The sequence below is a fragment of the Monodelphis domestica genome, chromosome 3 (genome assembly GCF_027887165.1).
Source record: "Monodelphis domestica isolate mMonDom1 chromosome 3, mMonDom1.pri, whole genome shotgun sequence".
Taxonomy (NCBI): domain Eukaryota; kingdom Metazoa; phylum Chordata; class Mammalia; order Didelphimorphia; family Didelphidae; genus Monodelphis; species Monodelphis domestica.
Genome location: NC_077229.1, coordinates 177,742,038 through 177,985,830, shown reverse-complemented (window position 1 = coordinate 177,985,830; position 243,793 = coordinate 177,742,038). Strand labels below are relative to the sequence as shown.

General features: G+C 35.9%; 3 protein-coding genes and 1 non-coding gene across 14 annotated transcripts in view; 3 read left to right on the top strand and 1 right to left on the bottom strand.

Moving 5' to 3' along the window:
• Positions 1–9,207: 9,207 nt before the first annotated feature.
• On the bottom strand, positions 9,208–9,310 carry LOC130458589 (U6 spliceosomal RNA). The gene has a single exon (XR_008918004.1). It is a non-coding gene; the product is annotated as a U6 spliceosomal RNA (small nuclear RNA).
• Positions 9,311–16,003: 6,693 nt separating this feature from the next.
• On the top strand, positions 16,004–117,957 carry ESRP1 (epithelial splicing regulatory protein 1). 5 transcript variants are annotated; one of them, XM_001379464.5, is made up of 16 exons: positions 16,004–16,477; positions 17,051–17,179; positions 18,699–18,812; positions 22,037–22,151; positions 45,048–45,146; positions 45,288–45,342; positions 52,594–52,704; positions 53,053–53,185; positions 53,288–53,330; positions 56,415–56,716; positions 63,480–63,698; positions 74,034–74,220; positions 78,793–78,961; positions 88,844–88,994; positions 95,019–95,128; positions 116,340–117,957. In XM_001379464.5, the coding sequence occupies exons 1-15, from the start codon at positions 16,346–16,348 to the stop codon at positions 95,091–95,093; spliced, it is 2,034 nt and encodes a 677-aa protein (XP_001379501.2). In that variant the 5' UTR covers positions 16,004–16,345; the 3' UTR covers positions 95,094–95,128; positions 116,340–117,957. The 5 variants fall into 5 exon arrangements, with proteins under 5 accessions (XP_001379501.2, XP_007488184.1, XP_007488185.1 ...); XM_007488122.3 differs by having other exon boundaries at positions 16,007–16,477; positions 74,034–74,232; XM_007488123.3 differs by lacking the exon at positions 95,019–95,128 and having other exon boundaries at positions 16,009–16,477; positions 74,034–74,232.
• Positions 117,958–124,096: 6,139 nt separating this feature from the next.
• On the top strand, positions 124,097–179,006 carry DPY19L4 (dpy-19 like 4). Of its 2 annotated transcripts, XM_007488120.3 has the most exons (19): positions 124,097–124,351; positions 131,254–131,373; positions 133,956–134,080; positions 135,939–136,029; positions 137,127–137,248; positions 137,356–137,501; positions 142,411–142,534; positions 149,547–149,681; positions 151,653–151,784; positions 151,879–151,977; positions 152,665–152,738; positions 154,439–154,597; positions 155,908–156,027; positions 157,588–157,708; positions 165,410–165,466; positions 167,321–167,403; positions 171,328–171,460; positions 173,869–174,027; positions 175,327–179,006. In XM_007488120.3, exons 1-19 carry the CDS (start codon positions 124,336–124,338, stop codon positions 175,489–175,491), a joined length of 2,181 nt encoding a protein of 726 aa, XP_007488182.2. In that variant the 5' UTR covers positions 124,097–124,335; the 3' UTR covers positions 175,492–179,006. The 2 variants fall into 2 exon arrangements, with proteins under 2 accessions (XP_007488182.2, XP_007488183.2); XM_007488121.2 differs by lacking the exons at positions 124,097–124,351; positions 131,254–131,373; positions 135,939–136,029.
• A 17,658-nt stretch (positions 179,007–196,664) lies between these two features.
• The window catches only part of INTS8 (integrator complex subunit 8), a 54,690-nt gene continuing 7,561 nt past the window's right edge, over positions 196,665–243,793 (top strand). The window contains exons 1-22 of one of the 6 annotated variants that reach the window (XM_016431823.2): positions 196,665–197,047; positions 199,249–199,423; positions 200,467–200,607; positions 201,022–201,093; positions 203,432–203,483; positions 204,480–204,662; positions 208,832–208,939; positions 209,636–209,788; positions 212,531–212,631; positions 215,016–215,178; positions 216,771–216,841; positions 217,715–217,890; positions 223,262–223,395; positions 224,548–224,658; positions 228,932–229,133; positions 232,960–233,081; positions 235,636–235,820; positions 236,690–236,723; positions 240,172–240,228; positions 240,302–240,363; positions 241,516–241,634; positions 242,638–242,741. In XM_016431823.2, coding sequence (XP_016287309.1) covers positions 196,918–197,047; positions 199,249–199,423; positions 200,467–200,607; positions 201,022–201,093; positions 203,432–203,483; positions 204,480–204,662; positions 208,832–208,939; positions 209,636–209,788; positions 212,531–212,631; positions 215,016–215,178; positions 216,771–216,841; positions 217,715–217,890; positions 223,262–223,395; positions 224,548–224,658; positions 228,932–229,133; positions 232,960–233,081; positions 235,636–235,820; positions 236,690–236,723; positions 240,172–240,228; positions 240,302–240,363; positions 241,516–241,634; positions 242,638–242,741 — 2,655 coding nt within the window. In that variant the 5' untranslated portion in view covers positions 196,665–196,917. The remainder of the gene's footprint in view (positions 197,048–199,248; positions 199,424–200,466; positions 200,608–201,021; positions 201,094–203,431; positions 203,484–204,479; positions 204,663–208,831; positions 208,940–209,635; positions 209,789–212,530; positions 212,632–215,015; positions 215,179–216,770; positions 216,842–217,714; positions 217,891–223,261; positions 223,396–224,547; positions 224,659–228,931; positions 229,134–232,959; positions 233,082–235,635; positions 235,821–236,689; positions 236,724–240,171; positions 240,229–240,301; positions 240,364–241,515; positions 241,635–242,637; positions 242,742–243,793) is intronic. The other 5 variants (XM_001368819.4, XM_056823304.1, XM_016431825.2 and 2 more) reach the window with 5 other exon arrangements.

Below are 243,793 nucleotides of genomic sequence, written 5' to 3'. Positions count from 1 at the left end.
ATACCAAGTATTGGTTCCAAAGCAGAAGAGCAGTAAGGTTAGGTATTTGTGGTTAAGCAACTTACCTAGGGTCACATAGCTTAGGAAGTGTCCAAAGTCAGATGTGAACCCTGGACTTCCTGTCCCTAGGCCTGGTTCTCTATCTACTCAGCCACCTAGCTACCCCTCCAATTTCTTTCTTTCTAGGTACATCCCCAATGAATATATTTTTGTCCTAAATGAAGTAGAATAGAATACCTTAGTTGACTATATATCGGGGAAACTAAGGAATAGTTTATTTATCCTTCAAAGCCCATGGGATCCCCACCAACTGTCTTCTTCCTTTTTATTAATACTAAAAATAGAAAGTTCTGACATTGATTACTGAGGACAGGATAAAATCACAATTTTTTAAAAGTATCAATATACTTTATAAGGCTTGTTTTTGTTTTGTTTTGTTTTTTGCCAATCAACAAAATGGTTGGTTTGGGAAGACAGGGTATTCAGGAAAGACTAGTACCTCTGGTATCAGGGCTTGTCAAGCCCTTTTCAGGGATGCTTTCCTCCTTTAGTGTCCATCTGCCACCCAACTCTCATCTGTGGCTGCAAGAAGCTGTAACATGCACAGTGGCCTCCTTGGTATACCATCTTGGCAAATGGGCTAACTCAGGTTGAAGGCAACTGGTGGATGAGCAAGCACAATTTGTTCCTATGGCCATGAAGGCAGTGGAAGAAGGGACTATGGAACACTTAGAGTTTGATTACGTATCAAAGAAGACAAGATATTCACTGCATCCTGAATCATCACCAGTCATCTTGACTTTTGTCTTGCTACTGGCCTTGGATGACTCTAGAAGAAAGTGAGAATGAGAATTTTGTGTAACTGCCTCACTTAAATCCGGTTTATGCCAATTACCCAGGGATGCCATTTTGGTTCTCTTCAAGTATGAAGGAAAACAACTGATCAACTAACCAGTCTAATCGTTACTTGAAGAATACCTTTGGCAACATTCCTAACTAGTGGCCATCTATTATTTCTTTGAAGAGCTCTAATGAGGGTTCCTAATACCTCTTGAAACAATCCATTGGAGAGTTCTAATTGTAAGGTTTTTTTCCCTTTATCAAGAGTTAAATTTGCCTTTTCTCAACTTCCACTAATTGCTGCTAGCTCTGCCCTTGGGAGGCAAATGAAACAAGTCTAATTCATTTTCCAAAGAACAATCTTTCAATTCTTTGAGGATAAATATTATGCCCTTCCTTGAATCTCCTCTTTTGTAAGGTCAATATACCAATTGTTTTGTTTAATCCCAATATGGCATAATATCCCCTAGGGGCAGCTAGGATAAACAGTTGGGCTTGGAGTCAAGAAGACCTGAGTTTAAATTTGACATTAGCCACTTACTAGCTATGTGACTCTGGGCAAGTCACTTAATCCTGTTTGCCTCAGCTTCATCATCTCTAAAATGATCTGGAGAAAGAAATGGCAGCCAACCCCCAGGCTCTTTATCAAGAAAACCCCAAATGTGGTCATGAAGAGTCACACATAACTGAAACTACTCAAAAACATTTGGCATAAATTCAAGTCCTTTCATCATCATGTTTCCTCTCCTCTAGACCGCTTTTCACTTGTCAATATTCTTTCTTTTTTTTTTTAAACCCATACCTTCTGTCTTGGAGTCAATACTGTGTATTGACTCCAAGGCAGAAGAGTGCTAAGGACTAGGCAATGGGGGTCAAGTGACTTGCCCAGGGTCACACAGCTGGGAAGTGTCTGAGGCCAGATTTGAACCTAGGGCCTCCCATTTCTAGGCTTGGTTCTCAATCCACTGAGTTACCCAGCTGCCTCTGTCAATATTCTTTCTAAAGCATTGTGCCTAAATATGAATGCAATACTGTAGATGTTGTCTGATCCAGGCAGAATACACTGAACTAATACCATCTTTTTCCCTGGAAGCCAGGCCAAACAATGTAACCCAAAATCATGGCACACTTTTTTCTTGGGCTTAATTTTCCTCATATATAATATGAAGGAGTTGGACTAGATAACCTGTGAGGTCCCTTCTAGTTCCAGACCTATTATCCATTAATTTGTATGTGATCAATATCATATTAAGAACCTTGTCCTCTAAAACTTCTAAATCTTTTTTCAAACAAACTACCATCTGACTATGCCTTACCCATTTGTACTTATGAAGTCAATCTTTGGAATCAAGTGTAAAACTGTATATTTATCCCTAATCAGTTTATCTTGTTAGATTTAGTCCAATATTTTAGCCTATCAGTGTGATTTTGGATCCTAAGTCCATCATCCAATTTGTTAGCTATCCTTCCCAGCTTTGTTTGTGTCATCTCTAAATCTGATAACAATGTCATTTATGCCTTTAAGTCATTGTGTATAGTGTCAGTATAGTGTCAAGCACAAATACCTAAAACATTCCATAGGAAACCTCTCTCCAGCTTCCTATTAATGAGTATAGTCATTAAATTAATTCCAAATCTAATTGATTATATTCTCACCCAGCCCATTCTCTTCATCTTTTTGACAAAGATAACAAAGGACTTTATCAAATGCCTTTTGGAAATCTAGATAAATTATATCTATAGCATTTCCCTAATCTAGCATTCTAATAACCTCATTTTTTTTAAAAAAGGAAATTAATTCAATGTAGGATCACATTCTTTTTTTTTAATACATTTAATACATTTTAATACATTAGTGCTATTTTTTCTTTTCACTGAATCTAAATTCACCATTATATCCCTAGCCTTCCTACCCTAAGAGCCCTCCCTTATAACAAAGAATAAAAAATAAGGAAGAATTTTTCAGCAAAACAAATACATTTAATAATAGTTTCCCCTAATTTTGTATAAAAACAAAATTTAACATTCATTTTTTAACCTTTACCTTCTATCTTAGAATTAATACTATGTATTAGTTCTAGGCAGAAGAATGGTAAGGGCTAGGCAATGGGGGTTAAGTGACTTGCCCAGGGTCACACAGCTAGGCAATATCTGGAGTCATATTTGAACAATGAAGCACTCTCCATCTCTAGGCCTGGCTCTCAATCCACTAACCACCTGCCTTCCCCCTTAAAATTCATTTTTAAAAAAGTTTTGATTCAAAATTCTCTCCCTCCTTCCTATCCTTCCTCTCTCACCCCTCCCACTCCTCATTCCTGCTTGACAGAATAAGCAAACTGATATCTATTTTACAGGTGCAATCATTTAAGAGGAGGAGAGGGAGGAGAAGAAAAGAGGAAAGAAGGAAGGAAGGAGAGAGATAAAGAGAGAGAAGAAAGAAATATATACCTTTTTAAAATATGACAGCATATGAAATGTTCCACACCCATAATTCTCCACTTCTGCAAAGTATGCCAAAGGTATCTTCTCATATCTATTTTTGTAGGTGGCACAGTGGGTCAAGTGCTAGAACTGGAATTAAGAAGGCCTGAGTTCAAATTTAGACTTAAGACACTCGCTACATGACCCTGGGCAATAATTGCTTCTATTTCCCAGGTGACAGTGAGGATTAAATGATATATTTGTAAAGCACTTACCATCATGCCAGTAACAAGTAGATACTTAATAAATGTTTGTTCCCTTCTTTGGAAACAAGTTTGGTCATTACAATTCTACAAAGTTCAATTTTCAATTTTTTTTTGTTGTTGTTCTATCCATTTACATTGTTCTAGTCACTTTGTATATTGTTTTCCTGGTTATTCACTTTGCTCATAAAAGTCTTTACATACTTCACTATATTCATCAGTACAATAGAAGTCTTTACATTCATGTCCCACTATTATTTAATAGTCCATTTTCATTATTCTCCATTGAGTACTGATCTACTTTATTCAGCATAGTGCTTGAACATAGTGGATATTTAACAAATGTTTATTGACTATCTACTGACTACTTCCAGTTATTTGCTATTATAAAAAGTGTTGCTACAAAATAACTAGAGCACACGTTGACCTTTTTGGAGTACTTGCCTAATACTGGGATCACTGGGTCAATGGAATGATCCAGTAGCTATATTAATTGGCTACCAGAATCTGCCCTACTTTAAGGAGAAGTTCATGTAGGAGGCAGCTGGGTGGCTCAGTGGATTGAGAGCCAAGCCTAGAAATGGGAGGTCCTAGGTTCAAATCTGGCCTCAGACACTTCCCAGCTATGTGACCCTGGACAAGTCACTTAACTCCCATTGCCTAACCCTTACCACTCTTCTGCCTTGGAGCCAATATACAGTATTGACTCCAAGATGGAAGGTAAGGATTAAAAAAAATAAAGAAAGAAGTTCATGCATTTTTTAACTACCATTCCTGTCAGATTCTTTTCTTCCTTTCAATTTAACACGAGAATGATATACTGCCTTACCCTACAAATGCAAAGGCTGATTTTTCCATAGTTTGATGCCCAACAGGACAGATAAGCTGATGCCCAGCTCCTCTTTGCAGTAACAATTTTTCCTGCCTGAGAGGAAATGGTCACATCTCTGGTTCTTGCTTGACCCTAAAAAGGGCAGAAGGACCTGAGAACTATACTAGAACATAAGTATTAGTCAGGCCAGCCTGGAAGCAGTTTTATTCAATGACTGTCATTTGCAAAAACTCTATCAATTCAAACCAATTTCCCCAACTCACTCCTTCCACCAAGAGATAGCTGGAAATAGGCGGAGCTTCATTAGTGGATCCTCCTACTTGGAAACACAAAAGATATCATATTTTCCTTTGAGTAGCCTCAGGTGCTGACCCAGAAGCCACATAGACTAACAGAAGACAAACTAGACCAAGTACTTAATCATGTAGGGACAGGATTCCTTGGATTACTCTGGGTATATAGACAACATGCATCATTGTACTGTCTGTATTATACATGGTGGTGTCAATATTTCTCATATACCATAGGCTGGCTTGCACTTTGTCTTAGTTATCTCTTTGGACTTAGGACCATCATAAAGGTGAAGAATATTTCTCCAGATCTTCTTTTCTTCTCCCTTCTTCTGCCCTCCCATCCTCATCCCGTCCCCTTCCCTCCCTACTCCTTGGGGGGGGGGGGGGGAGAAGAATATTTCTCTAAATTGTGCCAAATTGGTTCCAGTACTAGGGGGTGTCCTCAGTTCATTATTTCCATGGAGGGTTAATATTACTTCATGGGCTTTTAACCCAAATTGTTTTAGACAAGGCACAGCCCAATTTTATACAAATTACTGTACCTTCTGGTTAGCATGGCATATAATCTGCAGGTGAATGGACAAATAAAAAGAAGTCACCTAACATATTAAACAGTTTCTATATCTCTACACTTGCAACTGAGCCAGGCCCACTATTGTCCACAGTAGATTTTGCCAAAGCTAACATAATAGGTTCAGGTTGGGAGAAGGAGGAACTCACTCTTCCAGGAGGTTTGCAGATGAAACCCACAACTTTGAGACACAAACACATTCTACTGGCTTGCCACCTAGAATAAGAACCTTCATTCCTTAGCAATGCCAAGAATAAGCTGTGGCAGCTGGCAGAGAAACAGTGCATATTTTAACAGAAATACCTTATATGAATTACAGAATTCTACAACTGGAAATGAACTTGCAAATTTGCTACCCCAATCCATATTGAACAAGAATATCCTTGATATTGTGCCCAACAAATGGTCCTCTAACCTTTGCATAACCTGCGGTAAAAGGAAAACCCACTACCTCTCTAGGCAAATCACTAGAGCTTTGGTTAGCTCTAATTGCTAGAAAGTGTTTCCTTATGTCAAATCTAAATTTGCCTCTTTAAGATAAAAAAAATAGGAAAAAAGCTATTTGTACAAAAATATTTATAGCTGTGCTTTTTGTGGGGGCAAAGATTTGAAAACTAAAGGGATGTCCTTCAACTGGGGAATGACTGAACAAATTGTGGTATATGATGGTGATGGAATATTACTGTGCTATGAGGAATAATGAACAGGACAATTTCAGAAAGAACTGGAAGGACCTACATGAGCTGATGCAGAGTGAAATAAGCAGAACCAGGAGATCATTATACACAGTAACTGAAATATTGTGGGGCAACCAGGCTTTGCTACTAACAGCAATGCAATGATCCAGGACAATCCTGAGAGACTTATAACAAAGAATGCTATCCACTTCCAAAGAAAGAATTGCTGGAGTAGAAATGCAGATGTTTATTTGGGCATATGATTTGGGGTTTGGGTTCATAAGACTATTCACTTACAAAAATGAATAATATGGAAATGTTTTGTGTGATAATACATGTGCAACCCAGATTTAATTGTTTTTCAACTCCAGAAGGGGGAGAAGAAAGAAGGGAAGGAGACAACATGAATCATATAACTTTGGGAAACTTATGTGCAAATTTGTTATTAAAATAAAATAAAGAAAAAAAATGAAAAAAATTTAATTTGCCTCTTTGCAATTTCTGCCCATTGCTCCTTCAGGGAACAAGCAGTTAGAGTCTTCAGCAAAAAAGGTGCCAAACTTGGTGGTGGTGGTGGGGTTGTTGTTATCTATAGGGAAGCAATTCCTTTGTGTCTATTGACTCCCAGACTCAAATTACTCTGGATGATCCTGAAGTGTAGTGTGTGGTCTGCCTAACCCTGCTCTTCCCTCTTAGGAAAAATGCCTTAGACACTAAGCCAAGGGAGCAGCTTATCCTCAGTACTCTTATGGGAGAATAGATTCCTCCAGGAGGAGCTGCTGGGAGGGTATCTGGCTATGAGTGGCCAAGAGAGATTAGGCCAGCTTTGTTTGTCCAGGGTGGATGGGAGAGGAAGGCTACTATGAAACCTTGGGATTAGAAGGACCCCAGGATCCCAGAGCAGATGCACAATTCCAGTGAGTTTTACATGTGTCCTTGATCAAAACCTATTTGCATATTATTGATGTTTGCACTAGAGTGGTCGTGTCTATATCCCCAATCATATCCTTATTGACCCATGTGATCAAGCAGTAATCAAGAGTGATTGAGAACATTTTTTAGATGTTTATTGATAGCTTTGATTTCATCAACTGAACACTGCATGTTCATATCCTTTGACCATTTGTCAATTGGGGAATGATTTGTATTCTTATACTTTTGACTTAGCTCTTTATATATTTGAGAAACAAGACCTTTATGAGAGAAATTTGTTATAAAAATTCCCCCCCCCCCAGTTTATTGTTTCCCTTCTAATCTTGGTTGCATTGGTTTTGTTTGTACAAACCCTTTTTAATTTAACATAATCAAGATTATTCATTTTGCCTCTTGTAATGTTTTCTTTGTATGGTCATAAATTCTTCCCTTCTTCATAGATCTGACAGCTAAAATATTCTATGTTCCTTTAATTTACTTCTACTATAACCCTTTATGTCTAAATCATATACCCATTTTGACCTTATCTTGATATAGGGTATGAGATATTGATCTATATCTAATTTTTGCCATGCTGTTGTTCAATTTTCCTACCAGCTTTTGTCAAACAGTGAGTTTTTGCCCCCAAAGCTGGGATCTTTGGGTTATCAAACACAAGATTGCTGAGGTCATTTACCCCTAATCTATTCCCTTGATCTTCTATTTCTTAGCCAGCACCAGACTGTTTTTTTTTTAAATAACAAAACATGTTTTATTTGAATTTTTTAAGGAAATCTTTCTAAAATGTATTACTCAGTCTCTTGCCTTCTTAATTCATTGATTCTACTCTGTAACTCCAGATTATTCTTTTATTCTTATTAACTCATTTGCCAAAATGACTCCTTTGAACGTTTTAGTTTCTCCTAAAGCCTTCAACCACATCTCCCCAAACACCTTACAACATATAACTTAGCCTTCTGTCTCATTGAAAAGATAAAAGCCAATCTTTGGTAGCACCCTTACTTCCTCCCCTTCTCAAAACTTATCAGAAACAACAATATCAGAATCTCTTTCCCCACCTTCTTTTTTATTTTATTTAATTTTTTTATTTGGTTAATTTCAAACATTATTCCTTGGTTACAAAAGTCATATTCTATTCCTCCCTCCCCTCTCCTCACCCTTCCTGTAGCCAATACGCAATTTCACTGGTATTACATGTGACCTTGATCAGAATCTATTTCCATATTATTGCTATTTGCACTAGGGTGATCATTTAGAGTCTATATCCCCAATCATATCCTCATCAACCTATGTGATCAAGCAGTTGTTTTTCTTCTGTGTTTCTACTCTCACAGTTTTTCCTGGGAATGTGGATAGTGTTCTTTCTCATAGATCCCTCCAAGTTGTTCAGGATCACTACATTGCCACTAATGGAGAAGTCCATTACATTCGACTGTACCACAGTGTATCAGTCTCTGTGTACATTGTTCTCCTGGTTCTGCTCCTTTCGCTCTACATCACTTCCTGGAGGTTGTTCCAGTCCCCATGGAATTCCTCCACTTTATTATTCCTTTGAGCACAATAGTATTCCTTCACCAACATATACCACAATTTGTTCAGCCATTCCCCAATTGAAGGGCATCCCCTCATTTTCCAATTTTTTTGCCACCAAAAAGAGAGCAGCTATGATATGAATATCCTTGTACATGTATTTTTCCTTATTATCTCTTTGGGGTACAAACCCAGCAATAGCACCAGACTGTTTTGATGATTACTGCTTTATATTATAGTTTAAGATCTGGTACTGCTAGATCACCATCTTTTATAATTTTTTTTGATAAGTTCCCTTGATATTCTTGGCTTTTTGCTCTTATGTATGAATTTTATTATTTTTTCTAATTGTATAAAAATTTTTTTGGTAATTTGATTGATATGGCACCAAATCAGTAAATTAATTTAGGCAAGATTGTCATTATTATATTAGCTCAGCCTACCCATGAGCAATTGTTTTCCCAATTGTTTAGATCTAATTTTGTGTGAAAAGTTTTATAATTATGTTCATATAATTCCTGTATTTATCTTGGCAAATAAATTCCCAAATATTTTAATCTGTCTAAAGAGATATTAAAAGGAATTTCTCTTTCTAATTCTTGTTGCTGGACTTTGTTGGAAATATATAGAAATGCTGATGATTTATGTGGGTTTATTTTGTAGCCTGAAACTTTGCTAAGTATTATTTCAACTAGTTTTTTAGTTGATTCTCTAGGATTCTCTAAGAAAATACCATCATATCATCTGCAAAAAGTGGTAGTTTGTTTCCTCATTGCCTACTTTAACTCCTTCAATTTATTTTTCTTCTCTTATTGCTGAAGCTATTTCTAATACAGTATTAAATAACAAAAATATGGAATGCTTCACAAATTTGCATGTCATCTTTGTGCAAGGACCATACTAATTTTCTCTTTACTGTTCCAATTTTAGTAAGTGCTGCTGAAGCGAGCACGTCTGTTTAGCTTTTAAAGCCCTACACAGTGATTCCAGCCTATCTTTCTGGCCTTATCAGACATTACTGTCCTCCATCTCTCCATGACCCAACTCAACTGGCTTTCTCTTAATCCTCAAATACATACTACTCCATCTACATGCCTTTGCACTGGCTGTTTCATATGCCTGGAATTCCTTCCCTATCTCTCCCTTACAGAGCCTCTCTCTTCCTTTGTTGTTGTCATTATATGTCCTTGGTTTAGAAGAGGACCAGTGACATCATGGAGTGATGTCCTGACTTGCTCATGAGTTAGATTTAAATGAGGCAGAGTTGCACATCATCAGTCTTACCTTCTCTTCCAGGCATCTAAGCTCAGTGGCAGGACAAAAGTCAGGATGACTTGAGATGGCCTGGGATGAAGTGGATGAAGATGTAGCTCCAGGGGCAGCTAGGTAGTACAGTGGATAGAGCTACAAGCCTGGAGTTGGGAAGACCTGAGTTCAACTATGACCTTAGATACTTTCTATCTGTGTGACCCTGGGAAAGTCACTTAATCTAGGTTGCCTAGCCTTTGTCACTCTTTTATTTTGGAATTGATACTAAGACAGGTTTTTGTTTAATGTAGTTTCGGGCCCATTGTTTGCATTAACATTTTCTTGATGCTTCCTATAGCTTCCTCTTTTTCAAGCTACTTTGTACTTAACTTTGTTTTTATTAGCGTTATAGTTATATAGTATATATTTTTATGTGTACTTGTTTCTCTAAATTAGAATGTAAGCTTCTTATGAGTAGGGATGGTTTTCCTTTTTGTATTTATATCCCTAGTGCCTGGCATATAGTAGGTACTTATATACTTGCTGATTGCAGGGGAAGAGAAAGCATTTATTAAAAATCTACTAAATCCCAGGAACTATGTTATAGTTTTATAAATATTGTCTCACTTGATCCTCATAATAATCCTAAGATATCTGTGGTATTATTGTTCCCATTTTATAGTAAGTGACTTGTTCAGGGTCACACAGCTAGTAAATGTCTGAAGTTGAATTTAAATTCTGATCTTCTTGATTGGGGCCTGACGCCGTTTCCCCAGCTAACTGAATGCTTCTGATCCTTTGCAATTCTTGTCCAAATCTTTCTATAAATCCTCCCCACAAGATTTAGTCAAAATATTGAGCTTTCTTTGATTCTTTAAAAATTTCATTAATACCATTGTAAGATTCAAGCAGTCCATCTGCTATCTCTATCTAATCTAATTAGGCAATTTTCCCTTAAAATATATTGAAGACATCTTCAAAACTGGGTTGACGAAGAGGACTAAAGGACTCTCTGACTGTTGATATCATTGGTAGCCAGAGTATAAAATAGTCTTGAAGAAATCCAATTACTCTTGAATACTGGCCTGATGGACCTCATTAGACCCCACCAGAAAGGGAACTCAACCGAATCAAATAAGGGTGTTTTCTATGCATAACTTTGTTGAATATCCTTCTCCTGCTTCAGCTTTTTGTTAACTGTTGAACAATCTGTACATGTTTCATTTTGTTCTAATAGTGAACCTAAATTACCATGGGCCCAGAGGCAGGTCCACACCAGAACAATCTCACTACATGACTAGTCCACTTCCTTTTCTGTCCACATACCTCCATGCTTTTTTAAGTATCATTTCTTATATATAAGCTAAGACTTATAACACACAAAGCAAATCACAGGTAAGTTATATGGAATCTATAATTTCCTTCATTCACTCCTAGATAGAGACAGAAGCTACTTGTCATCTTCACACCATATCAAATGGTGAAAATAACCTCACAATAATAATATGATAATAATTCCAAAGAAGACCATAAAGCTGGTGGCAGTCATGAAACTGGGATCTTTATTATACTTGTTTACTGAAGGCTCTCTTCTATTGGTAGTTGAACAGGTAAAAAGTAAAATCCAACTATAAAAAGGGGAAATGCATGGCTGCATGTACACAAATACAGCAGAACTAAAGCAGTTCATAGATGTCAAACATGTAGCCCTATTCTCTTGAATGCAATCAGAATCAGATTAAACTGGAATTGAAAGATATTTAACAAAAATAAAAATACAATAAAACAGTTAATATTAATATTTTAAATATTCATTATATTGTATATAATATAAATAATGTTAGTATTTTCTTAATTAATATACACCTTCAGGGAGTACTATATATGGTTTAGTGGCCCCTTTTCTATTTGAGTTCGACACCAGAGGTATAATATATCAGAGGATCTGAGTTCAAAGCCTGACATTCCTCTCATTGCCAGTAAGGAAGTTATTTAAGCATTTCAGCCTCAGTTTCTTCATCTGTAAAATTAAGGCATTAGATTAGATCATCTCTGTGGTTCTAAAGCCTTCACTCCTATGACCTAGTATCACTATGGATGTCAAACTACACTTTAGACTGTAAATATAGTACTAAAAAATTTTAAGTCTGATATTAACAATGAGTAAGTAGCTGTAGGAACAATGAGGTAATCTTCCCATGATACCTAGAACTGGTTTGTTGCACTACTGGCCAGGCCCTTAAGTCAAAGACATACTGTGTCCATTTCAGAGTTTCACAGTTTATGAAGGATGGAGAATTTGGAGACAGGTCAAAGGTGAGTAATAAAGATAATTAAAGAGGATGAATGTAAGATACACGATAATAACTAAAAGCTGCATTTATTTAGTCTAGAGAAGAGAAAACTGTGGGGTAATATAATAACAACTGTCAAGTATATAAGAGGGTTATTAGTGAGTTCTGCCAACCCTCCTGAGAAAGAAGCAAGAGGAAATGGATTTAATCTGCAGCATGAAGGATTAGATTAGATTATACTGAAGAATTTCCTGACACCAAAGCTTGATAAACTTTGGGATGGGTTACAGAGAAAGGTAGCATAAAGACCTTCTATGAAGGTTTTAAAAAAGGGATTCTGATCATCCTTAGCATTGTAGGTGTGATCTTAAGATCAGGGGTTTGTATGTGTGTGATTATTCTTGTTATATAAGTGTTATTCTTAAATAATAGAAAGAATAAAACATTTTTGTGTGCAGACCCTGGCAGCTCTTGCTACACATCAAACTTTTCCTTTTAAAGGGTCGACCTACTGCATATCCCAGTCAGCAAAATACTGAGGAGTTTGACTTTCCTAATATACAAATTTTGAAGGCTCTCTGGTAGTAATATTGGTTACAAAAACAATAAAATCACAGAATTCAAACATCAATAGATTAAGGGTGTGACCAGGTTTTCTTAAAGCATGCAAGGTCCTTCCAGAAGCTCCCCAGAATTTGTCTTGGGCTTCCACTCCCCAATGCCACAGTCCTCTCTGGCTCACTTAGCTAAAGTCCTTTCTGCAGAAACTTTTACAAGGCAGGAGGTTTCATCCCAGTACAACAAAAGGCCGGATCCCAACCGCCGATCTGGGGTGAGAAGCAACTATGCAGTTTGCACTAGGGTAGGGCAGGGCAGGGTAGGGCTGGGGCTGCTGGGGCTCCAACTCCTCAGGTAGCCAGGATTGGTGGGGAGGGGGGCGGGGATGTGGAGACCTGGGATCAGCCCAAAGAGAAAACCCCGCGGGGAGGTTGCTCCTAGGAACTGGCTTCTCCGGAAGGCCTCTCCCATTGCAATGCAATCTAGGCGGTTTTTCCAGGTGCCTCTTCTGTAGGTTTCCCCCCTCCCACCTTCAGGGAGGTTGGTTGACAGCTTTAAGCCCCACTCCTTTTGCTAAGGGGCGGGGAAAACCGAGTTTATAACAGACTGAAGTGGATTGTACAATGGAATAAGTGAGGCAGGGGCATAACTAGAACTCCAATGCTAGTTGAAATGTTCCTTTCCTGCTCTTGGATCGGTTAGAGGAGAAAGGTGCATTTGGGCTGGATCAACTGCAGACAGCTGCTGATTTTCCTAAACCTCTAAAGGGTCCTCAGCCAGTTTCAGGGGAAGTTAATGATAATAGATTATATTTGCATACCAGTTCCACTGCAAGTCTTATTCAATTCTCTCGACCAACCCGCTGGGTAGTTAGTGCTAAAATAACGACTGCTCCCACCCATCCATCCCCCCACCTTTAACTACGAAGCCTGCGGCCACCATCTCCACTCCCCACACAGCCAGAAACCAAACCCCAACAATTTCATTTAATCTGAAGACTCTTCGCCTTTCACTCTCACCTAGCAAAAGAGGCTTTTAACTTCTGCGACTTTTCGGTCTCCTCTGCCAGCTGCTATAACTTTCTGGCACCTCTCAAAAAAGATAATGAACCCCCCCCCCCTTACTTAGTCCCGTCTCCACTTGTTCCAATATGCCAGGTGTGCTCTAATGGTCAGCCTGGTAATATAAGTGGAGAGATAATGGTGTTTTGTTTTGACATAATTTAGGTATTCATGAACGAACTAATTATTAGTTTTACATTTTACATATTAGCGACTGAAAAGTCTGAACCAAATTGCTTGGAATAGAATTTTCTGCCTGGAAGAGAATTCCTTTTCCCAGGACAAGTGAATTTGAAATACAAAAGCTGTCTAAATTTCAGAATCTATTCTCTTACCTTTACTTTTCTTTTATTCTCCCCACACCAAATAAACATCCTAATTGTTGTTCCCCATCAATTATCTTCCAAATCCGTCTACCTGCTTTTGCACAGACTGTGTTCCCCTAACTTGGAACAAACTACCTCCTCAACAAACCCCCTCTTAAGTCCTTTCAAAACTCAGCTAAACTGCCAGCTTCCTCAAAAGTCTTTCATCTTTTCCCTCAGATGCTTGTGACTCCAGATAAATAAGGTGGGGTTTTCTGGGTTATAGTTGTTTTGCTTATTTGTGTACTTGTTTCTTCCCACAATAGAGTATGAATTCATTGAGGGAAAGGAATGTTTTAACTTTTTACGTCAGCAATTCTTGACAAATAAGTGCCTAATAAATACTCATTGGTGGAGGTAGTCGATGTTCTGAGACGTCGATAGAATTGTTTGATTTGTGATTATGAATGGATTGATTGAATGTAATTTTCCGAGTTTAGGGGTTTCCTTTCTTCCCCGTACACGTTCTCGGCAAAACAAATAAATGTAAGAATCAAAACAAAAGTCTGCTTTGGCTTCAATTTCTGTATTTTTAAGTTAATTGAAAGGCAAATGAGGAGAGTCCGGGAGCCTGGAAGACTTGGGAGCAGAGGAAATTTTACTAAATGAAAGCTGTGCTGACCCAGAAAAGGACCAAGTCTCTCACCTCAAGGAACCCACGTTTTTAGAGGGGCAGTCTCCACAAAGGAGGTCAGAATTTGAGAGATTTGGGTTTAACTACTGCCTCGGACATATATTATTATTAGCACACAGAGTGAACACAAGAGTAAGTCACTTAACATTTCTGTGTCCCAGGCAACTGTATAAAACCTTTTTGTTTTGACTGGACCCCTGGTTCCAAAGGCTTAGGAAGCTCCCCCAAAGGAGGAGCCGTCTTCTAGGGCTTTATATTAACTTAACCTTTAGAAATAGCCACCTTCTTTGTAATTTAATAGTTTTATACAGCCAAGGCACAGAGAGGTCAAGTGATTTGCCCAGTCATTCCGCCATTAGAGTCAGAGGCAAGACTTGAACTTGGGTCTTACATCCCGGTTCTGTTCTAGACTCCTTAAGCCAGGCAGCCTTTCCCGTAGGACTAGTAAATCCTCCATGCATGAAATTGGATTTGGAACAAACATCTAAATCTGTTTAGTGTATGCACATTAGAGAATGGAAACGTATTAAACTAACAGATAATCAATTTTAAAAAGTGTTAAAAGTTTGTCTGAATTAGCCATAGGCTGCCTGCCTAACGCTTCACTTAGTGCTATGCAGACTTGGCCATAGCGTCACTTTGTCTTTGGGTGTGACTTTGGGTCCCTGGGTGTGTCTCCCTCGTAGGTAAGCCCCTTAGGGCTCGGCTCCAAACCATTTAACCGCTTAGGAAAAGTGAAAAGCTCCCAACCAACCCGCAAGCCGGCCGGGAGAAGGAAGTGTGCGCTTGGTTGAAGGGGTGGGGGAGGGTGCAACAGGTTTTGGGGCTGCTGTTTGCACTGGAAGGTGTATGGCGCTCAAAAGAGACTTTTCCGGTCTTCGGGAATTGCCCTAGCCACCTCCCTTCTGCTGTTTACTGCTAGCTCGCTCACTCCTTCCCTCCCTCCTAGGGTTGCCACCACACCCTCTTATAACTCCGCGCCCCTCAGCCCCCAAACTGTTTTTTTCTTCCCCTCCTCTGTTTTGGGACTCCACCACAGCTTTCCCTTAGAGCTTCGGCTGTTCCTGCCTAGGATCAGGCCCTGTTGTGACCCGCTCAGCACCCGTTTTCAGTTACCTCCCGGTCTGCTCCTGGCGTCCCCATCCTTCTCAATTTCTGCAGTCCTCAAGCCTTACCATTAGCCTCCCCCAATCCCAGGTGGCTCTGGCCCCTCCTCTCCCCTGGCCCCACACTCTCGGGGGTTCGGTCGGGTCCTCCCTCAAGGCTGTATCCGCCCCTCCACCCCCCGGCAGTCCCTTTCATTCATCCAGCCATTGTCTCCGGGTCGCAGCTGCCGCCCCGGCCCACTCCTCCCACTCTACAAGTCTGCCTCCTCCCCCACCGCTGCCACGTCTTGGTTTGAAGGAGCCAATGGAAAGGCGCCGCCAGGTGTCTCTCTTACCTGCACCACGTGGGGGAGGGTGGGCAGGTAGAGCCACATCCCCCAAACAGAAAAACCTTCAGCCATTGCGCGCGCGCCTCCCAGGGGTGCAGCCCTTCACTTTGCTTTTTGCATAGACGCACGGGCAATTAAATACAAAAAGGGCCAAGCCTCAGAAGCTTTCCTTCCCCCACCCCCCCTCCCTCCTGCCCTTGGTGTGTAGCACGGCCAGGTGTGGGGTAGAGTGGTTGCACTGCCTTTTGCACCAGTGGCGGCGAGGAGGGGGGTGGGTTTTCTTACTTTTTTTCTCTTTGTAAAAGAGATTGGCATCGGTTTTTCTTTTCGCTACTCCCTCGCCGCCTCTTCACTTCCCAGCCCCCCTTTCCCCCCTCCCCACTTATCGTCATGACGGCGTCTCCTGATTACTTGGTGGTGCTTTTTGGGATCACTGCCGGGGCCACGGGAGCCAAACTGGGTTCGGATGAGAAGGAGCTGATCCTGCTACTGTGGAAAGTGGTGGATCTGGCCAACAAGAAGGTATTTGTTTCTTGGCCCTTTTGTCCCACTTGTGGGAGCCGGGAAGAAGTTCGCTTTAAAGAAAGAGAGGAGAGAGGGGAGGAGAGGGCACAGGTAAGGACGGGGTGGTGGAGGTGGGCTCTGCTACCTGAGTGCCGGGGTCTAGAGGCCTCTGGAGCCTTCAGTGAAGTCCTTTCAGTCCCTCGAATTCTGGACCACGGAGAGTTAAGTTCAGATTTGGTGCTGAGGGTACAGTACCTGGAGGACACAATATAAGAACTGAGCAAGGCCCTCTCCTTACTTCCCCGGGGCAACCTGAAGCTCCCAATGGGGTTTGAGAATTTACTGCGCCCGCTGTCTCCCTATCCCACTAGAACTAGCAGATCGGCAGGACACCGCCAGACTTAACCGACAGCAGCCAGTATATGAAATAAAGGCTTTTATTATCCGACCAGATTCCCCAGAGACTTGAGGGGGGGAGGCCTCGGGGATTGGAGTGAGTAAAGAAGGGTTAGGAAAGCAACCTGTGGGAACTAAGAAGGGGGCGGAGGGACGGGAGGGGGGCACTGACCCCTACTTTTCCTCCCTCCGGAGGTGGGACAGTTGCATGAAGTACTAGTTAAACCGGACCACTTGGAATTGACGGAGGACTGCAAAGAAGAAACCAAGATCGACGCCGAAAACCTGTCCTCAGCCCCGCAGCTGGAGCAAGCCCTCAGACAGGTGACAGACAGCCCCTGTCCCACCAACCCCACCTTTACTTTCCCTAGACCCTCCACTCCCTCCCTGCCAGAGCTCCTGGCGTCCGTCGGCGCCCTAACTCTGCTGCTAGGGCTGGGGAGGGGCGGTGCACTAAGGCCGAGCCCTGGCGTGGGGAAGCTCCAGACCTCGTGGGAGGAAGCCGCTGTAGTGGGATTGGAGCTAGTTGGGGAACAAACTACCTGGAGCCTTTTTTGAAGATTCCCTCCTTCACTCCCACAACAGTATTTGAATAACTTCTCGAATTCTCTCCAACTTGGGTCAAGAGAGCTATTTTTATTGTCAAACTGGCTTCAAGCCCAAGGGAGGGAAAAGCTTCATAATCACAGATTTCCTTGCTACCCCCAACCCCCAAAGACCCACAGCGATTGTAACTCAATATAAGGCGGGACACGAAACTGGGTTGGATAGAGTGTCCAGAGATCCTTTGGCGCGGGTGAGGCAGCTCCGTCCTGGCTTCTCTGAGGTCCTAACCCACCACTCGGGACACCTGAAGGCACTACTCCCTCCTACCTGCTGCCTTTCAAGAGGTTTGTAGGTCCTCTATGACTGTACTTCCGTAGCTTGGGGGCTTCTGGTCTTGGGAGGAATCTCCTATTTTTTTCTAGTAAACTGCGGTCTGTCTGGATTGGGGGAAGTGCTTTATAGCTCACCTGTGACCTTTTTGAAAGACAGCAGCAAACTTTGTAGGCTGGCTCTTCTCTTTTCCAGCTTGGGATCTCAGTCCAACCACTTAGGTGAGAGTCTGAGGTTTGAACAGACTGCATTATTTGTTTGTGAGGCATTGACCCAGGAAAAGGATACTAGACTTCAAAAGGTGAAGGCACACGTAGGATTAGTTCGACAACGCAGACCACTGCTTATAGATGCATCGTGTAAGGATGTAGTGTATTTCTGATAAATGCTTGTATTTTAAGTACCAGAAAATTCTGCTTTGCTTGACACCAGGTTATTTACTTTATGGTGTCATTTGACATTCTTTAGAGACCACATTCAAAGAAGTAAAACCTAGGATGGGAACAAATACTTTGTCTGGATTCTGAGTTTTTGTAACCATCTCAGAAGGGCGGTTTCTTTGTAAGTGAATGCTTCAGACATCTACCAAAAGCTACTGGGACATTAATTTCACCCGTACAGCCTACTGATGAAATGAAAACTCAAGACACACACCAATAATAACCACTTTTTAAAACAAGAATTTATGAGCAAAAGGACACCTCTTAAGAGGTTTTCTCCTTCTGTGTCCTATGACATTGATATCCTGGACTAGATCAAAAAGTCCCTTGGAGGGAAAGGAGATAGATGTGTGAGGAAGTTTTATGAAAGCTTTTCTCCTTTATTGTTGCCCTGGGCAGCATTTGTGCATCACTTGCCAGAAGTTAACATGTGTTTCCTTGAGTATGGCTAAGTGGAACACTTTTCGCAGTTGAACAGCTTGTAAATCTGTTTATCAGTTGTATCCTCCTGTGTGTCTTCCTTTCAGTTCAATCAGTCTGTGAGCAACGAACTGAATATCGGGGTGGGGACTTCCTTCTGTCTCTGTACTGATGGCCAGCTTCATGTCCGGCAAATCTTGCACCCTGAAGCTTCCAAAAAGGTAAGAGGACTCTATAAGGAAAAGACCTGATTTGTGTATCAGAGGTTAGGTTGTTTTATAAAATTTTTATTTAACTTGAAAAATGAAGATATGACACTTTAATAGAAAAGTGTTTCATTAAATTACTAAAGTGGGTTGAACTATTGAAATTTGAAGTGATTAAGAATACAGGTTTTTTTAACTAAAAAAAAAAAAACCCCAGCATTCTTTTGGGATTTCTATTTTGATTAGGTTTTAGAAATACTTAGCATTCTTAAGCCTTTTCAGAGTGTGATGTGGTATTTGTGATTATGTTGGAATATACTTTTTAGAAAGATGAAACCAATCAATCAATAAACGTTTAATATCAATTTACTATTTGCCAGTCCTTGTTCAGCACAGGACAGGATGTTTCTAATTTAAGAGCTTGCCTAAAAATTTTTTTTAATTAAAAAAACAAAAAATCTTTTGTGCCATTGAACTTCCTCTGTGTTGAAAAAGCTTGATTCTAATTTACGATCATCATTCTTTAATTCTGCCTTTTCTGGGGGGAAAACAGACATTAAAGGATTCTTATATAATATGGAGAAATTTTCAGAAGTGAAAATTTTAGACTAAGCTACATAACACATTTGTATTTTTTTTATGAATTAAGGTTGTAGTATTTAAGTATTAAAGACCACAATGCCAGTTTCTCTAAACTCTAGGGGTACCTGAATTGCCCAATTTTGCTTTTATTTCTTTTTCTGATTTTTTTTTCTAAAATGGAGAAATTTAAGGAGTGAGAAAATCTGAAAGTTGGTGTTGATTCAGTGTTCATTCTGGAGAAAGTTTAGAGACAATATGTACAGTACAGTTATATATTCATAATAAATTGATGTTTAGGAATTAAATTGGAATGAACCAAATGATTTGATGATAATAGACATTCAGGTGTTTGGTTTTTTTTCATAGTGACCTGAATGCTTTTTATTTAACTGTATAAACTCAGTGGCTTAGAATAATAACTTTTAGTAGGTAATTAGTCAAAGCTGCTTTCCTTTTGTTTTATTATACATAGTATTGAAAAGGTACATTTATGTACTGCTAATCTTCTTTTAAGCAGTGCTTTACCACAATGCGGTTACTCAGCTTAGTTACAAAAAAAAAAAAGGTCCAAATAATAGCAAAAATAACATTCAATTCAGGCTTTTATTGAATGTCTACCTGCTAGGGGTAGGAACTGTTAGGTCCTGGGAAACATTTTTTTTAAGTTCTTAAGGAGTTGAAATGTTCAAAAACTATACCATTTCCTATGTAATGTGTATAGAAATTCAACAATAAAGTCTCCTTAAAAGAATAATGAAGCTTGTATGTCGGAAGAAAAATAGATAACTGAAAGAAAAAATAGAAGACCAATTATGTATACTGTGACCATTTTCTGTTTGAGACTTGATATAGAAAATACAGAAAACTCCAAAAAATAGCAGGATAAACTTGCCTTAGAGTAAAAATGTTTATGGCAAAAGCGCATAATTACTGTTTCAGGAATCCTAAGAAGTGACTTTTTACCTCTTAAACTACAAGTACTGACTACAAAGATTGAATGAGATTGGTTTCATAAGGAAGTGATGCAAACTAGCCTTTTTCTTACTACACCGCATGTGACTAACGTGCATAAAACAATAGTAAAACAATTTTTAAGACTTCTTTTAAGAGTTTTTGTTCAAATGGATACTCAAATTGTTTTGATAATCATGAAACCATATATTTGATGTCTTTGTGTGGTTCTGATGAATGGCCCTTTTTTTGCCTTCAATTTAGTATTTGGTCAAATAAACATTTATTAAGTGCCTCCTATGTGCCGGGCACTTAGATACAAAGAAAGGCAAAAGACAGCTCCCCTCTCTAAGGGAGCTAACAATCTAATGGGCTTCTGGAAGAAACTTCTCTGGGCTCAAATGCTTTTTTAAAATTTTATTAATTTAACTTCTTATTTATATTGCTGTTACTTACCAATGATTCTTTGCTGTTCCCCTTCCTCTCCAAATAGAAAGAATCCTTCCTAATATCAAAGAATTGTAGTAAAAGAAAACAATTCAACATAGCCACATCAGAAAAATCATGCCTCATTCTACACCAATAATCTACTACTTCTGCCAAGAGGTGGGAGGCATGCCAGAACTGTTTTAAAAGAACAGTATAAAATCTATTTCCATCTCTGTGGTTAGACAAAAACAGTTGCTTAAAGTATTAAACAGTTGGTAAAGTTATTTTACTTATTTAGTTTTGGAATGTACTGACTTTAAATGAGCAGATTTAGGTTTATTAGGTAAGAGTACTATTAAAATTAATCTTAAACTCTGCACATAGCATCATAGTTTTAGAACCAAAATGGACTTTTAGGGACTATTTATTTGAACCCCTTCATTTTACAGTTGAGGAACTAAACCCCAGAGAAGTGATTTGCCCAAGGTCACATGGTGGCAGTAAACTTTAGAGCTGAGATCAGAACTGGGACCTCTGACTTCTAATCTTTTTTTCACTTAATTTGCTGTCTTCCATCTGGTGGGGAGACACCAGATAAGTGCTTAGTAACAAAGAAAGAATAAATTCCCCTCTGTTAAATCGCAAAGCAAATAAACACATGAAGATAATCAGGAGTTGATTATACTTACAACAGGCGCTCCTATGGAAATTAAGAATTTCTAATATTTTTATACTTTCCAGAATTGCACTATATTGTAAGCCCTTTGGAGGTAGGGACTACTAAATTTTGTCTTTGTAGCCCTTGCTTCTATCATAGTACCTCCACTGCAGTGATTGCTTTTAATCAATCAGTTTGTGCCTTAGTAGAGTTTAACTATAAAATGATACAGTAATTTAAATTTGAGGTTAAGACAGAAATAATATCAAATTCTAATACAGCTTTGTGTGTTCTTTGGTAATGGCAAAATTGAAAGGATCGGCTTTGCCATTTATAGGTACTGATCAAGGCTTATATAGTTAAAATGCAATATTGACATCAAGGTAGTCAAATAAAAGAAATGGGAATATGGATGGAATGTATTAAAGCTTTAGAATGAGATGACATGGTATATGTGGTAGCCTTTCCCAAGTGTTAAATTTTTGTTTTTTTATTGATTTTGAGATTTCATGGAATGAAATCATACAAATTCAAATTATAGCAGGCCATTGTTTTTAAGATTTGGGAACATTAGATAAGATACAATTTAGCTATGAGTAACTACCTTGTCCTTTCTCAGAATGTATTATTGCCTGAATGCTTCTACTCCTTTTTTGATCTCCGGAAAGAATTCAAGAAGTGTTGTCCTGGTTCACCTGATATTGACAAATTGGATGTTGCAGCAATGACAGATTGTATCCTTTTAATTATTGGGATCCAAACAAATCAGCTATCCAGTGAAAAGACGGTTTATAGACCTATGTGGAGGCATCAACTTAGAATCTTGGTGAATGTACTTTGAAAAACAATGTTATAATTGACTTTTTTAAAGGAGATCATAGGTAAAGAAGACATGGCCCAGCATGATTCTACACTGAGATAGTAAAACTAATATTTGAAGTACAAGCATATTATTCTAAAATACTTTCCTGTTCTACTGAGTTTGAGCAAGGAAAACAATTGGAGATGGATTTTGTTAATAGATTAACTACATTTATAATTCACTTCTGTGAAGATGACTTGTTTGGCTTACTGTTTTTTCATGGAGATTAATTGAAATAGAAATCATTACCTTCCCCATCATTTATACCCCAGTCTTACCTATCAAATCTTAGCACCACGGGTAGAATCATAAATGGAGAGCCAGATGATAGTTCTGGCCAATCTAGACCAATGCTTTTACAAGTAAAGAAACTGAAGCCCAAGGAGGTTAAGCAATTTGGACAGGGACATAGTGGTACTATCTGAGGTGGTTCCTTTCACTCAAAATTCAGTGCCTTTTCCAAGGGTATTTGGTCCTTTTGGGGGAATATATTGGTTCTTTACTTGGCTTTGGGTTTCTTGGGAATTAATTAGAATTTTTATTCTTATTTTTTGTCTTTTTTTTTTCTCATGAGCACCTTTGACCCTATCCAAACTCTTTTGTAAAATTGTTCCCAATAATCTCAGCTAAACTATATTCTACATATCTCTATGAAAACTTGGGTTATGTTTGATTTATCTGAATATACTAACATTGTATGTATTTTTATCTTATGTAATATGGAGAAGTTTGGTGTCCATAAACCTACTAGTGATCTTTAATGACAAACATTACTTTCTTCTTCACAGTACTAATAAACAGTAACAGCATTCTGATACATAAATAAGGAAAGCAAATTATAGAATTGATCAAGCTTTCCCCTCCCCAAAGGTACTGAAATAGTTGGATCTCAGATTCAAATTTCTAGACATTTTAAAAATTATTAAATTTGCCTTTAAACTTTGAATATTTTTACTGGGCTTCTTAGTGAATATCAATATTTTAAGCATTGTAATAACTAAAATATTTTATTTTAGAAATAGCCTTCTTAGTGCAACTAGGTAGAGATGGGAGGTGCTGGGTTCAAATCTAACATCAAACCCTTTCTAGCTGTGTGACCCTAAACAAATCACTTAACCCCAATTGCCTAGCTAATCTTACTACTCTTCTGTCTTGGAACTGATACTTCATGTGGATTCTAATGGTAAGGGTTTTTTCTTAAAAATAGCCTTCCTGGCCAACTTTCCATTTACTGAATTCGGGGTAATTTGTCTTATTTAGGATTGATTGATTAGAGTTAAGGTTTGTGTTTTAAGTTTTAACAATGTACTGTTACTTTAGCATGACTAGTTCTTGGAGGAGGATGAAAGACAGTTCCCCCAAGTTCTCTTAGATCGGTGGCTTTACTACTCATCAGTATCTTAATACAAACTTTGGGGCAAGCTAGGTAGCACATTGGATAGAGTGCCAGACCTGGAGTTGGAGGGAGCTGGCATCAAATCTGACCTTAGACATTTCTTAGCTGTATGACCCTGGGCAAGTCACTTAAGCCTGATTACTTAGCCCTTTTTAAAAAATACTAACTTTGAAAGATTTTGAATATTTAAAATAAGTCATTCATACTACCTTCAACTCTTTAAAAATGTATAGTCAAAAAACTCTTGGAAAATCTGTACAATGGAGCAAAATAGGCAACAGGTTATCTTAAGAGAGAAGGAATCATTATAGAAAGATTAATAATCTCAGTAATGCTAATAGAAATAGGAAACATTTTATGTTCTAGATGAATATGGAAATTGCAATTTACTATTTGAGATATAAGTGAGAATTTTTAAAAACTGTCAGTCACAACTAGATTGGTAGTTTTCTTAATTGTGCTAATCATTACATTTATCTTCTGCAACTCAAGCAAGACCTGTTAAAAGTTTAACATTTGCTTTGGAGGTTTATTATTTTCATATATATAATCTGGTCTACTTAGTATGAATTGAGTGATTATTTTTTATACTTTTTTCCCTGACAGTCTTTATTTTTTTTAAATAAACTTTTTTGTCTTTACATTCATATTTCCCAATGTATTCCCTTCCCTTTCCACTCTTAGAGAGCAATCCCTTGCCACAAAGAATTTTTTTTAAAAAGAGAAAAAACAATTCATCAAAACTAACCAATATATTGAAAAAGACTGACATTATATGCAGTATTCTCTATCCATAGTCAAGATAACTGTTTTAATACATCCAGTTAGCACTTCTGATATGTTTATCCAAAATATTTTTGTTAATTGATATTCACAGGACTATTTAATCTCTTGTGCTCTTAATGTAGTTTCACTGTAGACTGGTTATAGGACTTAAAATTTAAAAGCTACACTTTTGAAGTTTCACAAATTTTGATGGTTGAACAAGGCACTATGCAAAAGGTCTTTTGGGTAGCACTTGATTGAAGTTATGATATCAGATCTCCTACAGAGTCTTTTTGGGTAGATTCCCAGAAATCCTGGCGATAACAATTCTGAACTGTGAAATGGCTACTGTATGTAGCTAAAGAAACAAACATTTAGCCTGAACTTATTAAAATGTGTTCAAAGGCTTGTATAATGTCTGGATAGAAGTACCTCTTGCAAATTTAATATGGGCAGATAATAAATCCAGTACAAAACTAGGGCACCTTTTTTTGGTAATTATTTTATAAGAAAAACAACTTTATCAGAGTGCAGTTTCTCTGGAGTATTTTGATAGCATAGAAAGGATTTTTCAGAACTGTTGGAAGTTTTCTTTTTGCTGGATCTTTTTGGTTTTGTGGGTGTGGGAATCTTAGTTTTTGTTGAACAAGGATATTGAGAGATTATGTCATATCCATGGTCACACAACTAGTAGAGCTGGTGTCAGAAGCAAGAGTTGATAGTTCCCAAATGGTCCTCCATCCTTTATACCATCCTTCTTATTTTTGCTATCTTGGAAAAATACTCAGTGAAATATGAAGTGAGCTTTCAATCTTTTTAGGACTCTTTTCCTTGATGAAAATACTGTTCAAGGTGTCTTTGGATTTGAATCTAAATAGCACAGTGAGTGTGTGTACACGTGAACATGTGTGCACACTGATTGCATATGTGTTAAACCTGTGATGATTTAATTTATTTTGTAATGCCTATTCAGAGAGTTCCTTTCACTGATACATGAGCAACATTTCTTCAGGTCAAATGGAGCCATCTGGAACTGCATTTCAAAATTTTTATGAGTGTCCTTATCTATGCAAAACAGCTTCATGATGCTTGAAATGGAGGTCCATTCTGTACTTTAAGGCCACAAAAAGGCTGTCTTTCTAAAGTGTTGGGATGACAGTGTGGAATCCAGAACTTGATGAGCATGTTCAGGTCTTTAAGCTTAAATGTCCTGTTGGCAATTTTGTGGCACTGTTAGCCAAGTAGATAGGGAGTCATGTGCCTGAGGATTACCTGCTCAACCTGGTCAACCAGTGTGGGAGTGAAAGGAACATCTTTTAGCCAATTCTTGTCTAGCAGAGATTGATAGTTTTTATAGGATTTAGGGGATTACAAAATCTCTTTCATCTGCAAATGGTCCATTTTCTGGACAGTGCTTCATTCTTTGTGATTTCTCTTGACATAGAAGAGAGGTATTCCCCTTTATACAAAATGAAGGCATAGGGAAGCCAGGCAATGTGCTGCCAGATGCCTGCTAGTATTTATAAAGAGCACTAAGGTTTTTTACAAAATTTATTTATTTATTACCAATTACATGTAATAACAAAGTTTCTACAGAAGTTTTCCCAAGTTATATCATTGACCTTATCTCCCTCCCTCCCTCCCTCCCCTCTCCTGGTACTGGCAGGTGATTCGATCTGGTTATATGTGTATTATCAGAGCATTAAGATTTGCAAGGAGTTTTTCCTATATTATCTCATTTGATTTCTTCAGATTATGGAACACACTGCTTATTTTATCTTCCCAATTGATTTTTATGTATCATAAATTTTATGTATCATAAATTTGGACCTGGTGGATGTTCTTGGAAATTAGCACTGCAACTAACTGCCTTTTGTCTTAGTTTTATGTTTCAAAGCATTTTATGATCACTTTTTGTTTTTATTTACATCACATTCATTTTCATATATCTATATCTATATTCCTCCCTATGTATATAACATTTATCTAGCCCTTGGAACAAAGAATAAAAAAGAGGTGGAGGAAAAGTCAGTTGCCAAACCCAACCAGCACAACAACTTTGACAGGATATGCAATATTCCACACCCATAGCCCTATACTTTGGCAGAGAATGTGGAGGAAGGCATGTTTTCTCGTCAATAACACAGTGTTAAACTTGTTATAATTTTGCAATGTTCAGCTGAAATGGCATTCTTAGAGATTTCAATAAATATTTTACAAACCAACTAGGATATTGATGATGAACCTATGGCATAGGTGCCAAAGATGGTATGCAGAGCACTCCCCCCCCATCGCAGTCATTACTAGAAAGGCAGAGGGACTCAGGTGGAGCTGCTCCTGATAGTGTCTTTTCACATCTTCTGCCTAGCAGCCCACTGGGAGCCCACAGTAGGTAAGGTAGGCAGCTCACAGGCAGCAGAGTACTTGGGCTACTCTCCTCCTCCTCTACTTGCTGAGGATATTCCTCACTTCACCCACCTAGCAGTCCAATGGGAGCACTTCCTCCCTCCCCTATGTGTGTGTGTGCGAATGGGTTGCACTCACCTCTAAAAGTTTCACCATCACTGACCCAAGAAATAAGAGAATGTTGTCCCCCTTATGGATGAGGAGAATGATTGGGGAAAAGAATTCATTATGGGTGTTTGGGGAACAAATTAAGGACTTTGTCTCAAATAAGTCTAGTGCTCTCATTGTATTTGGTGCTCTGAGTGCCTCCAGAAGTTCTCTATATACTTATGGGTTTTCTTATTGCCCCTAACCATTGCTCAGGTATTACATCTACTGGAGGAGAACTCCCTAGGACCTCTTTTGATATCAGACTTGTGAGTTTTCAGAAAATACATTGTCATCAGGGAAAAAAAGGGAAACCTGGCAGGAAGAAACATTATGTAGATTGATGGATGCCAGCTGCCTTTTCCTTAAACAGGTGAATCATTGCAGCATTGGAACTAGTAAAATTGTGGCTTCTGGGATTTTTGATTCAGGAATTATTCTAGATCTTTTAGGAAACACTACATTCTGGGGAAAATGGTGTTTAGAAACATTTTATTGGTTACTGAGCAAATGTGCCTTTTTGGTGTGATTTTTTTTTCTTTTCAAGAGTTCTATAAAATAGTGAGCATTTTTAGAAGCTTGTATAAAGTAGTATAAAGTAATGATATAGTTCTTAATATGTTGATTGCGCCATTAGTCAGGACCTGATTATTTGTGGTTTAACCAGGGTTTCAGCTATTGGCAGTTCTTTTTGCTTTTGGATACTCTTAATTCAGAAATTAAAAATCTCATCAATTTAGATACTTAGCATCATGAACAAATAAATTGTTAGCCTAAGAAGATATTAAGGAAAAAAACATTTGCATCAAATTCATTTGATAAAGATCCAATGCCCAAATAATAAAGAGAATTAACATTAATATCTAAGACAAAGAGCCATTACTCCAATGGTAAGTATTCAAAGGATAGAAATAAGATTCTCAAAAAAGGATCCTAAACAATTAATAGGCATATGGAAGATTACTTCAAATCAATAAATATTTCTGTGCCTATAGCAGATCATGTAATCATATTGGGGATTTAAAGATGAACAATTACTGAGTCTAGCCCTCAAGGTACTAATAAAATAAATGATAATTAAACTAACTCAGGTTTTATTTTAAAACCAGGAAAGTTGTCAAAGAAAATAGATGGAAATAGTCACTGTCAGCGGGACTGATGAAATGCAGGTATCCTAGTACAATCTTGAAGGATTTGGGAATTGACTTAATTTTGGAAGGCAGTCTGATATTAGGGTAAGACACTATCTAAAATGTTAAACAATTTATGGTGCCTAAATGTATGATGATCATGAAAAAAATCAGTCATACAGAAATGAAAGAAGAAATCAGTCATATGAAAATATTTATATGAACCAATTCAAAGTACAATGAAAATTTATACCTATATATTAAATTACTCAATATAAATAGAAAAAAGTGAAACTGAGTTTAGTATGATTATAATGGTTCATCCTTGGGCATGAAAAAGTACCTAGTCATGGCATGGTGAATTTTGGGTATGAAATATTGCATATGCTATCCAACTATAATTAATTCATTATTTGGCTTTACTGAAGTGATTTTTTAAATGGTTTATTAAATGAATGACATAAAAAGAGATCAATACAATTAAAAAACAAACAGCTTTAGATATGCATTATTACCTTTAATAAAGCATAGGGGACTAATTATATGACTAGATGAAACTATTTGGCTTTGTGATATGTGGAATTTTAATATTGAATTAGAGTATCAGATATTCTTTTTTTTTTCAAGAATTTTTAAAATGGGGGGGCAGCTGGGTAGCTCAGTGGATTGAGAGCCAGGCCTAGAGATGGGAGGTCCTAGGTTCAAATCTCACCTCAGACACTTCCCAGCTGTGTGACCCTGGGCAAGTCACTTAACCCCCATTGCCTAGCCCTTAGCACTCTTCTGCCTTAGAACCAATACACAGTATTGATTACAAGATGGAAAGTAAGAGTTTAAAAAGAGAAAGAGAGAGAGAGGGTGGGGAAGAAGGGAGAACATTTAAAAAATTCCTTTTTTTTTTTTTAATTTAAACCCTTACCTTCTGTCTTGGAGTCAATACTGTGTATTGGTTCCAAGGCAGAAGAGTGCTAAGGGCTAGGCAATGGGGGTCAAGTGATTTGTCCAGGATCACACAACAAGGAAGTATTTGAGATCTGATTTGAACCCAGGACCTCCCATCTCTGGGCCTGGCTCTCAATCCACTGAGTCACTCAGCTGCCCCCATAACTCTCTTTTAACAAGTGCAGTCAAGCAAAACAAATCAAAATGTCTAAAAATGTATATCTCTTTCTACATTTAGAATTAATTCTGTCAAGAGGCAGACTGAAGTCTCTGGTGGCCATGTGATAGATCAGAGTTCTGAAGTGTTTTCCACTGTTTTCCTTTCTATTATTATAATTAATGTTTCTTTGGGGGGTGTTGGGGGAGTAGTGAAAACTCTACTTTCTCTTGGAAATTATACATTTGATTCTCATGCATTCATTTGGAGTTGCATTTTATTTATTTTTATTTTTTTAATTTTTATTTGGTCATTTCCAAACATTATTCATTGGAAACAAAGATCATTTTCTTTTCTTCCCTCCCCCCCTCCCACCACCTCTCCCATAGCCCATGTGCAATTTCACTGGGTATCACATGTGTCCTTGATTCAAACCCATTTCCATGTTGTTGGTATTTGCATTAGAGTGTTCATTTAGAGTCTCTCCTCAGTCGTATCCCCTTCCCCCCTGTAGTGAAGCAGTTGCTTTTCCTCTGTGTTTTTACTCCCACAGTTTATCGTTTGCTTGTGGATAGTGTTTTTTAGATCCCTGCAGATTGTTCAGGGACATTGCATTGACCCTAATGGAGAAGTCCATTACCTTCGATTGTACCACAGTGTCTCAGTCTCTGTGTACAATGTTTTCCTGGTTCTGCTCCTTTCACTCTGCATTACTTCCTGGAGGTTGTTCCAGTCTCCATGGTGGAGGTGCATTTTAGTGTACAGTGCCCCTTTACGTATTGCGGGAATTACATTTCCGAGACCCCCACAGTAGGTGAAAATTCGTGAAGTAACGGCATTATATTTATTATTTATATATATATTTTAAGGCTTTATAAACCTTTACCGCTCTCCTATAAACCTTTCCCACACTCTTATTAACCTACATTCACTGAGCCAATTAGCACCCAAGATATAGAACACAGCACTGTGGTTGGTTGCCTTTCATTCTATCAGTCAATAGTGTGCCACAATAAGTGTAACTCCGCAATACAAAATTAGATTTTTTTTAAAATCCGCAATGCAGAGAAGCTGCAAGAAGTGAGCTGTGATATAGTGCAGAATGACTGTACATGGTGATACCTGAGATTGATGATAGAGCAGGACCCTTGAAGCTGGGAAACCAGGATTCTTATGACTTCTTTCTCTTGGAAGATCCTTTTTAAAAGTTCTGTTGCTTAGCAGATGTGACTTTAGGCATAAAGAAGTCTCATCTCTGCATTTGTATTAAACTCCTAAAAGACTTAAGTCTTATGATAAAAGGGACATCACTTATGCAAGCTTTGAATTTCCCAAAAAGCCTAACCCAGAGCTCTCAATGCATAGGTGCTTGCTAAATGATGACTGTAGTGATGATTGACAGATGTTTACTGATATTTTTAAAAAATTGTTTCTGTGTGTGCTTGATACTTTGTTTTTATATCACAGTCATTTTTTTTTAAATCCTTACCTTCTGTCTTAGGATCAATACTAAGTATCATTTCCAAGGCAGAAGAGCAGTAGTAAGGGCTGAGCAATGGGGATTAAATGACTTGCCCAGGGTCACACAGCCAGGAAGTGTCTGAGGACAGGTTTGAACACCAGATCTTCCTGACTCCAGGCTTGAAATTCGCTCCTCATTTTTTCAGTATATTCTTCCCTGCTCGGTTATCCAGCAAGCAAGCTACCCCTTATAAGACTGAAAAAGAAAGAGGAAAAATAATTCTGTTAAACTAATAAATCACCTGCATAGAACAGTATCCTTTCCTGCAATGAAGAAAGGAAGGTGTATTCTTCCAATTTTTCTTTGGAGCCAAGTTTGCTTAGTAATGCCTCAACTAACTCATTCTACAGGGTTGTTTGGAGAGTGTGAAACAAGCTATTAGATGTGAAAGCATTTCAAGAAATTGAAATGTCTTACGTTGACAAAGTAAGGAAGAAGATAGTATCTAGGTTTCCTTCCTTCCCTCCCCTTGAATTCTCTCCCTCCTTTTCCCTCTCCTCACTGAGATAATAAGCAATATGATAGATTTTATATGTTAAATAATGTAAAACATTTTTCCATATTAATTCTGTTGTGTAAGAAGCCACAAATTAAAAAACGAAGAATAAAAATGAAACAGTATGCTTTAGTCTGAATTCACACTCTACCAGTTCTTTCTCTGGAAGCAGCTGGCATTTTTCAGGGAGTCCTACGGGATTGTCTTAGATCATTGTATTGTCAAGAATCAGTTATTCACCGTTGTTCATTGTACAGTATTGTTACTATGTACCATGTTCTCCTGATTCTGCTTTCTTCACTGTATGTCAGCTCATGCCTTTCCAGATTTTACTGAAATCTTCCTACTCATTATTTTTAACCCTTACCTGCTATCTTAGAATCAATACTAAGTATCAGTTCCCAGGCAGAAATGTGTTAAAGGGTATAGGCAACTGGGGTTAAGTGACTTGCCCAGGGTCACACAACTAGGAAGTGTCTAAGGTCAGATTTGAACCCAGGAACTCCTGTCTTCAGGTCTAATACTCCACTGAGTCACCTTGCTGCCCCTATTTATTATTTCTTATAACACAGTAGTATTCTATTAGAGCCATATATTGGTTTTCTTAAAAGTTAATTCCTCTTAACTTGTGTGTGACTGGAATGGATCTTGTTGTTTTGTTTATTTGCTAGTCTGCCAAGTTAATCTGCCTCTTTCTCATCAATCTGGTCATACAGTAGAATGTGATACATTCTAATATTAGGGAAGGGTTGTGAAGAGGAAGAAGAGATGTGCAATTAAACCATGTCATCTTCTCTATACCAACCTCCCATATTAATGAGATCTCATGTCATTCAAGGTGAATTAATGAATAAAATTGTATTAACATGATGCATTAAAGAAAATTATTTGAGGGATCAATTGAGGTTGCTTTAAAAAGAATTTTTTTTTTAAACCCTTACCTTCCTTCTTGGTGTCAGTACTGTGTATTGGCTCCAAGGCAGAAGAGTGCTAAGGGCTAGGTAATGGGTGTGTGTGTGTGTGTGTGTGTGTGTGTGTGTGTGTGTGTAAAGTGACTTGCCCAGGGTCACACAGCTGGGAAGTGTCTGAGGCGAGATTTGAACCTAGGACCTCCTGTCTCTAAGCCTGATTCTCAATCCACTGAGCCACCCAGATGCCCCAGCATGGCTTTTTTTAAATGCATTTGGCAAACATCAACAAACATGAACAATTTCATTACTTTTGCATACTAAATCATAATTTATCCCACCATTTCCCAAAGAATACCTACTTTCTTTCTAGGTCTTCGCTACAACAACTACTATAAATGTTTTTGTAATTATGAATGATTGCCCTCTTCATCCTTTTGGCATATATACTGTACTTAATAGTGATATCACTGACTCAAAGGACAGTGGATTTATTCTTTTTCTTTTTCAACTCATACCTTCTTATCTTAGAAGACATTCTTAGTAATTGTTTCAAGGCAGAAAAGCAGTAAGGGCTAGGTAATTGGTGTTCAGTGCCTTGCCTCGGGTCACACAGCTAGGAAGTATTGGAGAACAGATTTGAACCCAGGACCTCTCATCTCAAGGTCCGACCCTATCCACTGAGCTGTCTAGCTGCCTCTACTTTACTAAGTTTTAGGGTTTTAAATTGTTTTTTCAGAAAGGTGGGACCACTTCATACTTCTTTTGACACTACCTTTTTCCCATGGCCCCAGAAACTCATTTGGGGGAAAGGTCATGTTTGCCAATTTCATGGAAGTGAAGTAGAATTTGAGTTTTTAGAACTTGTCCTTATTAGTGATTTGGAGTATTTTTTCATATTTGTTGGTAGCTTTCCATTCTTTTTTTTTTTTTTGAGAACTGCCTGTTCATATCTTTTGATCATTTGAGGCATGGCTTCTAAAGTATGACTTCAGAAAGGATGGGAAAGGATTAGCTAGGTGGCTCAGTAGATAGTTAGACTTGGAGACAAAAATCCTGTGTTCAATTCTGTCCTCAGATACTTCCTAGCTGTGTTATCATGGGCACATCACTGAACCCCAGTTGCTTAGCCCTTACCACTCTTCTGCCTTGGAACTAATATGTACTATTAATTCTAACATAGAAGGTAAATGTACTAATGTCTATCTTCAATTTTATTTCCTCTGTCACCACAGAAGATATATGTGTTTATGTATATAATACTGAAAAATCAAACAGTTGAATTGGTTTTGGTCATGGAACATTAGGAAAAATTATTTTGATATCTACGAATGTGAGCAAAGTCAGAGAACCTGAACCCTTTGGCACCTGTTGTAGTAGTCAGCACAATCTGGTTTAGTCTTCAATAAGATGAGTTTGAACTTCATTATGATATAGGGGAAAATACACTTTAGATATATTTTTAACTGGAGATCTAAAAACAGCCATCAAAGGATTTTGTTAAAATTTTGACCTTTAAAATTAGAACTATTTTGAGTCAAAAAGTTTGAGCAAAAGATAAAAAATCTTTCTAGGAGGGAACTTCATGAGTTCCTCTTTTCTCTTTCATTTCATTTTTTCAATAATTAGGAATTCATTTTCTCACTCCACCCCCACTGAAAAAGAAAAGCAAAACCCTTTTAACACATAATCAAGCAAAATGTCCATGTTGGCAATGTGTCAAAATACATGTCTGAGTGTGTTATCTCTCTATCAGGAGGTGTGGATATTGTGGCTCATTCTTAGTCTTCTGGAATCATAGTCGATCACTGAATTTTTCAGAACTGTTTCTTGTGGGGGCGGCTCGGTGGTTCAGTGGATTGAGAACCAGGCCTAGAGATGGGAGATCCTCAGTTCAAATATGACCTCAGACACTTCCCAGCTTTGTGCCCCTGGGCAAGTCACTTGACCCCCATTACCTAGCCCTTAGCACTCTTCTTCCTTGGAGCCAATACACAATATTGACTCCAAGATGGAAGGTAAGGGTTTAAAAAAACAAACTTGTTTCAAAGTTGTTTTTGTGATCTTGTAAATTGTGGTCTGATTACTTGATATCTGTTCATTCCTTTAAAACATTTGCTTTTGTTATTTCTTAAAGGATAAAATATTCTATTACATTTGTTTATCATGTTTTGTGCAGTCATTCACTGATTGATGATGGATACCCCCTTGATTTTCAGTTCTTTTCCGGTACCAAAAGAACTGATATAAATATTTTGAAGAACTTCTTAGGTTCTAGTTCTTTCTCAGCTCCCAAAAAGAAGGCTAGAATTTCAAAAGGCTTATATTTTGTTTTCATGGAAACCAATTTGATGCTTCTACATTTCTAGTGGTTTGGAAGCAATTTTTCTCAGCTTATTACTTCATTCACTTTAATATCCTCTCTACTGTGATTTGTTATTCCAGTTTTGTGGCATTAAGAGCTAAATTAAGGGACAGCAAGATGACTCAATAGATAAAGCTCTATGCTTGGAGTCAAGAAGACCTGGGTTCAAATTTAGCCTCTGATTTTTCCTAGATGTGTTACCTTGGGCAAGTCACTTAAACCTGCTCTTCTGTCTCAGAGTTATTACTAAGAGACAACGTAAAGTTGTGTTTTGTTTTATTTTTAATAACTAACTGATCCCCTCTCCTTTCCATAATGTTCAAATGGAAAGAACCCTAAAGGTGAAGGACCAAAATCTTGGCTTACTCCTTTCTCTGCTTCTTATGAAGGGTTTGGATATGTTCTTTTTGCCTGCCTCAAGGCAGAAACTGTTTTTTGACTTTTAGTTTCTCTGCCACATAGCATAGTGCCAGGCATATGAGAGGTGTTTAATAAATGTTTGCTGACTGACTTACTCAAGGGTTAGACTAAATATTCTTGTTTCTGCCAATTTAAGAGATTTTTGAGATAAGTTTGAGAATAATAAAATCTCAGACAACTTCAGCAAACTTGCACCTGACCAGGAAGCTGCCCCACAAGGTAATCACCACCAGTCATCCAGGTTTCACTTGCTCTCTAGTGAGAAGGGAGCACCCTTCCTTTTGAAGCAGCTCATTTCATTCTTAGAGCTAATAGTTAAGAAGTCGTTTCCTTCCAGCAAGCCTAAACCTGCCTCCGTGTAGTGTGATCCTTGTTGTTCTTATTAGGTATAAGTATACCTTTCTAGGCAAAGTAGAAGAGCAGGAGAGAAAAATGTGAAGTTTGACAGATTGGCCATCTCTGCTTATAGATGTATTCTTTTTTTTTAGTTTAAGTATTTTTCCATGCTTACATAATTCTTGTTCTTTCCCTCCATTTTTCCCCTCCCCACTCCCAGAGCTGACAAGCAGTTCCACTGGGTTATACATGTATTATCACTCAATACCTATTTCCATGTTATTCATGTTTGTAATAATCTTTTAAAAACCAAAACTCTACATCCAATACCCATATAAACAAGTGATGTTATAGGTTTTTCTTTTGCTTGTCTACTGCCACAGTTGACACTCTTGACATGGATAACATTACTTCTCATAAGTCCCTCACGATTGTCCTGGATCCTTGCATTGCTATCAGTAGCAAAGTCGATTATATATGATTGTCCTACAATGTTTCCGTCGTTTTCCATCTGTGTACAATGTTCTCCTGGATCTGCTCATTTCACTCTGCATTCTAGATGTATTCTTTACTTGTACACTGACTGGTTAGGCAAAGTAGAAAGACTGGCAGGTGGAGTCCAAACTCATTTAAAAAAATAATCATCTTTTATTTTATTTTATTGCTTTTTTACCCCTGCTTTTCCACTAAATAAAAAGGAATCTGGGAAAGTAAATGCTAGTTTGTTTAAACAAGTCTTTTTCTTTCTTCATACTTAATTACTTTCCTAGTCTATTTTCAGTAACAAGGGATAGTTATTCTGAATTAACATATTTGCCAATGTCTATTTCCAAAACAGAATAAAGCAAGATTAGAGATTTGCTAATTGCTAATTTCAAGCATAAGGTTAAGATACAACAAATATGTCTTCTGGAAATGTTTTATACATATGTATTTCCTTTTTTCTTTTCTTAGTTTAGTATTATATAACTGTTTATGTACATATAAAATTGGGAAGTTGATTTAGAGATGTCTTTTTATAAATGCATTTAGTATTTTGTTGTTTCTTTTTAACAGATAAAATAGCTTTTATTTGATAAAGTTTAAAATTTCAAGACTATTCTTTTGAAAGGATAGACAAATCGAAATATTTATTTTTACCTTCCTAGGACTGTTTAAAATGTGTCCTTTATATTCACTTCATTTGCTTAACATAATCTGATTAAACACTCTAATATCAATAACAACAACAGCCTTGCCCCTATCACCACCACCCCCAAAACACTTCCACTAAAGGTGGCACCGAAACTGGAATGTTTATGATTGGAAAAGATTTCTCATCATGTTTTTAAGATTTTTACATCAGGATGTAGTCACTAAAACTTTTTGCCTGAACCCGACGCTATGGTGGCAACCCTTGACTCTTGAGTTCGTGCCATTCATTGCATTGCCCTACTTTGTGTATTACGTGATTAGGCTGTCTGAATTTGGAGAGTCTTCTCACCAGTGTGGTACAGGGTGATTAAACTTCAGCCACAGCAATTCTGGAAGACTATCTGCTAAGTGGCAAAAAGGCTACAATTTATGTTTGTGTGGCAACAAAATTACTGGTTCTTGAAGTACCACATTTGGAAAACAGCCTTTGTTTTTAGGGTCAAAAGAAATGCTCATTTTACTCTGTGTATGTTTCGCTCCTCGAACATTTCCTTATGCTGGTTCTCAATTATAAAGCTTGCCAATCCAGTTCTCTCTTGTTGCTTGCCTTGAGGGCAAAATGAATGAGTTTTGCATGACTAGTCATAAATCAGGAGGCATGGGGCTGGCTCATCTTCATTGGTTTAAGATCAGGCAGCAATAAGAATAGATGCATAATTATAAATTGATGAAGAAAGTAATTATTGACAGTTGTTTTTCTTATCCCTCTGCTTTTGTAGGTAGTTAGCTTTTATAACTATTCCCTACTATTATTTTTATTGTAGAGAGGTAGGGAGGTGAGGTTGGTTGGGTTAAAAAAAAGATAATATAGTGTTTTGAGACTCTTAGTGTGTGGCTTAAAGGAAAAACCAGTTGAGGCATGATTCTTAGAACTAAGATAAGTCAAGAAAATCTCAGTAATAAGGAAGATGAATTCATTGAAGAAATACTTGGGTTGTAAGTGCCTTATTAAATAGCTTTGTGAATTTTGCCAAGAGACATGAATTTTTGCTATAAACAATTCATATTTTATTTATCAAATTGGTTTATATATACATAGTAATTTTTTTCAGAAAGTTTTGCTCAAAAGTACCAATATGTATATAATATATGCTACATGGCCTTTTTATCCCAGTCCCATGACTTACGAGTACATAATCATGTCAACAAGGTATTATTTTTTGTTTCTACGGTTAAAGCATTGTGCTAGTTCTCTGAGTTCTGCGAAAGAAATGTGAGATACATTCCACACGCTGAAAAATCTAGTCTGTTTGAAGAGACGAGAGACATATTTAAATGAACCCATGACTCATGTAGGCACTTCCTTGCACTGGTACAGATCACAACCAATATATACTCTTATCCTATGTAATTTTGGTCTATGTGGTTGTATCAAGGTTCTACCCAAAGTATTAAAAGCCTTCTCTTAGATCTTAGTCCATTTTGTCTTTACCAGAGGAATGCTCAGACTATCATTTGTTATCCTGCCTTCTGTTCTAAGGTTCATATGAAAAAAAAAAAAGCCACTGTTGGAGAATGTTTGTATTGAAGAGATGCATACTTGCATCAGGTGCACATTTGCATCGAGTGCATGGTTGGTTGGGCTCATTTCACATTATTGGGCATTCTTAGATAAATTAGAGGACCATATGAGTTTCACATTTATGTGATACAGATTATATGGATAGTATAGGAAATTAAATTACAAAAAGAATTGGGCTCTATTAGGTAAGGAAGACTTTGTGCAAAGAGGTAGGCTTTAACTTGAGCTTAGAAGACTTGCTAGGATTTGGTTAAGACAAGAAAAGCAAGTAGAATAGGGGTGTGGTATGAATTAAGGATGAGAATTTAGAAATGAGCCAATTGTCTCTGGGGGAGAATAAGACCAACTGGAATGGATCAGAATGTTTTCAAATTAGTGAAAGTTTAGTTCCTTCCTATAAACACTGTTATGTTGTAGTGGAAAATAAGGATGCAATAAAAATTGTTGATATTTTTGTTTTAAAATTATAGGCAGTTTTAACTTTCACAATTCCTGTAGACATTTTCGACAGAGTTTTGTGCAAAGATAGTTTTAATTTTATTGTAACTCTCCATTTTTAGAGGAGTAATATTTTTTGCTTCATTATGTGGCACTGTAATTTTTTTAACCCCACAAACAACCCTTTATCTTTTCTTAAACAGGATTAAAATACAGAGAATACTTCCTAACTGTATGACTTTCAGCAATTCACTCAACTCCATTTGCCTAGTCCTTTACCACTTCTTGGAATTCTGCCTTGGAAGCCTTGGAATAGATACTGAGTATTGGTTCTTTTTTAATTTTTTTTAAACCCTTACCTTCCATCTTGGAATCAAAACCGGGTATTGGTTCCAAGGCAGAAGAGTGGTAAGGGCTAGGCAATGGGGGTTAATTGACTTGCCCAGGGTCACACAGCTGAGAAGTGTCTGAGGTGAGATTTGAACCTAGGACCTCCCATTTCTAGGCTTGGTTCTCAATCCACTGAGCAACCCAGCTGCCCCCTACTGAGTATTGTTTCTAAGACAGAGGGCAAGGCTAGAAAGAAAGACTGCAAGATATCACTGTTGACTATAAAAAAGCATTTGATTCAGTTATAGCAAACTCATTAACCCCTTCCTTGCTCTTCATTGTTCTGTGAGACAATATGGCTCGTGTCTATTATATTCACATAAAGTTTTTTGCAACTGAACTCTTGTATACTTGAAATTGGTGTTAACCCTCATGGCCATGTCTCTTCTGCATTCTGAAGAAGGACATTTTTATTTTGTTTTTCTTGTCATGTCAACTTGTTATATTGATTAAATTTGTCTAAATATAATAGAACCCATTTTTTAAAAACCATTCTCTGTTGGAATGGGGGTAGGGTGCGGGAGATAGTAATTCTTATATGTGAGACCTCTATACAAACCTTTAGGCTGTTAGGCTTTCTAAACCTTCAAAATACTATTCTATCCTCCTCCTCGGTTAACAGCACCCTTGTATTATATAGTCACTGTGTGTCCAGGACTTGGTTCAGAGAGTTTTTTTATGTTTCCAGAATGTCATCTTTATTTTCTACTATAAATGACCTAGGAACTATACTTACTTTCATAGGAGTTCATTTGCTTAACCTCATTATGAATCTTTGCAAGTCAAGATGAAAGTGTTCTTGTATGATGACCCAAGTTGGCCAGCTTCTTGATTAATTTCTCCAAAGAGAACATTAGAGCACAAGAATGTCAGCGTGGATTTGGTATGAATGTTCTAGTTAAGTACATCAGCTCACTGGACAAAGATTGAATGTTGGATAGTCACAGTTTATATCTATTTCTAGAACCTCTGAAAGACCAATTCTTAGAACTTACTGCTCGCTCAAAAGCAGAAGGGAGAGATACAAAAAATGAAGACTATTTTGTCCTGTTTATTGGTCACTTTGGTCAAAAGTTATCATCTAGTAGTGTTCAGCATTCTCTGGCCCTCTCTACTTAATCACTTTCGTCTAGAGATAGCAAAAACTGCTGGTTGTTAGACCGGCCCAGGTGTTTTCATTTTAGTTAGAGAATTCAAGAGTTTGTACTTATCCTCATTGGTCAACTCTATACCAGATTGAGCTTTTTATCCAAATAATTATATAAATAAGTTTGTCATGACATTCTCAAGTTTAATAAGCTTGAATGAAAATCCTTCTGAAGACCATACATTTCCCGGGGAGTGATGAATATCAATTGATTGATCATTGCTTTAATTATATAGGACCAAACATTTTCCATACTTTGAGAATCATTATATTTCCCCTGATTAGACTTGAGCAAGGTATGTTTCTTTTAGCTTACGTTGGACACTAGCTTTTTTTTTGTCTGTTGCATTTTAAATTTAAGAAACGATCGTCATAGTTTTGAAATGAAAGCAAAACTAATTTATCTGTTCAATTCCTGGAAAAATATGATTCTTTTTAGTAACAAAAAGCTGAATCTCACAAGTATTGAATAATTTGAATGATTTGAGGCAAGTTAGGCATGTAAAAAAAATATGTTAAAGAGTAATTTGGGGGCAGTGAGGTAGCACAGTGGATTGAGCACCACCCTTGGAGTTGAGGGAATCTGGGTTCTGTGAATTTCTAACTTCAGACACTTCCTACCTGTGTGACCCTGGGCAAGTCACTTAACCTTAATTACCCTAGCCCTTGCCACTTTTCTTAGAACAGATAGTAACACAGAAGGTAAAGAGTTTTAAAAAATGTTCAAGAAGTGTGGTTATATTCTAGAGTGCTTTTTAGCTTTAGTATTAGATTCACTCAAGTGATGTATGATTCTTTATTTCCATTTTCACCTGAAAATAACTTAGGGGTATAACTGAAAGAATGTCAAGGAAGAAATTAGTATGCTTTCATTAAGTGACTACCATATTTCAGGAATGGAAGATACAAGGATAAAAGGAAAGTAGTTCCTGACCATGAGGAGCTTCTGTTCTTTTTGTGTAGACAATTTCTAAGAATATAGAAATACAATAACACCTGGGAGGCATCAAAGGGTTAGTTTCATCTACAAGGAAGAGCATGGGTTGTATTTTGAAGGAAATGAAGAATCCTTAGAGAGTTCATTCTAGTCATATCAACAACACGTGCTACAAAGGCACAGAGATTCAGTCCTATGTAAGAGCCTCTTTGGCTGGACTTTGGAGTATGTTAAGAACAATGTATAATAAGGCTGAAAAGGTAGGTTGGGGGCAGGTTGTAAATGGATTTACATGCCAGACAAAGAAGTTGGTACTAAGGAGCCACTGAAGTGTGAAAAGGGGAGTGGTATGGTTAGACCTGTACTTTAGGTTAATCATTTTGGTCACTTGGTAGAGGAGAATTTGGAAATAATTGGCGTCAGGAGACTAGACTATTACAAGAATCTATCTGCAAGATGATATGGGCTTGAACAAAGGTGGTAGCTCTGTGAGTAGAGAGAAGGGCATAGTTATAAGAAATATAAGACATAGAAATATGGCTGTAGCGGATTAGTTATGAAGGTTGTAGGGGGGAAAAGATAACTCTGGGGTTGTGAACTAGGAGGACTGAAAGGTTGAAGGACCCTCAACAAAAATGCAGAAGTTTGGCAGAAGGATGGGTTTTAGAGAAAAGACAAAAAGTTCTGCTACTGAATAAGCTGGATTTGACATGCTTATAGTACATACAACCTGAAATTTCCACTAAGTAGCTGGTGATACAGGAGTGGAACTCAGGAGAGAGACAGGCTGTATACATCAATTTAGAAGACATGCATAGATAGGATAATTAGATCTATGGGAACTGATGAAGTCATCTAATAAGAGAATATAAAGAAGTTTGATCCACAGGACAGAACTTTTAGAGTATACCCATCTGAAAACTGTCATGTAACTCAAGTATATTAAATGATCTGTAAAACAGCATGAAGCCTTGCTCTCTGCGTAGTTGTGTTACCTGAAGTGAGTCTGTTAACCTCTCTGACATATTGTTCAATTGTTTCAGTCTTCTCTGACTCTACATGACCCTACATGGGATTTTCTTTCCTTCCTTCCCTCCTTCCCTCATTCTGTCCTAAGTATTAGTTCCATGGCAGAAGAGCAATCTGGACTAGAATAGGCAATTGGGTTTCAGTGACTTGCTCAGGGTCACACACAGCTAGGAAGTTTGAAGGGAGATTAGAAGCTAGGAGCTCCCATCTCTGGCTCTCTATCCACAGAGCCACTTAGCTGCTCCACCTGTTTGGGGTTGTCTTGGCAAAGACACTAGAAATGGTTTGCCATTTCTTACTCCAGAAACACAGTTTACTTCTATGCAAAATGGAGATGATAGTTGTATTACCTACTTGGCAGGATTCTTATGAAGAGAATGCTTTGTAAAGAGTCACAAACATGATCATTCAAAGGAGACTTAGCTTCATATTGTGTCACTGACCCTTAATACATTCATCCTGGGCAATTCAACCACTGTGCCTGTGTTGCCATCTGTAAAACTGGCATAACAGCACCTACCACAAAAACATGGTGTAAAGATCATATGGCATAATATATACATAAAACTCTTTGCAGCCAGTGCTATATAAATGCCAACTATTGTTATTACTTGTACTTGTGTTAGTCAGCCATGTATTGAGACTGATTTTGTAGCAAATGTCTTCTTTAAAACATCCAAATGAGTATTAACCTCCAAAAGACATCTTTTGGGGGGGTCTTTAAATCCCCCATTTAATAAATATTATAATTATATATGGTATACAAATTATAATATTATAATGATATTGCCAAGCAATTTTAGAACTTTAGATCATTGCTGCCAAACTCAAGGAGAAACAAGAGTCACTGAACTCTACATAAGGTTCCTTATGGGCTCATCATATTGACTTAGAAAATCGCATACTAACATCATTTATCTTTCTCATATTTTTATTTATTTTGTTAGATATTTGGACAGTATGTTGGCTGCATATGGCTGTGGCCATGTGTTTGACCTTTCTTCTTTGGGATTCCTTCAAAGCCTATTTCACTGCCACATGAAAACAAACCTCATTACTTGATAGTCACTTATTTTTGCAATGGGGGAAGCATTGGACAACCAAAAATGAGAGTTATCCTTCTTATTCACCAGTTGTTGCTGGTGATTATTATAAGGTTGTGTGTGTGTGTGTGTGTGTGTATGTGTATGTACACCCTTAAAGGATGGTGATTGAACAGTATTGAGAATATTTAAAAGAATATGCCCTACATTCCACAAAAATATTCACACAGACATACAGAGACAGCCTAATTGGAATAAAGTGTATTGTCTCCTAAGGTTATATATTTTTCTAAATCCCTTACCTTTTGTCTTAGAATGAATGCTAGGTATCAGTTCCAAGGCAAAAGAGAAGTTAGAGCTAGGAACAGTTGGGGTTAAGTGACTTGCACAGGATCACACAGCGAGGAAGTATCAGAGGACAAATTTAAACCCAGGACATCTTGCCTCCTGGTCTGCTGTTCAATCCACTGAGCCACCTACCAACCCCTCTTAAACATATTTTGAAGAGAACAGCATTCATTTATTTGGGTGTGTGAGTGCTTTGTTGTTTTAGATTTCTTATGGCCAGTCCCACCTCAATATTCAACTCCTATTTAACCTGTCCTCTCTAAGATGGAATAGTCTTTTCTTCACCCTTGCTTTCTTTGCAAGTACTTTTAATAAATACTCCCAGATTTGTAATTTTAGTATAAATGTTGACTGTAATTCTAAGTACCATATCTTTTAGGAAGCTTGTCAACTTGGTAACTCTAAATCCTTCTTAGGTGATCCCCTTTGTGCATTGGAGGCCTTACTCTTCTTTATATATATAGATATATATTTTATCAATTACATGTAAAAACAAATTTCCACACAAGTTTTCTTAAGTTACATGATCAAACTTATCACCCTCCCTTCCCTTTCTCCTCCTGGTGCTGGTAGGCAATTTGATCTGGGTTATACATATATTATCATGCAAAATATATTTCCATACAGTTCATTTTTGTGAGTAAGTAATTTTGTAAATCCCAAACACAAAAACATAAGCCTAAATAAAGCACTGAAACATCATATGGTTTCATCTGCCTTCTCACTCCAACAGTTCTTTTTCTGGAAGTAGATAACTTTCTTTGACAAAAGTCACTCAGAATTGTCCTGGATCATCGTATTGCTAATAATAGTTAAGTCTATCACAACTGATCATTCCACAATATTGCTGTTACTGTGTACAATGTTTTCCTTGTCCTGCTTATTTCACTTTGCATCAGTCCATGTAGGTCTTTCCAGTTCTTTCTGAAATCATCTTGTTCATCATTCCTTACAGCCCAGTAATATTCTGTCACCAACATATACCACAATGTGTTCAGCCATTCCCCAACTGAAGGACATTCCTTTAGTTTCCAATTCTTTGCCACCACAAAAAGAGCAGCTATAAATATTTTTGTATAAACAGGTCCTTTCTCTGTTTTTTTAATTTTTGAGACTTTACTTTTGACTTGGATGTCTGAGGAGTCCAAATATACTCTGGTTTAGAATGATTAACTCTCTTCTGTTCTACAAAAGGCATTTTTATTATTCCTTTTGGTGTCTTTAGTTCCATATTTGTTTATTCTTTTGAATTCCAGAAGAAATTTGTGAGATAAGGTGGTAAAAGATTTTGGGTTTATATATACATGGGAGGGCAACAAGGTGGTTCAATGGATTGAGTGCCAGACCTGAAGTCAGGAAGACTCAAATTCCTGAGTTCAAATATGACCTCAGAAACTTATTAGCTATGTGTGATCCAGGCAAGTCACTTAACCCTATTTGCCTGTTTCCTCATCTGTAAATGAGATGGAGAAGAAAATTGCTAATCACTCCAAAATCTTTGATAAGAAAACCCCAAATGGGGTTACAAAGAGTCAGAAAGGACTGCAGTAACTGAACAACAACAACAACATGAGCCAGACCAGGGTCTCTGGGGTTGTTTGATCTTGGGTGCTTTCCACCTAGCTTCTTGCTTCATTCTCCTAGCTAAAGGCTAAATGCAAGACTTACTTAGTGATTAAGAAATTAAGAACTTTAAAAGAAAAAATATTACCTTAACTCTTAATTCACAGGTTTGCATCTTGACAAAAGTGTTCCAACCTCCAGATATGGAGCCTCTGAAGTGGAAGATATGGGGAATGTTATTCTAACAATGATTTCAGAACCATACAGTAAGCACAACTTTGGAAACACAGTGGATATCCAGAAGATAAATTTCCCTACCTCCCTGTCTCAGCTCTTTGCCCAACCTATGTTCTTTGTCTTCTTTCTTATTCTAGTTAAAAATCATGGAATGTATTTATCTCTTGTAGATCACAGGTTTTCAGATCCAGAGAGAGTGAATTACAAATTTGAAAGTGGAACTTGGTAAGTAACTGAGTAATACTCTTCTCAGTCTTTTGTCCTAAGTTTTTCGTTCTCCCTTTTTTTTTGGTTAACATTTTCTGATTTTTAGGGTTTTTTTTTCCACTTAAATCTAATTTGATGGGGCTTTAGTGTTTGAAGAGGGGAAGATTTACTTTCCAACCAATAAACATATTGTTCCTACCACCATATATGGTCCCTAAGTCAATGCCTTGACAACTGAATTAAGTAAGCATTTTTACTTTATTATTAAATTTTAATTTTTTCAATTATATGTAGAGACAGTTTATACAGTTGTTATCTGACATTTTGAAACTCAGATTCTCTCTCCTCCTTCCCTCTCCCCAACTCCCCAAGAAAGTAAATATTACAATATAGGTTATACAAGTGTCAGTAACCATTTTTTTGCTTCCTGTTGGTGTGCAGAGCACAAACACATCCTATTAAATGCTAGAAAAGATTTAGAATCAAAATAACAGTACTACCTCCATGGAGCTTATAGTCTAACAGAAGAAAAAGACCTATAGATAGTATTACAAAAGTACATTTGTTATTTCAATGTGATACAAAACAAAATATTTGGAGGATCTTAATCAGTAGAGCATCAGGGAGGACTTGGCATTTGATTTGGGCTTTCATTATATTTCTCCTGTTTGTTATATGTGCCCTGATGATCTTTCAGGTACTTGTGAGTAGCAAAACAAGAGAGACTATTTTATACTCTTGTTAAAAAGTTCTTTGAAGTCCTTAATAATTTTTGCCTTCACTGACAAGATGGTGCTGTTATAACTATTGCTTAAAAAAAACATACTTTATGTTTTTGTATTGACTCTAAGATAGAAGGGCAAGGGCTAGGCAATTGGGTTAAGTAACTTGCCCAGGGTAAGAAGTGTCTGAGGCCAGATTTGAACCTCTTTCCTCTAACTCCAAGCATGGTGCTCTATCTACGGTGCCACCTATTTGCGTGGTATTATAGCTATTGTTAGTTAACACATATCTAGTGTTGGAAAGTCTTACAAATTCCAAAAATGTAATTTCATTGGATAAGTATCCATTTTTTCTAGCACTTTCCCAGCTCACATAGTTCTTGCCTTGTCAGGTAGGTGGTGCAAGTGTTAATCCCTTTTTATGTGTAAGAAACTGTGGCATAGGTCAAGCAGCCTACCTCCCCCAAGGTCTGTTTAGGTTTTGGTAGAAAGCCATGAGAGAGAACACCTCTGGTAAGAGAGTAAAAGGTAGGAGTACCATTGTGCTACATGCTGGTAGATTTCATCTGCAATATTTTATTCAACTCTAAAGTTATGGCTTTAAAAGGTATATGGATAGCTAGAGAATGTCCAAGGGAAAGTAACCAAGGTGTGAATCCAAAGTCATTTGTGAAAACTTGCCACTTAAAAAAAATAATAGCAATTCTAGGGATGATTTTCCTGGGAAAGAGAAGTTGGGAGAAACAATATAGATATCTTCACATTTGGAAAGCCCTCGTGTGGCTTTTGACTCATGTCATTTTGAGGCTCTTTTTAAAGATTGGTTTGGAAGGACGGTCAGTGTAGTTTCAGATTTCCCTGCTACTAAGCTGCCATCTTGGCTCCATCCCCCTGGAAAGCCTTCATGTAGATAATAGATTTGATTTTTCTTTAGCAAATATTTACAAAGTGATTATTCTGTACAAGACACGGTGAACTGGGCATACAAAGATGAAAGACAGCAATTGTTCTTTAAGTACCTTATAATCTAATTGGAGCTTGAAGCAGTGATATGTTGTGTTTGGGAGTGTAAGAGGAAAAGGATGGATAGAATATGCTATAGATGTGTAGAAATATTTTTTTGTCATTCATTCATTTTCAGTTTTGTCTGACCCTTTTGTGGTTTTTTGGCAAAGATACTGGAATGATTTGCCATTTCTTTTCCAATTTATTTTACATATGGAGAAACTGAGGCAAACAGGATTCAGTACACAGGGTCACACAGCTAGTGACTGAGGCTAGATTTGAACTTGGGAAGCTGAGTCTTCCTGACTCTAGGTCTGGCATTCTATCCACTGTGCCACCTAGTGACCTTATACATAAATATACTACAAGGTTAAATGTAGGTATAGGTAGAAAAATACAAACCAAGTACTATCAAGAGTGATTAGAATACAGGTTCCTTTAGGGCAGGTACTATGCTTGTCTTTTTATGTATCCCTGGCACTAGTCCTTATCATATAAAGACTAACAAATATTTGTTGATAAACTGACTTGGAGGGGAGAGGATTAGAGGAGGAGAGGCTTAATCAGTCTAGGTATGTAGTGGCACTATATTCCAGGTAGAAAGGATGTTCTGCTCCAATTCACGGAAGTAAGAGAGTTTAGGACAAGATCAGAGAATAATTAGTCCAATGGGGCTTTAACATATAGTGCATATGAGGGGCTAGTGTGATGTAAGAACAAATAAGTTGGGAGCCAGTTTGTAAATGACCTTAAATGAGTGTCTAAAGAAGAGTAGTCACTCAGGGTTTTTGAGTAGGCAAATGACAGTATGTGTTCAATCCTCCCGGTAGGTAAAAGTTCCCTCGTGGACGAAAACGGTGTTCATTTTTGTCTTTTGTCATCTCAAGTGCCTAGAACAGTACTCTCCCTAATGAATACATATTGAATTGAAAAGTAAAGAAGCAATATTTTCTCTCTTATGTGTATTCAAATCACTAGCAAGGGATACTTGATTAGTAAATTTGAAATAAACCAAAGAGAGACGGAGTGCATGAGGTCACATTGGTACTTGAAGGAAAAAGAAACTTCTGGAATTATCTTCCTGTTTTGGTGCCATAAGCATTCATGAACATGTATGTTCTCATTCTTTTGTAAGTTACTTGTATCAGTTGGTGGTTTATTTGGACATTGTCCTGGGACTGGGGAGAAATGTGAGCATGTGAGGAATAGAACATGCAAAATTACTGAAATATAATAAATGATTTTCTGGCGATTCATATTAGGAAAACAGGGCATTCTCTTCATCATATACTTGGGATGAGAAACACTTAGGTGTTTGTCCCAGTTTTAGTGTTGAATATCTATTGGAATTAGACCTAGCAGCAGTAAAATTCAAACCTGATGTTCTTTATTAACTGTCATTGGATAGGTGATATAGTGATTCTTAGATTTTATTACCCACATCAGTTAAAAAGCACTTATTAATCACAATATGCTAGGCACTGTGCTATGAGCTAAGGATACAAAGGCAAAAGAAATTGCAGCTTCTGCCCTCAAGGGGCTCACATTCTAATGGGGGAGGCAGCAGGAAAATAAAGTAGATATGTATATGATATGTATAAAGTAAATGGAAGGTAATCTGAAAGGAGAGGGCTTTAGGGGCCAGAGCAGTTAGGATCAGCCTCCTGCAGACAATATGTTTTGAAGAAAGCCTTGAAGGAAACCAGGAGGCAGAAATGAGTGGACCGAGCATTCCAGGCAAGGAGGATTTCGCCAGTGTAAAGTCTCAGAGAAGGGAGATGGCATCATATACTAAAGGAACTGCAGGCAAGACCTCATAACTAGATCATAGACTGTGGAGGGGAGTAAGGTTTACGAAAAATGGAAAGTAGGGGAGGCAGGACCACAGAGGACTTGTTTTTTTTAACTCAGTGGGAAATCAAATAGCCACTGGAATTTAATGAGCATAATGAGGTTGACATAGTCAGACCTATTTAGAAAAATCACATTGGCAGCCAAATAGAGGTTAAAATGGAGTAGGGAAAGACTTGAAGCAAGGGCACCAACCAGGAAACTATTGAAATAGCCTAGATGAGAAATGATGAGAGCCTGAATTAGGGCTGTGGTTTTGTGAGTAGAAATTAGGGGATTTACATGAGAAATGTGAAAGTAGAATTAAGTAAAATTTGGTGATGGATTAGATAAGTAGGGTGATTGAAAAATGGAAATAAGGATGACTGAGATTGTTGACTTTGGTAACTGAGAGGGTAATTGTGTCCTCTACAGTAATAATAGGGGATTCTGAAGAGGAGAGTGCTTGGGGAGAAAGATAATGAGTTCTCTTTTGGACATGTTCAGTTTGAGATGCCAATGAGACATCCAATTTAAAATATCTAAGCACTCAAGAGTGCTATCTTTGTTTAGCTTTGTATAAGGGGAGGAAGATGTGTGACTGTAGCTCATTAGAGAGACTAGAGCTGGATAGACAGACCTAGAAATCTATATAGAGATGGTCATTAAACCTGGGAGTTAATGAGATCCCTGAATGAAATAATGCAGAATAGAAACAAAAAGGAACCCAGGATATTTCAGATTAATTTCCATCACATGGATGAAGTACCAGCAGAAGAGACTGAAAAGGGGCAGGTGAACCAAGGAGAAGTTCATAAAAGAGATAATTTCCTGGATGAAATGGTGAATTGACAGTGTTGGATGCTATAGGGTGGTTAAGGAGAATGAAGATTGAGTAAAAGCCTTTGGATATGACAATTAGCGCATCACTGGTAACTTTATAAAGAGCAGTTTCAATTGAATATTGAGGTCAGAAGCCAGAATGCAGGAGGTTTGGAAGTATATTAGAAGAAAAGAAGTTGAGGCATTAATGGAAATATAAAGGATAATAGCTAATCGGGATGGTTGGATCAATGGAGTCTGTAGATAGCAAGGAAGGAGCTGATAAATAGAGAGTGATTAAACCTGATGAGGATGGGAAGAGTGATCTAGAGGACTATATAGAATGGAATCAAAGGTGCACATAGCAGAGCTTATCTAGAAAAGAAAAGGTTCCTTTTCTCTTTGATAACCTTGTGAAAGGATAGATAGCAGAGAAAGATGTCTGAATGATGTGAGATAGGGGAGAAGGGAAGCTCTTGGTGAATAGTCTCATATTTTTTGGTGAGGTGAGGTCCTCGGCTGAGAGAGGAAGTCAGGGGATGGTGTGGCAGGAATGAGGGTAGAAGAGGATATTTTTGGGGGCAGCTGGGTGGCTCAGTGGATTGAGAACCAGGCCTAGAGACAGTATTGACACCAAGACAGCAGGTAAGAGTTTAAAAAAAAAAAAAGAGGATATTTTTAACAGCCACTTGGAGAGTAGGACAGTGGATGAGGGAAGAACAGAATGGTTATTTGGCTGAAAAATGAGGGGCCAGTTGATATTAGACATAAATTTTCAATAGACCCAGACCACATGGTTTTGTAACTTCCTCCATTTCCATTCAGGAGCATGTGAATAGGAGGGAAAAGAGGTAGATAGTGGGAATAATCTATGGTTGGAATTTAGAAAGGACAAGGGGCCAGTTGAGGAGACTGTAGGCTTCAATTGATTCACCAAGGAGTCATTAGGGAGAGAAATAGAGTGTAGTTGGTCCTACCTAGGAGTAATGGCCTGGGGAAGAATGTAAGTCATGGTGAGGACAAAGAATATGATTAGGATCATAATGTATTGGGAAAGGTGGAATGTTAAAAGATTATGATCAAAAAAGATATGTCAGAGTTCCTGACCAAGGAAGCGGAACCCTTGTGAGATAATGACAAGAGCAAGAGTATGACCATCTGTGTGTAGATGAGGTGGAATGAGGAGTAAATCTTGTGGACTGAGTAGATTGAGAACCTGGGGAACTCTAGAGTATTTAAGGGTACATCAGTATGTTGAAGTCTCCTAGAATAAAAACAGGAGACTGGAAGGAGAAAAAGATTATATACAGGCTTTGAACTTATTGAGGAAGGAAAATTTGAATTAAGTGATAAATTTGGATAACATGAACCTCAAAGGAAGAGAAGTTGCTTAGTAAAAGTGGTTGTGGAAGCGTCAAAAAAAAAAACATTAGAAGGAAGTCAGGGGACAGATGGGTGGCTTAGTAGATGGAGAGCCAGCCCTAGAGACAGGAAAGCTTGGGTTCAAATCTGGCCTCAGACACTTCCTAGCTGTGTGACCCTGGGCAAGTCACTTGACCCCCATTGACTACCCCTTACCACTCTTCTGCCTTAGAACCAATACACTATATTGATTCTAAGTTGGAAAATAAGGATTAAAGAAAATAAGAAAAAAAGGGAATAGTCAGATTCCCCCAATTCAAATCTAGTGATATGATGGAAAGTGTAACTAGTATAGGAAAAGGTGATTGGAGAAGAATGCCATCCGGAGGGAGCCATGTCTCAAAGATGGACATAAAGAAAAATAAACCAGTTTTAGATGAAGATAAGTTGGTTCATTATTTAGCAAACATTCCAAAAGACACTATGAAAGAGATAGACAGATGTGGAGAGTTTGTCATCAGAGGGGTAAGGATGATGATAAGGAATAGAGTTGATAAATTAACATCTTGGAGTTTGGAATCACTGGGATGGAATTTGTGTATATAATAGGATGAGACTATGTTAACTCTAGAGCAGTAAATCTAGGCAGAGTATCCATTATTGGAATGAAGTTCGTAAGAGAGGTAAAAGATTAGAAAAGTCCTCCCACGAAGTTCAGACTCTTGGTAGATAGTGATATGTTCTGTGACACTCAAGGAGACTTGCCTCATGTCAGGCAGGAACCAGGTGGTCAGGAAGCCAGATGTATCTTCTTGTCCTGGAGAAGGCTCTGAGAAGTAGAGAAAGATTTGGAAAAGGTCTTGTCCTCCTAGAATAGCCCTAATCTGCATATGTTCCTGGGGCAGGCTCCCAGGAAGGTGAGAATTGGGCAGAAAACCAAGAGGGTTGATTCAGGAAGGAAGAGTCTTTCCTCCAACTGGCATGCCCAGGCTCTGGATATGACCCTGATTCAGGGCTCCAAAGGAGGACTTCATTTAAAAACCATAGCTGTACGTTGCTAAGAACTGGAAAAAGTATCTAAAGTTTGATAGTCTGTTTGTGGAGCACCCCAGCCTAAAAATGGTAGAAAATCACTTAAAACTATATATGCATTGTAGCTCCCACCAATAGAATGTAAGTTCTTTCTGGGTAGGTGGGTACAATGCCAGGAAGAAAATTTCATGGGGTTCATCTGCTGACAGATAATTGGGATGAGGGAACTAGCTATCTTAGATATGTGCAAGCAGTTCCTAGGATTCACAAAGGTCAAGAGACCATTGAGCCCTGCCTTTCTTATTGGATACATGATGTAATGTACCGAAATCTGAACCAAAAAAAACTAAGTCATGGAAGCACAAAGACCAGAAATCTGCTGAAGGGGAATATCTGAAAATTTTTTGATGACATGAAACTCCAGGGCAAGGGATGGGGGAAATTGGAGGCATTGGTGTGTTTTGAAACTATCTAAATGTCCTTACTTGTTTCACAGCAGCAAGATGGAACTGGTTGATGATAACACTATAGTCAGGGCAAGAGGCTTACCATGGCAGTCCTCGGACCAAGATATTGCAAGATTCTTCAAAGGCCTTAACATTGCCAAGTTAGTTTTCTTTATTTTTTTTTAACTCTTACTTTCTGTCTTAGTAACAGTTCTTAAGATAGAAGGAAACAGGCTAAATAAATGGGGTTAAGTGACTTGCTCAGGGTCACACAGATAGGGAATTGTCTGTAGATTTGAACCCAGGACTTCCCATTCCAGGCCTGGCTGTCTATCCATTGTGCCACCTCGCTAACCCTTTTTCATTATTCTTTAATTTTTAAATTATTCCAATAGATATAATGAATTGGATCAACTTTTTATCATTCTCCCATTTGTTTCTTCTCCTTTGCCCATCGTCATTTAATATTCATTTTTAACTCTTAAATAATTCCTTTTTAATGCTTACAGAGGAGGTGCTGCACTTTGTTTGAATGCCCAGGGTCGGAGAAATGGAGAAGCACTGGTCAGGTTTGTCAGTGAAGAGCACAGAGACCTTGCACTGCAGAGGCACAAACACCACATGGGAAATAGGTACATTGAGGTATGTCTCTGCAATGGAAATCCCTTCCCATCCTGATGAGTAGCCAGGGGCCATGTGGTGGTGCATTCCAAAAATTTGATTATTTCCTTATCTTTGCTTTAGGTTTACAAAGCAACGGGTGAAGATTTCCTTAAAATTGCAGGTGGTAAGTTACTTCCCTGTGATCTGGTTATAGTGGTATGGAGAGACTTTGAATAGTTGGAATTTTTAAAAAACTGTCTTAAATTGCTGAATTTCCCCCTTTTGATGTTTTTTTTTTATTTCATATATAATTTCTCAAGGGGATGCTATTTTTAAAGAACAATATTTTATTTTTTTAATTACATATATAATATTTTGAAATCCATACCTTCTATCTTAGAATCAATCCTAAGTATTAATTCTAAGGCAGAAGGGCATTAAGGGCTAGACCATTGGGGTTAAGTGACTTGTCCAGGATTATACAGTTAGGTGCTGTCTGAGGCTAGATTTGAACCCAGGACCTTCCATCTCCAGGCTTGGTTTTCTCTATACTGAACCATCCAGCTGCCCCAGAAATAACATTTTTTTAAACCCTTATCTTCCATCTTTGAATCAATTCTAAGTATTCATTCTAAGGCAGAAGAATATTAAGGGCTAGACATTTGAGGTTAAGTGACTTGCCTAGGATCACCCCGCAGGGAAATGTCTAGGGTCAGATTTGAACCTACAACCTTCCATCTCCAGGTCTAGCTATCTTATCCACTGAGCCATGTAGCTACCCCTCATATTATCTTTCAATTATAACTGAGATGCAGCTGGTGGCACAGTGCTGAGTGATAAGTTTGGAGTCAAGAAGACTCTAGTTCAAATTAGCCTAGGATACTTACTGTATCCTAGGCTATTTATGTATGTATTATGTATCCTAGGCTAATTATGTATGTATTATGTATGTATGTATGTATTATGTATGTATGCTCGAGGACAAGCCATTTAACCTTTGTTTCTCTCAGTTTCCTCAACTGTAAAATGGTGACAATAATAGCACCTAACTCCTAGAGTTATTGTGAGGATCAAGTGAGATCATATTTATTTAAAACCAAAAAAAAGCTCTTCCAACAATTCCTGACACATAGGAGATGCTGCAGAAATGCATATTTTCTACTGAATCAGATATAGTATTTGGAGAAGAGGGAAGAAGCCACTAGTACTACTGGTTATAAACAGATATCCCAAAGATCAATTTATATAAGGTCTGTGAAGTACAAAACTTGAAACACATAAAGGCCAGAAAGGAAGGAAACGAGCATTTATTATGTGCTTTCTGTGTGCTAGGTACTGTGCAAAGCATTTTACAATTAACTCATTTGATCCTCACAATAACCCTGCGAGGTAGACGATCCACATTTTGCAATTGAGAGAACTGAGGCAGGCAGAGGTATTAAGTGACTTGCCCAGGGTTACATAGTAATTGACACCAGATTTGAATTTAGATCTTTTTGACTCCAGATGCAGTTTTCTATCCTCTGTGCCTATAAATAGTAGGTAGCTGCCTGTAAATAGTAGGTAGTATAATTATCACTACAAAAGTGGCCTAATCTTTTATTTTTATTGGATTAAAAAATGGTCTCAGCCTACAAAAGGGAAAGTTGCCAACTCTTTAGTCCTGTGACTCTTGGGACAAAGGAATAAAGAATGACCTTCTGATGAAGTGGAATTAGAGGTTAATTTGCAAATTCCCCTTACAAGGATTAAAAGGAAAGCTTAGAGTGAAACAAATGATCATCAGCTCATAGATCTGAAGCTGGAAAGGGACCCCAGACGCCAAATGAAAGAGGAGAGATCACGAAGCAACACGAGGATCTATAATTGTTCCAATATGCTTTTATTTAAAGCCAATGTTTTGTGTCTTAGAATCAATACTGTGCTCCAAGGCAAAAGAACAGTAAGGGCTATAGGAAATTAATTGACTTGCTCAATGTGAGATAGCCAGGAAATATTTGAGACCAGATTTTTAATCCAGGATTTTTCATCTCCAGCCCTCTTTCTCTATCCCCTGAGCCACCTAGCTGGTCCCACTCCAGTCTACTAATTTAATATCATCACTTCATTTAAATGATCTAAATCACTTCCTGGGGGACAGCATATTTATGGAAGAAATGTGTCTTTTCTAGTATTTCTTGGTGAACAAGAAGGACGTGTTAAAGTCTAAAAAGTATAGGAAAAGTGTAACCTTTTACTCTTATCAGTAATATAAAGTTTTAAAACCTGAAACTCACTATGATGATTGAAAAATTCTGAGTTTTGCTCTTGTTCTTCCATGATTTCTGACTTTTTTTTTTTGAATGCTGAGAAAACTTGAAGAATTGGGTTTTATGTCCTTCTTGGCCTGAGTTGACATTCCTATGAATGTTGACTGTAAGAGCCTCTATGGCAAAGAGCTCTGAAACAAATGCAAAAGGTTTCTGATCTCTTTTAGATCTCTAGTGGAGATGTTTCAAAAGAGGACCCTCCAATATCTTCATCATTGACCTCCCTTGTCTCTTTCAGAGAGATTCCTGTGGGCTAGAATTGGTACCTGTAGCTTGATGTGTTATAAAGGAAAGAATTTCCATATTTCCCCATGGGAGAAGGATAGGATGGGAATAGGATTATTATTTTACACTGCTTTTGAGATACAGAACCATGATCTTATCCATTGGCTTCCAGACTATAAACTTCACCCTCTAGGTAAATGGCAAAGATAGCCTATTCTCATACTGGTACCTTTAATCCATGCTGAGACTTCTTGGTATGATGCTCATCTCCTGAAAGGATGTGTTCTTTGGAACCTTAGTTCCTTGGGTCTTAGTCATCCCCACTTCAAAATGAGGGGGTTGAACTAAGTGGCTTTTGAGGGACCTTCCAGCTCTAGATCTGGATTAGAACTGATTAAGAGCTGAACCTAATAGGCATTTCCCCCAAAGAAGAAAGTCAAAGGGGAAATGTAACTTGCTATTGTATATTTTCCTGAAAGTGATTTTTCTGAGTTGGAAGATTATATTGGTGAATAAATAAAACCTGCCAAGAAAGCAAGAATAGGAAAAGTTTTGTTGTTGTTTTGTTTTGCTTTTAAGAGGAAACAGAAAATTAAAATCTTGGGATATTTTCTATAGAAAATCCCACAAAAAACTAGGAAGTAACTAGGGATATGAGATGTTTCCTGAAATGTTTCCATTTTCAGCTCTGTAAATTTGATGACCCTTTCCCTCTCTGTGCCTTGATTCTCTAGGTACTTCCAATGAAGTAGCCCAGTTTCTGTCCAAAGAAAATCAGGTCATTGTCAGAATGAGAGGACTCCCTTTCACTGCCACAGCAGAAGAAGTATTGGCTTTCTTTGGACAGCATTGCCCTATCACAGGGGGGAAGGAAGGCATCCTTTTTGTCACATATCCTGATGGGAGGCCAACCGGGGATGCTTTTGTCCTATTTGCTTGTGAGGAATATGCACAGAATGCGCTGAGGAAGCACAAAGATTTGCTGGGTAAAAGATACATTGAACTCTTTAGGAGCACTGCAGCTGAGGTTCAGCAGGTGAGTGACAAAAGTATGAATTGCTTTGAGTTAAATGCTTCTTGGGGTATAAGATGGGAATGGTCACTCTCCCAAAGTCCACTGAAACCCAAAGGATAAGCCTTTTCATTTAGAGAATTCAACTTAAACATATACAGGTGCCTACTCTGAGCAAGGCATTGTTCTAGGCTCTAAGGCTCCAGAGTTCTTTTTTAAATGACAAATCTTGCTCTCATGGAACTTATATCTGATTGGGGAGAAAGGACATATATATAATCAGACTATATACACTGCAAAGATTTTCTATATTCACTTTCTTAAAACTTAAAGCTGGCCTCTACATCATTTTGTGCAACTGTGATCCTCAACTGGAAATTTATCCAACGTGATGGAAGCCTTCCTTTGGGTCTTTTTAATATTTTGTGGATTCTAGAACAGTACTCATTCTGTCATCTCTTAATCCTATTGCACATAGTGATGATATTCATGAATTTACATCTAATCCTACTTAAATGGGTCTGTGATCTATGTGATGGAGGCACTTCCAGTGGTATAGATAGCAACTCTTATCTTTCATAGAACAATATGGCAAGAGTGCTGGGGGCCTTCTTCTAGAATTTTTAACAGTACCTGAGTATCACCTGAATTCTGGCTGGTGGTTGTATCTTGCTCTTGCTATGTGCCTGGCCCACTTCCTCTTCTGGTCCCCTATCTCTTAGATATTATCTTTTACTCCACTAGAACACGTCTTTGTTGGTATGCCCCACCACATCATGTGAATTATCTAGCAATGTTTATAATGTAGCATCACTGACTTTTCCTCTCAACAAGAATTCTTGAAATATGTTTGTTATTTTTTTTGAAGTAATTTTTCCTTTACGGCAGAAACAATGGCTTCATTGCACTTTTTATTTTTAGCACTTAATAAACTATATGGCTCATAGTGATGTAAGAAAAAATTTTGCAATGGGATGGCTCATTACAATTCCCTTACTCTCCTAACCCATTAAGATCTTACTATGCATGAATTTTTCCTTTTTCTGTTTTATTGTAATTTATCTTGTGATGAGAGACTTTAGTAATTTTGTTGGTTCTGATAATTCTTTGTGCCATGGAAAATGGCTGAGGAAATGGACATCTTGAATTATAAATAATCCCAGTGAAGCAAAGTAATTGGAGACATTTATTCTAATATCTTAGATTACAAACACTCTAGATTGTTCATCTTCCTGTCCCAAACATGTAAATGACAGATCATTATTTTGTCCCTAAAGTAAATGTCATAGGTCTTGGGAATAAAAATAAAGGGATAATAATGTAAAATAATATAGGATAGTGTTCTTTAGACCTTAAAATTCAGTGTTAATAGCAGGTATTAATATTCTAGTTGACACCAGGATTTTGGGATATATTGCCATATAATGTGTAACTTGAAAATAAACTCATTTCCTGAAAGCCATATAAAATTGGCCTTACTATGAAATTACTGGAATGCTACAGTGCCTTAGTGTATTGGAGGTTTTCATTGAACTTTTGTAGGAAATGACAGTTCCTGATATCAGACTATGCTACTATATTCTTTCCTTTTGAGACTCTTCATTGGCATCTAATTCTCTTACCTTCCCCAATGCCCTACCACCAAGTTGCATAGCCTGTGATATTTGCCCTCAGCTAAGACTGACAAGTTATGGTAGCATCAATGGATTTAATTGTTTATGTGCCATCTTATCACTTTCATGTTTCCAACAAAATCAGATATTGCTTCTTCATTTCAGCTAGCTAACCATGTAATTCTAGCCTTGTTTATGTGTTTGTTTTAAGAGAGCTCAAGGTAGATTAGAAATTAAGAAAATTTAGGAAAAATTTTAGGAAATTTCTCTTAGGAAATCCTCTTAGGAAAGAAATTTACACATTGTGTCCCAGGGCTGCAGACACTGTAATCTGTATTGTTCCTGGGTGAAATTGTGATTTCCTTATCTAAGAATCAGATAAGTATATGGTAACCCAAAACTACCTTATAGATTATCGTGTTACAGACCATTAAGTATTACTTGAGTACAGTGGCAGTAGTCCATGCTGTATGCTCTCTGAAAAAGTGGTTCCCAGTCTTTTTGAACATGAAAACCTCTTTTTAAACAGAAAAATCATGGACCCTCTCATTTCTTCCCAACAACCCCTCCCCCCTTAGAAATAGTTCCATTAGTATCTGTAAGAAATTTTTTTTTTTCCTAAATCTTAGACTTCAGTGATCTAGGAAATATTTCCTGATGAGCAAACTACCTCCACCCATGCAGATTAGCAAACACTATAATTTGTGGTCTTAAAGGGGAAGATACAAGAATTTATTTAGGCTCTACTGTGAGTCAAGTACTGTGTCCAAAGATTTTACGTATATTATCTCATTTGATCCTTACAACTCTAGGAGGCAAGTGATGATATTTTGTAGCTGAGGAAACTAAAATGTATCATTATCACTATTTTACCATTGAGGCAAACAGATGTTAAATAGCTTGCCTAGGGTCATCTAGCTTCCTGACTCCAAGGCCATCACTTTATCTACAGAGTAACTGTGGCTTGCCCAGAATCACTCGCTGTATATCAGAGGTGGGACAGGAAGTAGAAAGGTCTTCTTGACTCTGAGGCCAACTTTTATGCCATTGTTGGCACTCCTGATGGAAAAAAATATATGGTGACAAAAAGTTATGAAGTGATATTTTATCCATCACAATATCAACTTCTTTGAAAATATTAAGTTAAGCTAATATATTAAGAAAACATTTTTTTCTTTATCTCCCAAAAAGTATCTTTACTTATATGATGGTTGATAAGCATATTATATATTAATTTAGACTCTTTGTAGTGACTTGATGATTCCCAGAGGTTGAGAACCATTATAATGTAGCATAAGATTAAATGTAGTCATGTCTTCTCTCCAATTCCTCAACTCACTGTGCAAGACTAAACAAAGATGGTATTTGTTACTCCTATGCATGGAAACTATGGGAAACGGTTTTGTGATGGGAGGGGGGATCCCATCCTGGCCCCTGACTTCAAATGGAATGCTTTCTCCATTTTGTATTTCATTCCTTTGAGTATCTGTAAAGCATAATGGCCATAGTGCTGGCTTAGTCAGGAGATATGGGATGAATATTGCCTCACTCTCTTAGCAGTGGTGTGATTTAGCTAGGTCATTTAACCTGTCTGAAGGGTGTTTCCTCATCTATATAATTGGCATGATGATACTTGTATTACCAGCCTCAGGAGGTTGTTATGAGGAAAGCACTTTTCTTTTTTTAAAAGGACTTACTTTTATTCTGAATTTAAGTAGTACCAAAAAAACCAACTTCTGTACATAAAGTATACTGTTAGCCACATACCTTCGCTATTGTCCTTATCTGTTCCTTCTGGTCTTCTTTCCTCTAGTTCCTTGTGTGTGTGTGTTTTAAATGCTTTAATGACCCTCATTCTCCTCCCTTCCTCCCTCCCTCCCTCCCTTCCTTCCTCCCTTTCTTCCTCCCTTTCTTCCTTCCTTTCTTCCTTCCTTCCTTCCTCCCTTCCTCCCTCCCTTCCTCCCTTCCTTCCTTCCTTCCTCCCTCCCTCCCTCCCTCCCTCCCTCCCTCCCTCCCTCCCTCCCTCCCTCCCTTCCTTCCTTCCTTCCTTCCTTCCTTCCTTCCTTCCTTCCTTCCTTCCTTCCTTCCTTCCTTCCTTCCTTCCTTCCTTCCTCTCTCCCTCCCTCCATTCCCTTTCATTTTCTTCCTTTCTCTCTCTTTTTAATAGGGAGCACCTCCGTGGGTCCTTTTTCTTTCTCAGTGTTCTTTTAACTTTAGTTAATGACATAACATTTTTTCTTGTGATTAGCTTAGATTTCTTTCTTTGAGGACTGCCTGTTCATATCCTTTGACTACTTTATCAATTGGTAAATGGAAGTATTTTGTAGACCCTGAAGTGCTGTGTTTGTTTACCTAATGTTTCTTTACCTAAATGTTGGATTAGTTTTTCATATGCTCTATTGTCCTGTCAATATGGTTTTATTTCTTCCTTTTTATTCACTAATGAGCACTTTTGGCCAAGTCCTTTCTTATTTCAACATCATAGCTGATTCACTTATCCTCCCTTTTTTTCTATCCTAGATTTGTATAATTATCTTCCTCCCTCTCTTGGTTCCCCTAGCAATTTCTGAGGTTCTATTGTCATCATTATGTTTAGGAGGCAATCTGACAGGTTGCGTAAGGGTGGGGCAATATGGATGGGAAGTTCTTTGGCCCCTTTTCTCCTATGAGTCAGAAACACAACTACCTCTGTTGCACTTGGAATTTAAGGAGTAAGAGACTGCTAGACTTACAGTCTGTATTAGTGATTAGCTATGACTGTCATAGTAGTTGCCATTATCTTGGCCCCCTGGGGCATGAAACTTGAGGGGAAAGAGTCAGAGGTCTTTTCCTAAGGGTGAAATAGTTTTGTCTGAATAAGCAGACAAATCCTTAGTAAATTACATACAGGAATACTTGGGTTCACTGGCCTCAGATACTTCTTAGCAGTGTGACCTTAGGCAGGTCACTTAACCCCAATTGCCCAGCCCTTGCTACTCATTTGCTTTGGAACTGATATTAAGAAAGAAAATAAGGGTTTTAAAAAGTATGTGAAGTGGTTTTCCTTATGATGTTACCATTAGTTTCCCATTGGAATCTCAACTGTCCTAATGGATCTAAATTGGATAGAAATTAGATTCCTTTTGTTCTACCATCTTAAATCTACCTTGAAAAAAGTCCTTTACATTCCTTTCTCCCCCCCCCCAAAACCCTTACCTTCCATCTTTTAATTAATACCATGTATTGGTTCCAAGACAGAAGAGTGGTAAGGGCTATGTAATGGTGGTTAAGTGACTTGCCCAGGATCACCCAACTCTGAGGCTAGATTTGAACCCAGAACCTCCCATCTCTAGGCCTGACTCTGAATCCACTGAGCCACCCAGCTGTCCCCCCTTTCTTCTTAATGACTTGAATACATGGATTTAATTTGATCCTGGTGCTAATTTTCCAGTTGCTATCAAATGTTAGTTTTGAATAGAATTTCCTCCACTCTTTCTATTTCTAAGATATGAGGCATCTCACTTTTATTAGGTTAGATTCCTTGTTTAGTCATAGGACTGGATAGAATAGAAGAAAACTTTAAAAACTTCAATGTATTCTGTGGGAGTAAGGCTAATTGTATTATGAAGTTGCTGCTTTATTTTGAGTTTGTAGAAAATTTTCCTTAGTACACTGTCTTAGATGCTATAATTTCTAATGTTTTGATATAAAATTAAATTTGTAGATAGATATATAATTCAATAAGCATTTATTATATGGTTACAATGTGCCGGGCACCATGCTGCAAGTTGTGGTTATAAAAATGAGTAAAACAATTCTGTCTTTAAAGTGCTTATTAAAAGTGAAGACATTATATGTATATTTATAAATGTAATTACCAAATATATAAAAAATAATTCAAGGAATTTTTTTATAATTAATTGTTAACATTCATTTTTTTAAATTTTGGATTTCCAAATTCTTTCCCTCACTCTCACTCCATTTAGAAAAAAAGCAATATGATATAAATTATATGTGTGAAGTTATGCAAAATATACTTCCACATTAGCCATCCGTCCCCAAAATAAACAGCAAGAAACATGAAAAAATATGCATCATTCTATACTTATTCAATTAGATCTCATTCACTGTTTCTTCCTATAGATTATGTTTTTCATTAATTTGACTCCATTCTCTACATATTTGAGAAATGAAGCTCCTATCAGAGAAACTTGCTGTCAACATTCACCCCCCCCCCATTTCCTATTTTCCTCCTAATTTCAGCTGTATTTTTGTTTGCAATTAAAATTATCTATTTTATATCCTGTAATCTTCATAGTCTTTTATTTAGTCAAAAACTTCCCTTATCTATAGATATGATAGATAAAATTTTGCATATTCCCTTAATTTGCTAGTGATGGTCACCTTTTTTGTTTGAATCTTGTGCCCATTTTAACCTTATCTTGCTATATTGTGAAATGTTGGTCTATGCCTAGTGTCTGCTAAATTGTTCTCCAGTTTTCCCAGCATTTTTTGTCAAATAGTGAGTCCAAGATAGTTTTGAGGTGAGAGAGCACTCATAGTGTAAGGTTAAAATTAAATATCCAAATATTCCAAGTATTATTTTTATAAGCTTTTTAATAATAACTAGAAATAAAGTGAAGTGAGAGAGAGTGAGAGTGTTCTTCCAGCTGCATTAGCAGGGAAAAAAGATCACTAGGGTGTGGTTACAGAAACTTTTAACAAGGAGGGATGTGAGGATGCAGAGGAAAGGAATTCTTGGAAATACTAAAAGAATTCTGGGAAACGTAGTCCTTGGGTATAAAATTCCAACTTCACAATAGCTGGGGATGGGGAAGGAAAAGCCTCAAATAGCATATGGTGCTTAATCTTAGTCTTGAAGGAAATTTCCTAAAGTGAGAAGGGAATTCATTTTAAGCCTGGGATATAGTCAAGGTAAAGGTATGGAAATAAGATGTAATGTGTGTATGTAAATATATGAAAGTCATAATATCTCATAGGCACATTAGAGAATGTCAATGAAAGAATTCTCTCCTAAGTAGACAGACCTAGAAAAGATACAACTTAAGTCAAAGTTCAATGGATTGTTCATGGAAATTCAAAAATACACATACTTGAAAAAGAAGTGGTCTATCATGATTGTTCCCAGTGAAAGTCTTTTTTCTCATGGAGATATTTGTTTTACTCATATGCAGGTGCTGAATCGGTTTTCCTCTACACCTCTCATTCCACTCCCAACTCCCCCTATCATTCCTGTACTACCTCAGCAATTTGTGACCCCTACCAATGTCAGAGACTGCATCCGTCTACGAGGGCTTCCTTATGCCGCCACTATTGAGGACATATTGGAATTTCTGGGAGAATTTTCCACAGCTATTCAAACCCATGGAGTTCATATGGTATTAAATCACCAGGTGAGTTGTTCATTAGAAAAAGTGTGACCTGAATATTTATTTATATTTATATAAAATGTAAATAGAAATAATCTTGGAGAAAAAGCATGTGCAATGGGCAATAGGAATTGTAAGAAAGGAAATCAGATCCAGCATGACCAAGGAGCAACCCAAGTGGGGAAGGGCAAGGAAGACCCAAGATTCCAGGAAAAAAACAGATGAGCTGTGAGGATTCAAAAACAGCTACTTCAATTCTTCTTGGGAGCCCTCCTGGAGTGGATGGTCTGAGAGGAAGCCTGTGAAACAGAGCTTCTCTGGACATTGATCACCTTCCAGTGAACCCCAGATTCCTCTGGTTCCTGCCAAAGATGATAAAAGTAGATTAGGACTTTTGGGAAAAGCCATCTACTAAAGAAGATCCTCTCTGTCCCCCAAAACTGTCCTTGAACTTCACTTTACAACTAGATTAGATCAGGAGGAAGGACAACCCCTACAACTGACTAAAAGAGAGTCAGGCAACAGCCTGAACCCTAGGATTTACAGGGGTGGTCAGTTGTAAGTCCATAGGGATTCCCATTTTCCACTTTCCTTATCCAACAACCCCATTCTCCCTGCCTTGTGTGTCCCCTAGAATGAAGATTTTTATATCAAGTCTGCTTCAATCATTGAAGGGGACTGAAGCATTGGGGGAAATATTACCTTTCTCCCCAAGAAGGAGAATCAGCTCCAACCCAAGCTGTAGAATGACTCAGGTGTAAAGGGAGAAAGAGAGAGTTGGAGGATTGAGAAATTCAGGGACAAGAGAATTACTCTGCTCTCCTACAACAGCCAAGATCTAAGGGGGGGCAGTGGGTTCATTCTATAGGACCTTCTGCTTCAGATTTTATCCTTCATAGTCAATCTAATCTCTGAGGAGACATATTCTGTCCTTCCAGAAGACAGTTTGTGCTACCTTCCCCAAAGGGGAGGATCTATCTCTTCCCTTTCTCTATTTCTCTAGCTCCTTAACACCTCTCTCTAGTTCCCCAGTGAGAATGTGAGGAACCCCATTCTACTCCTATGTTACAGAATTTTAAAACCAAAACAACTCTTTGCCTTCAAAAAGTTTACATTCTACTCAGCAGAAAGTGTGCATACTAATCCATATAATATATTTATCAATAAGCCCAGCATATACCTAAATAGAAAGTGATTGTTTTATTCTTCATATTTGTATCTCCAGTGCAGTATGATTGTTGACTGATTAATTTGGATATGAGGAAGGACCCTAACAACCTGAGGGATTAGGAAATGCTTTGTGTAGTAGGTGGCCTTTGAGTAGTTTTGAAGTTAGCTAGGGGCTCTAAGAGGCACAAGGAGGAACGACAGTGTATTTCAGGCATGAGAGCACAGTTTTATGCAAAAGCATGAATGTGCAAAGGAAATAGGCCATTATAACTGGAGGGCAGAATCAATGAATTAATTGTATTCTGGAGGTCCTGTGTTCAAATGTGGCCTCAGGTACTTCCTAACTTTGTAACCTGACCCCCATTTCTTAGCCCTTGCACTCCTTAACATCAATTCTAAAATAGGAGGTGAGTTTTTTTCAATTAATTGTATCAAGCTGCATGCAGGTCATCACAAATAAGGAAGGCTTTTATTGTGTCCTGAATGAGTCATACAGAATATGCTATACCGAAATGCCTAATGAAACAAAGGTCACCAGGAGGGGTTAAAAACTATTTGCTACTCACTGATTTTGATAGGGTCCTATTTTTTCAAAATTTTTATTTACTTCCTAAGTGAAATCTTTTCATGGCTTTAAATAATAAGTAAGCTCCCAGGTAAAGGCAATTCAGAATAAACCTGCTTCTGTATCAAACTGATAATAGAGAATGTTGACAAAATATGACCTTCTGCAAAAAAAAAGAATCTTAAAATTCTCTTAGATTTACAAATCCTTTGTGATAAAGAAAAAAGGTTCAAAAGAGGCTGGTTTAGTTAGTTTAGTTTTTCTAGATAAAAGTTGCCCCAGTGCAAAATCTCAAAAAAATACAGAGCAAAAAGATACATAATGATATATGGTGGTTTGTCAAGATAATCTTTTCTTTATAGTTTGGACTTTTTGACTACAGTGAAACTCATGATCTATGGCTGTAATATGTCATCATATAGTATTATGTCCCTATAAGATTTTCTGCTATGACCTGAGAAGCCTTCTCTCCCTTGACCTTCAATTATACCTGCCTTGTTAACTGCTTCTCATCCACTTTTTCCACGATTACTAAGTCATTGACTGAGAAAGCCAATTAATTATTATGATTGTATCTGGCAGCATGAATTTGTACCTGAATTTATTTGAGTCCTCTATATTTTTCCCCCATTCTTGGTATGGGGTGTTGTCTCATTCTTGACTGTGATATAGTCATTGGATCTCGACCTCTTACTTTCATCGTGTCTTCATTTATTCTTAACCTCATCCTCTTCTTTAACAGATCTCAACTACTCCATCAGTTGAAGACTTGAACACTCCCCCTTTCCTTCTTCATCTTCAGTGGCATCTTCTTTTCTACCCATTAACATACTTAGGTAGTTAGATAAAGCATTTGTTAGTGCTTAATAAGTGCCAAGCACTAGGGTGAGAAAAAAGAAAGAAAACTATTTCCATAGTTTACATTCTCATAGGAGAAGACACAAAGGATAAAGTGGAGCTGGAATGTGGGAAGAGGGAATTGGGTAGAAAGGAAAAAGTATACTCATTTGGAGGCTGACATCTAGTTTAGAGGTGGAGCATGCTCAAGAATAAGCCAGATGTAAGTTGCAAAGGTGTATTCTGTGCTTAAGTTAGGGGGGTGGGGTGGGGGTTGGTCTGTTTTTTTTTTTTTTAAGTTTTCTTTTTCACCTACTACTCCCTCAAGGTACTGCTTTTCATCCTTCCTTTCTCTGTCAAAATTTTTGGAACACATCTATGCTCTCTCTCTGCTTCCATTTCTCCCAGTCTTAAAGATGCCACAGAGTTGTCAAAGAGGGTTAACACTAATAAAAGGTCATTAAAACTCTTCCTTTGTACATTGGTAAGAGATTATTGTCCTCACAGGCAGTACTAGACTAAGCCCTGCCTCTATCACGTACTGGCAGTGTGATCCTGCATAAGTCATTTATGAGTGCTCCAGGCTAATCTCTTAAGACTTTTTAAGTTGAAGAGAAAATGCAGCTCTGGTAAATGGTAGGAGAACAGAAATTATTCCAGCTTAGCATTCCATTTTGTACCTTACTTACCCAGTTCTCTTAAGAATTCCTTATTTACTTCAAAGAATAGCACGAATGCTTTCTCTGACCTTCTCCCATCCATTTGCAATTGCTTTTGTTCACTTTTTCTCTCTAAAAATTACTTTGAATAATTTTTTACACATCTTTCTGCTTACATGCATTCTTCTAGCATACAGGTTCTTAACGTTTCCATAACACCCCTTTGGTGGTGAAACTTTTGAGTCCCTTATCAGAGTATTATTGTAAAATATAAAATGTAAGATTTTTTAAAAATTATATTGAAATAGTTGTCAAAATAAAGTCAAGGACTCAAGGTTAAAAGTCTTTGATCTAGTAGAATAGAATGTAGATCTTTCAGGATAGAGAGTCTGGCTTTTTAGTTTTGTCTTTAGGTATTTGTAAAGAACCTTAATCAGGTACTTCATAAATGATTGTTGAAATGTAAGGAAAAGGCTAAAATAGCCATGAAAAATAAGTGTTTATAATTCTTTTGCCTAAGTTATTACTTTACTAGGGAAAGTATAACCAATTTTAAATCCTAATTTGAGTCTAGATCATATATATATATATATATATATATATATATATATATATATATATATATATATATATATATATATATATATATATATATATATATATTTATGTGTGTGTTTTTACCATATATTTAGTGTTTAGTAATAGTAGCAAATTCTGTATACTCGAATTAACAAGCATTTGTGAGACATCTAATATGTGCTATGCACTGGGCTAAGTGCTGGGTTACAAAGAAAGACAGAAATGGTCTCTTCTCTCAAGTAGATCACAGTCCAGTCAAGGAGAAAGCTTACAAACAACTATGTACCAAGTGGTACTATATCATGTAAATTGAAGATAATCTCCCAGGGAAGATATTAGCATTAAAAAGGGTTGGAGGAGCAGCTAGGGTTGCATAGTGGATAGAGTGGCAGCTCTGATTTCGGGAGGACCTGAGTTCAAATGTGGTCTTGTACACTTCCCAGCTGTGAAACCTTGGACAAGTCAACCCCAGTTGCCTAGCCCTTAACACTTTTTTGCTTTAGAATTGATGCTACCTCAGAAGAAGGTATGGTTTTAAAAAAGCAAAGATGCATTGGGAAAGGGTTCTTGCAGAAGGTGTGATTTTATTTTATTTTATTTTTTGAGAATTTTACTTAATTAGTCAATTTAGAACATTATTCCTTGGTTACAAGAATCATATTCTTTCCCTCCCCTCTTCCCACCCCTTCCTGTAGCTGACACGCGATTTCATTGGGTATTACATGTGTCCTTGATCAGAATCTATTTCCATGTTGTTGGTGTTTGCACTAGGATGATCATTTAGAGTTCACATCCCCAGCCATATCCTATCAACCTATGTAATTAAGCAGTTGTTTTTCTTCTGTTTCTGCTCCCACTGTTTTTCCTCTGAATGTGGATAGTGTTCTTTCTTGTAGATCCCTCTGAGTTGTTCAGGATCACTGCATTGCCACTAATGGAAAAGACCATTACATTCGATTGTACCACAGTGTATCAGTCTCTTTGTATAATGTTCTCCTGGTTCTGCTCCTTTCACTGCATCAATTCCAGTTCCAGTCCCCATGAAATTCCTCCACTTTATTATTCCTTTGAGCACAAAAGTATTCCATAACCAACAGATACCACAATTTGTTCAGCCATTCTCCAATTGAAGGGCATTCCCTCATTTTCCAATTTTTTGCCCCCACCAAGATCACAGCTATGAATATTCTTGTACAAGTCTTTTTCCTTATTATCTCTTTGGGGTATAAACCCAGCAATGCTATGGCTGGATCAAAGGGCAGATAGTCTTTTAGCACCCTTTGGGCATAGTTCCAAATTGCCCTCCAGAATGGTTAGGTGAGATTTTAAATGAGATTAGAATGAATCCAAAGAAGTCAGGAAAGGAAGGTAAAGGAGGAGAGAATTTCAGGCACAGAGGACTGCCAGTAAAACTGTGGGGAGGCAGGAGATGGAACATCATATCGAGGGAACATTAAAAGAAGGTCAGTGTCCTTGGATCACAGTATGTGGAAATGAGTAGAGTCTAAAAAACTAGAAAGATAGAAATGCTCCAGGTTATGAGGGACTTAAAAAGTCAGAAGATTATATTTAATCCTGGGGGAAATAGAAAGCCACTGAAGTTCATTGACTAGGGACAGAGGAGTGGCATGATCATACCTTCACTTGAGGATGATCACTTTGACAACTGAATGGAAAATGGACTGGAGTAAGGAGAGACTTGAGGCAAAGAGAAAATCAGAAACAGAAAATCAGTGGGAAAGCTTTTGAAGTTGGCCAGACATGAAGTGATAAAGTCCTAGGTCAGAATGTGGAAGCAGAGTCAAAATAGAAAAAGGGACCTACACGAACTTGTTTTCTTTAAAATACGTGCCAAACTAGGGGGACAAAAATCTTTGGGGTATTCATATAAACAAAAATCAACATGGATTCTGGCTGTATTAACAGAATAGAAACTATTAAAATATATGCTGCTGAGAGAGGTCTTGTGAGTGAAATTGTTATATATGTAATTATGCAATTATGCATGGAGAAAAAGCTGAGATGTGACTTATGGTGATTTGTCCCATAAATAATCATGTCTTACTTTTTATTGCCATACCGATTTCTCTTGGAATTTTACTTTAAAAGTCTCAAGTTTTATAGATTTCAAGAGTTACTGTTGTCTTTTACAACCACATAAAGTTAGTGTCTGTGATTCCATTGGAGTGATTGTCCAGAGATAATTGGAGAATGATTATTTTCAGGTATTAAACTCCGCTGCCTTAGAGGCACTTAGATGACTCAGTGGATAGAGGGTTGGATTTTGGAGTCAGGAAAACCTGTGTGCAATTCTGGTTAAGACTCTTACTACTTATATGATCTTGGGCAAGTCACTTAACCTTTCTCTGCCTCAATCAAGTGGAAAAGAAAATGGTAATCCATTCCAGTATTTTTGCCAAGAAAACTCCATGAACAGTTTTGGCATACTGTGGTCCAAAGGATCACAAAGAGTCACACGTAGCTGAAGAACAACAGGCTTCAGTGCTCAAAATCTACACTTCTCTAACCCATTTTGTCAATTAATAGACATTTATTAATCTCCTACTGTGTGCTGGGCACTTTGCTAACAAAAAAAGATAGACAGTTTCTACCCTTGAGCCAAAAATCTAAGGGGGTGGGGGAACACATCAAGAAAATAGTTCTGTACAAACAAGCTATTGTACATGACAAATTGTTGTCAACAAAGAGAAAAGTACTACATTTAAGAGATACCTAAAGAAGGTAGGATCTTAGTTGGGACTTGAAGGAAGTCAAAGTATTCATGAAACATGAATTGGTCCAAGGGATAACCAGAGAAAATGCCTGGATTTTGGAGAATGGAGTGTCTTGTTCGAGAAACTGCTATGAGGGGGCAGCTAGGTATCTCGGTGCTTTTAGAGCCAACAGATGGGAGATCTTGGGTTCAAGTCTGTCCTCAGACACTTCCTAGTTGTGGGATTCTAGGCAAGTCACTTAACTGCAATTGGCTAGCCCTTATCACTCTTCTGCCTTGGAACTGATATTTAGTATCAATTCTTTTTTTTTTATTATTATTTAGTTTATTCTTTATTTTAGTTTAATAACAAATTTACACATACGTTTTCCAAATTTATATGATTCATCTTATCTCCCTCCCCATTCACAGAGTTGACAATTCAGTATGGGTTGTATATGTATTATCACTCAAAACACATTTCCATATTATTCATTTTTGTATTTAGTATCAGTTTTAAGACAGAAGGTAAGGTCTTAAAAAATGACTACTCTTCAGTGAAGCATAACTGATCTTTCATGTTTTACATTTGAAACCAAGCAATATGTGAAGGATCTTTTATTTGAAGAGTGCAACAAACTCCTAGCATGGAAAATTCTTTCCACCAAAGAGGGAGATAAATAGTAGGGAGTTAGCACATAGCCAGAGCTACACAACTAGTGTGTCAAGAGGTTTGGGAACTTGGTTCTTCTTCGTATACCAAGCCCTCTATTCTTTATACCACACTGCCTCTGTCTATATCTGGTTGGAATTAAGGCAAAACTAAAATTTTCCCAAATAATAATACACAGTTTCACCTCTCTGTTTTAGGCTGGGTGTGAGTATACAGGTAGTATGCAGATTAGTTCCAGGTGACTTCGCTTCAAGGCTAATTTTGTGAATATAAATGGATTCCAGTGCTTTCTAGATATGTAATCTACCATATCTGCCCAGCACTGTGTAAGAGAGGGCTTTCGAATCATTACTTCCATTATTTCCCTTGTAAGCCCAATTTTAGCTAAGTTAATTACAGAACGGTGTAATGAGTCACATGTGGATCATGGTAATCTGATTCTAATGAGAAATACTTCCTTTGTCCCCTAGACTTTTGCTCTTAATTTTGCCTCTACCATCTTTAAAATGGTTGCTTTGGGGTATTCAAAAGTCTACATAAATTCACTACCACTTTTGGCATATCTCCTATGTTAGTAGATACATTAATGATTGCATTTTTGTTTTTAACACCCCATTTAAATCATCTTGAAGATTGTGTGGATCTTGTCATAGAGATTCTGTGTTCCTATAACCCAAAATGGGCCTGGGGGGAGGGGAGGAAGACCTGTGCTTAGAACCCTATTTTTTTGTGACATCAATAAAGCTGAAGTTGCAGAGGATCTTCCCCTAGTTTTCCTTGCCTTCACCCTCAGATGCAATTACCAATTGCATGGACAAGGTCTTCAATGGAAAAATTCCACATCTTATTTACATGATAGACAGAGAGTAACATCATTGAAAATAGATGTGGGGGCAGGTAAGTAACTCTGTGGATAGAGGGTCAGGCCTGGGGATGGGAGATTCTGGGATCAAATCTGACCTCAGACATTTCCTAGCGATGTCAGTTACTTAACTGGGCAAGTTACTTAAACCCAGTTGTCTGGCTTTTTTTTGTTCTTCTGCCTTTGAAATAATACTTAGTATTGATTCTATGATGGAAAGTAAGGGTTTAAAAAAAAGAAAGAAAACAAATGTGCTCCCTGCTATAATAAAGATGTTAATTGTAGACATTTTGGTTGAGTTGTCTGTTAATGTGCCATCAGCATTTAAATGGTCCCAAAGAGACTTTGTCATTAAATAGGAAAGCAATTCTATGTCTACCTGTTTCCTTTCCCACCCCCTTTTTTGTTCTCTGTCTCCCCTAAGTTATAATTTTTAACAAAGCTATATTAGGAGGGAATCTCCAAGGGCAAGAACACATGTACATGCACACACAACTCTCTTCCATAGTCCTAAATTGGCAAGTGATTTATAATGAAGAATAATGACCTGGTTTTTAAGAAAACAAATCTTCAGAAAAAATCTGCTTTCATTTATTTAATTTTTAAAAACCCTTAAACCCAATAATCTCATCTAAAATAATTAAGTGAAGCCACAAATATGGAACTATCGTTTATCTTAAAACTATATAAATATTGATAAAAAAAATCTCAATTCTCCATTCCCTTCTACTGTTTTTTCCCCTGATATGTATATTTATTAGATTTTGTTGCCTTTCTAAAAATTATAGTAAGTATTAAGAGTTAAGATGCTGCTTTCTTTGTTGTGGATCACTTACCATAAGATTTTTCACATTTCTTGTTCATTTTTTTATGTAATGTTTTCCATTTTATTCAATATGCCACAATTTGCCTAAGAATTCTTTAATGTTTTGTCATGCTGGCTATTTCTAGCTCTTCATTATATCAAAGGCATTATGCATCTTTGTAGTGGTAGATCATTTTTTTCTTTTTAATGACTTTCTCTTCTTCATAGATTACCACAGATTCATTAGAGGTAATAAGTCTCCTCCTATTTGGCTGGGGTGAGTCTTGTACCTTAGGCTTAGTTTGTCACTGATCAGATTGAAACCTTTTTAGCATGGTAAAAACCTGTCACAGCTTGTAATCTGTTGACATAGTCTTCAGGGAACCCTGAGCTGCCTTTGTAGCATGATGAAGCATTCGTATAAGACAATGAAATGCCATTGGATACATAGCCCTAGTAGTGCAATGACTGTAATCAGTTTTGTAATTTGTTAGATATTGCTGAATTTAAGAATACCAGAATGTACCTGTTTGATCCTATTCCTGCCAAAGATAAATTTATATGTATTTTTAACCATTGTTGCCAAGTTGATCATATCAGGTAACAACTCAAAATTGTTTTAATTTTAATTTTTCTTTTCATTAGATACTTTTAAGTTAATTTTAAAAATGGATTGTTATTAACTTGTGTTTCTTCCTGGAGAATTGTTTATATCCTTTGTCCATTTATCCTCAGGGGAATATGTATAAACTTGCCTTTAAATGTGAGACTTGAAATATGGTTGGGGGTGGGGGAAGTAACAGAAACTGGTAGCTGGACCCAGAACTTGAGGTGGGGGAAGGGTGGTAGAATGGTTCCTCAGAAACCTTAACCAAATCCCTCCCCAAGCCATCTGCTACCTCGGCCCTGAGGGAAAAAGGGGGAATAAAGATAGGGGACGAGAGGAACTGAAGGGAAGGGAAAGCAGTGAAATCAAGGGAATAGCAGAATTAGGTGTTGAAAGAAAATGATGCTTTTAACCACAAAATGGAGTGAGATATTTGAAACTCTCATCTGATTTTATTTCTACCTTTCACTATTGGATTAAAATTAATCAGAAGATCACATTCTTATCTGTTCAGAAAGAAAAAACCCCAAACTCTTAAAATTACAAGCTGTATTTTGAGATCATCATGGTCGTAATGACACTTTGCCAGGATCTCTGACCCTGTATTTGTGTCAAATTAAGAGAATTCCTTTTAGCTTCAGAACTCTCTGCTTCTGCCTCACTAGTCTAAATCAGAAAGAGATATTCTTCCCCAAGACTAGATTATGGAATATAAATATATCCTTGTAGATTTGTTAGTATCTACATGTCATAATTAAAATGATAATAATGTAAGTGATTTTCCCATGGCATATTAACCAACAATTTTTTTCTTAGAAATAGAAAATGAATCTTTTTTTCCCTAATCATTCAAGAAGCCTCTTTTTTCCCCCTCTCCTCCTTCCACTAGGGTCGCCCATCAGGAGATGCTTTTATCCAGATGAAATCTGCAGACAGAGCATTTATGGCTGCACAAAAGTGTCATAAAAAGACTATGAAGGACAGATATGTGGAAGTCTTTCAGTGTTCAGCTGAGGAGATGAACTTTGTGTTAATGGGGGGCACTTTAAATCGAAATGGCTTATCCCCACCGCCATGTAAGTTACCATGTAAGTTTTTCTTGGGTCTTGGCGCTATCCTACGCTATGTGCTGGTAGGTGCTTGAGCTGCTTTCATGACTATATTCCTGGCTCTTTCCGAGGCAGATAAAGTGGTTGGATGAAGCTTTCCCATCTGAAATCAATAGTATCTGGTGATTTAATTTAAGAACTTGGTTGTGGATGTCCATAATGAAAGAAAAATGCTAAAACAAAACAAAAAAAAACCAAACCCTCCTTTCAGATCATCCTCTTGCCTTTCCAGTGATAAGCAACTTGATTTCTAAAGCTTAACATGCCCAAGTAAGTAAGCACTGACTCTGGGAAGCAACATGGCTACATAGATATTTTAACATTCATGTAAGATAATTTAAAGGCGAAATTTAAGTTTTTACGTAGAAAGCTTTATTGGGTGAGTGATGTTAGGTTTGTCCTTTTTCTCCCCTACTTTCTGGATAAGAAAAGATAAAACTCAAATATTGACTTGTTGAAATGTCAACTCCATTACTTTACAGAGTGTTTGGAGCAACAAGTTATTACAAAGGCAAAATGCATCATTAAACTAGCCAACGTTTTCATTGGGTCACAGGATCAGTGCTTAATTTCAAGCCATGCTCTTGCTCATTGGAACCTGGGTAGCAGTCATCTGGTGTCCTTCCTTTTTAGTCCTACTTACTATACTTAATTATTAGTTCACACTATGTCCTTGATAGTGAATAGGGAACACATTTTGAAGATCTAAAGTTTAATGCACTTTTCTTTTTAGTCATGCAAGTGAAACCTTTATTTGTACTTGAAATCATCATGTTTATTGAGATATTTACAAATACATAAAGGGGTCACCTAGTATAAGATTTTTAGTCCTGGGCTTAAAAATATATCACAATTCAAATGAATTCCAAGAATAATTGAGTAATGGTGATTTGATTCATTTTAAATTTGGAAGAGCTGGAAGACTTGGACCAGCTTCTAGTCAGTAAAGGTCTCCACCACTGCTTCATCTAGTCAGACCACTTTTTGGTTAAATATTGATAAAACAGTTATGCTGATGATAATAATTTTACTTCTGGACATAACCCTACATGTATGGCTTATTGTAGGATAGTGTAAAGGAGATTTTATTGTGACTACCTCGTCTCTCTCACACACACACACACTCTCACTTTCTCTCTCACTTTCTCTCTCTCTCTCTCTCTCTCTCTCTCTCTCCCTCCCTCCCTCCCTCCCTCCCTCCCTCACTCCCTCCCTCCCCTTTCCCCTCTCTCTCCCTCTCTCTCCACACACATACACACTCTCATACATACACATTAAAAACTTTTGCTAGTTCTCAACAGTGTCTTCAGTTTAGCACCATAGGATTTAGAGATGGAAAGAGGTTGTATTTTAGATTATAGATTAGAAAACTGAAGGCCAAATAGGTTCTGAAATGAACCCAAGAGACCACTCAGGAAAAAGTCAATTTTAAACAATTAAAATTTCAAAAAATCCAGGTGATTTAGGGGAAATCTGACTAAAGATTTTTATGGAAAAAAAAAAGTGCTAGGAGCTAGGTGGATAGAAAGCCAGAGCTGGAGATGAATCTACATCTGAGTTCAAATATGGCCTCAGACACTTCCTAGCTCTGTGACCCTGGGTAAGTCACATAACTCTTATTGCCTCTCTTTGCCTTGGAAACAATATTTAGTATTGATTCTAAGACAGAAAGTAAAGGTTTAAAACAAAAGATTTTTGTGTCATAATTTATGAATGTCTCTAAGGAGATCTTTTAGCCTTCCTTTGTAATGCATTTCATTACCTCTCATAGTTGGGTGACATATTCCCTAGAATCTAAATTCTTCCTCTTGGGATGTGTTTGGTCTCATTTTTCTGTCCTTTTTAGAAAAGAGCTACTCATTGAGTAGCCCTCCAGAAACATGAAAACATCTTCCCTTCAAAGGCTAGATTAGACCAAATCCATTTTATCATTCTGAGGGGCAAGTATTTTGAGAGGCAGTTAGGTTGCTAAGTGGATAAAGTCATGGTCTTTAAGTCAAAAAGATCTGAGTTCAAATAAGAACTCAGATTCTTAAAAGTTGTGTAAGTCACCGAAGTTTTGTTTGCCTCAGTTTCTTCAACTGTAAAATAGGGGCAATAATAGCACCTACCTCTCAGGATTGTTGTGAGGATCATATCAGATAATAATTGTAAAGAACTTAACACAGTTGGAGAGAAAAGAAAATGAATTAAAAAACCAACATCTAATTAAGATTGCTTTTGTGTCAACTCACATTGTTTGAATTCCCACTGATACAGCTTTGTATCATGTTTATTCCTTTGTCTGAAATAATATATACTTCAAGGCCAAGTTCTTTCGGCCTCATGTCATGTGATTGAAGCAAATGTACAATTCTGGGTGCATTTCATATGTGCTTTTGATGAGTGCTATCAAACTACTAAAAATAAAATGATACTAAAAGAGTCATTGAAGAGTTCAGTGTTGGAAGATATGAAGGACATCTTCGTTCATTGACCCTTGAAGTAACCTCACTGGCTGTGTGACAGCTTATTGCAGGAACAGTATATTAAGGAACTGATCTGCAAAACTTTCTTTCTTTTCTAAGAAAATTCATAATTAAGTATCCTAGTTAAAAAGATAATTATACACAAAGCTATGAGAGAGACTTTCCAGGAATACAGTAGGATGGTTTCCCAAATTCTTTAGGGGATCAAAAATTTGGGTAAAAACAAAATTCATTGCCTTGCAGTGTTTAAATACAGAGCAGTGTGTTCAGTTTCTCATCTAATCATTCTGCTCATCTTATGAGTTTGAGACAAGCATACTGTATCAAATAGGAATGGTAAACCTGGCTCAAATCTCAGGCCTGGCCTTGACTTTATAGTTTTTGATTGATTATATTTTTGGTTTCTCAGTTAACTTTTCTGTTCATTGCATTGATCTGAATGTAATGTTAGGTTCTTTTCAAGCACAATCACTTTCACTTCTGGCAATGTAATTTTTGCCACTGTAAAGAAGCAGACACTTATTAAACTTTTGTCCTGTGGGGTAATGATATGAGGAAGAAATTATTACTGTGAAATACTCTACATAAATGTTGGTATGCTTTGTATATGATCTTCTATAATTCTTTCCTTCCTTTCTTTTCCAATATGGGAGGAATAGCAAGGGTTGGGGAATTGGGGTTAAGTGACTTGCCCAGGATCACACAGCTAGGAAATATCTGGGGCCAAGTTTGACCCCAGGTCCTCTCTACTCCAGGTTTGGTACTTTATCTACTGTACTATCTAGCTGCCCATACCTGGTTTAGTTATGGCCTGTGAAATATAGTCAAAAATATTTTTAGGATAGTCTTAGGCTAAATACAATTCACAGTTATGATTCAAAACTTTCTTTTTTTTTTTACAATCTTGCCTCTATCATAACTAGGTTCATGAATGAGAACTGCTTACTAAGAACTAAGCTGAGTGATTTGAATTAATCCTTTTGGGGAAGAAGTGTTGTTGGTTGCCAAAAGGTAGATAGAAATTTAAATAATCCTAGCTGGTTGCTAAGTCAGCCCCACACTAAAAAACCCCAAGTAGAGAGAGATAGTGTAGTTCAATGGAAAGAATATGGAAATAGAAATGGGAATTGAGGAGAAATTGAGTTAGAATCTTGGCTCTGCCACATGCTCCATGAATGACCATGGGGAAGTCATTTTGCATATTTGGACCTCAAGCTTTCTTTGTTCATAAAATAAGGTTGGACTAGGTGATGTCTGAAGTCACTTCAATTCTGTATCTATGTTCCTATGATCCTAAGACTGGGTTAGTTCTAAAACCACTCTCTGTTGTCAGCATTGGGTTTAGCTTCAGATCTCTTTGAATTAAATTCTGAACCTACCCAATGCAGGCTCCCTATTGCTCTGGATTAGACATAGCTCCAATCTGACCTGAGACATCTGGCCCGTAGATATTCTTCCTGGGGTGGCATTGATCTAGAGTAGACTGGACCCTCATGGATCTTTCCTTACTCTTGAGTATGTTCTGTCCTAGATTTCCTGGAGTATAGAAGAAGGAATATATATGAGCTGATGCATATCTTAACTCAAATCCTTGGTAGAATTAGCAGAAAGGCTATAGAAGGAAAAGACTCTCAAGAAAGAGTAGCAGCAAGAGCATGGAAGGAAAAGAGTATCAAGAGGTTCTAGGCTATCCTCAAAGAAGATAATTGGCTCTTCGAACAACTAGGAGAGTGTTGTAATTTGTTTTAATAAATTATGTGAGCCACCCTCCATCCTTGGGCTGATGGAGAGTTGAGATCTCTCAGGCTACTGGGAAAATATTTCGTATCCTGCTGTTACAGAAGGCACACATCACATACCATTTCTCAAGTTTCCTAGGAGAAACTGTGGTTTTCAAGTTAACAGGATGTATGAATTCTTTGGAACCAAAAAAGAAATGGATTGGGAAGGCTGGAGTCATCTGTCTGAGGAAACTCACGTCCACACAGTTTGAATCTAAAAATGATAACTTTGTAGTCCTTTAGCCAGTAAAGAAGCTGCTTGTTCTGTAACTCCCCTTTTTCCTATTTAGGTCTGTCTCCTCCCTCCTACACGTTTCCAGCCCCTGCTGCTGTGATCCCAACTGAAGCTGCCCTTTATCAGCCTTCTGTTCTTCTTAGTCCCCGGACATTGCAGCCCTCCACAGCCTACTATCCTGCTGGTGCACAGCTTTTCATGAACTACACGGCGTACTATCCCAGGTAAGGCACAGAGGAAAGTGGAAACTAGAGGCAGGAACAAAGAACTCCTTTGTTCTGCCAGGACCTAGAGCTCACAAAAGAATATTGTCTGTGGTCACACTCAAGGTTGGCTCTGCAGGGAACAGATCCTTGTTGCTCAACCTGTGACCAAAAGAGAGATCCTTTAGAAAACCTTCTTTGGTTCTTTCTGGGCTGTGTGTGTGGTCAGTTTAATTGGTATATATGTTCTCTGTATTTAAGGAAATGGGACAAAGGAAAGTCTACTTCTCCTGTCCAGGGGGACCAATAGTAACCATTAGCACAGACCTTGAGAAAGGGCAATAAATCATATAAACATTCAGTTGTATTTAGCATAAGTTAAATATTTATTAATGATATCTAAAATATAATGATATATTTGTCTTAAATATTAATGGTAGCTAGCATTTATGAAGCACATTATAATTATTTCATTTAATTCTTTCAAGAATCCTGTGAGTATAATTATAGGTGCTATATTATTATCCTGGTTTTACAGATAAGGAAATCGAGGCTGAGGGATCTTAATCATTGCCCTGGTAAAGAAATTTTTTGTCTGAAGCCAAATTTGAACTCAAGTCTTCTGATTCCTAGTCCAGCACTCTATTTACTTACTTCTTGCTACTTACTACCCCTTAGCTGATTTATGTCAACTATAAATCTGGAAATCCATGTCTTAGTGGGTTTTGGACGACTAGCAAAGTTGATGATTAAACAAAATGCAGGTGAAGAAACATTTGAGGGTGTTTTCATCTAGCAAGGGTATAATAGCCTATACCTATAATCCCAACTATTGGGGAGGCTAAGGCTGCTGGATTTCTTGAGCTCCGGAATTCTGATCTGCCATAGGCTAAGCCACTTGGGTGTCTGTATTGTCTGGTTCTAATGTGGTGAACCCCAAGGAATGCGGTACCACCAGGCTACTTACAGAAGAGTGAATTGGCCCAAGCTTCCATGACAAATCAGTAGGGGAAGTACGCCCTTGAGTGGCCATTCAACTTCCAGATTGGGTGAGACACACCTTTTCTCAGCCTCTCCCCCCAAAAAACCATCATTCATATGTAATAAAGAAACATAGACAATATAAGCATACGTAGTAATAGAACACATTCTACAATACTTATGCTTTGTTTTCTTAAGTTTGCTGAATTTTCTTTTGTGTTTTATCTATCAAATGATTAGCCTTTCAAGTTAAGATCTTATTACACTTTAGCTATTATGGGACTGGGCATTGGATTAATTGGAATCTGCCATTGCAGTGTTCTTATTGATGTTAATTATCCTCCTAATTCTTCTCAATCTTCATCAGCTTATTAGAGTCCTACAAATTAGGGTCATAAAATACAACTTTGAAAGCTGTAAGAAACCATATGCTATGAGGATTATCCTTGTTCCTAAAGGACCAATGATCAAGTATCCTATTCATTACAGATATACGCATTCTTTCTCTGTGTATCTCTCACTCACTTTGTCTTGTTTGACTTGGGGGGGAGGGTGTTACAAGAATACAAGAAATTCCTGAACCCTCTGGGATGAGGCACGTAAAGGACTGGGAATGAGAGAGTATAGATTTCTGTTAATTTGGGGTAAACAGAGGGACTGATCTAGGTAGCATAGTGGAAACACATCAAGCCCAGTAGCTGGAAGATCTGCGTTCTTATTTGACCTCAGATCCTTCCTTGCAAGGGTGACCCTAGGCAAGTCACTTGACCCAAGTTGCCTAGCCCATGCCATTTTTCTTTTTTTGACTTGATACTAATATAGAAGGTAATGGTTTTAAAAGGGAGAAAAAGAAATACCACATGAACTTTTTATTTTATTTTAAAATTTTTTTATTTTTAAATATTTTTCCATATTTTCATGATTCATTTTCTTTCCTTCCTCTCTTTCCTCCCCCCTCCTAGAGCTGACAAGCATTTCCACTGTGTTGTACAAATGTCGCATGAACTTGTAGATGAATTCCTGTATACGTTTTATTTAACTGTTTAAAAAAGAAAAGAGAAATTTGAAGCCCCAAAGTGACAGTCTCTCTTAAGGATTATACAAAGCATGTTCTCTATCTATATTGCTGTAAAATGGGAAGGATTTTATGTTCATATTTCCAGTACTTGACATAGTGCCTGGCACATGAAAGGTGCTTAATAAATGTTTCTTGATGGACTTAATAGAAAAAAAAACCAACTTAGAACCCCATAAGAAATGTTTCCATAGCGGAAAAATGAGTGAATTAAACTTTTAAGAAGTGCGTAAAACTGGGATTCTAATGTCCTGGATTCTTACAACCTATATTACGTACTAACTTATAGGGAGCAACATGAAAATGGAAAGAACATTGAGGAGGGGAGCGAATCAGGAGCCCCAAGTTATATTCTCAGATCTGCCACTGGTCAGCTGTATGACTTGTAGTGAGGCATTTCACCTCTATGAATTAAGTTCCTTCCTTGTAAAGGAGTCCATTGCATAGACTCTTCTTTAATTATAAAATTCTAATTCTAACTCTCCCATTCAAAGTTACAGGTATTTTTATATCACTTTTGTTTTCAAATATAATTTTTTCCCCTTCCATATTCAGAGGCTAATAATAATAGTAGTAGTAATATCAGCTACCATTTATTAAAGTGGTTTATAAAGTACTTTGCAAAGGCTATCTCATTTTATCTTCTTGACAAACTTTGGCAATAGATGTTAGTTGTTACACCCATTTAATAGAGCCGGAGATAAATCACTTGCCTGGGGTCACTCTGCGTGTATATGTCTGAGGCAGGAATTGAACTCATGTCATCCCAACTCCTGGTCTAGTACTTGATTCCCAGGACCACCTACCTGCCTACCTTGTTACAAAGAATTAAAAAAAGAAAAAAGATAGAAAGGGTAATAAGCCAGTTAATAAAATTAACCAACATGTTATCCTATTTCTTCATTTCATACATAGATTTTTCTAGTCATGAAATAAAAATCTCATTTAGACAAAAAAAATCAAGTCTTAAGATCTTATATATGGGGGTAGAAGGGACTTCAGAGCCATCCATTCAATGCACTCATTTTACAGATGAACAAAAGGTTGAGGGTGTCTCATCTAAGTTTTTGCCAGTAGAGCTGAGATTTGAACTCAGTTGTATTCTGACATCATCTCCAGTGTTTTTCCCTTTGCCAACTGTCCTTATTCTAGGTTGGCATAATTGTTTGTGAAAGAAAAGAAAAATTCTGTATGATTATAAGATTTTTTGTAATAACATTTAGGAACTGATTGTCCAAGAGGAATACAGCAGAACCCTGCAAAAATCCCATGAGGCTCCTTACCCAGGTGGTCTGGAGATCTACCTTTTAATTCCTAGGATGAAATGCCAGAGTAGCACATCATATTGGCTCCCTGTCCAAGGCTATTACACCACTCATGGTACCCAGGGTGAGCTTCAATTTCAACTCTGTACTTTTGAAATGTGTTCCTTAATACCCAGAATGTGGCATAGAGTTTAACCGCTTGCTTCTCCTCCTACTAAAGCTTCAGAGAAAGAAGCCAATGTTGTAGTCTTAGCTCACTTTTATACGTTGCCTAAAACTGTACAGAGCACTTTCCTAGCAACAATTCTAAGTATTAGCCTCATTTTACAGAAGAAGAAACTGAGGCTCTTAGACATTAACTCATCCAAGTTTCTCACACCTCAGTCTAATACTATTATTTCCACTCTAATCAACCACCCCACACTCTGACCCATATCACCATTCCTTCCTCTCATCAGGTATAAGAACACCATTATTACTCCTCATTCAATGTCCTTGTTTTGGGGACCAAAGTAGAGCAGAAAAAAATGTTATGGCTAATCTATAAATGTATACTGGCACTGACTATGCCTGCATTAAGGAAAAAAATGTGGGTTGTAAACGGATGCATGCCTTTTACCTAATGGATGAAAGTGAGAAGCTTAGTATTTTTGGACAAATATAGAATACAAAGTGGCTTTTTAAAAGCTTTGAATTCAGGAGGACTCATTATCCTGAGTTTAAATCCAGCCTGAGACACTTACCCTGGGCAAGTCATTTAGCCCTGTTTGCCTCAGTTTCCTCATCTGTAAAATGAGTTGGAGAAAGAAAGGGCAAACTTGGAATTTGAGAGTACTTAAGAGAGAGCCTTCAAAAACCTTCAGGTGAAATGGCCAGCATCATCTAAGAGGAAGATACCATTTTCAACTATATTTCTAGAAATACCATCTGTGATACTCTAGGAAATATGTTTTCATTTACCTCTTCCTTTTGAAGGTAAAAAGAAAAGGTGAAATCATGGCTATTTATTCATCTGCTATTAGGTGGAAAGCATTATGCCATGCTTTCTTCTAGATGAAATCATAATATCTAATCCTTAGGTAGCATTTAAAGATTAAAAAGGTGTTTTATGTAAATCATCTTATTTAAGCCTCACAATAACCTTGTGGGGTAAGCACTTAAAATACCATCACCACTATTTTACAGATGAAGAAACTGAGGCTCAGAGATGTTTATGACTCTTGTCCATGTCAGAGACTTTATTTAATCCTAGCAATGTGTCAGAGGTGGAACTTGAATCTAGATCTGGGTTCTAATGCCAACACCTATCCATTATGTCATGGTGTGGTGCAGAAGTGTCATATATTGGAGTCCAGCATGAGACCTGAAATGCAAGTACAATGCACAGCAAATTAACATGTAATTAGTTGCTGTGTGACCCTGGGCAAGTCACATAACTCCCATTGCCTAGCCCTTACCACTTTTCTGCCTTGCAACCAATACACAGTATTGATTCTAAGACAGAAGGGAAGGATTTATAAAATGAATAAATTGTATGGGGGGCGGGGGTGGAGAACAAATGGGTGGCACAGTGGATTGAGCGCCAGGTGTGGAGTTGGGAAAAATCTAACATCACATACTTCCTAGCTGTGTGACCCTGGGCAAGCCGCTTAACCCTAATTGCCTAGACATTGTCCTTCTACCTTAGAGTTGATGCTAAGAAAGTAAGATTAAGTTTTTAAGTAAAATAAATAAATTATGATAGGACATAGATAATGTTAAATATGTAGTTTTTTACGTGAATGTGTCTATTGGGATATACACCTTAGTTGTCCCATTTGTGTTTGACTCCACTGGTATAGTGGATAGAATACTAGCCTTGAAGTCAGGGAGAAATGAAATCATATCCTTCCTCACACTGTTGTGTAAGGTTGGGCATATCTTCATCTATAAAGTGTAAGAGTTGGATTTTATCACCTCTAAAGTTGCTTCTCCGCTTGAAGCTGAAATTTCCTATATGCGAATGTCAGCTCCTTAAGAGCAGAACCTGTGGTTTTTCTATCTGTATCCTTTTTAGTATAGTGTTTTTCATGTTTGCACAATTGGGGTCTTCTTGGCAAAGGTTTGTTATTTCCTTCTCCAACTTATTTTACAGAAGAGGAAATTGAGGCCACCAGGGTTTGCTGACTTGCCCAAGGTCACACAGCTAGTAAATGCCTTAGGCCAGATTTGACCTCAAAAAAATAAATCTTCTTGACTTCAGGCATAGAATTCTATCAAGTGTACCACCTAGCTAACTTACTATTTTATAACAGTGAAAAAATATGACCGTATAGTAGATCTAACAGTTTTAATTTTAGCAATAGGGGGCAGCTGGATGGCTCAGTGGATTGAGAGTCAGGTCTAGAGACAGGAGGTCCTAGGTTCAAATGTGACCTCAGACACTTCCCAGGTGTCTGATACACAATATTGACTCCAAGACGGAAGGTAAGGGTTTAAAAAAATTTTTTTTTAGCAATAATTCTTTGTGATTGGAAAACACAAATTCCTACTTTTAAATCAGTCACACCACAAGTATTTATTAAGTATCTCCTATATGCCTAGGACTCTTCTAGACATTAGTGGATACAAATGAAATTAATAAAACAGTATCTTCTCAAAAGGAAATTAAACCCCTGTCTTCTAGGTATAGAATAGAATAGATGTTGGATTTATTTCATGATCTCTAACATGATATGGTCCAGAATGTATTTAAACTTTACTGTTCAAGCGAGAATCCCCCTCAGAAATGATATTTGAATTCCATGTTACCCATACTCCTGTGTTATTTTGAAAGGTCTTAGGGGTGGTGGTGAAAAGAGATATCTTTTGGAGAAAGTAGATAGAGTAGAACTTAAATACATAGCTAAAATATGAAGAATGTGCAAGGTATTTGGAGGCCACTATATAATCTGACAATATTGTACTTTGGAAGAGTAAGTGATTAGGAGCTGCCCTTTCCTTTTATCATGAGATGGAGCAGAGACAGATTGCTTAAACAAAAACCCCAGATCCAAAAAATGAGCAGAAAATTAAAAAGAGTGGGATGAATACCATGGATAATCATGCATATATATATATATATTTTTTTTCCATTCCTATTAAATCTTGACTTTTTTATTAAGGCTCCTCATTCCTCCTTGTAAAAGAATGTCCTCCCTTCAAATAGGTAGCACAGGTGGAGACCAATTTAGAAGCGAAGCCCGTCATGTGTCTCCAATTAAATACCCATCTTGACACTTTGGACAAAGATGGATTAGACTTGCATGTTTTTCTGTCTTTGTTATAACACTTTGGCTGACCCATTTTTTATTGGAGGCTATAATTAGTAATGAATCATCTTGAGCAAAGACGAAAAGCACCCTGGACAGGCTTAAGTTCTGATTTGAATCCTTTTCCCTGAACAGTGCTCTCTGTCCCAACCAATTAGCTTTTCAATAATAAATGACCTGTATAATTTTCAAATGAGTTTATGTAAATGAAAAGCTTTCCCAGAGCCTAAGCAGTAAGCTTCTGGGTAAGCAAGATCAAGGCTTTAATTACTGCCTTGTCAGTTTCTACTGTTTAATTTTGAAATTTATTGCTTTCTTAATTTTCTTTTTGTCATGGCAGTACTTCTTAGAGGACTTTCCTTTTGCAATTTTAATGAATATAAAGCTAATTATCTTATATTTTGCTTTACTTAAGTAAAGAAAACCTACCGATATCAAGGTTTAATTTTTTTTTTTCATTTCTAAAGATATTTGGTCACCCAAATATTTAGTTCGGCAAACTACAATATGAGATTGGAAATTAATGAAATTTGTGAAATTAACTTTCTTTTGGAGTAAATTAGGTGGCTCAGTGGATTGAGAACCATGTCCAGAGACATAAAGTCCAAAGTTCAAATTTGGCCTACGACACTTCCTAGCTGTATGGCCTGGACAAATCACTTAACTCCTACCACCTAAGCCTTGCCATTCCTCTGTCTTGGAAGCAATACACGGTGTTGATTCTAAGACAGAAGGTAAGGGTGTAAAAGAATAAATTTTAAAAATTAACTTTTTCTTGTTGAGCTTTTATGAAATTTAATAATTATTTGTAGACTTTGAAAATTGGCAGATCAATAATGACCCTATCTTGTATTTTTGATGGCTGCCATTTCTAGATGGGGACAAGGGAGAGGTGGCCCAGGGGATAGAATAACAAGACTGGAGTCAAGAAGATTCTTCTTCTTAAATCTGAACTCACACTGAAGAGCTGTGTGACTCTAGACAAGTCAATTAATTCCATTTGCCTAACCCTTATTGCTCTTCTGCCGTGAAACTGATACTCAATATCAGTTCTAAGACAGAAGGTAAGGGTTTAACAAAAATAATTGAGAAGAGTATGTCAGAGTAGCATCTGAGCTCACCTTCATACCAGAAAAACCTGAATTTTATTCCTTACTCTGAAACCTACTAATTCCTGGGCTTGTCCTTGGACTTCTCATGCTTCTCAGTGCTCCAGCAGCTCTTAACTAATAAATTGCTAAGATGCCCATCCGTGGTCCTGGGCTTCAGTTCAGTTGTAAGCTCCTGGAGGGCAGGGACTGTGCTTTGCCTCTCTTTTTATTCCCAGTGCTTTACACAGTTCTAGACAAAAAGTAAATGAGTTAATGAATCTAATCCAGGATTATTGACTGACTGTGAGGTAAAGAACATTTTTCACTGGAATCTCCCCACACTGAAAAAATCACAGGTCTACTAACATATATACATCATTATCTACATGCTTTATACATTTATTACTTATATAGATAACTGTTATGAGTTTATGTGCCTGTGTAAGAGACTATTTCTGAAATATGAAAGAAAATGGAGCCATCTAGATATTAATTGTTAAGATAAGAAGCATCAATTGTTACAATAATCAATAGGTTGATGTTGCGCATTTGGGGTTTTTTTTAATTACTCAAAAAAATGAATGATAAGGAAATATGTTTTGCATGATAATACATGTATAACCTATATTAAATTGCTTGTCAGGTCTGGGAGAAAGAAGGGAAGAAAGGAGGGAGGCAATATGGATCATATAGCTTTGACAAATTTATGTGGAAGTTTGTTATTAAAATTAAGAAGTAAATAAAATAAAGATAAACAGAAATAATCATTAGGTTGCCATTAGATTGTTGAACAGGATCTCAGTGTGATGAAAATGGAATCTGAATACCATAATGGAAAGAGCAATGGATTGAAACAATTAACTTTAGCATGTGGGCAAGTCATTAGAGCTCTCCAGTTCCTAGGGGTTCCCCCCCCCATATTAAAATGAAATCTCTAAGATGACTTCTAGAATTTTATGACTTTGAGTCTCTGTCATTTGAATTGAAGACAAAAGCTAGAAGGACTGTTTTTAGGAATCAAGGATCTTGACACCCCAATTATTTCAGCATCAGTGGAAAGAATTAGGTAGAGCTCAGGATTGGTAAGATTATGGTGGATCAAAAATAATGGTGAAGGTGAAGAGGTCAAAAAGTATGCAGATTTTCTAACATTTCTCCTTTCATAATGTTTTCACCTCTCTTTATATGGGTAATCTATTGCTTCTCTGCCTTTTGGCTAAAATCAAGTGTAGTGTCAAATGGATAGGCTATATACCTTAATAGAAATTAATTTTTTTTTGGTCTTAAATGACATAATTATTTTGGCCTCCCATGTGAAGATGTCCTAAGTATGTGCTTTCAGATTTCTTTTAGTAGTGGTAGTGAATTTACCCAGACTCTACCTTGTAACCAATGGTGTGGTTTTGGTGGATTTTTTTTTTTCAAGATAGCTAGTTGCAATTACAACATTCAATGGGCAGGGAACTGAGGTGATTCTGGGTAGTCTAAATGGGAATCAGTCCTGTAACTGTGCCCTCATTGAGCATTTACAACCAACTGAGGTCAACATACAACAAACAAAATTCAGTAACTAATGTGCTTTGAACTCATTGGAGGTGGTTACTAGAGAAACGGCAGATGGAAACATTTGATAACTATATTATCTTTGGATAATTTGACTGTAGTTGAGCTATGCCCTACTTAGAAAAGCAAAAACAATGTCATATTGCAGGAGTGGGTGAAATGATTTGTGGGATCTCAGCTTGCAAAATTAGCCCTGAAAGGCATCTTGCCTCAACCATTTCCCTTCTGATAGTGCCCTGCAGAGCTATAGAGAAGGACAACATTTTTGCTAAGTGAAATTCATGTCTTAACATTCAGGTTATGCTGACCCCAGCTAATTTATTTAGCTTTCATTTGCCTCTCTGGGTGTGATTTGGATTAATAGAAGTCAGCCAGTTAGTTGGCTCATTTTGGAAATAGTGTGGGAGAGTGTCTAGGAGGCTTTTCAGAATCCCAAGGAAGGGAATATGATTTTGAGAAGGAAGGAGAATATTATCATTCTTTGTTGAATTGTCTACTCCTTTCTTTGGCTTCATGTCAGTGAGCAATGCATATGGTAGGAAGCCTGGAAAAACTTGTTTTTTCTTAAGTTGTTGAATGTATATTGTAAAAGATTGTCTTATGTTTCTTTTGGTTCACTGTACTTTCTCTTCCTCTAGCCCCTCAGGTTCATCTAATAGTATTGGCTACTTCCCTACAGCTGGTAACGCTAGCAGTATCCCTCCACAGCATGGCACCGTGGTCAGAATGCAGGGCCTGGCCTACAATACTGGAGTTAAGGAAATTCTTAACTTCTTCCAAGGTTACCAGGTCAGTAGCTTTAAGGAGAAACAAAATTCTCAGTGCCCCTGTTAAGTTAAATAGCCTAAAAATATGATGAGAGGCAAGGAGGGATTTTTCCCCCCCGTTTTAATCTGTTAGATGTGCTTTAAATATACAATGGAACAGCTAACCCCTAAACAAAGGACAGTGGTTAAACACCACTGGAGACTAATCATGCATGTCCTGTTTTTACAGTATATTAGTTTATGAAAATGGGGGCTTTGGTGTTCCATGTAGTTGTCCTATTTTGTCAGTGCACTTAATCCATGTCATCTCCATTTCTTTGCTGTATGTGGAAAGGCTCTTCAGAATTTTGGAAGATGGATTGTTTTCTGTAGAACTGGTTTAACTATGTAAGAAAATGTGCTCAAGTTCATCGTCTTCTCCTTGCTTGCATAACATCCTAATCTAGTTAGTCTGCAAAAAGCTGCCTGAAGCCAGTCTAAGTATCCCATAACCATTAGCATTCTTCTCTTTAGGCATGTTGATTATTACTGGAACAAATGAATTGATTTTGGTAGCAAACCTTAAAATCTGGGATTAAACTACCTTGTGAGGAAGATTTTTTAAAAATATGATTTGAAATTCCTGATTATGTTTGAATTTAGAAGCAATTGTTTCATCAGATTGTGATTCATTTTCTACATATGCTTTTGTTTCCACTTTCAAGTCTCACTCCTCATGCAAAATGCTACTTGAGTTATCTATCATCTGTACAGAATATTTCCTCACTAAATACCAATCAGTAAGCATTTTTTAAAAACTCTTACCCTCTGTCTTAGAATCAATGCTTAGTATTGGTTCCAAGGCAGAAGAGCAGTAAGGCATAGGCAGTGGAGGTTAAGTGACTTGTCTAGGGTCACATAATTAGAAAGTGTCTGTTATTTGATTTGAACCCAGGACCTCTAGTCTCTACCCCTGACTCTCTCTATCTACTGAGCCATCTAGATGCCCCTTTAGTAAACATTTATTAAGTACTTGCTGTGTGCCAGGTACTGTGCCAAGCACTAGGGATACAAAAAGGGACTAAAGACCACCCAGTTCTCAAGGAGCTCCCAATCTAATGGGGAAAACAATAAATAAGCACATCTATACAGACAAGCTATATACAGGATAAATAGGAAATAATTAGCAGAAGGAGAGCACCTGAATTAAAAGAGATTGGTAAGGGCTTACTAAAGAAAATGCAATTTAGTTGAGACTTAAAGAAAGCCAGGAAAATGAGAAGCCAGACCTGGTGAGAGAGCACTTCAGGGATAAGGGTAATGCCCAGATAGAATGTCTTGTTTAGATCATGTAATGGAGAGCAAACCATTTTGCCTCGTTTAGAGAGTCAGCACTTTTGCCTTGTGGAGAAGCATCCATTTATTTGTGGATGGACAGCTGAGCTATTATGTTACTCTTTGCTGAAAGGGACCATAAAATACATTATGTACTATTTTGTGTTGTATTACAACTAATATTGAATTACAAAGTTTGCTTCAGACATAAACCATGGTCAAACTCCTTCCCACTTTCTACACAACTGGACATGCTGGTATTCTCTGGTGTTTAACAGGGGAACTCTGATGACAGTAGTCAGTAAGCTCAGCTGCTGAGTTTTTTAACTTCAACATCCATGAAGCATTGTAAGATAAAAATGAGTCGTGTCAGCCACAGTGTTTACCACCCGTAGCCCAATGAGGTGTAACAATTGGTGTATGGTCCCTAGTTCTTTTGATGCAAATAAAACAAATTCTTCTGTATGAATGAGCACTGACTGATAACTGAGTCATCGGGTTTTTTCATATGTGAAAGGAGACTAAACTATATCAGATATAGTATATTGGCTTGGCCAACCCATGATTAATAATTTTCCAGTTCAGATCTGACTTTATTCTTGTGAAAAGTGTTTTGTGATTGTATTCCTGGACTTGTCTTGGTAGGTAGACTACCAGGTATTTTATATTATCAACAGTGATTTTATTTTTTAAATTCTATATGTTTCTTTCAAAACTGGCCTGTCTGTCCTTCCTTTGGAACTTCTATTCTCTTCTTTGTATTTTATTTTATTTCATTTTTTTAACCTTTACCTTCTATCTTAGAATCAATAACTGTGTATTGATTTCAAGGCAGAAGAGCAATAAGGACTAGGCAATGGTGGGGGGGGGGGGTTAGGTAACTTGCCCAGGGTCACACAGCTAGGAAATGTCTGAGGCCAGATTTGAACAGCGACCTCCTGACTCCAGGTCTGTCTGTCTAATCACTGAGTCACGTAGGTGCCCCTAAATGAAATAATTTTTGACAGGTGTTTTGCAAACCTTAGCTTGTTGTACAATTGCTTTTCTGTTGTCTCAACTCTTCATGACGTCATTCTGGGTAGGATTGTACCTCATGAGGGACTCCTCCTACAGAGTGAGGGACCCTTGCTGCTGACATGCTAGAGCAAAAGCTGCTGCTAACTTGCCCCAAAACTACCTGTGTTGATTTACTGTCCCCATGAGGCAGACCTTTCCTACCTACCTTCTCAATTGTCTTAGGATGGAACATTGTTTCACTCCAACTTTTTAATGGTTTTGCTGCTTCCGAATTTATTTTGAAGCATATTTTATAGTTCTTTTGAAAAGAACTTGGGAGAGTTCTGGGAATTGCAACCTTATTCTACCATCTTTGCTCTACCTTCTTAATAATCTGTTTCCTTGGCTTATGAAGTTTAAATTAAAATAGTTGTGTGGAATGATTTGTTCAATTCTTTCCCCCAAGTAGTTTACAGGTTAAGATTGTAGTCAACTTTTAAATGAAATTGAAAACAGAGTTGGAATCTCAATGAATATTAAATTAGGAGTCTTTTTGTAAAAAATCTACTAAAAGTCTATTCCAACAACCTTTGTGATATGTAGGCGATTCTAGATTCCCAAGGATTCTTGTAGAGGACTTTAAACTCTGGTGGGTCCAAGAAAATCTAGAAGCAATTCTAGTACGGTGTCTGATGACAGGTTGTATATTTTCTAGCTAATTGAGAACCAGCCTATCTATCTATCTATCTATCTATCTATCTATCTATCTATCTATCTATCTATCTATCTATCTATCTAAATTCAGGGAATACTTATCGCTAGAAAGTGTATCAGACTAACTTTTGATTCAGTAGGGATGGAAGGGCTTTGATATGTATCAAAGTGCGTAGTGCTTTCCCCTTTGAGATTGCTTTGTTTTTTAAACAAGAAGTTTTAGTTTCATACAAAATTTTTGTGCAAAGGTGATTTTCTAAAACCATTGTGTATTCTAGAATTGTGACTAGAAGATCGTGTGTGATACCCTGTATGGTAATAATCTGCCAGTTTTTCTTGTATTTATTTTGGATAGAATTCTGGGGAATTTTTGCCAATGGTGTGAAGTCATAGTAGATTCAGCTGATATTACTAAATGGATAAAATTTGTTTTGCCAAATGATACCCTTATGTGAAGGCATTTTCTGCACATTTTTCAAGTGCTTAATATTTTCTGTTTGGTAAGCAAAAATGAATGAAAAATAGCTTTGCTTACTTTGCATAATTGGATATCTATTACTGTATAATGCAGTCATCAGATTTCTGAGCATTAAAATGGATCAAATTATTTTTTCTCTAAATAGAAATAGATTGATACAGTGAATGAATTCTATTACTTTTCTCTATTTCCCTACTTAATTATTTTACTAGTTTACAAAATCTCAAAAGTGTTCCTGCTCTTGAAGGCTGAATCCTTGGCTCTACATATTCTTAGTGTTGTGGATATGATGATATACTTTTCTATTAAACATTATGGTGTTGCAGATTTTAAAATTGACACTATTGCAGTTTCGACATTGTTTAATCATAAACTTTAGCAATGTATGTGGAGATTGACATTTTCATACACAAACTCTCTTTTTGTGTCCTATATATATGGAAATGCTTTTTTGTGTGTGTTTATGTTCTGAATTTTAAAATTTACAGAAAAAAAGCTTTTAGTAACAAAACATTTGTGTTGTCTTGCTTGAATAGAAAGATGTCTTATCTGGTATTACTTCAGTTAAATATATGTGGACTATACTTTAGAGATGCTTGAGTGTTTAGTGCTACTATTCTACTTGTCTTTTGATTCTTTATTGTTATTATTATTGGAGGGCTAATATATGATACAGTTAACCAAAATATCTCACACTATTAGGGAGATGATTTAGATCTATGTTTTATGAAAATTGTATTCTTTATTGTTCCATATGGTTCTTATATTTATATCTTCTTATAATAGTATGTCTCAGATTTATATTTTTGAGGATTCAAGTCCTCAGTACATAAGTAGTTGTAAAACATTGTATGTATCAACTAAATTTTTTCAACAGTACTGATTTTGGACTTAAACCATTTCTTTATCTTCTTCTTTGGACTTAGTAATGTCACTTCTAGTAGCAGAGAGAGAGAAATGGAGGGAGGAGATGGAATGAATTTGGGGGGATTAGAACAGGACCCTATTTGTGGTTTGGATTTCCATTCTCCTCCATAGGATCAAAGAATCCTCCATTTAGGGCTATAAGGGATCTTAGGGCCATCTAGTTCAATCCCTTTATTTTATAGATTAGAAAACTAGGGAGCAGAGTAGTTAAATGAATTGGTCACCATCACAAAAGTACCTTAATCTTATTTGAAAGTGACTATAATGGGAGATGAATCAATGACCATAAAACTACTCAAATACTTAAATGAGAATGTAGTTATCACTTGGGTATTTAAATAAACTTAGAGATTTTGGCTTCCTCACCTCTTGCCCTATGGTGAATTTGCCCTGTTTATTCTTTGTCATTTTCTTATTTGTCAACGGTTTACTCGTTTACTTATGTTTGTATGGGCAAAGGCTGTCCTGGTTCTCTTCTCAAGGACGTTCTAAAATTTAAACTCAGTATTTTGGTAAACATTTTAGCCAAACACTTTTTTTCCTATTTGGTAGTTAGCTATGCTCTTTCAATTTCTCCATTTCTCTAAAGATAATGGGGTAATCTTACAGGATCACTTTTCATTTATACATACATGTGTTGATTGGCATCATGTAATCAGTGAACTTTTAATTCCTTATCTTTGATGCCTTAGAGCTCTCCCAGTACAACAGTGCAAAAACCATTGGTTTTGGTTTCAGGATCTCTTTATATTCTCTAAAATTTTAAAAGACCCTAAGGAACTTCAGTTTATGTAGGTTGTATCTATCAATATTTACAGTATTCAGAATGAAAATGAATACATTGTAGTATTGATTTATTCTTTTATTTAAAATAACTTTTTATGTTCATATAAAAACATATTTATAATAAAAATAACTTTTTCCAAAACCAAAAATAATAAAAAGAGTGGCATTGCTTTACATATTTTTGCAAGGCTCTTTACTGTATGGTTTAATAGAGATAATATCTAGATTCTCATTTGCTAATGGCATTCAGTCTGTTTTTAATATCTTCTGTTTGAAATACATTAAGAAATATATAAAGAAAAACTGGCCTGGGGCAGACATGTAGATGAGAAAAGGAACAGTGTTTTAATAGGCAAACAACATTTTTGCATTGTTAAGAAATTTGTTTTGACATCTCAGGTCTTCTGAAAAGGTCTCTGGGACCTGTAGCTGGCCAGAGACCACACTTTGAGAACTACTATAATGGAGAACTGCCTTTAAAGGATTCTTGGTCCTATTGTGCTTTATTTTGTCTATTGGATGAAGGGACCTTGTTGTGTAATGTGAATCAAAGCCATCATTCATCCTTAGAAACCTCTTGAAAGCACTTTTCAAAGAAAGATCTTGGATGATTTTCATCAAGTGGCTTTATCTCCCAGACTTGGATTAAAGACTGAGTTGGGAGGACTGATTCAGTCACTGTGTACTGAAATTTCCAAGGCTCTCGATGTCCTTGAATTGTGTTTGAGGAAGTTTTCATGCTGGTAGAAGTGGAGTCCATTGGAACACTGGATATCCAGTGGTGACAATTTGCCCCCCTTTTGATCCTATCTGTTTCAACTTGCATTCTAGTATGCAGCAGAGGATGGACTTGTACACACAAATGACCAGGCAAGGACACTGCCCAAAGAATGGGTTTGTATTTAAGGGCCCCAGCAGTTAGACCATCCTCAGAAAAGAAGGTAAGGATGTGTGATGTGATTATTTAAATAAGAATAATTCCAGCAAATATTCTCACAAAGATCAAGCATTAAAGAACCAAGTCTCCCAAAAGTCAGTTGGGTCTAGACTAGGTTAGGGGTATAGAATATAAGAGTAGAAGGAGCAGAAAGGAAAATGTTAGAAAAAGACTAGTTACAATTAGATAATAATTCAAGGGAAGCTATAGTAAAGGAGAAATAGCATTGTCTTTAGAATCAGAAAATGTAGATTTGTGTCTTGTTTTTGCCATTTACTAACCATGTAACTTTGAGTAAATAATTCGACCTCTCTGAGCCTCTGAGTTTTATCCTTTGGAAAAAATGAGGATAATACTTGTCCTGCCTATCTCCCAATGTTTCTGTGAAAATAGCATGCAAACTTCTAAAACTTCATGGTTTGTAATGTAAGGTTTACAATAGGAATAGGGACATGACTTATTTGCTTTCAGAATTCCATTTACCAGTGCAGTTCAATACTTTTCTCTGCATCTTAAGAATCTTAGACAGTTGCTAAGACCACTGGAACTTTTAAGTGGCTTATTCAGACTTACCCAGCCAGGATGTATCAGAGGTGAAACTAGAACTCAGGTCTTCCTGTTTCTGAAGCCTACTCTCTGTTCACTATACCTTGTTATATATTGTCAAGAATCATCATCATTACTTTTAAGGAGGACTTGTGGATATTTTGATTGAATGACTATTATGTGTGTTACAAAATTCACTTGCTCTTCTATATGTGGGCAGGTAGTGGAGATTTTTTTGGTAGAGACATACTTTTTATTTCTAAGAATTGATGAGAGAAGAGCTGCCTCTCTTAGGAAATGGATTTAAACATGGTAGCAGAGATGATCCATTTCTTTCAAAGAATTTTCTAACTTTTAATCTATATAACCTCTAAAAGAAGTAGTAATCCTCTTTGAAGAATTTGAGATAAAAAAAGTCCGGAGATTTGTTCCAGAAATGATCTGGTTAGACTTCAAAATCAGAAGATCTAAGTTTGAATCCTGGTCCTGAAACTTATTAATTCCATGACTCTGGACCAGTCATTTTACCTCATTAAGTCTTATTTTTTAAAATTAAATTCATTTATTTATTTAGACTATTTCCCCATGGTTGACAGGATTCATTAAGTCTTCCTTTACTCATCTGTAAAATGAAGATGATGCATGTACTATCATACTTAATTGGATTGTTATCAGCAAAGTACTTTTTTAATATTAAAAGGCAATATAAATCTGAATTATTCTCCCTCCTTGGAATAATTGGGTTGTTGGATTTCAAATTAATTTGTCAGGATCTTGTTTTGATCATCTTTATGACTGAGTCACACTTGCAAGAAGCTAAGAGGACTTTAGCCATATGTACCTTAGTATCTTAGAATTGGAAGGGACCTCAAAGGTCATTTAATCCAGGCCCAATTTGAAGATAATATCAAGGACAATCGACAACAATTCTAAAAGCAGAGCCTCATCCTCTAACAGCTCCAAATGGACTTTTTAAAGGGTATCAAAGAAGGTGTAGGACTGATGTTTTGAATAGATGACAATCACAAAAACTGAAAAACAATTCATCCTTTATTTTACTTCTGCTGACAAGAATGATTTAAGGTCTAGAAAGGGAAGAACTAAAAGGAAGATAAGTGGGGAGGTAGAAGAGAGCATGTTGCTGCCGCTAGTGCATCCAAGTGTAGGATTTAAATGAATGTCCAATACTTCAAGTAGCATATTTATAAAGTTTATTATCTGACAGAATAGAATCATGTGGCTAGTTTTTTCTACCTGCTCAAAAATCCCTGCTCCACCAAAGCCACAACAGGAAGGAAAAAGAGCCTGAGACACAAACCTCCACCCAAATTATATCCTGGAAGTGAGTTGGTGTTGGGAGTTGTAGTGTTTAGGATAACAGATTGAAATTACACACAAATGACCCGGCTGAGAAGAGCTGTCCTCAGGGTCCTGAAAAAACAGGCAAACGTGATTTCTAAATCACTGTTGGTCAGCTTTGAAAGAACATGGAGAATGGACAAGGTGCCACAGGGCTGAAGAAGGACCAGAAGAGGACTGTGAGGTGTGCCAGCTCTAGGCTGATTGATTTTTCTTTTTCCTAAACCTTACCTCCTGTGGTAAAATAGATACTAAGTTTAAGCAGATACTAAGTCAGTAGAATGGGAAGGGCTAGGCAATGGGGGTTAACTTGTCAAGTCACACAGATATGAATTGTCTTACGCTGGATTTGAACCCATGTTCTCCTGACTCCAGAACAGCTTTTCCATCTACTGAGCCGTGTCACTGCCCCAAGACTGATTCTTTTTTTTTTCCTTCCAACTTTGAATTAGTACAGTATATTGTTTTCAAGGTAGAAGAGCAGTAAGAGTTAAAGAATGGGGTTTAAGTGACTTGACCGGGGGCACATAGCTGGGAAATGTCTGAGATTAGATTTGAACCCAAGACCTCTTAGTCTCTAGGCCTGGCTCTCAATCTACTGAGCCACCTAGAAGCCCCTATTTTAGACTATTATTAAAGGGAAGGTTAGGAGAAGCTAGGTAACCCTGGTATCAAGCCCCAGGCTTGTGGTTGGAAGGACCTGGGTTCAAATGTGACCTCAGACATTGACTAGATCTGTAACCCTGGGCAAGTCACTTAACCCCCATTGCTTAGCCCTTGCCATTCTTCTGTCTTAGAATTGAAATTAAGACAGAAGGTAATGATTTTGAAAAACAAAGAAAAGGCTCATGAACATGAAGAAAAAGGGGGACATCCAGGTAGCTCAGTAGAATAAGAGCCAGACCTAGAGATGGGTGGTCCTGGGTTCAAATTTTGCTTCAGGCACTTCCTAGCTACATGACCCTGGGCAAGTCACTTAACTCCCATTGCCCATCTTAATTGTTCTCCTGCCTTGGAACCAATACATAGTATTGATTCTAAAATGAAATTTCAGGCTTAGGGAAAAAAAAGAAAAAATAAATGACTCTCCAGATGAGTAAGCATAGTTCATCAAGTTCCCTGGGTCATTCCTACATGCCTTGCATTTGTTGATTATCTCCAATTTATCCCATCCATACCTTGACTGTACATGGGTGTTTTCCATATTGTCTTCTCCAGTAGACTATGAGCTTCTTCACAGAAGAGCCTTCTTTTGCCTTTGTTTTCATCCTCAGAATTAGCACAGTGCCTACACACAGTAGGTGCTAAATAAATGTTTATTGACTAGGAGTTAGCCTGGTTTAATCAAGAACATCGTGCCAGATTAAACCTCTCTTCTTTGTCTTTTTTTTCTTTTTTGGAAGTTACAAACTATATTTGTGAGTCACAGGAAGGCAAAACCGGCAGCATCATTGATGAAATGCCTGCTATGTGACCAGCACACTGCTAACTGCAGGGGGTTAGGAAGGAAGGCAAAAAGAAGACTCCCTGTTATCTGAGAACTCCATTCTAATGGAGAGGCACAATATACAAATGACCGTGCACATACCAGATTTATAAGGAGAGTAAAGGGAAGGGAAGCTCCAAGGGAAGAACTAGCAGGTGCAGTGAGACCATGAACAACTTCCTGACAAAGCCAAGATTTCAATTGAGACTTAAAGGAAGCCAGAAAGTAGAAGCAAGGAGGGCAAGCATACCAGGGATAGGAGGAGAGCCATGAAAAGCCCTGGAGCTAAGCTATGTTGTATATAAGTCACATATGGTTAATTTAGATTTTATTTTTATTTTAAATTTATTGATTGACTTAGAATATTTTTTCTGTGGTTACATCATTCATGTTTTCTCCCTCTCCTCTTCCCTCCCTCCCCCCCAAGAACTTCCCTTGGGTTATACATGTATTGAGTTAATTTAGATTTTAGCAAAGCATTTGGCAAAATTTCTCATGATCTTGTGAACACAATGAACAGATATTTTTATTTAGCCTTTCAGTTGTATCTAACTCTTCGTGACCCATTTTGAGTTTTCTTGGCAAAAATACTAGAGCGGTTTGACATTTCCTCCTCTAGATGAAAAAACTGAAGCATCTGGGATCTGGGACTACAAGGCTACCTTCCTTCACTTTTTTCCCCATTATTTCCCTGGATATCCCTGATCTTTTGTTCTTCCAAATGAACTTTGTTATGGTTTTTTCTAATTTAGTAAAAAAGTTTTTTGGTAGTTCAATGGGTATAGCACTAAATAAATAAATTAATTTGGGTAGGATTGTCATTTTATTATGTTAGCTCATCGTACCCGTGAGCAATTGATGTTTTTCCAGTTGTTTAGATCTAGTTTTAGTTGTGTGGAGAGTGTTTTGTTGTTGTGTTCATATAGTTCCTGTGTTTGTCTTGGCAGATAGATTTCTAGGTATTTTATATTGTCTGGGATGATTGTAAATTTCTCTTTCTAACTCTTGCTGGTGAGATGTGTTGTAAACATATAGAAATGCTGATGATTTATGAGGGTTTATTTCATAACCTGCAACTTTGCTAAAGTTGATTATTTCCACTAACTTTTTGGTTGATTCTCTAGGATTCTTTAAGTCGACCATCATATCATCTGCAAAGAGTGATAGCTTGGTTTCCTCATTGCCTATTTTAATACCTTCAATTTCTTTTTCTTCTCTAATTGCTACTGCTAGTGTTTCTAGTACAATGTTAAATAATAGAGGTGATGATGGCCATCCTTGTTTCACTCCTGATCTTATTGGGAAGGCTTCTAGCTTGTCCCTATTGCAGATGATATTTACTGATGGTTTTAGATATATATTTTTTATTATTTTTAGGAAAGGCCCTTCTATTCCTATGCTTTCTAGTGTTTTCACTAGGAATGGGTGTTGTATTTTGTCAAAGGCTTTTTCTGCATCTATTGAAATAATCATGTGATTTTTGTCGGATTGCTTGTTAATATCATCAGTTGAATCCTAGAGTTTTATATGAGTCTCTGTGCTATTTAATATTTTTTTAATTATTTGGATAAATGTATATGAAGGTGAAACAAAGCTGGAAAGGGTTATTTGAGAGGAACCACCCAAAAAATCTCTGTGGGCTAGAAAATTCAATTCAAGTGATTAGTGAATAAGATTACATTTAAAGTGCAAAATTCTATGCTTTGGTTCAACAAATCACCATCACAAGTTAGAAAAAGAAGTGCTAGATAGCCAATTCATTTAAATTATCTAAATACATTTATTCCCCACTTAGCTTGTATTCATTTTTCGTTTTTTTTTTCAATCTAGAGATTTTAATAGACCACAAAGTCAAAGTGAGTTAACAGTGCTTATAAGAAATGCATAAAAGAAAACATGATCTTAGGATAAATTAAGCAGAATAGTGTATCCAAGATTGAGGAGTGGATTGTCCTGCTGTTTTCTGCTCTGGTAAAACTACTTATTGGGTATTATATTCACTTTTTGGTGCCACATTTGAGGAAGGACATCATTAATTACCAGGATAGGGAGGGACCTTGAGATTATGCCACATGGGCAGTGTTTAACTTGAAAGATTTAGACAAAATAGTTGCTATCTTCAAGTATTGAATAACTTCCACAGGGAAGGATTATTAACTTATTTTGTTTGGTGACTGAGGACTGAACTGGAAATAATGCGTGGAAGATGCAGTGAGGCAGATTTAAGTCTGGGGTTTTACAAGCAGAGATTGGGTGGCTTCTTGTTAGTGAAGTTGCACAATAGATTCCTGTTTAAAAACAAAAATTGATTTCTGTGATTCTAATCATTCCCATTTGCTAAGTCATCATCCAGCCTTCTCTGGAAGTTCTCTACTGTTATAAAAAGCTCTTTCTTGAAACAAGCCATTCTTTTCTGAATCTGCTCTAATTGCTAAGAAATTTTTCTTTCTGTTGAATTCACTTTCTATTCTTTTTCCCTGTTGCTTTTAGTTCTCAGACTGAGCTAAATAATTTTAATTCCACTTCTGTATGAGCTAAATAATTTTAATTCCACTTCTATATGAAAAGTCCTCAAATATCCAAAGAGTTGATTCATGAGACCCTTCAGTGAGGGCAAAATAGGGTTCCAAGTGGGAGGAAAAGAAGAGCTTGGTTAAAATTACTATGGAAGAGATTGGACCTTTATCTCTAATGTTGTGTGGCTGATTTTGGGAGATTCTGGTAGGATCTCTGGAGATTTGACGTGGGAATTTCTTATATAGTAGAGATGGCTTTTTTTGTGTTCCTAAAGAGTATGACTTTAAGAAAACTTATAGCTTCTTATTGAACTCCAGGCACTTCCAGACCCTATAAATCTATGGGATGGGGTTAGAAATTACAGAATACTCTTTCAAACCAAAGTTTGCAAAACAGGTGGCTTTGGTTCACTGTGTATTTAAGTAGGGGTGTCAAAGATGCATATAATCCACAACACTTCCAAGTGCTTCCTGTACCAGATTAAAATGTAACTGAGAAATGTTTAACCTCCCCACCCCAAAAATACATAGATAATATTACATTTTAGACCTATGTCAATATGCCACCTGCTGGGATGCTTATGTATTGTTTGTATTTGAGTTTGATATCATTTCAGACTTTGTAAAAGGTTAGACCTGTCTTAGATTCTGGCTTTTAGGAAATTATCAACAAATAATAGTTATTTGAGATGAGGACTGATATGGAATGAAAACCTACTTTAGTTGATTTAGAATACTAGCTGGTATAAGAGTTTGCCTTTATATGATTGGTTATTTACACTGAAATAGAGACTTATTCTTAAATGGAGTTCCTCAAGTCAAGTAAGGTAAAAATGCAGTATTTTCCCTCTGCCTCCAAAGAACTGAAGGAAATGAAAAGATTTGCCTCCAATTCCTATATTTATTACCACTAGTCTGACCAAATCAACTCACTTCTTTACATTGATGATAATCTCTTGACCGATACTCCTTCAGCTTCTTTCCTCCATACCTCAAAGTTTCTCTATCCTGCCTCTCTTCCTTTCATCTCAGAGGACAAAATCTCCCTCCCCAGAGCTAACCTTGATACCATCTGCTGACCACCTGTAGAACTATGGTTCATTAACCATCATCTTCAACATCTCTCTCTACTACCTCCTTTTATTTTGCTTTCAAACTCATTTAGCAGTGTTATGACTAGAAATAAATATGTAATCAAACAGTCTACCATCTACTCTGCTATTCCCTTAACTCATTCTACCCTCAAGAGGTAGTGATGGTGCTTTGCCTGTACTTCCTCATTTCCAAGATTTGGACTAAAAATACTATCTGCAAGATTATCTCCGACCTCCTAATCATCAACTCCATTTGGCTTACCTAGATCTTGTCGTCCTTGAGGTTTCACATGGATCTTGAATGTACTCTTTCTATGCTATCTTCCTTTGGCTTTCAAGACACTCACATGATTCTCCTCTTGCACATCCTTTCTTACCTTTGCTAACTCTGTTTTTTCTACTTTCTAAATATAGATATCTTGAGAAGTTCTATCCATGGGTCTTTTCTTTTCTCCCTATTACATCTTCCATGGTAAACTAATTCTGTCCTCCATCTTCAACTTTTGCATTTTGGTGGATGATTTGCAAATACATGTCTCTTATTTGTATTTCATAGAACTTAAACCCCATATCTTTTGTTGGGTTAGACAATTCAGTGGCACAGTGGTGAGAATTCTGGGCCTGGACACAGGAAGACCTCTGTGCAAATCCTGTTTCAGTCATTTAATTGCTATGTGATTTAGCAAGCCACTTAAATGCTATTTGCCTCAGTTTCCCCAACTGTAAAATGAGAGTAATAATAATAATACTCCATTTTATAGTTGTTGTGATGTTCAAATACCTCTTGTGTTTCATGGCACTAATTTATGCATACTAATAGCAAAAAAAAATTCTTAATATACAAAGCTAATCATATTAACCGCCCTGATCACAAACCTCCAACAGTTACCATATCCTACCAAAGAAAGTCCATATTAAAATGGGCAGCTTTGAACATTCTCCACATGACTGAAACCTATATTTTCAGCATTGTTTCATATCATTCTTTTTTTTGTGTTCATTGCTGCCATATGCAACTGTTTATTCTTCCTAAATTTGTCCTGCTTTTTCTATGTCTATATATTTGCTTAAACATCCCTATTAATCAAACCACCTTTATTATTACCCTGTCTGCTTATTTAAATCCTTCTTCAGTCTTCCATGAAGCCTTTCAAGATCCCTCCAAGTTCAAGTAAATCCCTCAGGTCTCTGACATCTTTGTATTCATCATTTTGTAATTTATATTAGTTATCTTTCCAGCTAGCCAGTGTGCTCCTTGGTGGAAGGCCTTATGCGTTGCTCGTTTTTTCCCCTATTTCCTGGAAAAATATCTTAGAGGTTGGCATTGAATAAATGTTTATTAAATTGATCTCCTCCATCTGCTCCTTAACCTGTTATATATCTTTTTTACCCAATTTTCTGGCAGTTCACGTTTATTAATCTTTTACAGTTTGTCTTTAAAATGTGACCCATGGGTCTTTTTATCTCACACTGTAATATTTAGCAATAATAAAACTGAAATGATGAGTTTAAATTCCTCTATTTACCATTTCTGAATAGGAAAAGACTAAAATAATTCAGAAGCTCTTCTTTGTATAGTGATACTTTCCATGATCTAGGATTTTGTTGATGTGAGTATTCTACTACTACTACAGGGAAAAGTTCCATCCTTTGTTATCCTGAATGATTTTTATCTTATTTGCTCATAAATCCTCTAAAGAATATCTACACAAGATGTGAAAATCTATCTGGGTCTTTTACTATCTTGTACCAATTATACTTATTTCTGTTCAGAACTTCCTTTCCTAGCAATCTGTACCCTTGATTTCAGCAATCATTTCACTCCTATTCTATGCTTGGTATCATACTAGGTAACCAAAAAAATAGAAAATATGTACCTGTTGTCAAGGTGTTGGGACTAGCAATGAAGCTATAACTATGACCCAAAATTTTTATGAGTTAGAATGGGATATATGGTAAAGAAGAACAGGGAGTAGAATGTTCTGAGAATTGAGTAAGAGAAATTACTTTGAGAAAGAGGAACAAATTAGTGAAGGCTTCATGGAGGAAGGGATACCTTAAAGAACAAAAGGAAGCTATGGGAGAAGAAGTAAGAGAAAGAACTGTGGAACCAGAAATGCATTAGAAAAATATATGCTCAGGGGCATCTGGGTAGGTCAGTGGATTGAGAGTCAGGCCTAGAGACAGGAGGTCTGAGGTTCAAATCTGGCCTCAGACACTTCCCAGCTGTGTGACCCTGGGCAAGTCACTTGACCCCCATTGGCTCGCCCTTACCACTCTTCTGCCTTGGAGCCAATACACGGTATTGATTTCAAGATGGAAGGTAAGGGTTTTAATTTTTTAAAAAAAGGAAGAAAAGAAAGGAAGAAGGAAGAAAAAGAAAAATATATGATTGATCACATAGTGCCATAGGGATGCAATTAGGGTTTTGATATTAGAGGATCACTCTATTGCAAATAGGAATAATATAGAAATAGGTTTTGAACATAGAGACATGTATAACCCAGTGGAACTGCTTGTTGGCTTTGGGAGGAGTGGGGGAAGGGGAATTATGAATCATGTAACTATGGAAAAAATATTCTAAATAAAAAAAGTAAGTTCTAGACTTTAGGTCAAATGATGGGGAAAAAATGATAGAAGCAGGGTAGGAGAATTAGAATGAAAAATAATCCAGTTTCTCTGGACTATAGAATTTGAGAATTTGGCAAAGTATAACATAAATTTGGGTGGGGATTGTATAATTAGGATCTGAACCCCAGAACTACAATTCCCAGCATCCCATTTTCCTTCTCACATTACATGCTGAGGTAGAGAGGATATAAATCTGGTGTAGCTCTGCCTCTCATCCTCTTTTGGAACTCAAGCTGCTGGAGCCAGCTTTTTAAACAGGCAATGATTAGCCACATGATCTTAATTTTGTCAGGTTATTTAAGCTTTTTTATTTCTATCTCCTTTTTATTCCTTCTACTTCAAGTGATTATTAATAAACTTTATAAAATATAATTCTTGGAGTGTTGGAAATTAAATCTTTCAGGACATTGGAGATAGGTCATGAAATATCAGGCATTTATATTTTTTATTTAGTAACCAATCATTGGTTTCTGAGAAGTAATATGACCATAATTATAACATTATTAGGAAGATAACTATGGAAGCATTGTGGGAGAAAATTACTGTGAAGGCAAGAAGGACTGGTTAAGATGCCAAAATAGTAATCTAAGTGAGAAGAAATGGAAGACTGGATGTATATGATTAGAGTAATAGTAGAGAAGAAGAGCTTTGTGTATATGTATTTGAGAGGGAGATGAGGAGAGAGAAGAGGGTTATGAGGGAAAAGAGAGTCATGACAGGACTTAGCAACTGACTAAAGTGTATATATAGTGAGAGAAACATCATATAGAGTGAGAAAAAAGTCATCTAGACACTTAAGGTTATAAGCTTGGGAGACCAGGATAAATTGAAGAAAGGAGGCGACAGGGTAGAATAAGTTGGATGTGGATAGACGAAGAATGGGTTCATTTTTATTCATATTTGAGGTGCTTAAGATATTCAGGCAAAAATATTCAACGGAGAGGTGGAAATACTTAACTAGACCTCTGAAGAGAGATAAAAAATGTAGAGATTTGGGAATCATCTGTTTTGAAGCCAAAGGATCACCAATACATAAAATGAAAATAAATTAGAAAAAAATGACTAACTGAATCTCATTAAAGAGAGGTAGAAAGATGAGAAGCTATAAGAAACAAAGGAAAAGTAATAAGCAATAGAAAGAAAAACCATGAGAATGTGGTGTTACACTAGCTAGAGAGGAGCTATTAGAGAAAAGGGGAAGTTGAACAGCTATGTCAAATGTTACAGAAAGAGGTCCTGGAGAATAAGAATAGGGGAAAGGTCAATAGATTTAGAGATAAGTTCATTAGTATCCTTTGAAAGAAATGTTTAGTTAGATCAGTGGGAATAAAATCTAAATTTCAAGGCCCTAAAGAGTGATTATTGAGTTTGACAGTGAAAAGGACAGTGGTTTTTTACTGTCATTTTTAGTTTTTCTGAGGTGATGATATATTGTAACTTACTAAGAGAATTACCTAAAGAACCAAGAGATTGCATGACTTCCTTAGGATCATATCACTAGTATATGCCAAGAGATGGGACTTGAACTTAGGTCTTCCTGGTTTCAAGGTCAGCTCTGTCCAGAATGCAAACACTACCTTGATGAATTTAAACAGGGGAATCAACTCCTGGATTTTACTTCATTGGTTCTATGTTCTGTCCCATTTAATTTTTCTTTTCTTTTTTTTTTAATTACATGTAGAAATAATTTGTGACTATTGTTTTCTGACATTCTCTAGCTCAGATTCTTTCCAGGCCTTCCTCCCCCACACTCCAAGGGTAGTATAAATAGTCTGATGTAATTTATACCAGTGCTTTCATGCAATACACATTTCCATATTACTCAGGTTCTCACAGAAGACACATATCACACATATAATTAAAAACCCATGAAGAAAATTAAGTGGAAGATGGCATACTTTGATCTGCAATCAGACTCCAACAATTCTTTCTTTGGTTGTGAATAGCATTTTTCATCCTTGTGGATATCCTGGAAACTTTCTTGACTGGCAATTGTTTAAGTCCTTCACAATTGATTATCATACAGTATTCCTGTTACTATATATGGTAGTCTTCAGATTCTGTTTACTTCACTCTGCATCCGTTCACATAATTCTTTCCAGGTTTTTCCTAACTCAGCCTGTTCATCATTTCTTATGGTATGATAGCATTCCCTTACAACCATATACCACAACTTGTTCAGTCATTCTCCATGTGATGGAGAATTCCATATTTTGCAACCACAAAAAGAATTGCTAAAAATATTTTTGTACAGTAATGTCCTTTTATCTAATCTTTTTGGGATACAGACCCAGTAGCAATGTTGCTGAGTCAAAGGATATACCTAGTTTTATGGCCCTTTGAGGCTGGTTCCATGTTGCTCTCCAGAATGGTTTTATCAGTACATGGTTATACCAGTAGTGTATTAATGTCCCAGTTTTCCACATCCCCTCCTACATTTATAATTTGCCTTTTTGGGCATGTTAGTCAATCTGAATGATGTGAGATGGTATCTCGGAGTTGTTTTAATTTGTATTTCTCTAATCAATAATCACTTTTTTTTATATGACTATAGATAATTTTAATTTCTTCCTCTAAGAACTGCCTGTTCATATCCTTTAACCATTTTTTCATGGGGATATGCTTTGCATTCTTATAAACTTGATTCACTTCTACATATTTGAGAATTGAGGCCTTTGTTGGAGACACTTTGTTATAAAATTTTTTCCATATTTGTTGTTTCCCTTCCAATCTTGGTTACATTAATTTTGTTTGCACACAAACTTTTCAATTTAATGTTATGAAAATGATCCATTTAATTTCTCATATCATTCTCTGTCTTTTTTGTTCATAAATTCTTTTATCCATAAATCTGCCAGGCAAACTTTTCCATGGTGATCTTCTCCTTTTTTTTTTTAACCTTTACCTTCTGTCTTGGAGCCAATACACAGCATTGGCTCTAAGGCAGAAGAGTGGTAAGGGCTAGGCAATGGGGGTCAAGTGACTTGCCCAGGGTCACACAGCTAAGAAGTGTTTGAGGCCAGATTTGAACCTAGGACCTCCCATCTCTAGGCCTGGCTCTCAATCCACTGAGCCACCCAGATGCCCCCTTTCCATGGTCTTCTAATTTGCTTAGGGTGTCACCTTTGGTTTCTAAATCAAGAATGTATTTTTACTTCATCTTTGTGTGATGTGAGACGTTAGTCTATTCCTAATTTCTGCCATTATGCTTTCCAGTTTTCCCAACAGTTTTTGTCAAATAGTGAGTTCTTCCCCCCCAAAGGGTGGATATTTGGATTAATCAAAACTAGGTTACTATGGTCATTAAGTACTGTGTATTGGTTACCTAACTTATTCCATTATCTACCACATCATTTCTTAGCTAGAAGGTTTTGTTGATTATACCTTTTTAGTACAGTTAGGCCTTCTTCCTTCATTTTTTTCCCATTACTTCCTTTGCTTAATATGCTTGGCCTTTTGTTCTTCCAAATGAATTTTCGTGTTTTTTTCCAGATCAGTCAAATAATTTTTGGTAGTTTGATTGGTATTACACTTAGTAGGTAGATTAATTTTGGTACAGTTCTCATTTTTACTAAATTAATTTGACCTATCTATTAACAATTAATGCTTTCCCAGTTGTTTAGGTCTGACTTTATTTGTGTGAAGAGTGTTTTGTATCTGTTTTCATATAGTTGTTGAGTTAGTTTTGATAGGTATACCCCAGGTATTTTATATTGTCTGTAGCTATTTTGAATGAAATTTCCTTTTCTATTTCTTGCTGTTGACCTTTGTTGGTGATAAATAGAAATGCTGATGGTTTATGTGGGTTTAATTTGTAACCTGCTACTTTCCTGAAGTTTTTATTTATTTCTGTTAGTGTTTTAGCTGATTCTCTGGGGTTCCCTGTGTATATCATCATATTATCTGCCAGGAATGATACCTTTGTTTCCTCATTGCTTATTCTAATTTCTTCCATTTCTCTTTTTTGCTCTTATTTGCTATAGCTAGTAATTCTAGTACAATTTTAAATAGTAGAAATAATTGGCATCTTTGCTTCTCCTTGATCTTTTTGGGGAGGGCGGGGTTCTAGGTTAACCTCATTACAGATGTTTGCTAATGGTTTTAGATAGATGCCATTTATTGCTTTAAAGCTCTATTTTTTCCAGTGTTTTTTAATGTTTTTATAAGGAATGGGTGATTTATTTTGTCAAGTCTTTTCTGCATGTATTGAGATAATCATGTGCTTTCTTTTCATTTTATTATGATGTATTCAGTTATGCCGATAGTTTTCTAATATTGAACCATCCTTGCATTCCTGGTACAAAACCCACCTGGTCATGGTATATGATCCTTGTGATACAATGCTGTAATCTCCTTGCTAGTATTTTATTTTAGGTTTTTTGCATCAATGTTCATTAGGAAAATTGGTCTGTAAGTTTCTTTCTGATTTGGCTCTTCATTTAGGGTTACCATACTTGTGTCATAAAAGGAATTTGGAAAATTGCTTCATCTATTTTCCAAATAGTTTGTGTAGTATTGGAATTAATTGTTCTTTGAATATTTGGTGAATTCATTTGTGAATCCATCTGGCCCTGAAGCCTTTTTCTTACAGAATTCTTTGAAGGTTTGATCAGTTTCTTTTTCTGTGATGGGGTTATTTAAATGTTCTATTTCCTTTTTTGTTAATTTGAGGAGTTTATATTTTTGTAAATATTCATCAATTTCACTTTGTCAAATTTATTGACAGATAGTTGGGTAAAATAGCTTCCAATAATTACTTACTTCTAATTTTTTCTTCATTGACTGTGATTTTGCCCTTTTTCATTTTTGATACTGATAATACAGTTTTCTTTGTTTAATCAAGTTAACCAATGGATTATGTAATGATTAAAATAGTGGGAGATATAAGAGTTGGAGCCTAAAATTGTGACCGCAGAAAATATGGTTTCAAGACAGTGTCTTATTTTTAAATCGAAATTCCCAATTATGAAATATACCCAAGTTAACTGGGTTTTATAGAGATTTTAATTCATACAAATGAGGAATTAAAGAGAGAGAGAGAGAGAGAGAGAGAGAGAGAAAAGGAAATAATGAGAAAAGGATAGGCCAGCCCAGGCCAGCCCTGGCCAACCCAGGCCCAAGCCCTAAGAGAAAGATCAATCAGTCCTTTATCCACTCACCACAAGATTTGTCCAAACAAGGATCCTAGTGTTCAGAGACACCAGGCCAGCTCCATCTCAGCTGACTCCACCAGCTCAAATGAATCTCCCTCTCTCTCCTGAGGCCTCCTTTTAAAGGGAATTTTCTCCTGTGTCACATCCCCTAAGTTCTCACATCTACCAATCACAGTAGATGTTTTTCAAAGGACAGATCATTCTTAATTCACACCTAAGAAGGCTTAAATTTTTTATTAAGTTCACACCAGAAAACCTCTGAGTAAGTTCTCACCTCTTTGCTCCTTGTAAATTCACAAGTTGCCTGACCTTTATAGGTACTTAGCACCCTTTTGTGTTAGATCTAAAAATAGGCACAGCTTAAGAGTTTTTTGCCTTATTATAAGTATGGGTTTAAGTATTTTTCATTGTTCAGCAAGGAGTTTACAACTTTATCTTCCCCTAAAGTATGCTTAAGTAGGGTGGAGTAGAGTTCCCACATTCCTGGTCAAGTACCTTCACTGCCCAAATGGGGAATGGTCTTAACCAAACCTTATGAGATAGAGTCTGAGAATTTTTAAGGTTCACAATTATCTGCTTGACTTATTTTTTCATAAAACTAACTCATCTTATTTATTAGTTCAGTGGTTTTCTTATTTTAAATTCTGTTAATCTCTCCTTTGATTTTCAAGATTTCCAAGTTGGTCTCTAATTAAGGATTTTTAATTTGTTCTTTTTCTAGCTCTTTCAGTTGCATGCCCAATTCATTGATCTGTTCTGTCCCATTTAATTAACCAGAAGGTTTAATACTTCAAGTATGTTATTGTCCAGCCCTTTTTCAGTCTTATCCAACTCTTTGTGACCCTATATTTGGGGTTTTCTAGGCAAATGTGCTATGAGAAGATTGAAGATTTGAGTTTTGAAGGCTAAAATTACTGGTTTCATGTTATATAAATGTAAAGGAAAAAGAAACAGCAAATCACTGATGAGGCAAAAAAGTAAGCATTTATGTTCACATGTATTATAATAACCTGTTAGGGACTTTATGTAGAAGGTCTTCCATCTTTTGACTTTTATGAACCTCAGATAAGCAAGGCAAAATTCTATTTTTCATTTCTATTGATGAAATTTTACAGGAGAAAATTATTCCAACTTTAGAAACTTAATACAACTTGTAGCTACTTGATAAATTAGTAGAGACAAAAATATTCTGCTCTTTCTTCTTTATTTAACATACAATTTGTTCTGTCATTAAAACCATTGAGTTGTTCAAAAAAGCAAATAAATATCATGGGACCTTTCACAAAAGATATGTTGAAACACATAAGAATGAAATAATCATCTTTAATTCAACTTTTTAGATCACTTTTATTTAGTTCAACATTAAAACAAAATATATATAATACGAAGTATTCTGAAGTTTGTATCTTGCGTATTTGATCCTTATTTTAAGAAAGAAAAAAAGCTTTGTTCATATGGATTGGACAATTAACCAGCAAAAAATAGCCCCATTCTTTCAAGTAACTGTAGATATAATAAAATATCTTTTGGTTGGTTCTGATTAAGTCTCAATGTAGGCAGCTTATTTATGAATTGTCCTTTATTTTGTCAAATCTTAACTTTTACTGAAATGTGTTTGGGTGGATTTCTTAATTTTTTTCTTGTAAATTCTTTTGTCATCTTAAAAGATATAATAATATATAATAAGATGCCAGGCATCTTATAAGTTTTCTAACAAGTTTCACATAAATATCAGCTCTCAAGACTAGACTTCCTATGTTTGACTATGTATCTTCCTAGTTTGATCCACACTTGAGTTGGTAAAAACTAGCTCATAGCGCTCAATTAAGTATTAGAATCTAAGGCAGTGGTTCTCTACCTTTCTAATGCCGTGACCCCGCAATACAGTTCCTCATGTTGCAGTGATCCCAAACCAAAAAATTATTTTGGTGGCTACTTCAAAACTTTAATGTTGCTACAGTTATGATTTGGAATGTAAATACTTGATATGCATTATGTATTCTCATTGCTACAAATTGAGAGGTTGAGAACCGCTGTTCTAAGGTAATTTTTCAGATTAGAAGTAAAGTTCAGTGTTAGTCCTTTACAACTCAGTTTTAGAACAATTTGGGGTATTTACTTTTTTCTCCACCTTGTTACCAATATTTCTTGGTTTAAGTCATTGTTCACAAAGTTCTCCCAGGAGATCCCCTCAGGACAAGAATTAGGAAAGTAGAACACAAACAAAACTACATTTTACATCAATCAGGTATTTATTAAGTGACAGCCACTTGTCAGGTATCACGGATATACGTGAAATAAAACAATCTGTTTCTCAAGGAACCTATATCCTATTGGGAGACAATTATATGCTTATAAGTAAATGCAATCGCTATTCAAGGTTTGGGGGAGGTGGAAGGAGGTTAACAACTTCTGAAAGAGCTGACACTTCAACTGGACTTTGAAAAGGGGGATTCCACAAAATAGAGGCACATCAGTGGGTATCTTAGTCCATTTATGGGGAGTCATCTCAGTAAAGACAAGAAATGGACCGTCAAGTCCAAGGAACAGTCAGCAGACCACTTTGAATGGAATATGTAAAAGGAAATGGTGAAATAACCCTGGAAAAAGTTGAGATCCAGATGTTAAATGCCAAACTGAGGAGTTTGTTTCACCCCATATGACAGGAAGGCACAGTAGATCAGAAGGAGCAACAGAGTTACAAGTTCAGAGATGTGCAGCAGAGGGGAGGATAAAAGAGACATAGAGAGGCATGAGACATTGAGAGAACCATTAGGGAACTCGCAAGTAAGGATAGATAAGAGTTGAAATTTTTCCCTTTGTGCTTCTGTCCTTCCTTTGTAGACTCTCTTCCTCTAATATTTTCAATATGCAACTCTTCATAAGCAGAAAATTTAAATGGATTCCGTCTTGTGTCTTCCCTTTTGTATACTGGAATACTGCTGATTTACCAATACATTTTTAATGCAATGTAGTAGCCAATTGTGTCTTGAAAGGAGTGGTGAATAAGCATCCCTCCCTCCTGACAAGAAAGGGAGGTGATGGATTGTATGAAACTGGAATATGGTATATTTGCCCAACATGGCCAGTGTGTCAATTTTTGCTTACTTGCTTTCTTATAAGGAAAGGTTCTTTGAGAGGCAGAGATGAGTTATTAGTTAGTGACAGTGATTTTTTCAAAGCAACAATTAATTTTTTATTAATTTTAAGATATTTATAATTACATGTAAAAACAATATCAAACATTGGGGAGATTTTTTGGTAATTTTTGGGTTCCAAATTCTCTCCCCTCCTTCCTCATTGAGAAGGAAAATAATTTGATACAAGTTACCTATGTGCAATCATACAAAATATTTCTATATTCCATCAAGTTATGAAAGAAAAAAAATTTTTCTTAAACCCTTCAATCTTGGAATGGTTGCAAGGCAGAAGAGTGGTAAGGGCTAGGAATTAAGGTTAAGTGACTTACCCAGGATCACACAGCTGGGAAATGTCTGAGACCAGATTTGAACCCAGGACCTCCCTGTCTCTGGGCCTGACTCTCAATTCACTGAACTACCCAGCTGCCCCCAGAAAACATTATTTTAAAGACCCAGAAAAATGTGATTAGAATAAAATTCCTAGACTGAAGTTACCAAAACTACATAGATGGAATATCTATTTAGATGCTATTCATTTACATGAAGGCAGAAGCCATAAGAAAATATGCTTATCTAAGAAATGCATCCCTATATTGTTTTTTTTTAATTCTTCCCTTATGTTTTAGAAACAATACAAAGTATTGGTTCCAAGGCAGAAGAATGGTGAGGGCTAGGCAATTGGGGTTAAAGGATTTGCCCAGGATCACAAAGCTAGTAAGTGTCTAAGGTCAAATTTGAACCCAGGACTCGCCCATCTCCAAGCTTTGTGCTCTACCCACTGAGCCACCTATCTGCCCCGAAATAGTTCATCTGGGCCAGGTGACTTGAATTCATCAAGGGAATAAGGAACTCTCTCATCCTCACCTACCCATACTTTCTGCCTTAGTAACAACTTTAAGAGAGAGGAGCAGGGTCTAGGTAAATAAGGTTAAGTGACTTGCCCAGAGCCACACAGGAAATGTTTCAGACCAGATTGGGACCAGGTCCCCACTGAACCACCTAGCTGCCCCTAGCATCCTTATTGTCAGAGCCATAATTTGGGAATGTTAAGTTACCTCAAACATTATTTATTTTTATTTTTCATTGTTAGTAGCTAGCTGCCTGATCTTTCAGGGGTATTTGGAAAAACAAATTTATAACTTTGATGTGTCCGCTGGACAAAATGGTCTACTTAGTGGGATGAGTTTCAGTTATTCTGATCTTGAGTGGCTAGATCATTTTCTTCATGCTTATTCTCATTCCATTTCGATAATGTGAAGTTTAAATAGTTGTCCTCCAGATCTCACCAAACCCGTATTATCTCTGAGAAGAAAAACTCGCCCATAACAAAGTAGGAAATGAAAACAATTGTTCTCTGCTTTCCCATACCTTTTTAATTAGTTTAGTGAGGACAAACCCTCTTGATTGATTGTTGATCCACCCATGAGTAAATGCTGACATAGGCAGTATCACTTGCAACATCCCATGAAGAGCTAAAATTTGTTTTAAAAAAAAAACTTGCTTGGTGAATTAGTTCATATATTTGCTTGGTATTTTTCCAATAATTAGTAGTGAGCTAAAGGAGCTGTTTGCACCTGAAACCATCAGTACCTCCTCACCCCTCAGTCAGTTCTCAGCACCTTAGAGTCTTCTTAAATCATACTTAGCTGAAAAGGTTCCTAGATCATATAGCTTAGTTATTGACTACTAGACTTTAGGAGAGCTGCCTATTTAGGACCTCTTCATATATGGCTTCACACAAGGCAGCGAGGGACCTATAGTGAGAACATTCTCAATTCAAATGTGGCTTGACCTAGGCTAGTTGTGTAGCCTTAGGAAAGTCACATGACTCATGTTTGCTTCAGTTTTCTTAACTGTAAAATGGGGGTGCTAATACCCTTCAGGGTTGTTGTTGTTGTTCTGTGGACTCAATGAGATAATAATTTGTAACTTATATAGTGCCTGGAATATTGAAGGCACTATATAAATGTTAAATATTATTGTTATTACATTTTATATCATAAATACCTGGTTTTAGTAAGTAACACTTATTCTAAAATTGAGTCTCAAAGCAAATTTTACATAGAATCTATAATCTTGAAGGGCATTTATGTGGCACAATGGATGGAGTGCCAGGGCTAAATAGTCAGAGAGTCATCTTCCTGAGTTCAAATCTGACTTCCAACATATATTAGCTGTGTGATCCTGAGCAAGCTACTTAACTTTTCCTCGTTTCCTCATCTATGAAATGAGCTGGAGAAGGAAATGACAAACTATTCTAAAATCTTTACCAAGAAAACCCCAAATGGGATTCCAAAGAGGTGAATGAACTTGACTGGGAAAAAATTGAACCAACCATGAAGTCATCTTGAAAGCTAGCCATATAATAGTTAAAATTTAGGGAAACTGAGGCAGGTAGAAATTAGTTTCTCTCTGCAAGGAGTATTATTTTTATGAGGTTTATTAAAGATCAAGGGAGAGCAGAATTCCACTCTAAAGCATTATTTATCTCTACCTCTATTCAATTTGCCATTTTATTTTCTTTTAAGTGTGAAAGTATAACTTGTTCAAGTTTTGCTTTCATTGTGAATTCTTGGATGATTTCTATTTTGATTTTTTAGTAAAATATATTTCAGCCTTCTTGAAGTCGATTTTTTTTTAGGTATTTTGATGTTTTCATCTATTACTATTACTACTACTGTTGTTGTTGCTGCTGCTGCTGCTACTATTACAACTACATCTACTAGCTAACATTTTTATGAAGCTTATGAAGTGCCATATGCCATGCTAAGCACTTTATAAATATCTTCTTATTTGATCCTCACAACAACCTTGAGTGTGAGTTAAATGTTAATATTATAAACATTATATGGTTGAGAAAACCAAGGCAAATAGAGTTTAAGTGACTTGCCTGTGGTCACGCAGCTATTGGTAGAGGATCAATTTGAATTTGGGTCTTTCTGACTTCAGACCCAGAATTGCCTCTACTATACCAGCTAGCTATATATACACATATATTTAAATCTCTTATGAAAACTGAATTCATTTTTCATTTAATTTTTAAATTTCTATCATAGATTTAGACAGTATGTTTCTATGCTGCTCATGCTATTACTATGAGGTTGTATTATGTGAAAAAATAAATTGATTTGCTCTCTATATAACATGTTAACAAACTCTGAAATCAGAAGTTGAGTCTGGTCTTATTGGAACTCATAATCAATTTAACAGAGTGAATTATGTATGTGTTGTCACTAAAGCGATTCAAAACCAAAACATAACTGATTTTTTTTCTTCGTTCCTTTTTACAGTGTTTGAGAGACTAAGGTGGACCTGAAACCCTCAGAAACCAGAGAACTACTGGAAACTTCAGAGAGAGTTTTACATTCAGGCTGCAGTATTCTCAGCAACACAATTTGACAGGGACTAGGGTCCTACATTTGGGGGAGTGAAAACTTGAGCCAATAAAGCCAAATCTTATCGTTGCTATTGCCTTTGCAAGCTGCATATAGTAGCACTCCTGGCTCTGTGCTGATCACAGATTGACATTTAAAATGTGAATTTGATATCTGAGGTCTCTATTCCCTTCTAGTCAGAGATTTACATCCTGTGGCATCTCAAGTGTTGCCCACATGGAATTCTTAGGATCTTTAACAGCAACAACAAAAAACAATACATAATCTACTGTCTCCAATGACATCAGTAATGATTTGGAAGTTTTATTTAATTTTCTTCTACTTCTCTCTTAAGACTTTCCCATCTACTTCCTTACCCCTTCATTTCCACTTCTCCCACTAAATAAAGAAGCAAATTACGAACAGAAATAAAGCATAATTTGAGTTTTCCTCAACCTCTTTGCCATGCTATCTTATAGTCCAAGTTGCTGAAAGGATTTCCCCCTTGCAGTTAGGGGTTATATGTAGGAGACCTTAATAAAACATAACATAAGAAAAGTTAGCTTCTTTAAAAATAAATTTCCTTTTAAGAATGATACTGAACTAGTGGCCAAAGCAATATAAAGACCAAAAAGTGAACAGCTACAGTACTTGGTATCCTGTTGGACTGATAGCTAAATATATCATGGCTTTTATATCTGTATATTTTTCATTATTGACTGTTTTGGACTTTAATCAAAAATATATTGTAGTTGTTAATATTGAAAATGGCGTTATGTAGAAACATCTGAATGTTATATTCTAGGAAGCAATAAATTGTAACTGAAATGAATGCTTGTATATACTAAAATAGCCATAAAACATTTGTCTTCTCTTAAACAGCTTAATTATTTGACAATTATAACTTCCTCAGACATAGAACTATAATCACTGTGCTAGACGAAGAAGAAAGATTCAAAACAACACTGATACAATATATGAACAGTGCCTGAAGGTGTCAGTGGTGTTTAGTACTCTGTGTTTAGCTGTGTTTAATGCTACAAAAGTGCAATATTAGACACTGTAATTCAGTTAGGTAGTACAGTTGCATCACCTAACTCCAAAGAGGAAACCAGGTTTGATTAAACTAATTGCACATATTTCATTAAGTAACTCCTGTCTTTTGCTTGAATGCAAACCTATGTGGCTGCTAGTGGCTGCTATTTTTATTTACTTAGCATTATTTTTCATCATCATATACCTTGAATGGAGAGCCAAATAATTCCCCTCCTCAGCCAACCAGAGAATGGCCAACCTTTTAACTTCAGTAGGAAGAGGAAGTTCATAATTTAGGTGAAAACTAGTGACTCCTGGCACTTAAGATCAGAAAATAGAATTCTTAATACTTGAGATGCCTTAAGATACTGTCTACCCACAGCTTTGAAAGCCTTACAAGGTAAACAGTTACACTAACAGTAATATGTGTATTAACGTGTTGTTTTTTGTAGAATTGTTAACATTTGATAATAAAACTCTCCTTCCTGACTAATCTCAATGTTTGTGTGCTGTTGTTGCTTTTTGGATTCTCATATTTTTACCAGAGGAATATAGTATTGGAAGAAAGCAAAATCTCTGGAGATTTGAATTTTGCCTTCATCTCTCCGTGTCTACCCTTGAACTTCTACAAAGTCTTCAAAAACATTAACTCCTCAAAAGCAGAGACATTGCCTTTTTCATCCTGATATATGCCCCACTGTATTGTGCTAGCATTGTGATTTGCATTCAATAAGTTCTCAATAAATGTTGGTTAAAAGTGAAAATAGTTCTATCCCAAATTCAATATCTAACACAGTGTATCCTATTTTCTAAAATCTTAAAACCACTATCTACAGGATTTTAAAATCTACAAATAAATACTAGTTATGTAGCCCAGCATTGGCCTCTAATCTTTTCATGTGGACTGGTTTTCATCCCAACGGCCCTTCAACCAGGAGGACTGGGTTTTTTTCCAAGAGAGTGGAGTCTGTGAAAATAGGGCTATATTACAATTTTTTCAAGAACTTGGGGTAGCGTCACGGTATATATGAGAAGAAAAGTATACACTTGCCACTCTGGCCCCTAAGCCCTCATCAGTATGTCATTTACACAAAAAAACATTATAATACTATTAATCCTTTTTTTCAAAATTGGTTTTTATCGCTATCTTTCATTTTTATAGTTCCTAAAATTTCACCTATATCTATTCCCTCTCCTTTCCTGGAAAGGAAGCCCAAGTAGATCCCAGAAAGCCATTCATGTCAATAAAGAACTTTTACAAAATAAAATTAAAAAAAGAGGAAAAATGTGCAAAACTGATAATTTTATCCCCCAAATATGCCAATATATACAATGCTCCACACCCATGGCCCCCTTCACTTCTACAGAGTAGAGAGAAGAGATGTCTTTTTTAGGGATTAGATATGTTCTTTATAATTGCACCATTTAAAAATTGTTTTATGTCAGTTCTTTCCATTTTCCTTGTAGTCGTGTATATTTTTTTAATCCTGCTTACTTCCCTTTGCACCACTATCTTTTAAGTTTTTCCATAATGATCTGTATTCATCTTATTTGTCATTTCACAGCACAGTAATATTTCATTACATTCATGTGCCACAATTTGTTCATTCACCTGTCAATGGGTATCTACTCTGATTTCTTGTTACTACACAAAGAATCTAAATTTTTTGTATACCATTAACTCAAAAAGTCATTACAGTATAAAGCAAAAACAATAATTGTAACTTTTACTCAATAGGAGGCAGGAACAAGAATAATCTTATTCGATAGAATGGAAGAATAGGAACACCATAATTAAAATATATATCAATCCACCCATAAACCTGTGTCACAGTCCAAGGAACCTATCAGAAGTATATGATTAGGGAAATAAATGTGACTGAGGCAGCTTGCAACTCTGAAAAGCAGGCTTTGATATCCTGAATCTATTTAGAGTATAATCTGCAGAAGTGTCATCTGCCTGGCAAAAATTCTTTTGCTGTTGCTAGCCCTTAGGTCCTCAGAGTTGTCCTCCTGAGTAAAGCTAGTTCTTTGCCACTCTTAGATCATTTTAGTGACAAGTTCTTTCAATACACAGCTGACTGTGACAGGATGCTGAGAAATAGTTTTAGTCCTTCAGTTAAAGCAATTCCTATAAGCCACACAACTGCTGTTCTCTGAGATCTGCTCTAAATTTCTGAGCAGTTTCTCTTTTCGATCTGTAGATAATGAAAGGGTCATGCAGCTTTTCACCAGCCAACTCTTCAAACAAGAGGATTCTGCTTTATTCAAGCAGCTCTCAGTCATCCTGAGTCTCCTCTCATGCTGAAGACATAAAGTGGGTCTTTCTTCCTTTGGGAAATCTAACAGGATAGTGTGAAGATTAAAATTAACTCTTCCCCTGATTGTGAAGATTAAAATTGTAACCCCTGCCTATTTTTTGTAAATGCCCTACTTAAGAGTTGAGTATGGAGATCTGCCCATTTTTAGATCTAATCACCAAAAGTGTAAACATCCCACTTAATCATTAAATGGGAGGTCTGTGATCCACATGTGCAATAGTGGGTGACGAATCAGAATTTAACTGCCCCGGATGATTTTAAAGCAAAGTTTCAACTGTGATTGGCAGACATAAAATTAGGGAAGATAGGAAGTGATGAAAAAGAAGCATCTTTAAAAGGAGTAGTCACTTCCTGTGAGAGGAATTTCTTCATTCTTTGGAATGGAGGCTGAAGGAGAAATCTGCTGACTGGACCTGAGACTGACACTTGGTGAGTGAAAGAGCTGACTCCTTTCCTAGATATTTTCTGAAGAAACTATCCTCAGGAGAGACTAGCCTTTTGAGAGAGTTTTTCCTCAGGTCTTTGGCTTTGCCCAGGCCAGCTCAGAACCAACTCTCCCTGCCCATGTTGGGTTAGGGGCCGGTAGTAAATTACTTAGTGCTTAGGCTAAATATCTTACCCTATCCTCTCTCTGATTTTTTTACTTCACTCTTTCTACATTTTGTAAATAAATCTCTTTGGAATTAATATAAATTCCTGGTGACCACACTCTTAAATAATCCAGTCCAACCCTTTTAAAATTAACCCCCTTTCCCCCTTTCAGTAGTAAAGAGCAACACAAGCAAACCAGCCTTTGCTTTTGCCAGCCAATCAGCTCTCAGCAAACATTGGCTCTCTTCAAATCAGCATGGCTCCTAGCAAAACGACCATAGATCCTAATGGTCAGCTTTTTTAAATTTTAATTTTTTCAATTACATGTAGAAAAAAATTTTGACAATCATTTTCAGACATATTATGACTGAAGACACATCACATTCAATAAAATAAATAACAGCTCATGGAGGAAATAAAGCGAAGGATCTGCCTGTCAGCTTTGATTCGTATTTATCACTTCTTGTATTCTGTCCTCAGTGGTGCACTGGCTAGAGCCCTGGGCCTGGAGTCAGGAAAACCTGCGTTTAAATGTGTCCTCAGACTAGCTACATAACTGTGGGTATGTTATTTAATCCCTCTTTGCCTTAGTTTCCTCATCTGTAAAATGGGGATAGCAGCATCTATCTCTCAGGGTTCTTAAGGGATCAAATGAAATTATCATTGTAAGTTGTTTTGGGAGCAGTTAGGTAACAAATGCCAGGGGGTGTAGAGAACTTGGATTCAAATCTGGCCACAGGCACTCCCTAGCAGTGTGACCCTGGGAAAGTCACTTAACCCTTGACTGCCACTTTTCTGCTTTAGAATTGATCCTAAGAAGGTAAGAGTTTTTAAAAATTTGAAAATTACTTTGCACAGTACTTGGTATAAAGTAACCTCTATATAAATGTTGGCTATCATCATCATCATCATCATCCCTATCATTTTGTAAGTAGCCCCTCTTATCGGCTTCTTGTCCCTATTGTCTCCAATTCCTCTCCTGCTTCTGTTTTCATCTAGTTGTCTTCTTCCTCTATTTCCTTTTCTTCTCTGGCTTCTAATACCTTAAATCAAGGCCTCTTGGGTAAAAGGTCCCATCAAATACCATATCCAAAAGTGTATTTATAATGTGTAGCTCCCAAATTTTTTTCTTCTCTTGTTTTAAAAAAAATGGTTACACCCTTCTCCAAGGTCAGCTAGAAACCTCCGAGTTATGTCAATCTAGAATCCTAGAATTGGAAGTAGTTTTGGACTGATATTAGAAGACACTGAGGAATAAGCTCTGGAGAGTTTGCATATTAAGATAAGCTAAATTTGCTTTTCTGATTCCTGTCTTCTAATATCAGTCCTCTCACAAGGTATGGGTGAATAGGCTGAAAGCTTGCTGTTCAGGTAATAATATTCTGGCTGGCCTGACATTCACTAGGCTGTTGAAAATATAAGTTTGGAGTTTAGGAGAGTGGCCAGGGTTGGAGATAAAGATTTCAGAGTCACTGGCATAGAGGTGAAATTTTAAAAGCCTAATTTGGATAAGATTGCCAAGGTGGAAAAAGTAGAAAAGTCTGACTTGGGAAGTAGTGGGTTCCTCTATAGGGGCAGACAGATGGTGCCCTGGACATAGTCCTGAGTCTGGCATTTAGGAAGACCCATCTTCCCAAGTTCAAATCTGTCCTCAAACACTTACTTAGCTGTGTGACCCTCAGTAAATATCCTAATCTTCTTTGCCTCAATTAACAGACTCAGAGTCCAAACCAAAGACCAGGTTTTTCTTTGGTCTTCTCAGAGTTAAATCAATCTATAAAAACAGCAATAGATAATCAATAGTGTTTCCCAAGTTGGGAAAGGAAAACACTGAGCTCCTTCAGATCTTTCCCTCAGATAGAGAAGCAAAGATGTTACCTCCTCCAGCCCTGAGAGAGTCTCTGAGAGTGTGTCTGCCAACTACCAGAGAGTAATTGACATAGAAAAATGGTTATAACTGTCAGCAGTTGAAATTAACACACTCTCTCAGCTCTGCTTCAAACTCTAGTTCTTTTCTCAAGCCAGCCACTTTACTTCTTATCCCTAAACTAACAAAAAAAGCCTGGTCAGACACAGAAGATGCCAAGGTCATCCCCTGCATCCAGGGCCATGGATGGGGGAAAAAAAAGACAAGACAAATAATTGAGGAGAGCAACTGGGCAGCAAGTTATCCTTATCTCTATTTTATAGACAGGGAAAGAACACAAAGTTAACTTCAGATTATAGGATGAATAAGAATTTCTTATAATCACCTTACTAGATTGACACAAAGAACACTTTTAGAATACAACCAATATATCCATATATAGAATCACAGTTCTAGAGCTGGAAGGGTCTTGAGTAATTAATATGCATATATGTGCATACATATATACACATAGGAATGTATATTACATGCATGTTTGTGTGAATCACTTTAGTATATATTATAGCTCTGTGCATCTACACATGAACCAAACTGTATACAAGCATATATTGCATATCTATTAATGCACATATATAGATATTGTGTAAATATTATATACATATATAAGGGTTTTCTAACCCTTATTGATTATTGGTATTGTATGGTAATACCAATAAATTTGTCCTGTGTGGACAGGTTGTTGCTGTGACTGAGAAAAATGGCTTCTCAGAGCAGCCTAAGAATTCCAGATTAGCCAGTTATATAAAAAATATATTTTTATTATAGGTTAAAAAAACGAATGAAAGAGATAGTAAAAGGAAACAAGTGGAAACTAAATTCTTATAATGTATAAGTCCCTAAGCTAATAATTCTTACTCTAACCACCCAAAGTCTGTTCTGTAAAGATCTTCCCCAGAGTTGAGGCTAAATTATACACAAGAGAAATGTTTGGTCTCTCTCTCTCTCTTCCTTGCTGTATAGATGAACAAACAGCTTTGAATCTCCATAGCCTCTCTCCATTGGCACAGCAAACCTGCTGGGGCTTGTACCCATGTTTCACCTAACAATCTCCTTCACTTGTCAGCTCTTTTAGATGAATCTTTAGATGTGAAAAACACTAAGATTTTTCCCAATTTCTTGAAGCAACTTTTAGGTCCTCCTTTCAGAACAGGGTCAACCCAAAGATGCATCTATCAAATAACTTATGCTACTTAACTCTATTTCCTAACGAACTCTTACTTAATAAAAAATTCTCTACATATATATCACATATTGGATGACCTGAAGAAACATTTCATCCATCCACTTATGTGTATCTATATGTGAATGTGCCTACATACACATCCCCGTGTATGGGGAGGGAGAAGGTGAGGGAGAGGGGAGGGGAAAAAGGAAGGGGAGAAGGAGAGGGAGAGAAAGGGGAGACGAGGAGAGGAAGAGGGAGGGGGGGAGGTTAGGTCACTAAGGTCAGAGGTTCAGGTTACATACTCTAGGCCAGCGATTCCCAAACTTTTTGCTCTTAAATTTTGGGAACTTCCCTCCCCCCTCTTCGAAATCTTAACGTGGACAGATCTATGGGTCATATTTACTCTGTTGCAATTAAAACGTCTTTAGTATCATCATGAAAACAGCTTTGCCTGCAGACCCCCTGGATGGGCCTCAAAAACATCAGCGCTCAAAGAGAAGCATAGCTTGGAGAAGGCCAGCTCAAAAACTTAGTAGCTGTAGCCCCCGTCGCCGTCCGCCCCGCCCACTCGCCGCGGTGCCCCTCAAGACCGCTCCGACTGTTCCTTAGCTCCCTGCACGGTGGTTCCTGGATCAGATCAGGCCCGGCTAGGCGCAGCTGGAGGACTCAGTTGGTCGAAGAACCGAGGGGGGCGTGTCAGGAAGTCAGGGAGCGGAGCCGTGGCGCGGTGGCGGCGGTCTGTGGGGGTAGGGGCGAGTGCGGCTCCGCGGGATCTTTAGAGCTGGCGGGCTCGGGGCAGAGGAGGCTGTGGAGCCCGACCTGAGCTTGGGGATACGGCGGCTGAGCCCGAGCTCGGGCGCCTTGGGCGGGGCAATGGAGGAAGAAGAAGGTGATGGAGACGCTGGGGCCTCTACGGGGAGCGGTGCGGGGCATCAGGGAGGGGGCTGTGGGGTGGGGAGGAGCGCCGGGCGTAACGTCGAGGAGGGGGGGGGCGGAGTGGGCCGGGGGAGAGTTGCGAGGACTAACTTTGTGAGGTAGATGGAAAAGGAGTCGGAGGGCAGTTTACGTTTGGGGAAGACGGGGTAACAGTAGGGGACTAACATTTGGAGTTGGGGGAAAGGAGAGAGATGGGGGAGCAATAACATTTAGGGTAGTTGGCAGGAACGTCGTGGGGAAGAGAATGGTAGAACCTTAACATTTGGGAGAGAGACGTGTTAATGAGAAAGCAGTACCATTTGGGCTGTGGGAGGTAGGAAGGAGGTCTGTAGGAAGGCAGTTAGCATTTGAAGGAAGATGAGTTAGGACGTTAGGGGAGACTAGGGGAATGATTTTGAGGAAAATCAGTACTGACTTGGCTAGAATTAACTTGGAGATGATCTAAATTATTCGGAAAAAAGTGAACATTAATCTTGTGTGTAGTGTTGGTTTATCCTTATTAACTTTTGAGGTAGTAAGTGGGGGTGTGATTGAGGAGAGTGACCTGGTCCTCAAAAATCACTTCTGAAGTTCTTATTTTAGGCACGCAACAAAGGTTGGTGTAATTCCAAACAAGAACAAGATTAGGTCAGAGAGCTGGGGTGGAGGGAGGGTGCTAAAAAGAGGCCAGATTTAAATAAAGTGGGGTAAAAATAATTGGGAAGATTATGGAGCAGAAATATTCAGATAAGAATAATGGGTTTGGGAGAACCAAAGTCATAGGGAAAGTTTCCAAGGTTGATCAGTTAGAGAGCATGATGGGAAAAGTTTAGGAAGGCAGGTGAAAACAATTGAAGATGGAGAAAGATGCTCTCAGGCAGATTTAAACTTGAGGAACTTATTAAAAAGATTATTGCTTTCACATAAAAAAGATCTCCAAATTGTATGTGCAGTTGTTCTTCCTCAAAATTCATGTCAGTTTGTCTTGTGAAAGGCATTAACTGAATACACATGAGTATGGAAAACAATAAATAGTGTAGGATCTGGTTACAGTACTGCTTTGTATATTGTTGCCACTAAATAATAGACAATAATGCTGGTAATAGCAGCATAGTAAATATTAACATGATGATATAATTTAGTGGTTGTGATTTTTATAAGGCACTAAGTGCTTACATTCATGAGTAGAGATGATATTTTTTCATAAAAGGGCTATAGTGGGCATGATAAAAAGTTTGTTCTAGTTGAGATCTAAAATTTGTTCAACTATAGGGAGAAATCAGTGGAAGAATTGTAGATTCCAGCGGCTTACTGCAATATGTCTATAGGTACAGATTTAGCCACCTCCTCTGAGATTTCAGAGTAGAAAACTTGATTCTATAAGCAACTTCAAAACCAAATAGCTCTTTTTCAGTTGATAATGTAAGCTCCATAGTCTCAACTCTGAACTTGTTTTCATCTTATAGCTAGTGTGGTTTTAGAAGGCAAAGCAAACCTTTTTCATAACCTGATTAAATGTAATTTGATAACTGTTCCTTTCCTGATGAATCTCAGGTGTATAGTAGCACAAATATTCCCTTTAGCATTTTTATAATTATCAATATCATCTTACAAAGCTTTTTTTTTTTTACCTGTTATAAACTACTCAGGTCAAAATAAAGGCAATAAGGAGAAAATAAATGATTCTGTGGTATGATAATGTTTTTTACTTTACTGTAATGTTAAGCTTTAATATTTTGTGTTATTTGATATTTTTGAATAATATTTTCTTTGATGTTTTGTCATGAAAAGTGTTATAAATAAATCTCAAGACAACAAAAAACTTTTGGGTTGGTGTTCTAAAAACCTTTTGGGATACTTAAGAGTTTCTAAGTCTTTGGCACAACAAAGCTAGAAGGAAGATATCCTCTTGCTCTTTTTTATACACTTGAACTTGGATTGGCTAATTATGACTTGCAATACAGCAGCCTGTTTTTGTGTGGGTCAGCTAGCTGAGAATGGTTTTTACATTTTGAAAAGTAAAATGTGAAATAAAAAGTCAAACATAGCAGCTTTGTTCAGTAATGAAATCTTTATATAGGTATGTTACATGTGATAAAAATGAAGATTCATTCTATATTATAAAACCACAATCTGAAAAGAATATATTTTACTTAGAACCGAATTGATTGAATACATAGAACATCTTCCCTCATGTAATATATTAGACTAACATAGCATTTTGTATTTTTCCAAAATGCTTTAGCTTGCTTTATCTTATTTTCTATGTTTAAACTGAATGTTCCATATTTTTTTACTTGTATTCATTCTATTATTCTTTCATTTTAAATATACTCTGGAATCTTTTATTTGAATCCTTTTTTTACAAGAGAAAGGATTAATTTGTAAAATGAATTTTCACCTTTTCCATCCTTCCCATTTTTCTGGCTTCTAAATTTAGATATTTTTATAAATTTGTTATCTTAAGCAGGACATGTCTTTATTTCATGTGGGATTTATAGTTTGGAAAATACCTTCTGATGTTGGTAGAAAATTTTCTAAATCTATCTTAGTAACATTCTTTGAAGCTTTGTGGTCAGCTTGTCCCAAAAGGGCTACCAGTCTCCTGCAGACCTGAAAGTCAAGGTCTTCAGGTAAATAATAATAATGATATTTGATAGTATCTAGATAAGCGTTTTAAGGTTTGTAAAATACTTTGAAAATATATATCAGTTTATTCTTACAAGGACTCTGGGAGGTAGAGACTATTATCTCTATTTTACAAATGAGTTGACTGTAGGGGCAGTTGGGTGGCTCAGTGGATTGAGAGCCAGGCCTAGAGACTCCAGGAGGTCCTAGGTTAAAATTTGGCCTCAGACACTTCCTAGCTGTGTGACCCTGGGCAAGTCACTTAACACCCCCCCCCCCCATCCACACACCATTGCCTAGCCCTTACCATTCTTCTGCCTTAGAACCAATATACAGTATTGATTCTAAGATGGAAGGTAAGGTTTAAAAAAAAATGAGTTAACTGAGTCAGAAAAAGGTTAAATGATTTGTCAGGGTACTCTAGTAAATGTCTTGGGCTGGATTTGAACTTGGGTTTTCCTGACTTCAGGTCCAGTGTTCTATGCTACTTGGCTATATATTATGATAAAAATTTGAAATGAAGATAATCAAAAGGTGACAGTATTCCATAAAGCAGTAGTAATATTTCACTTGAAAAATCACCTGGAAATAGTTTTTATACATATAAACACATTTTGAGCTCTTTTATTCCATGTTCCTAGCTGTGCCCCTAGGAAAATAAAACTAAATATTGTAATGATGAAACAGAAGAAGTATCTGGCCATTTTCCAAAATATGATTTAATATTTTTTTCTTTATGAAGGACAGAGATAATAAGGTTAAATTGCTAGTTTTTTTCCAGATTCTTTGAAATAAAATCTTACTGCTAGTCTGTATTTGAAGATTTTGATTGCTTTGTGCATTCCAGATGTAAATTGATATTTGCCATAACTAATATGTAGTATGAATAGTGTACAAGAGAGTTGGAGTTAGATGAGTTTTGTTTATTTTTTAAATGCATTAAAATATTAATTCCTATTCACCACTCAGTTAGTGGCAAATGTTGTCCCTTTAAGAAAATTATTAGATTGATTCAGAGATCCATATCTTGGTCCTATACCTTAATCTAATGTTTGCTGATACTGGACTCTTAAGGTATATTCTAGTTCTTAATCTATATTCTACGAATATAGCTTAAGAAAGAAGGAAGTAAAAATATTATAAATAAATTATTATTAACTTCAAGTAATTTATAGGATACTTGAATCCAGAGGGTTTGATAGCAGTGTGTTTCAAATGATTCTGTTTATCACATTGTGTGATCACACAAGCAGCAGCTATATGACTCTGGCCCTAAGAGCTAAGCAGTAAGGTTTAGCCAAGTATTTCTGGCACCTAGATTAGTCCGAAGCCTGCAGCATACTAACAAGGAGCCCTGACCAAAAAGGAGCTTGACACAACTTGCAGAACTAACACTGCCAGGGGCTGAGTCCTGCAAAAATTTAATGCAACTCCAGTCAGTGGGGCAAGCCCACTATTATGTTGCTCAGAATCTAATGCATGTCAGGAATTTGTAGAGTTTAATGCTCAGACTTCACTCTAGATCTTCTTTGAGTGCACTGAAAGCTTAAAGATGTCCAGGCTCAGCTGTTCTTGAGATATTGGATTAACACATCATTTCTATACAATGACAATGATAGCTAGCATTTTATAAAGCTTTATGGTTTGCAAAGAATTTTCCACATATTAACTCATTTGATCTTCTTAAACAAGTTTTTGAAGTAGGTACTATTTTTTATCCTTATTTTACAGATGAGTAAACTGAGGCACAGATTAAGTGAATTACCCAGGGAGACATAGCTATTGAGTGAGTGAGGCCAGATTTGAATTTAGGTCTTCTTGACTCCCAACTTATGCTCTCTGTCTGCTAAGCCACACAACAGCAGGACCTAAGAGGACACTGCTCAACCCAGATCCCCAGAAGTGTGACAGCCAAGCCCTAACATAAGATATAAAATTGAGAAGTTGACAGGAAGAATGAGCAAACAGAAAAAGAATATCATAATAAGGAAGGATGCTGGTGATAGAGATGTTTAAGACACAAACCCAAAAGAAGGGAATGACTCCAAAACTTCTACAAGCAAAGCCTCAGAGAATTGCATACTTTGGGCACAAAATGAACTAGAATTCCTGGAGGAGCTGAAACAAAAATTTTCTTTAAAGAATTTAAAATTATTTTATATTTGAAATGAAAGTGCTGGTGAGAACAAAAAATTGAAAAGAAATGATAATGAGGGAAGAAAGAATTGGAAAGAAAATTAGCAGCTTGGTCCAAGAGGAACAAAAACTGATTCAAGCAACAAACTTTCTGAAAATTAAAATTGACCAAATGAAGTTAATGACTTCATAAGACAACAAGAAACATTAAAGCAAGTCAAAAGACTGAAAATAATTCCTAGAACTAATTGAAAAGAGTGGGGACATGATAAATGTACATTTTATCAACAAACACAGGATTTCATTTTAGATGGTGGATATTATAGGGACCTACTGGTATATTGATAGGGAGACGGTGCATGACAGAAAGACTCATGCTTCAGGAAGATCATTTTAATAGCTTGATTATTTGATAGACTTGAATTGGAAGAGATCTGAGACAGGGAAAAACTGATTGTTCAAAGACAAATATGTGTTGCTAGGTGTTGAGAGAGATACAAAGAAATACCTTTGTACTTCTGTATGAAGTAATTTATAGATCATATTCCAGCAGAGGGCTTATATACATAGGGACTATAATACATAATAATAAAGTATTTTAGATATATAGAAAATTCTAAGGTATAAGGGATAGTAGCATGGAATGATAATCAGAATAGTTTACCTCAATTAGGGCTTCATGGAAGAGGTGGCATTTAAAGAAGCATAGTTTAAAGAACTGGTAGGGGCCATAAGAAAAGATGAGCAGATTAATTGTTTTTAAACTTAGAAAGAACTACACAAGATGAGTAAAAACAAGTAAAACCATAAGAACATTACATACAACATACATACATACAAATTTAATATTGAAGATTAATTTATGAATGTTCACCTCCAGAGATTGAGCTGAGAAGTGGAAACACTAAAGACATATATTTTGTTTTATGATGCCTTCTTGTGGTGTGAGGAGGGAACAGGGATTGAGTGAATAAATTTTAAAAAAATTGGTAGGGGCAGCTAGACAGCATAGTGAATACATGGAGTCAAGAAAACTCATCTTCCTGAGTTCAAATCCAGCCTCAGATATGTACTAGCTGTGTGACCCTGGACAAGTCACTTAACCCTATTTGCCTTCATTTCCTTTTCTGATAAATCAATTGGAGATGAAAATGACAAACCATTCTGGTATCTTATTACCAAGAAAACCTCAAATGTGGTCATAAAGAATTGGACATGACTAAACATGGAACAAGGAATTTAGTAGATAATGAGGGACAGGTAGAATATTCCAGACAGGGATTAGTGGTGACAAAGATCTGGAATCAGGAAAATTTGGTAGATTACATCAAATTTTGGTAGACATGGAATGGAATGGAAAAGAATTTGAATTTTATTCAGTAGGACATATGAAACCACTGAAAATTTTTGAGTAGAAGTGGGAGATAACTAAATATAGGGAAGAATAATGGAAAGAAACATGGTGTAATAGAAAAGAGGGTAGATTTAGATCCAAAGGACCTGAGTTCAAATTTGAACTATTTATGTGACTTTGGCTAAGCCATTTACTCTCTCTGAGCCTCAGTTTCCTATCTGTAAAATGAGATTGTCTGTTCCCTTCAGACTTTTAAATCTATAATCCTATAAGATTATTTGAGCCACACTGTAAAAGGTAGTACAGAGAAAGAACAGAGGCATGAAGACCTCTTGCTAGGAAGTAATGATAATTGTAGTAGGGCAACATTAGCAAAGTATTGGCATGTGTGCCAAGCTATCACGGGGAGAGCTGCTCTGTTCCTTCACTTCTCAGCTCCTAAGGACATTTTTTGCCAGTTCCATTGTCCAAAGTGAGCACTTCTTCCCTCTGCTGTCTGAGGTAATACAGGGGCCTCATAGATAGCTTCAAGTTGCAGTTTGGACATGCGTACTTGAAAATCTTCATCAGTGCTATACTAGAGTTTTGACAGTGGGAATAGAGAGGATAGAGGAGTTGTAAGAACTTGATGGTAGAATACTAAGATCATTTTCCTAATGTCAGATGTCAGTATGTTTCTGCTTTTATGGTGTGCTCGCCTAAAGATTTAGGATAATTTTTTATCACATAAAGTTGAAATAATTTTCTTAAATGTTAAGGATCAACACCAGAATTACGTGAGAGAAAAAAGTCAAGCTTCCCTGAAAGTGAGCAAACAGCTCTACAAACTCTGCAAGAGAAAACTGTAGATATTCCAACTGTGAGGAGATCTTCTAAATGTAAGTCTTGTTGACTCCAGAGTTCTCTCTTATCTTTTCCTGTAACTGCAATAGTCCTTTCTTCCTCCTCCTAATTTCCACCTGTCTTTTTTAATGGGTTGACTACTTGGATGCATAATTGTTGGAATGTTTTTCCATTATCATCAACTTTTTCCTCCTCACACCATTTCCATTTCACTTGAAATAAAGAAAAAGCCATTAACTTTACTTTGGGACCTAGAGGAATAGAAATCACAGTTTCTGCTATAAAGCTCATTTTGCCTTTTTTTTTTTAACCCCTTGTACCTCCAATGTCATAGGTTCTTCATCTTAATCCCTATGCCAAGTGACTGGTAATGGATATGACTCACAGGGGCTAGCTCCATCATAAGAGCCCTGAGTTCAGGGTATAGGTTGACTATACTATGCGTATTGGATACTGTGTATTTATTTTAAAAGGGCTTTATTTAATTTAAATATACTTTGGGGTATTTCAAAGAAAAAACTAGCTAATTGAAAATACACAGCATTTCATTAATGTTTGGCTTTTTGGCCCAGTCTGCAAAATTAATATGGTTTCTATGGGAAAAAGGTGTCCCAGGTTTCAGACATTGGTCATGCTGATGAAAAACAGATCATTTGTAAGTTTAGAACTCCCTATGCAGTACTTTATTTTGTTTTTTTTTCTAATCAACAGTGATGAATCCCATGGATGAATTTTGTGGTTATTTTCATTTTGCAAATGAAGATACTATATGACATTTATATGAATACAGTTACATGAATTGGGCCTGGGTTATATAGTATATGTGGGTAGTATCATTGTAATTAGAAGTTAGCTGCTTTATTTTCATCCCATATTTTAAACTGGGATGTTCCTTAGAAGCTAAGAATTTCAGTGCTTAGTATGGAAAGTTCCGAGCTACTTTGTGGTAGCAAAAAATTGGAAAATGGGGGGGTGTCTACTGATTGTGGAGTAGCTGAATAAATTGTGGTATATAATGGTGATGGAATATTATTGTGCTGAAAGGAATAACGAACTGGAGGAATTCCATGTGAACTGGAAAGACCTCTAGGAATTGATGCAGAGCAAATGGAGCAGAACCAGGAGAACATTGTACATAGAAACTGATACACTGTGGTGGTACAATCAAATGTAATAGACTTCTCTACTAGCAGCAATGCAATGATCAAGGACAATCCATTGGGACTTATGGGAAAGAACACTATCCACATTCAGAGAAAGAACCGTGGGAGCAGAAATGCAGAAGGAAAACTTAAGATCAATCATGTAGTTCAATAGGGATATGATTAGAGTTTTGATGTTAAAAGATCACTACTGCAAATATGAATTGCATGGAAATTGGTTTTGAACAATGATACATGTATAACCCAGTGGAACTGCTTGTCAACTTTGGGAGGGGGGAGGACAGGATGGGAAAGGATCATGAATCATGTAACCATGGAAAAATAATTTTGAATTAAAAAAAAAAGGTTCTGAGCTAGAAATTCTGAAAACTGAGTTCTGGAAAAAAAAATCTAAAAACTGAAAATTTCAGTTTAGTATTATACTTAAAATTAAAAAAAATTTTTTTTAAAGCAATAAGCATACTTAGCCAAAAAATCTTGAAGAACAAAATGATTAGTAGGCTAATGTTCTCATGGAAGTTTTTTAGGTTCTAATTTTGGATTAAGTTGATAATGCCAGTCAAGAATGAATAGTAACCTAAATTAGTATTTTGCATTCAGATTCCTTATAAGTATACTTATAAGGCCTCTGTTGAAGTTTTTCTAGTTTTTAAATTTTGCTTGTTTTTCCTTAGCTCACATTATCTTATTTTATGATAACAACCTTTATGCTTAATTCTGTTTCTTATATGATACAGCCAGCACTTGCAACTTTTTTCAAATTGGGATTCAGAGCTATTTTAATCTTTGGTTTATTAGATATTGGTGTTTCTCAGATGTTTTGAATATAAAATATCTCTTTAGTACAAGGCTTCTTAACCCTTTTTTGTGTCATGGACCCTTTTGACAGCTTGGTGAAGCCTGTGGACCCCTTTCTCAGAATATTTTTAAATGCATAAAATTAAATAGGATTATGAAGGAAAGAAGTTCTAGTTTTTAAAAATATCCATAGATCCCAAGGTAAGAACCATTGATCTCAAGGAGCATTTCAGTTAAATAACATAGTGAATGCCTTTATAGTGCTTTGCAGGTAATAATAGTACCATCAAAAAAAATTTAAAAACTGGTATTGATTGCAATTTTACAAATAAAAAAATTTTAGAATTAAAATGTTTCTTCAGATGTCTCATTTGAAATATTATGATGAAGTAGTATAATATACAAACTTTGGTTTTTTTATTTTATTTTTCCTTATTGCTGAATAGTATATTTATGATTTGTGTGTGAAAACATTTCATAGGGAGGTTTTCTCCTTTTGTTACAAAATAATTGGTCACATTGAAGGTATTTTACATTTAACTTTAATACTTAAAACTTAAACAGGAAATACTATGATGGAGTAGGCATTTAATTTTTCATTTAGAGTATTACTATAGTCTTACATATCTAAGATTGCTTTTACCATCCTTTTTCAGATGCATTATTTCAACGAATTGCAAAGCTTTTCTTGGGCTGTCTTGCAGCAATTACTAGTGGTATGATGTATGCGCTATATTTGTCAACATACCATGAACGAAGATTCTGGTTTTCCAGCAGACAGGTATGGTAGAATTTTGAGGATACCTTATTTTATGTTGTCAAGAAATGTGCTTTATAGAGAGCTAGATGAATATAATATATATTAACCTTGGATAACTTAAGGTTTGCACTACTTACAGTTGTTGACAGTTCAGAAAATGTGTTATTTGGCATATCTATAGAATTTTTGAGAATTATTCAGTATAATATATAAACTTGTGAAAAATTTGAAAACTTTTCTTCTCTAGCACTGAACCATAGCCTATCTGTTGTGGGTAGTATTCCATTCTGAAATTGATTCAACTGAATATGACAATAAAATGTCATTAGGTTATTAAATTTTTATTTGTATTAAAGTTCTTTATTAGTTAATGTTTCAATCAACTATTAACCTAGGAATTCTAAATATATTAATTTCTAGGGCTTAGGATGTTTGTGATGGTCAAAAAAGAAAGGTGAACCAGAGTGTTTTTAAGATTTTTCACTGCATTAGCATAGGTAAGCTCTATCTGTGGTAAAATGGAGTATATTGATTAATTATAGGATCCTTAGCTGTTATGTGTATGGCGGTTTTTTCTGTTTAAATGATTCTGTTTGGGTACTTGTCTTTATAGTTATTGTTAGGTTTCTAGGTAACAGAACAGGCCTGTGAATTGAAACTTGTCATTCATTGATGTAAGCGGGCATAATTCATAGTGTTACACTGGTCATCTGCCTTGTTTTTACTGTAGCCTAAATAGTGGTGGGATTTTTTTGTTTGTTTTTATGGGTTTTTCTGAGTGATAGAAATGGTCCCCTGTACTTTAACTTATTTAATATCAAAAAAAGATCTTGTGGTTAAAAAAACAACAAAATGCTGATTGTAGCTTCTTTGACTTGGCAAAAGCTAATACAATGTATTATATTTATTTGCAAGCATTTTAAAGTTTGCATTTTTGAGGTTTTAGGCAATCCTATTTTAATTGTAGAATTTAATTTTTGGGAATATTTGTCTTGTGAATGAGACTTAGGGCTTCATAAAAACTTGATTCAGGATCATAGAGAGTGTTTCTTGATGATTTATTATTTATTTTGACAACTTCAAAATATTTTCTCACTCTTCTAGTGAACTTATAGTAGTACTTTTTCACTTTCTTTTTTTGTACAGTAGAACAGATATGGCTAATTGGTTTTTTTCTGTTGTCTTTTTTTTTTTGAAAGCTGAAACCTAAATCATTTTCTCTTAAATCTATCCTTAATTTATGCACTAACACTTCACTTTTCATGATTACTTGTTCCATTGTTCTCTTATTCTTAAGACATTTCTTCTGATTTCTATCCTAGGCTTTTTCTATTTCCTAAAAAAGTGAGTTATAAGTTATAGTCCATTCTAGATACTTTGAAAAACTCTTATCTTCTCAACATGGCTTTTAGTTTGTGGAGGAAAACTTGAACATTTCTTTGAATAAAGGGATAAATAAATAGCAAACAAATCAGAAAACTACCATCTTCTATGAAATTTGTACTATATAAAGGCATAACACAAAACCAACTTCTTTGACGATATTTTTGTTCAGTCATTTTTCAGATGTATCTGAATTTTTATGACCTCATTTGGGTTTTTTTGGCAACAATACTGACGTGGTTTGACATTTCCTTCTCCAACTTATTTTACAGATGAAGAAACTGATGCAAATGGGGTTAAGTGACTTGCCCACAGTCACTTACTAGTGGTCAGATTTGAATTTGGGAAGATGAGTCTTTCTAACTCCAGGCCCAGCTCAGTGTGCCACCTAGCTACTCTGATAATATTTAGTCATTCTAAAAAGTAAAGAGGAAGGGGAGATTGTGGAAGAAATTCAAGAAATAACAATTTAAATAACAATTTGATTTTCTTTTAGGAGCTTGAACGGGAAATCACATTTCAGGGTGACAGTGCCATTTATTACTCCTTTTATAAAGAAATGTTAAAGGCTCCTTCATTTGAAAGAGGTATGACACTCATATTTACATGTTTAATCATTAAAGGACTTCTGAAGTAAACAAAAATTAATATTCTCCAAATTAAAGCACCTGAGTATAAAGAACATTAGATTTTTTTTTTGGTAATTCTTGATCTTTTTCAAATTTCAGCATAAGAACGAATAATATAAAAGAGAGTATTATATTTTAGATTGCCTTCCCTGATTTTGATGTAAAGCCTGAACTTAGAGGGCCTTCCAGGCTCAAAATAAAATATTTTTCAAAGCTACTTCTTTAAGCTTTTGAAAAGCATCTCTAAGGATGACTTGCTTCTCTGTCACTTTTTACACTAATGAACCTGTTTATTGTGACACCTTGGTTTTTTTTTTACTTTTTGATAGCTTTAGAAAACTAGTTCTACTATGGAATGTTCTATTTATGTGATTATCTCTATATTTATGTAAATATATTAAAAAGCCTGAATATTTAAAAAATTTTAAGGTAATATCAACATTGGATTTATTGAAATAGTCAAGACATTGCTGTTACTTCTTGGCTTTCTTTTTTTTGAATGTGCCATACATACTTTTTCTTTCTTTGAAATGTACCATAATTTCAAAGTAGAACTCAACTATCTCATCTTTACCTCTCTCAAGTATTTTCTCTTTTCTTTATTCCTTCATGTACACCCTTTATTGATGGAACTTTTTTTTGTGAGATGTCTTGTTATACTTCCAGATACCCATTAAATTATGTGCTGTCATACAAGTATGCAGCAAGAAAATAACTGAACCAATTGGGTTTTAGATGTTAGAAGAAAACTTAAAGACGACAACAAAAAATGTTGTAAAAACATCATTAATATGCCATTACAATTAGTTGTATAAAAATTATATTTTCCTTTCATGTGAAATTTTTTAAGCAGTGATATGTAATAACAAAATGACCATCTTCTGACTTTGCATGGTAAAAATTTTGACATTAACTTGCAGTTTTTTCCCCCCAAGTAATGTAAACACATTTTTGTTAGCAGTAACTCCTATGAGTGACAACCAAAAGCCATATGGTTTTATGTGGTTGTTAAAAAGCAAAATAAATAATCTGGAGAAGAATTTTTCTGTCTTTAGGTGTTTATGAGCTCACACACAACAACAAAACTGTGTCACTGAAGACTATGAATGCAGTACAACAAATGACTTTGTATCCAGAACTGATTGCCAGCGTACTGTATCAAGCAACTGGTAGTGAAGTATGCATTATTTCTGTAGCTTGCCAATATTTATGTAGTTCATTTTTTTTTTTAGTATTAAAGTAGTTCAATTGCCATCCTAACATAACTCATTTCCCCTATTTCAGGAGGTTATCGAGCCAGTATATTTCTACATTGGTATAGTTTTTGGATTGCAGGGAATTTATGTGACTGCATTATTTGTTACAAGCTGGGTTATGAGTGGAACTTGGCTAGCAGGAATGCTTACTGTTGCATGGTTCATTATTAATAGGTAAGAAAATAATTTTCTATTACTTAACAAAAGGTAATTCAAATTTTTTTTTGCCTCAGTAGATATCCTTATTTTTTTCAGTCGTTTTCAGAAATAGATATATTCCCTCCCTCCCTCCCCTTTTCATTTAAAACTGACAACCAGCTGCTATGCTAGGCACAAAGTAAAAAGTGAATTGGGAGGATGACAACACGTAAACAGGTAAGTGAATAACAAGTAAAGTAATTTTGATGAGCCTGGAATAGGCTGCATGAAACATAAGAGGCTCAAAAATACTTTATGTAGGAGGTGGCACGTAAGCTGAGACTGAATGGAACCAGGAATTCCAATGGGTAGAAGTGAGATTGAAGAGCTTCTCAGGAGGGCAGCCTGGACAGACATATAAGTAGAAGATGGAATGTCATATGTGGGTATCTGAAAGTAGATCAGTTTGATTGGATCACAGTACATCAGGGCAAGCAATGGGAAATAAGCCTAGAAAGGTAATGTTGGAGCCAGATTGTGGAGGATTTTAAATGTTATAATCAGGGTGGTTCGTTTTTAATCATAAAGCAGCAATAGAGAGCCTCTAAAGATTCTAGAGCAAGGGAGTTGGTAACATGTTCAAAACTGTCGTTTTGATTTTAACTAGTTGGAGGCTAGAGATCAATTAGGAATTTATTGCAGTACTTTAGGTGGGAACTAATGAAAGATAATTAATTTGGGTGGTTATAGTGTGAATGGAATGGAGACATGTGACATTGTGGAGATAGAGTCTAAAAAGATATGGCAACTATTTGGACATAGGAATACTCCCTTCCACATACTTTGCTATCCGATGACATTGGCCTATGTCTTGAACAAGACACTCCTCTTAACTCTGTATTTTCACTACCCTGTGCCGGGAATTCCATATATATCTTGTTTCTACAAAACTGTTTGCATGTTGGTTTCCCAATTAGATAATAAACTTCTTGAGGTTGGGGACTTTTTTGCCTTTCTTTGAATCCCCATCACTTAATACAATGCCTGTCACATTATAGGTGCACTTGTTTTATATATGTTTGTTGACTTAATTTGAAGGTAGTGAGGTAAAAAGAGACTGCAACCACTCTGAAGTTGTACATCTGTTTGACTGGAATGGTTATTAGGAAGAGAGGTGGTTTTAGGTGAAAAATAATAAAAATCAATTTTGGAAATATTGAATTTCAAATGCCTATGGGACACCTCGTTAGTCCATCAAACAGATAGATACATAGATCTGGATCTCAGGAGAGATAGAATGTTGGATATATAGATAAATAAGGCATCATAGAGATGATAAGAAATGATAGAACTGAGAGAGAGAGAGAGAGAGAGACAGAGAGAGAGAGAGAGAGAATGAGAGAGAACACAGAGGAGAAATAGGAGACAGCATTTGTGAATTAGGTAGGTTTTTAAGTTTCAAAATAATCATCACAAATAAGGAACCATGACTTAAGGTAGATTATCAAATGAGTAGAGGGAAGACAGCTCCATTGGAGAAGATCTGATTTGGAAGAAGTTCAGAATTTGTAGTAGGTGGAAGTATATTTGACATTGATAGAATTGCCTTATTATTTTTGTGACAGGTAACTAAATACATTATGACCTTGTTTATTTCTGGCAGTAAGAGAAGGAGGAACGAAGAGGAGAGAAGCTGAAATAATTTTATCTGAAAAAAGAGATTTATAGGACATACAGTATGTCTTCTGATAGTTGGATTGTCGTGTAGAAGAATTATATTTAGATTTAGATTAGAATTATTAGAATTAGAATTGTATTGCCCAAAGGGAGAACTAGGACTAGGTGCAAATTATAGGGAAGCAAATTTTTTATTCACTATGAAGAAGACAAACTTTGACTTCTTTGAAAATAGAATAAGCTTCCTTATGATGTAGTAAATTGCCAATAATTGGGGGCTGGAAAAATACTTTTGAGGATATTGTAGTGAAACTCATATCCTGTAAGGCAAAATGTCAAACATTTGCCCAAAGCCCACCATACTCCTGATTACAGCCCAAACCAGATTAAAATTTAATTGGGGAAATATTTAATAAAATAAATTAAAATGTGATAAAAAATAGATAATATTAACATATTGTTTTCTAAGTCAATATATGACGTGCAGGGATCCTTCTATAGAGTTTAGTGACCCCCATTTCTATTTCAACTTGATACAACTGCTGTAAGGAACTCAGTTACCTTATAGGGCCCTTTCATCTTAAAGATACTGTAGTTAATTTCAGATTCCCATGACAACTTCTAAAATTTGTTATAATTTATTTCTGTAATCTAGAAGCATGAGAACAAAAATTTATGAAGTCATAAGTGGTTTTGTGAACAAAAGAAGGTTACTTTTGAGGTCTTGCTATTGACACAGGGAGGATTGTTTCCATTTATCCAAAATATAGCCCTTCTTTAAAATAAAAATAAAACAACAAACAGACTTGCTTGCTTGACATCATTTTTTAAAGTCATTTTTGTTTTAGCTTGGCAAGCAATTTTTTCAAAAATTTGAATGTAAAGCCAAAACAGTCATAGCATAAAAGTCAAAATATGAAAGCCCTAGAGACAATACTAATACAGTTTACTTAGTATTTAGAATATTGGAGGCTGGTTGGAGTTCTTGAGGAACTGTAGGGAATAGAAAAAATAGGTGTTGATGCTACTCCTTCCTAGTTTGTCTTATTTAATGAATAATGCTGCAACCTGAAGAGGAGGAAGAGGAGGAGGAGAGCTAGTAGAAAACTTTTCCTGATATGTTAAGTTCTATCCATACATTTTATACTAGTTGAACATTCTTTTCAAATAATTACCCATTATGCTCTAATTTGTTACTATAATATAAAATGATAGTATATTTATATGGTATTTATCAATTTTAGAAAATGTTTTGAAATCATCTGAAGATCTGGATTCTGATAGCCTGGTAATCATTTTAGCTACCTAGAGAAGTTAATAATATTCATGGAATTTTATGGTGACATAGCTTTTAATATTAGATTTTATGTTATCTTGTCCTAGGTTCATGTGTGTCTTATCCTATCAATCCTCTCTTCCAAACATAAAGTGTGTGATGATTTCCATTGTATTAAAACTTTGCATAGCCACATAAAAAGTTTTAATGATGGACTATAAAAGAATGTTGAACTACATTAAGGAAACTTTCAAAAAGCATACTTTAATACATAATTTAAAGATCTTTGAGATGAGCTTACAAAAGCTTCTATATTGTAATGATGGTCGAGAATCACAAAGCATGTAAGAGATCATAGATCATTTTGCAAATTTAGATACTGTCATAAATTAATAAGAAGGATAAGATACAATTGTATTATAATCTGTGTCAAGAAGCTACATAGAGATGCTTCCAAATTGAAAGGAGTCAGGAAATACTGGTTCATATGTATATCTGGCAGTTCAGTGGAGAGTAGATGACTTATTGGGGAAAGAAAGCTAATATATATTTTAATACCTTATATACTTTTTAAATGCCTAATTTTCTGTCTTAAAAGCAATATTAAGTATTGATTCCAAGGCAGAAGGGGGCATGGGTGATGCAATTGGGATTATGTGACTTGCCCACCACCATCACATATCCAAAAAATATCTGAGACCATATTTGAACCCAGATCCCCCCTGATTCTAAGCCTGGTGCTATATTTCCTGTGCTACCTAGCTTCTCTGAGAAAACTTTTGTTTAAGTACACTAGAAAATAGTATTAGCATGTCCTAAAATTCCATGTGTCAGGACTTGAATTTGCTGAAATGCCACAATCATTTCTTAGAATATATTTAGCAGTAATACCTCCAAGCCATGCTGAATATATTTTAATGCTATATCCCAGCTTGATACTGCATCAACATTTGGTGTATAGACTTGCCTATGCCAGTAATGAAAACCTGGATTTAAGTCTGGCCCCTGGCATATAGTCACTTGGGCTCTTTATTTTCCAGGCAGTTCTTTAAGGCTATATATTGTAGAAGAGATACTGTTCTGCATTGATAGAAGGAAATTTCCCTCACTAGAATTTCCCTATACCATTTCAATCACAGGTTTAGGCAGAGAAATAAAAAATTAGACCTTAAAATGTGCCATATCATTGAGCATAGAAACTGCTTGCTGCCACACAGCTCCACTAATTGCAATTTCTGACAGAGTGGATACTATCCAAGAATAACTTTGGAATGCTTATTTGTTTTGATCCAGAGCTTTGATTTCATTGGTGTAAGAAACTCCTGCTATGGCACTCTCTCTGGCAGATGCAGCTCAGCAACCTGTCTATAATTTATAGTCCAAAAATGTTTCTTGGGACATTGAGAGATTATGACCTGCCTACATGCAGGTGGCTACTAATATCAGACAGAGGAGAGGATTTGAATCTGGATGCTTCCTTTTATCCATTATATCATGCTGTTTTCCTGACAGTGTTGTAGGATAGCATAAAGTACATATGGTGAAAAAAAATGTCATTAGGATACCCAATAGCACAGTTACTGTGTCTCTCATTTTGTGTGTGTGTGTGACTTAGCAGTATAATCCTGAAAAAATAATAGCACTAAGTTGACCCTGAATTGGCATCAATTAGAATCTTGTGGCTTCTTTTGAAAATAGGTTAAAGTTACTAAAAACATACTTTATAAACAAGTTTATTTGTAATAATGTGTCCTTTCTTACAAATCTTACAGAAAGAGCTTCTAGTCCTGTAGTTATCCTTTCAGCCACAACCATGAACAGAAAACTCTTTCAAAGCATCTTCTTCAAATGTAAAGAACCAAGAAATTTTTATAAAGACATTAGCTATTGTTGGCAGTGAGGCTGGCACTAATAACCAAATGAAATTTCTAATTATAGTACCATCCCAAAGAGCTAACTTAACTTGGATTTTCTTCTGTGTTTTCATTTTAGGGTAGATACAACAAGAATTGAATATTCTATACCTTTAAGAGAAAATTGGGCACTACCATATTTTGCATGTCAAGTTGCTGCTCTTACTGGCTATTTGAAAAACAACATAAATACTTCTGTTGAGGTAAAATGCTTATCTCTTGTTTACTCAGCTCCTGTTAAAATACCTTGTTATTAATCAAATTTAAGCATGCTACAGAATATTCAGTGGAACCTATTGGTTTCATTGATTAAATAAGAAAACAGCCAGAATATGGAGCCCTGTGGTTATTTTCTTACAGAAAGAAGAGTTATAGTTATGTTTGTATAATATAGTTTAACAATGAAGCAAAGAATCTCTTCTCCTTTTCTAGTTTAAACTTTGTCATCAGTAAATGGACAATGGAAATGCCAACAGATGTTACTTTAATTTTGTCACCTTCCCAGTTTTGGTGGATTAGTTCAACTTTGCAGTATAAGAGAATAAATACATTGGTTACATTAAACATACACATATACACAAATACATCACAGATGACTGTTAATCTTAGCTTTCTATTTTTTGAACAATTTAACTCTGAATTTGGAAAAGTAATGGAGAAAACAGATAAATAGGTTAGATAGTTAGCCTACATGCTGCATAAGTTTAGAGAGTTAAAGGCAAGCATCCTCTTTCAAATTCTGTTGTCTGTAAATAGGAACTGGGTGTGTATATGGTGACATCACTTTCAAGTTCTAAAAGAAGTACTAAATTTCCCTGAAACCTGGCTTGGCCAAACATGTGATTTAAATCACACACTCATTAAGAGAAAGACCAACAGTAAATGTGTTGAAGACAACAGTAATGATGAAAATGAATTAAATGGTTTTATTTGAACTGAAAGAAATGCTTTACAAGCTTTCACTGGAAATGATTTTACATTAATTTTAAGTCATTTAAACTTAATTTTTCAAAATTTAAGGTTACTTAAATAGGGGAGAAACTTATATTATGGCATCTCTTCCATTATCCTCTAATTCTTCACATTAAAATGCTTAACTCCTTCCCAAGCCTTACACAGTTGCTCTAAATCTGATAGCAGGAAAAACTTCTATTTTTAACCTGTTTTCCTAGAATGTCATTTATCAAAATTTGCCTTCCCTTTTCTCATACCTTCAAAGATATCCTTTCTCTTTCTTTCTCTCTCTCTCTCTCTCCTTTTCTGCCTCTCTCCTCTTCACTTTTCCTTTTTCTTTCTCAATAGGTAGATTGTATATAGTTGGTGAGCCTTTGATCTTTTTCTTTTTTTTCTGAATAACAATTTTTTATTAATAGAATTTATTTACAAGTGTCTCAACCCTTCCCTCCCCACATTATAGAAGGTATCATCTATGAGATAGATGTGTATATATGTTATATCCTTCATGTTTCAATTTTTCAGTTCATTCTCTGGAAGCAACATTTACTATTTATTTTTCAACTATTAAATCTGTAGTTATATAAGATGTTCTTTTGTTTCTACTCATTTTGCTGTTTGTTATTCCAAAGTTTTTTTTAATTAGTCTGTTAGTCATTTCTTACACAATAGTTTTCCATCACAATCATATATGACAATTTATTTACCCATAATTGGTAGACATCCTCTTGATTTCCAGTTCTTTGCTACCACAAAGAGAACTGCTATAAATATTTCAGAACATATAGGTTCTTCAATAATTACATGTAAAACCCAGTGGAATTGTTCATTGGCTCCAGGAGTGGGGAGGGAGGAAGAGAGGAAAAGAACATGAATCTGTAATCATGGGAAAATATTCTAAATTAATTAATGAAAAAATGGAAAAAAAAACTGGGTGAAAAAAACATATAGATTCTTTTTCCTTTTCCATCAACCTCCTTGGGAAATAGACCTGGGAAACAGAGTATATATATTCTAACTCCGAGTATAATTCCAAACTTCTCTCCAAAATGGATGGATAAGTCCACATCTCCACTAACAGTTTAATAGTGTCTACGTTTTTCCACATCCTCTCCAACATTTGTCATTTTAGCCAATCTGATGGGTATGAGATGATATTTCAGAAATGTTTGGTTTACCTTTCTCTAGTGATTTAGAGCAATTTTTATATATCTATATGACTGATTTCTTCATCCAAAAATTGTCTGTTCAGATATGTTGTCCAGTTATCAATTTGGCAAGTAGTTAGTATTTTTTTTAATTTGAGAAAGCTCATTATATTTTAGATATGATACCTGTACCTAAGAGTCTTTATATGAGAATTTATACTCAGTTTTCTGCTTTCTTTCTAATCTTGGCATCATTTGTTTTATTTATGTAAAAAAATTTCAATTTAATGTATTCAAAATTATCCATTTTATATTTCACGATATTCTCTATCTCTTGTTAACCCATAAATTAATCTCCTTTTCATAAATCTAATAGGTAATATGTTCCCTCTTTTAATTTGCTTAGGATATCTCCTTTTATATCTAGAACATGTATCCAGTTTGATATTATCTTTGTGAATAGTATAAAATGTAGGTCTCTACCTAGTTTCTACCAAAGTACTTTCTAGTTGCCCCAACAATTTTTGCCAAATGATGATTTATTATCTCCCAAACCTAAATCTATGCCTTTGTCAAGTACAAGGTTACTATAATCTTTTACTTTTCATCCTGTTCCACTGATGAACCTTTTTCTTTCCCACCTGTACCAGATATTTTGATAATTTTTGCTGTATAATACGGTTTAAAATATGGAACTATTAGACCTCCTTTCTTTACATTCTTTTTTCATTAATTCTTGTGATTCTTGATTATTTTCTTCTTCCAAATGAATTCTGTTATTTTTTGAAATCAATAAAATGTTTTGGTTATTTAATTGGGATGACATAAATAGATTAGTTTAGATGGGGTTGTAATTTTACTTATATTAGCTTTGCCCATTTTAATATTTATAAGGGATATTAAAGGATTAAAGAGGTATAGAGGATAAAGAAGAGAATGGAGTTGAAGGAAGAGAGGGAATATGGCTGCTGGTGAGGTAAAAGGAGATGCCCCCTGCTGAGAAGCTATCTTTGAAAATTGGGGTTCCCGAGAAATGGGCCACCTATGATAGCCTGAGGGGATGTCTTCTCTATTGATTGATATTGAAGATACCCCAGAGCAGGTAAGCACGGACCCCCCCTGAGGGACAAGCCTCCCCCCGACCAAGGTCACCCGGCAGGAGTCCAATAAGGACCGTTTATGGTTGAATGGCTGTCCTTAGGTTCAGCTTCCTCTACATTTCCTTGAAATGATAGTCCTCTTATCTGACTGTGGTTATTTAAATAAAGATGAATTTAATAACAAGTTTGGATTGGGGAGGTATCAGGGAAGAGGGAATCAGTATTTCCCTAGATTAGGTTGAGTCTCTCTCAGCTTTTGAGCTAAGGTCAGACCTCGCAGGCTGTTGGAGGGGTTTCTTTTATTCCTGTCTAAGCTAATCTATGCTAGTTTTCTTAAGTTCAAAGTTTTTAGCAATAGACAGCAAGAAGAATAAAAGGTTCTGATCTTCAGAGCTGGTTGGGCCTGTCTCTTCAGGCTAGAGCCCTAAAGACCGGCCTTACAGTTTAAACCGCTCCTCTTAAATCCTTTTGTCCCATGACATGACCACAGGAATCCAGGTAGAGCATACTGTTGGGAAATAACCAGGAATAGCGGTACTTCTATCCAGGGACAGGGAGAGAGTGCTCCTTCCAGGCTGAGGGCCAGGAAAGAGAGCCACAAGACCAATTGTTACTCTCCAAGTTCCCCTCCCTTCACCAACTGTCGTTCTTGTCAATATCTTCTCTCTAACATTCCAAATGCTATTTGTTCCACCTGAGTGGCAGAAAGTCCAAAACTTGCTTCAGTTTTCCTTTCCACACCATACATGAACAATTACTATTTCTCTAGTTATTTAGATCTGGCTTTATTTGTGTAAAAAGTTTCTTATAATTATATTTGTGTTTTTCCTGGGTTTGTTTTGGCAGGTATATTCCCAGTATTTTATTCTATCTGTGGTTGTTTTAAATGAATTCCCTCTTTCTATCTCTATCTAAATTCTGATGATTTATGAGGGTTTATTTTATGACTTGCTACTTTGCTAAAATTGATAGTTTCAACTAACTTGTCAATTGAATCTCTAGGATTTTCCACATATGCCATTATGTCATCTACAAACAAGATAGTTTTATTACCTCTTTGCCCATTCTGATTCTTGACTTACTTTTTCTTTTATTATTGCTTTTGCATTTCTAATACTATGTTAAATAAGATTGGTGATAATGGGCATCCTTATTTCACTGGTCTTATTGGGAAGGCTTCCTCTTCATTTCTTACTCTTGAACTGTTTCTCAGCATATTTTTCACTGTAGTTCCCTCTGTCCACATATGCATTTGAAGTCATCAATCTTTAAAATCTATATTTATTTAATTTGAAAGTCTTACCATGTTCTTCATTGTTTTTCTCTGCTTCCTTACCCCCTGCATCAGATATTGTCATGTAAGATAACTTCATTATGATGATAGTCTTTACAAATGCTTATCACAAACATTGTGATATAATGGTTAACAGTTCCATGAAATCAACTTTATTATTTGCCTTTGGAGTCATGATAAAAACTAATTCTGCCATCTTCTTTCTCCAAAGAGGGAGAGCTTTTGAGGCACCCTTCCATTTAGTTACAAACTACCTTCTGTCTTCCAGTTTCATTTGCATTGAGAAAGTTAAGATTGAAAGGACTTATTTCCTACAGTAGAGTTGTCTCCTTGTTAGTCCTATAAAGGGTAAAATTTAGGGTTGGACTGAATATATATTTTAGTTGGTCTCCAGGGATTTGAATTCTAAATTGCAATGAAATACTCAAGTCAGAATGGAAATTTATGGTGGTTTATTTACAGTAGAAGGAAGAAATTAAGAAATGAGAGAGAGCGAGAGGAAAAGGGAAGAATTAAGGAGAGCTGCTCCAGTCTGAATGAGGCAGGAGTTCAGAGGCCTCAGCCAAGGGGTCTTTCCAAAGGCTGGTGCCTCCAGAAAAGCCAAGGAATGGGGAGTCAGCCTTATCACTCACCATGTGATCATCTAAGCCTTAGACTCTAAAGGAAGCAGTCTCAGATCTCACGCTCAAACTCCTCCATAGTCAAGTTCCTCAAGGCAGTTCTTTACATCACTTCCTGTGACTTGCATGTACCAATGGTGACTTAAACTTGGCTTTGGATGGCCCAGGGGGTCAGTCATTTGTTTCTGATTTGTCACTTGCTAGCACACAGGGGTCATAGACCTTTTTCCCTAACACTTAATCCTTAAGTGGGGATGTATACATTCTTTTTTTTTTTTTAAACCCCTACCTTCTGTCTTGAAATCAATACTGGGTATTGGTTTCAAGGCATAAGAGTGGCAAGGGCTAGGCAATGGGGGTTAAGTGACTTGCTCAGGGTCACACAGCTGGGAAGTGTCTGAGGCCAGATTTGAACCTAGGACCTCCGGTCTCTAGACCTGACTCTCAATCCACTGAGCCACCCAGCTGGCCCCAGGGTGTATACATTCTTGGTTGCTAAAATTCGAAAGACTAAGCAAGGTGGAGTAAATCTAAAATTCACAGTCCCTGGATAAGGATCTTATCTTAAATAAGCTATGACCAGGTAGGTTAATTTTTATTAATATCATAGTAACTCTGTGATTCTTAGCATTCTCTGCCACATTAATGTCATAGTAGAAGTAGAAGAGGATCTGCACAGGACTAAAGATAATTTTTTTTTATTGATTTCTGTAGTTTTTTAAAGAGTTCTTCACCAATTATCTACTTAATGAAGATGAGCTTCTCCTTGCCTATCTAGGCCAGTCTTCAGAAAGCAAATAGTCTTCTGCCACATTGCAGTTAATAACCTATCTAGTATGATAAAACTTGTCAGAGCTGGTACTCCACTGACATAACATTCAGTGATACAAGGTCACCTCTGTGCTACAGTAAGGCTTTTCTACAGTATGAACATACCATAGATTTATATATTTTTTTATTTGCTATATTTAATTGGAATTACCTAAATGTTCCTGATAATAGCTTTTTAAAAAAAGTTAGGTCATACTTGGGAGAACTGGGAATAGATATCTCATTGCTTTTTAAGCTCAGTCCAGAGCTAACCTTCCGATGGATACTTACCTGCTTAAGTCATGCCTTTTTATCCCAGGGGAAATCAGTTTTTCCTTATCTAATAAACTATACTTTTTTTTAAACCCTTACCTTCACATCTTAGAATCAATACTGTGTATTGGTTCCCAAGCAGAAGAGTAGTAAGGGCTAGACAATGGGGATTAAGTGACTTGCCCAGGGTCACACAGCTAGGAAGTGTTTGAGGTCAGATTTGAACCCAGGACCCCCCCCCCCCCCCCCATCTCTGGGCCTGGCTCTCAATCCACTGAGCACCCAGCTGCCCCCTAAATTATACTTTTCAAGAAAGATGTCAGATTATAACAGAATTGAATTACTAATGCTTTCAACATCTTCTCTTTCATCCTTTACCTTCTTTTACTCCTTTCTTTACTTTTAAATTTAAAAATTCTGAATTGTCTTGTAGTTATTTGTGTGTGTGTGTACAGGAGGTAGGTGGAGTAAAATATTCTTTAATATTCTTACTCATGTTTTCTTTTTTTCTCTCATCTCCATTTTTCCATCTTGAAGTTATCCCAGTAGAACTAAATCATATTTGCATAACATGTTAAAGTTTGGAAAATGCTTTCCTTATAGCAACTTTATGAAATAGAATATCATTTAGCATTTTAAGTTTAGATTTCACTACTAGTGGATTTCCCTGCTCTGTCTGACTTTTTTATACTGTATCCAGCTGGCTTATCTTGATCAGTTGTCTTCCAAAGATTCGTTACTCAGAAAATGTTCAATGCATAGCATTAGTATACAGTAACAGTAAAGTGTAAAATGGATTGTAAATTGTAATTTTTTTTACATTTTTAATTTAATTTAATTTTTAAAAATTTGTAAAAAAAATAAATTGTAAAATGGATTAAAAAATAGTTATTATAGTTTAAAGTTTCCCAGGTCTGGTCTCAAAACAGATTCTGTGGCTCCAGGTTTAAGGTGATGACCTTGGATATCAATAAGAACAGTGCTGATATTTAGGTTCTGCCTCTTATTTTCCCTAGAGATTTTGCTACTTGTTGGTGAGTGCTTCGACATATACTTTCATGATGATGTGGGAATACAGTCACTATCTCCTATTTCTTCAAGCAATCTGTCTATTCCTCCTAGACTCATTTTCCCTCATGCAAGCAGACAAGGTATTGTGATATTTTGAATTTTTTATTTTAAATCCAAATGATTGTTTTCCTTCTTGTCTAGCTTTCAAAGTATTATGCCTTCTACTAAATATTTGAGAGATGTCCTGCTTTCAGTTAGAAGTTTAAGACCATCCACCTTGAAGAAGGCTTTCTTCAGAATGGGAAGAATAACCAGAAGTGTAATCATCATGTGAAAACAGTGAAGAAACATCAAAAAGTCTTTTTTAATTTAGTTGTTTTTTCAATTATAAGGCATTTTTTTCTTACTCTCCAAATCCCTTTCACCAAATAAATATTTTTTTAAAAAGTCATCCCCATGAAGATCTCTGCTTATTATCACATGAGATTTCCTTTTCATCCCTGAGCCCATAAAATCCCCTCACTAATTTCAAGGGAGAGTCAAAACTGATTTCTTCCCTTTTGATGTATTTTAAGAATCCTTAATTATTGACTTTGGAGTCTTGAAATTCCTTTTTTCCCAACCTAATATCTAGTTCATACCTGACTTGCCATATTTTCTGCTTAGAAACAATCTTTTCAGTTTTTTAAAGATTCTTTTTTTCTCTGAAATATTTTTTTTACACTTAATTTTCTAGCCAATAATGCTATTCCAGGCAGGTCAGTTTTAGCTGCTAGTATTTTTGATATTCTATACAAATTCTGAACTTTTAATAAAATATTCGTGTCACTTTTAAAAGTCTTAACTTTCTTTTCTAGAATTAAATATTTATATATTTCAAAAGGGGATGACCTGATTCACATTTTTGTAATATCATTATTACAAACATAAACTTAGGAAACCCTAACATCACATCATTTGCCTGATTGTCCACTTATGATAGTATTTCTTTTTTTTTTTAACCCTTACCTTCCATCTTGGAGTCAACACTGTGTATTGGTACCAAGGCAGAAGAGTGGTAAGGGCTAGGCAATGGGGGTCAAGTGACTTGCCCAGGGTCACACAGCTTGGAAGTGGCTGAGGCTGGATTTGAACCTAGGACCTCCCGTCTCTAGGCCTGGCTCTCAATCCACTGAGCTACCTAGCTGCCCCCTTATGATAGTATTTCTAACTAATCAAACCCCAAAACATTTTACTTCATGCCATAATTTTATGGAACCCATTTATTAATGTTTAAGTATGATATGCTATTATCCCATAGTGGATGTCTTTATTTTTCTTCTTTTTCTAGAATGTTGAATATTTTTTAAAAACCATTATCTTCTGTTTTAGAATCAATAAGTATTGGTTGCAAGGAAGAAAGAGTAGTAAGGGTTAGGCAACTGGAGTTAGTGACTTGCCCAGGGACACACAGCGAGGAAATGTCTGAGGCCAAGTTTAAATCCAGGATACCCATCTTTAGCCTGGCTCTCTATCCCCCTGAGCCATCTAGACATCCTATAAAGTTTGAATTTAGTAGAATTGTAATTGGTATAAACAATCTCTGGGCTGATCCCAAATGAGGATCCATTTTCATGGAATAACATTAGAAGTAGTGGAGCATTAGGATGTTATGCTATTAGAGACTTTAAAATTCATGTTTTCACAATTTTATGACAAAAAGATTCCAAAGTTAACTTTACTTGGCATCCATTTTTAGAAACTCCCTATCCTGATTAAATCTTGCCAACGATTTTGATTTAGAAACTTATATTTTAACTTACCTTTGTATACAAAGAGTTTGTTTTTTAAGGTGAAATCATTCAATTCACTATCAACAAAAACATTTATTTGATATGTATATAATATGACATTATCCCATCTTTTTACAAGGAATCCATGAAACAAATTATAAGTTAGGGTTCAGCTCAGTCAAACATTTCAGGTTATGGCTGAACTAAGGTAAATCAAAGAAAAGATATAGTTTAAAATTTAACTATTTAATACTTTAAAGAATAAAATGAATGTTGAATAAAATACAATTTTTTAAACATTTTATTTTATTTGAATTGATTTTATTTTTGTCTTAACAGGTTCATGAAGTGTACAAAATCTATTTGTTGTCCCTCTTCCTGGGATATTTACTACAGTTTGAAAATCCAGCTTTATTAGTATCGCCTTTATTAAGTTTAGTATCTTCCTTACTGCTTGCTAAATGTCTACAGGTAATTCTGAACCATCTTCTGTGATTTATTTTTACTTCATTTTTTTAGACTGAACTATTTCATGTATACTTTTGTTCAAAAATCTTGTTCACAGCTGAATATGAAAAAAGGAACTCGCATAGCCAGAATGGTGAAAGTGATGTATTTTTATTTGATATTTATACTAACAGTGATGCTGAATGTTGTAATGAAGGTAAGCAGTTCTCAAAGATTAAAGAAAAAAGATAGATTGAATGATAAAATATATTGGATATGATTGTCCATTAAAAATAAGAGAAAAACAAAATAACATTGTCTTTAAAAAGATAATTCTCTTTGATGATTTATCAGACCTGATTGAATTGACAAACAGGAGAGGGCAAGTCTTGAAAGTGATATGATAACTTAACTATATTGAAGGCCATTATTCAAAGTAGTGAGCCTCTTTAAGGAAGATGTCTTACAGTGGGAATTTTTTCTAAGATTTCCTTCTGAAAAGTTAGTTTATTTCAACTTTGAGTCATCTTTTTAGTATATGCTATTTTATTCAATATACCAGATTATAATTTTTCCTTAATAAATTTTAATTGTCATTACTTAATTTAACTATAATGGACTAAATTTATTTCCAAAGAATGGGTAAAGAATTTGCTTTGTGTAGTTAGGTAAAGAAGGAATCCACATAACACAGTATTTCCTTTTTTGTGCTAAAATATAAAATATATGTTAAAATATAAGAAGTGACTATAAGTGATAGATCAATGTTTACATGTTGCTTTATAAACAGTCAGGTGCATTAACATTCATATCTGTGTTTAGTTATTATAATTTTGCCTTATTCCTATGTTCATTCTTATTATATTAACATGTTAACATATATGATCATACTGTTCTCCCTCAGATGTTTGTCCCACACAAAGAAAATGGGCACATGTTAAAATTCCTTGAAGCAAAATTTGGACTAAATATGACTAAGTAAGTTTTGCATTTGACTTTATTTCTTATTCTCTAGAAAATTAAGAGTAAGCAATGTAAATTAGAAAACTATAATTGAAGAAGAATAAAGGAGATATTTTTCATCTTTTAAAAAGACTACTATTATATCCTTATGTAGAGAAGATATAATTAAAAAAAAAACACATCACATTAGTGCCCATTTTTCCCTTGTGTAATAGAGCAAAAGGATAGGACAAGTAGGGTTGGGATCCCAAAGAATAAAGTGCCACATTAACTTAAACCTAATTTAGGGCCAATATTAAAGGCATGAGATTTTTAAATAAAACTTGCTTAGGGTGGGATGTTTCCTAAGTGAACTGAGAATGCCATCTGAAAAGTTGGTTTGATCCTTGGGTGAAGAAATTTACTTTGTTGATTTTTATTTAAAACACTTAGAGGAGGAGCTTTTCTACCAGAAAGAAGATCCTGTATCAGAAGCAGTTTGAACTCTTCTTTACTAGGTACATGATTCTGCATAAAATCTGACAAATGTAATGAACTCTCAGAAATCAAGTACATTGTGGGAGTGCCACCTCTTTCATTACCCTGTTGAGTTCTATTCTCTTTTCTCAAGAACCTTGAAGCAAATACTAGGTTGTTTATTTTGTAGAGAAGCATATTTGTGCAAAAGTAAAATAATTTTAACAAATGATTTTTCCATTATAGTTAGATATTTAAAAGCATAACATTAATATAACAATTTAAGATTCAACTTGGACTTCAATACTTTATGGTTCTTTATACTTTGGCTAGTGTGGGTACATCTTGCAGAAATTAAGATCATAATTCCTTTAAGAATTAGTCAATGTTATCTGAAAATTATGAATGTTTAGCCTAAAGGAGAGAGTGTGGAAGAACTAGATAATTCTCTTTAAACATTTGAAAGGCCCTCATTTGGAAATGGGATTAGACTTGTTCTGTTTAACCCCATTGGGTAGAAAGAGCAGTGGGTAGATTTTTTAAAGAGGTAAATTTGTAAATAAAAACTAGCAATTAGAGTTCTCCCTGAGTGAGCTACGATGCTTTGAAATGTAGTTGGTTCCCTTTCAATGGAGGCTTGGATGACTGCATGTTGATTTGTTTTTAGGGGATTTCTTGATAAGTATGAATTTGACTGGTTGGTCCACTTGGATTTAGTATAGAAAAAGGCCCTCTTCAAAGATGCATATTTATAAGACCAAAACCTGTTTGTTTACATTAAAGTTCAGCCTTTCATTTCACAGTAAGTTTATACAAAGCTACGTTTCTGTGCAAAATTTTAACCTCAGGTTTCTGTTTAAAAACATTGTCATTTTTTAGCCTCAAGTTTAAAATCAGCAAATAGCCATTTTTAGTAAGGTGAAATTGAATTGTGTTTCATTGTAACAATAAATGCCTGTGGTCAGTTTTTTCAGTTGATTAGAACATTATCTTAATAAGGCTAGATTTATAGTTTTACTCCATCTGAGACAGCTAAAAACTTCCTCAGTGAGTGATCAGATAATAAAATACAGATTCAAATTCAATATAGATATATTGCTTCTGGAAAAATAGTATTCATGCTAGGTGCAAAAAAAGACTATTATGCTATTGCAAATACATTTGGAGAACTAAATTTTCTTTTTTAATTGAAAGCTAATTTGACATTCAATTTCTATGAAAATTTATGGATCAATCATGCTTTTTTTTTTCTCTTATAGGAATTTTACAATGAATTGGCTCCTTTGTCAAGAATCCTTGCAGGCTCCATCTCAGGACTTTTTTTTGAGATTGACGCAGTCATCCTTATTGCCTTTCTATATTTTAGTTTTAATTATTTGCCTTTTTTCTGTGATACAAGTTATTTTTAGGAGAATCAAGTAAGTATCCAGAAGGTAGCAGAGTGTAGGGTAAAGAACATGGGTTCAGAAGACCTGAGTTTGACTCCCAGCTCTGTTCTTTGCCTGTTTTCTGAACAATCAGAGCATTTAGCATTAATTCTAGGCTTTATTGCCCACATCTATAAAACAGAGATGATCTTTGCACTCTCTACCCACTATAAAGGTTTATTAGATATATCAGAAAACAAAAATATATGCAAAGCACTCTGGAAATGTAATTATATACTTGTCAGATATCATTACCCAAAATACCATAGATAAATGTAAAGTTCCTGTTTTGTAAAAGGTTTCCATTTTCTAGTAAAATGCTTAAGTATGAATGAAATTGTTAATTCTCAAGTTATTTCTTCAATGTTTTGTAAGATTCTATATTTGTAGTTTACTCGGAAAATTGAAACTTCATCTTAGTCCCTCAAAATCTGACATCTAACTAAATATAAACTTAGCATTGAATAAGCAGTGAAACTTTGTGGACTTAATACAAATTATTTTCTCATCATTCAGAAACTGAATTGACTTTGCAATAAAAGTAACTGCCATTATTTATCTCAATTCTGAGGTTAAGTTTTTCCTTGATAAATGTGTGTTGTTTCCATTTTCAATAGTAAAAATAAAGGAGATAATGTAATATGAATTAGAGTAGAATTAACTTTTTTTGAAATGGTAATGTTTTATTCTTGTATTCAAGTTATTGGAAGAAATGTCTATCCTCTTAATAAGCTTTTGCAAAGGAAGTTCACTTATTTTTCTAATATTTAGTTAATAGGGAGATGTTTATAAATTTTAAAGTTTGGTAAATTTTGTTCTTGGCAGTACAGGTGACTTAATACTTGTGTCATTACAAACATTTTCATCTTCTCTCTCTAAAAAGCCTTTGCAAATGCTTAGTTTTAAAGGACTTAATTTTATTCATGATACTTAAGCATCATCTATTTTAACATTCAATGAGTGCTAACTGACCTGGGAAATCTGAATGGCTTTCCAAAAATTCTATTTCCTTAATTTTTTTTTTTATTCTTTGGTTAGTTGGCACCATGTAGTGCAGCTAGCATTCTCTGGAAGTCATCTGAAAAGACTTAGAAATCTATTCTCTAGATTAAACAGCTATGGCTAGTAGATCCAAATAATTGGCCAAAGGAGATATTTCTAAACTACAAGAATATTTGATGTTTCTTTCTTTGGTGTTTAAATTTGAGTTATGAGTTATGACCTGATTCAAAGAGGGCTAAAATATCCTTGATTTCTCAGGTTATAAATTAAAAAGAAAAAATCCTATTTTGTTTCCACAGTGGTAAACCTCTAAAAGAAATACTTACTCTTGAAGATGGTCGAATTGGAGAAAGACCAGAAATAGTTTATCATGTAATTCATACTATTTTACTGGGTTCTCTTGCCATGGTGTTAGAAGGGTAAGTGTAATTTTATTTGGCCTATCAATTTTTAGAGTGAATTAATTTCTTCTTGGCATATGGATAATTTAATGCAACCAAAACTATGCAAATTTTCATCATTTCCAGGAATTTGTACTGGGGTTTTATCTAGCTTCTTCAGTAGTTCAACATTATGAAATTTATTAGAATTCCCTGTTATTCTCATGTCTCTCATCCCTTTACAAATTATCATCATAATTGACATTTATATAGAATTTATTTAATGGTCTTCATTTACTTAATCATTTTTGTGTTCTTAACTAAATTTGATAGAACAGTGGATTTTCAGATATTAATGTCAAGCTAAATTTGTGTTCTTTTCTTAATTAACCTGAATTTCTCAGGTAACCATTGTGTTATTAATATTTAGATCTTTAGATCTTTATCCTCTTCTCACTTTCATCTATTTCTACATAAACCCAGAATTCCTAGCAATTGCTAACCTCACAGAAAATAATTTAGTTTCACAAGTATTAAATGTCTACCATTTATCATTTATCTCCCAAATATCTATCACTGTGGGTAGAGAAATGTGGAAATGTACATTTTATTCTTTAAAAAAAAAAGGCATCCAGTTAAACAAAAGAGTATACATCAGTGGTATCAAACACAAATAGAGATAGGTCTTGTGGGCTGCATGTTGACTTAGAAAACTACAAATTAAAATTATTATCTATTTTGTTTAAATCTCTGTATTACATTTTAACCTGGTTTGGACTATACCTGGGAGTTTTGCATTTATTGAGTTTGATAACCTGAGCTATACAGAAATGATTGATAGAAGCTGGACTATATTAAGTATGAAGGAATGGCTCATGCAAAATGTAATAATAAATCTAAGGAAGAGAATTTCTTTTGTCATAGTGGCAGATGAGGGAAAGGAGCAGTCAGGATTAGGAATGGCTCCATAGAACAGCTAGAACTTGGCTTTAAGGGGAAGAGCAGACTTTTTAATGTGCATGCATTCCATTATGTAAATACTTGTGGTTATTTTAAGTACATATGAATTGTCACATAGAGTCATATCTGTGATACCTCTGTATAATATTCTGTCATTAATAGCAGGTATCAAGGGACATGTTATGCAAGAAAATATGTTCTCTTTAAGGTCAGCCTTTTGGGTTAGGGGATGTATCCTTTCCTTAGTGTAATCCATGATAATTTTTATTTGAGAATTTATCTTAATATTTTAGAAACAATCCTTATTTCTGGCCTTTATTGCCTCTTGAGTTGTGTGAATTCACTGTAACTATCTAGTAGTTCTTCCTTACGTGTAGAAAATTTTTTTTAATTTTTATTCTTCTGTGGTTTGAAATCCTATTCTTTTGAGTCTGTCATCACTTAATATTCTCCATGTATATCATGATTATCTCAGCTGTAAAAGAATCATTTGGCAAAAACCAAATGCCAGGTCATTCCTCATTGAATTTTTCAGCCTCTTCTGAGTTGGAACCATAGCTCAGCTATTGACCAGGAAAAAGAAAGATATTTCTCCTAAAAGTTCAATGTCTTATCTTTACGTTATTTTTTCTCCTACAGCATGAAATACCTTTGGACTCCTTATGTGTGCATGCTGGCAGCATTTGGTGTATGTTCTCCTGAACTTTGGATGACCCTTTTCAAGTGGCTTCGCTTGAAGGCTATTCACCCAATATTTTTGGTGAGCTTCTCTTGTAATGTGCTGTAATGCTAATAAAATTGGAAATAATGACTGAATAGAATAAACATGAATAAGATTACTGAGATTAAAAACATGTGTAGGATGAAAATTTTTAAGTGATTTAGTCAAGTGAGAAGTCTTCAAAAATTAATTGAAGTATTGCTATCTTTCTAAGTTTAGCATGAAGGCCAGTAAAAGACCTTTAACAATAATTAGTTCCCTTTTGCAGATAACTAAGCAAGTGTGATTTATAGCAGTTGCTACCCACTGCTTTTCTTTGTAATTGTATGTAATTCAAATAATTCATCAGTTTTTTAATATTAGAACTTGGTTTTAAGAACATTTATAAGTTTCTCAAAAGGCATTACTGGTATGTCATCAGAAATTAATTTTTTTAGATGAAAATGTTCAATTGAAATACTGTTTTTGTGTTATATAAATACACTGCCTTCATCTCATATGGTAAATAAATATAAGTCCCACCATCACTGCAAACTCATTACACCCAAAATTTATCATCCTTCACCCTTTCATACCTTTTAATAAGTTAATTCCTCCCTTTGGCTTCACTAGTTCTACTAAAGATAGTATTGTTCCTTTTAAAAGATAAGTTTCCCCAGGTTCAAAATCACAAAGTTCCTTTTGATTCTATCTCTCAAGTCCCAAGAATGTCAGTCCCCAAATTATGCCCATTCTTTTCACAGTATATCTCTTGTAGCTATTCTTTCTTTCCTTTCTAGACCTACTGTCCAGGGTCATGTTGGCAAACTTATGGCATGCATGCCAGAGCTAAATGGGAGACTTACTCTCCACATCTCCTTGTGCACCTGTGGACATTTCTCATATGACCCACCCCTCTGGCCAGTAGCCCAAAGGGATCATTTCCTCCTTCCCCTGTCTGTGGTAAGGGAGCAGTTCAAATGTAGTATGAGGTTTGCAGTTTGGGCACCAGGTCTCTTAAGTTCACCATCACTGGCTTAAGGCATCCCTGTAATCAGATAGCATTTATTTAAGCCTCTACTATGTACCAAGCACTGTGATATGCACTGGGGACATATAGAAAGGCAAAAAATAATCTCTGTTCTCAAGTAGCTTACATAGTAAAACAATTGTAGTGTACAACAAATAACTGCATATAAACAAGATATATACAGGGCAAATTGGTAGGAGAAGGGTAGTCTCAAGGAAAGTCATTAGGATTAAGGAGGACGAGGAAAGAATTCTTGTAAAACTGGAACATTAAAGGGAAGGTAGGGAAACTAGAAGGTGCAGTTGATAAAGGAGAGTGTTCCCAAGTATGATAGATAACTATGGAAAACCCTTGGAGTTAGAAGAGTTGTTGTATTTGAGTAATATAAGTGAGGCTAGTTTTACTGGATCATAGTGTATATGGAAGGAAATAAGGTATAAGAACACTGGAAAGATAGGAACAGACCAGATTATGAAGGGCTTTAAAAGCCAAACAGATGATATTATCCAGAACCCTGGAAGTAACAGGGAGCTAGATTGTCAAATTTGTTGGCCTGTAATTGGGCAAAATAACTACTAATGATTGCATTAATTTTACCTTCTTTGGTGGTGAATTTACTTTTCATTTTTGATACCGGTTATTTTATTTTCTTCTTTCCTTTTTTTAATCAAATTAATGAAAGTTCTATGTATTTTGTTTATTTGTTTCCCATAAAAACAACTTTTAGTTCAATATTTCTCTTTCAATTTTGTTAATTTCTCCTTTTATTTTTAGGATTTCCAAATTTTTTAGTCTTTAATTTAGGATTTTAAATTTGTTCTTTTTCTAGTTTTTTAGATGTATGCCCAATTCATTGATCTGCTTTTTCTCCATTGATATAATCCATTAGAGATAGATTTAAATTGAAATAATAAAATAATTTAGAGATATAAATTTTTCCCTAACTACTGCTTTGGCTGTATCCCATAAATTTTGATATGTTGTCTCCTCGTCATTCTTCTTAATGAAATTATTGATCGTTTCTATAATTTTTTCTTTTACCCACACCTTTTTTAGAATTAGATTATTTAGTTTCTAATAGTTTTTATTTCTCTTTCCATGGACCTTTGTTAATTATAATTTTTATTGCATTATGATCTGAAAAGAATGCATTTATTATTTCTGCTTTTCCGTATTTGGTTGTGAAGTTTTAATGACCTAATACATGGTCATTGGTTCTAACTTTTCTGAAATTTCATTTTCTTCCTTCATTTCTTGTTTGTTTTTTGTTTCGATTTCTCTGGATCTGAAAGGGGAAAATTGAGGTTCCCTACTAATATAGTTTTACTATTTCTTCCTGAAGCTCATTTAATTTCTCCTTTAAAAATTTGGAAAATATAACACTTGGTGTATATATATGTTTAATATTATTACTTAATTTTCTATGCTATCTTTTAGCAAGTTATAATTTCCTTCCTTATCTCTTTTAATTAAATCTATCTTTGCTTTAGCTTTGTCTCAGATCATGATTGCTACTCCTGCTTTTTTTACTTCAGATGATGCACAATAAATTCTTCTCCAGTCTCTTACCTTTATTTCGTGTGTGTCTCCCTGCTTCAAATGTATTTCTTATAAACAACATATCGTAGGATTCTGGTTTTTAATCTACTCTGCTATCTGCTTCTGTTTTATGGGTGAGTTCATCCTGTTCTCATTCACAGTTATGATTAACAACTGTTTTTTCCCCTTTTGATCCTGCACTTTCTCTCTCCTTTCTCTCTCTCCCTCACAAGTATGTTACTTTTAATCACCACCTCCCACTATCCCCTCCCTTTTGTTACCCCCCTCCGATCTTATTCCCCTCCTACTTCACTATAGGATAAGGTAGGATTCTATACCCAAATGAGTATATTCTCATGTATATGTATATGGTATATTCTATACCAAATGACTTGTTATTCCCTCTCTGAGCCAATTACAATGAGTGTAAATTTTAAGCATTATCCATCGCCACCCTCATCCTCCTATTGTAATAGTCTTTCATATCTCTTTAGGTGAGATAATTTCTTCCATTCCATCTCTTCCTATCCTTTTCTCTTTTTCATCCCTTGATTTTGTTTGCATATCTTATCATCCTAATCAGCTTATTCTCATACCCTCTGTCTATGTATACTCCTTTTAATTGATCTAATACTGACACAATTTATAAGAATTACAAATCATTTTCCCCCAGAGGAATGTAAACAGTTTAATCTTATTGAATCCTTTTAATTTTCTCTTATTTTATCTTTTTATACTTTTCTTAACTCTTATATTTGAACATCAGATTTTCTGTTAATGTCTGGTCTTTTCATAAAGAATGTTTGAAAAATCTATTTTTTTTAGATGACTCATTTTTTCCCCAAAAAGAATATACTCAATTTTTCTGGGAATGTGATTCTGGGTTGTAAATCTAGTTCTTTTGCCTTCTAGAATATCATATTCCAAGTCTTCTGATTCTTTAATATGGAGGCTGCTAAATACTGTGTAATTCTGACTATAGCTCCATTGTATTTGAATTGTTTCTTTCAGATTATAGTATTTTCTGCTTTGCTTGAGGGCTCTTCAATTTAGTTATAATATTCATGGGAGTTGATATTTGGGCATTTATTTCAGGATGTGATCTGTGGCTTCTTTGCATTTCTATTTTCCCCTCTTCAAGAATATCAGGGCAATTTTCTTTGATAAATTCTTGTGATCTGATGTGTAGGCTTTTTTCTTCTTCTTTTTTTTTGCTTGTGGCTTTCAAGTAGTACAGTAATTCTTAAATTGTCTCTTCTGGATCTGTTTTTCCAGGTCTTTTGTTACTCCACTGAGATAGTTCGTGTTTTCTGTTTTGTTTTTCACTATTTTGATTTTGTTTTATTGTTTCTTGATGTCTCATGAAGTCATTAGGTTCTAGTTGCCCAATTTGAATTTTTAAGGAATAGTTTTCTTTGAGCTTTTGTACCTCCTTTTCCATTTGATCAACTCTACTTTTTAAGAAACTCTTTTCTTCATTGGAATTTTATACCTCTTGGTCAAATCTGCTTTGCATTGCTTTCATTTCTCTATCATTTTTCCTCTGCCTTTCTCAACTGATTTTTGAAATCTTTTTTGAGCTTTTCAAGAGCCTGAGACCAATTCATATTTTTCTTTGAAGTTTTGTGGGTAGCTGCTTTACTTTCACTATCCCCTTCTAAGTCTGTCTCTTGCTCATCTCTCTCCCTAAAAATTTTCTTTGGTTAGCTGTGTGTGTGTGTGGTTTTTTTTTTCTGTTTGCTCATTTTTCCAGTCTTTTTTCTTGACTTTTACTTATATCTGAAAGATGGGCTCTGTTTTCAGGGTAGAGGAAGACTTTCTTAAACTTCATTTTTTTCTTGTTGCTAACCTTAGTTCTATTTCTGGTTTTCTCCAAGTTTCAGTTCTTCCAAGGTGGTATGATGGCCTATAGGTGGGGATCTCTGAAAGACACTTCCCACTACTGATTTAATCACCCCCTGGGACTGCTAATGGCTCATAGATTTTAGAGCACCATGAGCTACTCCATGCTGGGGCTGAGGTTCTAGTCTCAGGCTTGGGCAGGACTTTGGGTCCCTTCTGAGTTTGATAGGTCAGGCACACTGGACTGCCTTGCCCTAGAATTTGTAATCTCACCTTTAGCTTGGGTAGGGGCTCACACCCTTGCTTTGTGGGTTACAGAGGACAGGCATACTGTATGGACTGCCTTGGGCTGGGATTAAGGACCACACAACAGGCTTGGTCAAGGGTTCTGGGCCCCATCTTGGGCTAGCCTCAGCTAGAAGCCTTGCTGACTGCCTTGCATTGGGACCTTGATTTGGACTTGGTACATAATGGGGGGGGGGGGAGTAGATTGCTGTTGGCTTGTGCTGGTACTCCTTGGTGGGACCTTAATGCAGGCTGTACGCCCCTTTCTCCCCAGTGAGCCAGATCCTCTATGTCAACATCTCAAATCGTTCATTGCTTCACTCCATACCCTTGTTGGTTCTTTCACTCCAGCATTTGTTTTGAAGCATTATTTTAAGGGTTGGTTAGAGAGATTCTCATTGTGGTTTGAACTTTCTCAGCTTCTATCCCACCATTTTGGCTCTGTCCCCTGAACTCCTTGTAGAAATTTTAAAGAAAACAAGTGCTTCTAAGGGAATACATTTCAGGCATAATTAAAGATAGTATGTGCAAGTATACATGGGCAAGAGACAAACAGTAAGAAGGCCAATTTCTGACTATTGTAGAGTGAATGCAAAGTAAAGGGAAATGATAGTTAAGAGCCAGCTTTTATGAAGGGATTTAAATGCAAAATGGAGGAATTTTTATTTAATCTAAGAGCCATTCAAGTTTATTGAGTGGGGAATTACATGCTCAAACCTGCAGGTAGGAGAATAACTTTGGCAGCTGTGTAGAGGTTGGACTGAAGAGAGGAGAGACTTGCATCAGGGAGACCATTTAGGAGACTACTGCAATGCAAACTTGATCACAAATACAAAATTGTATTATAAAGTAATTACAAAACAAAAATGATGAGCTCCCTAACCTGGGTAGTAGCCTATGAAGAGAGAAAAGGGAATGGACGTGAAAGACATAGAAATAGAAACTAGAAGTCTTGGAAGCTGATTTGGATGGGATGAACAATGAGGAATTGAAGATGATGCTGAGATTGTGTATCTGAGTTACTAGAAGAATGTTAATACTGTCAACATAAATAAGGAGAGTCAGTAAAACAGTGGGTTTAAGGAGAAAAATATTCTATTTTGGACATGCTGAGTTTGAGTGAGGTACCTATGGTACATCCACTTTGAAAGGGTCATTAGGGAGTTGGAGATGTGTTAGTAGATTTCGGGAGAAAACTCAAGGAAACTGATAAGATCATTGATTGAAAGTGAGCTTGTAGAGAGAATAAAAGATATAGGACAGTTTTGGGGAGCACCCACACACAGTTAGGAGTCCTGATGTGGATGATGAACTAGCAAAAAAGGCTTAGAAGGGAAGGGTCAGATAAGAGAAAAGAACCAAGAGAGAATGGTATCATGGAAACCCAAAGAAGAGAGTGACTGATCAAAAAGTATTACATGCTTCAGACAGATAAAGAAATGTGCTGTGCTGTTATGCAATACTCGTTTTCTATGCAAGTCTGTACATGATTGTCTTTTACCTTACCAAAAAAATTTAACTTTTTTTTGAAGTGGAATTTCAAGTTTCTTATTCATTTTTAATATTAAAAAAATTTTTTTAATTCCAAGTTTTCTTCCTCACTTTACCCTCTCCCCACTTACTGGGAAATCAAGATATATGATATTTATTATACATATAAAAATCATCAAAACTTTTCTCTATTAGCTATGTCACCAAAAAAAAAAAGCAAGAAAAATAAAGTGTGAAAATTATACTTTAGTTTGCACTCAGAGTTTATTGGTTCTTTTTCTAGAGGTGGATAGTCTTTTTCATCATGAATCCTTCCAGATTGACTTAGATCATTATATTGATCAAAATAGCTAAGTCTTTCACACTTGATCATCATTACAATATTGCTGTTTCTTTGTACAGAGATCTTATGGTTCTGCTCACTTCACTTTGCATCAATTCAATAAGTTTTCCCAGGCTTTTCTGAAATTATCCTGAAAACTATTCTCACACTCTTCCTTATAGCACAATAGTATTCCATCATAATCATATGCCACAAAATTTTCAACCATTTTCCAATTAATGGGCATCCCCTTAATTTCTGATTCTTTGCCACCACAAAAAAAGCTATTGTTAATATTTTTGTGCAAATACTCCTTTTTCTTTTTCTTTGAACTCTTTGGGATCCAAACCTAGTAGTGGTATTACCAGGTCAAAGGGAATGCATAGTTTTGGACATAGATCCAAATTGGTCTCCTGGACCAGTTCACAACTCCACCATATTTTCCAAAATCCCTTTCAGCATGTCATTTTCCTTTTCTGTCATGTTAGCAAGTCTCATAGGTATGATGTGATATTTCAGAGTTATTTTAATTTGCATTTCTCTAATCAAATATTGAGAGCATTTTTTCATATGATAAAACAAGCTTCTTTTAAGAGCTGATTATATCTTTATACTACTTTTTTTTTTGCTATATTTAGTAGCTGACTTGTACTGAGGAGATCAAATGTATTTGAAATGATCCACAATGAATATATGTTGGAAATATCTTATTTTTTAGTTTTGTTTCACACATTTCCTCCATTTTCAATTATACCCTTAGTCTCAATTTTATACATACTGAGTCCAGACATTGTTTACAGCTATTTATTGGTTATTCCCTTTAACACTATCCTAAAAAAAAACAAAACAAAACATATAGATTGGACATATTTTTTATTACTATGGCATGCACAAGTAGGACTAGTGAACTACAAGTGGGAAGTGGGGGACAGATTTTGAATCAGCATAAGGAAGGATTTTAATAAAATAGAGACTTCTCCCAAAATTGTAATAGATTGCACTTGAAAGTTTTGATTTCATTATCACTAGAAATGTGTAAACAAAGGCAATGTCACCAGTTGGTAAGAGGTGAGAAGATATTACAAAGGAAATTCTGTTGAGTCAGAAATTGTTATATGACCTCTATAGTCTCTTCAGATTCTGATTCTCTGATATTTAGATTGCATTCATTAGGCCTTTTTTGTACCTTAAATTATATTAATGAATATGGAAAGCTTAGTGATCCATGACCCTTTTTGTTTTAATGTTTTAGGCTCTCATTCTGAGCATGGCTGTACCTACCATTATAGGTTTTAGCTTATGGAAAGAGGTAAGATCTTTTTTCATTATTTAAAAATTTGTATAACCCTAATTATATCGGGATAGAAATTAAGAGGCATTCTTTCTAATCTGTAATGTAGTTTATTGTATTCAGTAAAGATGAACTCTAGGTATTTACAATTGCAAAGATATATGATAAAAAGCTAAAACTATTTAAGACTACAATATATAACTGTAATGTTATTAAACTGTTGCCTAATACTATTACTGATTTAATTTTTGATTGGTAAATAATACTTTAATAATTCAAAGATACAGAAAATGAAAGCTACGTGCACTTTAAATCTTTATATGGGACTAAATAGTTTTACCTAGAGACAAAATCTAACTTTTAAACATTCTAATCAAATTCATCTAAGAAATGAAATTTTGATAATCTAGCATTTGAAAATGGTCCTCAATTTTACTAAAAAAGGCATGTTTACAATGGTCTTCAAGAAACAATCCTGACAGTTTAATTATTTCATATCTAACATCTAACCTGGGAAGAGGCAGCTTGTCATCATGGATAGAGAATCAGCCTAGAACCCAGAAAGACCTTCAGGTTCCACATCTGATACCTGGTGATGTGGGTGACCTTGAACAAATCATTTAATCTTTTAAGGCTCTAAACCAGAGGTGTCAAACATAAGGAGAACTAGATTAAATTGTAATTAAGAAACATTTAACAAAATAAAAATATACTGAAACATAGTGCTGATAACGTGATTTTCTAAGTGAATATACAGGCTATGAGGATCATTATATGTATGGTTTAGTGCTCCTCCCACCCCACCCCAGCCCTTCCCTTTCTGTTTTTGGTTTGGCACCACAGCTCTAGACAATTTTAGGACTATTCGTTTCAAAGAAAGTACCAATCTGCATCTGTAGATCAAACTTCCTTCACCTAGGAGTCTCCACCACTAATGAAATGAAGTCTCATATCCAATATCTCTCTTAACTTATGACAGACAAATTATTGTCATTACTAAGACACGTTAACAAACAGTATCTTATATATCTTACTCATATCATGCCTATATACTGCTTCTGTTTGTAAGATGTGAGAATAGGGAATTTTTACAGAGGTATAAGAGAGCTTCCTCAGAGTCATACAATTGAATCAGTAAAATACTCAGAATGTAGTAGTTGGCTATTCTCTTGTTTTCTTAGCTTAAAATTTTTTGGTATTGGGCATTCTTAACATTACACAAATGAATTTTATAAATATCAGTAACTAATTAGAACATGTTATAAGTAGGGTTCATAGTTTTTGGGTTTTCAGTGGGTTACTGAATATGATTGATATAAGTAGTGTTTGAAAAAACAAATTCAGTATCAAAGTAAAGATGGAATAAGAAATTTGAGAATTAGCTTCATTATGAAGCTAATGATATGCAAAGAGTTGATAGTGGCAAAGCTAATAATATTGAAACTAAAATACTAGACCAAGTCCAGATTTCTTATGCATTTATAAAATATAAATGCTATAAATCCTTTTACTTGTATGGCATGTGAAATGTCATAAGTGCTTTTAAAAATTACTAATAACTTTATAAGCCATTTATTTGAAAGTAGAATTATATTTGAACATGTTTGACAGAAAAGGTAAGAATAATTACCAATTTAATAGTTATTTACAAACTTCTGTTGAACACAAAGTTCATAATAAAAATGACTTAGCCAAAATAGATACTTTATTGAAAGGGAGCAGAGACTTATCCTTTGCTTCACTGAGAACTATTTGTTTTATATTCTGTATTCCTTTTTAGCATCTTAGGCTCATTGAAATATTATGAAAATGTTTAGCATTTTTAGCTTCTAATGTATACTTTGGGGGGGGGGCTTTTGTTTTACCTTATAGTTTTTTCCAAGAATAATGACAGAACTTTCAGAACTACAGGAATTCTATGACCCAGACACAGTAGAACTTATGACATGGATAAAGTAAGAATTTAACTTCAGAAATAACATAACTGTCTTATGTAATCTTATTTTAAAATACCTTATTGTTTAGCTTTTAATTAATCCTAATTTACTGCTTTTATGAATGATTCAAAGGAGGAAATATCCCTGAAAATTTTATTATTAGATATATTTAATATTTGAGATTTTCAGATGCTGATTTTTTAGAAGTGAGCAAATTTTTATATCTAAAACATAGTAACTAAGATTAGGAGTTGTAGTTTCTGTAAATGTTTCTTTGGCTACTGTACTTTGAGAAATACTGTACTTGTAAATTTGAACTATATCTAAAAAATGTGTTATTTCTAAAATATATAATTTACTTTGATAAACATAACCTGTATGATGCTGGTCCAATCACTTGAACTCTCTGGGCCTCAGTTTGCTCATCTGTAAATTAAGGATAGTCAGATAGATGGCCTCTGGAGGCTGTTCCAGCTCTAAATCTGTAATCCCATTTTTAGAGTATACTTTAGAATATGATACAATGTGGCAGGAAAATGACACAAATGGATTTTGTAAATATATAAACATGTAAGTATGACTATTTTTAGAAAATTTTAACATAGAAGTCATAGAAGGTAAGGTTCATAGTTTTTGATTTTCAGTGAAAACAATGTCTTAGGAAAGACTGATTCTATTGCATAATTGATATTATGAATCATTGATGTCTTAAATGGGTTATTGAATATGATTAGTATAAGAAATAAGTTTGAAATAACAAAATCCTAGGGCTTCTATTTATTCATTAGAGACTGTGGTCAAGTCATGTAACTTCTCTAGGACTCATCTATAAGGTGAGCTACTTAAGGGTTAAAAATTAAGGTTGGACTATGATCATGTGGTTGCTGAAATTAACATATCTCAAGTCAAAATGACTTATAGCAGTTTATAAAATAAAGGGAAAGAGTGAAAGTAGATAAATGAGAAAGAGGGCAGAGTAAGAAATCTAGCTTGATGAGCTAAACTATTTGCTCCAACCCTGGCTTTACTCCAGAAGCCCCAGCCAGAGGGCCTAGGAGTAAATTAAGCCAGGGCTCCAGCCACAAGGCCTCCTCCAAGATGGGGGAGGGGGCCTCTCTGGACGCTAGTCCCTCCAGGAGCCAGGATAGGAGTCAGCTTTTTCACTCACCCACGTGGTAGTCCTAAAGGAAGATCTAAGAGCAGCAGCCCAAGGTCCCAAGCCAGAGCTCCTCAAGGCCAAATTCGAAGGAGAAAGAGTTGGTCACAGGAAGTTCTTGCCACTTTTAAAGATCCGTCTCTGCATCACTTCCTGTGTTTTCCTTCCACTTTACATGGAACTGCAGTTTTAGAATTTTCTTAGGACTGCTCAGGGGGCAGTCAGTCATTTCTCAGTTGTCGCCCACTCTATCACGTATTTTGTAGACCTTCCCTCACTTAAGGAAATGTGGGGTTATATATACTTCTGATGATTAAATCATTTTCACAGCTAATAAAATCAGTAGTAGTCACCTCACAGGATTGTTCTGAGGAAAATGTATAATTTGATGGGTCCAGCAAATGGCAGTTATGATTAATCTATCTTTTAAGGCATAGTTTTATAAAACTTTAATGTTTAGGGGCAGCTAGATGGCTCAGTGGATGGAATGCCAGGCCTGGAGTTGGGAGGATCTGGATTTACATCTGACTTCATATACTTCCTAGATGTGACCTTGGGCAAGTCACTTAGCCCCAATTACCTTGCCCTTACTGCTTTTCTGCCTTAGAAGCAATACTTAAAACTTTTGCTTTTATTAAGTTGTCATTTTATATGAGACTCTCTGTGGAGGTACTGTTCTCAAGGAGTTTACAGCTTTGTTAAGAAAAAGATACATACAGACAACTTTGATCCAGTGATGGTGAGAAATATACAAATGCAAGATCTTAACAAAGTGCCAGGGGAAACTTGAGGAGGCGGAGAGCACTTTCACTTGTGGAGGATGATGAAGACCCTCCTGAGGATCTAGCTCTTCAAGAAAGGGACCCTATGAAGAAGACAAAACAGGAATGAAGGGAGAGGAGCTCGATCCAATTATAGGCGAGCATATCCAAAGACACAGAGATAGGAGTTGGTGGGACAGGAATGGAAATGAGAGCTGAGTTTAGCCACAATACAAATGTGAAGCTGATTGGTAGGAAATGCTTAGGACTAGGAAGTGGCAGGCTTTTTGAATGGAGGAGTGACATGATCAGAGCTGCTCATTAGTCATATGTGTAGGTAAGTCATGAAAAGTATAGAACAGAGGGAATAGCACAGTGCTTAGCACAGTACCAGGTATGGAGTAGGCATTTCAAAAATGCTTATTGACTGGCTGATGGAATAGACTGGATGTAAAAATATGACAGAAAACTAGTCTAGGTAAAGATAAAATTTTGGTTAGCATCATAAACTGTAAGGCACTATAAATTTTGAAAAAAATTATTCTCCTTATTCTACTTCTGGTCTTTCTATATACTATGTTCATTAATATACTTCTCCCTTCAGTCATGTGGCACAGTGGAAGGAGAGCAAGCCTTAGTGTCAAGAAAATGTGGATTCATATCATTTGTCTGAAACATACTAGTCAGTCACTTAGCCTCTCAGTGTATCAGACATCTCTGAGGTTATAATTTGCAGAGGTTTTATGGATCTCTTTTGGTAGGCAATGCAAATCACAAATCCAAGGTGAAACAGAAAGAGCAACTTGCTAATATAGAAGCAATCTCACTACATCATATTCTTAGCTACATAGAACTTTTTTCTCAGCAGAACAAGTAACAGATTTCTGAATATGGATTCAAGACTCTCCACCAGTTATGTTATCCTACCTTTCTGTCCATATCTTAATCAGTCTCTTATCTCTGTTCGACTTTACTTGCTTATTAGTCTCTCTATACTTGATTCTTTCTCTCCAACCTTTGTCTAAGCCATCTGTAACTCATACGGTTGTCCAGCTCTGATTATTCACCAGAATACAATTATCTATTCCTTTAAAGGGATTTTTAATATATATCTCTTTTAGGAAGTTTTTATTTGCTGATTTAAGCTCCAAACTACCGGTTTTATAACTGTAACATCCAATCTGTCATTTTCTAGGAGAAATATAAGCCTCCCTTATTGATTTCCATTGGTTATCCTTTGTACAGACTTATGTTGGTCTCTTTACTAGCCTAAGGGTAGTGAATCCTTTTGGCTTATACACTTTAAAAGGGTTAAAATTGCATGCCCTGAGGCATTTTATAAGTCAGTCTTTAAACTTTCATTAAGTACCTACTGTGCCAGGCACTGTGCTAATAGGAAGGGAGAAACCTAGTAATCATTTACCCATTTTAGTAGCTAAGAATTCAGTAAACTAAACAAAGAAATAATTATATGGAATTGCTTTCCTATAATCAGACCAGAATTCATACATCCAAATGAGAATTGTCTCTTACATAATATTTGTTGCCATTGCTCAAAAGAGTACCTTATATCTGTTATCAGATTATCTAGGTGGCTCAGTCAATAGAGAGCCAAGCCTAAATCCGATCCCCTGGATTTAAATCTCATCTCAAATACTTCCTAGCTGTGTGACCCTGGGCAAGTCACTTAACCCTAATTGCCTAGTCCTTACCACTCTTCTGCCTTGGAACTAATACCTAGTATCAATTCTAAGACAGAAGGTAATAGTTTAAAAAACAATGTTATCTCAGATTATAGCTTAAATAGTACCTATTTTTTCTTTTTGCTAGCAGAGACACATCTTTACATGGAATTCTAAGTTTGCATCTAATATTGTGCATCCCTGCTTCTGTGATTACTAAGCAGAAGAGATCCATTACTATGTATAATGCATAGTTTGCCACAATCTTTTAGAATTGAAATAAAATATTGTCTTAAACAATATCCTTGTCTGTTTAATATGTAAATCAATGTTGTTTTTGCAGAAGGCAGGCTCCAGTTGCAGCTGTGTTTGCAGGGAGTCCACAGTTGATGGGTGTGATTAAGTTGTGCACTGGATGGATGGTGACCAATTTGCCTCTTTACAATGATGAAGATCTTCTGAAGAGAAATGAAAACGTAAAGCATTCATAATTCTCCATCTGGGGAATCATTTGGGCACTTGGTTCCTTGTTACCAGTCTATTTTAATAGAGTTCACTAATTAAGATTTCTGAAAATGTGCTTATGTTCAGCTGATTACTGAAATAGGAAAATCTGAAACAACTTTAGAAAGCCAAATTCAAATCAGCTTTTTTTTTTTCTCAAGGCATGTAAGATAATTATTAAAGGAACCAAAATTAAGGCTTATCTGTTAGTAAGTTCTTTCTTGTAAAACAAAATTGTTGAAAAGATCCAAGGAAAAAGAACACAACCCTGGGGCATTTTATTGGAAACCTCCTAACATGCTGAGATTGAAACATTAACAGCTACTCATTGAATATGACATTAAAACCTGTTACCTATCCATTTAATTATATCATCCTCAAGTTTAAATCTTTCCAAATTAACCATAAGTGTGTACATTCCTTCAATCTACCAGTTTAGTAACCCTATTAAAAAAATTGTTGCCTGTTAAGAGTTCATTTTAGTCTAATCCTGATGAAACCATGCCAGTTCTTTTAAATGATCTGTTCCTTAAATTCTGCATTCCTTCACCCAAGAATTTAAGTTAAACCCACTGCTCTGTGGTATATGGGCTTTATTAATTTCCCCTTTTTGAATATGGGAACATTTGCCCTTCTCAGGACTGCACATTATTGCTCCCATTCTTCATGATCTTTCAGATTCTTATGGATAGTAGTTTAGCAAGTGCATTCTCCAGTTTTTTCATTGTTTGGTGATGTAGTTCATCTGAATCAGGTGGTTGGAATTTATATTATCATGCAAAACTTACTTCCTTATTGGTCATTGTTGTCAGATAATACTCACATAAAATCAAAACCCCAAAATGAAAACACAAAGTGAAAAACATAAGCTTTGATCTATATCCAACTCCAATAGTTTTTTCTCTGGAGGTGGATAGCAGTCTTTGTCATAAATCCTTCAGAGTTGTCCCAGATCATTATATTGCTGAGAGCAGCGAAGACTTTCGTAGTTGATCCTCACACAGTATTGCTGTTACTCTGTACGATGTTCTCCTGGTTCTGCTTATTTCACTCTGCATCAGTTCATGTAGGTCCCAAATTTCAAGTCTGCTATTAGCCATTCAATTTATATGTCTAAGCGTCCTTCAAATTCCACATATCCAAAACAGTTCCCTTCTCCTCTCTACACACAAAAATCACTTTTTTCTTCTTGCCATCCCTGTTTCAATTAATGGTATCATTATCTTCCTATGCAAGCTAGGTTAGAATCATCTTCTATGCATTCTTTTCTTACCCACCACATTCAGTCATTTACCATCTCTCATTTCTATCATTTGTCAAAGATCTGACTTCATCTTTTTCCATTCTACACCCCAATTCAGACCACCATTATTACCTAATTTAAGTTCTTTGAATTAATTTTAACATAATTATAGAATTTTAGTATTGAAGGGAATTTAGAGATTATCTATTGTCCTTGTACCCGGAATTATTCTTCATATTCAAGGTAATGCAGACAGCAAGAAGAAGAAGAGCTAAAAGAAGGGATAGGAATTTCTTAAACTCCACTGAAGGATTTTTCAGATCCTTCAGAGTAGGGTCCGGAGAGTAAAGAGTTTTTCCAAGTTCTAAGATATGACTAGAACCTACATCTGCTAACTTCAAGTCTAATATTCCAAATCTAATTACTATATTTTAGTTATTATGTGTGAAAGTATTTCAGGGGCAACTAGGTGGTTCAGTAGATAAAGAACTAGGCCTAGAGATGGAAGATCCTGGGTTCAAATCAACAAATGTTTAAATCATAATTTTTTACGTTTGGGGGCAGCTGGGTAGCTCAATGGATTGAGAGCCAGGCCTAGAGATGGGAGGTCCTATGTTCAAATCTGGCCTCAGACACTTCCCAGCTGTGTGACCCTGAGCAAGTCACTTAATCCCCACTGTCTAGCCCTTACCACTCTTCTGTCTTAGAATCGATATTGATTCCAAGATGGAAGGTAAGGGTTTTTTAAAAAATAATAATAATTTTAAGTTCTTCTTTGGATAGGTGCCACATGTAGCAAATAAAACAATAGCCCTGACTCTCAGGAAACTTAAATTAAAATTATATATGAAAAACACTAAAAAGGTTTTGGAAAAGATGATCTGTAAAGACCTTTCTCATTTTAACTTGTAACCCTAGGAATTAAATTTTGTACAAAACTGAACTCTTTTTCCAAACTCTAAAAGTAGTCTACTCCCCACAACTGAACAAGAAGTTCCTCACTGGCAGAAGCCTTGTTTAGGGTGCTTCTGGACCCCTAACAGATATTTGCACAGAGCTATTGAGTAAATAAATGTCAGATGGTTGGCATTTTCATATATTTTCAAGTCATTATTATTTTGTTCTCCAATCTGATAGATCTATCAAATCTATTCAAAGAGGTCTGCTGAAGATATTTATAAGATACTTACGTCCTACAAAGCTAACTACTTGATTGTAGAAGATGCTATCTGCAATGAAGTGGGAACCATGAGAGGATGTAGGGTTAAAGACTTGCTGGATATTGCAAATGGCCATGTAAGTAACTGTTTGGAAGACTGAATACTTATGTTTACCATAGCATGAGGAAATAAGGTTCAAAATTTGATTTTCAAAAATTCATTTTTAGAATTTACACTTAAAATATAAGCAAAGATATACAGTGTTTGTTACTATTACTTGCAGTCTTAGATATACCTATTTAATTTATATCAATTTCCTATTTTTACTAGGTCTTCTTTCATCCTAATCTGCAGTAAAACTATCTCTGGCATCTAAAATGCCTAGGGAGTTGGGATACCTGATAAGTGGGATCCTCTGGGAGGTACACTCAGAGCCATTCTTGACTTCAGAAAAGGTCTATGATGTTACCTTGACTCAGTCCATCTTATTTGCTGACAACTAAAATCTCTTTTTTCCCTCCTACCTAGGAGCATACTTTGTTCCACATCCTTGGAACAGTTTGTTGGGGAAGATTGGTATTCTATAAGTTTACTTTTCTTCTCTTTTCTTTCCTAGTTTACTGATAAGAAAGTACTGCATTTATGTATAACATTACCTGTCATTATGACTTTTAGTTTTTTTTAAACCCTTACCTTCCAACTTAGAATCAATACTTTATGAACCATATTTCCCTCATATTGTGCAAAAACTCTGACTTAAGCATACTTTTTCTTTCCATTCCTTATTTGCTCAGTAATAGTCCAAAAAGGAGAGTGGAATGTAAAGTAAACCATCTCCATATCCAGCCCTCATCCTTGACTCCTTAAAGTATAAAAATTTGTCTTGGGTAAGCAGGAATTTTATTTCCTCACTCAGATGACTGAGATATACATTATATACATACACACACACACATTATAACAGTCTGTTGTGGAGCCCAAGTGTTCACTAATTCATACAGAGGCTATTATGCCTTGGTGACCAAATTAAAACTTTTACTTGGAGATTAATAGGAAGAGTTGTGGTTCAATGAAAAGTGCATTGGATTTGGAGTCAGGAATGATGAGGATTTAGATCTTGCCTCACACCTACTTGCCATGAGCCTCAGTTTCCTTATCTGTAAAATATAAAAGGTAAAATGGAAATAATATCTATAGTATTTACCTCCCAAGGATTGTTGGGAGAATCAGATTAGAGAAGGTGCTTTGCAATCTGAAAATGTTTTAAGATGTCAGTTTTTAAGATTGAAATAACATGCATGTAGCTCAAGAAAATTAGTATTGAAATGGCATCTATGCAGAAGTTATTCATTGAAAGTTTTGCTATTTATATTTGAGTTTCTTCTAGAGCTAAAGCAAGCATTTTTAACTTGCTGTTTTGTATCTTTTGGTATAGGTGGTTTGTGAAGAAGGTGACAGTTTTACCTACTCAAAATATGGACGATTTTGCCATGAGATCAAAATTAACTATTCTCCATATGTGAATTATTTCACTAGAGTATACTGGAACAGATCTTACTTTGTATATAAAATCAACACTGTGATATCCTTCCAGTCTTGAAAAATAGCAAAGCCTTCCTTTCAAAGACTGTATGACATGAAGAAACATGGAATGCTATTTTCCTACTTATGTATACTTTTGCAAATCAAAGTTTGGACCTTTGAAATGGTGTTTTTTCCCCCCTGGTTTTTTTTTCTCATTAATTTGTTTCCAGGCCCAGAATTTCCTAGGTAAAAATAACATCAACTTAGGATGTTGATAATGTAGCAAATCTTCCAGTTTTGACTTATGCCAGTAACATAACTTTCTTTTGCATTGGTCATCCTATATTTTACCTTCTAAAGTACTATCACATCTTCCCTGTAGATGTTTATCTAAATAAAATATATTAGAACCCCATTATCATATGGATTTGAAAATATAATTGCATAGCAGTGAAACCTTGCTATAATACATTTAGTCTATAAGGGAATTTTTTTGTCCTGGATACCATGGCATATAACTTTACTAATCCTTATAATAAAGAATCAAGGAAAACAATAAACGTAAAGAGAAATAGTATAGTTTTAAATGGGCATTATACAAAGGGAAGTAGTCTTTTAAAAGATTTTAAAATTACATGAAGTTTTGTTTTTTCTAGTGTCCAAAATCCAAATATTTATGATATTCATACAAATAGTTTGGTTTTTCCTTAAATATTGCTTATAAGTGAGTACATTACTTTTTAAAATATATCCATGCATAATACATTTTAATTCTGTATTATTATGTAGTTAATTTTTTGTCACAGTAAAATGTCATACATTTGATACCAGTTTAATCATGATTTTAAAATAATTATTGGTGCCTACATTTTTAATATGCATTTCAAAGGCTGTTAACATATATTTTAAAATATAAATATTGGAAATAAAATCTGCTTGGATGTTTCTTGTCAGAATTTTTAATACAGTTTAGTCTGTTGCCAGCTACTATAGTGGTATAAATTATTTTGTCTTAACTTCTTGGCTGTATTAAAGGAAATTGAAGCTCCTTAATATAACCCATCCTAAAATAAGATTGCATATGCACTAAAAAGACTTAAAATTACTCATGATCTCAGCTCTTAACCACATGTCTGCACAGATGGATACTTATTATTAAATAAATTAGAAAGAAATTCTTTGTCATTTAGCAAGCTTCCCTAAAAACTTCAATATTAAAGACTAACTGGTCATTTTAATCAGCTTTGCAAATTTGTCATTCTTCAAATTTACAAGCCTTCTTGTGGTCTCTTAATTGCTTTCAATATTTGCTAAGACATCAATGTGATTTATGAGAAGTGGCAACCTGTAGACATATTATGTTTAGGATATACAGATAGTGCTTAGTTGGGTTTTTTTTTTCATGCTCTTGCACAATTTTTTTTTCAGAATGTTCAGTTTTTAAAGTAGTGCTGAAATCACATCACTACTATGAACAATATTAGAAGGAAAAAGTCTTCATTATGCATGAATGTATTTTTGAAAAATCATATGTGTTCTTTTATGGCTGTCATATGGAGAGTATATTCAGTGTTGATGGAACAGAATCTGTTTCATTAGTCATTTTCACATGTATAATTCTGTAATTATAGTAAGATATCTTCAATAAAACTACTTGTACTTCTTGGGGATTATGTGAGGGAATCTATACCCTACCCCCAATGGCCTGGCATCTCTGGACATCCCCTGATGTCAGCTGGAGCATCATTGTACAGCACCGCTACAGAGAAGCCCAAGGCTGTCTTGACTTCAGAGTTTGAACTAAGGACTGTTGGCACTACTGCAGAACAGTATAGGTCAAAAGCCAGCTAAATGGAGAATATTAAGCTTTTATTTAGAGTGATCTATTTCCACCCTCTCTCATCAATCACCTTATCCTTTCTATTAATAAACTATCAAAACCTTTGGCCTGGTCCCACATTTTTATATTAATAGTAGTCTTTTGCTTTATGCCTTACGATACTGTTGAACTGGTTAATTGAACAAATATTATCTACCATGCTTCACTGTATAAGATTATGAGAGTATGTAGTAAATTCTATAATAGTATGTACATTGAGGATGTCAAGAAGGAATAAAGACAGTAATGGGAAATTGGCCTCCCAGTGCAGCATCAAATAAGTTACCTTTTCATTGATGTTTGGTATTATCATTGTCTTAATGTTGCACTGAGTTGGTTTAAGGCCTTTTTTAAATAATAAAAATTTTCTTTTACTTCCACTAGTTGGCTTTGCTAAACAGACTTTTTGATGGATGTGAAGGAATTTCCAGTTGAACTTTATTAAGAAAATATTTTTATGCAGTAGCTGTTAAAAAGAAATACCTGAATCTCTTGAATAGAAATGATTATGTTGGACTTTATTAAAGAACAGTTTGTGTTCGATTTTAATAGTTAAGCCACATCAAAACCTGGAAAATTTTGGGTAGAAGTAGCCAAATCCATATGCTGTTTTCTGCTTATGAAATAATATCCTCACTTGAGTCATTTACAATTTCCTTTTATATGTTAATTATATGTCCTAGCAATCTAAAATAAGCAGTTCATAATAAGTGTCCATACTTTTGAGAATGAGAAGTATTTATGAAGGAAATCCAAATATACTTTGCTTATGGTACTTCAAACCTATTAAAATTAAGTGCCTTGATTATTCTGTTTTTAGCTCCTTTTCCAAAAGTTAACCATTTTGCCCACTTTCTCTGGGAAATTATGCTAACATTACTTTAATATGCTCATTTTCTAGGCAGTATCCTCATTATATTGAGTTTGTTATTAGCATTTATTGGGTGAGAAAGGTCCTAATACTTTTTTTTATTTTTTAAACCCTTACTTTTCCGTCTTAGAATCAATACTGTGTATTGGCCTTGGCCTGACTCAATCCACTGAGCCACCCAGCTGCCCCCTAGGTACTAATACTTTTAAGGTACCTATGCTAACTAAAATATTTTGCTTATTTGATTATACTTCAAAACTCCAGAGTAAAAACAAAAACAACTACCTTGCATGTTTAACAAGGCCTATTGCACCAAATCATTGTTAACCTATCCTTAGCAATTCTCATTCCTGGCTTATTACTGAAATCTTTGTGTTTCTGCAATACTTAATCTCCTTTCTGCTTTTGTAGTTACTAAAATTGTGTTGCTTTCAGTTGAAATCTTTTTTAATGATGCCTATCCAAATTATCAGTCACATAGCAGTGTGCCAATATTTAAAGTTTCAAAACACTCAGAAAAATTCTAAACTGGCACGTGAAAAGTGGTAAGTCAAAAAAAGCTTTGGCACATAGTTATCAGCTTAATCATATCTATAAGCTCAGACTTCTCTGACTTCCCATTTAATCTGGATTAAAACTAACGCTGTGTGAGAATTATTAAATTATACTATAATTGTATTTACTTTTGATGATTTCATGAGAATTTTAGCCTTTTTTGCCTTTGAACTCTTAAAGTATGCCTTTTATATTGTAACTTGTGTGTTTCACTTTACAGAGAGAGCATGTGCTTAAAATTGTATATAAATTTTTTTTTCAAATAAAAAATTTTTAATTGCCCTAAGGAGTCTTGTGCTATTAAAAAGATCTGAGTTTTTCATCCTCTGATTCTAAGAATCTTTTATTTTATAAAGCAAATTATGATTCTTTAATTCATTCTTTGTATAAATCTCAGCTATTTCATGTAGAATTTACTTAAAGTAAATTAAACTTCTAGCAAATGATTATTAGTCCATTTTCCTTAGTATAATACAAAATATGAATAATACTCTAGATTACTAACCCAAATATTACGTATAATTTTAGTTTTATTCCTTTCCTTTGGTGATTCTCAGATGATAACTTGTACCCAAGGTGACATGCATCTTTCCTTCACTTTTGGTTTTTAAGTACAAAGCTTGTCTATATTGTTTTAGAGAACTAGAATGTACACCTTCAAATGTAGGCAATTTAAAGTGGAAGTGATGTAAGTATGGATATTATATCATTAGTATAATCTCATCAAGTTATTTTGTGAAACTAAAAATTGAATTTAATCTAGAAGTTCCAAAGGGGTGTGTTTTTCTCAACTATGTTTCAATGTCCATTAAGTATTATTTAAGTCATGTTTTTTATGTATCATAATTTAAAGGCCTAAAAGATTTTGTGGAATCAAATATACTGAGTTAATTATTGTCATTAAAGATCTCTCAGCAGTGATAATGTTTAGATTGTGGCAGATGTAAACATCTGTGCAAAGTCTTAAAGATGAATGTACTCAAAAACATAGAAAGAACACTGCAGACCAATCTCCTTAATGAACATAGACGCAAAAATCTTAAAAATCTAGCAAAGAGACTATAGCAAGTTATCATGAGGATTATTCACTATGACCAGGTAGGATCTATACCAGGAATGCAAAGCTGGTTTAACATTAGGAAAACCATCCACATAAAGGACCATATCAACAACCAAACTTAATAAAAATCAACGATTCTCAATAGATGCAGAAAAAGCCTTTGATAAAACATAACACCCATTCCTATTGAAAACTCTAGAAAGTTTAGGAATACAAGGGCCCTTCCTCAAAATAATGAGTATATATTTAAAACCATTAGCAAGAATCATCTATAATGGGGACAAGTTAGGAGCCTTCCCAGTAAGATCAGGGGTGAAGTAAGGATGCCCATTATCACCTCTGTTATTTAACGTTGTACTAGAAATGCTAGCAGATGCGATTAGAGAAGAAAAAGAAATTGAAAAGATTAAAGTAGGCAATGAGGAAACTATCACTCTTTGCTAAAGTTACTTCCACTAGCTTTTTAGTTGATTTTCTAGGGTTCTTTAAGTATGCCATCATAGCATCAGCAAAGTGGCAGGGTAGAAAATAAACCCACATAAATCATCAGCATTTCTATATATTTCCAACAAAACTTAATAGCAAGAGTTAGAAAGAGAAACTCCCATTTAAAATCACTCTACACAATAGAAAATATTTAGGAATTTATTTGCCAAAACAAACACAGTAACTATATGAACACAACTACAAAACACTTCAAAAAAAACTAGATCTAATAATTGGAAAAACAATGATTGCTCATGGGTAGGATGAGCTAATACAGTAAAAATGGCAATCCTACCCAAATTAATCTACTTATTCAGTGCCATACCTATCAAACTAACAAGAAACTTTTTATAGAATTAGAAAAAACTAACAAAGTTCATCTGGAAGGACAAAAGATCAAGAATATCAAGGGAAATAATGAAAAAAAAGTGAAGGATGGGGGTCCAGCAGTACCTGATCTAAAACTGTACTATAAAGAGGTGGTCAAAACAATATGGTACTTGCTAAGAGACAGAAGGGTAGATCAGTGACCTCAATAAGCTAGTGTTTGATAAACCCAAAGCTCCCAGCTTTGGGACAAGAACTCACTATTTGACAAAAACTGCTAGGAAAATTGGAAAACAATATGTGAAAAATTAGATTTAGATCAACATCTCACACCCTATACCAAAATAAATTTAAATTGGATAAATAATATAAAGAGGGAAATCATAAATAAATTAGGTGAACATAGAAGAGTACACCTGTGGGAAAAGAAGGAATTTAAGACCAAGCAAGAGATAGAGAACATTACAAAAATGTAAAATGAATTATTTTTATTATGTTAAATTTAAAAGTTTGCACAAACAAAACCAATGTGACCAAAATTAGAAGGAAAGCAACAAACTGGGAAAACATTTTTATAACAAAATTCTCTGACAGGTTTAATTTCCCAAATATATAAGGAACCAAACCAAGTCAATTTGACAAAAAAATCAAGCCATTCCCCAATTGACAAATATTCAAGGGATATGAATAAGCACTTTTCAGATGAAATCAAGGCTATCAATCAGTACATAAAAAAGTGTTCTAAATCCCTCCTGATTGGAGAAATGCAAATTAAAACAATTCTTAGGTACCACCTTACACCTAGCAGACTGACCAATATGGAGCAAAAGATAGTGATAAATGTTGGAAGGGATGTGGCAAAACTGGAGCAATAATACACTGCTGTAGAGTTGTGAATTGATCCAATCATTCTGGAGAGCAATTTGTAATTATGCTCAAAGGCCTTTAAAAGACTGCTCTTTGATCCAGCCATACTACTGCTAGGTTTATACCCCAAAAAGATAAGAAAAAATACTTGTACTAAAGTATTTATAGCCGTGCTTTTTATGGTGGCAAAAAAAACTGGAAAATGAGAGGATGTCCATGGATTGGGGAATGGCTGAACAAATTGTGGTATCTGATGGTGATGGAATACTATTGTGCTCAAAGGAATAATAAAGTGGAGGAATTCCAAGGAGACTGGAACGACCTCCAGGAATTGATGCAGAGAGAGAGGAGCAGAACCAGGAGAACATTGTACACAGAGACTGATACACTATGGCACAATCGAACATAATGGTCTTCTCTAAGCAGCAATGCAATGACTCAGGACAATCCAGAGAAACTTATTAGAAAGAATGGTATCCACACCTAGGTCTGTGTTGGTCCACAGTCTTTCCCCAATGCCTGACCTCCTCCTAAGGACGCTTCCTCAAACACCAGACCCTTGCGTGTCTTCATTTGCCATGATCTTCACATCACCTCAGGAATACACAGAAAAGACCATTCCATCACTCTTACCATCATTCATGAACTCTGAAATGCCTTTATCTGCTCACCATCCATTGCCATTCTGCTGCCTCTCTAATAGGCAACCTCCATTTTCTCTCCATGACCTCTGATTTTGCAGTCGTGGAGCACTACTTCCCCCTGCATCTTGACCCTTTGGTGATCCAACTCATCTCCACCCTGTCCCTTTCTCCGGAGCCCTTGGGCCTCTTACTGCCTTGCTCTCAGCTCCAGATTGTTCCCATTACCCACTGCCTTTGCTCCTCCTCACCTGCAAGTGAATGAAACCAGAGGAAATCATGAAAATATGCTAAACTAGGTCTTCTCTAATGGGTCCTATTGCAGCAAGAAAGCCTTTTACAATTTCCTAAATAACTCACTATCCCACTCACCACAGTACCTTTTCCAAAACATTTTCATCCCTCCTCAAACCTTCCATAGCTCCCCTTAAGCTTGCTCTCTCAGCTGACCAAAAAAATAATAAATAATAATAATCATCTCAGTCATTTCAGTGAAAAAAAGTTGAAGCCATTAGCCAAAGTCTCACTTTTATACCCTTCTCATCTCACATCACACCAATGTCTTTTGCTTTCCCTGTCTGAACTCCATTCCATGAAGAAGTGACCCTTCTTGCCCAGGCAGATCCCTCTCCCTACACCAATCCCATTTCATTCTATCTTTTCCATCAGATTACTCAAGACTCAGTAATTGAGCTCATCTCCTTTCTCACTTCTCTGTAATCATTCCCTGTCCCCTGGCTGCTTCCCTACTGCCTACAAACTTGGAAATTCTCTTCCCTGCCCAGTTTGTGGCTTTTTGAACCTTAGAATCAAGCCCCTTCTGTGGCTCACTCACCCTGGAACCTCCCCGGGGGTGGGGGGCAACCTTGTCTTAGAATAGCTCTGAAACCTTTGCAGCTGCTTACCAAAGGTTATTTTTGTGAAGGACCTTCATCTTTTCTTCCACTGCTGAGGTTCCTGATGGAAGTTTCTATTTTATGAAAGGTCCTAAACTAGCCTGACTTTGTTCTTCCAGTCCTCTTACTGATTTCCTGGACTTGAAAAAATATGCTATCCTACCAGATATCTTGCTCTCTTTCCCATTTTCAGTTCTCCTTTGTGTATTAAATACCATCATCAAACATATATAACCCAGTGGATTTGCTTATCAGCTCCAGGAGCGGGGAGGGAAGAGGGGTGGAAAAAATCATGAATCATGTAACCATGGAAATACATTCTAAATAAATAAATATTTTTTAAAAACATCATCAAATATCAAGCCAAAACTCTTAATTAAAAAAAAAGACCAACACACAGAAAAGAAGCAAAATCACTTTAAAGAATAACTATGACAATGCTGAAACTTTATCAGTGGGGTGCATTATGACAAAATTTAGGATGCCTATTTACAACAGGACCAAGAAAAAATATTTTAGAGAGGCAGCTAGGTGGTTCCTGGAGATAGGAGATCCTAAGTTCAAATCTGGCCTCCATTACTTCCTAGCAATGTGACCCTAGGCAAGTCACTTTTTTTTTTTAAGTATTTTAAAAATATTTCCATGGATACATGATTCATGTTTTCTTCCCTCATTCCTCTCCCCTACAAATATATATATATATATATATATATATATATATATATATATATATATATATATATATATATATAATCACTTGAACCCATTTCCATATTATTCATTTTTGGAAAATAGCAATCTTGAAAACCCTAAATCACATACCCATATAAACAAGTGATAAATCATGTTTTTCTTCTGTTTCTCCTCCCACAGTTCTTTCTCTCGATGTGGACAGTGTTCTTTATCATAAGTCCCTCAGGATTGTCCTGGATCACTGCATTGCTGTTAGTATCAAAGTATATTATTACATTTTATCCTCCCACAATGTTTCAGTTACTGTGTATAATGTTCTCCTAGTTCTGCTTATTTCACTCTGTATCAGTTCATGTAGTTCTTCCCAGTTCTTATAGAAATCCATCAATTCTGGAAATAGATGTAAGTGATAGCATTTGTATAACCCAGTGGAAATGTTAATTGGATCCGGGAGTGGGGAGGGGAAGGAAAGAAAATGAAATATGTAAACATGGAAAAAATTAAAAAAATTATAAAAAGAAAAAATCGATCAATTCATCATTCCTTGTAGCACAATAGTATTCCATCACCATCATATGCCACAATTTGTTCAGCCATTCCCCAATAGAGGGCATCCCCTAATTTTCTGCCACCACAGAAAACATAGCTATAAATGTTTTTGTACAAACAGGTCCTTGCCTTGGGCAAGTCACTTAACCCCCATTGCCTAGCCCTTACCTCTCTTTTGCAGTGGAACTGATACTTAGTATTGAATCTAAGACAAAAACAAACAAACAATAACAAAGATATTCAGGTAGTGTGGGAAAAAAAAGAAAAAGAATGTGACAGAAGAAAAAGAAATAAAAGAGTCTAAAGTTCAGATTATCAGAGAGAAATGGATTTTCTTTCTAATTCCTTCAAAAATAGTTTCCCAGCAGCAGTTAGAACTTGACCCAACAGTGGCAGTAAATACTTTTCCTTCAAGTCAAATCTCAAAGCAAAAATGCTGTTCTTAAAAAGCTTAGTTCTTGAGTAGACTGAGCTCTATTGGATATGTAGTGGTTTCATATAAATTTATGCATCCTTCCCAAAGCTAGTTGGACAGTGCTATCAGATGTACAGTCCAAACTCTAGGAAATAAGCTTTAAAATGTTTTCTTTTGCTTCTTTTGAAAAGCCTAGGTATTCCATGTCACCCAAGTCTTAGAATCACAGCCTTTTAGACCTGGCAAGATCACTCCTGGCACTTCCTTCCTCTCCAGCCCCCCTTTTATAGGCCAAGAAACTACGAGTTCTACATGGAGAAAAAACTTGTCCAAGTTTGTATAACTAGCAAATGATAATGTAAGGGCACAATTGCAGCTCTTCTGCTTCAAATGCTCTTTCTACTAGCCAGCTTCTATAATGATCCTTCTGCAGAAATCTCTGATATAATTTCTATTTTGAAATTACAGGCATACTTTATTTTATTGGTTTTCCTTTATTGTGCTTCACAGATATTAATGTTTTTTCAGTTTGTGATAACCCTTGCATCAAGCAAGTCTACTGACTCCATTCTTCAGCAGGTGCTCATGCAACTGTCATATTTTGATAATTCTCACAATATTTCAAACTTTTTCATTATTATTATATCTGCTTTGATCATCTGTGAGCAGTGATCTTTGATCTATTGTAATTGTTTTTGGGTGCCACAAATTGCATCCATATAAGATGACAAACTTAATTGAGAAAAATGTATGTGATCTGACTGTTCCATTTCTCTTTCTTCAGGCCTCCCTACTCATAGAGGTACAACAATATTGAAATTAGGCCAATTAATAACCCTATAATAGCCTCTAAGTGTTCTAGTGAAAGGGAATCAATCAATACAGCAATCTTATTAGGTTATCTTACATTAGGAAATTGTCACAGCCACCCCATCCTTCAGCAGTTGCCACACTGATCAGTCACTGCCCCATGAACATCAAGGCAAAATCCTCCATCAGCAGAAAAGATTCCAACTCACCGAAGACTCAGATGATGGTTAACACTTTTAGCAATGAAGTATTTTTTAAATAAGGTATGGACATTTTTAGACATAATACTATTGTACACTTCAGCGACTACAATATAGTATAAAAAAAACTTTTATATGTACTTGGAAACCAAAATATTTGTGACTCACTTTATTGTGGTAGTCTGGGACCAAACCTGCACTATCTCTGAGGTATGTCAGTATAATACTGTGGATGGGATGGTTGCATAAACCTCATTCCAAAAAGCTGTAATAGCCCCAAGAACTCAAAAGAACTTTTAAGTCATTTTGATATTACTAAATTTTGACCATAGTAAGTTTTTTTTTTAAAACCTTTACTTTCTGTCTTAGTAACTACTCTAAGACAAAAGGGCAAGGGGTAGGCAATTAGGATTAAATGACTTGCCCAGAGTCAAAGAGCTAGGAAGTGTCTGAGGCAGATTTTAATTCAGATCCTCCTGTCTCCTAGCCTGGTGCTCTATCCACTGAGTTACTCCACTGCCTCTGGAGTTTCCCTTTTATTTTTTGTAATTAAATTTTTTTTTACTTTTTTATTTTTTCTATTACACAATTCTTTTCTTCCCTTCCTTCCCCCCCACCCAGGTGGTAAATCATCTGATATAAGTTATACCCGGGCTTTCATGCAATACATATTTCCAAAGGGAGGCAGAGCCAAGATGGTGGTTCCCAGACCCATCTTTTCTCTCCCAAATTATCCTCCAAAAAACCCTATGATTTAATGGCTCAAAATGAACTCCGGAACAGTATAACCCACAAAAAGATGAAGTCAAATAATGTTTCAGTCCAAAACAACCTGGAAGGCTGGCATGAAAGATCTATTGCACTGAAAAGAGATTGCAAAGCAGCACCCTCACCATGGAAACAGCCTTGAGAGTGGCTGAATCTATGGCAAAAGCTTCCTGAGCTCTCACAGATGCTAAAGGGTGGGGTGGGGTGGGGTGGGGTGGGGGTGGAGTCAGACCAATGCTGGGAAGAAGATTTCAGAGGTCCCTTTGCTGGTTCTGGGTGAAAGACTCTTGTCCCATTGCCCATACTCAGATTCAGGTTGCCATCCTGGGTCTTCTGTCTCAGGCTGAGGAGGAGCACTGGCAAACGCCAATGCTTGCAGCCCCGAAGGAGCAGAGGACCTTGGTCACAGTTCCAAGGAGGAAAAGAGGGCTTGTGGTTACAGAAAAGAGCACAGGCCAGGAGTATTGAACACACCTTTCCTTAGATCCATGTAGGCAAACCTATGGCATGCATAGCTGAAGGGGCTGTTCCTCTCCCCCTCTCCAAGCACACCTGAGGACATTTCTCTCATCACCTGCCCCTCTGCCCAGTGCTTCTTCCCTCCCCTGTCTGGGGTAAGTGGGGGTTCAAATGATGTGTGAGGGTTGCAGTTTAGGCAACTGATCTCTAAGGTCTCTAAAAAGTTTGTCATCACTGCCTTAGATCATACCACTTTGGAAGAATTGAAAACTTATAAATTCCAGGAGTAAGCTCTGAAGGTGGCTGCAAAAAGAACCTGAAGCTAGGAATAATTCTCCCTTCACCACAGGAACAGAGCCCAATTTTTTTTTTTAAACACTTACCTTCTGTCTTGGAGTCAATACTATATATTGGCTCCAAGGCAGAAGAGTGGTAAGGGCTAGGCAATGGGGGTCAAGTGACTTGCCCAGGGTCACATAGCTGGGAAGTGGCTGAGGCCAGGTTTGAACCTAGGACCTCCCGTCTCTAGGCCTGGCTTCTCAATCCACTGAGCTACCCAGCTGCCCCCAACAGAGCCCAATTTTAACAGTTTCTTTAAAAAAAGAAAAGAAAAAGGCTGGAAAATAAACAACAACAACAAATTCAACATAGAAAGTTATTTTGGTGACAGGAAAGACACAAACTCAGAGGAAGACAATAAAATCAATACTGCTGAATCCAAAACCTTCAAGGAAAATATGAATTGGTTTCAAGTCCCAAAAGAATGAATAGAAGAGCTCAAAATGGATTTTAAAAATCAAATAAGAGGATCAAGGATATCCAGGGGAATAATGGAAAAAAACAAAAAACAAAGGAAGGTGGTCTTGCAGTCCCAGATCTCAAACTATACTATAAAGCAGTGGTCATCAAAACAATTTGGTAATGACTAAGAGACAGAAAGGAGGATCAGTGGAATAGACTTCGGGTAAGTGACCTCAGCAACACAGTCTATGACAAACCCAAAGATCCCAGCTTTTGGGACAAAAATCCACTATTTGATAAAAACTGCTTGGAAAATTGGAAGACAGTGTGGGAGAGATTAGGCTTGGATCAATACCTCACACCCTACAATGGATGAATGACTTGAATATAAAGAAGGAAACTGGGGGGGTGGGGGGGAGGCAGCTGAGTAGCTCAGTGGATTGAGAGCCAGGCTCAAATCTGGCCTCAGACACTTCCCAGCTGTGTGACCCTGGGCAAGTCACTTGACCCCCATTGCCTAGCCCTTACCACTCTTCTGCCTTGGAGCCAATACACAGTATTGGCTCCAAGGCAGAAGGTAAGGGTTTAAAAAAAAAGGAAACGATAAGTAAATTAGGTGAACACAGAATAGTATACATGTCAGACCTTTAGGAAGGGAAAGATTTTAAAACCAAGCAAGACTTAGAAAGAGTCACAAAATATAAAATAAATAATTTTGACTACATCAAATTAAAAAGTTTTTGTACAAACAAAATCAATGTAACTAAAATTAGAAGGGAAGCAACAAATTGGGAAACAATCTTCATAACGAAAACCTCTGACAAAGGTCTAATTACTCAAATTTATAAAGAGTTAAACCAGTTGTACAAAAAAATCAAGCCATTCTCCAATTGAAAAATGGGCAAGGGACATGAATAGGCAGTTTTCAGATAAATAAATCAAAACTATTAACAAGCACATGAAGAAGTGTTCTAAATCTCTTATAATCAGAGAGATGCAAATCAAAACAACTCTGAAGTATCATGTTACACCTAGCAGATTGGCTAACATGACAGCTATGGAAAGTAATGAATGCTGGAGGGGATGTGGCAAAGTAGGGACACTAATTCATTGCTGGTGGATTGTGAGTTGATCCAACCATTCTGGTGGGCAATTTGGAACTATGCCCAAAGGGCAATAAAAGACTGTCTGACCTTTGATCCAGCCATAGCACTGCTGGATTTGTACCCCAAAGAGATAATAAGGAAAAAAACTTGTACAAGAATATTCATAGCTGAGCTCTTTGTGGTTCCAAAAAACTGGAAAATGAGGGGATGCCCTTCAATTGGGGAATGGCTGAACAAATTGTATATATGTTGGTGATGGAATACTATTGTGCTCAAAGGAATAATAAAGTGGAGGAGTTCCATGGAGACTGGAACAACCTCCAGGAATTGATGCAGAGTGAGAGGAGCAGAACCAGGAGAACATTGTACACAGAAACTGATACACTGTGGTACAACTGAATGTAATGGACTTCTCCATTAGTGGCAATGCAGTGACCCTGAACAACTTGGAAGGATCTATGAGAAAGAACACTATCCACATTCAGAGGAAAAACCGTGGGAGTCAAAACACCAAAGAAAAACAACTGCTTGATTACATGGATCAAAGGGATGTAGACTCTAAATGAACATCGTAAGTGCAAACATCAACAGCATGGAAATAGGTTCTGATCAAGGACACACGTAATACCCAGTGGAATTGGGCTTCGGCAGTGGGAAGGGGTGGGGGAGGGGAGGGGGGAAGAATATGATTCTTGTAACCAAGGAATAATATTCTAAATTGACTAAATAAAAATCTCAGAATTAAAAAAAAAGAAAAACATGCCTTAAAAATTGGAATTGGGCAAGTGAAAACTAATGATTCCATTTGGACCTACACCTAAAGGGCAATAAAACAATATATACACTGTGACTCAGCAATATCATTACTAGGTGTGTATCCCAAAGAGACAAAAAATAAACAAACAGGGGAAGGACCTATAGGTAGAAAAATATTTAAAGCACCTCTTTTTTTGTGGAGACAAAGGACTGGAAAATGAGGGGATACCCATCAATTAGGGAATGGCTATGGGGAAAGTTACAGTATATAATTGTAATGGAATATTATTTTGCTGTAAGAGATATTGAGCAAGAGGAACTCAGAAAAATCTGGAAAGACTTACATGAATTGAAGCCAAGTGAAGTAAGCAGAACCAGCAGAACACTAGAGACCTGGACAGAAATACCATACAATGAGCTATCATGAAATAATTTAGCTATTATCAACAATACAATGATCCATGATAATCCCAAAAGACTCATGATAAAAAATGCCATTTGTTTCCAGAGAAAGAACTGATGATGTCTGATGCCAAACCAAAGGAAACTTTTAAAACTTTAATTTTTTTTTAGGTTTTCTTCCACAAAAGGATTACTATGGAAAAAAGGTGTTACATAATGCTACGCATAAAATCTATACCAGACTGTTTCTCATCTCAATGGGAGGCAGTTGAGAGGTAGAGTTGAGGATGCAGAAGGGAGGAAGGGAAAAAATTTCAGGCTCAAAATTTTTTTTAAATGTTGGAAACTTTTTACATATAATAGGAGAAAAATAAAATGCAATTTGGGAAAAATGAAATGCAATGAAATTTTTTAAAATGTATTTAATTAATTTAGAATATTTTTCCATGGTTACATGATTCATGTTCTTTCCCTCATCTGCTCCCTCCTCCTTCCCATAGCCAATGAGCAATTCCACTGGATTTTATATGTATCATGCAATGAAATGGAAAAAAAAAATTTCCATATTGCTCATGTTGTGACAGAAGACATATATCATATACAGTAAAAAAACTCTGAAAGGAAATAAAATAAAGTGGAAGATGGTAATGCTTCGAACTGCACTCAATAGTTCTTTCTTTAGCTGTAGGTAGTATTTTTTTCATCATGAATCCCTTGGACATCACAGAAACTTGTTTTGCTGACAACGGTTTAGTCCACAATTATTGTATAATATTTCTGTTACCATATACATTCTTCTCCTTGTTTTGCTCACTTCACCTTGCATATAAGTTCATATTAGTCTTTCCAGGTTTTCCTGAACTCATTCTGTTTATCATTTCTTATGACACAATATTCCATCACAATCATATGCCACTACTTGTTTAGCCATTCCACAATCCTTCAGTTTCCAATTCTTTGCCACTACAAAAAAAAACCCAAACAAATAAAACTGCTACAAATATTTTTGTATGGGTAAGTCTTTTTCCTTAAAATAGACTAAAAATAACACTTTCAAGATGATTTGTTCATATCATGTGCATCATTGGTTTGGGGCTTTTTAAAGTTTATTTTGCAAAGAAATGAAACAGTAAAGTTATATTTTTTTAACGTAAAGTGTAGCATCCCAAGCATATTCACATCTATGAAATATAGATGACTGTATTATTACTGTGTCTCCAAGCATGAGGCTTTACCGATAAGGTTTGTGAAGGTAACCTTGACCTGATCACGAGACCTATTGCCCAACACAAGTCCATTAACATGTTCGGAGACTTGCCCGAGAAAGCGCGGTTACCTCGTACAGGCCCAAATGGTGTTCCTCCACTGTACCACCCAATCATGATTGTCTACGTGATTAGAGGCATCCCTCTGCCTCCTCATCAATAAAAGCAAGGCAACCCCTGGAATTTTCTCTTTTTAGGAAGGTTCTTTACCTAGATAGGATTACCGCCTCTCTCTCTCTTTTTCCTCCAAGTCCTTTCCTTCCCCGAGGCTGTGACCATCTCGGCTTGCATTCTCTATCTTAATCTCCTCAACCACCTTGTATTCCACTATCCTCATTTTCCGCCTTAAGGAAAATCATAGGGATTGCCTGCCCTATCCAATCACTGATTTGTCCGGTGTCTTTCATTTCCACCCTGGTTCTCGGTTCCTACCTCTCCTCGGGTCCCATCACAAAGGTGAGCCCCTTCCCTTGTGGGACCCTGCTGGTCAGGGAAGTCCATTAAGGAAAACCCCACATAAAGAAAAGATAGCCTGACTGATTTGAAATCATAGGATATTTTCTCTTGATAGAAGGGGGACAAGAAATAGGAAATGTCACATACGCTGTCAAACACTTTTCCTTTATTAGTTGGTTTTGCCTAACTGCTTTTTCTGTTACAAAGGAGAGTTCAATGCGGAGGAAGATGTATCAGAGAATGTAATATAAAAAACAACCAACCCCCCTCTCAGCAAAAGGAATCAGTAAAAGACAATATTTTTTTTTAAATCATAAGGTTAAAGTCATTTTCTGTTAAATTCTACATTTATTAAATACCTATTGTATGGCACTGTACTAGACACTGAACACACTTCCCTGGCTAGAATACATTTACAATAGGTTGTTAGGTATTCTTAAGACTTAATTGAGACATTTTGCCCCATGTAATATTATAAAACATAATATCCCCATCATAAAAATGTATGTGTATAATGTTCTTTATACAATGAACAATTGAAACTTTATAGAAAGAATTGTAGAAAAGAAATGTAGAAAAGACCAGATTAGATTAAAAGTTTAGAGGTTTATAGGAGTGAAACTAAGGTCAAACACCAGTATTTCAGAACAGGAGGCACATCAGTGCTGTCATTATTCCCCATCCCTCAATAGGGAGGTTAGGTGCTATCTTAGGAATGATCCATCCCTAAATTGTGGCACTCTAGAAGCCAGGGTATGGGGGATGTGCCACCTACAGTAATCAATCAACCTCTCTCTCTCTCTTGCAAGTGCCCAATAACTTCTACTAACTATAGCAAGAAACACACTTCCTCTGTCTCTGTCTCTCTCCCTCCTTCCCTTTCTCTCTTTTCCTCCCTCTCTCTCTTCCTCTCTCCTACTAAGAAATGAAAAGACGAAGGGATAGTCTGTTTTGAACCCTCCTTAAATGGAGGTTCTTGGAGGAAACTTCTAATCTGAAAAAGGGACCACAGGGGCAGAGGATACTTTTGAAGTGTGAAATCTAGGGCTGAAATGATCTTCTAGGGTGAAGAGGTTTCTGGAGCATGTGAAGAAGTCCAGAAGAGTGTAGCCTGGTGATACATGAAGATACAATGAATATATACAAAAGATACATATTCTTTCATAAAGAATATGGGGTTCATGTCAACAATCAATCACTCTGGAATACACTTGTGTTCTACAAAATGATAAGCAGGATGGTTTTAGAAAAACCTGAAAAAACATAATATGAACTGGTGCAAAGTGAAATGAGTGAGTTGGGAGAACATGGCATATAGTTACTGCAATATTTGAAATGATGATCAACTGTGAAAGACTTAACTACTCTGAACAAGACAATGATCCAATGGAATTCCAAAGGATATGATGAAAAATGCTATCCACCTTCAGAAAGAGAACTGATGAAATCTGAGTGAAGACTGATGTATAATTTTTTCATGCTTTTCTTAAATGACATGGCTAATATGGAAATATTTTGCATGATTTCCCATGTACAATTAGTATCATGTGACAAGGAAATCACTTTTAAAAGACTGATATATATTAATTTAAGGTCGCCAAGGAATTCAGCTATGTAATTCCTAAATGAAAACTCAAGTCAGCAGTCAACCTTTTATAGAGTTTAATTACAAACAGGAGGAAGAAAGGAATTAGAGATAGAGAGAGAGGGAGAGAGAAAGGGGAGAGAAGGGAATAGGGCTTAAATACCCCCTCTGTTTAGGCTGGGCCAAAGGGCCCAAGCCCTTAGATAGCTGGGGCAAAGAAAAGAGATCAGTCCCTATCACTCACGTGACCAAAATGGAGAAACAGTCTCAGAGGCCCCCACCTTCAGCTTCCTTCAGAGCAAGCTTCTCAGAGCACCTCTCCAACCACTCAGCGTCAAAATTCTCCAACCACCCCCCTGAGTCTTCAGACCCCTCTATCTTTAAGGAAACCATCCAAGTTCCCTCCCCTCAGTTCTCACATCTACCAATCACTGTCCATCAATTTCCCTGTGCCAAAGGTGGCTCTAGCTTAACCCAGGACCGCCCAGAGGTCTCTGGCTTTGCACATGTCTGTTGAAGGTCATATTCTCAAATAATTAAATCTTTGATCCTTTGCTACAGCCCTTCCTAAATCCTGTTACCCTGAGTAGGGTAGAGATTGGAATAATTAAATTTTGATCTATGCTGCAGCCCTTCCTAAATCCTGTTAGGACTGAGTGGGGTGGAAATTGTATTTTCCAAGACCTGATTCTGTCATTCCAAGTATCTCTATTGTATCAATTCTAAAATCAATCATGACTCAAAGAACTTCCTGTTCTATGCTTAAGCATAGGTCAAAGTCCTTTCCATTGTTCAGCAAAAGGTTTCTGTCCTAAAGTAATCTTAAGAAGGGAGGAGGAGGAACCTCCCATGCCAATGGGGTTCACATTCCAATAGACTATCAGTAAGAAATTTTCCAAGTATGAAATTTCCCAATGGTGAAATTTCCAACATTTATAAGTCTAAGAAATTTTAAGGTTTACAATCATATTGATCACCTTCTCAATGAATAGGGCAGAAATTTGGGGGAAGGAGAGAATTCAGAATTAAAAATTTTAAAAAATGAATGTTTAAAATGTAAGGGTTAAATTTAGGGTTTTTAACTAAATATGAGAATTATAAAGTAATATTGTGATTGCTGATTTAAATATATTACAGATTAAGCCAAATGACTTTTAGAGTGAAAGTGGAAAAATGGAAAAAAGTAGAGGATTGTCTAGCTTACCCCCAGGCTGCTCTGGTGTCAGGCTCAGCCCTGGCAGGGCCTTCTCAAGTCCGATCTCCACATGGATTTCCTAGTAATCCTCAGCCAGAGGTCCAGGTGGTGTCTTTAGTAAGAGTTCCACCAAGGCAGCCTCCTCCAAAGCAAAGGCAGGAATCTCAGCCCCTCACCCAGCAAGCCCAATCAGGATCCAGGGAAAATGTCTCCTCCAAGCCAAGGCAGCCACTCAGTCCAAATGCTATGAATCTCTGGAACCAATAGCTTCAAAGCCAGGTAGGAAAGCCTCTAGACCTTGTTACTGGTCTCTTCTTTTTATGCTCCTTTTTATCATGTCACTTCCTGTCATGCCCCCTTCCTCACAGAAACCAATCACAGTCTTCCAATTTGCCTAGCACTGCCCAAGGGGGGCAGGCAGTAGCCTTTGAAGGTGTGAGCTTACTCTTGAAAGTGATTGTGAACTTTCTTACTTAGTGATAAGTAGGGGTACTTTAAGTTCCTGATTTGATTAGCTAAAAATAGACAAGGGGAGAGTTAATCCTATCTTCACAAAATAAATAAATAATACATTTAATTAAAAAAAATAAAAATCAAAGTTCGTAACCAGAAGAAGAAAAAAAAAACAAACAGTTGCTTGACAAATACTGATTCAGTGCCTAGTATTTGCCAAGCACCATCTGAAAGAGTTGACAGTACCAGATCAAACCAGAATATATAGGGTAATAGCAAAATCCAAGAAGCTAGTCAGGAGTAAAAAAATGAATTTATTAGTGATGAGAAACCAAGAAAGTCAACACAGAATCATGACAGTTGGGAAGTCAAGAAATTAATAAGCGTTTATCTCTTCTGATGAATCACAGAATAGGGATTCTTCAGAGAAATGGAGAATAGTTCAGTGTTTATTATTTTGCAATTTGTTTATTATTTTTATTATCAATATTTGTCCAGTGAATGACAATAAATTTATTAAATAATGCTATGAAGTTCATGAAACTCAATTTTAATGCTATATTTTAAACAAAAATGCATTTGTTTTAAATTGAGTTTGAAAATGAGCTAAACTAAAAGTTCAGTGTTATCTTACTGAATAAATTTGTTATAAAAAAATAGATAAGCCTCTATTCATTATGTACCAGGAACCCTGCTGAGTGCTGAGGATGAAAAAAATAAAAAAGCAAAAAGGAGCCTTGGATCCAAGGAAATCACATTCTAATGGCAGAAACAACATGTAAACATCTAGATGGATAAAAGCTGTGTGCAGAGTAGATGGAAAGTAAGTGGAAGAGTAAATCACTAGCAGCTGGGGGCTTATCTCAACAGATGAAACTTAAATTTCAACTCCTACATTGGTGAAGTGTGAGCCAACATGTTGACCATACTCCCTTCCAGCTAGCTAGAGGTGGCTTGATAAGTGGTGGGCCCGGGAGTTATGAAGCCTTGAGTTCAAACTCATCCTCAGATATTTACTGTGTGATCTTGGGTAAAACAGTTAATTTCTGTTTGCCTCAGTTTCTTCAACTATAAAATGGGGGTAATAATAGCAGCTACCTCGCATGATTGTTGTTTAGATTAAATGAGATTATGTTTGTAAAAGTGCTTAGTGCATATTTAGTTGTGATCAAATGTGATCCCATTTGGAGTTTCCTTAGCAAAGATACTGGGGTGGTTTAGATGAGACACTGAGGTAAATGGGGTTAGGTGGCACATCCAAGGTCTCACAGCTTTTAACTGTCTGATATCAAATTTAAATTCAGTTCTTCCAGACTCCAGACCTGGTGTGCTATCCTTTGTGCCATTTAAGCTGCCCTAAGTGGCACCTAACTGGAGCTAGCTAAGCATGCCCCTGTTCATACCTAAAACACTTTATGTTTAAAAGGGATAGCACGAATTTATGTATTATGTAGCCTGGAATATCACTATATTGGATAATTACTAATAAATATCAGCATCCAGGAGAACTGCAAACTCTTCCACAGACTGATATTTCATTAATTTTACATATATTGTTTAGATATTTACGTTATAAAAATATAAATTTGATCTGTAGAAGTTTCTTAAAGGCTCTTCCTAAGAGAAAGGATTTTTCTAGCTTTGGGTAAATATTTACGGCTGCAGACTCCAGGAAATAACTATAAACTGTATATACTTTGATGTTTTCCTTTAATCTTCGTGATTCTTTCAGGGCTTGGCCCGACAATCTCCTACGCACCTGCCCCAGACCCCTAAGTCTTCTTTCAAAAACCGCCTCGGGAGGCGGGATCTGAGAGGTGACCACGCCCACTCAAGCTTCGCAAGCCGATTGGTCCGATCCCGGGCGGAGGGGGCGAGGAATTACATTCGCTCCTTGACGCCGCCATTTTGTTACCTTGCGTTCAGGGTACGGCTGGCATTTGGGTGGCCCGTTCCGTGGCCCCCATCCCGTGTCACTTGGCTGCAGGTACGCATCACAGCCTCAGGTTGGATCCGGGAAGCAGTCCCGGCCCGGCCGGTGGCGGTGGCGGTGGCGGCGGCGGCAGGATGAGCGCCGAGGCGGCGGACAGGGAGGCGGCTACCTCCAGTCGGCCCTGCACCCCGCCACAGACGTGCTGGTTCGAATTTCTTTTGGAGGAGTCGCTGCTGGAGAAGCATCTGCGGAAGCCCTGCCCGGGTAAGAGTCCAGCGCCTGGGGCAGCAGCGGAGGAGGTCCGGGGTTATCTGAGGGACTCGTCGTCTGCCTAGTTTCCTGGCCCTTGTTGGGTAGGGGGGCGGAGAGGGGGGAACGCCCCCTGCCCCTGAGCACGTGCGCACGCAAACACTGGGGCATCCACACACCCGCAGACCAACTTTAGAGGAATCTCCTTTTCTCTCGTTTGAAATTAATCCTTGCCTATGTCATACCCCCTTCTGAAATAAACCCCTTACCATTAACGTCTCATTTTCTTCCCATGAAATGACCCCCCCCCACCCCTTTTCTTTCTTGAAACAACCCCGAAACGCATACTTGCTTTAAATTTTTCCTTACTCAATATTCATTTTCTCCGCCTGAAAATACATAAAATCTTTAGAAAATAAAAGATATTACACACACTTTTTCTCCCCTCGAAATTACTCCATCATAACACATCTCTATTTCTTCTTTGAAATAACTCCAACAGCACATACCTCCTTTTCTCTCTTTGAAATTACCCCGCTTCTATACTCATCTTTTCTACCTTTGAAAGTACCCCCTGACCACGAACATCCATTTTCCTTCATTTAAAATTATTTAATGCTTCTCACGCCTCCTTTTCTTGTCTTGAAAGTTCTGCCTAATATAATACTGTCATCTCCCCCACCTAAGTGCTCAACCATTCTATTTTTAGGTAGCTGGAGAAGTTAGGAAGATTAAGTCAAAATCAAATTTGTGTCCTTGTTACTTTCTTATAAACATTTTCATTCATCAAAGATACTTTTGATACATTTATAGACATTTCATAAAAATTGTATATTAATGAGAAAGTAGACATTCATGTTTTGGGAGAACATTTATAAATGTATAATTGTGCAAAACATGCTTCCATATTGGTCATTGTAAGAGAATACTCATATAAAACCAAAACCCCTAAATAAAAATACAAATAAAACTAAAGTGAGAAATGGCAGACTTTGATCAGCATTACTATCCAACAGATCTCTCTTTGGAGGTGGATAGCATTCTTTGTTATAAGTCCTTCAGAATTATTGTGGATCCTTGTATTGTTGAGAGCACCTAATTCTCTCACATTTGATTATCGTTTGATATTGTTGTAGGTAGCTGTGTGCAGCATTCTGCTTTTTCACTCTGCATCAATTCAAGTAGGTCTTTCCAGCTTTTGGGGGAGTCATAAGAGTAGGCATATTCATCAGTATTTTTTCTTACTGTCACTTTCATTTGTTCTTAATATTATCTGCCGTATTTGCCATTCCTTTTTTCTCTTTTTAAAGCCCTTACCTTCTTAGAATCCATACCAGTTCCAAGACAGAAGAGCGTTAAGGGCTAAGCAATTGGGATTAAGTGATTTCCCTGAGATCACCCAGCTAGAAAGTATCTGAGACCAGAATTGAATCCAGGTCCTTCTGTCTCCAGACTTGAGTCATTCTATTAAACTCTTCCTCCCTCACTGAGTTATCTTTTAAAAAGATGATTCTGTGTGATTTTTAAACTGCTCTCTCTGTCAGGGATTCTTAACCTGAGATCCACAGACTCCCAAGAGGCCCAGTATAATTGGTTTCCTTTGTAATTATTGTTCAGTCATTTTTTAGTGGTTTCTGCCACTTGACCCAATTTTTTAAAATTTGGCAAAGACACTGGAGTAGTTTGTCATTTTCTTCCCCGGCTCATTTTACAGATAAGGAAACTGAGGCAAACAAGGTTAAGTGACTTTCTTAGGGTCATACAGCTAATAAGTTTCAGAGACTGCTTTTGAATTCAGGTCTTCTTGCTTCCAAGCCAATTCATTGTCTTACTTATGATATGCCCACTTAGGGCATATCATGCCTCAGTTTCCCCAACTGAAATGAGGATAATAGCACCTACCTTGGAGGGTTATTGTGAGGATCAAATGAAATAATATTTTTAAGGTATTTAGTATAGTGTCTGGCACATAGTAAGTGTTGTATTTTTCTGAATGGCTGCTTAGGACTACAGAATGTCTTTTTCTTCACTTTATATCCCTTGAAATATACTTGTCATTTCTCCCCACTCTATCTCATAGCACAGAGTTTATTTGTAAGTAGGTTATGCCATATCCTGTATAAGCACAGTTGATTGGTTATCTTGTGAGGTGAGGGGAAAAAAATTAATGATTTCCATATCAAAAGTTAAAACTGTCTGCTTTTCTATTAACCTAGATCCTGCACCAGTTCAGCTAATAGTTCAATTTTTGGAGCAGGCTTCTAAACCTTCAATTAATGAACAGAACCAGGTTCAACCTCCAGCTGATAACAAGAGAAATAGAATTTTAAAACTTCTTGCTCTTAAAGTTGCTGCGCATTTGAAATGGGATTTAGACACACTAGAGAAAAGGTATGAAACTTCACACTGAATTTATCTAAAGTGCTACTTTATGGTATTCCCTTTTTTTCCATTTTTCTTGTGTCTGGCACTTAAAAGTGAAAATGTATCTTGATTTCTATTATATTTGAAAATGCCTCAGTGAATATAAGAATTCATCTAGATGTAAGATATATAAAAGATTTTTAAAATATAACATAAAGAGAAAGAATATAATGAATATCATAAACTTGATAAAATGATATAGTAGATAATATACTGGCAAGTTTTATAGCTATAGAACATTTATATCAGCTAAAATAGGTTTTAAAATAGAAGGAATTTTATCTGTAGTAAAATATGAGTGATTATTGAGTTAGAAGAAATGGATGATAATGGATTATTTTTCAATTAGTGACAGTTTTGTTAATGGAAAAATTTTTTCCAAAATTAATATTGCATCTTTTGAAGTACTGGAACCAGTTTTTATTTGTTTGGAAATATGAATTCTTTTTTAGGCAGCAAAAATAAAATAGTTTTATTTATTAATAATTAACCATTAATAGTATTTACTAATAATTAATGACTAAAATAATATCACAATAGAGAAACAATTTTATACATATTTGTTCAATTTGCTAAGTTAGACTTTGGTTTAGAATTGTACTTGGGAGTCCTGTGATTTGAATTGCATACATTGAAATGTATTTTGTTGTTCTTCATGCATCTAAAATTTGATAAGTCAAGGGATGTGTGTTGATTTTGGTACAAGTCCTTTGATTGACATAGATCATCACACACAGTTCCTCAGTGCCTTAGATCTTCTTAGATCTGTGGAAGGAAACTTCATCTAGGGCCAATTTTTCATATTCAAACTTAGATTGATCCTTAGACAGAAGTCAGTGTGGTTCCTTTCCAGGACTATATTCAAAAGTTTTCCTTCTTGTTAAGATCTTTGCTGGCACAACTTTTGAAAACCTCAAGTTGTCTTCATGCTATGAGGTTTTACACTTGAAGGATTATTTAGTAAGAGTATAAAATCCCCCAAAATAGAGAATATGCTTGCTTTCTTTTAGCTTGTCTGTTCCAGTTCTGAATATGCTACTAAATGAACTGCTGTGTATCAGTAAAGTTCCTCCAGGGACAAAACATGTAGATATGGATCTATCTACTTTACCTCCAACTACTACCATGGCTATACTACTCTACAATAGATGGTAAGTCCAAAATATGGTATTTTGTTAGGCATCATTTCATGTACCAAATTCCACTGTGTCTTTTAATATTATCACTTTTGAGTTCTAAAACTACTTTGAAAAGAAGCTACCTTTTTATGTGGCAGATTTCCAAAGGATGTGGAGGTCTATGAGGGTATTCTTTAAGATGTAGTAGTTATACCAGTATCATACTTGAGTACCATATGAAATTTGACTTGCCAGCATCATTCTATGATTGCTAGATTTTAGTTTTTAGCTCTCCGAAAAGATCAGCTTGTGAATTATTTTGGCCATCTTTATTATTCATTATTTGGAACCTCGGTCATTTTATAGTTTTAGAAACTTATGTTAAACTTTTGGGGAAAATATTGAATTGTTACATTTACAATTATTTTTAACTTTTGTATATTTCAGGGCAATTAGAACAATTGTTCAAAGTAGCTTCCCCATCAGACAGGTGAAACCTGGACCCCCCCAACTGAGTGTGTAAGTTGGTCAGGGTACTTTGACATATTGAAACCATTGTTGAGTTCTATTTGTGTCATTGATTTCTTGACAGATATTTTTAAAATTTCTTAATAGAATTTTAATTCTTTAGAAATTTCTGGTGTCATGCAAAGGAAAATTTAATGTCTCTCATTGTCTTATATATTTTTATCTCATTTGATCCTCACAAAAACCCTATGAAGTTAATAGTTGTAAGTATGATCCTCATTTTGCAGATAAGGAAGTAATCATAGAGGCTAATGGTATGCTTGAGATGGTTCTCTTAATGACTAGTAGTGTTGATACTTAAGCCCACCTTGTCTCTCTAACTCTGTCTTCAGTCTAAATTGTTTCTCTAATTCTTAAATGATCCAGAATACATTAACTATCTTAAAATAGTATAGATTAAGTATTTCTTCCTAGAATATTTTGAAAAAAAATAGGAAAATTATAGAGCCGAATTTTTTTAATTCCACACACATACATGAACATACGTGTACATGTGTGTGAAATAAGTGTTGTAACCTTAATAGTTCAGAATGGTGTTTTAAGTTTTCTATAAGTAGGGCTATAATGTTACTTTTTTTTTTTTTTAGGAAAGGCATATTAAAGCTAAACAAATATACATGTGTGTGTGTAATTTGATCTTACCTGCCTTTGCCTTCCTTGTTTTGTGCTAGGAAGGAAAATGTTTTGGTTTAGGTGTTTTTTATTGCTATCCTAGTTTTTTACTATTTGTAAAGATAGTCAAAATTAGTGTTAATAGAGACTTTTTGGATATTGTGTTAATGAGAATTTGGAAGGAGGGTAAATAAAGGTAATGGAGAATTAATTTTATATAATGACTCTTTTAGATTTTAATGGCTTTGCCATTTTTTGTGTATTTTGCTAGAAGTTTCCTGAACTCTATAATTCTGTGTTATACTACTAATAACCATTTATTAAGCACAGAGTATGGAATCAGGAAGACTTGAGTTCATATGTTGTCTCAGATACTTAGTTGACTTTTAATAGCTATAAATAGCTAACATTTATATAATACCAAGTGCCAAACACTGTGCTAAACATTAAAAAAAATATTAACTTATTGGTTCTCACAACAATCTAATAAGGTAAATGCTATTAATATCCTCATTTTACAGATAAGGAAACTGATGCAGATAGAGATTAAGTGATTTGCATAGACTGACACAATTATATTATCTGATGCCAAATTTGAACTCTGTTCTTCCTGATTCCATACTTAGTGCTTAATAAATGGTTATTTCCTTCTTAATCATGATTAGAAATTAATCAGTTTTTAGTAACTCATAATGGATAGATGAAGACTATCAGAAGGAGGCATTTCAATTTTAAAATATTAAAATATTAAAAACATAAAAATTATATAAGGATGTCTCCTGGAAGCCTTAGGAGATAAAATCTGAGAAATGAAGTTTTTGGAAAATGTGGAATCCCCGGCAATCACCAAAATGTTCTATTTTTTTTTTAACATTTTTTGAAGTTTTTTTTTCCAGATACTTCTGGGACTTATCAAATATCTCTTTTAATGGCTTAAGATCAGATTTATGAACATCAGTTATGTTAGAATACAGTGGTGCCTATGTAGAATTATTTTCAAGTTTATTGAAGGTTTGAGAAAGACAGATTCATGTTCTTCATATATCTGAAGTGTTAACTGTACTATACAAAGCTATGATTGCTTTGCACCAAAGACATTTTATAAGTGGTATTTTTTACTAACACATGGACTTTGATGCATCTTGGGGACATTATAGAGTGGAGGGAATACAAAGCCAATCTGAGTTGGGAAGATTGGATTCAAGTGCCACCTCTGAAACATAATGGCAATGTGACCCTGAACAAGCCACTTACCTTTCCCAGAAGTTCCCAGTTTCCAGGCAGCTCTTTAAAACGAGATATTGAAGATTTACATTGGTAAAGGGCATTTTATCACAAGGAGTTTCTTATACCAATGAAATAACAAATCAGAATCTCCCAAACTATTGTGCTCTAATACTTTAAAAGATTAGGTTTTGGATTTAAACTGCTTCTTTTCAGATTGGGTTAATTTTTGTAAAACAAATATATAAAACATTATTATGCTAACAGCTATATCCAATATTCTATAGGGATTGGGGCTATATCTATGATTTCATTTACATAAGGAATTCTCTGTGCACTAAGGGGGAAAGCTTGTAAGATGGACATTTTGACATTTGTAAATTGAATTTTATGCTCCTAAGTGGCCTAACTTGAATATAGTTATTGATGCCTTTATAGTGTAAATAAAATTGATTCCCATTTCAAATATTTCCATTTCATTTAACTTTTTTAGTATGAATCAAATACAGCAAGAGAAAGAGTTAACAGAAAACATTTTGAAAGTGGTGAGTGTTAATGTCAGTAACCTTAATAACTTTGAAGCATATTTAAGCATGTTAAAAACAATCTACTAAATATAATATGATATTAGATAGAGGATAGTTGAAAGATTCAATGAGATTTAGTTCTTCCCTCTCAGATGGTGATTATAGGTTTTTATTAGAATCATACATTTAGAACTTGAGAGGGACCTTACTGATCCTCAAATCCAACCAAAATCCAGCACTCTTCATTGAAACACATTAGTTTTTACTATTATTCATTATTTGCTTCTGATACTTTTCTATTGCCCATAATTTGAAAGAGTCTTAAAATACTTAAAAATCTTGGAGTATTGAAAAATAATTTAAAAAAATAAAGATTTGGTAGTATTGTGTAGAAATAAGATGTGGAAGCAAAAGTTCTCATTTTAAATTAAATACTTATTGCTTATACTGAAGAATGCAAATCTTATTGAAAACATTTATAAAAGTTATTCTGACATCAGTATTAAACTTTTCAGAATTATCATTAAGAAAAAAATTTTAATCTGCTTTATAATTTCTCACTTCCCCAGTTTTGTTTTTGCTTACACTGTTTTCTATTCCTTGATAGCCTTTCCTCTTCTCCCCTTCTCAAAACCACACAAGATTGCCAATTACAATCCTGTTCATTCTTTGAGATCCATGTTAAATTTGACCTCTATTTTTTGTTGTATCATTTTACTGGTTCTTTTTACCTTATCCCTTACCAAAAGAGATCCTCTTCTCTTTTCAAATCTCGTAATTCTTTTTCTCTCTTTGCATTCTGCTTCATATTATATTTGTGTCTTACTGTTCCAAATCAGATAGTAAAATAAACTCTTTGAAAATAGGGAACATATTTTATTCATCCTTTTGTCCTCCTTTGTGTCACAGATCTGATGCAGATGTTTCTCTTAAACATTTAGATATTTAGTAAATGTTTGATTACTAATTACTACCTCATTTTAATTTTAACTTAATATATTTGAACTTTTGTAGCTAAAAGAACAAGCTGCTGATTCTATTCTGGTATTAGAAGCAGCATTGAAATTAAACAAGGATCTTTATGTCCATACAATGAGAACACTGGATTTATTGGCTATGGAACCGGGTATGGTCAATGGAGAAACTGAGAGTTTAACAGCTGGATTAATAATAAAAACTGAAGAAATGCAGTGCCAGGTACTTATTTCAAGCAGTCATAGTTGCTTTACTTAAAACTATTTACAAATATAGAAATAAAGTAAGTTTTGTACTCATAATTAGACCCCCTCTTCCCTCCCCCCCCATTCTTTGCTTGACTTGAGTTTTTGCTTGAACAGGAATATATTTTCTGTTTTAATATTTAAAGAATTTTTTTCTTAAATTTTAATGATAATTTTTTTTAAACCCTTACTTTCCGTCTTAGAATCACAGCTAGGAAGTGTCTGAGGCCAAATTTGAACCCAGGGCCTCCCATCTCTTGGCCTTACTTTAAATCCACTGAGCTACCCAGCTGCCCCCTTTAATGATAATTTAACCTTTTCACCAGGTTGATTTTTTTCCCAAGTTTGTTCTTTATTACATATCTTTTCCTGTCTTAATAGCAAACAATAGATAAATAATATTTTAAAATTAGTTGATTTGATGAACTTTTTAAGGAGTCTAAAGCTATCTTCCTCTAACCCCAGGTCTCTATAACCTTAAAAGTCATGAGTTATCATTTTTGTGCTTGTTATTGTTAAGTTTGATATTTGTGTCTTAATTTGCGGTCTAACTTGTAAATTTCTTGAGGGTAGAAATTTGCTAATTTTGAAGCTGAGAATTCATTAAATATTTCTTTGGCTTATTGCCTTTGAAGGACTGCTAAATGTGACTATTTCTGGCATCCCTATTATTATATGCAATTGATTTCTTTCCTTTTTTTTGTCAGTAAACATCTATTAAATGCTTTCTATGTGTCAGGCACTGTGCTTAGTGCTGGAGATATAAAAAGAAGCAAAAGACAATCACTTTAAAGAGCTCATAATCTAATAGGGAAGAATTCTGTTTACAACTACTGAGGTGTAGGGGAAGATGGAGCTAGAACTGGACAGCCAGAAAGATACTAGGGACGATTTTTGGGTCAAGGTGATTATAGTGCTTCAGAAAATAGAAATCTTAACATTATTTTGTTCAGTCCTTGATGGAAAAAAGTCTGTCGGGGAATTAAAGTATATCTGATCTCTCGATTTTTAGTAGTATGAGATCAGTGTTGTGGGAAGAGAATCTAGTATCTATTTGAAGTGTCTATCGAATATTTTAAAGCGCTATAGATACCTATGATGCTCATATGTATGCATGTACTGCTCTTATGCTTTAAAAAACACTTGAGTCACAACAACTCTTTGAGATAAATGGCATAAACACTTTTCTTTGTGCTTTACCTATAGGGGAAACATATTCTGAGGTGCTGGGTGACTTGTCCAGCGTCATCCACAATAGAAGGTTCCCTATTCAAATAAGAAGAGAGAAAAGTTTGAAGGGACAGAGAACTAAGTTATTGGAGGCCTTTGTGGCTAAGTGTTGGAGCTGGGGTTTAAACTTGGGGCTTTTTTGACTTCAAGTCTAGAATTCTTTCTTCTGCATTGCAGTTCTACACATTCCAGTAGCTAATTCTAGCTCCTCTTACTTATGGAACAAACAAGAATACTGCATGAGAAACATCTGGATATAGTGTAAACTTTTAAGTTGTTCTGTTGTACAAAGATTTGTTAATGTTGGAAGTTAATAGTTTTTATAAACTGATGGAATCTTGTTATTTTGAAAACTCCTAACACAATTCATAATAATTTGGGCATTCTTTCTTTTGTGGGCTGGAGCTTTAAGTCAGTGGTTTCCACTCAGGCAGAAAACCTGGCCCAGTAACATCCATCAGCTACTGAAGCAGGCTCCCAATTCAAATAGTTCTGTAATGAGAGAGAGTCTGACCCTGGCTCTTAAGTGGTAGCCAGATTTTATAAGACCTTTCTTGATCCCTCCTGCTTATAGATCTCCCTTGACAAAAGACTTTGTATTTATTTTATATGTTCCTACATCTGTACATGATATTTACCCTGATAGAATATAAAGCTCTTTAAGAGCAAGAATATTTAATTTTTATTGTCCTGGCACCTAGCATCACTCCTGGTATAGAGTAGATGCTTAGTATAAATAAATAAGTGATCTTTTTTTCCCCTAAAAAAGAAAGTTATCAAGTACTGTAGAAATAAGTGGCATCTTCAGTTATAATATTGTTCTAATTGCAACATACACACTCACTATTCTCTACTGTCTCTCAACCACGTAGACCCACTCTATGTTGTCTTGCTTTATTTACTGTTGTACAGTCATATAGATATTTTGTCACTTCTTTATACAGGGCACTGTAGTTGGTGCTGGGGGTGAGAAAAGCTTAAAGTAACACTTGATTGTAGGCAGATATATTGAAGGTATTCATAGTTATCAGAGAGCAGTTTGGAACTGTAGTTTTAGGGATTAGTTTTGGAGAGGAAGAGTGGCATCTTTTTTCTTAAATAAGAGAGAAGGAAAATTGTTACAGTGATTGTTACAACTTATTTTAAAGCAAGAAAGTGACAAATGAGATAATTCTTACCTTTTGACTTCAGTCTTCCTAGTAAGGTAGGAGATGAGGATATCTGCTGACAGATCATCTTTCAGATTTCATCTGTTGGATTTATATCATTCTTGCTCTCTAAAATTTGGTTCTGACAAAAATCTTGTTCTCTCAGAAACAGATGAATTAAGTTTTGGACTTGTTGAATTTAAGATCTACTGAGAAGCCAGTTAGAGATGTCCAAAAGATAGTTGGAGATGTGAGATGAGAGGTCTGCAGAGAGTTTTGGGCAAGATAGGTAGATTGTGAATCATCAGTATAGATATGGGATGATGAGATCCTTTAGTAAAGTAGTATTGAGGGAGAAAAGAAGATGACCCAGGACATGAACCCTAAAGGATACCCATATTTAGAGGTCTGAGATCTGGAAGAAGATCTAAAAAAGAAAGTATGAGGAAAGGGGCAGCTGGGTGGCTCAGTGGATTGAGAGCCAGGTCCAGAGATGGGAGGTCCTGGGTTCAAATGTGACCTCAGACATTTCCTAGCTATATGACCCTGGGCAAGTCACTTGACTCCCATTGCATAGTATTACATACAAAAGAGTGGTTGCCTTAAACTGTGACTGTGAAAATATGGTTTCAAGACTTTGAATTTTCAAAACTGTAAAGATAATTTTTAGTGTCTTGATTTTATATCAAAAATAAAGTGGTTGCCATGGGGAAAATTCCCAAATATGAAATACCCAAGTCATCTGGGTTTTATGGAGGTTTTAATTAATATAAATTAAAGAATTATGGAAAAGAGAAAGAGACAGATTAAGTGGAAATAGGCCCTTTCTTTTTAAGAGAGAAAACTAAGTCAGTCTTTAATCACTCACCACAAGATTTTTCCCAAGCAAGATTCTAGTGTTGAGAGAGAGAGAGAGAGAGAGAGAGAGAGAGAGAACGCTAAACCCCTTCCTTTTAAAGAAAATTTTCTCCTATGTCATCTTCCCTAATATTTCTACCAATCACAGTATACATTTTCCAAAGGAATGACCATTCTTAATTCACATCTCAGTAGACTAAAACTTTTGAGTAATTCACACCTGAGTAGACTAATCTTGTCCTTTGCAAGTTGCCTGATTAATTTGATCTTCATAGGTACTTAGCATCCTTTTGTATTAGATCTAAAAATAGACCTAGCTTAAGGGTTCTTGCTTCACTTTAAGTATGGGTTGGGGACTTTTCATTGTTCAATCAGGAGTTTACAACTTTATCTTCCCCTAAAGTATGCCTAAGTATGGGTGGAGTAATGTTAGAGTTCCCACATTCCTGACAAAAGTCCCTTCATTGCTTTAAAATGGGGAATGGACCTAACTAAATGTTCTAATGTAGAATCTGAGGATTTTTAAGATTCACAAGTCTGAGAAATTTTAAGATTCACAATAGCCCTTACCACTCTTCTGCTTTGGAGCCAATACACAGTATTGTCTCCCAAGACTGAAGGTAAGGGTTTAAAAAAAAAAAAGGTAGGAGGAGAACCTGGAGAGAAGTGTCATGGGATCAGAAAGAGATAAATCACATAACCTCTCTGAACCTCAGGCAGTTCTTATGATGCAAATAGATAGGAGTACCCACACTAATGAACTTTGAAGTATTTTGTTCTTATTACTAATTGATTGTGGAAATTAATTTGTCATGCTCCTTATTTGTGTGTGTAATTTAAAGAAATAATAAATACATTTTACTGATTGTGCTTGAAAAATGAGTATTACTAAACATATTCCCTGTCTCAGGTGTGTTATGATTTGGGTGCAGTTTACTTCCAACAAGGTTCTACAAATTCTGCTGTCTATGAAAATGCCAGAGAAAAATTTTTCAGGACCAAAGAATTGCTTTCACAGGTAATCATGCTGGCCAGATTTGAAAGGGCGGGTGGTTGTAGAAGATAAGCCAGTATGGTATTCTTCATAATCTGTAGTCTTGAAAAATCATTTTATAAAAACTAGGCAACCAGAATTTTGAATCTTGTGTCTTGCGTGACTCTTGGGGTTTATTCTATCTGTAAATAACAACTTATCTTTTCATTCCTCCTATATATATTATATAATATATATAATATATATAATATAATAAATATTACATATATATTATATAATATATAGGAGGAATGAAAAGATAAGTTTTTCAAAATGTATTGTTCTCTTTATAATAAAATTTGGTATTCATTTCTTTGATTTCCTACTTAAAGCAGTTCCCCAAAAAGTTTTCTGTGGCCTTTTTTGTTTTGTTTTTAAATCTCTGGCTAGTTATTTCCCCAAGCTTTGGTTTTTAATATTCTAATTTGTTGATTTAACCTTTCCAATACTAATTTGGTGTTAACTAAATTGTCGGTCCTTCTTGGGGAGAGGGGGGTACAACTTACATGCTCAAAATGAAAATTCAAATCCCCAAGAGTAGTTTTTGTTACTTATATTTCCTATGAAAAGTATTTTTTTCATTATTGCCAATTGTTCTGTTGAAATTCAAGGTCTAGGATTTGTTTTTTTGTTTAGGATGATATATTGATGACTAACTGAAAATACTTTCTTATTTTACAGATAGGCTCATTATCTCTTCATTGCTCCATAGATGAAAAGCGGTTAGCTGGCTATTGTCAGGCTTGTGATGTTCTTGCACCATCTGATAACACATCTCAGCAGTCAACTCCATATAGTCAGATCCATATTTGTATGAGATCAGGCAACTATCAGGTAAGATACAGAAGGATTACCTTAGATTTGAGGAGGGAGGTTGACATCACTACTTCTTGAAACTCCTCTTTGTTAAAAGATTATTTTTATAACCTACACTTTAAGATAGTAACATCTAGCCTTCATAACTGAAAAAGTAGAGAGTTATCCTCATGGTACAAATATAAGATACTAGCAAGGAGAATACAGCAGTATATCACAAGGATCATTCTCTGTGACCAGGTGGAATTTACACCATGAATGTAGAACCAGTTTAATATTAGGAAAACTATCAGCATACTTGACTATCAGTAACCAAACTAACAGAAATCACACGATTATCTCAAAACATACAGAAAAAGCCTTTAAAAAAATACAACACCCATTCCTATTAAAAACATTAGAAAGCATAAGAATAAATGGGCATTTCTTAAAATAATAAGTGGTATATACCTAAAACCTTCAGCTACAATAGGGATAAGTTAGAAGCCTTCCTAATTTAATATTGTACTAGAAATGCTAGCTTTAGCAATAAGGGAAGAAAAAGAAATTGAAGGAATTAAAGTAGACAATGAAGAAACTAAACTCATTCTTCACAGATGATATGATGATATACTTCGAGAATGAACTAAAAAACTAGTTGAAATAATTAAGACTTCAGTAAAGTTTGCAGGATACAAAATAAATTCACATAAATCATCAGCATTTCTGTATATTACCAACAAAATCCAGCAGCAAGAGTTAGAGAAATTCCATTAAAAATCACTCTAAATAAAATACCTAGGGATATATTTACCAAAGCAAACACAGCAGTTACATTAACACAATTACAAAACATTTTTCACACAAATAAAGTCAGATCTAAATAATTGGGAAAATATTAATTGCTTGGTAGATCAAGCTAATATGATAAAAATAGCAGTTCTACCTAAATGTATTATTTACTCAATGCCATACAAATCAAACTACCAAATTATTTTCTAGAACTAGGAAAAAATAACAAAATTCTTCTGGAAGAACAAGAGGTCAAGAATATCTAGGGAATTGATGAAAAAAATGTGAAGGAAGGAGGCCTAGTAGTATCAGATTTCAAATTGTACTATAAAGCAGTAGTCTTCAAAACAGTCTGGTACTGGTTATGGAATACAGTCGAGATCAGTGGAACAGATTAGATTAACAATATACAGGGGTAAATGACCTTAGCAATCTAGTGTTTGGTAAACTCAAAGACCCCAGCTTTTGGAATAAATGAGACTTTTAATTCTCTTTTAAATTTTGGGTCAGATTCAAACTCTTCAACTTGCCACTTTGAAGTCTTTAATAATTTTGCTGCAACTAGCTTTTCAAGCTTATTTCATATTACTTTTTCATATACCCTATGTTGAATTAAAAAGATTTATTATTATTAGTACACCGAGACAAAAATGAAATATTATTTGTCTTTAAAGAATTTATTGTTTTTCTGAGGGAATATAACATTTATACAGATAGGTAATCATGTATACAAATTATGTACAAGGTAATTTCAGGAAGGCAAGAGTACTAATAAGTGGGAAATTTAGGGAAGTTAGGAAAGGCCACATGTGGCAGTGGAGCTATGCTTTTTTTTCCTCATCAAATTGATGATTTGATGTTCCAACAAACCCAGTGTTCCATCTCCTATTTCCTTGCCTTTTGCAACTGGATATCTAATCTGATACCTTTTTTACCACCATCTCTAAATTCCTTTAGGGTTCTTATATTCTATCTTACTGGAAACCTTTCCTGATCTCAGGTTTTTAATGTTATTTTTCTGCTTTAAGTTATCTTGTATTCTAGGTGTTTAATGTTTTAAAATTGAATTGGTCAGTATGAAGACCTGGGTTGTAATCCTGATTGTGTGAACTTCAGTAGGTCTCTTAATCAAACCTTATCTACAAAATATATGGATGACTTGGACTAGAAAATCCTAATAAACTCCTTTCTAACTTTCAAAGAAACTTTCAAAGTTTCCATGAGGAAACTTTCAAAAGGCAGTATTCTCATATGTGCCTATAGTTGCCACAACACAATAAGCTTTAAATTTTTTAAATAGAATTATTTGAAGTTATAAGTAAATTTAACTTCGTGAAAGTTTGTGTATCTGTCTCTTTAATGTGTATTATTCTGCCTCTGATGTGTTTTCTTTTGTTTTTCTTTTCCCTCTATCAAATCTTCTTTGATTGGTTGTAATACAGAATTGAAGTATGTTTAAAATTATTTGTTGTATTTATTGAACAAAGTTGTTCTCTTTTCTTAATTTGATAATGGAAAGAATCTCAGGTGATCTCCCCTAAATCACTTCCATTGCATTAACTTTATAGCCTTTTTTTAATTTTATTTTTTTCAGGATTTTGGGAATTGATCATTAGTAAGGGATGGGGTAGGCGGAGGGTACCAATTTTAAATCTCAAGAGTAGAGAAGGGTCAGCTAGATAGCACTGTGGTTAAGATTCAGAATTGGAGTTGATGGGGGTATGGGATAACCTGGGTTCAAATTTGACTTCACACTTCCTAGCTGTATGACCCTGGGCAAGTCATTTAATCCCCAAATTCTAGTCCTTGATTCTCTACTGCCAACAGAAGGTTAGGGTTTTAACAAAAAAAGTAGAGAAGTATTACCAGTTTGGCATCTTCTTTTAGTTCTACTTCTTTTTTATGTAACAGAATCTATCTTTTAAAATTTTTTCAAGAAAATTATTTTTTGAATTTTGAAATTAATACAGTGCTATGAATCTGTTCTAGGAGGTGATAAATATATTCCTTGAAGATAATCTAACACTGAGTTTACCTGTTCAATTCAGGCAGTCAGTGCTAAGAGAACTTTACCAGAAAGCTCAACAAGGGTAAGTTTTTAACTTTGATGGATTAAATTTGCATTTTAGATAAAAGCAGGAGTGTGTTTTCAGCTATAGGGGGAGGAAACCCTCAAATTTCATCTTATCATACAGAATATTGAGTATCATTGATATATATTTAGATTTGGGAAATACCAGAGATTCAAATCCCACTTCTATATGTTGAACAAGAATGTCATCTTTTTAAGCTTCAATTTTCTAATCTGTAAAACGGCAACAATACTTTTAGTATCTGCCTCACAGAGCTGATATTGGGATCAAATGGGATATTGTATCTGTAGTACAACGTGAAAATAATTTCCTGTTACTTGTGAGACTTCTTATGACAGGCTTGCTCTGAGATGGACCAAGGTTAGATTATGTCTGACTTTTTGCATCTGCTACAAATAGGACATATTTCTGACATATCCCTTATGTCACATAAGATAAGGTTTGTCTGCTATGCTGCTAATGGAAAAGTAGTGTTTGTGTGAGGTTTTCATGAGAACTTAAATGCTAAGACTCATCAGCTCCTCTTTCAGGGTATTTTGCCTGTATCTCTTTTTTGGCTCTAATTGCCACAATCAAGAATTTAGGCCCTTACTGCCTCTTTCCTTCACTTCTCTAGGCTCTTGACTAGTTTCCCTGCTTCTGGTGGTTCCACTTGTCTGGCCTTCAGAATACTCTTTCTGCCTCAAACTCCCTCTTGAGTTACAGTGGCCAGTTATTTGAGGCAGGAGGACTGCAACCAATTGCAGGGAAAGCACAGTAAATAGTAAGAGCAATGGGAACTCTTCTGAAGCTGCTCACATTCATTCTTGTCTTGTCATTCTTATTTTCTTATTGTCTTCTGTGGCATCAGATTGTTGAAGCCAGCATTAGCACCAGTACCAGCAAGGGAACTTATGTTGATGATTACTAATAGCTTGTTTGGTTTAGTAGATCAGGATTTGGTCAGAGATCCAACATAGCTACTGTAGTAGCATAGGTTTGGAGATCTGTCCCCCTTTTTGGTTTGTGATTTTCATAATTCATTGTGAATTATTGTAAAGAAGGTAATTCATTGTGAATTATTGTAAAGAAGGGCCCTGTCTTCCCCAGCACTACCAATATTAACTGCTGACCAGCTGTCACTAACATAGAGGCACAGCAGTTCTAGGAGTGGAAGCTCCCTTCAGGCCACCACTTTTGCTTCCAGCCCAATCTTCAGAGCCAGATCCAGGGTCCAGGCAGGCAAGCCATCTATTCAAAGTAGTTCAGCACCCTGAGGGAAAGAGAGGAGGCAGCCAAGTGCCAGCCAAGTCAAACAACTACCACCTACCTGCTCTCAGACCCTGATAGAGACAACTCAGCCATCAGCCTGGGAAGCAAGCCTTGCTCCTGCAATAGGCTATAGCCACAGCTACTGAAAATCTGGAACAGAAAGTTCTTGGCACTTTGTGTTAATATAGTTAAGACATTAAAGAAGATGTATCTTGTGACTGCATCCTAAGGACTGTGGGACTTTCTTATCTGATTTGCCTCTAAAACCTTTCATATGTGTTGTTTTCCCCATTAGAATGTGAACTCCTTGAGAGCACAGATTATTTCGCTTTTTTGTTGATATCTCTGGTATTTAGCATAGGGCTTAGCACTTAATAAGTACTTCTTTATCAATTTTGATTACCTGGAATTTTCTTCTGTAATTCTCAGAGTATTTGGGATATTGACAATTAGAGATGGAATCTCAATCCCTCTATTTGTTATGGGAGTCCATTACCCAGACTTTTTCTTTCTTTTTTTTTTAAACTCTTTTATCTTCTGTCTTAGAATTGATACCAACTATTGGTTCCAAGGCAGAAGAGTGGTAAGGACTAGGCAATGGGGGTTAAGTGAATTGCCCAGGATCACATAGCTAGAAAGCATCTGAGGCCAGATTTGAATCCAGGGCCTCCTGTCTCTAGGCCTGACTCTCTATCCATTCAGCCATCTAGCTGTCTTCTCCTATTGCCCCCAGCCTTCTTGGCGCAGAGGGAACTAACTTGTGATATAGTTTGGCCCTTGGGCTCCCAGGCTTGGTTCTACCCTTTTTAGATTAGGCTAAGGATTTCCCTAAACAACCCCACAACAGCTGTTTTAAGAATAAATAATAATTTTTAATTTTTAACAATCTTTTCTATTCATAGTTATTTAGTTTAAGAGAGTTGGGTGCAGCTGGATAGCTCAGTGGATTGAGAGCCAGACCTAGAGTCAGGAGATCCTAAGTTCAAATATGACCTCAGACACTTCCTAGCTTTGTGACCCTGGGGCAAGTCACATAACCCTCATTGTCTAGCCTTTACCGCTCTTCTTCCTTAGAACCAATAGACAGTATTGATTCCAAGACAGAAGGTAAGGGTTTAAAAAAAAAACAGTTGTTGTTTTGTGTTTTGCAGAAATGAAGCTCTAGATGAAATCTGTTTTAAAGTTTCTGCCTGTAACACAGTACGGGATATCCTTGAGGGTAGAACAATTAGTGTTCAGTTTAACCAGCTATTTCTTAGACCTAACAAAGAGAAAATTGACTTCCTTCTTGAGGTAAGAATTTTTTTTTACTAACTTGTACTTTTAAACTTCTTTTGACAAGTGTATATTTTTCATTTCTAGAATAAAACACATTGAGCTTTAAAAAGTTTGGTAGTAAATTTTCTTATTTTTGTTCATATGTATTGTACATTTACTATGAATTGTTTGTTTATCATATAGTGTTTAGATCATATTTTCTGCAGATAGAAATACATAGAAGCATATGTATTACATGAATCATGTATAATTTCTTTTTGATTTTCACAAGAAACTGAAGTATATAGCAGCTAATATCTTAATGATGATGGTGAATGCTTTTGAAAGAAATTTAAAATTTGTACATGCATATTATTTTATTATCTTGATATCTAAAGAGATGTGCAATAAAATGTTTCAACATAAATTAATTATTCCTGCTCTAAAATACTGAGATAACTTGATAATCATTTTGTAGTCATCTTAAAATCCAATTAGAAAATCATTGTTTAGAGTTCTTGGGGTAGCTTGGTGGCCTAGTGGATAGAGAGCCAGGCTTGGAGACAGGATGTCCTAGGTTTAATTCTGGCTTCAGACACTTCTAATATGTGATCTTGGGCAAGTCAGTTAACCCCAGTTATCTAGCCCTTACCACTCTTGTGTCTTAGAGCTAATACTTTGTATTGATTTCAAGACATAATGTAAGAATTTTTTAAAAAGAAAAAAATTCTGTCTCAAACATATAGAAAAAAAGCGATTTTTAAAAAAAGCACACTTGTATAATAATCCTGAGTTCTGATCATGAAAGAATAAAGCACAGTTGTATAACCCTGCTTTTGATGTATACCAGTCACCATGGAAGATAGGCTCTGGACATAGAGAAACAAAAATGAACCAGTTCTTTCCATCAAGATGCCTACATTGTATAAAGGAAAACAAATACACACAAGTGTATACAAAGCAAAGGGGAAAAGAAGGAAATAACTGTGTTGGCTGCTAGTGCCCAGGCATTATGTTGACCACTTACTACAATATCTCATTTGATGCAGAGTAAATTAATAGTAAGTAGACGATATATTTCTCAGTTGGATAACACATTGTTTTGCCAGTTGGGAAATATACATGGAAATCATAGTTGTTTGGTTGAGATTGAGAGTAAAACCAAGTGTACACTTTTAATTAATGTTTTCATTAAATTTTGGTAACTTGTTCTCACCTTTCTCCAAATGATTATTGCTGTCTAAGAGAACTAAGTGTTTATATTCATTTTAATTGGTCAGTGCTACAAACATAATATTTGTTCTGTTCTGAAAGTATCTATGGCTACAGAGAACTAATTAATTGCTGTCTCCTGAAACTGTGAGAAATGTGCATACAAATACATTCCTTTGTTGAAAACATTATTAAATCTTATTTTAACATTTGGATTATGAAGATTTTGTGTGTGTATCTGATTTTCTTATGTAACTTTGCTGCACTGCAGCTTTCCATGAGGTAGTAGTTGAGGGAACAAGTTCTTTTTAACTTTATATAGTGTCTTTGTTTTAACTATAACTATTTTATTTATATATATATATATATATATAACATAAAATATGTATATATAAAATATAACTTTTAATTCATAGGTATGTTCAAAATCAATAAATTTGGAGCAAGCTTCAGATACTTTGAAAGGAAACATGGCTGCTTTTCTAAAGTAAGTGATTAACGCTTTATAAATTCTTGTTAAATTGCATTTCTTAGTATTTTCATAAGAACAGATTTACATTAGATTATCTTTATTTTTAAATACATTTTTATCAGTATTTTCTGTTCTGACAAAGCCATCCTTTTTATAAGATTGTTTTAAAAGAAGACATTTAGCAAAATTGATCAGTGTTTAAAAAAATTTTATAATCTTATGCAATATTCCACACCCTTATTCTCCCTATCTTTTCAGAGGAATTGGGGTGGGATGTCTTTTCTTAATCCTGCTTTGATGCCGAGCTTGTTTATAATTTTGCAGTATTCATTTTCAGTCTTCTTGTGGTTTTTCAATTTCTGTTTTTGTAGCCATTTTGAATGTTGTTTTCTTAGCTCGCTTCATTTTTCATTCTGTATTAATCATAATTATAATTTCTTTTATAGCATAGTTTCCACTATTTCCATGTACTATAATTCTTTTAGACATAGTAGGCTGACTTACTTGGATCTGCCTTATTTTTGATAGCTTTATAATGTGTAATATTACCTGGAGATGTTTTTTTCTTCAATATTTTATTTCATCAATGAATTTATGAAATATTCACTTGCTTTGGTTATTGCTTACTACATTTGCATTGTCACTGCCCTTAACAACCAAATACAGTATTAGAATCTGTACATCAATGCAAAACTGTTGATTTTCTTATCTCTTTCCATTTGGGTTACATAGTTTAAATTGAGAAAAAATAGAAAGCTTTACCTTAATAATGTCAAAATTCTGTTATAAAATACTTAATAGCTTTTCAGAGGATTATCCATTGACAACAAAATGTGACAAATTTAAATTGCTCACATCTTTATTTCTCAATATTTCTTGTTAATGTAGAAATCTCTGCTTGGGATTGGATGATCTTCAGTTTGTCTTTATGATTTCTTCTCATGAACTCTTCATTACATTGTTGAAAGATGATGAACAGAAGCTACTCATAGAACAGATGAGGAAAAGATCACCTAGAGTAAATCTATGCACCAAACCTGTAACTTCATTTTATGATATTCCAGGTCAGTTTTACACCTCTGCTGCTAAATATTGGTGGGGTTTTTTTTCTTTAATAGAAATTTACATTGGATAATACTGTAATGCCCTCTTATTTATATTTACACATATAAATCATATTCATATTAGATTTTAAAATTATCTACCTTGTTGGGGGCAGCTGGGTGGCTTAGTGAATTGAGAGCCAGGCCTAGAGACAGGAGGTCCTGGGTTCAAATATGACCTCAAACACTTCTTAGCTGTGTAACCCTGGCCAAGTCACTCAATCCCCATTGCCTCACCCTCACCATTCTTCTACCTTAGAACCAATACCTAGTATTGATTCTAGGACAGAAGGTAAGGGTTTAAAAAAATTATCTACCCTTCCTTTTTTGCCTATTAAGGACTACTTTTAGGCACTAGAGCAGTGTTGGTAAGCCTTTTAGAGCCAGAGTGTCAGACCCTGCCTCTACCCCAGACTGAGTGCTGTGCCCCTCCTCCCCATACCTGGCATGCCAGGCCCCCCTCCACACCAAGTGCTGGAGGTGCCCTGCCCCTCCTTACACCACACAGGGGAGAAAGAACATGGGCATTGGATAGTGCAAGTGGATAGGGCAGTTGGGCATTGGAATGAGTGAAGTGAGGAATGTCCTCAGCGAATATAGAGAGGGGAAGGGGAGTGGCCTTAGCGCTCCACTCCCTTCAGTCCCACCTTACCCCTTGTGAGCTCCCATTGGATGCTGAACAGAGGGGTGGGGGGTGAGAAAAAATGCCATCAGGCACTGTGGAGAGAGGGAGGGGAGCAACTCCACCTGAGTCCCTCTGCCTTTCTAATATCGAACTGGAGTGTGGGGTGACCAAGTGCCCACAGAGTGTGTACCATTTTCAGCACCCATGCCATAGGTTTGCTATTATTGTACTAGGGCAAATGGAAGTCTTAGCACATAAAAATTTGTAGAGGGAATTGTTTTTTGCTTTAGTACTACCATTTATTAAATAGACTAGTAAGACTAGTTAAAGCAAGAATGCTTATTTTCTTTCTGCCTCTTTAAGAGTTTCTTCTCTGTTCCTTTACTAGTCTTCATTCTCCAGAATTCCTTACTGTAAGGGCTTTCCAATGCCCTTTTATTTATTTATCTTAGGTCTCATGGCAGTGTTATTTGTTCTTTGGCTTCAACTACCATTTTTAATTCAAGCAACTCACAAATCTGCATCTCTTTTCTTCTGAACTTAAGACATACTTCTTTTTTTAATTTCATTTTTATTTTCATGCCAAACATTTCCATATTGCTTATTGTTGTGAGAGCACACTCATACATAACCAAATCCCCAAAATAAAACCATAAATACATTTACATGAAAGATGACTCCAACAGTTCTTTCTCTGGAAGTGGATAGCATTCCTCATAAGTTTTTCAGAATTGTCCCAAGATCATTGCATTCCTGAGAGTAACCAAGTTTTCACATATAATCATCATAATATTACTGTTACTGTACACAGTGTTCTCCCGGTCTTAAGACATATGTTTAAAAGCTATTTTCCCCCCAGAATGCTTTGTAAAGTCATTTAGTCTAACCCAAGGTTAGCAAATAAACGCCTGGTTTTGTAACCCCTGAGCTAAGAATGGTTTTACATTTTTAAATAAAGTTTTTCTGTGTGTAAAAATATTTTTTAAAAACAAACCAAAGGGAGAAGCTGGGTGATTCAGTGGATTGAGAGCCAGGCCCAGAGATGGGAGGTCCTGGGTTCAAATGTGGCCTCAGACACTTCCTAGCTATGTGACCCTAGACAAGTCACTTGACCCCCATTGCCTAAAAACAAACAAAAAAAGCAATCTCAGTTCTCTGGCTATATCAAAAAAAGGCATAGAGTTGGCCGGCCGTGTCATACAGATCCCTGTTCTAACCACTTCATTTTATAGATAAATCAGTAAAGAGTTTAGAGGGATCGGGTGTAATCTATACCATCAGTTTTCAAAGTATGGTCCATTATTTGACCCTTTGGGATCTCTTAAGAGCCTTTCAAGAGGTCCATAGGTGTGAAATTATTTTCATAGTAAAAACTATTTTCATCTTTTCATAATTCATCTCCAATGTTTCAAACAACATACTGAAATCTTTTTTACCTATTAAATACCCTTCTTTTTTCTAACTTCATTTTTTGAGACAAGATTTTCTTATAAAGTTCAATCAAAACAATATATCACAACAAATTGAATGTAGAAAGATATGAGATCACTAGTCCTGCTTTTTAAAAAAATCTCAGTTGAAGTCCAGTAGATTCTACTCCATCCCCTTATCTTTACACTGTGTGTGATTCCTGCTTGAAATATGTTTCTTATAAAGAATATATATTGGCAGGATTCTGGTTTTTAATTTACCCTGCTATCTGCTTCCTTTTTATGGGTGAGTTCATCCCATTTACATTCACAGTTATGACTGTTATTTGTGTATTCCCCCTCCATTATTTTCCCCTTTTAATCCTGTACTTTCTCCTTTCAGTCTATCACTCCAGAGAAATACTTTGCTTTTAATCACATCTCCCCATTCTCCCTCCCTTATATTCTGTCCCTCCTTGCTACTCCCCTTTCTTAGTCCCCTTCTATTCTTTTATTTCTTGTATAGGATAATATAAGATTCTATACCCCAAAGAATCTTGCTGTTATTCCCTCTCCGAGTTAGTTCCAATGGGAGTAAATTTTAAATATTACTTGTTACCACCCTCATTCTCCTCTCCATTGTAGTAGTTTTTTCCTGTGCCTCTTTATGTGTTGTAATTTATCCCATTTACCTCTCCTCATTTCTCTCAGGACAAGCCTTTTTCACCCTTTAATTTTTTTTATATATCATTCTAAGTAACTTACTACCATACCCTTTGTCTATGTCTTCTTCTAACTAATGTGATAATGATAAGAATGTAAAGAGTTACAAATATTATCTTTCCATGTAGGAATATAAACAATTTGACCTTATTGAGTCCCTTAAATTTTTTTGTCTTTCTTCTTTACCTTTTTATGCTTCTCTTGAATTTTGTGTTTGGATATCACATTGTCTGTTTTGTTACAATAGGAGATAAGACTTGGGACATAAGAGTGATTGACAGGGTATGGGATTAGAATTTTAGTTCTTGTCTTCTCTTCGGGAATGCTCATTTTATTTTATTAAATTACCATCTTTTCCCCTGAAACAATATAGTCAGTTTTGATGAGTAAGCAATTCTTGGTTATAATCCTAGTTCCCTTGCCTTCTGTAATATAGTATATTCCAAGCCTTCCAATCCTTCAATATAGAAGCTTTCAAATCCTGTGTAATCCTGATTGGCCTCCATGATATTTGAATTATTTCTTTCTGGATGATTGTAGTATTTTCTCCTCTTGAACTTGGATTCCTGGGAGTTCTCATTTGAGGATTTACTGCAGGAGATGATCTTTGAGTTCTTTCATTTTCTATTTTACCCTCTTCAAAAATATTGGGGCGTTTTTCTTTGGTAATTTCTTATAAAATTGTGTTGGGTTGGGGGGGGCAATTAGGTAGCTCAGTGGTTTGAGAGTCAGGCCTAGAGATGGGAGGTCCTGGGTTCAAATTTGACCTCAGACACTTCCCAGCTGTGTGAACCTGGGCAAGTCACTTGACCCCTATTGTCTAGCCCTTACCACTCTTCTGCCATAGAATCAATTGATTCTATTCTGTACTAAAAAATCAATTCTGTTTTTTAATATACTCTTTTCATTTTATTTTGTGCCTCTTTTTTTGCTTGACCAATTTTGCTTTTAAAACTTTTATTTTCTTTTTGCGTTATTTTCATTTCTTTTCCCCATTTTTCTTCTCATTTGATTTTTTAATTCCTTTGTGAGCTCTTCCAGTGTCTGAGACCAATTCCTAATTTTCTTTGAAGTTTCGTATGTGATTGTTTTGTTCTTATGGTTCCTTCCTGAGTAGTGTCTGTAAAAATTTTCTATAGTTTAGAGTTTCTTTTGCTATTTGCTCCTTTTCCCAGCCTTCTTTTTGCCTGTAGACTGGGAGTTCTGACAACTGCTAATTCTGATGATGGCTTGCTGGATTTAGAGTACAGTGAGCTATTTTCCCTGCGGCTAGGGACTTCACTTTAGATTAGACTTGAAAGGACTAAGCACTATAGACTTTGGGGCCTCACTGTGGGCTTGTGCCAATGCTTGGGATTTCAAGGGATAGGTCAGGGGTCCTCTATTGTTGGCTTTAGCTGGGTCCTGGGATCCCAAAATTGGCCTATGCCCAGTTTTGGAATCTGGCACAGTAGGTGGGGGTTGGTTGACCCACAATCTTCTGTGTGCAGTTTTACTTCTGGTTATCTCTTATCCCATAAAAAAACTGACTCTCTGCCTACCTTTCAAGTTGTTTTTCACAGGAGAGCCCCCTTACTTTGTCTTGTTGTTGGATCTCTGACTCTAGCCATTTTTAAGGTTGGTTTGGAAGAATTCTTGAAGCAATTCTAACTTTTGCTGCTTCTAAGCCTCCATCTTAGGTCTGGCCTCTCCTTAAATTGATTTAATTTGGAGAATTAAATTAAATTCTTGATTGAAATTTCTCTTTATTTTATCTGCTGTAATAGATATTGATTTATAATGTGCTATTATTTATTATTTTTATATTCTATTTATTACAAGTGCTATAATTTGAGATTATGAGATTACTACATGTCCCATGAAATGATATTTCTTGTTTTGGGATATATGATAGAACCAGATACATTAATTCCTTTATTTGCTTCTCTTATGGAGAACTTAAAAACCTTCTTTTCATTTAACTTCACCTTCTGTTTGTCTTTGTGTTCCACTGGAGTATCAATTTTAGTATGATTCAGAGGGCAGTTAGGTGGCTCAGTGAGTTGAGAGCCAGGCCCAGAGATGGGAGGTTCGGGTTTCAAATTTCACCTCAAGATACTTTTAGCTATGTGACCCTGGGCAAGTCACTTAACCTCCATTGCCTAGCACTTACCAGTCTTCTGCACAAGACAATTCAGTTCTATAAATAGGTTCATGTATCTCTTAATACAAGATTCAACTTAATATTGAGATAGAATTCTGCCTTCTCCAATTTCCAGATATCATTCATGTCATGTTTAGTAAGATATGTTCTTAATATGACCTACTGGATATAGCCAGCTTTGGAGTCGGGAGGACCCATACTCAAAAACTGCTTCTGATTATCACTTTGACCTGGAAAAGGCTTTTAACCTTCCAGTACTCTGGGCCACTCTGAGAGACTGAAATCTGCATTTGGAAAGGCAATTCCTCATTGGGAGCTCCCTTTGCCAAATGAAATCATAGGTCCAGTTAAAAAAAAACAACACAAAGACATAAAACTAACAAAAAATGTGCTAAAATTGGTTTGCCATAAGTTATCTGTTCCTTCCTTTAGCATCAGCAAGTGTCAACATTGGGCAATTAGAGCATCAGCTTATATTATCAGTAGATCCTTGGAGAATTCGCCAAATTTTAATTGAATTACATGGCATGACTTCAGAACGCCAGTTTTGGACAGTATCTAGTAAGGTATGATGTATTTGTTTGCTATCTTACAAATCTAATAAAAAAAAGTTTTTAAATGAAAAGAGAATGGGGATAAAACAAAATTTGTTTATTCACTAAGCTAGATACTGTATATCTGGAGTAGCAATAGAGATACAATGACATTCCCAGAAGAAAAAATCAAGAAAGCCAACAGTAAAAACACCTAGCTTCAGCTATCTAGACACAGTTATACAAAGTATGAATTACAAGTAAGGTAAACTAGAGTTTCTAATCCATAGAAGGAAATTTGACTTTAATGCTATCACTGAGACTTGATAGAATGAGACCCATGATTGAACTATGACTCTGGAAAGATACGCTCTTTTCGAGAGAAATAAGGTGAAGGTAGCCGAGTATTAGTATTATACAGTATTTAAAAGATTTATTTGGGGGCAGCTGGGTGGCTCAGTGAATTGAGAGTCAGGCCTAGAGATGGGAGGTCCTGGGTTCAAATTTGGCCTCAGACACTTCCCAGCTGTATGACCCTGGGGAAGTCACTTGACCCCCATTGCCTAGCCCTTAACCACTCTTCTGCCTTGGAGCCAATACACAGTATTGACTCCAAGATGGAAGGTAAGGATTTTTTAAAAATAATAATAATAATAAATAAATAAATAAAAGATTTATTCATTTGAAGAAATCCAGGAACCAGAATGGGGAGGCGGGGTGAGAGTGGTGGAGAACATTTACAAAAACATAATTGAAGTAAGGAATAAGTAGTTTTGTCATCTAAAAATACTCTAGATTGCCTGAACAGAAAGGAAAAATAGCTCCTTTTAAGAAAGTTTTTCCTATATGTTCCCTTCATCTTAATAACCTAACCCACTTAACATTTTAGTGCTATCCAAAAGTGAATTGAGTTAATAACTTCATGGTAATAAATTCATTATTAGATGTTTTCAATGAGTAGTTGAACAGGTTTATGATTTGAGTAGGGGTTGGAATAAGTGAATTCCAGAATTGCTTCTGATTCTCAATCTATCCTAACTATTTGCTCATCATAATGATTATTTTTATCTTGGTTTCAATTAAATTTTGAAAAATTGTAATTTCATTTGAAATCAAGAATTATCTTTCCTCTATTCCACAAAAATTATTATCTTTATTATTAATAGTGACCTTTTTTTCTTCTAGTGGGAAGTGCCAGGTGTTTACAGTAGTGTTATTCTAGGAATTAAAGATGGCTTAACCAGAGATTTGGTTTACATTCTTATGGCAAAGGGCTTACACTGCAGTATCGTTAAGGTGAGTAAAGAAAGATTTGTTGATTATTTTATTAGAAGAATAAATCATTGATTTTCATACTAAGTCCAGGAGTCAGAAAGTGACTTCCAGAGAAGTAGCATGCAATTTAAAGTCTCCTAATCCTGTTTGACAGTCTGTGACCCAGCAGATAGAGAGCCAGCCTTACAGTTAAAATGACTTGGTTTAAAACCCATCTTTGGCACATACTGCCTTTGTATCACTGGACAAATTATTTAACCTTTCCATATTTCCTAAGACTTTACTTATCAAGGAATTGTTTATACCAATGAAATCCTAGGTCTGGGCCTTTATCCCTCTCTTGCCCTCTTCACTTACACATTGTCTAAATTTTCCCAGGTGACTGATCTATGTCTTATATTGGCCTTTTTCTGAGATTCTGTTCATTATAGTTAATAAATTTAAAAAATTTGAATGTCCTTTCTTAGTGCATCAGTTAAGAGTGTCTGTAATGTTAAAGTAGTATGAATCATAACCTATAAGAAATATAAGGCATATAGAGCTTAATTAATAATCACAGACACACAAAAGGTTAATTAATAATCCAAGGCAAAGGGCTGTAGAAGTTAAAAAGAATTGATGTCAGCTGTTCATTGTGTTGCTAAAACTTGACTTGGAACCTTAAGAGTATAGATATTGTTGGATAGGTGAAGAGGCCAAGTAAGGACATTGTATTTGTATTGAGGATTGAGAAGATAAATGGTGTTCTGGGAACACTGAAGAGACATTTTGGGCAGAAATTTATAAGCATTCTATTGAGAAATAGTGAAAGATACAGATTTTGGGGGGAGAAAACATTGGGAGAATTTGACCTTTGCCTGGCAAACTACAGGAAGCTTGTGTCTGAATCAGGGCAAATTAGAAAGCATGTGTGTGTGTGTGTGTGTGTGTGTGTGTGTGTATGTATACTTTTAAAAATTGTTTTACAGAGGCATTTCCCCTGTAATAGTTTATAATTTTCTTTAGCAAGGTTGTTTCCAGTGACCAAGTTACTACTTCAGCACAGGGCACAGGGTCAGAGATGGGTATCAACAGTTCCAAAATCCAACCATTTTCTTTAAGTAACTTTTATCTTCTCATTGTAATGACTTCTTTCTCTTTGATCAATTAATTCAATAACGTATGCTTTTATTTTTTTAACTCACGAATTAAGGGACATTTAGCACTATGTAATTCATAGAGAGCACACTGATTTAGAATGAGTTATATTTTTAAAGACTAGCTTCCCAATGAGAATGGGGAGAATTAATATATTTTTTAAACTTCAGTGTTATACTTCAGTATAGGAAAGACATTTGTTTTAATTGACTTGCCTAGTATTTTCTTTCCTTTTTTTTAAGATATTATTTATTTATTTATTTGTTGACATTATTTTATTTGGTCATTTTCAAACATTATTCATTGGAAACAAAGATCATTTTCTTTTCCTCCCTGCCCCCCCCTCCCACCACCTTTCCCTCTCCCATAGACGACGCGCGATTCCACTGGGTATCACATGTGTCCTTGATTCTAACCCATTTCCATGTTGTTGGTATTTGCATTAGAGTGTTCATTTAAAGTCTCTCCTCTGTCATGTCCCCTCAACCCCTGTAGTCAAGCAGTTGCTTTTCCTCGGTGTTTTTACTCCCACAGTTTGTCCTCTGCTTGTGGATAGTGTTTTTCCTCCTAGATCCCTGCAGATTGTTTAGGGACATTGCATTGACACTAATGGAGAAGTCCATCACCTTCGATTGTACCACAGTATATCAGTCTCTGTGTACAATGTTTTCCTGGTTCTGCTCTTTTTGCATCACATCCTGGAGGTTGTTCCAGTCTCCATGGAATTCCTCCACTTTATATTCCTTTTAGCACAATAGTATTCCATCACCAACATATACCACAATTTGTTCAGCCATTCTCCAATTGAAGGGCATCCCCTCATTTTACAATTTTTTGCCACCACAAAGAGCACAGCTATTAATATTCTTGTACAAATCTTTTTCCTTATTATCTCCTTGTGGTACAAACCCAGCAGTGCTATGGCTGTATCAAAGGACAGACAGGCTTTTATCGCCCTTTGATGAAAATATTTTGCCTCGTATTTTCTGAAGAATATTTTTTTTCTCCTTCTGATTGGATAAAGTCAATAATCAGTGTACTGTCCTGGGTTATTGGAAATGGCAAAAACAAGAAATATTTCTGAGTTGTAAAATTCTGCATTTTAGTTGTGAAATTCTCTCAAAATTAAGAGATACCATGCCTCACTTTTTCTACAGAGTGTCTTCAAGATACCAATTAAAGTATTTTATAAAATGTTCAACAGAAACAGGAATTAAGATGTCTAAAGTTCACTATTCCAAATAAATGGTTGGAAGTGCAAGACTGAATGTCAAGGCTAGAAATCATCAGCATAGTGATGATAATTTGAATCCCTGAGACCTGATGAGATAAGTAAGGGAATTAACATACAGAGAGAAAGAGATGCCCAAGCTAGTAGGCAAAACTTGGATGAAGATCCAACAGAGGAGTCTGAGAAAGACCAGATAGGTAGGAGAATGTAGAGAGGAGTGTCATGAAAACCAAGAGAGAGGAGGGTAATAAAACCATGTAACTTTGTTTTACTTGATGTTGATATTTATCTACAAAAATTGTTAGACTACTAAGTTCTTCATTAAACCATGATCCCAAAATTCTTTCCTTCCTTCCTCTAGACTCCTTCCTGAATAGTTCAGTTCTATATACTGTTTTTGCCCTCTTCATCATATCACCAATCTTGTCCTGCTAGTCCTTACCCTTGGATTAACTATACTTATCTTGGTTCTTCTCAGTCCTTTGCTGTAGCTTGGTCTAGGTCATGCCCATTAACTCTGGGTCCTTTTCCCTTCTTTCTTTTATTTTTCCTTTTAAAAAACAACAACAACCCTTACTTTCTATCTTAGAATCAATATTGTGTATTGGTTCCAAGGCAGAAGAGTGGTAAGGGCTAGGAAATGGGAGTTAAGTGGCTTGCTCAGGGTCACACAGCTAGGAAGTGTGTGAGGCCAGATTTGAACCTAGGACCTCCTGTCTCTAGTCCTGGCTCTCAATCTACCGAGCCACCCAGCCCCCCTCTTCCCTTCTTGATACTATTTCCCTTAGTGATCTCATTAACTCTAATGGATTCGGTCACTTCTATGCCTTAATTTTACCCTCTCTCCTGACCTCTAGTCTTAATTTAACATGCACAAAACTGAACTTGGGTTCACCTTCTTCCTAAATTTCCTATTACTACTAAGTATGGTAATATCTTTCTAGTCATCGTGTATAATAAAGGTGTCTTTTGCTGCTTCTTACTCTCTTTCAACCTACTATATCCAATCACTTGTCAAGTTGTGTCATTTTTACTTTCATAACATCTCCCTTCTATCCTCTGACACTATCATAACCCTGATGCAGGCCCTTCTCACCTCATGCCTGGATTACTGCAATGACTTACTGGTTGTTCTCCCCTGCTGCAAATCTCTTTCCACTGGGATCCATCTTCCAGTCACCTGTCCAATTGATATTCCTAAAACAGAAGTCTGACTCAGTCAAATCAGTCAAATCTGTTGCCTCTAGGATGAAATATAAAGTCCTTTTTGGCTTTTAAAGCCTTTTATTATATGTGCCCTTTCTGTCTTTCCATACCTTTATATCCTCTAAATCTAAAATTCATTTATACTAATTTTGCCGTTCCTCCCACTTGATATTCCATTAAATTGTGGGGTGTTTTTCCTCTTCTTTTTCTCCTCACTCACCCTTTTTTGTATCCCCAGCACTGAGTACAATTCCTGGCACATGTAAATTCTTAATAAATGCTTGTTGACTTGACTATTGATAGTATCTCAGTTCAGATTCATAATGGGATGACAATGAACAGGCTTCAGAGCATCTGAAGTCATAACTATTGCATCCTAGTCATATTCAAGGCGTCTTTTGTTTTAAATTTCTTTACTATATAACACATATCTTGATCTTAGGGATAAAGATATATTTGCAGGTTTTAGATTGTGAAATTTGTTCATGTTGGAAAGCATTACTGTATTTCTCATAAAATTTGAATGCATAGGTAACATGAATGCTGTTATCTGTTACATTTCTCATTTCTTCATATATGTGTATCTATTTGTGTATATATGTCACCCTTGCATTTTTCCATATAAGTGTATTTGTTCATATATTGCCTAACTATTCAAGCAAAAGCATAATGATTGAAGTGTATGTACAGCTCTGACATAATTTAAATACTTTTTAATAGGATTTTGCCCATGCTAAACAATTGTTTGCTGCTTGTTTGGAGTTGGTGACAGAATTCTCCCCAAAGCTCCGTCAGGTAATGCTAAATGAGATGTTGCTCTTGGATATTCACACACATGAAGCTGGACCAGGGCAATCAGGAGAGCGTCCCCCTTCTGACCTCATCAGCAGAGTCCGTGGATACCTGGAAATGAGGCTTCCTGGTATGAATGTTTTATGTTTAGAAGGCTAAGAAAACTCCTTCCAGTTAAGAAAAAAATAATAATTCATTACTTTGATACCTAATTGTCATGTGCATATTGGTAGTAGTATTTGAAATTTGTTATATGCCAGCTATTTTTCCTGCAGGAGAAAACACATGGAATTGAATACATCTAGAAAAATATGTAATTTGTATGAAAGATCAAATTTAATTGGAAGGGTAGTGTATAGCTTCAGCTTCCTTTCTCATACAGATACATAAATACCTGATGACTTAAGATTCATTCTGTGATTTTTCCCTTTTGTGCTTTTTCTGTGCTTAAGCTTTCTTCTTTAACCTCCATAGCAGCATCTTTTGAAACTCTCCTCATTTTTTGAGGCTCAGCTCAAATGAAGCTGAGCCTTTTCCTCCTTTCCCAACCCACCCCACTCCAGACTCCTATAGCATTTTTATTAGGCCTCTTACATACTTATATTTATATTTCTTCAAATCAAATATTAGTCACCTAATCTGTACTGCATAATTGGGAAACATTCAGAGACATAAGATACTCTTGTCTTAAAGGAACTACGTTCTGTGTGTTGGGAGATTTTTAGTAAAATATACAAAATAGAGTTATGTATTGTCACATCTCTTCAACTAGATAATAAATTCCATTAGTGTATAAACCAATGTTTTGTTTTGTTTTTTATCTTTATCTGGGACTTCCATTTTTATCCTTTTCTCCATAAGATCCCATCACATTTTAATAAATGCCTTTTCATTGGTTCTCAATTTGAAACCCATTAAGTTTTCACTTTACCTTTTTATGCTTCTCTTTGGTGTCAAATTTGCTCATCGAATTTTCTTTTCAGCACTGGTTTTTTGGTTAGGAAAGTCCCTCTAATTGGTTAAACACCAATTTTGTTATCTGGAGGATTATGTTTTAATTTTGCTGGGTATATAATTTTTGGTTGTAGTCTTAAATCCTTTGCCTTTCAGAATATCATTCCATACTTTCTGGTCCTTTAGTGTAGAAGTTGCTAGGTCCTTTGTGATCCTGACTATGGCTCTAGGATATTTGAATTGTTTTTTGCTGTTTGTAGTACTATTTCCTGGCATGAGAGTTCTAGAATTTAGCTATAGTAGTCCTGGATTATTTTATTTTGGGTCTCTTTCAGGAGATGATTGGTGGATTCTCTAAATTTCTATTTTTCCTTCTTGTTTGATGATATCAGGGCAGCTTACCCTGATGATTTCTTGTAATATGGCATCCTGGCCCTTTTTTTGATCATGGCTTCTAGGTATTCAGATGATTCTTAGATTCTTTTTCCTGGGTTTATTTTCCAAATTGGTCATTTTGTCATATTGTTTTCTGATGTTTTATGGGTTCATTAGTTGTTCTTTGTCCAATTCTAATTTTTAGAGTTATTTCTAATTTTTTTTAAAATTTTTGTTTCCTTTTCAATTTGGCCCATCATACACTTTAAAGAGTTACTTTCCTCAGTGTAGTTTTCTTGGCCTCCATTTTCTTTCAGTCCATTCTGTTCTTTAGGGCCATTTTACTTTTTAGAGATTTGATTTCTTCAGTGAATTTTCCCCTCAGCATTTAAATTTTTCTGTTCTCTTATTATTTGGATTTTAAGCTCTCTTGGGGACTGACATCTTTTCACACTATCCTTTGAGGCTCTACATATTTCCTTTTTGGCATTGTTGCCCTCTTCTGAGTTTGTATTTTGACCTTTCCTGTTGCTAAAGTAATTTTCTATGTAGTTTGGTTATGGGGGGAGGTGTCTTTTGCTACTTTCCCCCCATTACTTCATTTTTTTTTTGTCGAGATTCTTTTCTGTTCCTAGTATAGAGGAAGCACTGCTCCAAGCTTACAGATTTTTTTCTCTGGTAATTGGGATAGGCCTGGCTGCTTTTATTTCTTAACAATGTCTCTGTCAAGGAGGTGAACCTGTTGGCTTGCTCTGGGGAGGTTTGCAGTGCCTTAGTCCCTTTAGATTTAGTATCCCATGTTACTTGTTTATTGTTTTATGGCTGTACTGATCCCCATCCAGCTGCTTTCTTGCCTCTGCCAAGTGTCTTCGTGTGGCAAGTCCTCTGCTATGGGCTCTTCTGCTCAGGTACTTTAACTTCTCAGGCATTATGCTGCAACTCGAGAGTGAGTAGATTTCCTGCCCTCCCCACCTTCTGTACCTTTGTCAGGTGGCTTGGATTAGGCTTATTCTTGTTTTGCAGCTTTGTTGTCTCTGGCAGAATAGCAGCCCCAGAGAGTGAGTGATTTTATATATATGCATATATGGAGAGAGAGACAGAGATGAAGATAGTCAGAAAGACTAAGGAGACAGAGAGACAGAGAAAGTGCTGTGTTGCTATGTTAGCTCCTAGCATGCAACTCCATTTATTGGTTTTCTTGGTATTTCTTAAAAATGTTTGAACAGGGGCAGAACTTAAATGTTTATACATTATTGCTGGTAGAGCTACACATAGAGACATGATCTCTGTCCCCTAGTGTTAAAACTTTTAAAGTTATTAAAGTGTATTTTCTTGAATTTTACACAGGTGGTAGAGAGCTTTTATTGCCTCTTAAATTTAAAACAAAAAGCTACCTTCTACTTCAGTTTTGTCCTCCTTGGAGGACAAGGACTGCTTCTCTTTTGTCTTTGAATTCTCTACTCTTATAGAACTTAGCACAAAGGAAGTGCTTAATAAATGCTTGTTGGGTTTGTTGATTTACTTATATAGATTTTAGCTATGCAGTATTCTCATTAGGGGCATTTAGGTTGCTTAGTAGATAGAGTATGGAATTTGGAGTTAGGAAAATTTGGGTTCAAATGTGGCCTCAGACACTTATTAAATTTGCCTCACTTAACCCTGTTTGCCCCAATTTCCTGATCTGCAAAATGAGCTGGAGAAGGAAATGGCAAGCTACTCCAGTATCTTTGCCAAGAAACTATTCTTCCCCTCCCCACAAGATTAAAAATTGATCTCCTGTTTGACTTCAAATATGTTTTTAAATGTATCCAGTTGTATTTGTTCTTCCTCCTTCCACTGCCCATATAGCCCTATGTTATAACAAAGATTTTTAAAAGAGGAAAAAATTGAGTTCTGCAAAATTAATCAACATTTCTGTATCTGATGCAATATTTGCATATTCTACCTCCCCACATTTGTTGATGAAGAGAATGGAAATGCATTTTCTACATTTGAAGATTACTTTTTAGTAAGCTTTCTTTATGAAAGGAATATGTTCAAATACCTTCTCTACTACTTATTTTCTTTGTGTCTTTGGGTTGTCAGGTTTTCTGGGCTGCCTTTTCTTTATATGTAAAATAAGGAATTTGGTTCCTATTTTGGTTCCAAATTCCTTCCAACTTTCTAAGCCTTTGGATATTTGAGAATGAGTAATATTTATTGAATAGATGTTCAACAGTCATCTTAGTCTCTTAGATGCTTAAAGCTCCTTTATTTGCATCACTTGATTTTGAGGATGTGGTAGGATTTTTTTAAGTCATAGTACTTAATAAATGTTATATATTCTTTGAAATGAGAAAAATGGGGAGGTTGCATTTTTGATTTAGATTATCACACAGTAGATTATCACAAGATGGAAAACACAGGCAGGTTCAAATTGGAATGATCTAGACAATGACAAGAATTTAGAATTGGGTACTCAACCTAATAAAACTATAATAATAATAATGTTAGCATCAACAGTTGTAGGAAGGCCTTGGATTTAAGCAGTTGGTACATATAGAAATTCTCGATTTAAATATTTTTCTGTTTCTTCGACTTAAATGTTGTAGTAGTTACTCAAACATTATTTGGTTTTACTCATTTAGATATCCCACTTAGACAAGTTGTGGCAGAGGAGTGTGTTGCCTTTATGTTAAATTGGCGAGAAAATGAATACCTGACTCTTCAAGTTCCATCCTTCCTGCTTCAAAGTAACCCCTATGTGAAGGTAATATTGATATTAATGTGAAAAAATTATGTGGAGGTTGGTGCTACCACTTACTTAGGTCTGAAATACTTTGGAAACTCTTTAAAGCACATTTTAGTATTATAAAAATATTTTAAAATATTATTACATCATAGATTTTCAGATGCTTTATATGTTCTGTGCCTTGATCCAGGTGACTGATAAAAATATTGTGTTACTGTCCTTCAACACCTCACTCTTTGGGTTGGTTTTGATCTATTATTTAAGACTTTTAATGGCCATTCATTCAACCATGAATCCATCCAACTCTACCACATTCTAACTTACATTTTTTCATCTTATCCACAAGAATATCATGAGAGATTTTAAGGAAGTAGCAGCATTTGGTTTAGACAGCTTTTTGTACTCTTAGACCTTATGTTAGGGGTAAAACTTACAGTTGGACTGAATATATTTTTAGTTGGCCGCCAGGGATTTAAATTCTAAATCCCAATGAAATACTCAAGTCAGAATGGAATTTTATGGTGGTTTATTTACCATATTACCATATAGTGAAGATATTAAGGAAGAAAGAGAGGAAAAAAAGAGAAATACCAGGCAAGAGTTCAGAGGCCCCAGCCAAGACAAGGGGCCAGAAGATTAAATCCAGCATGGCTTCCAGCCACAAGGCCTTCTCCAAGATGAGGGGCCTCCTCAGAGGGTAGTACCTCTATAAAGCCAAGGGAAAAGGAGTCCCAAGAGATGGGCCTTTCCAGAGGCTTGTGTCTCCAGAAAAGCCAAGGAAAGAGAAGTAAGCCTTGCACTCAGCATGTGAAAGTCTAAGGAAAGTAATCTGAGGTCTCAAGCTCGAGCTCCTCCATGATCAAGTTCCACTGCCAAATTCCTCTCCCAGGAAGTGGTGCGAAATAGAAAGGCAGTTCTTTGCATCACTTCCTGTGTTTTATGTGTACCAATGGTAGCTTAAACTTGGCTTTGGATGGACCAGGGGGTCAGTCAGTTGTTTCTGATTTGTCACTTGCTAGCACACATGGATCATAGACCTTCCTTCCCCACGCTTAATCCTTAAGTGGGGGGGTGTATACATTCCTGGTTGCTAAAATTCACATTTGTTAGGTATTTTGTTTGTAATTCATGTTGGATTTTAAAGCTGAGTACAAGATGGTGGTATGCATGAATAAGATAGAAAGTATATCTGAATAAATCTATCATCCTATTATTCTGTGGGAAATGAAAAGTATGACATAAAAACAATTTGAGGGTCTGTATCCTGCATTTCCAGGAAGGGAAAGTAGATGGATAAAGGCACTTCAAGGACCAGAGTTTGAATGGAAAGCATAATAAGTTCATTTTTGAAGGAAATAGACTATCAAGAATCTGGTTCCAGAGACAGCTAGGTGGTTCAGTGGACAGAAAAGCAGGCCTGAAGATGTGAGATCCTGGGTTCAAATTTGGCCTTAGACACTGTCCTGTGTGACCTTGGGCAAATCACTTAGATCATTTCCTAGCCAAGCTGTTCTGCCTCAGAACTGTTATTTAGTATTGATTCTAAGACAGAGAATAAGGGTTTAAAAAAAAAAGTCGTGGTTCTAACTTCTGGCTTTAACATGAAACGAGCCTTTCTTTTGCTACAAGTGCTCCTTTCCCCTTCTAAAAGCATGTCAGGATGGATTTGCAGGGGTAATTTCAGATGACATATCATTAAGTATGATATAAAGGAAATAGTAACATACCAGTTGTGTTTGTGTGTGTGTGTGTGTGTATATATATGTGTTTGTTTGATGATACTTGACTTTTTAAAAAATGATTTTACATGACTAGCCAAAAGTTTAACTACTGCTTGTTGTTTTTCTAAACTAAGTATATCTAACTCCTGTATGCATAAAATTAGTTTGAGTTAAAGGACTTTGGCATCCCTGTTTCAGGCCAACTTATAATATCTACCTGTACTTCTGTTTTGTGAGAGAGGAATCTCTCATGACCTGAGAGATGGAAGTTCCTAGAACAATTTGGTTATCCTTAATTCTGATCCTTTTACTATGTTGGGTCTATCAGGATTTCCCACCTTAGACTTCTATGTAAGTTGTAAAGAACTATAGAAATATAAAATGTTATTTTTTTTAACCCTTAACTTCTGTCTTAGAATCAATACTGTATATTGGTACAAGGCAGAAGAGTGGTAAGGGCTAGGCAATAGGGATTAAATGACTTGACTAGGGTCTCATAGTTAGGAAGTGTCTTAAGGCCAGATTTGAACGTTGAACTTCCCATCTCTAAGCCTGGCTCTCAATCCACTGAGCCTCCCAGCTGCCCCCTAAAATGCTATAGTACATATTATCAGTTGTATTTTATTCTAATATAAAATTAATGAGAAATTATGATTCTACTTTCACTTTCAACTTTAGAGAATCAGAGCAATTAGTGGTCCACTTTTAATAACACAACATGAAATAAATTTGGTTTGGACCTTAAACATTTATGTGTGTTATCTCTATTCAGATACACTCTGAAGAGAAAACTATGACAAAATGATATTGTTTTCCTTTGTGTATGCGGTTTCATTTTTTTCTCGTTATAGCTGGGACAGCTTTTGGCAGCTACATGTAAAGAACTCCCAGGCCCTAAAGAAAGTACCCGAACTGCTAAAGACCTTTGGGAAGTGGTTGTTCAGATCTGTAGTATATCCAGTCAGCATAAGCGAGGCAATGATGGGAGGATTAGTTTAATAAAGCAAAGAGAATCTACATTGGGTATTATGTACAGGTAAGTTTCTGCTAGTTATATGTTTTTCTTCTTTATATAAAAAATGGGTGAGGCTTTAATTAATTAATTTCTCCATGACAGTAACTGGGACCTGAACTGAGAGCTTCTTAGGCCTAATGTAGCATTAGATATTTTATGGTCAGTAGGGTTGATGATCATTTTTTTGTTTTAATTTTAAGGTTTTCTTTGCTCATAGGTAGGTAAGTCTGAGTAAATGCAGCACATACATACAGTTAAGAAGACAGGTAAGTGCAGTAACCAGTTTGTGATGGAGAAACAAAGAAGTCTGCTCTCCAGAATAATGGTCTCATGGGGAAGGCAGTGTTAAAAACCTCTACTTCATTGTTGAGAGACATGCAAGATCTTTTTTCTTTATTTCTGTTATGTTCTTAAAAGTGTGTATGTTTGAGTTGCTATTTCTGAAACATACCACATTAAAAAAACACTCATTCTTAAGAGTCTCTTGGTCATAACTTTGGTGAAATATAAATCCTTGGTGATCATTCTGGCTGCAAGTGGCAACTTGTGTTGGTGCTGATCATTTTAGGATGTTATATCTGACTGCTAAATTTAATATAGCAAAATTGAAAATTAAGATTACTAAAGTAATTCAGTATCTAATAATATATGTAACATTAATATATAGTATAAGATATGATAGATAATAATACTGAAGTGTTATTCAGGTCTGAGAATTTTAGAGGAAATAATATAGTAATAACGATTTCTTTCATGTGTGTATAATTAGAAAGCTAGGATTGGCTTTTCCTTAACATTCAGCTTTATAAACAAGCTTTCAAAAAATTTTTTTCTTGTTTGACAGATTTTATGATAATTAAATAATATTTTAAAAACTTTTTGTTACATAGGAGTGAACTGCTATCTTTTATCAAAAAACTACGGGTAAGTTTGATAAGAAAATTGATCATATTGTTGATGTTATTTTTGGGTAAAATTGAACTGAAATGTTTTTCCAGGAGAACTCAGGGATCAGTTTTCAATTTGTTTTTATAATTTCAAACCATAAAGCTTAGGGGTAATGTGATCTAAATGGAGAATGTTAAATGTATTTTTTCCCTTAATAACAAATACTAAATATTTTCTGACTGAAGAATAATATCCATGAGGAAAAGATACATAAGTGAAGATTTTATTTCATTGTTTGAAAGTTTATTTTTGTTTTTATCTTCCACTCTTGCCTCCATGAAGTAATTTTAAAAAACATTACCTTCCTCCAATCAATACTTAGCAACATAGTTTTGCAAGGAAAAATCTCACATTAGCCATATCCAAAATTGTATCTCTTTATGAATTATAAGTTCCATCATCTGTCAGGCAGTTAAAGCCTTTTCCCTTGTCATTATTTTTGTATTTGTGATTCATTATGGCATTGATCAGAATCTTTTTCATCAGTTGTCTAAATATGTTTTTTTCTATAATGTTATTGTGTAAATTGTTCTAATTCTGCTTTCTTTAATCTATAACAATTAATAAAGGTTTTCCCAGTTTCTCTGAAATTGTCATTGTATTGATGAACTCATCGTTTCTAATGGCACAATAATATTTTATTACATTCATATATCACAATTTGTTTAACCAATTCCCCAAAGGAGAATAGACCCAGGGTTTTCATTTTTGGGGTGCAACAAAAAAACTACCACAAATATTTTTGGGTGTGTGTGTGTATATATATGTAGTTTCTTTCCTTCCTTTTTTATTTTATTGGGGCATAGACCTAATAGTGGTATCGCTGGCAAGCACAATTTGATAACTGATGAGCATAGTTATAAAATGGCTTTCTAGTCACTTTGGGTACTGAGTAGAGAACCCAGTTCCTGAGGTAAGCTAAGACCAAAGAGAACATATGTCTAGATACTAGACCTTTGCCATAAATTGAGAGCCCTAGTTTTAAGGTAGCAAAAAGTGAAACTGTTGTCTCATCCTCTAAAAGAAAACAAGGGGGCAGCTAGGTGGCTCAGTGGATTGAGAGCCAGACCTCAGACACTTCCTAACTGTGTGACTCTTGGCAAGTCACTTAACCCCCATTGTCTAAACCTTACTGCTCTTCTGCCTTAGAACCAATACATAAATATTGATTATAAGCCAGGAAGTAAGGGCTGAAAAAAATAAAGAAAGAAAAGAATACAAACAAGTTATTGTTGAGTATCATATCAGATGAAATAATTTAGGTTAAAGATCTTGTTTTTAATCTTCTTCTAAGGGTAAAATCCTGTTAAAATGTTCAAAACTTCACTGGAAGAGAGAGAAAGAAATATTTAAAATAACTGTAGGGACAGCTGGGTGGTAGCTTAGTAGATTGAGAGCCAGGCCTAGAGATGGGAGGTCCTTGGTTCAAATTTGGTCTCAGATACTTCCTATCTGTGTGACCCTGGGCAAGTCACTTAGCCCCCATTGCCTAGCCCTTACTGTTCTGCTTTGGAACCAATATACAGCATTGATTCTAAGATGGAAAGTAAGGGCTTTAAAATAAATAAAGCAAAGTAAAGTAACTGTAGGTGATTTAAAATATTTGGGGATCTACCTGCCAAGATAAACCTAGGGAGTATATGAACACAATTACATAACACTTTCCTCAAACCATTGAAGAAAAGTGCTTGTGGGTAGCCTGAGTTAATGTAATAAAAATGACAGTTCTACCTAACCAAATTAACTTATTCAGTGCCATACCAAACTACTAAAGAATCATTTGATAGAGCTAGGAAAAATAGTAACAAACTTCATTTGGGAAGAACTAAGGGTCAAGAATATCAAGGGAATGAAAAAATGTTAAAGAAGGTGGCCTAGAAGTTCCAAATTTCAAACTATGTTACAAAGCGGTAATCATGAAAACAATTCATTACTGTTTGAGAAATATAATGGAGCAGTGGACTGAATTAGGACCATAGTGCTCAGAGGTAAATGACTATAATCATCTAGTGTTTAGTAAACCCAAAGATCCAAACTTTGGAGGTAAGGACTTAGCATTTAATAAAATTTGCCAGGAAAACTGGAAAACTGCTTAGCATAAACCAGACACAGACCAATATCACATTTCATATACCAAATTAGTCTTTGTTTTTTAATGTTTTTGTACCAGACAAAATCAATGCAGCCAAAATGAGAAGGAAACAGGAAACTGGGAAAACATTTTTACAGCAAATTTTTCTTATAAGGACATCATTTCTCAAACATGGGGACTGGGCCAAATTTAGTTTTTAAAAAAGCCACTTTCCAGTTGATAAATGGTCAGAGGGTATGAACAGGCAATTTTCAGAAGAAATCTCATGAAGAAATGCTCTAAATTACTGATTGAAGAAATGCAAATTAAAACCAATCTTGAGATACCACTTTTATATCTGTCAAATTGACTAACATAACTAAAGAAAAATGACAAATGTTGGAAAGGGTGTGGAAAAAATTGAGACACTGTGAAGTTGTGAACTAGTCAAACCATTCTGGAGAACCATTTGAAGCTTTACCCAAATGACTATAAAATAGCATACCTTTTGATCCAGTAATACCAGTACTAGGTCTATATCCCAAAGAAATCAAAGAAAATCTATTGATATAAAAATAACGATAGCTTTTTGTGATAGCAAAGAATTGGAAATTGAGAGGGTGCTGTCAGTTAAGGGATGGCTGAACAAGGTTTGTTACATGATTATGATATAATACTATTGGGCTACAAGAAACAATGAGCAGAATGGTTTCTGAAAAACCTGGGAAGACATATAAACTGATGCAAAGTGAAGTGAGCAAAACCAGAAGAACATTGTACACAGTAACAATATTGTATCAGTGGTTACTGTGAATGACTTAGCTACTCTGAACTACAGCAAACCAAGGCAGTTAGGAAGGTCTAAGGATGAAAAATGTTCTGAGAGAACTGATGAACTCTGAATGCAGATTGAAGCATTCTTTTTATTTTATTTTTCTTTTATTGTTTTCTTTTGCATCATGGCTAATATAAAAATATTGACCTCATATATATCAAATCAGATTCCTTACCATTTCAAGTTGTGTGAAGAAGAGAGAGGGAAATAATTTGGTATTCAAAAAAGGTTTTTTTTAACATGCAATTGGTAGTTAATGAAATAAAAATAATTTTTAAAAAATACTTCATTTTAATATGGAAATAGATTTTGAGTGATAATACATGTATAACCCTGTGGAATTGCCTGTCAATTCCAGGATGGGGTAGGGAAGAGGGGAGGGGAAAACAACATGAATCATGTGACCATGGGGGCAAACACTTCTTTAAAAAAAAAAAAAGTAGTTCTAAGGGTAAAAGAGGATTAGAATGTGCAATTTTTGTAATTTCTTTTTTCTCTTTGGTTTCTTTCCTTCTCAGGAACCATTGGTTTTAACTACAATATTATCTCTATTTGTAAAACTTCATAATGTTCGGGTTAGTATTTCATGATTTATCCATTTAAAACTTTGATAAAAATAATTTTACTAATTTGTTGATGTATTTTTAGGAGAACTTTGTGAATGAGATTACAGCTGAACACATTTCAATTTGGCCTTCTTCCATTCCCAAGTAAGTAAGGTTTTTTTATATCTTTTATGTAATTATTAGCATATTCAGTAACTGAAGTCATAATAAAATAAAAATTGGTTGACTAAAATCTGGATCAATTTTAAGATTATCTAAAATAATGATAGTTTAGCAATCTGGGTAGATTTTTACTGTGAGGGACATAGTTTTTTTCTAAAATATGGATAATAATTTAAAAATTAAATTAATACTTAAATCCCCTCTACCAATAAAGATTGCAATCCTGTGTGCTTTTGTAAACCATCTTTATTAGTAGGTATGGACAACTTTCTGGTAATTAGCCTCTCCAAATTTAGCTAGTCTGGCCCTTACATGACAAATATACAGTATATCACTGGGCTTATACTCTTGTTTTTCCATCTTGGTTTTGTTGGTATAGCTTTGGAGAACCCGGGATCACTGCCATACCTTGATGAAGTACTAGAGTTAAATTTCAGTGGAGAAATGTACTGAGGTGTCCTATAAAATGTTTTTCAAATTTAAATGATCATAGTTTAAGGAGTCGGGTAGCTGTGATTATATCTAAAAATTTCTAGCTACTTTGAGGGCATATTGTAATAGAGAATGCACATTTTAGGTAAATAAAGCCTTATTCTTTTGCATTTTATTTGAGATACTGAAACTTGGGCCAGTTAACTATTTAGTACCTTCCATATTCCAGGTACTCTGTTGTGTAGTAAGATACAAAGACAAAAATATTTTCAAGAATCACTTGCAAAACTCTTAATATTATTTTCATTTTAACTTGGTCAAATTAAACAGAAATTTAGGTGAAACATTTTCATTCACTAGATTTATATGTTTTGGTGTTTTGTTTTTTTTTGGTGAGGCTTACTTACTAAGTGCTTTGTAATTGCTTGTTGATTGGTGTATTTTGCCCTCACTTTGAATGTTGGGGGGAAAAACACCTGATAATTTAGTCCATTGTAAGAAGTTTATTTCAAATTTTCATGCAGTTCTGATTGTGATCCTAGGTTGTTTCTTTTGCATTTTTTCTGATAACTGACATTCAAGTTGATAATTATATATTACTCTTAAGTTTTTTCCTGTGTATATTTCATGAATGCTTATTAGTTATTTGGAATAGATTTATTTCAAAAGTGATGTTATATGTTAGGTGTCCTATTCTTACAGCCTTCAATCAGTGGACTTTGAAGCTGTGGCTGTTACTGTGAAAGAGCTGGTTCGTTATGCACTTACTATAAACTCAAGCAATCATTCCTGGTTAATTATTCAGGCAGATATTTATTTTGGTAAGTGGTATTTACTTGTTATAGATGTTTTTTTGTTTTTTAGTTATTAAAATATTTTTTGTATAGCTTAAGAAATCTAAGTTCCATGTGTTTTATATAATTCTGACTCTCCCCCCCCCCCCAAAAAAATGGAGAGTTTCAGACTTAGTGATTTGCATAATTTTTTCCATGTGGAACTTTTTGGTTCAAATGATTCTAATTTCATATTGACAGTTATCCCCTTATTTCTTTAAAAGTTGGATCCAGGGGGCAGCTGGGTAGCTCAGTGAATTGAGAGCTAGTCCTAGAGACGAGAGGTTCCAAGTTCAAAAATGGCCTCAAACACTTCCTAACTGTTACCCTGGGCAAGTAACTTAACCCCAGGCCTTTACCTAGCCTTTACCACTCTTCTGCTTTAGAACCAATACATAGTATTGATTCTAAAGTGGAAGGTAAGGGTTTAAATAAAAAATGGATCCAGACCTTTTGAAAGAATAAAACTTAAATGTCTCAGTTAATGAATTCCAAATCCTAACTGGACATTAACTGGACTAAATTCAATGTTATAATTGACTATGTCCTTGGGAGTTATTAGGACTCTGAATTACTCTTTTCTTAATTTTTCTCTTGGCTAGGAAATACCTAGTGTTTCCATTACTGTACAGACCTAATAAGATTTTTCATCTTAATTATCTTTGAACCATACTTTACTATTCTCCCTCTTGTATTTTTCAGGACCCCAATACATATTCAAAACAAATATGTTAAATTTCCCAAGTTTCTCTGAGTGGATTTTTATTCCTACTTGGGACTTAAAATAAACATGAAATCCCTGATAATTATTTGCTTGATAAGAAATGTGAACTGGAACTTTTACAGATCCATTTTTTTCCCAATTAGTAGACAACTGTCAATTGACTACCCTTTACATAAATATCATAACATTTTCCAGTTACATTGTATCTAATTTTGTGCTATGTAGACTTTGAGATTATTATAATTCTTTTTATGTTTCCCACTTTAGCCACAAACCAGTATTCAGCAGCTCTTCATTATTACCTTCAAGCTGGAGCTGTGTGTTCTGATTTCTTTAATAAGGCTGTGCCACCAGATGTTTATACAGACCAGGTGAGTAGTTCATTATTATCATATTAATTGATGTCTAAATGGCACTTAAAAAATAGAAGGTGTTAAAAGCTTATAAAAAAATTAGTGACTTGTAGTGAAGATAATTCTTGAGTTGGGGAGTAAGGAAGTAAGCATTTATATACAATATTTATATACTATGTGCCAGGCATATTATATCTTATTCATTCCTCACAGTACTCCTGGGAGGCAGGTGCTATTGTTAACTCCATTTGATAGTTAAGGAAACTAGAGCAAATGGAAATGAAGTGACTTGCTCAGGGTCACATAGCTAGTAAAGTTCTTGAAGCTGAACTTGAACTCAGGTCTGACTCTAGTCCCAGTACTTTATCTATGCTGTGTCCAGCTGCCTCTCCTCCAGTAGTTACCCGAATAAGAATCCCTTTAGCAGTGTTCTTAACAGATGCTCACTCAGGCATTTGTTCAAGTCCTCTGTGTTAAATTTAAAATTATATCTCTAATTAAAATATTATATTTTATGGGGTTTATTAAGAATTATTCAAAATCAAGGATTAAAGAATAACCATGTGCCCATGGCTGATTAGCCAATTAAAAATCCCCATGCTTAGCTTACTTGCTACACTTGCTACATCATTGCAATGGCAGAGAAGAGAGCGTGGGAGGCATTACTGCCAGTTAAATACTAATTGTGATCTCGCCCAGGTGGAGATTCAGGTGAGATTATAGGGAATTCTGGGAAATACCAAGGACTTCTGGGGACTGAAGTTTTTACATTTTTACATAAGGGAGAACTGTTTCTTGCAGACAACCCATTTTAATTGGAGTAGCTTGCCACCCTTGAAGATCAAACAAAACCTCAGTAAATATATCTGTCTGTTCTTTTTGAATCCACATCTTGACTTCATTGTGAGCATCTATATGCCTTTCGTTATCTCCTTATCTTGGGCATCAAGTCATTACTATCTATCTTGTCCTCTTTCCTGTCAAAAGATCATCTTAGTAGATCACAGAAGCAGTGTTGCTCTGTCTCTCTTGTGTTTTCCCATAAGATTATCCCCTCACCTATTTAATGG

Bases quoted from the DNA above. Each gene is read 5' to 3' on its own strand.
- DPY19L4 (XM_007488120.3), top strand. The intron at 134,081-135,938 runs GTATGGTAGAAT...ATTTTCTTTTAG, and splicing joins TCTGGTTTTCCAGCAGACAG to GAGCTTGAACGGGAAATCAC. The intron at 167,404-171,327 runs GTAAGAATTTAA...TTGTTTTTGCAG, and splicing joins GAACTTATGACATGGATAAA to AAGGCAGGCTCCAGTTGCAG.
- ESRP1 (XM_007488122.3), top strand. From the start codon at position 16,346: ATGACGGCGTCTCCTGATTACTTGGTGGTGCTTTTTGGGATCACTGCC. The intron at 56,717-63,479 runs GTGAGTGACAAA...ACTCATATGCAG, and splicing joins CTGCAGCTGAGGTTCAGCAG to GTGCTGAATCGGTTTTCCTC. The intron at 78,962-88,843 runs GTAAGGCACAGA...CTCTTCCTCTAG, and splicing joins TACACGGCGTACTATCCCAG to CCCCTCAGGTTCATCTAATA.